This window comes from Bidens hawaiensis, unplaced genomic scaffold, assembly GCF_021521415.1.
Source record: "Bidens hawaiensis isolate Kalapana, Puna unplaced genomic scaffold, B.hawaiensis_p1.1 tig00001904_1, whole genome shotgun sequence".
NCBI lineage: Eukaryota > Viridiplantae > Streptophyta > Magnoliopsida > Asterales > Asteraceae > Bidens > Bidens hawaiensis.
The window spans coordinates 1013656-1275069 of NW_027491104.1; the positions used below are offsets into that span (position 1 = coordinate 1013656).

At 37.1% G+C, this 261414-nt stretch overlaps 2 protein-coding genes and 1 pseudogene across 2 annotated transcripts; all 3 read left to right on the plus strand.

Moving 5' to 3' along the window:
- The first annotated feature begins 51791 nt into the window (after positions 1-51791).
- On the plus strand, positions 51792-235407 carry LOC143598743 (TMV resistance protein N-like). Its single transcript, XM_077076888.1, has 5 exons — positions 51792-52327; positions 52473-52561; positions 52659-53760; positions 233739-234023; positions 234117-235407. The coding sequence occupies exons 1-5, from the start codon at positions 51830-51832 to the stop codon at positions 235191-235193; spliced, it is 3051 nt and encodes a 1016-aa protein (XP_076933003.1). The 5' UTR covers positions 51792-51829; the 3' UTR covers positions 235194-235407.
- Positions 179887-182568, plus strand: LOC143598417 (TMV resistance protein N-like). The gene is made up of 3 exons (XM_077076640.1): positions 179887-180984; positions 181081-181374; positions 181468-182568. The coding sequence occupies exons 1-3, from the start codon at positions 180058-180060 to the stop codon at positions 182566-182568; spliced, it is 2322 nt and encodes a 773-aa protein (XP_076932755.1). The 5' UTR covers positions 179887-180057.
- On the plus strand, positions 231307-233401 carry LOC143598428 (disease resistance protein RPV1 pseudogene; annotated as a pseudogene).
- Positions 235408-261414: the final 26007 nt, after the last annotated feature.

Below are 261414 nucleotides of genomic sequence, written 5' to 3' on the forward strand. Positions count from 1 at the left end.
TTTTGGCTTCGCGAGGTTCACTTTTTAGGAGATGTGATCAACGAGAATGGTATCCATGTCGATCCCGGTAAGGTAGAGGCCATCAAAAACTGGGAAGCACCTAAGACTCCGACTGAGGTGCGACAATTCCTAGGACTGGCCGGCTACTACCGGCGTTTCATCGAGGGATTTTCAAAGATTGCTCAACCCCTCACCGCTTTGACTCACAAGGGCACTAAGTACAACTGGGGTGACGCGCAAGAATCCGCTTTTCAACTGTTGAAAACCAAGCTTTGTAGCGCCCCTATTTTAGCCCTCCCCGAGGGAACGGAAAATTTTGAGGTACACTGTGACGCATCTATACAAGGTCTCGGTTGTGTGCTGATGCAACTCGAGAAGGTTATAGCCTACGCCTCTAGACAACTACGGGTTCACGAGAAGAACTACACGACCCATGATTTGGAACTCGGAGCTGTGGTATTTGCTCTTAAGATATGGAGGCATTACTTGTACGGTACCAAGTTTACCATTTACACCGACCACAAGAGTCTCCAACATATCTACGATCAGAAGGAGCTGAACATGCGACAGCGTCGTTGGGTCGAGCTGCTTAAAGATTATGATTGTGCCATCAAGTACCACCCTGGCAAGGCCAATGTGGTGGCCAACGCCCTCAGCTGAAAAGAAACAGATAAACCCAGACGGGTGAGAGCATTGCAACTCACGATTCATGCCAGCTTACCCGATCAGATTCGCGATGCGCAACTGGAAGCTTTGAAAGATGATAATCTTCCATCGGAACTCATGCGGGGCATGAGCAAGCAACTTGAAACCAGATCGGACGGGGTCCGATATTTTGAGAACCGGATTTGGGTTCCACGATACGGAGAGTTGAGAACTCTAGTGATGGACGAAGCTCACAAGTCCCGATATTCTATCCACCCTGGCTCAGATAAAATGTATCATGATTTAAAGACACTTTACTGGTGGCCGAACATGAAAGCCGACATTGCCACCTACGTGAGCAAATGTTTGACTTGTGCCAGAGTCAAGATAGAATACCAGAAACCATCTGGCCTTCTGCAACAACCGGAACTCCCAATGTGGAAATGGGAACACATCTCAATGGATTTTATTACGGGTTTGCCTAAGACACCGACGGGATGCGATACCATCTGGGTGATCGTTGACCGGTTGACTAAATCGGCACACTTCCTAGCAATTAAGGAAACAGACAAAATGGAAGGACTGACTCGTGTCTACATGAAGGAAGTAGTGTCGAGACACGGAGTGCCTGTCTCGATCATTTCCGATCGAGATTCTCGTTTTACCTCACACTTTTGGAAGTCGCTGCAAAGCGCACTGGGCACCCGTCTCGATATGAGTACAGCATACCATCCTCAGACGGATGGGCAAAGTGAACGGACTATTCAGACCCTGGAGGATATGTTGCGTGCATGCGTCTTAGATTTCGGAAAAAGTTGGGAACCCCACTTACCCTTGGTAGAGTTTTCGTATAATAACAGCTACCACGCAAGTATTAAGGCAGCGCCGTTTGAAGCGCTGTACGGACGGAAGTGTCGATCACCACTCTGCTGGGCAGAGGTGGGTGATAGCCAAATCACTGGTCCGAAACTGGTACTCGAAACCTCGGAAAAGATTGTTCAAATCCGAAATCGCATGGCAGCAGCACGGGATCGCCAAAAGAGTTACGCCGACAAGCGCCAAAAACCTCTCGAATTTCAAGTGAACGATCGGGTGTTACTCAAAGTCTCACCTTGGAAAGGTGTGGTTCGCTTTGGGAAGCGAAACAAACTCAACCCACGATATGTTGGTCCGTACCGGATAACTGAGCGCATTGGTCCGGTGGCGTACCGACTGGACCTACCAACAGAACTCAGTGGCATACACGATGTATTCCACGTATCAAATTTGAAGAAATGCCTATCTGATGAAACCCAAGTAGTCCCTTTGGAGGAACTACAAGTTGATGAACAGTTACGGTTCATTGAGGAACCAGTCGAGGTTTTAGATTGGGAAACCAAAACGCTCAAACACAGCAAAATTCCAATCGTTAAGGTTCGTTGGAACTCGAGACGTGGACCGGAGTTCACATGGGAACGCGAGGATCACATGATGAAAAAGTATCCTCACCTTTTTGAAGGGCTAACCAAACACCGAAAACCGCGAAACCCGGCAAACCGTCAAACATCACCGGAGGTATGAACTAAATTTCGGGACGAAATTTCTTTCTAATAGGGGATGATATGACAAACTGAAAATTTTTCTTACTTTTTCAGACACTCAGCACGACTTGACTCAAATTTTTGGGACGAAAATTCTTTAACATGGGAATGATGTGACAATCGTCAATTTCAGGTTAACTCCGTTAACTCAACTCCGTCAATTCAAACTTTAAGATCATTGAATCTATAACGCACACATCATTACATTTAAACTAGGGTTTAAATGACGCTTAACACTTACTACATGTGTAGTCTTTCGGGATTTGCACCGAAACGCAAACGAGTTGACGCAAACGATTGATAAATGAACGAAAAACGTCAAAACAATAATTATGTGATAATTATGTGTTAGATATATGTGTGTTACTTGATTATGTTATGTGGAATGTTAAACAAGAAACAAGAACCAATTAATTAGGCTAGAGATGTAACATTTGGAAGTTTAGGGACTAGAGTGTAACATATTATTATTATTATTATTATTATAAAACCCTAACTCCCCTCTCCCTTCCCCACACAAAACCGACGGCAGCCCTTGCTCCCCCTCTCCTCACAATCGGCTCACATACACACACCAAACACTTGGTTTTAATCTTGGGTTTTCACAATTGAAGCATCCTACACCCGTTTCTAATCATCTCCTACCTTCCTCTTGCTTGTATTGGTGTTTTGAAGGTATAACTTGCAAACCCTAGGTCCGACTTTTTCCTATGCATGGTGTTCATATGATTCTTGTTTATTTGATGGTGTATTAGTGATGATTTGATAACTAGTTTTGATAGTATTGCATGTTAATTGTTGTGTCCTTGATTGTGAGTGCAAATAAAACCCTAATCTTGTATGTATGGTGTAATTGAGATGCATGGATAGTAGTATTAGTGTCTAGCATGTTGTATGATTTATTTGTGATCCATGGCTAGTGAAATTGTTAAGTTTTGATGTGAACAGAATCTGGACAGAATGTGTATACGATGTTTAAGTGACTATAACGAAGTGTAAACGTGAAAATTGATTGAGATTGTGGGTACTGCAGTAAACTAGGTTGAGTCTAGTTTCTATAAAGTATAAATTCGTAATTTTTGGATAAGTGGAAGTATACTTTAATGATTTTACAAAAACGTGGTGCAAAGCTGAGCTGTTAGACCTGCTGTTAGGTTATGTTGTAAATGTTATATCTCATGAACTACGAGACCAATTGGGTTGGTTCCACTTCTGGAAGTTGATTCATTGAGTTAGGAACCAAACCCAAGTAGTCTTGCATTTATTGGATTTTTCGTTTAATGGGAATTGCAAATAACATTCTGTTGCACATGAATCTGACTGATATGAGTTTGCTGTAATGTTTTGGTCATTATAAGAAAAATATATGGAATAAAAATAAGATAAAATATGTTCTGGAAACCTAAGATATGTATGCTTCTGTGGTAATTTTTGGTGAATTAATTGAGACGTTATGATCGGTGAACTAGTGCAATCTTTCAAGTAGAAATTCTGTCATAACGAAACTAGCTGCTGAGTTGTATAGGAATGCATGAAATATGATAGTTTTTATATAATTGTTGTATTTTGACCAAAATACCCTTGCGGGGAATAGTTGTTAGTTGATTGCCATGAATTGACCAAATTGCCCTTTATGGGGAATAATGGTTAGTTAGTCTTTGTTTGTTGACCAAAATGCCCTTACGGGAATAATTGCTAGTTAATTGTTGTGTGTGACCAAATTGCCCTTACGGGGAGAAATTGCTAGTGATATACATTATTAGTACGTGACACAAAAGTAATTGCTCACTCATGTATCGTATCACAATTGTACTTGTGTAAGTCACACACGACTCACAAACGAAACACGAAATCTGTTACGTGCATAGGAATTATGTGCCGAGTCTAGAGACTCGTTAAACGTACCGATACTTAGAAAATCTCTTTGTTATTTAGAACGCTAGAGAGTTTCTACGACGCGCATCACTTGGTGATCTAGATCGGGATAGTCTTCGCAAACAGTGAGTTTCACTTACCCCGCTCTTTGAACTGTTTTCAAACGTTTTTCACTTGGGGGAGATAACATACTCCGATAAACATATTTTCTGAGATAAACGCATATTTAAGATTTTGTTATAAATTATATATCACTTGTAAAGGGCTAAGCGGCAAACGTAACATTTGAAGTCCCACACATCGGACCGGTTAATATTTGGAATAGCGAGTCACTGTTGAGTAGTACTACTGGGTTTGACAAACCCCACCCGACGTTAAGCTCAACTGGAGGTTGAGTGGGTGTAATTTTGGCTAACACTTACCATGGTCTGGATTGACCTGGTGACGGGCACTTGATAAACAGTCAGCTTCGGTCGCGAACCACTTAGCGATACTTGTTGTATAGATTAGCTACCTATCGATATATAATTTGACATAACACTATCTGGTAATGCAAAACACTTAAACGTCGTAACGAGGTTACGCAACACTTAAACGTCGTAACGAGGTTACGCAACACTGAAACGCCGTAACGAGGTTACGCAAAACGCTAAACGATTTATCTTATTTAACTTGTGAACTCACCAACCTTGTGTTGACATTTTTAGTATGTTATTCTCATGTAGCCGAGGCGGGCGCGCGGTTTAGGAGCATGCATTAATTGAAAACATCTTTATTCTGCAAACTTAATTTTAACAGTTACATTTGGTTTTAAGTCGTCCTGCGTGACGCAACTTTTGAATTAAGGTTTTACGCTTCCGCACTTACTTTCATTTAAACTTTTTTTTTTTGGTTTGATTATAACGAATGATTCCGATCCTGCCAGTTCACACCCTCTGACGGTAAAACTCCGTTAGTGGATTTTGAGGGTGTGACAAATTTCTTCAAATCCAATGACAACACTTGTATAGTCTTCAATAAGATCAACCCGCTCGAGAATCGTCCCCCTCAACAGAAGTAATCCACCATTTACTCGTAGCCAACATAGTCAGGATCAAAGTCCCTCAGAAAGAAGTAAATGGACAGACACTCGTATCCCACATAGTCAGGTTTCAATCTTGAACAAATCAATCACCAATCGAAAAACAACTGCAGTCTTGAACTCAGTTAAACGCAGCTTTTCAAACACGAATTACCACCCGAATTGCAGTAATTTTTCAAGAAACCTTGCAAACGTAGGAAGCCAAATAATCTTAAATGACAGTTTTATCTTTCAAGAAACCTTACAAATGTAGGAAGATACAAGCCAAATAATCTCAAATGACAGTTTTATCTCCCCCTTTTCTTGACAAATTCGGCAAGGTCTTAAATAATCTTCAAGGTTCACAAACAAACACACTCCTCCTTAAATTACACGAGATCTCCCCCTCGGCCAGTCGAAACGCATTAACAGTCAGCTAGAAAATATATTGCCAAAATTTGAGAGAAGAGTACCAAATACATTAGGAACATCCAAATTTTGAATAAGAAAATTTTTCCCGATTTTCCCGCCAAAAATTAACCGAAAATTTTCGAAAAATAAATTTTGACGCCAAAATTTTCAAGAATGAAAATTCACTTACGAGGAGTATTCTGGAAAAAATTCGCGCAAGAAAATTTTTCCCGCCATTTTTTTTACGAATAAATTTTTTTTACGAATTACCTCTCTAATTCGTTATAGATTAACCACTCCACTTCGTTAACCTAGTTCGTGCTCTCCATTCGTTAAAAATTAAACTCCAATTCGTTATAAATATTCACCATTCGTTAACTATTCACTGATTCGTTGAATCTGCTCAATTCGTTATAACTTACCATTCCAATTCGTTATAACAGTTGCATGAATGGCCTCCCATTCGTTATGATTTCCACTTCGTCATACCCATAATGAATCACTTTAATTCGTTACCAATATCTTAACGAATTAACTTAACGAAATACTTTAATTCGTTATTTTTAACTTAACGAATGACCATGATGAATTAACTTAATTCGTTACATTTACCTTAACGAATTACCTGAACGAATTAACTTAATTCGTTAAAATCCCATAACGAATTAGCTACAGTAGATTCGTCAAACTTACATAACGAATTATCTACAGTAACATAACGAATTGCTACAGTAACTTAACGAATCAGGTTGTTGGATCTGAATAGCTCACCGAAAAAACGTGATTTGCCGGAAAAATCTGTTATAGTGGCCAGAAAAAGCAGATATGGCCGGAATCTGGATTTTTTGAACTTCATCCATGGTGAAATCATCAAAACACCATAAATAACCATGAAAAACTACCCGAACACTCGGATTTTCACCATGATTCCGAATATATCAACCATTAAACTTAACAACCATTGATTCAACATTAATTAAATCAACCCATATCATGCTCTTCCGTGGTGAAACCTTCAATTCACCATAATTAACCACCAAAATCCACAGAAACATGAGGATTTCAATTCTAAACACAAATCCGTCAGCCAATTAACTTAACACTCACTAAATCATCATAAACCAAATCAAAAGTTAACATACTCTTCCATGGTGAATCACTCAATACACCATAACTTAACACCAAATTACACAGGAAGCATCATCTTCCATCCATAAACACGAATTCACACTCAAATCCACCAATAACACACTAATTTACTCCAGATCTAACCAAAACCCGAAGAAGACGAAGAACACAAAAAATTCAGATTCATACCTTAATCGAAGTATCGAGAGCAGCTCTTGCTCTGATACCAATTGTAGAAACCCACCATGGATCTAGCCGCTATGATACATCGATTATATGATACGAACATGAATACGTTAAATATGGTTTATTGATAAATAATGAATAAATTACATAATAACTTATGGAGAAACTCACATCTCTCATGTTTGTGAACTCACTTAATTATGAGGATGGAACCACCTATTTATAGGCCACATGCTCCATTCGTTAAGTTAAGGGTAATTCGTTATGCCTCCATAACGAATTAGACTCCATTCGTCAACATTCCATGACGAATGGTGTTAACTTAACGAACCAGCCCTCATTCGTTATGCTTTCATAACAAATGGGCTAATACATTAACGAACTAGCATAGATTACTAACGAATGGACCTCATTCGCTATACAAACCATAGCGAATGGGCCATTTACAATAAATAAACAATCTAGACTATGTATAACTTATTCGAATGCTACGGACAACAATTTCGTGCACTAACAGACACCCCCTTTTCCGTAGCTATTGAATACTTTAATCTTGAATATTTTAACCGCAAATCACCGGTCACTAAACTGTGCACTAACATAGAAGAGAAATTTGGTTTGTAAACTTTAATGACAACGAATTAACTGGTTGGTATAGCATCATAATATTAAGGACCATGTAAATTTGTTGTATAAAATTGAAATTTTACCCACCATACCTGGTATTCACATATAATGTAAAAAATTATCAAGTAGGTGGCCTGAATAATGGTTGGTGTACCTATTTTCTTCCTGAAGTGCGGGAGATGCGATGTTTATTTCTGACATCCTGAAAGTGTTATATGTATTACCTTGATTAGAATTAGAAATCAGAAGAATGGTAGATGCAATGTTGACAACAAAGACTAGACATGAATAATATGGGAGTTAACTTGCGATGTGTAGAATTTGGTTTTAGTTATGAGAAGTGGGACCATATAGGCGTGTTGGTGAAAATGAAACTTCCATTGAATGCATACATAAATGGAAATCACAAAGTTTCAGAAAAAGAATGTCATTGATCCGGCTCCAGGGAACAGATGAAGAAACAAAGCCCTTAGAAAATGATAAGTACAAAGCTCCGCTAGACACAATCATCTTATATATGTACACACCATTTTAATTCATATATTTATCAAGGTACAAATGAAAAACAAAACCCACACCACGAACACTACGTGAATATTAACCTTCGGCCACACAAAAAAAGTGTGGCCGTAGGCCTTTAGCCACACACATTTGGTTCAGGTCATATGTGGCCAAAGGTCGCGACACCGTGGGTATGATATGGCCACACACAGTTTTTATTGACCTTATGTGGTAATAGGTGTTGCTAAAGGGTACTGTCGAAGCACGAAATGAATCTGACCTGATCCATGACGATGTTTCCACGGATTTTCGAGATGAACGAACCACGTCTTGATCTTCTTCATCAGCTGCTGGTGACCTGCGATGGCTTTCTGGGGGTGTGGAGGTGACTGCTAAGATATCCTGAGGATTTCTTGTTTACAGACACAAAAAAGTGGTGGTGGCTCTTATTGAGCATGACCCCTTGATAAGGAGGTGAAGACCTCCTTATATAGAGAGTCTCATGGCCACCATCATGGTACCCTAATGGGCCTAGCCCAGTTAGGGTTACCTCCACAAAACCCCCTCAGTCCAATAACATTGTATTAGTCCATATAATAAAATAAGCCAAACATAATAAATTTAGGGTCGTAAAACCGGGTTTAGTACCATACCCCTACAAGCCCACCCAAGTCCAGTGTTGCTCCTGGACGCGCAAGCGTCTAGGTGGAGCGCTGGACTTTATGAGGTGTGTTAGGCTATGAGGCGGTTTTTTCCCTGTTCTTTGGCCTTGTCTTTATTGTCTTTGAGTTTTGGGAGGTTTTCTTCATGATGGTGACGAGCTGTAAAAAATAATGAAGCCTGCGCGTGAGGCGACTTATGGATCTATGAGAATAACGAAGCCTGCGCCCGTGGCGTCTTACAAGCTATAAGAATAATAACAGCTTGCGCGCGAGGCGTCTTATGAGCTGTATGAATAATAACAGCTTGCGCGCGAGGCGTCTTATGAGCTGTATGAGTAATAAAAGCCTGCGCGCGAGGCGGCTTACGAGCTATAATAATAATGGAGCCTGCGCGAGTTGCGGCTTATGAGCTATAATAATAATGAAGCTGGCGCGTGAGGCGACTTACGAGCTATAAGAATAATGACAGCTTGCGTGCGAGGCGTCTTATGAGCTGTATGAATAATAAAAACCTGCGCGCGAGGCGACTTACGAGCTATAATAATAATGGAGCCTGCGCGCGAGGCGTCTTATGAGCTGTAAGTATAATGACAGCTTGCGCGCGAGGCGTCTTATGAGCTGTATGAATAATAAAAGCCTGCGCGCGAGGCGGCTTACGAGCTATAATAATAATGGAGCCTGCGCGAGTTGCGGCTTACGAGTTATAATAATAATGAAGCTGGCGCGTGAGGCGACTTACGAGCTATAATAATAATGGAGCCTGCGAGCGAGGCGTCTTATGAGCTGTAAGTATAATGACAGCTTGCACGCGAGGCGTCTTATGAGCTGTATGAATAATAAAAGCCTGCGCGCGAGGCGGCTTACGAGCTATAATAATAATGGAGCCTGCGCGAGTTGCGGCTTACGAGCTATAATAATAATGAAGCTGGCGCGTGAGGCGACTTACGAGCTATAAGAATAATGAAGCTTGCGCGTGAGGTGACTTACGAGCTATAAGAATAATAAAGCTTGCGCGTGAGGCGTCTTATGAGCTGTACGAATAATAAAGCTTGCGCGCGAGGCGTCTTACGAGCTAAAAGAATAATAACAGCTTGCGCGCGAGGCGTCTTATGAGCTGTAATAATAGTGGAGCTTGCGCGTGAGGCGGCTTACGAGCTACTTTATGTCCCGCGCCACGCGCAGATGTTGCATGTGCGTGCGCGTAGACTTTGGTATGTGTTATGCGCCACGCGAAGATGTTGCATGCGCGTGCGTGTAGACTGTGATATGTGTGAGCATATGATGCGTAAGCATGTGTAATATGCGTGAGCATATGTGATGCGTGAGCATATGTGGTGCATGAGCATGTGGTATGAGGATTCCCAACCCTTAAGTTTGGCGTGTGTCCATATGGGATATTATGAGGATTCCCAACCTTTAAGTTTGGAGCGTAGCCATATGGGATATTATGAGGATTCCCAACCTTGAAGTTTGGCGCGTAGCCATATGGATTATGAGGATTCCCAACCTTTAAGTTTGGCGTGTAGCCATATGGGATATTATGAGGATTCCCAACCTTTAAGTTTGGCGCGTAGCCCTAGGGATATTATGAGGATTCCCAACCTTGAAGTTTGGCGCATAGCCATATGGGATATTATGAGGATTCCCAACTTGAAGTTTGGCGCGTAGCCATATGGGATATTATGAGGATTCCCAACCTTGAAGTTTGGCGCGTAGCCCTATGGGATATTATGAGGATTCCCAACCTTGAAGTTTGGCGCGTAGCCATATGGGATATTATGAGGATTCCCAACCTCATATGGGATATTATGAGGATTCCCGACCTTTAAGTTTGGCGCGTAGCCATATGGGATATTATGAGGATTCCCGACCTTGAAGTTTGGCGCGTAGCCATATGGGATATTATGAGGATTCCCGACCTTGAAGTTTGGCGCGTAGCCATATGGGATATAATGAGGATTCCCAACCTTGAAGTTTGGCACGTAGCCATATGGGATATTATGAGGATTCCCAACCTTGAAGTTTGGCGCGTAGCCATATGGGATATTATGAGGATTCCCAACCTTTAAGTTTGGCCGTAGCCATATGGGATATTATGAGGTTTCCCAACCTTGAAGTTTGGCGCGTAGCCATATGGGATATTATGAGGATTCCCAACCTTTAAGTTTGGCGCGTAGCTATATGGGATATTATGAGGATTCCCAACCTTTAAGTTTGGCGCGTAGCCCTATGGGATATTATGAGGATTCCCAACCTTGAAGTTTGGCGCGGAGCCATATGGGATATTATGAGGATTCCCAACCTTGAAGTTTGGCGCGTAGCCATATGGGATATTATGAGGATTCCCAACCTTGAATTTTGGCGCGTAGCCCTATGGGATATTATGAGGATTCCCAACCTTGAAGTTTGGCGCGTAGCCATATGGGATATTATGAGGATTCCGAACCTCATATGGGATATTATGAGGATTCCCGACATTTAAGTTTGGCGCGTAGCCATATGGGATATTATGAGGATTCCCGACCTTGAAGTTTGGCGCGTAGCCATATGGGATATTATGAGGATTCCCGACCTTGAAGTTTGGCGCGTAGCCATATGGGATATTATGAGGATTCCCAACCTTGAAGTTTGGCGCGTAGCCATATGGGATATTATGAGGTTTCCCAACCTTGAAGTTTGGCGCGTAGCCATATGGGATATTATGAGGATTCCCAACCTTGAAGTTTGGCGCGAGGCCTGATGCGCGCATGCACGGCGATGGAGTGGTGACTCGTGAGTGCGTGTGCATGGCGGAGGTCTCTTGCGCAAACCCCAGATGGTGGTTTCCGCGGCGACACATGCACGGCTGCGGAGTGAGAATCCGCGGGCGCGCGTACATGGCGGTGGAAGTCTGGTAATTTCTGGATCTGCAATTTCAGAGTCAGATCTGCAATTTTAGACCTAAAATCTAGGTCTGTAATCTAGATCTAGATCTGTAAATCAGATCTAGATAGATCTGAAGCCCGGAGCAGATTTAAAACCATCACAGATCCGGAGACCTGATTATTCGAATCAGGCCGTTTCTTTTTGCACAGATCTGGAAGCCTCCTTTAGATCTATGGATCTTTTTGAGCTTTAAAAGAACAAGCCTTGAAGCCTTTTTCTGTAAACTTCCAGATCTGGGTTTTTCCTTGGAGAGATCTGACAGCCGAGATGAAGATCGAAGGGTACTTCGTTGCCGTCCCACGGATGGCGCCAATATCGAAGCACGAAATGAATCTGACCTGATCCATGACGATGTTTCCACGGATTTTCGAGATGAACGAACCACGTCTTGATCTTCTTCATCAGCTGCTGGTGACCTGCGATGGCTTTTTGGGGGGTGTGGAGGTGACTGCTAAGATATCCTGAGGATTTCTTGTTTACAGACACAAAAAAGTGGTGGTGACTCTTATTGAGCATGACCCCTTGATAAGGATGTGAAGACCTCCTTATATAGAGAGTCTCATGGCCACCATCATGGTACCCTAATGGGCCTAGCCCAGTTAGGGTTACCTCCACAAAACCCCCTCAGCCCAATAACAATGTATTAGTCCATATAATAAAATAAGCCAAACATAATAAATTTAGGGTCGTAAAACCGGGTTTAGTACCATACCCATACAAGCCCCCCAAGTCCAGTGTTGCTCCTGGACGCGCAAGCGTCTTGGTGGAGCGCTGGACTTTATGAGGTGTGTTAGGCTATGAGGCGGTTTTTTCCCTGTTCTTTGGCCTTGTCTTTATTGTCTTTGAGTTTTGGGAGATTTTCTTCATGATGGTGACGAGCTGTAAAAAATAATGAAGCCTGCGCGCGAGGCGACTTATGGATCTATGAAAAATAATGAAGCCACTTGAATTTTATATTAATGTGGCCAATATGTTTGTGTTAAGCTTACATTTTGATCTATACCGTGTGAATATAGCAAAGAAATGGCCACTTAAATTTAATAATAGGGTGGCTAATTATATGATATAGACACTAGATATTACATTCAAAGTGGCTAAATATGTTTACTTGCCACTCAAAATCTCCTTTGTAGATTATTGTGTGGCAGTTGTCTTACCCTTTGTCAAACAAAATGTTTTTCCTAATATAAAGTGTGGCTATTGTAAAACTTTTCGTCACACATATTGAAGTTATGAGTAGCTAATAATATCTTATAGACACTGGGGATTATTATAAATGTGGCCAAAAATGTGAACTTGCTAGTCAAAAAATCTTTTGTAGTTTGTGGTGTGGCCATTTTCTGACCGTTTTTCACACATATTGCTTTTCCTAATTTAAAGTGTGGCTTTTGTCAAACCATTCGTCACACATATTGAGGTATTGTATGGCTAAAAATATCATATAGACACTGGAGGGTGTTCTCAATGTGGCTAAAAATGTGAACTTGCTAGTCAAAAACTCTTTTGTAGTTTGTGGTGTGGCCATTGTCTTACCGTTTGTCACATATAATGCTTTTCATAATTTAAAGTGTGGCTATTGTCAAACTTTTCGTCACACATAGTTAGGAGGTACCGTGTGGCTAATAATATCATATAGACACTGGAGGTTGTTGTCAATGTGGCTAAAACTGTGAAGTTGCCACTCAAACACTCTTTTGTAGTTTGTGGTGTGGTCATTGTCTTTACCATTTGTCACACATAATGCTTTTGTAATATAAAGTGTGGCTATTGTCAAACTTTTCGCCACACAAAAATGTTTATGTAGTGGCTAATGGTCATTTATAGACTCTAATTTTTGTAATTTCAAGTGTGGCTATTGTCTTACTTTTGGCCACACCTATTTAATGTGTTCTATGTGGCCAAATTGTGTGTAATTAGGAAATATATAATTATTTTTATTTTTTGCGCAATAATATAAAACAGCTATAAGCAACAAAACAAAATTATTATATTAACAATAATATTCACTTAAGCAAATGTATATGCAAAATATCTTACAAAATACAGAAATAACGACTACCTATATACTAGCTAAGGCGTCGGTTTTCTTGGCACTGCTCCTTGTCTTCTGTTTGGTCACCCAGTCTATCGTTGTGTACTTTGCCTTTGCCTTCTTGCCAGCTCTGTCCAGTTCTTTTGACGACGGGAGTGGTGGTAGCTGGAACAACAGAATATGAAAAACAAATATGTATAATTAATGTAGTATTTTGTTATCGAATAGAACAACATAGTATGCATACATACATACCGAACGTTCGTTTAGCTGTTCGTGAACCTTTCGGCGGGAAGTTCGTTTATGTTCGTTTATCTTTGTTCAATTATGTTAGTTTAGATTATAAACAAACGAACATAAATGAACACAAGTTTTCATTTTTTAAGCTAAATCAAAAAGAACATAGATATTTGTTCGGTTAAGTTAAAAGGGAACAAACCTCCTGGTCACATATGATTAGGTGTTCTGGCCAAGCAACGAAAGTACCAATTGCGTTGCCAACAGTCGTAATTTAACCTACCTCACATGGAATAATTGCTTGTTCCTTTATGGCTCCATCAATACTAACTTTATAGCAACCCTCCGGGATTGCTTTTCCGTGCAACTGTTGTGGAACCGGTGACCAATAAACTTTACCATTTGCTACCTTGTTACGCTTGTCATGCACACACAAATGACACTCATACACCTAAAAACCAGCATGTGAAATTAAGATGGCTTAGTTGAAGTCAATATATAAGTATATACCCATGTTGGTGGGAAATTAACAATGTTTCGATAAATCAATCAACAATTAAAGGAAAAACTGAAATTGCCAAATACTTACTGATGGTTTTTTCGAGCCGTTACTATCCAGAGTGTGGTGTAGTTGTGTTAATGCTTGGTCAACATTGTTCTCTACAGGCTTCATTGGTAATATAACAGAAATTCGAATTGTTTGGACTTATTAGGTTATAAAATATAAAAACTGAAACTGCCAAATACTTACTAATGTCGCGCTATGGGGATCGACTACCGTTTGGTCAACACTTTTTTCCACAGACTTTGCCTGCAATTCGGTAAATATAAAATGAGCTCTCACATTGGAAACGAATTATAAAAAGTACAGAAATTGTCAAATACTTACTGATGTCGCGATATGGGCAGCGGGTACCGTTTGGTCAACACTTTTTTCCACAGACTTGGCCTGCAATTCGGTAATAGATAATGAGCACACTCACATTGGAAACGAATTATAAAAAGTACTGAAATTGTCAAATACTTACTGATGTCGCAATATGGGGAGCGGGTAGCGTTTCGACAACTATTTTATCCGCAGACTTGGGCTACAATTAACTTATGCAAAATCAGCACACTCACATAGAAAGTTAATTATTAAAACAAATCAATCAAACTGTCAAATGGTTACCTGAGAAGCGGATTCTTGTTGCACAGCCTCACCTGAGGTTAAGATGTTTCCCACAGAACTGGCCTACAAATCAATTTATTAGGTTATGGAAAATGAAAATCACATGGAAAGTTGTAAAAAACAAAGAAACTGTCAAATACTTACTAGTCATGGCATTTTATTTTGCGCCACAGCACTAGTACTTTGATTAGAACCAACCTTGTTGGGAACAGGATTTACCTACAAATTGTGACAAAAACAGTGCCAATTATGTATGTCGAATGCATTAATTAATATGTAGCATACGTCACTTACTTGACTTGCCGACATTTCCGGCAACAATCCTTCGAGATGTCTGAACCTGGCCTTAAATGCTAACCGTTCCTTCTCACGGCTTGCTAGCATAGCATTCGTGGATCAAGTAGAGACGTCAACCTGTTCACCACTACATCTCTCTGTACCGCCTCATACTCAAGTTGGGAAATCCGTTGCTTAAACGAGCCTTTTACCCGACTCACATCCCAATATTTAACTGTTGTCAATCCGTACCCAATCCCTTTTAAAAACCCACCTTTCTTTTTTCCAAGCACTAAGGTGACGGCATCTGTGCACGGTTGAAGTGCCAGGGCTCCAGAGGCGATCTGCTGCTCATGCTTAACCTGCAAGAAAACAAATATTCTAATACACTTGTAACATGCTTATGTATCCACATAAAGTGTTGAGACAAGTTATACAAACTCAAGTTTTTTTACACCAATATAAGGAAATGAATTGACTTTAACATGATTTAAAAATTTTAATACTAAAACATACTAATTTGATTGCCACGCCTTCGACAACAACATTCTTGTATGCACCATCTTTGTCCTCCCTTCCTTTCATCCACATTAATGCACGACCGGGGAACTCATCCGGTCCAATTTCCTTCTTTTTGACCTTGTAAAATATTCAAGAGAAAGCAGCTGACGGTCATGCGTTAGACACATAACCAACAAATTATTGAACTAGAGAGAAAGCAGCTGACGGTGATTACCAGTTTCTCTCGAAGGTAGGTATAACCCCCTCGTCCCATGTGATGATCAAAAACATTCTTTGCTCGAGCTCCCTTTGATGAAGCCGATTTTTTCTTCAACCACACATTATAATCATTTCATTATTTTTAAACAAAAAACATAAACCATATATAGTCGATCAATCTACGTTTGCAGAGTAGAGGATTTATACCTGAAACTGCTCTGATTGTGTGTACTCAGCGAAGCGATCCCAGTCTTCTTGCCTGATCATCGTCCTGTGTCCCTTGAGTATCGCCTTCAGCTTCAGAGGTTTACCGATGTTCGGCATAATGTATTTGGCATACATTTTTCTTCTGAAATCCCGAAGAAGGTGTCCGAGCCGATTCATCACAGAAGGCCTGCGACAAGCCTCAATCTCAAAATATTTATGCATAATATAATACAGTAAAGGTAAATTACATCTCAAAATATAAAATGCACATAGAAATAAAGAATAACCGTTATCTGTTCCCACAGTTTATCTCTAAGCTCCTTTGTGACCTCCCTCCAACTTAAATGTCTCAAGCCAACTATTTCCCTTACAACATCCCCTAAAAACTTGCAAACTTTGATCTGTTTTCGCCAGTGAACCTACCCAGATTATCAAACTCCACTGCCAGTTTGACACCACCAGAGTTTGCATATTGGGTACGCAGCTTAGGTAACCTCGTCAACCTCCTTGTAGGTTTTTTCGTAGTAGCAAAACTGTTGAGGGGCTGATAGTCTCAAAACTGTTGAGGGGTTCGATAACCATCTTCCCTATAACATAGTATGGTTGACCGTCGTCGTCTTTGGCTTCCTCGCTGGAGCAGCCTTCAGTGTCGTCTGATTGAGCGTCGTCGTCGTAGTTGGCTTCCTCATCGGAGTAGCGTTCTTCTTCGATTCTTTCATCTATAAGCTTCATCTTCGATTGTTTTTTTAATAATTTGGCTGATTTGTGGAGTGGAAAATTTTTAATAATTTGGAGTGTAACTTGATTTTTGGAGTGTTAAATGTAATTTGGAGTTTTTGAATATTTGGAGCCAATATTTTGGAGCTTTTTGAGTTTTACATCCCTTTTAATTAATTATTGGCATAGTTTTTACGGCAGAGAACCTGTGGCAGAAAATAGGCACTTTGCCAGAAGTTGGTGATAAGCGTGTATTGCGTATTAGGATATTTATATATGTTTATGTACATTAGCGCGTGACAAGCGTAATAGTGTTTTTTAACAAAGTGTTTTTTGTTTTATTTTTAGATTTAACCATAATTACCATTCATTAAAAGTTTTCATACAAAAGGCACCATTACAATACATTCCATGAAACAAAAATAAGAGTGAATAACAAAATAGATGATACAAGAAACTATAAAATTAAAGCATTTAAAAGCTAATTAACCAACCAACATTCAACACAATAAACTAAAAAGTGTAACAAATACAACCATACAAATATTATCCAAAGTGACCAAATCACAAATGTTCCAAAAATCACCAAACACATCACCAAATATTTCCAAAATGTTCCAAACATCACCAAATCACTAATCAACTTTTGAAACTAACAAAGTAGCTTCACTGAAGTCATATTCAAATATGCACTTATCACCAATCTGTATTTCATTTTCCACCCTGAAAATTTTCTATTTTGGTAACCGATATTTGAAGTTCAGGTCCGACAGTTCACCGTGAAGTCTCATTGACCTTCGGGATTAACCAAAGTGATTGGCATTCCATCATAGGCATCAATCTTGGTGGCAATGTGACGCGGAAGACGCTGTGAAAAGCAAATTTCAAATATACTTGTAAATAAAAAAGAAACTTAAAAATTCAATTTATCAATTTCTTGGTGACGTTCATGTGGAATACGATTTTAGAGTCATCATTTTGCTCATCAAGATGAATTGGGTTTTGGGAGGAACTACCTTGATTGCTTGATTGATAGTTGAGAAACAGCTGATTTGGACCAGGAAGGATAAATTCTATGCCATCTTCATGAAAGACATTAATATGAAATGTCTTATCTAAAATGATTTCAAACAAAACAAACGAGCCACCTTTCAAGTTGGTTTGTTTAAAAACCTCATTCCATGCATCCTCTAGCCTACAACCCATTCCATCCCTAAGACATGAAACTTTAAACATATATCTATCTGGAGCAATAAGCTCGAAAAGCGAATTCATGTAATTTTCACCAAATTCTTGAATCACGTACCACTCAGGGAAATCCTATTAAACATGTTAATTAAAGGACATTTGAATTTGGAAACAATCATTAAAAACAGAAATTAAAACTTACGAAGTAATGGACGTGTCAGTTTCCGACTGGAATACATATCATAGTACCGGATTGATCATTTACGTTTCTTTTGAAAGTAAACATATTCAACATAAATCTTGGTTTAATCTCAAAAACAACATATGTTCCAACTTCTATACAACATTCTCTGATTAATTCAGTCAAATCGGTTCCAAAATAAAAGTCATCAAGTACTTTGATTATAACAACAGAAAAGGTTCTACCACTTTGATCGTAAATCAAACAACAGCCGGTATTCGATCTCATGTCAGCAAACATTGGTTGAAAAGCTTTAGGAATGAGCTATAAGTAACACAAAAAATGCTCTTAGAATGTATTTGTTGCAAAACTGTAAAATGTTTCATATAAAAAATTAACCAAATAACAATATTAACATACCATCCTACTCATGGAATCGCTGTCGATATCTACCAGGAACTTAACTCCGTTATTGAGACGTGGCATTTTTATGTTCTTACAGTAAAGCGATGTCTACGAATTACAGTAAAGTGAAGTAGAAGTCGATTTAGGGTTTTGAAGTTAAAAGGGTTCTAAAGTTAAAAGGGTTTTAAATTTTGCTTTTATTTATTTCTACACATTTAATTATTTATATATTTTGGTTTTTTGTTTTATAACTTTTTAAAAATAGTATAAAAACATTTACTTTTAGTTTTTTTTTACTAACACTCCGGTATTAAATTTAGTTAAAAGAGGAGTTCGTTTATTAAATCGTATTTTTTAAATAAATTTTGAATTTTATCCATTATTTAAGTATTATCTTAACCGTTAGTAAGATTTTCTGGATAAGATTTACAACTTTGTATCATTATCATCTTCTAGGTTATCATCATCAACATATGTGTTATGATGATGACCAACATAAAGTTATCATCGTTATCATGTATTATAGTGGTTATCATCATCATAATCATCAATCACCATCACCATGAAATCACCATGAAACGGCATCATCATCAGACGTGCGGGTAATCAACGTGGTCATTGTATAGGCTATCGTAGTCGGCTTTGATCATACGAGCTCAAGTATATATCTCGCTATCAGTGTCGTCATCATCTTCACACATCTCCATCATCATCATCAGCAGCAGCATCATCATCATCCGATTGCCATGTACGGGATGTAGTCAGCATCGTATGGGTTATCATAAACAAAACGCCCAATATTAGCGGTCACTGTCTGCATCATCTTGTGAATTGTTGTCGTCATCAAACGACATCATCAGTCGTACATGCTACCATCAGTATGACCATCATATACGTTATCATGGTCGTCGTCGATCATACGGGTTACATGTCATTAAACATTGGTGTTGTAACAACCCCAATTTTAGGGCAATTTTTTTTCTTCTTTTATTTTAATCTAATTTAGTGTTACGTGCTATGCTAAGGTAGATAAAAATAACAACCCTATATGAAATTAGAGAAACAATCTAATATTGATTTAAGAATGAAAAATTTAGAGCATATATCAAAACCCATTAAAATAAAAATCCAATCTACAACTCGAAAGAAACCAAATTTGACACGAAGCTTCAAACCAAACCTATATATTTCGCGTGTGAGACCCCAAGATACAATCATATGACATCTTAACAGTAAATACAATTAGTCACACAATAATATGTATTATGTGACCCATGAACTGAGTATTTGTCTATGTATATAATCACACAATGATGTGTTAGGTGAAATAAAGACAACTAAATTTCTACGTAGAGATATTATAAGTTAATATTACATAACCTATAGATATATATTTCAAACTAATATATGTAAACTTAGCACTTTGCAAAATCAACTACAATCTTTATCGAACTACCATCCCCAAATCATCCCAGACACATAAATTATATATTTAATATAAAACATATGTTAAGTTTGATTGTTGGGTATATTTATGTATACACATATATGTAAGTTAAAAATCCTATAAAATCTAAACCATGACTCTTTCTCTCTTTAAAAAAAAACGTCCCTCACCATCTCTAGCCATATATTTATATATTTATTTTAAACCTACAATATCTTACAAGATCTCCCTAAATCTTTCAAAGATTTAACCAAAATCAGTTTCTTGTAAATCCTTTCAAAATATTTTACCAAGATTGATCCCTACAAGAATCCTCCAGTATCCATCCATATCTTTTCTAATTCCAACATTTGATGTGGGGAAATCACGATGCAAAAGCCTGGCCAACCAAAATTTATACATGACTTTTTCACTTCTATAAGATCTTCACAAAAAGTCTCTGACCATTCATCCCTCTCAAAACTCCATTGATTTCTCTCTTGATTCCAGCCTTTTGAAACCCTGGTCATACTTGAAGCCTAATCATACATCATCATCTCAATCGTTTTCCTCTCTAAACTCTCCTGCCTTCAATTTTGTTTCAGGCAATGAAGCCACAAAATCCAACTCCAAGGGAACCCTTAATCAGTCCCGTGAAGAACCACATAGTATCCATCTATCCCACACGTTGTAGCAACAAGAAAGCTCCCTGCCTGTGTGTATTTCTTCCCCGTTAGCCTTAATTTCAGTATATGACCACTCTAAGTCAGCCTTTAATTCATCCAACGAACCTTCTGATCATTTCGTATTGCCGCTGCACATTAAGCCCAGGAAGGACCCCAAAACACCTTCAAACGGTTATCATATACACTTCATTCTTGAACGTTTATGAAACCTCTTTGTGATCAATTGCTTCCTAATCATCCTTAACATGCTGTTTCAGAAACTCACAGCCCCTGGAAGCCACCTTACTTGACTCGTATCAGCCATAATCAACCCCAAGAAAGTCTCAAAACAAACATGGGTTCGTCTCCATCAAGGTACATCCCATAACCATTGTCGAAATAATCGTTTCCTGCTAAGTATCTTTCCTTTTCACAAGTATTCGTTCTAATCTTTTCACAGAACTACATCCACATTTTTTGCGGAATATGTGGACCCCTCTTGACGTATCTTGAATCCCCGTTTGCGTCAGCCCCAAAAGCTCGGTAACGATTCATAACCCGTTCTTACGACGTTATTATGCATAAATCATCGATTTCTTTTCACACATTGTAGGCACTTACGATATCATTCATTCATAAAATTTTAAGAATAACTACTTTTACATAATATGACATATATAAATAGAAATATATTTCATGTATTAAAATGGGTACACACGTGTTAAACATGCTAAAACTGTAAATCACGCATCCATTTTGTATAAATGTACAAAGCATACAAACTTATGAACAATAATAAAATTATTTATTTCTAGAATATGATAACTAGAACTTATGATTTTTGGAAGAGAAATCACTACATTTGGGTTTACGGGTTGACCGCACAAATAAACTGAATTAAACATAATAAAACCCAACACCATCCTTAACAACATTATTAGCGGAAAAACATTTTTATAATACTTATAATTCATTTTTTTAGTGCAAGAGGCATTCATTACATTGATATATTTTTATATTTATTATAATGTTTACCTTGAAAAACGAGGTTAAGATGCAAATAATGGAATCCGAAAATAAAATCCCCAAACTTAACATTTCGGCAGAAAATATATCATATAAAACTATTTTTCGGAAAATAAAGGAGAAACCCCATTGTTAGTTAACAATCTCAACTTTAAACTAAACCATGAATGGCAAAGTTGTCAAAATCCTAAGAATTGAAATCTTTAACGAACGTAATACTTTTCCAGAAATTTTATAACAGAGTAACATATAGATATTTTTATAAAAGTCTAGGTGATGGTCTAAGTATTTAAAGCATGCTTACATATTAAAAGTGACTTCTTTATAGAATCGATCATAAGTAGAAATCAATGTTAACATCATAAGGTATTTTAGAGTTGTAATATCAATAAAATTATACTAATTTGGTTGCCACGCCTTCGACAACAACATTCTTGTATGCACCATCTTTGTCCTCCCTTCCTTTCATCCACATTAATGCACGGCCGGGGATCTCATCCGGTCCAATTTCCTTCTTTTTGACCTTGTAAAATATTCAAGAGAAAGCAGCTGACGGTCATGCGTTAGACACATAACCAACAAATTATTGAACTAGAGAGAAAGCAGCTGACGGTGATTACCAGTTTATCTCGAAGGTAGGTATAACCCCCTCGTCCCATGTGATGATCAAAAACATTCTTTGCTCGAGCTCCCTTTGATGAAGCCGATTTTTTCTTCAACCATACATTATAATCATTTCATTATTTTTAAACAAAAAACATAAACCATATATAGTCGATCAATCTACGTTTGCAGAGTAGAGGATTTATACCTGAAACTGCTCTGATTGTGTGTACTCAGCGAAGCGATCCCAGTCTTCTTGCCTGATCATCGTCCTGTGTCCCTTGAGTATCGCCTTCAGCTTCAGAGGTTTACCGATGTTCGACATAATGTATTTGGCATACATTTTTCTTCTGAAATCCCGAAGAAGGTGTCCGAGCCGATTCATCACAGAAGGCCTGCGACAAGCCTCAATCTCAAAATATTTATGCATAATATAATACAGTAAAGGTAAATTACATCTCAAAATATAAAATGCACAAATAGAAATAAAGAATAACCGTTATCTGTTCCCACAGTTTATCTCTAAGCTCCTTTGTGACCTCCCTCCAACTTAAATGTCTCAAGCCAACTATTTCCCTTACAACATCCCCTAAAAAACTTGCAAACTTTGATCTGTTTTGGCCAGTGAACCTACCCAGATTATCAAACTCCACTGCCAGTTTGACACCACCAGAGTTTGCATATTGGGTACGCAGCTTAGGTAACCTCGTCAACCCCCTTGTAGGTTTTTTCGTAGTAGCAAAACTGTTGAGGGGTTCGATAGTCTCCAAATTGTTGAGGGGTTCGATAACCATCGTCCCTATAACATCGTATGGTTGACCAAAATGGTTCCCCTTTTTTGCCTCAAAACTTTCGGCCAAGCTTAAGCAAACCGAAAGTTTCGGGTTTTGTCCAAACAAACTAAACAATCATCCAAATGACTTGGTTTTTCAAGATTACCACATGCATGTAAAGTATAACCTTGAAAAACCATGGGGTAACCAAAACCCCTAAAATTTTCGGCCAAATGGTGAAACACATCATAAAACCGAAAAATTTTGGGTCTAATGAAGCATGCATTCGTATAAGCGGCTCTTGATGCCATTGTTGGGTTTTAACAAGATTATCAAAGTGATAAAATCCTTATTTTACCAAAAACGCAGCGGATATAAGTTTTAAATCTTGTTAGTTTTAGTGTATAGAACCAATTCAATACATGCAAAACCCAAACCCGGATCCAAATACGAATTACACACTATCAAACACATGCATGTCACTATAAGTTCATGCATGTTAAACTACCTTTAAAGTAACCAAAGAAGTGTGACAAGGATGATGATTGAAAGGCAAGAACTTGAATATGGAAGCTCCTCAAGCTAGTATACCCCAAGCTCCAACAAGACACCACTTCTAGCTAGGATTTGAACACTTGATAACCCTTTCTTCCTTGCCTTTCTTCCTTGGCCGAAAATCCAAGAGGAAAAGAGAAGAGAGAAACCTTTGTTACTTGTGTATAATTAATTATGTGTTATGAAAGAAGGAAAGATAAAGACTTGGTTTTATTCAAAAGCATCTTTCTCTCCACCAATGATATCCATTGCATGTCTCCACTACCTCAACTTTAATAATAAAATAATATCAAGTGTAAGAGATTCCTTTACATTATTAATATTATTAATTTTGTTTTATAACATAAATATATATCCATATATATATTTATAAGATATAACAAAACTTATTACATATTGGGTGACATGCTTAGTAACCATTATTCACATATTTTTATTTAACCAACTTAATTAACAACATGTAATGTTCTCTCATAAAACATAAATCATCCATATGATTTGTTTATTACACAAGTACATTTTTATTTAGAAACCCTTTTCCAAATAACTCAAGTGTTAATATTCATTTACTTATGATCATATCATACATAAACAAATATTCTCGGTGTTTGTCTAGCTTGTTATTCGATATGACCCGACTTGGATCAATACGTACTAGCCACATCAACTCTAATATGTGTCTTGGGCATATCAATTCCAACAATCTCCCACTTGCACAAGATACATAGAAGATTGATGCAAGTAGCAAATACCGCCTAACTACGGTTTACTACCTCTAATACGCATGACGAAGTGCCATTAAATAACATCATCCCTTTCAAGTCCCATACTTGAAAATGATTTATCCTTTTTCCACAAATGTCATGTTAAATCCAGAGACACAGAGTGATCATTCTCTGTTGATTTAACTTGTCAGGCCTTAGAGATTTAACTCTCAATGAATAAGAGGGACAAATCCCATATTGACTACATACGTCTCTCACTATCACCTTGTACTATACTTGAGCTTAGCCTTATGTACTGACATATTTCAGAGCAACGAAGAACTAAGTCAAAGCATAATAGTCGATGAATATCAAGACCCAATATGTATCTCAGGTCGGAGGATACTATGAAGTTCGCCTTTACTCAAATTTACTTATGATCACAAATCCCAAGGATTCCATGCAGTAAAATTGAGAGCGGGTCAGTCCAATATTTATCCCATAAATATCTATGAACCTTGGCAGCAACCCTTTGCTATATTCATACCTCATGAATATCTACCAATCCAAGTTCATAATAGTCTTACTTTCACATTTGTTCCCACAAATATGAACGACTACGGACGTTTAGAATAATTCAAATTATTCACGGATTTAAACATACTAAAATGGAACATAACTCAAGAACATGACCATAACCAAAACCATATAATTGAGTTAAAATAAAATTGTTCCAATATCCAAATACAAATTTTGATCAAATCCAATCACTAGAATATCGAAGTCCTAAGGCGCAAGTGTAGGTTCCCAGCCGGATCTACACGAGATATCGCGTTCTACGTAGGTGCGGAATCCCTACGTAAGACGTTACGAGTATAGAAAACAATACGATTAAACACACGATACGATAATCAAACACACGTTGTATTCCAACCGTAAACACGTGATGCTATGATCACAAATACAGACTCTCTGACTCGAATACCGAATTCTGGAATTCTCTAAAAACTGTTTAACACAGCCGTAACCTAGCTGTATATAAAGGCGACAACTTCGCCTGGCATGTTCAGGCGAAGTTGTCCCTAACTTCGCTTGTCTAACAAGTTCGCCCATATCAGCGAACTTGTTAGCTAACTACGCTACATACAAAAACAAATCTAACTAACACGATTACAGACACTCGACACTGAACTACTGACATCATGCACCAACAGACTCCCCCTTGGCAGTAGCTTCAACTCTTTAGCTTCAAACACGTGTCTTGTAATCTTCAATCTTCTATCTTCAAGCATGCACTCCTTCTCGAACACAAACCGAGACAACTCTTTAATATTTCCTCGCTTCGTCTTTCCAAGCAGGAATATAAAATATCTTCTTATCATTCAACACCTGCAAATCAGCTTGCGATAAGTTTACCAAGTGCATCGGATCATAAACTATTAGCACCTCTTGTTCATCCTCGTCTTCCATCACTGCCTCAGCTGTCTCACAATCTACATACCACCACTTCAGGTCTTTAAGCACATCCTTGGGCATTAATTTCATCGGTACTTCTTTCAAACACCGGATCGATTTATACTTCATAATCATCCAAGGTTTTCCATCAGCTCTTAAACCTCTATCCTTGTCTTCAACAAGTTTTCCCTTTTGTGGTTTCAACAGCTCAAATTTCTTCTCTTTTATACTCTCTTTCCACACAATTTTCCCAATAACTCTAGCCATATTATCGTCACTTCTGTTTATCAATCCCAATCTGGTTAAGTCTTTCACTTCACATTCTGGCAGTGTATTCAACGATCTCAACATCCTTTTAAAGTACTGAACACCGTCATACCTTTTAATAACAAAGAGCCTCAACTGCTCATCGTATATCCAGCAAATAATCCCTTTCTTCGCTTCAGCATAGCCTTTAATGTTGTAACTCTTCTTAAACATTGTAGGGACCGCCGGTTTCTTCGTTTTGACGAACCACTGAGCATAGCCTTCTTTCCATCTAGGCTGCTCTTCCCATTCAGTCTCATCACTTCCAATCTGTTGACTCATATCTATCTTCTCAACATCTGGTATCTCATGCTCCACATTCTCTTCTACTATCTCTCCCTCTTCAATCTCATTATCAACCACAATCTCTTCTCCAATCTTCTCTATCACATCACTCGGTAGTACATCATCATCACCAACCAAGTCATCATCCATCTCCTCTACATCCACTACCACCACATCATCACCACCAGCTGCAGTTGTCGACCCCCCCGAGTTGTGGAAGTTCCAAGAGCTTGATGGTAGCTCACCACCTGCATCTTTTGACGCATTGGGATCATCGTCTCTATCATTTCGTCTCTTGGTCCTCAACTCATCGCCTTTACAGCTCGTCATGATAATCCCGAACCACACAATCGAGCAAAAGCTCTGATACCAATTGTAAGTCCCCCCGGGGCGTCGCCGATCGATACGAGATCCGCACGAGGTCTAGGAGTGCGGAATCCTCCTAGACTCGTTAATGGTGTACAAGACGAAGAACACGATTGCACACATACAAACACACGAACAAACACACGAATGGGATAAACAAATCTGCAGATCTTTTATAATAATAACCATAACTCGTTACATACCAAAACATGAAAACAAAGACGGTCGACCCGAGGTGAGCTCTACCTCGGGTCGTCCCACACGACTCTCTCTCTCTCGGTTTCTCTCTAGCTACTTGAACTTAACACACAAAACTCTTAATTTCTGGATTACTAACCCTAAACATGACACACAAAACTCTTAATTTCTGGATTAAAATATGGCTCTTAACAGCCATCCAATGGCTAGTTCCCGGATTTTGTTGGTATCGACTTGTCATGCTCAAGGCGCATGACACATCCGGTCTAGTGCAAATCATGGCATACATGATGGATCCTATAGCAGATGCATATGAGATACCACTCATTTTGTCTTGCTCATCCTTTGAGCTTGGACATTGAGAAGCACTCAACATCGTTCCTCTTTGAATAGGTACCAAACCTTTCTTAGAGTTTTCCATCTTGAACCTTTTCAAGATCTTGTCTATGTATGCACTTTGATTCAAACCTATCAACCGCCTTGATCTATCCCTATAGATCCTTATTCCCAGAATATAGGCGGCTTCACCAAGATCCTTAATGGAAAAACAGCTTCCAAGCCAGGTTTTTACACCTTCCAAGGTTGGAATGTCATTTCCAAACAGTAATATGTCATCGACATATAATACCAGAAAGGTTATGATGCTCCCACTAGCTTTCTAATACACACAAGCTTCATCAGCGTTTTTGATGAATCCAAATTTCTTAACTTCATCATCAAAACGGTGATTCCAACTTCTAGATGCTTGTTTCAATCCATAGATTGATTTCTTCAACTTGCATACTTTGTTAGGATGTTGTGGATTAATAAAACCTTCAGGCTGAACCATATAAACATCTTCATTAAGATGCCCATTTAGAAAAGCAGTTTTGACATCCATTTTCCATATCTCATAGTCATAATATGCGGCTATGGCAAACAATATCCTAATAGACTTTAGCATCGCCACGGGCGAGAAAGTTTCATCATAATCAACCCTTGAGTTTGAGTGAAACCCTTTGCTACAAGTCTAGCTTTATAAGTATCCAAGTTTCCATGCATATCAGTTTTCTTCTTGAAAACCCACTTACTTCCAACGAGTTTGGAATTTAGAGGTGGAGCAACCAAGTCCCATACTTGATTTTCATGCATGGATTGCATCTCAACATTCATGGCTTCTACCCATTTTTCACAATCAGATTGCGACATTGCATCTCGGTATGTGGTGGGTTCATCCGAATCTACCACGTAGCATCCATCCATGAAAAATCCATATCTCTCAGGCGGGGTGCTAACTCTACCAGATTTGCGAATGTTTTGTGTGTTTTGATCAACCATTTGATCATCCTCAACAACCTCTTGTTGATTGCTAGTGTCAACCAAACGTGTATCGGCTTGTAGTTCTCGATCCTCTTCGAGTTCTACAGTTCTATCAGTTCCTTCCATAAGGAACCTTCTTTCCAAGAACTTAGCCTTTTGAGCTATAAACACTTTATGCTCGCTTGGATTATAGAAATAATATCCCATCAAATCCCTGGGATATCCTACAAATATACACTTAGTGGATCGACATTCAAGTTTGTCAGGGGTGTAGATCTTAATGTAAGCCTCACAACCCCATACCTTTAAATATGAAAATTTTGGAGCCTTTCCATGCCATATTTCAAAAGGTGTCCTATCCACTTTCTTGGTTGGTGCCATATTTTAAAATACGGGCAGCGGAGATCACAGCGAAACCCCAAAATGATAGAGGTAATGACCTTCTAGCCATCATGGATCGAACCATGTCCAATAAAGTTCGATTCCTCCTCTCGGACACACCATTATGTTGTGGTGTTCCAGGTGGAGTAAGTTGTGAGACAATCCCACAACTCCTAAGATGTTCTAGAAACGCATCATTGAGGTATTCACCTCCTCTATCATAACGTAGTACTTTGATTGTTTTGTTGAGTTGATTTTGTACTTCATTTTGGAAGACTTTGAACATTTCAAAGGCCTCATTTTTGTGTCTTAACAAGAACACATACCCATAGCGACTATAATCATCGGTAAAGGTAATGAAGTATTTTTCACCATTTCTTGTCATTGTCCTAAAAGGTCCACATACATCCGAATGTATGATACCTAATAAGTTTTTCGCCCTCTCATTTGTTCCATTAAAGGGCTCTTTGGTCATCTTTCCCAATAAACAAGATTCACATTCATCAAATGAATCAACATTTGATTTCAAAAGACCATTCTTTCGAAGTGTATGAATATGATTCTTGTTTATGTGACCGAGACGACAATGCCAAAGAAAAGTATTACTCAAATCCATTTTGAGTCTTTTGGTTTTAGCTTGGTATAACGAGTTATCAATGTATGAGTCATCATGAATTAATTCATAAATGCCATTAAACGGCATCGCTTTAAAATAAAAGACATTATCCATGAAAACATAAATACCATTATCAACAAACTTAAAGTCATAACCATATTGTCTTAATACAGAAACAGAGATAATATTCCTAGTCAAACTAGGGGAATAAAAAATGTTTTTCAAAATAATTTCCAAACCATTTGGAAGTTTTAAAACATAATCTCCTCGGGCTTGGACGTCAACCTTTGCTCCATTGCCCATGAAAAGACTTATATATCCTTTCTTCACTTCATTTCTTCTTTTGAACCCCTGCAATGAATTGCATATATGAGTTCCACATCCGGTATCCAATACCCATGTGTTAGAAGAAATAATATTAAGATCAATGTGAATCATGAAAGTTGTACCTGAGGTTTGCCCCGCATCCCTTTTAGCTTTCAACTCCTTGAGATAGGTCGGACAGTTTCTCATCCAATGACCTATCTCACCACAACCAAAGCACGGATCCTCAGTTCTAACCTTTAGCTTCTTTGGTTTTGGTTCCGCCTTTGCCTTTCCCTTGAACCCCTTCTTGACTTGCCCCTTGCCAACGGTAACCCTTTCCTTTGGTTCCGGGTGATGCCTTTTCTTTGAGCCACCCTCATTGATCGCAAGAACGGGTAAAACCTTTTTACCCATGCCAGCTTCGGCTGTCTTAAGCATTGCGTGAAGCTCACCAATGCTTTTGTCCCATCCGTTCATGTTGTAGTTCATGACGAATGTCTCAAACCTTTTAGTTAAGCCATTTAGGATCAAATCCGTGACTAACTCTTTTGAGACGGGACAGTTAAGTCATTCAAGCCGATCAATGTGGCTCTTCATCTTAAGTACAAAAGATGAAACAGATTGGGTTTCTTCCATATGACACGCATGAAACGCTCGAACCGTTTCGAATCGCTCAACCCGAGCTTGAGTAATGAACATTTCCTTAAGCTGGGTAATCATGTCATACGCCCCATGATTCTCGAAATCCTTTTGGATCTCGGGAATCATTGTTCCCAACATGAGGCAAGAAACTTGCACCGAATCCTCGTTGTATTTCAGCCAATCCGCATAGGCATCCAAGTTGTTGACATCGGGTTCATCGGGAATAGGATCGTCTAATATATAAGACTTCTTTTCTTGCTTGAGAACAATTCTCAAGTTTCGATACCAATCCATGAAGTTGTTAAAGTTTAGACAATCCTTATCCAGAATGGATCTTAGTGATAGATTATGCACGTGTGGGATAATTGCGTTCGGTGCGTTGTTTGTGGCCATCTAAAAGAATTTTAACAAAGTTCAAATTAGTATTTTCGATATTAATAAAATTTTAATCTTTAATACCCTTTAATGTCTCCAAGACAATTATTGATTAAAATCTAGAACCCAACGTTTCATTCAAATAGTAGTTAGGTGACCTTTATCCTACTATTCGAATTAACAAGGTAGTCAACGTTTGACAATTGCAACCCTTTGCAAATTCTAGTTTTATGGGATCGGTTAAACATCATATGTTTAGTTGGTATGTTAAATCCCATCAACACCTTTGAACGCCATGTTAATGTGATCCTATAGTCATGGTTTCAAATCAAGTCGTCCTACTTATACACACGTGTGAGTTTACTCATACAAGTGGTTAGGTGATCCTAATGCCAAAAGTACTTGTAAAATCACCTTAAGATCACAAGTTTTCTTAAAAGTGCTTAGGTGATCCTAACCCACTATCAAGTCTACAAGTGACTAAGTGTCGTATAAAAGGATGGTGTTTAACTTGTTTTTAAAAGGGATTTTAGTTTTCTAAATTCTAGATTGGAAAACTATTTATTGTACCTTTCATTTGCATGCATTCAAATGTATGGTACTTAGTTGAAAAACCCATTTTCAAAATTCCTTTTAATAAAACCCATTTTATTATGAAATCATTAGCTATTAATAAAACCAATTTTTATTACCTAACGATTTCTAAGGAACCAATTTTATGCTAGTTGATTTTAAGTTGTTAAGCAAACCATATTGCAAATAATAAGTAAATCAACCATGCAAGCATAAAATATACACAACCACAAGTTCATAACCATAGCCTCCTAATGTTGACCACACTTGTTGACCGAAGACAAGTGTGTCAAAAAGTCTCTCCTAAGGGACCCAAAAGAACATGCACTTGTGTCGGTGAACTCCCACTTGATTCCGCATCCATATGCTCCAAGTGTTTACTCCCGGTGTTGTGGTCTTCATCATTTTATTTGGGCTTCCATCCATGCATCTTCTTTTACAAAATATATCCTAATACATTTTTCTAGTAAAAGAAATACATCTAATCTACTTATTATTACAAGCCATATGAATGAATAAATAGATTACAAACCCAAATAAATATTACAACCAAATCGAATGAACAAACAACTGTGACAATCGTCAATTTCAGGTTAACTCCGTTAACTCCGTTAACTCAACTCCGTCAATTCAAACTTAAAGATCACTGAATCTATAACGCACACCTCATTACATTTAAACTAGGGTTTAAATGACGCTTAACACTTACTACATGTGTAGTCTTTCGGGAATTGCACCGAAACGCAAACGAGTTGACGCAAACGATTGGTGAATAAACGAAAAACGTCAAAACAATAATTATGTGATAATTATGTGTTAGACTTATGTGTTATGTGATAACATGGTATAAACGTTAACTCAATGTGCTAGAACTAGTTATTTAAGCTAGAAAAGTAACATTTGGAAGTTGAGGGACTAAAGTGTAACATGTTATTATAAATAATAACATAAACTAAAACCCTAACACTCTTTCTCTCCCTCCCAAACCCGACGGCAGCTCTATGCCCCCCCCCCCCCTTGCGATCGGCCTCATATACACACATACAATCAAGATTGTTCAAGTTTGATTGAAGATTAAGGTGTTAGGAAGGTATAAACAACTATCCTATGCATCCTCTATGCTTAATTTCGATTTTAATGGGTTAATTATAAACCCTAGGTCTGATTTTTATATGTGATGGTGTTCATGTGTCTTGTTTTGATTGAAAGATGTATTGATTGTTGAATTGATAGCTAGTATTGGTGCTATTGCATGTTAATTGTTGTGTCTTTGAGTTTGAGATCAAATAAAACCCTAACCATGTGTGTATGGTGTAATTGATATGCATGGATAGTGGTTATAGTGTCTAGAATGTTATATGAATGATTTGTGGTCCATAGATAGTTAATATGTTGAGTTTGGATGCAAACAGTTTCTGGACAGATTGTGTTGTTGATGTTCAATTGACTGTAACGGGGTGTAAATGTGAAAATTGGTTGAGATAATTGATACTACAGTAAACTAGGTTGAGTCTAGTTTCTAAAGAATGTAAATTTGCAATTTTTGGACGTGTAAAAGTTAACCTTTATGATTTTACAAAAACGTTGTGCAAAGCTGAGTTGTTAGACCTGCTGTTAGGTTGTTTTGTAAATGTTATATCTCATGAACTACGAGACCAATTGCGTTGGTTCCACTTCTGAAAGTTGACTTGTTGAGTTAGGAACCTAATCCAAGTGGTCTTGCAATTATTGGATTTTTCATTTAACGGGAATTTCAAATAACATTCTGTTGCGCATGAATTTGACTGTTATGAGTTTGCTGTAATGATTTGATTATTGTGAGAAACCTATGTGGAATAAAAATATAATAAAATATGTTCTGGAAACCTAAGACATATATGCTTTTGTGATGATTTTTGGTAAATTAATTGTGATGCTATGATCGGTGGGATAGACTAGTTTTTCAAGTAGAATTCTGTCGTTAAGAAACTAGTTGCTGAATTTTGTGAAAGTTGCATGAAACAACGTGATTGCTAATTTATTATCGTGTTTTGACCAAAATGCCCTTGCGGGGAATAATTGCTAATTGATTGTCATGATTTGACCAAATTGCCCTCGTGGGGAATAATTGCTAGTTAATTGTTATGTGTTGACCAAATTGCCCTTACGGGGAGTAATTGCTAGTGATGTACATTATGAATACATGACACGTAAATAATTGCTCACACATGTAACGTATCATAAATACACTTGTTAAAGTCACACACGATTCACAAACGAAACACGAAACATGTTGTGTGCATAGGTATTATGTGCCGAGTCTAGAGACTCGATAATAGTTCCGACACTTAGAAAATCTCCTTTTTGTTTTAGAACGCTAGAGAGAGTTTTTCTGTGACGCGCATCTTGGTGAATTATTTAGGGAATACTTCGCAAACAGTGAGTTCACTTACCCCTTTTAAACTGTTTTCAAACGCTTTTCACTTGGGGGAGATAACATACTCCGAAAACGCATTTAAGATTTTGTTAATATAGATTATATATCACTTGTAAAGACTAAGTGGCAAACACAATAACTAAAGTCCTTCATTCACATCGAACCGTTTAATATTGGATAATAGCGAGTCATTGTTGAGTAGTACTACTGGGTTTGATAAACCCCACCCAACGCTAAACTCGACTGGAGGTCGAGTGGGTGTAATCTTGGCTAAACACATACCATGGTCGGGATAGACCTGGTGGCAAGGCAAATGATAAACAGTCAGCTTCGGTGTCGAACACTTAGTAATACTTGTTTTATAGGCTAGCTACCTATAGATATATAATTGATTTAACACTATCTGGTAACGCAAAACGCTTAACGCAAAACGCTGAACGCAAAACGCTTAACGCAAAACGTTGAACGCAAAACGCTGAACGCAAACGCTAAACGCTTTATTTTATATAAACTTGTGAACTCACCAACCCCGTGTTGACACTTTTAGTATGTTATTCTCAGGTAGCCGAGGCGGGCGCGCGGTATAGGATCATGCATTGTTTGAAACGCTTTTGTTTATGCAACCTGATTTTAAACTGTTATTATGGGGTTTTGAGTCGTCCTGCGTGACGCAACTTTTATCTCTTGGTTTTTACGCTTCCGCACTTAATTTCATTTAAACGTTTTTATGGTTTGATTATAACTAATGATTCCGATCCTGTTAGTTCACACCCTCTGACGGTAAAACTCCGTTAGTGGATTTTGAGGGTGTGACAACAACCAACACAATCATTCAACCAAACACAAGGCCATGGCTAGGTTATGAACATCTATTACACATCCAAATATGCAATAATACAAGACCAAAATGGTTCCCCTTTTTCCCTCAAAACTTTCGGCCAAGCTTAAGCAAACCGAAAGTTTCGGGTTTTGTCCAAACAAACTAAACAATCATCCAAATGACTTGGTTTTTCAAGATTACCACATGCATGTAAAGTATAACCTTGAAAAACCATGGGGTAACCAAAACCCCTAAAATTTTCGGCCAAATGGTGAAACCCACCATAAAACCGAAAAATTTTGGGTCTAATGAAGCATGCATTCGTATAAGCGGCTCTTGATGCCATTGTTGGGTTTTAACAAGATTATCAAAGTGATAAAATCCTTATTTTACCAAAAACGCAGCGGATATAAGTTTTAAATCTTGTTAGTTTTAGTGTATAGAACCAATTCAATACATGCAAAACCCAAACCCGGATCCAAATACGAATTACACACTATCAAACACATGCATGTCACTATAAGTTCATGCATGTTAAACTACCTTTAAAGTAACCAAAGAAGTGTGACAAGGATGATGATTGAAAGGCAAGAACTTGAATATGGAAGCTCCTCAAGCTAGTATACCCCAAGCTCCAACAAGACACCACTTCTAGCTAGGATTTGAACACTTGATAACCCTTTCTTCCTTGCCTTTCTTCCTTGGCCGAAAATCCAAGAGGAAAAGAGAAAAGAGAAACCTTTGTTACTTGTGTATAATTAATTATGTGTTATGAAAGAAGGAAAGATAAAGACTTGGTTTTATTCAAAAGCATCTTTCTCTCCACCAATGATATCCATTGCATGTCTCCACTACCTCAACTTTAATAATAAAATAATATCAAGTGTAAGAGATTCCTTTACATTATTAATATTATTAATTTTGTTTTATAACATAAATATATATCCATATATATATTTATAAGATATAACAAAACTTATTACATGTTGGGTGACATGCTTAGTAACCATTATTCACATATTTTTATTTAACCAACTTAATTAACAACATGTAATGTTCTCTCATAAAACATAAATCATCCATATGATTTGTTTATTACACAAGTACATTTTTATTTAGAAACCCTTTTCCAAATAACTCAAGTGTCAATATTCATTTACTTATGATCATATCATACATAAACAAATATTCTCGGTGTTTGTCTAGCTTGTTATTGGATATGACCCGACTTGGATCAATACGTACTAGCCACATCAACTCTAATATGTGTCTTGGGCAGATCAATTCCAACAATTACAACTGGCTGGGATAAATTGAAAATGTTTTTGAATTAACCCAAACTATATTTTCTTTTTACAGTCTTGGAATAAGGCAATGGATAACAAGTTGAAGAAATTTGATAAAATTTGCTCCGAGATCAATGAGTTGGTCCGTCAATGAAAGGATAGACATCCATCAAATGAGAATATCTTTGCTAGATGTTGTGAATGGAAAAAACAGATTCACTAATAATGTGGTCCCTAAAACACAAGATTCAGATGTTGGTGTTGGTGGTCCAGTGGCTGCTCTAAAAGGTATTTGGGTTAAATTAATTATTAGTATAGTTAAAACGCTTTTAAAACACTTATGTTGTTCTTTTAAACTTATTACATATGTGTGATGCAGTTGATTCAGATGTTGGTGTTGGTGGTCCAGTGGCTGCTCAGAAAGGTATATCATATATTTACCAGCTTAATTATAATCACAGTTGAACATATTACATCTTTGGCTGTAGTAAAAAATGATGCAGGTGATGCAGGTCAAGAAAACAATGTCTCGTGCGCAGATATTGATGAAGTTATTAATACAGTGGTTGCGTGGGCAAAAGAGGGTATGTAATTATAAATAAAAACCAAAAGGGCAAATAAGCTATTTACTTATAGTTACAATTAATTTCAGTCAAATTTAATGTGAGTTGTTTTATGTTTAACAGTTGACACCGGATTGTCAACAAGTGATAGCCTCATTACACTGAACTCTACATATCTTCTGAGAGAGGTTGACGCATCCGCTAGTGTCACTGAAGATGAAGAAATACTTTCAGAGTATATATTTTTTTGTCTTGGTGACATTTGGGAGGAGGTCTACAAGTCCACTCACATAGAATCGTTCAAGGTGGTCTGTGAAAGCTTCTGTCCTGGCATTTATATAGCCGCCAATGCAATGGATGCATTCAGCTATGTAATGAACTATGAAGAAAAGAAAAAATCTGCAGCATCACCGTTCAGATTCTTTGCTTCAAGCAATGTGCTGGTACAAATTAATCTATTTTGTTTGTACTATTAGAAAACGCTGAATGAACGCTTTAATCATCTGCATTTTAATTATTATACAGACAAGTGACCATTATTCTGAGTCAAGGGGTTTCACAGACAAAGAAAGACCGGATGTGTTTTCAGACAACATCGAAAGAGAAAGTTGAATTCTATCACTCAAGGAGGTTGCAATAGTGCTCGTGCCAATTCTACAACACGATCATTTCGTTGTGGTTGCCTTCAATCTTCAAACAGGAGTGATAGACTTAATTGAAAACAGTGCAAACCAAGAAATACCAGCTGATGCAAAGTTTAAAATCTTAGTAGACAAATCAAAAGCAATTAGAGAGAATTTTGAAGAAAGATACGGAAAGACTCCTGATATACTGGTAAACATATATACCATTAACCCAAAAAACATACATACCTGTTATAAAAATTGTCAAAATACTTAAATTTCTTTCTATTTTGTGTAGAGAAACGTCATTTGCATGTATCTTAAAACAATCAAACACCCCATTGCTCAGCAAATCCAAGTAGCAACAATCAATAGATTGAAGATGACATGGAGAACAAAAAGTAATGGAATAGATTGTGGTATTTTTGCTATAAGACACATGGAGAAATATGATGGGAAGTGACCATGGCGGTGTAATCTCCAAACGGAAGGCCCTGAACAACAAAGACAGCTAAAAGGGTTGAGGTTAAAGTATTTGTGCAAAATCCTCCTCTCGGATACAAACCAACACAGAAATACTCTTATCAAGAAAGCACTGCTATTCCATGAAAATGACGACACTCGTTTAATCGGAGAAGAGTTGATTGATGAACTTAAGAAATGGCAACAACAAATTTGAATGGTTTCAAAAGTGACTGCTATGTACTTTAAGATACTTGTTATGTTATGCTATGTACATTACCACTTTAAGATAATAGTTACATGTTGAATCAATGTTTTAACACATAACCAACAAATTTTATTATTACCAAAACACACATACAAACACACCATCACAAACATACAAATTATATTACTACTAATCTCTGAGTGACACACATAAAAACACACCATGAAACACCATCAAATACTAATCTCTGAATGACATAAGAAACTTCAACTTCAATTCCATTTAGCAATTCAGTTCAAGAATTGCCTTGCCCAAAAGTTTTAACTCGTCGAGCTCTCTCTGTCCTACATCAACCATAAACAAAACATTAAGATTCTCGGATACAACTAGCGGGCATCCAAGTAAGAACTTTTGTAATGAGATCCCTGGCATCCAAGCTGTTGATAGTCTTTACAAATTCTTCAGTAAGAGTTTCCCGACAAGCTTTATCTACCTCGATTTGAGCCTCAATTCGCCTTCTGAGGGCAGCCTTGTAGGATCTGGATGATGATGATGATGAGCAATCCATTAACTAAAAATAATAATTTAAAATTATGTAGGTATATGAGTTTCACATATGTGGTGTAGGTATATATAACCAAAATGCTCACAGACGAATAGTAAATATAATAAAAAAACAAAAGGGTGTCCCACGCTTGGGAAACGCACCAATTTATCTCATGTGTTTTTGTTTAATCTAGAGATTACTTGCATTTATATCACCTGTCAGAATTAATTGATCACAATTATACGTCACCTGTCAAAAATGTCGGGAAAAATATTATGGTAATGATAGCCTACATTAAAGTTAAGCTATATTTTACTAGATCTTACTATATCTTACTACAAATCAAACTTAACTACATTATGTTTGGTTATTCAATCACACTAACAGTTTTAGAGAGATAATAAAAATGAATTCTTCTGAGAAAACCGTGAAGGCCATCGTGAAAAAAACGATGGATTTTCATAAAGACAAAGACGACTTTCTGTTGAAGAAAGTCGAAGCGATTAGGGCTACACTCGCCGCCGAAAAAACAAACACCTTCCAATCCTGTTATAACCTCATGTTGTGGGAAGACGACATTGAGTTTCGAGCAATGGTTGCTGATTATCAGCAACAACAGTCTGAATGCTACGACTACGGTGTCAACCAACATGAGTTTTAAGGAGATGGGGGCGGAGACTGTGGACAAGGCGGAGTGATGGTGATGTTAGCTTTGCTGGTCTTTGTTTTTTTGTGATGTATTAATTGTAATTAATGGTACTTTTTGTATGGCATCTTTTGATGAATGGTAAATATATATTATCTTAAAATGCTTTCTTAACATGTTTTATGTATTGTAATTAAGGGTAAATTTGTGATGCATCTTTTGATGAATGGTAAATATGGATTAATGGTTCTCATATTTCTTTGTTAAAAATGCATGTAATCAATTTGGTTAAAATATGTAATATAATTGTTCAAAAGAGTCTGTTACGCTTGCAACCCGCTACTGTAAAAAGACATATAAATATCCTAAAACGGTAATAAAAAGCATGTGTACAACAACTCCTTTCTAAACCCTCCTATATATATATACTTATATATCTAGTTTTGTTTTCAATAAAAACTCCTTTTTCACCATGGAAGAAATCACATCGAGGACCACCACATCTAGTAACAGAAGCAATCGATCTCAGGTTTATTGTTTTTGTGGAGTTGAAGCCATTCAAAGAACATAAAGCACCACCAAAAATCCAGGTCGGAGGTTCTACAATTGTGCATCTCAGGTTAGTGAAATTGCAAATAAAGTTGGAATTCATCTCAGGTTACAATTGTTGACCATAAACCCTATATTTTTTTCAACTTTTAGGGCAAAAAATGTGATTTCTTTATATGGTCTGATTGTGCTTCGTCCACAAGATCTGATGTGTGCACAAGATGTACAGACATAATTCCTATCTTAATAAGGGCAAATAAGTCATTAGAGGATCAACTTGCAAGGAGTGTAGCTTCAAGGATTGAATCAGAAAAAAAAAAGTGAAGTTATTGTATTTTATTTGCTTCTTGTTGTTTTTAGGGCTTTTAATTAGTTTTGTAATTAAAAGCTAAGAAACTTTGTTATGATTTTAGAACAGCTATTATGATGTATTTTTATGTTTCTGAACGCAATTAAAGGCTTAATGAGTAGTTTAGTTTGAGTGTTTCCGTAGTTTAGTTTGAGTGTTTCCAAAATCACAGTGTATTTACTTCATTAAAAAGAGGTTATTATAATATTTCATTAAAAAGTGGTTATTATCAAAAATCAATAAAAATATGTCCCTCCTAAGTTTCGAACCCGCGATATTAGCAATCTATGTTTAATCACAAGCGCCTCAACCGTTTGAGCTACACCCTGAGAACGTAATAGAACCTCTTCTAATATTTATATAACGAAATTTAGAAGTTTAAAATTTTCATTTTTACCCGCCAATTAATTGAGTTATCTTCTGAAAGACTCACAAATCAATTAGTATTGACCAAATAAAATCTCACAATCTCACCAAACCCTAATAAATGATCTGAAACCCTAATAAATGATCTGCTAGTGTATTTATTGAACTCTCATCAATCTCAATCCTACCAAACAGCTTCATTAATCTCAGGTGAGTACCAAATATTTTTGTTTTTAGTCAGTTACATTTATTGGCGTTAATTAGTATATATATATATATATATATATCGTTGATGACACAGATAATCAAAAAATTCTTGGAAGATGGATAAGTTTTGGATGTCAGTAGGCGACAGGTGCAGTAAATCATATAGAGATGGTGTTAAGGCATTTCTACATTTTGCAGTTCGTAATTGCAAGGAGACATCACCACCAATTTCTGTTTCATGTCCATATGTTAAGTGTGTGAACCACGTATCTCTTAGTGTAGACGAGGTAGAACATTACTTGTACAGGTTTGGAATTGATAAGAATTATACTACTTGGATAAAACATGGAGAAGCCGACACCAACATTCCAACTAATTATGTTAATAATACTGGGTTTGCCAGCACCAGCATTCCAACTAATTATGATAATAATGGGTTTGTTGACACCAACATTCCAACATATGCCTGTGAAACTGTAGAAATGGTAAATGCTACAAAAGATAATTTCAAAGGCGACAAGAAGTATCAAGAGTTTCTACAACTACTTGTTGACGCTGAGAAGCCCCTATATAAAGGATGTCTTGACTTCACCAAGTTGTCTGCATTAGTACAACTACTCAACTTGAAGAGCAAGCACGGGGTATCTCATAAGTTGGTTGATGAACTTCTGAAATTGTTGAAAAAGATGCTACCTGCAGATAAAGAAATGGTAAATAATATGTATGAGGGCAAAAGGATGATGAAGGCAATGGGCTCAGGATACGAAAAGATACATGTGTGTATCAATGACTGCATTATTTACTATAAGGATTACAAGGATTTGGAAGCATGTCCAGTTTGTAACAAGTCAAGGTGGAAGGTGGATGAGAAGACTAACAAAACTTACATAAACACGCTCGCTAAGATACTGTGGTACTTTCCCATTATTCCATGATTCAAGCGCCTCTTTCAATCAAATACCACAGCATAGAATTAACATGGCACGCCACGAGTACCAATAAACCCGGTGTTTTACGCCACCCATCAGATTCACCAGCATGGAAAGCCATAGATGACAGGTACTCCGATACCATCGGAAGAGATCCAAGAAATCTTCGTCTAGGGATTTGCACTGATGGGTCGACGTACATAGAGGCAACAGAAACCACAGTGTCTGGCCTGTTTTAGCAGTTATTTACAACCTTCCACCTTGGATGTGTATGAAAAGAAAATTCATCATGCTTTCCTTATTAATATCCGGAGTGCCAGGAAACAATATTGATGTGTTTTACAGCCTTTAACTGACGATCTAGCATCTTTATTTGAGGTCAGGGAGCCAACATATGATGCATATACACAAGAAATGTTTACACTACGTGCAGTTGTGTTATGGACGATTAATGATTACCCTACTCTTGGTACACTATGTGGTTGCCCTTACAGTGGGTTCAAAGGTTGTGTGGTGTGTCGGGGCGACACTCAGTGTGTTTGACTTTATCACACAAAAAAGCAGAGTTATGCTGCCCACAGAAGGTATTTATCACATGACCACCCTTTCAGAAAACAAACAAAGACGTTCAACGGAAAAGAGGAGATGAGAACCGCTAAAGAGCCTATGACAGGGGAAGAGATATACGACGAGGTCAAAAACATTAACAATGAACGGGGGAAAGGGATCTGAATCCCTAAGTGGGAGTAAGTGGAAAAGGGATAACACCACGCCACACCAATATTGGAAGAAGTTCAACATATGGTACCAATGGTTCAGCTATTGGAAGTATTTACCTGTCCAACATTGTATTGATTTGATGCATGTTGAAAAGAATGTGGCAGAAAGTATTGTCGGGACGTTGCTGAACATTCCCGGTAGGACAAAAAACGGATTGGCAGCTAGAAAGGATTTGGAGTTTTTAAGGATTAAAAATGAATTGCAACCGAAAGCAAAAGGCAACAATACAGAACTGCCTGCAGCATGCTTCACATTATCAGCGCAAGAAAAAGACATGTTTTTTGAAACACTGTATAAACTGAAGGATCCACTAGGGTATTTTTCTAACTTCTCTAGGTTGGTGAATCTTAAAGAAAGGAAGCTACAAGGCCTTAAATCACATGATTATCACATGCTTATGCAACAGTTTCTGCCCCTTACAATACGGTCCATCATGCCAGAACCAATGAGAAATGCTATAATCAGGCTTTGTTGTTTTTTCAAGTCAATTTGTAGTAAAGAAATCATTGTAGAAGAGCTTGATAAGATGCAGGAAGAGCAAATAGTTACACTGTGCCTGCTGGAGAAGTACTTTCCGCCATCATTTTTTGATGTCATGGTTCACTTAACCGTGCACCTTGTTAGAGAGATAAAATTATGTGGGCCACCATGCTTTCATTGGATGTATCCCTTTGAAAGGTGTATGAAGGTTATCAAAGGGCATGTGCGAAACAAAACTTATCCAGAAGGGTGCATCGCTGAGGAGAACATTGCAGAAGAAACAATCGAGTTTCTGAGCGAATACCAAAAAAACATCAAGAGTACTGTTGGTATTCCACATGATAAGCATGATGATAATGGGGAGACAATTCCTGTCACAGGCGTTAAATCAGTTGAAGTTTCTCCTAATCTTTTCAAGAGAGCACATTTCTATGTGCTGCAGAATACGCCTGAAATAGCGTTGTATATCGAGTAAGTATTACTAACATATATACTCTAAATTATATATTTATAAATATATATAGGGTGCAGTTACTGTACGCTAATGCCTTAGCGTACGGTAGTTACGCGAGACGTTCAAAGACAAAAAACAAAGCTAAATACCTAAAACGCTAAGCAAACGAACCCAAAATTAATATATACATATACATATATATATGTATGTATATATATATATATTAATTCGCAATATATTATACTCTTACTTCCAGACAACACAAGACCTCTTTGAAAAACCAAATGCCTAGTAAACGACAAGCATTGCTGGAGAAGGAGCATACTTTAAAGTTTGGTGACTGGTTACGCGACAAGGTAGATCAATTTATTAAGTCTTCTATAATTTTTAAAATTCTTTTATAGTTTCTGCAATGTAGGTGAAGAATCTAATCCTTGTAATGAAATTCAGGTTGAAAGAGAGCTAGCGGGCTCCCCAGGTTCTGTATCGGAAACCGTAAAGTGGATTGCACATGGAGCACACCACAACGTTTACAAATACGACTCGTACGACATCAACGGTTTTGAATTTCATACAAAATCTCATGATGGTAGAGTTTACCAGAACAACGGGGTTGGTGTAGAGGCGGATGACATGCACATAAAAAAAAGACGTTGTGACGTATGGACAAAACTTTTATTTTGGGGTTTTGCAAGAGATATGGGTCCTAGATTATCATACTAAAAGAATTCCGGTCTTCATGTGCCAATGGGTTGACTGTAAACATGTCAAACATGATATTCTTGGTTACACGTCGTTCGACCTAAACAAATTTGGCAACAAGGATGATCCGTTCATATTAGCCTCGCAAGCACGCCAGGTGTTTTATGTTCAAGATCAGCTGGATAGAAAAAAGCATGTTGTCCTCATGACTCCACCGAAGAATTATAGGCATTCGTATGACGAGGTCAATGAGGAATTTAGTACGGTAACTTTCCCTCATGAGGGTAATACATTGCCACTTGTACAACCAAATCAACTGCTTCGTAATGAGTCCCCGGATGATTACTGGCGGCCCGGGAAAAAGCCTACAACTATTCGTAATGGATATTGACACCGATGTCGGGGTGTCGACCCAGCAGTTGTGTTTGTTCGGCTAGTTAGATGTAAATAATGTTTAAATATAGTTGTGATACATGATATCTTCCTTCTTTACTTTGTACTTATTAATTCAAACTAAAAATATATTGGTTGTTTTTAATACTATTACTACTTATACGTACAGGCCGGTTTGTTGAATTCATTTCATCTTCTGGCTTTTTGGTCAATTGGTGTCAAGTTCAAACATACATCATGTTACATCGATAAAAGTCACAATTGACTTGTAGTGTACCATAAGATCAATAAAGTCATTACACTCATAACTGACTCGTGCTATATCAAAGTTACATTAATACAAAGAAAGCCCAAAAATGCATCATTTCTCGTCTGATGGTTTTGTTTCTTGCACAACCTCTATTTGGTTATGTTTCAACATACTTTTCAACAGCTGGTTTCCTGTAAAACATTATCAACTCATTTTATAAAAATAGACCATTATGCCCTTCTTTTCACTAACTTGCATACCAAAGTTGTACCCTCCAGACTTGAAGAAGCCTTTGAACAAATAAAATTCAGTTTTGAAAAACCGCTTCCAAACTCAATGCCGTCACCAGTAACCTTAGATTTAAGATTTGGTGACGGCATTGAGTTTTGGAAAGGATTTTATCAAAATCTAACATCTTTGGAAAGTTTATGATCTGTGGAAACCTTAGATATTTTCTGCTTGGCCAAGTTTGGAATTCACATAACATATATAGAAGTGTAATAAATTTCAGTCACCAGTTTTATTGCAGTCATTAAAGTCTCTATTGTTATATAGTTGGTTGTTGAGTGTATAACTGCATACTACCTGTCAAAATGTATATCACACGCTTTTGAATACCTGTCAGAAAATCTTTGAAATATATTTATGTAATAATAGCCTACATTCAAGTTAATTAAAATAAAAAAACTAGTTTATCTTACTAGATACGCTACAAATCAACTGAACTACAACAAATTACTGTCTCAACTACCAAAAATTAAATTTTAGGTCTATTTTGCTATTCACTCACACTAACATCTATTTTAAAGTTATTTATAAAAATCAACATCAACTACGCTTAAAAAACGCAACCAAAATATAATAATAACATTAATATATATATATATATATATATATATATATATTTATATATATATATATATATATATATATATATATATATATATATATATATATATATATTAAATAGGAGATTGATTCTCCACACAAAATTACTATTCAATTTTATAATATTTTATTAATCACTAATTCACTATCCATAATTTCATATATAAAATAATAGTTTTCATTTTCTTTATTTTACTTTTTTTTCAACTAATTAAAATATTTAACAAACCATATTATCTTTAAACACTAAAGTTGGACAATGGTCGGCTTTACATGTTTTATTTGTCGGTTAAACGATTTACTTAAACTTTGCTTTCATATTTTCGTATAGTTCGTCTTAACAATTATCGAAACTCTTATCATGATTTAAAAATATCGCGTCGCCGCATGGTTTTATATCAACGTTTCAACGTTTAATACCTCGCCTTTAAAATGTTTATTTGGCTTACTAATTTATGTTTACGAATTTGTGTTGGTATACGCTGATACTAATCGAATTTGTGTGGATGGCTGCTGTAACGTGTCGGTTTTTTTGGTTCTACATATGATAATTTGTTGTATTGACATTGACGGGTTTATTTCTTTTGTTTAGTTTCGATGTCGTAACTTGATACAGATTAACTTCGCGCTGACTTGCAACGAGTTTATAGTTTAACGTTTTTACTTATGTTTTTTCGTTTGATTTAACGGTCCCGTCCCGAAGAGCGGATCTTAAATCCTATTTTATAGTTAATAATAACATTCACATAACATATATATTAATACCAAAATATAATAACATTTACAATATATAATAATACATTTACATTAATATATAAAATTAACCAAAATACATAAATAACATTCACATAACTAACTCCTAGCATCCGATTCCATATCAGAATCTACATCGGAGTCTGGAGTCCTGCCATCAGATTCCGTATCCGAGTCTACATCCGGATTATCTTCTGGAGTATGAGAGGGCATGATCCTCTCCCACATGTCGTCCGATGTGTAGGTGGAGTCCCTAAGCCTATGGAGGCGAAGGTTCACCTGAGAATGGAATGCCCCATAAACGGACACCGCCTTGAAGTGCTCCAAGTCGTTCAACTCGATGTACGCCACCTCGATTCCCGGCACTACCATTTCAGTGCTGAAATAATCAAGAGTCGTGTACCCAAGCCACCTAACCATTCGGTTAAGTTGTTGGTACGTGAAGGTTTGAGGGTTGACATAGTCAATATACCTCACCCTTTGATTCCTCTGGACGGCGCCGGAAAAAAGTGGAATCGTATCATGAAGAATGTGGGGTCGTAGTAGATGGGGCTTGAGCACCCGATGCACGTTCGAGCCAAGCTGCAGCCATTATCGGAAATTATAATCGGAAGAAAGGTGGATTGTGATTGTGATAGTGGATTCTGATTATGGATTGTGATTGTGACCGGTATTTAAGACCATCGGAAAGCGCCGGTACATCTCCCTGACAATTTGAATTTGGCGGCACAAGAAACTGTAAAGGCAATGATGACGTCGTCACTCGTCAAATCAACGTGTGGCCATTAATGACGATTGGACACGCTTAAAAATATTATAGTGTGACCATTTATCACTTATAGCCACACATAATAAGTGTATCCGTGACAATAAAAAACTTACAAAAAATAAAACTAAGATATTCTTTGGTCACACAACCTCAAATAAGTGGCCATTAATTACGTTTGGACACACTAAAACATCCTTTAAGTGTGACAATTTATAACTTATAGCAACACATAATAACTGTATATGTGACAATAAAAAACTTATATAAAACAAAACTAAGATACTCTTTAGTCACACAACCTCGAATACGTGGCCATTAATTACATTTGGGCACACTAAAACATCCTTTAAGTGTGACAATTTATAACTTATAGCCACACATAATAAGTGTATCCGTGACAATAAAAAACTTATAAAAAGCAAAACTAAGATACTCATTGGTCACACAACCTCGTATAAGTGGCCATTAATTACATTTGGACACACAAAAACATCCTTTAAGTGTGACAATTTATAACTTATAGCCACACACAATAAGTGTATCCGTGACAATAAAAAACTTATAAAAAGCAAAACTAAGATACTCTTTGGTCACACAACCTAGTATAAGTGGCCATTAATAACATTTAGACACACTTAAAAGTATTTTAGTGTGACCATTTATTACTTATAGCCACACATAATATGTGTATCCATGACAATAAAAAGCTTTTGAAAAATTAAAGTAAACTACTCTTTGGTCACACAACATCGTGTAAGTGGCCATATATTTTAAGCGTTTTAGCCACATAACTAATAAATACAATGGTTGTTCGTCATATTTCGCCACTTTATTAATAATGTGGCTAGAAAATGTGACATTAGGTCACACAACATAATATAAGTGGCTATATCTTTTACCTTTTAGACACATCTCTTATCAATACAGTAGCCGTTTGTCAAATTTGGCCACACTTTTAAAACATGTGGCTAGTTAAATGTCACAGTTTGTGCTAATGCATGTGTTTTTGGTCACATGTATCAAAGATCAAACAAACTATGACTGTAGGTCACATTTCGCCACACGTTTTTATAACGTGGCTAGTTTTTGTCACAGTTTTTTTCAAAGAGTGGCGAAAAGTACCTGACTAGGTATACAATGGTCACGTGAAGAATAATATGCGTGGCCAAAACATTCTGGAAGGTTTTCCAACATGGTCAAAGACCTTTTAGCCACACAGTTAAGCCGAAGTGTGGCAAATCGCCCAAACCACATGTGTGGCCGAAGGTTGATATTCACGTAGTGGAAAGCACTATGAGAAAAGAAAAACTCATATACCCTTAAGCAACACAAACACGGGTTCGGCTTCAACAAAGGGTTCAACAAGAAAACGTCAGAAAGGACTGAACCTCGGTACACCTACAACATATTTCACTACTCATATGATTTAACTACAAATTATACATTTTGTTTTTATTAACAAAAATAATAGTGTTGGTTCTCAGCAACACCCAGATCCACCGGCAACACAACTAAAGAAGAGGAAACAACATTGCATGTATTGATGCATCACCCGCACTCATAACCATCATACCGGTCTGCCCAAAAAAAGACAACGACTGGAATGATGCATGGTGGGTAACCAATTTGGACCGTCATCCATGACTTTCAAGCTTACGAGACCAGCAGATCCTTTTTTGAGATAATTATGGAATTATTAATGTTTAGTATCTACTTCGCCGTTACAATTGTATAATAGACGTTATAATTAGCGCTTATATTTTCTTAAGGGGAAGCATTTTTCTACCTAATACGGAATGAAGAAAAACCAATTACTTAATCACCTTTTTACAACTACGGAATGTCTTCTCATTACAATTACCACTAAAATCCGGATAACATATTATTTTCGTCAATGTTCTATAACATTTGATGGTTAACAAAATGAATAAAATGATATCAAAAGGCAAATTTATATCACCAACCTTCCATAACGTTACGATCCGAACATATTGTCATAGAATGTTACACTACATCATGTCGGTGTAATGGCTCTAAACACGACAGTAACAACAATCAATTTAATGAAAAATGCAAAAAAGAAAGGGTCGTTATATTACTTATTCACCTTTATAAAATATGGAATATTTATCCAAATACCAAACAAGCCTGTTCCAACCGACCTTCACCACGATATCACCTTTCTTCTCATTGCATTCATCCCTAATATTTAGTTACTCATGTTCGCACCGATAAATCATTACAAACCATATCAAACACTACAAACCAATACAGGGGATAATTTGAATGAACTCGCGACAACGCGCGGGCACTTTTGCTAGTTATACCTAAAATCCCAATTATTTGCATGTATTACGAATCAGTGGTTACCGGAATTAAGATGCGGTGGTGGCCGGAGAACGTTCTGCAGGCAGCTAGGTCGTTGGAATTGAGCGGCGTCAAGAAAGGGTTGCGGTTGGAATAAGCAGGTGAGCGGCGGCGGCGTACAGTGGTTGCGACGGCATCGGAGCAAATCGGAGGGAGAGAGACAACAGATTTGGGAGAGAAGTTATGGCGGTGAAATCGTGTGGAGGAAAGAGAGATCAAACAAATGAATTTGGAAGAGAGATAATGGGATTTTAGTGTTAATTTGGGGGAGACGCGCTGGGAAATAACCCCGCCTATTTTTTTCACTACGTCGCCGCTATTAATCGTGTCGCCACTAAAGGTGTCACCGCTAATGGAGAGATTTCTTGTAGTGAGGTAACAAAACCTACTGGCCCAATCTAGCCCCTATAAAAATTAGCCATGATTTACCGAACTAATAAATATTTAAAAATACAAAAAATTGAAATAGATCAATTGCATAATTTCTTCAAATAAGTGTGTCCCATATTTAGCTTTTCTCACAGCATCTAACGATTACGACCTAGCTCCTCTAAAATGCGTTATGGTAAAATTCAACCCCTTCCATGACATGTGCACTGTGTTCCAGAGTCTCATTTAACGAGGGGAGGAGAAGGAAAAGAAAGGAAATATATAAAAAAATCATGTTCCAGAGATTTTGTAAGAAAGGGAGGGGAGGGGAGGGGGAAGGGGAAAGGAGGGAAAATGCTAGAAAATTTAAGCATATTATCATCCTTCAAAATTGGAGAGATTAGGAGAGAAAATATTTGTGTCTAATTATAACTTTTATCAATTCCTAAATTACCCTTATATTTAACTCCATGTAATAATTTACTTAAAGGGTATAATAGAAAAATGAATCTTTATTTTCTTTTCCTCTTAACTCAGGAACACCTAAAATGTTTAATTTTTCTTCCTTTTATTTCCTTTTCATTAAACTCGGGAACACGAAATAAAATCACATATTTTCCTTCCCCTACCTTTCTTTCCTGTCATAATTCCCCTTCCTCCCCCTCCCCTCGTTAAATGAGACTTGGGAAAATGTCAATTTAAGGTAAAATGTTTTCTAATAGCCTATAATTTTGTGTAGAAAGATATGATTTGATCTCTCTTAATTTGGCAACTAAGTAATCTATGTTAGGGCTGTTCACCAACCGAAACGAACCGAACGCGGGCATGCTCATACTTGTTTTGGTTTGAAAGCGAACCGAGCGGATTGAATTTAAAGAAACGAGCGATATCTTTATGCTTGAACTTGGTTTGGTTTTGAAACCGAGCGGCTTGGTTCGGTTTGGTTTTGCTTGAATTCGTACAAAGTTTTCAATTTTAATTTTCTAAAACTTTAAAATATCATTAATTCAAGACTTTCAACTCTAAATTGTCTAAACTTTCACCTTTAAAATGTATAAAACTCATAGTTAACAACAAAACATATATAAAACGAGTGGCTATGGTTTAAATTTGAACTTTGAATTCAACACAAAAGAGGAAAATTTTAAAAACTTTAAAAAATAATATTCTTTTATATATATACATAAAGTTTATATATAAAACTAATAAATAAAAAATAATTCGAGCAAAACGAACCGAACCAAACCGAGCGAGGCTTTGCTCGTGCTTGGATTGCTTTTAAACCGAACCGAGCCGAACGGCTTACTTCCAAACCGAGCCGAAATCGAACGAGCATTTTTCGAACAAAATTCGAGCGAACGACGAACGAGCGACGAGCGGGGAGCAGTTTGGACAGCCCTAATCTATGTCGACTAACTAGACTCATTTTACAAAATAATTTTAAGCATCCATAAAGTCAACTACACTGGTAATCAATAATTTTAAACAAGGTTAGGTATATGTCTTTATCTTTTATTCAAATATTCAAATACGAATCTTTTGTCCCCAACCCATCACAACAAACAATTGTCTTCATCCGCTCATTTTAATTTATCCCAATTATTTTGAACAAGGGCCCAAGTTTGTGATTTTTTTTTCACAATAACATGGTGGCTAATTGTGAATGTGCCTAATCAATAATTTAGAACAAGGGTTTGGTATATGTCTTTCTCAATGGTAAGCACGAATCTTTTGTATGTCCCCAGCCCCCAATGTAAAGGTTTTCCAAACAATTAATCTCTTATCAGTCGGCACAAATTTCCCCAAACATAGAATATTTCATTTCATTCGATCTTTCAAGCAATGGCTTCTCCTTCAGCATCAGCTTCTGCATCAGCTTCTGCATCACCCATTCAAAAGAGCTTCAAGCATGATGTCTTTTTAAGCTTTGTTAAGGGCGGTTAGCTTGGGTAGGAAATAAACAATACATGTTTCAAGCGGTTTTAAGATATGGACCGCCCAAAATAGTTTAGTTTGTGAACAACCAGGCTTAGTAAAATAATAAATAAAGTAACTCATGATTAAGGATTATAAGGGATCTCATGATATTATTTATATTAACACACCTTTAACAACCAGAAATTCAACAAAATACAACTACAATAATTGTAATCACGCGTAATCAATAATAATTTTCAAGCTGATGCTCTTTATCTTTATTGTCATTGTCCTTTTTTTAATGTAATGCAGGACCTTTTGTCCCCAACCCACCATAAACTTTTTCCAAACAATTGTCTTCTTATTAAACGCTCTACTGGTCTGTTCATATAAATTTCTCCCCTTAATAAAGATTTCGTTTCGTTTGATCCTTCAAAGCTTACAGCTAATGGCATCCACTTCAGCATCAGTTGCTCAAAAGAGCTTCAAGTATGATGTCTTTTTGAGCTTCCGGGGTGAAGACACGCGCAAGAACTTTGTTGATCATCTTTATCATGCTCTTCACCAGAAAGGCATTATAACTTACAAAGATGATGAAAAAATCCAGAAAGGGGAAAGAATAAGTGAGCAACTCATCAGATCCATTAAAGACTCGAGATTTCACATCATTGTTTTCTCCAAGAACTATGCATCTTCATCATGGTGCTTGGATGAGCTTGTACAGATTATGGATTGTCAGAAGACGATGGAGCAGACTGCTTACCCCATATTCTTTGATGTGGAACCCACTGAAGTCCGTCACCAAAGTGGGGCATTTGGAAAAGCCTTTGCAGAACATGAAAAGGGTAGTAGGAGCTTTGTTCTACCTCTCGACTATCTTTGTTCCACTCTAGCATTTTGTTGCAGCGGATCATCTTCTTCATTGAATGGTGTCATAGTGGATCCGGTAACATCTTCTTCATTGAATGGTGTCATATTTATTATTCAATGAACGATTTATGTTTCAGTGCAGAAGACGTTTCTTATCCAAGTGCTTTGTACTTGTGTTAAATATTGTTAAGACTAAGAAAGCTTTGAACTTTATCAAACAGGAAAATGAAGATGATGTTGGAAGATGGAGAAATGCTCTCAAAGAAGCAGCCGGCTTGGCTGGGATGGAGTTGAAGACTACTTTTAATGGGTAATTCCTTCATCTTATATTCTTCTTTTCTTTCCTATGTAACATGTTCTTCATAGGGACATTCATGCAACCTGAATGAATCTTCTTTAATTCATAGGCATGAAGCTAAATTTATTCAACAAATTGTTCAAGAAATTTCCCTAAAGCTATATTTCACTAATTCGAGCATTGATGGGAAGTTAGTAGGCATGGAGACCCGGGTAAGGAGTGTAGTTTCATCTTTAGAAACTGGTTCCGAAGATGTTCATCTGATAGGGATCAAGGGAATAGGAGGTGGTGGAAAGTCCACTTTGGCGAGAGCTGTTTTTGATCTAACATCCGTTTGGTTTGAAGGTGTAAGCTTTGTTGAGAATGTCCGAGAAGTTTCAAAAGGCTCTTCGACTAGTTTGAGGAAATTGCAAAAACAAGTCCTTATAGATGTGTTAGCTGATCAAAACATTGATGTAACAAGTGTTTCTGATGGGAAAAATAAGATGAAAAGGATGATGCCTGGTAGAAAGGCTCTTGTTGTTCTAGATGATGTGGATGATATAGAGCAACTTGACGCGTTAGCTGGTGAGCTTACTTGGTTTAAGCCGGGGAGTAGAATTGTCATCACAACAAGAGATCAGCAGGTGCTCGTAGCACATGGAGTGAGCATTATTCATGATGTTAATCTGTTATCAGATGAGGAAGCACTCTGCCTCTTCAGCAGGTATGCATTTAAGAAAGATATTCCAAATCAAGGGTATGAAGAGCTATCAAGTAAAGTTGTACATTATGCTGCTGGTCTTCCCTTAACAATCAAAGTTTTGGGTTCACATCTTTGTGGTAGAAGTGATCATGTATGGAAAGATGCGATAGAAAGACTAAAAACTATCCCTGAAGATCAAACTTTGAAAAGATTGGAGATAAGCTATAATGGCCTAGAGTATGATCAGAAAGAAATCTTTCTAGATGTTGTATGCATGATGAAATATAAGAAGAAAGAAGATTCAATCAGAATACTTGACAGTTGTGGATATTATGCTGAAATTGGTTTAGGTGTTCTTGAGCAGAAATCTTTGATAACTATTTCTGATGATGGCAAGTTAGGCTTCCATGACCGTATAGAAGAAATGGGCTGGGATATAGTGCGTCGTTCGCATCCTAACGAGCCTAGCAGACATAGTCGATTATGGATTAGAAAGGAAATTGAAGACATATTGGTTAAGGAATTGGTAAGTTTTAAGTTTATATGAAATGTGGACAACTAGGAAATATTATTTTCTTTGACAAATTTTCACACCAGCATTTTTTTTTATTATGTACAGGGCACCAAAGCAACAAAAAGTATGTATTTGGGATATTCCTTTCTCCATTCAAATATTATTATGAAAGGTATTAGAAACATGGAAGAACTTAGACTACTTACAGTGTATTGCAACGCAAAAGAAGTTGATGAAGTTAGCAAATACTTACCAGATGCTTTACAATCTCTATGTTGGAGTTGCTACCCTTTTCGGTCTTTACCTGAAATGTTTCAAGCAAATAACCTTGTTAACCTTGAAATGAATGGGTGCAATATAATTGAACTCTGGGAAGGAGGAGAAAGAAAGGTAGAATAATGCATATAATGTTATATATTGTGATTACACTGATTCTCATCTGTTTTTCTTTTCTTATGATAGGTTTTTAATAAGCTTAAATTCCTTAACCTCAGTTATTCTTTGAAGTTAAGAACCTTTGACCTTAGCATGACCCCACATCTTGAGGAGTTAAATCTTGAAGGATGTGGGGACTTTGTAGAACTCCAATCGCCCGTTGAATGCCCGAATCTCAAAGTACTCAACCTCAGTAGTTCTAAGGTGAGTCACCTTAACATTGGGATGGTTCCACATCTTGAGAAATTATATCTTGACTATTGTTCTCATCTTAAAGAAATTCATGCTCCGGTGGGATGTCTTAAAAAGCTTGTTCACTTTAGCTTAAGAAAATGCTTAAATGTTTTATATTTTAAGGTTGACAAACAACATGAGTCAGCTTCTCTTATAGATACAGTGGAAATAAAGGTAGGTTGTGAAGATGTTACAAATGATTTTCTAGGGTTTGGGTTTATATGTATATATGATGAACCCTCATGGAGTGGAAATTTAGAGAAACTTTTTCGTTTTGGTTCAAGCGTTTGCGAAAACCAAGAGTATTTTCTAGCAACTATATGTGATTTACAACATTTAAGAGAGCTTAAACTTTACCAAAGCATTCCTCAGGACCTGTGGCGGTTAGAAAGTCTAGAGAAGCTAACTTTGAGTGAGCAACGGTTTCAACATCTTCCGGATAGTATTTTTATGTTGAAAAATCTGAAATCACTTCAACTTTGGCATATGTAGGTTGAAATGTTTAAAACGTCTAGAGCTCTCCAATTGTAAAAATATTAAGAAATTGCCAGAGGAACTTGGGAGTTTAGAATGTTTGAAAGAGTTATGGATAGAAGATACAGACATTAATCGTCTTCCACAGAGCATTTATCAGTTGAAAGGTCTGCGTATTTATGGGTCCATGTGGCAACTTGAATCCTATGGTTTTACATCCATTTTGGCTGATAAAAATCGTCTATGGTTTGCCACGTACTACTACGTAGAGCTGTAAATAAGCTTGTCAGCCACAACATGAGTATTTGTCTTAATCAGGTACATCAAAACAGAATAGTCACTTCTTTATTAATCATATACGAATTTATACTTGCAATCAATTCACAATTTAATCATGAATGCTTCAATTGAATCAAATTATACATACATATTCACGTATTTTTTAATTCATGCACACCACCTGCTCGACGAAATGCTTGTGTGAGAGTTTTTCATCTTTCAATCAAAATCGATGAAAAGACCTTGTTATGTTCTTTCATTTTATATGGTGATTGGAACATATTAGTTCCCGGATACCAAGCGAACTGCTACTGGGATTTCGACCCAGGCTCGGGTTTATCATGTCATTTATTCGGGTAAACCGAGAACATTAGTAAAGCATAATTAAAAGAAAATGAAGTAGACCGAAACCTGTCATTCCATGATGTGTGTGTTATTTCTTTCTTTCTGAATCAGTATTTAATCTCAATAAATACTATGTTATGTTTGCTAAGTAGCGTTTTGAAACACATATAAAACTTGTAAATTTATGGTTTGCAGGCCATCTTTGAGGGCCAACACGTATAAAACACGTATACTCATTGATGGAGCTCTATACTATTAGCTGCAATAATACTCGTTGATGGTGCTAAACTCTCTGTAAGTTTATTTATGAGAGGCTTTTGTATAATTGAATATTGAATATTGAATATTGGTTGTTGGTTATTTATTTATTTTATTTTTTTGCTTTAAGCTTCAATTTGTCTTGTGAAAAGTCATGATTAATCAAATTGCTGCTATTAAGTAACAATTCATCCACTTCCCAATTAAACTGAATTATCATATCCTTAAACTTTTTTATACAGCCCAATGACTAAAATACCCTTACTATGAAAGAGTTCAAAAGTGGACCTTCAATACAGAGTTTTCAGCCCAATACAAGTCAGAAAAAGATTGACTTATAACACTAATCACCAAAATAAACTTGTGATCTTTAATAACTTCCAGTAAGACAATGGCTTCAATAGTTTGTTTTTGTGATTATGTACCGGGTATACTAAGAATGATCTTAAGTTGTCAACAAAAAACTAGTTGCTGATATATTCTAACAATAAGGAACCACCAGCATGTGCAGTTCACCACAAGAAAGTCAACCATAGTCAAAAGGTCAATTTTGATCAAAAAACTCAGAATTGACAAAAAAATAAAATAATAAAATAAACAAAAAAAAACAGTTTTGACCACAAACTAGTCAAAATAAGGGCCTGTAATCTCTACATATATTTGCACATATGTTTTGAATATCTTATCACAATTAATCAATTCAAAATGTTTGTTTACACTGGTGCTTAAGATGGTTGTTACGATTTTTTTTTCATCTTCTAATCAGAATTAAAATTAAAATGTTTGTTACCATTTGCCTTTGATACATTTGGTTTTCTGGCTCCAGAGGCTGTGAAATTTTTGAGTAGGGTTCAGCGCGTCGTACACGGAACCTCTTCAGCTTCTAGGTCTCAAAGCTTCGTTTTTAGCAGGATTGGCTTTGCTGTTCAATAGGGGGTTGCGGCGCAGCTTGTTACCCGTTTGTCTGCCACTTTATTGTAATCGTTTTATAGTAAATTATATAAAACTTCGATTATTTAAATTGATATTACGGGTTATGAACAAAAAAAAAAAAAAAAAAAATTTAAAACCAAAACCAGATTAGTATCTATATGATCAGTAACCGGATACTAACCGAGCTGCTTACAAAGAACTGGTTAAAAAATTCTAGTTAATTTATGTTTATTAGATTTGCATGGTATTTTAGGTTGAATATATATTTATTAGATTTTTGGTTATATTTGTTTACTATGATAGTGAAAAATTAAAAGCTTTTAGGAAGGAGCTAAATTTATAAACAAATTATGAAGCAAAACCTGTAAGAACTTTTAACAATGAACTGGTTGATGGGTTTGGTGAGTAACCATTTTCTAAATCGGCCCGTTTTGTCCTGCACCCATTCTGACTGGCACCGGTTTTTAACTTGTTGGTTTGGTTAAATTCGTGTTTTTATTCCCAAAACTAAAACAGAGATGTCTGTCAATTGTTTAGTTCACTTAATTTGGGTCTGTTTTATCTGGCTACGAGCCACCTTTTAACTGCAGAATCGAATTTTGGGGACCAGTCAAGATTTTTGGTTTGTCAGCATCAACAAAATAACACAAAGTCAAAGTTTCCTTTGCTGTCATGCTACATAAAGAAGTTGAATTATGATATAATACATTTTACACTACAAGGAAACTTCTGCTTAGAGATCAATATATATTGGACTTCAAGAATACTTGTAATATATTTCCCTTTGGCTACCTTAAAAATTGAAAGAATAAAAAACATAAAAGAAAAAGTTTATTGAGGTTGTTCTTTTTGCGACCATAATAAAGTTGGTTGCTAATTATGAGACCATAAAGAATGAAGTCGAGAATCTTGTTACCTTTCTGAATGATGACCATCAAGACTCTATAAACAACCAACATGCTATAATCCCCTCCTAATTGATTACCCAAATCTGACGGTAACGTGTGATGCGTAACATCAAACCTCACATTTAAATTGGGCAAAACAAGTAGAAAACGTTAAATCTCCAATATTTTAAGCATACCAAATATGAAACAAAAAAAGATATTTCCATTACAAATTATTCATCCATTGTTTGAGATCTATATCACAACATGCACGTAGCGAAACAAAATTCCCAAAATATTAAAGGAAATGTGTCTGATATCAATTTACTAGTTTCTCAAACATAAGTAAATATGCTACATTAAATAGCAACTAAATTAATGGATATATGTTCATAAAAACATCAAAATTAAAAATTCACAAATATGTTTTTTTGCAAAACAAGCTTTAATTTTCAAACATGTAAAGAACGATTGAGGCAAATAAGATCCGTTAAAACAAAACTAAAAGATCTTACATTGACCTCTGAATGAGAATGCCATCTTTGTTAGCTGGCTCTGTACAGGAAGGGTGCAGAGAATAAATGTTTATACTTGAAAGGGATGTAGGTCCCTTGGACAGATCAAACAACACGAATACTAGTCTACTTGGATCAACCTCCCCACTAGATAGCGGAAATCACTAGTGAGGACCGAGATCTCGAATCTTGTTTGGTTATTATTGCCGTGAAAGTTAGAGACGAGAAGAGAGAAGGAGTTTTGAACTTGTGGATTAGATAAGCAAATGGCAAAAGGTTATTGTGTGCATGAGATACACACATTATATATAATGTGTGCTCATGCACTTTCTATTAGTTATTACGGCGCAATGGGCTCCAAAATACATGGCCTGGGCCAAACATAAAAATAAACACAAACCGACTAGCTAACATACATGGACATAACATTACAACCAAATACGAAAGATTAATCACAAAATGGGCCTAACAATGCAGTTTCATTTGTATATGTAGAAAGTCTGCGTAACCCTAATCCATAATTTGTTATAACCACGACGAAAGCCCACATTCATGAAAAGATAATCTATTGGTTAAGGCCCAAAACTTTCGGCCTGCAATTTATAAAAATAAATAAATAAATATGGGAATGATATTGTCTTTTGTTGCTCATATTTTTATAACAACTTATCCACCAATTTAATTGAACTATTACAACAATCTATTCACTTTCATGAAACCGAAAAAACTGAATTTTTGATTCATTTTCGGTTTTGCATGTTATAAAAAATAAAACCCAACTGCAAACTATATAGATTAATGTTAAGTAATTTGATAAGAATTTAACAAGTAGTGTTTTTCAAATATTTAAGCCCAAATATATAATTATCAATTAATCATTAATTGTCAAAAACATAAGGCCTAAACTCATTATTTTGGCCAATTTTTTTGGCCTAAAATTTTCCCCCAAATTGTAGCCCAAAAAAATAAAAACCCAACAGTTTCAAAAACCGACTTCTTGGTGGTAGGTTATGTTTTAGCCCATGACCGACCAGACCAAACCATACACACCCCACCCCTACCCTTACTGCATTTTGGATGTATAGATAATGAAGAATACTAGAATTAGGTGATTAGATGTAATAAAACAGGTTGCGTGATATTAAAATTTTGATGACAAAATTATTTGCATGCATAAAATGAATAGAAGTACATTCTAGTTATAAAATGAGATGATTATTTAGAATAAATCATCATCATCGTACTCAGTATATCCCACCAATAGCAGAGCTATGGTAGGGTCTGAGGAGGGTAAGATGTAAACAACCTTACCTCTACCCCATAGGGATAGAGAGGCTGCTTCCGGATAGACCCCCGGCTCGGTAGTAGTTTTGCATCAAGCCTTGGACATAAGGCACATAGCACTCAATCATCGGGACACCGGCTGATTAGTGCATGTACCCTTGTCTTTCGGCTATTAACGCCACCACATGATGCATGATAAACCTTCCGCCATTTTTAACGTTATTTTCACGAGATTAGTAAAATAACGTCAAAATAAGTGCAATTTCACTCTTGCCCACCCAAGGGTTCTCACATATATACATTATATGTGTGCACCCGAGGGTTCACACATATATACATTATTGAGAATAAATGCTAAGACAAATTTTTTTTAACATCACATGAAATCTGAGGTGTTCGGATAAAAGCTGAGGTTTCAAACATTAATTTTATCAATTTGAGAAATCTTAACAACATGTTTTTTAACACCGTATGGAATCTCTTGTTTTGGATGAATTAACGTTTGAACATGTTAAGAACAACTGACATAAATATACTCACCTGAAGCTGACGTAAATCCAGATGTAATCTCACAACCCCATCTGAAATTAATAAGTATTGTTAGGAACAATCTGTAACATGAGTTAATAATCTAAGAGGTAAAGTTCAGTAAACATTATTATAGGATGCATATACGTACCTGATTCATTGTGTAAAGCCCTATGAACAATCAACATGTTATTAGTAATTAACAATCAGCTCTTCAGTTCTCTGCACCATAAAAAATCAAACGATGGCAGATTAGGGTTACATGTGGTGGCAGGTGCGGGGTTATAAGTAACAGAGATGATGTTTTATGCGTTAATGAAAAGAGACTTAGGGTTACATCTATATATAGGCTCAGTTAGATGAAAAATGATTTTTTATTTATTTTGTTTTTTATTTTTTGTTTTTTACTCCATTCAAATTTCTTAGTTTTGATTTATAATGTAGTAGTCGTGTAATGTTATGTGTTTATGACAAAACATTAATGCATATAGATAGCTGATAGTCGTATGTATAATATTTTACTTTCACCAAATTCGTCTCAAATAAACATTCACGTACATAAAGAATTACTTCTATAGACGTAACAACCACACACTTCTCCACATGTCTTTTCTCAAATTGTATTACATGTGTAGATAGGGAGACACTTCACTCTAGAAACAATCACAAAAGAAGTACGTGAACAAGGGATTTTGTTAGATTATTCATAATTATTAATATTTCACTTCGTATCCGGTCAAGATTCGTTCTTTCATGTTTGGACTGACAGCGAATAATTTTTTCCATGTTTGGAAAGCTTTTTTGTTTAGATTTCCTAACACTTAATTAGAAGTCGCTTGTGAAAATACATGAGGATTAGGGTTTTCTTTATAATTGTATGTGGGGCAGTCCGGTTGTGAAATTAGTTTTCCAATTTTGGCCCCTTGATTTTCACTTTCTATCTATTACCCATTTCATTATCAGTTTTCATTTAAATAAGATTATATTACTAGGTTATATCCCGTATAACGGGGTTGTTTTCATTTTTCCTTTCTAATATTTATATATTTTTTTAAAATTTTAGTTTTATTTAATGTAAAAAAGTTAATAGGATACTTAGGGTTTGATGATGGAATGGTTTCACAAATAAATAAGATATTATAAGTCGTTTAAAAGTTATTTGGGTTTAGTGAGACCTATGACCCACTTATTTTTTTACTATAAAATTGTTTCATAATATATATATATATATATATATATATATATATATATATAATATCTTTTTTTAAATGGGTATTAATATATCTCTATTTTATAAGATTTTCATATGAAATATTTAGTTAGATTAATTTTTAATATAATGAGATGTTATAACTCGTTTCAGGGTTATTTATTTTGGTTTGGTGAGACACATACCCATAAATTAGGGTCAAATGCGTAAGAAACTTTCGTTTACAAATCAAACAATTTGATGGTTTGAGAGAATGTAGGAAGCAACTAGAGAGCTTTTAAAGGTTTCGTTTATATATATTTAAGATATATTTGATTTTGCAAAGTATTGCCGTTTCTTACTAGACCTATTCCATTTTCTTGTTTTCTTGCATATAAAAAATATCAACTTTTTTAAATGATCTCATAAATAACATTAGGTCAAGGGCTATATAGCAAGTGAATGATCGTCTAATGATAAATGCTCAAGATAATTGTATCATCTTCTTACTAGCATGCATTGTTCACTAAAATTAATTCATCAAAAATTTTGGTCGTTAAAAAAACAGACAAATTTTATTTTGGATTACAATATGAATACAAACAAGCAACATCATCTTCCAGTAAAATAACAAAACAATAAACCGATTATCGGCTGTATGATTAATGTCATTAGTTAATTATCTAATAGGTTTATTTAACTAATAAATTTTAATTTTTGGTTGAGAGGATAACGTTTAAGGATAAGAGCATTCAGCTGGATTGTTAACCAAATGCTATTGTTAAGCAACAATTCATCCACTTCCCAAACCAACTGAATACTCATATACTTAAACTTTGTCTTCTCAAAACCAAAAGTTTTATCATAGAGTCTAGTGACCAAAATACCCTTACTATGAAAAAGTTCAAAGGTAACTAATATATTCTGACAAATATCAGCATTTGATCCTTATAATAACTTCTACTAACACATGTGAAGTTGATCACTCGAAAGTCAACCATAGTCAAAGGTCAATTTTGACCACAAAAGGTCAACGTAGACAAAAAGGTCAATTTTGACAAAAATAGCCCAGTATGACCATGAACCAATAGTTTCGTGCAGTCCCAAGTTCCAAGATTACCCATGGCAGCCCATTTTATTACCAAAATGAGTAAGCTGGCCAACTAAAGACTCAAAAGTAAAAGTTAAAAAGGCAGACTCAAAAGATTTACACATGGTTAAGTAAGCTGGCTAATGGGTAGTTACTTGAGATAGGAGTGCTAAAAAATTTGAATTATGCCGTACTTAAAGGTACTTCATGTTGGGAAAAATCTTGATCGGCCAGGGGTAAAATAGTAATTCATGGTTGAATTGAACGTGTGAATGATTCTATACGTGGGCTGAAGGATTCTTTGGACACATGGTGTATCTGCAAGTTTTCTGTAATTTTTTTGAATAGGTTCGCCGGACTTGTTTATCAAGTCCAAGTCTTTAGGTGGTTGTTGAAGTTTGGTAACTAGAATCAAAAACACAAAACGAATTTAGATCATAAGCTCGATCCTTGTAACTTTCGTTAGCTCGAAAAATTACAATGCATAATGATATAACCCACAAGCTCGGGTATATATACTAATTTAGATTTCAAAACCCAACTAAACTAGAATACATATACCATAATCATATTCAAATACTAATTGGTAAAAACAAATCTAAATAATAATTAATAAATAACTTGTAGCTCAAATCATGTGCTCGACTTGGTCTCCAAGGATCTGATCCACCATAGGCTCGATGGACCGGACCAAACCAAATTATGGCTAACAATCACCCCTCTAATTTCGGTTTGGCTTTCAAGAGATCATCCACTCCAAGTAGCTTTTGCATCTCCGCAAACTTTATACGAGCTAGAGCCTTCGTCAACGTGTCAGCTCGTTGTTCGCTTCCGGGAATATGTTCCACTCTAACATCCCCGTTCTTGATACAGTCTCGTATGAAGTGATACTTTGTTTTTATATGTTTACTTCGACCATGCCACACCGGGTTCTTCATAAGTGCAATGGAAGATGTATTATCAACATATAATACTACGGTTTCCATCGGCCATCCCGTTACTTCACTAAGTAATTCTTGGAGCCAAACGACTTGACCCGCAGCCGCGGTTGCTGTCATAAACTCCGCTTCGCACGAAGATAAAGCTATCGTTGGCTGTTTTTTAGTACACCAAGTAACCGGGGAATCATCAAAGTAAAAGACATACCCGGTAGTACTTTTTCCATCGTCATCATCAACTCCATGGCTACTATCGGAATACCCGTAAAGGTGACGACTTCCACCCCTCGAATACTTTAAACCGTAAGACACGGTTCTTTTAACATACCGAAGAATATGTTTAATCGCATCCATGTGAGATTCCTTTGGCTCTTGCATATACCGACTCGCTATTCCAACAGAAAAACTCAAATCCGGTCTCGTATGTAACAAATACCTTAAACACCCGATTATTCTTTGGTAGACGGTAGCATCAACGGGTTTCCCCTTCTCGTCTTTTGAAAGCCTTGTGCTCAGTTCAAGTGGACACTTGGTAGGATTACAAATCTCCATATTTGTTTCTTTTAAGATCTTCTTGGCATAGGTTTCTTGCTTGATCTCGATCCCGGTTTCGGATTGTGAGACTTATTTTCCGAGATAGAATGACAATAAACCCAAATTACTCATCTCGAATTGTTCCTCCATTTGTTTCTTGAATTTAAGAATTTCATCCTTACTTGAACCTGTGACAAGTAAATCGTCAACATACACACATATTATTAATATGTCATTCTCTATATATTTTGATACACCGCCGTTTCTCGTTGACATTGGTAAAAACCAAACGATTGCAACACTTTTTCGAGTTTCACATTCCAAGCCCACGGTGCTTGCTTTAACCCGTAAAGGGCCTTCTTTAATAAATAAACTTTATTTTCACTTCCTTTCTTCTCGAAACCTTCCGGTTGACTAACATACACGGTCTCGTCAAGCTCACCATGTAAGAACGCCGACTTCACATCCAAGTGATGTACTTCCCACCCCTCTCGGGCGGCTAAGGTGAGTAATAATCTAACCGTTTCAATTCGAGCAACAGGAGCAAAAACTTCATTAAAATCCACACCAAATTTCTAAACATAAACCTTCGCCACAAGCCGTGCTTTGTATTTTACTATTCTACCCATAGCATCCTTTTTAATTTTATAAACCCACTTCAACCTGATCGCTTTAAACCCGTTTGGCTTGTCAACAAGTACCCACGTCTTGTTTCGTTCAATAAATGCAATCTCCTCGTTCATTGCATTATCCCATTCTTTTAATTACTCCGGATGCCTCGGCATAACTCGTCGGTTCACCATCTTGAGTCAAAAATAATTCTTCATCTTCAAACCCTTCATCCCTTTCTTCCCCGTATGGAAACTCAACATTTAACACATAATCTTTCAACTTTTTAGGTAAAATTGAGGTTCGGTTCGACCGTCTTGGGGTAGATGGACCTGGGTCAGTATGTAAATTAGTTGAAACAGGCTGCTGATGCGCGCAGTTTGCTGAAACTGGTGAAACGGGCTGCTGATATGAACAGTTTGCTGAACTGGTACTGATCGGGCTACTTTCGCTGCTGTTCAGGCTAATTTCGGTGCTGTTGGGCTGAAATCAGTGCTGTTTGGGCTGTTTTGGGTGTTGTTTGAGCTTAAATCGGTGTTGTTCGGGCTGTTTTGGCTGATTTCGCTAGGGGTATTTTCGTGAAACAAGTTAATAACGTTACCAACTTGTTCCAGATTAACTACCAAATTTTCAGCCGAGTTTTCACCACTTTTAGACCAATTCCAACATTGTTTCTCATTAAAAATAACATCTCGAGAAACATGAATTTGATGTCTAACCATATCGTACATCCTGTATGCCTTTTTCCCGGTTCGGTACCGAGATAAACCATAGGGGTACTTGGTCGTCAATCTTTTTGACCAAAGTAGTTGGAGGTGTTTTCACATAACCAACACACCCGAAACACGTAAATGATCAAGATTGGGTTTTACAACTTTATAGGCTTCATAGGGAGTCTTCTCGTAGTGATTTTGTCGGTACTCGGTTTAGGATATAAATAGCATGTCTCGCCGCTTCTCCCCAAAACCGTTTTGGAACTTTTGTGACATGGAGCATGCTTGTAATTGTGTCAATCACGGTTCGATTTCTCCACTCCACCACACCATTTTGTTGGGGTGTGTATGGGGCAGAATAATGTCGTGTGATTCCTTCACTTGTGCAAAACTTTGAGAACTCACAAGATGTGAATTCTCCTCCGTTGTCGGTTCGGAAAATTCCAATTTTGTAATCGCTTTCACCTTCAACCAAACTTTTATATTTTTTGAAATAATCTAAAGCTTCGTCTTTTGATTTTAACAAAAATACCCACATGAACCTCGTGTGATCATCAACAAGAAGAAAAATAAATTTCTTACTCGATGGTGTACTCGGTGAAATGCCAAGACAACTTGTAATAGTTTGTTTGCTGTTAGATCCGGTCACGGGACCTACAATTGGTATCAGAGTTTTCGGGGCTCTACTAGTTGTAAATCTTGGGTCACAACCTTTGATTTTGGTCTTGTTTGTGTCAAAGATGGATTTTCAGGTGGTTAAGTGGGTTCGGGTTCACTAGTCCAAGAAAAAGGTCTTTAAAAGTTCAAGAATAGTGTGTTCAAAGCTTCAAGATCTTAAAGTTTATGTTAAAGTTTACAAAAAGAGTGATAAAATGGTGTTTGAATCTTCAAAAGATTGTTTGAGTTGGTGAATATGTTGGTTCATGTGTATATTCACAAAAGTTTGCTCAAAAGTTGTGATATACACGTAAAAGGAGTGTTTTGAAAAGGTGACAGGAAAGATACTTTGAAACTTACCAAGAATAGCTTCATTAGAATAGACTGCCATAGCTTCATTCGAATCCCATTCGAACATAGCTTCATTTGAAGAGACTGCCATTCGAATACTGCAATTCGAATACGTTTGTGATCAAATTAAACAAGGATAATCTAATCGAATCACCCAGCCATTCGAATCAAAATTATTCTAATCGAATACCCTTTTAATTCGAATACTCATTCGATTAAGATTCTATTCGATTCAAATACTAATATTCGAATACATTATACTTAAGATTATTTTTCAAAAGGGCTACTGGTTCATTCGAATACTTTGTTTAGTTGGATTCCATTCGAACACTTATTCGAATTCCCATTCTAATAAGCCATTCTAATACCCTATTCGAATACCCTTGACTTGTATTTTTAAGCAGATTTTGTTTCGAGTGTCTTTGAGCTTAGATTAGTTGAAGCAATGGCAACTTCCAACACTGAAGCTAGTACTGAAGCTGTGAAAATAAGATGGAAATGAATGATGGCTTAGGGTTTAAGGGTGATTTAAGGAGGTATTTATACCCCTTAAGGCTTATGGACCTAAGGCTCATTACCCTTAATCCATCTTAATTAAATCCAAGTCCATGATCTTTTCCATATTAGACGTTAGTTAATATTATTAAACGCACGACAATTTAACGCAACTTTCTTTAGTTATTATTAGAATATTTAGGATGTTACAACAGGAATTAATAAAATGACTTTCACACATTAACGCTAAAAATGTTAAAAGGTTAAAAGCTTCGTTTCCCGCCCAATTTATGTAAACAAGTATGTGCACAGTACTGAAGCTGTGAAGTACGTGATGTTTGAAAACGAGGCAGGAACAATGACAAAGCCTCCAAAGCTGATGAAGTGGGATTGTGATTTTGATTAGTTTAAATGGAGATTTCAAAATTATCTCAAAATTATTGACTACAATCTTCTTAGACCCTTTGAACAAGGTCCACACCTTCCTTTGACCACTACTACTGATGGTGAGGTTCCTAAAGCGGTGGCAGATTATGATGACACTGATAGAAGAATGCTTAGTGAAGACAACAAAGCTTTTGGTGTCCTGACTGTATGTCTTTCACGGGAAATTGCATTGATCTTGAGAGACTACACCATTGCCAACAGTTTTGGGGATGCCTTAGTGAACAAGTTTGAAGGCAACTTGGAAATAAGAAACAACCGGAAAGGGATGTTGAGGGGAGAGTTCAATATGTTTAACTATATTCAAGAAGAAACAATTGCTAGTCTCATCTCAAGATTTGAAATGTTGATTACCAAAATCAACAGTGCTGGAATTGAATATGAACAAATTGAGATCAATGACAAGCTTCTCAACTCTCTCCCTTACTCATGGAGCAACAATATTATAACCATCAGAAGAACATCAAATCTTCATGTTATCAGTTTGTCTGATCTGACCTCAGTTATCAAATCGTTTGTAATGGATGATAATTTGAGGATGAAAAATCATATTAGTTTTCTTTCCAAATCCGATATGACAACTGGAACAAGTGTGAGCACAACATTCATAAGCCAAGCCAACACTACTGCTATATCAAGTTCAAGCTCTCCCATGATGGGAATAAAGCCCCATTAAGCACTCCAGCTTCATCAAGTTCATCAAGTTCAAGCTCTAGTTCAAGTTCAAGCCAAGCCGACACCAAGCTTCATCAAGTTCAAGCTCTAGTTCATTTCAGAATGCTGTAGACAAAGTCGTAGCTCAAGCCTTAAAGGCTCATGGGAATAAAGCCCCATTAAGCACTCCAGCTTACTCAGCTCCTCAAACCATCTCCCATGATGACTCAAACTTAGCACTTTTTCATGCCTTTATGGCAACTCCAACTTACCTTCTTCTATAGTATTTTCTTTTGTGTATTTAAGTTCAAGTATGATTCCTTTTTATGTACTTATATCAATCAACCGTTTGAGTTAATCTATTGTTTATTTGATTATTCATTCTTGTATTAATCGTGAGTGTATGCCCATACCAACACTAAGTTTGTTTGTGACTGAAGGTGACAATGAAGTATTAATCACATATAATACTTAGGAAATAATTTAATATGTGTATTATTATGTAAATGTAAATTTGTAATGTAATTATGTAAGTAGGCCCGTTAGGCATGCGGAATCATGGTTACGTTTATGGGTTTTTGTGTAACGCTGTAAATGAATCATAAGTTTATCAATAACAATCACCAATTCGTTTGTGGCTTCTTTGATTACTGATGTGTGGGTAAAAACACGGTTCGGGCCAGAAACTACACACAAAACTAACGTATGTTTGCAAAAGAAACATGTAATTAATTGTTTTGGGGACACTTTTCCATTCGCATACTTCAACGTATATAGCAACAAAAAACAAAGCAAAACACAAACTAACTAGCCTGCAAATTAGTTTAACAACCCACGACTTAATCCACTATCGATCTTAAATTATTAAAAACAAATATTAAGCGCCACAATTCAACTCCTGCTGTAAGTATTAAACCAATTCAGACCCGTTTCATGACCCAGAACCCGCGACCTGATATTGAACCGCAGAACCAGGAACATGTTTCAAACCCAATTAACCAAACAAATGCTTGTCTTACACGTATTGGAGGTCCAAACAGTTGGTATGTCCAATTTTGAACTTTTTCAAAGAAAGGGTATTTTGGTCATTTGGCACTGGCAATATTTTTGTTGAGAAGATAACATTTAAGGATATGTTTGAATTTTTGCTGGTCAAACATGACATATGGAACTTTCAAAATATTTGTCTTAATTTTGACAATAAATGGGGAGTTCGGTGGATCAGTTTTTTTTTATTCTTACAATACATGCAATATTGATATATGCATTGGTAATTTAGTCATTTGGTGCAATAATCAAAATTTAAATATAAATGGAACTCAACAAAATAATCTGCAACTGGTAACTGGTCTGGACTATTAATAAAGTTGTCAATATCTGCATCAGTTTCTACATCTTTCGTTTATTGAACTTATTTGACTTTCTCCTTTTCAAACTTGGCATTCGGTGGTATACTGTTGAGTTATCCCGGATTAATAGTTGTGCAAATGGCATAAGAATAGTAAAAGGATTGGATATAGATGGAGGAGTAATTTGGGAAGTATGTGGAAAGCATGCTATTTGGACAGAAGATGGTCATATTTTACCAAAAGAGTTATGTTGACTTTCTTATAGTCAAAATTGAGGTGAGAGGTATGAACTGGTCCTTTTATTCGATTATAAAACTGAGTTTGGCACTATGGACCTAACGAAACTAAACAAATTTCCCCTACAAATTGACCAAGATTTAACTCTAATAAACAATAAAACCAAGAAAAATGCAAAGCAACAGACACTTCAAAACAAACATAAATCCCTTTAATCCAGCTTGACTCGATCCAACACCACTTGACCCGTTAACTGCTGACCCTGACCAACTTGACCGTTCAAGATTATACCCAACATATATAACATTCTTTTCAACTTCGAACAAAATTCTAAAATTCTCCTTTTCTTTTGCTTTTTCATAAAGTCACAAAATAAATACATACACAAATCAAATAGAATATTGTTCTACTGCAGATAATGACAACTTTATTAGTAGTCTAAACCAGTTTACGCAGCTTAAGATTATATTGTTTACCTTCAATTGTACTTGACCTGATCCACCAAATTCCCCAATTATTATCAAACTTGATCCAAAATCCACCAAGCATTTATTCATGGGTCCATGAGATCACATCACAACATCTCGGAATCGTTAATACATATCCAGTTAAACATTGGTTCACCGGAAAAAAAAATTTGGATGGTTAATCGATCAATTTTTCACTTTTTTTCACGAAAACCGTTTTGAGCGTTTCTTGAGCGTTTTATGAGCGTTTAGGGTTTGTGTGTGTGTTTTAGTATTTTTGGCCCACCGCGATGGTTTTCACCCTCATGTGATCCGGCAAGTGATGCCCCACCACGATGGTTTTCACCCTTCCTAGGTACCGTGGTACGTCCACGCATAGCACGACGACTATCACGCACAATCACATTAGACATAATCTATACACAAACACAAACTTGAATCGACGACTCGTTGGTGATAATCAATGTCAACTGTACTAAAAAGTCCTAACATGTATTCACACATCGTATCATGGCAAATCAACCAAACATTCATCATACAACTTAACTTATGATCACTTAGTTCACGAGACAGATTATAACATGTACAAACTGATTTTATTCACTAATAAAAGATTAAGTATAAATTATATAAAATTTACCACAGTAAAATATATGAATTAAGTTTCTCAAACAATTTTTATTATATTTTTCTCATGCATACAAAACTCACAATAATTCAACCATTGCAGATATGTACCAACAGTTCAGTAGATTGCACAAAAAACACTTGTTTAATGGTTCTATCAACTCATTAATCCAAATTCTGCAAGACCAATTGGGTTGTCTTCAAAACTCATAATACTAATTTTCAGAAATGGAACCAACCTGTTTGGTTTTTTCATTAGGGAGTTATGGTGTCGGAAAGACAGACCAGATTATAACTCCCCGAATTAGCTTTGACTAGTATTTTTGTAAAATCATAAAAACTATTCAAAATTCGTCCAAAAATTACAAACTTTACATTTCTGGAAACTAGACTCATAGTACTATATCCTAGAATCAACAATCATTCAATAATTATCGTTTAACATCAATTTACATACCAATAAATAAATGAAAACAAATCTGTCAGCAAACTGTTGTCATCAAAATTCAAAACTTATAAATCTTTAATCAAAATAAGTGAAATACATACCTTTTTAGCGATGAAAAAAGATTTACTAAGCTTCAATTACAAGAAATAACACTTAGGGTTCTTTACACTCAACACGAATCCGACAAAAATCTAGATAGAATTGATGGAAACCGACGCCACATGTGAATTCCTCTCGCAAAAATAATAAGATTAGACTGGAATCAAAGAATTTGGTTAAGAATTGAATGAGTTAGAGAATTAAAGATGAGGTGAAGAGAGATGACACTACAACAAAAAGGGCTTTTTAAGACCTTTTGTGTGGGACGCTTGTAAAATAGGGTCCTAAAATCTATTTAATAGGACAAATGAATATCGAGGGTTCTTTTACAATATACACTACACGACCGGTGTCCTAAAAAGTTATTTTATAGGATGGATGATTCTTTGGGGTCGTATTATCTTATAACTTAATAAGACACTTAAAATGTAAATCCTAATAAAGTAATTTATAAGATATGTAGTTGTTGGTGTCCCATTATATGGTAATGTAATAGGACACTTGATCACTGAATGTCTTATTATAACACAAGTTAATAGGACACTTTGTAGTTAGGTTATAAATGTCCGGTGTTATAGGACCCCTTATAGTCGAAGTCATATAAGTACATAACTTAATAGGACATTTTACACTATGGTCTTATAACTTTAACCATTATAAGACGCTTAATCATTATGGTGTTATTATAATACACCGTAATAGGACATTTGATATTTGAGTCATAAAGCATCTGTTTTATACGATGCTTATTCGCTATAGTTTTATTATAACATAACTTTGCAGGACACTTGACATTTGAGTCTTATAACTTTAACTTTATAGGACGCACTACAAAAAATGTGATCAATAGAGACTAGCGTATTAGGGACTGATAAATCAGTCTCGAATACGTACTATCAAGGACTGATTTATCAGTCCCTGATAGTATTGAGGACTGATGCTTATGATATTTATGTTAGTGACTAATAATCAGTCACTAATATTTCGACGCCTTATTTGATACTAAAATTTAGTCATATATATGTATGTGTAGTCTATGGTTTTGGTATTGAAGAGAAACCTAATAGCGACTGAATTTCAGTCTCAAATACGTCCCCTCTGTAGTGAAAAATTGTGTCGATTTATTTGTAACTGTTCTCCAGTCTCTAATAAGGAAGAAACATAGTAAAAATTGTGTAGTGAAAAATTGTGTCGATTTATTTGTAACTGTTCTCCAGTCTCTAATAAGGAAGAAACATAGTAAAGACTAAATATCAGTCCTTAATATCTCATAAACGATTTGAGCGAGCTTGGGACTGATATTCAACATTAAACACCTTTTCAATATGAAAAGAATTTAAGAGTAACTTTTGGTCTGCTATTATTTGACAAAAATTCTACCATTTTAAAAAATGTATAACAAGTATGTGTCATAAGTTAGACAGCCCTACTTGTTGGTTTGTAAAATTGGTCGTTAACTTTTATAAACAGTAAAAGAAAAAAGTTACTCAAACTGCAAAACTGATAATAACTTATTATGATTTATAAACAGATATTCACTTTTTTATAAACAAAAAGGGTTTTAATTTTTTCACATAAACGGAATTAACTTTTTTCAAATACTTCGGACTAATTTAGGCTAGGTTATTTTTAAATTTCAAAAAAAAATAATAATAGAAATAGAAGTAAGAGTTTTTTAAAATGTTGATTTAAAAAATTAGGGAAAAAAGATTTAAAAAAAATTCAATTTCTCGTAAAATTTTGCCTTCCCTCTGTTTCCCAAAATTAAATTTTTGGTTCTTTCAATTTCAATTTTCTTTCTCGTAAAATCTTCACCTGGATAATCATCGTTCCCTCTTTGTTCGATTTTGCAAAGCCCTCCATTTAGCAAACCCTAAAATCCGATGAAGAAAGGAACTAAGCCAAAGGTATGGAACGACTTTCCCGACCAAGAAGTTTCCGCAATTTTGCCACTATCGCCACTACTTTTGATACAGAACCGACGGTGCAAGCTACGATACAAGGTTTGTTGTTTTTAAGATACTAACTAGGTTATTCACCATTTTTCAGTTAGTTCAAATTTAGGTATTTAATATTCTTCATGTACATTGTTATTTACTTTTAGAAATTTTGAGTTGTTGGTAATGAAAGTGATCTAGGACTATGTTGTCGTGGTGCTATTCAATTACTAATATTCTACATGTACACTATTGCTTACTTTTTGTCTTAATGTATAGGTCAACAGAGATGCTCCACATTATAAAAATATATATCCTAAAAGCAGATGTAGGGATAAGGCACCCAACATTGTAAAAATTATGTTGTATATGTTATTTCTAAGGAGAAGTTTTGCCTAAAAACATTTCTGTTTATTCAAAGTCCGTAAACTAATCAACATGTGATTGCTGATTTGTTGTTGATCTTACTGTTTCATTTCATTACATATTTTCTACGTTGCAAATATAGATAAACTTGTCTGATGATAGCAACTAACCTTCTTGCACGAAAAGAATTCGAATATTTTTATGATTTGTAGGATGAAGGAAATTCCCAATGATGAAAAATTGAAAACACTGGCATTTTGAAGCATGAGAGAGGATTTATTTGCATATATGTGATGTGCACACTCAATATTTTTTACCCTTGCTGCATATGTTATATTGTGTTAGTGTCTTGATGTTCTTCCGTAGATTAAGAATTATCTTTTTTGGGATATTAGGACCCTTTTCTTGGTAGTATAATGTTTCATCATAAGGGTCCTATAAATTAATTTTTACGGATGCTTGTGTGTGTATCAAAAGTTTACAATTAGGTAAGCACGTGTCAGAACATTATTAAAGTGTCCTAATATGTTTTTATTGGGACACTTTTTGAGTTGTTAATAGATATATAATGCGACCATAAAATTGGTTTCATAATCTTATTTGGGATATCAGGACACGTTTTGAGTTCCGAGACTTATTACGACCCCTTTACATGAAACGCTTTTCTCGTTGGTCCTATGAAATGAAATGTCCTATAAAATAGCATTTTAGGACGCTTTCGTGCGTACTAAAAAGCCCTTTTTGTTGTAGTGCGAAGAAGAAGAAGAAGTGAAATACATACCTTTGGGGTTACAGTGACACATATTGGGTTATACATACGCTTCCCTTCCATCCACCGACTCAATCCAACTGAATTCTTTGCAATCATCTTCAATCTACGGCACTGGCGATTCATTGGTACAACATGTCGAGACCTCCAACAACCAATTTAAGCTATCTTCCTCCAAATTTCTTGAAAACGAATCAACAGAGGTGAACACTCTATGCGATTAATCTTGGTATTAGTACAACTTTGTGTCAATTATTTGAAATTACCATTCGAAATCGTTTCTCCACGTGTATTTAAATTACAGTGAGTCTCTTATGTGTTAATGTAGTCCGAATATTCAATTGGTTCGTCATTATCTAACCCTAATTTACATGTTTACTTTCTGACTTTCAAATTTTCTATCAAAAAGTTGGCGAAGCAATCTCTGTGTTTTATGCTTCTGCAAGTGTTGCAGATATGGGTGAATGGTTAGTACTTTTTTAATGTGATTCCCAGACAAATGCGAGAGGACATGTAGGTGGTATCAATATCTTGACATTATTCTACAATATGCTTGAAATCTTAGATATGATGTCAAGTTGAACAATGTTATCCTTGCTGAAGAAAAGCATTTGCCCATGTAAGTGTTCTTCATCTTAATTTGTTGCATTGACAATGCTATCTTATTGCATTATACAATTTAATGGGATTATAATTGACAGTTATGATCACATGTTGCGTGTATCTTTTTATGTTATTGATTTTGATGATTTTTATTTTGTTTCGGCTTTATTTCAGGTATGATGAAATGGCTTCTAAATACACCGTAGAGTACATTGCTAGAGGTGCTACTCAGAACTCGATGAATGGCTGTTTTATTTGAACTTTAATGCATGTGAAAAAGGTAATTTACCCCTTGTTTGTTGCTCTTCAAAAGTTTTAATAGGTGAGTTGGTGTGGTTTTTTACTTCACAAAATTGAATCACAATTCCAGGATGGATGCTTGCTTGTTACTTGTATATCAGTTTTATTTTTGTTTTGTCTAAGTTTTTTTTTTAAATTTTGTCATCGTAATTAACGTAACCGAACCCGACCAAATTCGCGTCTATTCACTACCGCAACGCCTGGACCGACAAGACTCGGGTTTTATTTTACCGAACAAAAGTTTTTTTTTGTTTGAATTCTGGTCAGAAACCGTGTGAATTCGCGTCAACACCCAGGACTGACAACGCTCAAGTTTTCTAATGTCCGGGTTTTACCGATCGAATAAACGGCATTTTAAATTGTATTTTTTTTATGTTAATAGGCCACTTACGGCACCTCAGTGGTCCGCCCTTTTTTTCTTTTTTATTAAATTATATATTTTCTTTGTTTTTTAGTTATTAGTTTATTACTGTCATTAGTAACTAGCTAAATTCGCATCGGTTTGCGACCACAATGCGTTGTTCGTCGCAGTTTTTTATGTGTTTTTAATGCCATCACCATCGATACTGACCTAATATGCGTTGGTTCGCAACCCCATCCTATATTATTTTTGTTCGTGACGGATTTTGATGATTAATTTATTTTTTTGTTTAGTTTCGCTGCCGTAAACTAAGACCGGCCAAATTCGTGTCCTGTACCACTGCAATGCACCATTTTTTATCAGCCCAGCGCAACACGCCTACAAGTCAGAGCACTTGAAGCGTCCAGAGAGGGCACTCGGTACTGATTTTTAAGTTTTTATAGGTTATCGTTTGTTCATGCATTGTTCAACTTGCTAAGATTAATTGTTTTTGACAGTTGAGAAGGCCAAGTACTTTTATATTGCTAGATTTTTCCTTACTGTGTCTTCGGATTCAATCCAGCTTGTAGCCGAGCATACTGTTGCAACCAACAAGGTAGTTAGTTATAAAGTTATTAAAAGATGGGATTCATTTCAGTGTTCGTTGATGGCTGTGATGATGCTCGGGATTCTAGCGTGGCAATGTATGTTGCATCCGTTTAACCAACCTGAGCCTTTTCGTTTTGCACCTTTGATTGTTTGTTTGTGTTGTGGTGATGGTTGTGTTCAAGTTAGGGTTTCCGATAGTCGACCATTGTTATGGTTAGTCATTGTGGCGTCGTCACTGGTCAAAAGAGGGGAACTCGATTTCCCGATTGCTTTCAATGGAGGTGGAGGAGTATGTAGTAGCTGACGATTGAATGGTCGAATGGTAATGTTCGTTGATAAATTTATTATTAATGTTTATTATTATACATATTTGTTGCTGCAAATATTCTTATGTAATGTGAGATGTCATGTACTTTTGCAGGAGAAGCTTGGTATTAAAAATAATGAAGATCTTGGTGTGAGCTGGTACCACGTTACACTTATTGTGCTAGTGTTGCTTTTAGGCTTCTCAATCCAGAAGAGCTTTCCAAGTGTATGGTTGTGTTGTGAGTTATGAAGACATGGTTGAACACAGTGATCCTGCTGAAGTTTTTAATAAAGTATGAAATAACAAGTTCACATTTTGTTGCCGAGTAACTTTATGGTTTCTTATGTACTCTTTTCAGAAGTATGACATGAGAACTTAAATAAAGCCCGATCTCGGCTCGTTTTGACTTACGAGGGTTCTAGCTCGAGCTCGGCTCGTTTCATGCTCTTTTTTCAAAAGCTCAAGCTCGGCTTGTGACTTGCTTTACCAAGCTTGAGCTCATCTCGGGCTCATCTTGTTTAATATACATTGATTAATTTATATATGCATTTGATTGGTTCATATATTTTGAAAAAACCATAAATGAGCCTAAGCTCAACTCGAGCTCGGTTGCTGTGCGAAGTTAGTGCCTAGAAGTACAAAATGATAAATGAGTTTCCAATACATGGCTCGAGTTTGGCCCGATAACTAAACGAGATTTATTTGAGGCTCAGGCTCGCTCGAGCTCGTAAATGCTTGCCTTGTTTCGAGCTTTTTTATTGATCCGAGCTCGAGTATCAAATGCGTGCTAAATGCAGCAAGAAAGTGAAGATAAAAAACAATCTGAATGAAATCAACTATGTCCTAAAAGTATCAAGAAAGTGAATATAAATGGCAAAAAAGTATGTCAAATGTGTGCTAAAAGTATCAAGAAAGTGATGATAAAAGGTCTACAGTTTGAAAGTCATAAATGCACATTTTCATCATTTGATGGATTAGCAATAATATCAATGAAGGATGATATGCAAATTAGCCTAAGAAATTTGAACCAACAATTTGCAGCAAGGAATTGTAGCTAACAAATTGTTAACCTATTATGCACAAGGAGCAACATGCAACTTTCATTTAATATTATTTGAAACGTCGTATAGTTATGTTTTGCTCAAAGTTTACCCATTAGATAAAACTCTAATTAGAAGAGTTTCGTATCTCAACTTTGTAGTAATTTCTTAATTTAGACGACCCACAAGTCTAATTAAGTCTGTCCAAATTCTCATTGCATCAACCCCGCACTGTAAACCGAGCTCATACAGAACACATATCCATTGCATCCCGCCGCAACGCGCGAGCACAACTACTAGTAGGAGCTAAATAGAATTAATTTTTTTTATTTTTAATAATTAAAATAAAGAGTTGTTAGTGTAAATATATATATATATATATATATATATATATATATATAAACTAATTAAACCTTAAATATTATAAGAAATTGTATTTTAAATATAAAATAAATACAAGTGATATTTATAGTTGCTCTAAAATAGTTGTATAAGAGTGTAGTAATCAGTGTTAACGCTCAATAAACCATACGTTCATTAGTGGGTCATACTAGTTCTTGATCGTTTTTAGTGTCCCGTTACATCTCTCATGTCACAATTGCTCTAAAAGAGTTGTATATGAGTGTTATTAGTCATGGTTAGGTGTTAACGCCTGAAACACACCATACTTTCTTCAATAGGCCTTATATGGCTATCATTAGTCATAATTCAATGTTAACACCCTAGACATGTTATACATTCATCAGTAGGCCTTGATTGGTATTAGTGTCTGATGTGCGTAAAGTGGTATATAAAAATTTAGCAAATAATGACCAAGCACAACGAGTAATAAAAACCTAGAATACCCTAAACCAAACCACTAGCAACAGGCAAGTGAACCTATCGGGTGTATAATAGCTATGGGAAGACCGGGAATATCGAACCCTAGAAACACTTATTAGATTAACGAGACTAGTTCTGAAAGCTAATTTAAAGTAATAATTAAGAAAATATATATTTTTGGATTTTTATTTATTTTATTTTAAAACTAATAATTAATTAAACTAATTACTTAATTAAATTAAAGTAAACTAGAAAATTAAATTACCGAATAAGACTTTAGCAAATTCAAATATGGGAGCAAGAGTTACCTAGGCAAGGAATCCGAATTGTGACGACTCGGGCTTTTATCGGTTATGGGAAAATGCTACGGGAACCGGGAATCTAAAAGTATGAAGCTCTAGGAAACTTAATGGATCCTTAATCACTCTCAAGGTGTCACAAAAAAAAGAATTTTAGAGATCATGTAAAAACACCGGCTTATTAGTTCACTTGTCAGTTCATCAACTATGATTAATTACCCTAGAAAACAGTTAACCCGTCGGTTTCACTTTCTCAATGCATCTAAGTACACGGGGTGGTTTTTGAACAGTCTAAAGGACACGGGTAAATAGGAAAACCTCCTGTCAGATAATTTAACCTAAAACCCTAACAACGCAGACAAACCCGACAACATATCACCCGTCGGATATTTAAGCTAGTAAGAATATAAACTTCTAATAATATGTCAAAATCAGTTTCTATGATAAATGAGCTCAATAAACCATAAACAAGTTGCGAACACACAGTAAACAACCCTAACATGCAACTATAATCGAAAGACAATCAATCAAGCAACATGTGAAACATTCATTCAGACACAAATCAAAAGTAAATACGCATGAGACACATCCAATAAAACTAATCAAAACTTTCAATTAATCAAAATCCCATAAACAAAACCCGAAAACCGACTAGTCCAAAATAATCAACAAAACATCATCACAAGCCTAGATAACTAAAAGTGTTTAGCCAATAACCATGTTCAAAACAATAAAACAAAAGTGACCTTGCTTGCTCCTTTAATTCCAACAGTAGCCAAGAATAATATTATTCTTCTTTGTGCGCCTGCTGTGCCTCCACTGTCTCTCCAAACCCTCACGTCAATAATAATAATAATAATAATAATAATATGTTGTGTGTATCTATCTTGCGGTGATGTAGAGATTAATATACTGCCATCCTCCTTTCAAACTTGTTGACCAAGCCAATAAATAAATTGTTTGTTATGACCTAACTCCTTGTAGGCTTGCCAACTTCACTGTAATGGGCCCTTCCTTTTCTTTATTTTACCGATTCAATGTCCTTTCTTTTATATATTCACACCAAGCTTGAGAGCCCATGTTACCTACTTTACATCCACACAAAACCAACGTTAGTGTTAGTACTTTATTTCTTTTTTTTTTCTTTTCTTACATAGTAATATTATATAATGTCTAGTAATATATTTAAAATGTGTTCAATTCTTCACTCTTTGGTCTCAAATTTAATAATTACTCTATTTTAGCTCGTGTCTCTCAAAACCATTAAACTCACATATGAGCTAATTAATAATAATATTCAATAAAGACATGTCTCATAAGTATATAAAAAAAGTAGGAAACATTAATATAAAAATATATATAATTTAGACCACGTCAGTGTCCATTATAGCATCTATCATGTCCCCGTTGCTACAAGAGGGTTGTATATGAGTACAGTGAGCCATAGACATGTGTCAACGCCCAATAACATGTCATACTTTTATTAATGGGCCATATTGGGCCTTTATTGTTGTTAATGGCCAGTATGGTCTGTATCATGTCATAGTTACGCTAACAGGTTGTATGGTTGTATAGGAGTGTAGTGAGTTATAGTTGGTCGTCATACTTTGCATTAATGGACCGTCTTGGGCCTTGATTGTTGTTAGTGACCCGTTGTAGTCTCTATCATATCATAGTTTCTCTAAAAGGGTTGAATATGAGTTTAGTGAGTCATAGTTTGGTTAACACCCAATAATATGTCATACTTTCATCAATGGGCCTTATTGGACCTTAACTGGTGTTTGTGACCCATTATAGCATTTATCACATCATAGTTGCTCTAAGAAGGTTGTATAGAAATGTCATTAGTCATAGTTAGATGTTAATGGCCGATAACATGTGATACTTTCATCAATAGGTCTTATTGGGCTTTGTTGGTGTTAGTGGCCCATTATAGCCTTTTTCATGTCATAGTCGCACTAATGGGCCATATTAGGGCTTGAAATCTCTTAGTGGCCTATTATGACATGTGATATGTAACATTAGATATTTAAGGGTTATATCGTGTTATAGGGAGTCATATTAGACCATAATAGACCAAAAAAAGTCATACATGTCCTAAAGGACCATATTGGGCCTTGAAATCTATAATGGCCCATTATGCATATAATTTTAAATTGTGTCTTGAGAGATAGAATCCGCCTAACCCGTCGATATATGGGTGGTAAATGGGTTGGTTTGGGTCGAAACGGGTCTGGATTGGAACGGGTCAATTAAAAAAAGGGTTGTTATGGTTCGAGTCGGAACGGGTCAGGGTCAAAAGGTTCGGGTCATTACGGGTCCGGGTCAAAATGGGAATGGGTCAAAACAAGTTTCGGGTCGTTTTTTTTAACAAGGACAATGGTGGAAATTTTTTAGTTTTTTAACTCTTTCCTTTTTATTTTATATTCTGACTTATGATTTTTTTATTATTATTTTTGAATATTTTTTTAAATTGTGTATTAAGAGGTACAACTCGCCTAACCCGTCGATATACATTAAACGTATGGGTGGTAAATGAGTTGGGTTGGGTCGAAACTGGTTATGGGTCGGAACGGGTTAGAGTCGAAATGGGTTAGGGTCGAAACGGGTCAGGGTCAAAAGGTTTGGGTTATAACGGGTCCGGGTCAAAATGGGTCAAGATCGGAACGGGTTAAAACGGGTTTCAGATCATTTTTTTAACAAGGACAACGGAGGAAATGCTTTAGTTTTTTTTTTTACTTTTTCCGTTTTTTATTTATATAATTTTAACTTATGATTTTTTTATTTTTGAATATTTTTTTAAATTGTGTCTTAAGAGGTACAACTCGCCTAACACGTCGATATACATTAAACATAGGGGTGGAAAATGAGTTGGGTTGGGTCGAAACGGGTTATGGGTCGGAACGAGTTATGGATCGAAACGGGTCAGTGTCGGAACGGTCAATTAAAAAAATGGTTGTTATGGTTTGGGTCGGAACGAGTCATGATCAAAAGGTTCGGGTCATTACGGGTCCGGGTCAAAATAGGTCAAGGTTGGAACCGGTCAAAACGAGTTTTGAGTCGTTAAAAACAAAATAAGTAAAAAACAAACTAAAACATTTTCTCTCATGTCAACGTTCAGCGAAAAAAAACTAAGAAATGAGCCTAAACCGAAACCCAACTCGTCGAGTGCGAACACTCGTGTTGGCTCGTTTCAACAATTTTTCAGATTGTTTCAACACTTAACAACTTGTTTTAGCAGCAAACAACATGTTAAACAGCTCGTTTCAGCGAGTTTTCAGTTTGTTTCAGCACTTAACAGCTCTTTTTTACAGCAAACAGCATGTTAAACAGCTCGTTTCAGCGAGTTTTTAGTTTGTTTCAGCACTTAACAACTCATTTTTACAGCGAACAACATGTTAAACAGCTCGTTTCGGGATTTTTCAGTCCGTTTCAGCACTTAACAGCTCGTTTCAGAACTTAACAGATCGTTTCAACGCGTTTTGACCAGTTTTGCAGCAATTTAACAATAAAAAATCAGCAGTTTAGCTCGTTTTTGCCCGTTTCAGCAGGTTACATAACCAATACTTCAAAACGTTTTATGTTTTCAACCCAGAAAACAAGTATAGGCAAATGTTTAGTATTTTCAAAACTAGTATCTAAGTATATCCGTGTTTTCAATCCAAAACTTGGTGTCGTGTGTAATAGAGTTTTCTCAAAACCAAATGAATGCATTTGACTCGCTAATTGTTACCTAGTACAAGTGTTTCAAGTTATGAGTGTATGTTCAACAACACATGACTCTAAGACACACGTTTGAACTCACACACAAACACAAACTTGACCTGACGAATCGTTGGTGATAATAAGTAATGTCAACAGTACCAAAATTCCTAACATGTATCTCCACACATCATATTATGGCAAAGCAACCAAATATTCATCATACAACATAACTTATGAGCATTCAGTTCCCAAGAAGGATTCTGACATGTACAAACTGATTTTATTAACAAAGAAAAGATGAATGATAGATTCTACAAAATTTACCACAGTAGGATATATGAATCAGGTTTCTCAAAAAACTTTTATTATATTTTTCTCATGCATAGAAAACTCATAATAATTCAACCATTACAGATAGGTATTAACAGTTCAGCAGATTGTGCAACAAAAACTACTTTAATGGTTCTATCAACTCATTAAACCGAATTGTGTAAAACCAATTGGGTTATCTTTTAAACTCATAATACTAAGTTCCAGAAGTGGAACCAGCCCGTTTGGGTTTGTCATTAGGGAGTTATGGTGTCCGAAAAATGGACCAGAATATAACTCCTTGAATCAGCTTTGACATATATTTTTGTAAAATCAGAAAAGGTATTCAACACTCATCCAAAAATTGCAAAATTTACTTTTTTGGAAACTAGACTCAGAATGCTATATCCTAAAATCAAGAATCGATCAATAATCGTTGTTTAACATCGAGTTACAGACCAATCAATAAACGATAAAGAATATGTCAGCCAACTGCTCTCAACAAAACTCAAACCCTAACATGTTTATGACATCTCTAGGGTTCTAATTAATCATGTGAAAACCCCGTTAGATTTTATCGCATGATGGTTGATGAAGTTTGGAGCAAGATTCAAAGTGATGAAGAAGAGTAATGAGCTTCAATCGATGTTTATGGATTAGGTTTGTAATTGGGAGGAGATGAAGGTGATAGTCAGATGAAGCATAAAGTGTGGCCATTAACTAATAATAGTCACATTTGTTGTTTTGCTGCCTCTATTAGTCAGGAAAAATAACTTAGGAAAAATAAAGCGTTTTAGTCATATAAAACTAAACTACTCTTTGGTCACACAACCTCGTATAAGTGGCCATATATTTTAAGCGTTTTAGCCACATTACTAATAAATACAATGGTTGTTCGTCATATTTCGCCACATTATTAAAAATGTGGCTAATAAATGTGACATTAGGTCATACAACGTAATATAAGTGGCTATATCTTTTACCTTTTAGACACATCTCTTATCAATACAGTAGCCATTCGTCATATTTGGCCATACTATTAAAACATGTGGCTAGTTAAATGTCACAGTTTTCTCTTAGAATGTGGCTAATACATGTGTTTTGGTCACATGTATCAAAGATCAAACAAACTATGACTGTAGGTCACATTTCGCCACACATTTTTATAATGTGGCTAGCTTATGTCACAGTTTTATTTCAAAGTGTGGCGAAAAGTACTTGAGTAGGTATAGAATGGTCACATGAAGAAAAACATGTGTGGCCAAAACAAGTCTGGAATGTTTTCAAACGTGGTCAATGACCTTTTAGCCACACATTTAAATCGAAGTGTGGCAAATCGACCAGACCACATGTGTGGCTAAAAGGTGATTTTCACGTAGTGATTAGAAGTGATAACTTATGGTATTTCTTTTATGTTTTCTTGAATCAAATGATATTAAATAGTTTTAGATAATAGGTTTTATAAGAAGTATTTATGTAATCAACGAATTAGCATTTTCCGTGTGTCAAAAGTCAATTCAAAATTGGAGTTTTTATTTTCTTTTTATTACTTTTAACCCAACTGACCGAACAGAATTAAGCCGATTGGAGTGGTCTAAAATGAGATATGAGCTGTGAGAGACTTTTTGTATTTTGTGATGTGAACATATATGGACATCACATGTTTGTTAAAAGTCATGTGTGGATTTTGCGACCTTATGTATTTTTTTAAGACATTCTTGTCGGTTGTTTGCTTATGGATTTTGTGTGGATTTTAAGTTTTGCCAAAAAAAAGGAAACAAAATTAAGCAGATTTTTTGTACATTGTTGATGCTAAAACTAACCCTATGAAATAGGAAGGGTAACGTTAAAATAAAAAGAAAGACAAAAATGAGAAATGTGAAAAAGATTTATGACCACACAAAAAACTTCTTAAAAATAAATTCAAAAAAAATAATAAAATATCATAACTGAAAATATAAATAATAATTGAAAAAAATTAAAAAACTAAAATGTTTCCGCCATCATTCTCGTTCAACAAAAAATAAAAAAGTACAAAAAAGTTAAAAAAAAATTGACGAAAAGACACAATGGTAAGATCAAAGAACAATGACAAAAATGAATAAAAGACACAATTATAACTAAAAAATGACACAATATATCGCAAAAATAACACAATGTCAAACAAAATATAGCACAATGTTGAGTAATATAACACAATATAAAGAAAAAAAGACACGATGTCAAGTATTAAAGACACAATCAATGACGAAATGTTAGGCCCATTTCAGTTTTAGTGTTTTGTATTCGTACTCGGTTTCGTTTATGTTTCTAGTTTGTTTACTATGTATGTTTGGGCCCGAGGCCTTATGTATTTGGAGCCCATTGGGCCGATTATAATGGATGAGTGTATGGGAATACACACACATATATAGTGTGTGTATCACATGCACAAATTAACCTTTTGCAAAAACAATATTGTTCTAACCTAACTCTCTCTCACTTCTCTAACTTTTGGCCACTTTTACCAACCACACAAGATCCGAGATCTCGGTCCTAGCTAGTTGTTTCCGTCAACTAGTTGAGAGGTTGATCCAAGACAACTAGTACTTAGTTTGTTTGTTGTTTGATCCAGTCACGGGACCTGCAATTGGTATAAGATCTTTCGGGCTCTACTAGTTGTAGATCTTATTCGAATTCCCATTCTAATAAGCCATTCTAATACCCTATTCGAATACCCTTGACTTGTGTTTTTAAGCAGATTTTGTTTCGAGTGTCTTTGAGCTTAGATTAGTTGAAGCAATGGCAACTTCCAACACTGAAGCTAGTACTGAAGCTGTGAAGTACGTGATGTTTGAAAACGAGGCAGGAACAATGACAAAGCCTCCAAAGCTGATGAAGTGGGATTGTGATTTTGATTAGTTTAAATGGAGATTTCAAAATTATCTCAAAATTATTGACTACAATCTTCTTAGACCCTTTGAACAAGGTCCACACCTTCCTTTGACCACTACTACTGATGGTGAGGTTCCTAAAGCGGTGGCAGATTATGATGACACTGATAGAAGAATGCTTAGTGAAGACAACAAAGCTTTTGGTGTCCTGACTGTATGTCTTTCACGGGAAATTGCATTGATCTTGAGAGACTACACCATTGCCAACAGTTTTGGGGATGCCTTAGTGAACAAGTTTGAAGGCAACTTGGAAATAAGAAACAACCGGAAAGGGATGTTGAGGGGAGAGTTCAATATGTTTAACTATATTCAAGAAGAAACAATTGCTAGTCTCATCTCAAGATTTGAAATGTTGATTACCAAAATCAACAGTGCTGGAATTGAATATGAACAAATTGAGATCAATGACAAGCTTCTCAACTCTCTCCCTTACTCATGGAGCAACAATATTATAACCATCAGAAGAACATCAAATCTTCATGTTATTAGTTTGTCTGATCTGACCTCAGTTATCAAATCGTTTGTAATGGATGATAATTTGAGGATGAAAAATCATATTAGTTTTCTTTCCAAATCCGATATGACAACTGGAACAAGTGTGAGCACAACATTCATAAGCCAAGCCAACACTACTGTTATATCAAGTTCAAGCTCTCCCATGATGGGAATAAAGCCCCATTAAGCACTCCAGCTTCATCAAGTTCATCAAGTTCAAGCTCTAGTTCAAGTTCAAGCCAAGCCGACACCAAGCTTCATCAAGTTCAAGCTCTAGTTCATTTCAGAATGCTGTAGACAAAGTCGTAGCTCAAGCCTTAAAGGCTCATGGGAATAAAGCCCCATTAAGCACTCCAGCTTACTCAGCTCCTCAAACCATCTCCCATGATGACTCAAACTTAGCACTTTTTCATGCCTTTATGGCAACTCCAACTTACCTTCTTCTATAGTATTTTCTTTTGTGTATTTAAGTTCAAGTATGATTCCTTTTTATGTGCTTATATCAATCAACCGTTTGAGTTAATCTATTGTTTATTTGATTATTCATTCTTGTATTAATCGTGAGTGTATGCCCATACCAACACTAAGTTTGTTTGTGACTGAAGGTGACAATGAAGTATTAATCACATATAATACTTAGGATATAATTTAATATGTGTATTATTATGTAAATGTAAATTTGTAATGTAATTATGTAAGTAGGCCCGTTAGGCATGCGGAATCATGGTTACGTTTATGGGTTTTTGTGTAACGCTGTAAATGAATCATAAGTTTATCAATAACAATCACCAATTCGTTTGTGGCTTCTTTGATTACTGATGTGTGGGTAAAAACACGGTTCGGGCCAGAAACTACACACAAAACTAACGTTGTTTGCAAAAGAAACATGTAATTAATTGTTTTGGGGACACTTTTCCATTCGCATACTTCAACGTATATAGCAACAAAAAACAAAGCAAAACACAAACTAACTAGCCTGCAAATTAGTTTAACAACCCACGACTTAATCCACTATCGATCTTAAATTATTAAAAACAAATATTAAGCGCCACAATTCAACTCCTGCTGTAAGTATTAAACCAATTCAGACCCGTTTCATGACCCAGAACCCGCGACCTGATATTGAACCGCAGAACCAGGAACATGTTTCAAACCCAATTAACCAAACAAATGCTTGTCTTACACGTATTGGAGGTCCAAACAGTTGGTATGTCCAATTTCGAACTTTTTCAAAGAAAGGGTATTTTGGTCATTTGGCACTGGCAATATTTTTGTTGAGAAGATAACATTTAAGGATATGTTTGAATTTTTGCTGGTCAAACATGACATATGGAACTTTCAAAATATTTGTCTTAATTTTGACAATAAATGGGGAGTTCGGTGGATCAGTTTTTTTTTATTCTTACAATACATGCAATATTGATATATGCATTGGTAATTTAGTCATTTGGTGCAATAATCAAAATTTAAATATAAATGGAACTCAACAAAATAATCTGCAACTGGTAACTGGTCTGGACTATTAATAAAGTTGTCAATATCTGCATCAGTTTCTACATCTTTCGTTTATTGAACTTATTTGACTTTCTCCTTTTCAAACTTGGCATTCGGTGGTATACTGTTGAGTTATCCCGGATTAATAGTTGTGCAAATGGCATAAGAATAGTAAAAGGATTGGATATAGATGGAGGAGTAATTTGGGAAGTACGTGGAAAGCATGCTATTTGGACAGAAGATGGTCATATTTTACCAAAAGAGTTATGTTGACTTTCTTATAGTCAAAATTGAGGTGAGAGGTATGAACTGGTCCTTTTATTCGATTATAAAACTGAGTTTGGCACTATGGACCTAACGAAACTAAACAAATTTCCCCTACAAATTGACCAAGATTTAACTCTAATAAACAATAAAACCAAGAAAAATGCAAAGCAACAGACACTTCAAAACAAACATAAATCCCTTTAATCCAGCTTGACTCGATCCAACACCACTTGACCCGTTAACTGCTGACCCTGACCAACTTGACCGTTCAAGATTATACCCAACATATATAACATTCTTTTCAACTTCGAACAAAATTCTAAAATTCTCCTTTTCTTTTGCTTTTTCATAAAGTCACAAAATAAATACATACACAAATCAAATAGAATATTGTTCTACTGCAGATAATGACAACTTTATTAGTAGTCTAAACCAGTTTACGCAGCTTAAGATTATATTGTTTACCTTCAATTGTACTTGACCTGATCCACCAAATTCCCCAATTATTATCAAACTTGATCCAAAATCCACCAAGCATTTATTCATGGGTCCATGAGATCACATCACAACATCTCGGAATCGTTAATACATATCTAGTTAAACATTGGTTCACCGGAAAAAAAAATTTGGATGGTTAATCGATCAATTTTTCACTTTTTTTCACGAAAACCGTTTTGAGCGTTTCTTGAGCGTTTAGGGTTTGTGTGAGTGTTTTAGTATTTTTGCCCCACCGCGATGGTTTTCACCCTCATGTGATCCGGCAAGTGATGCCCCACCACGATGGTTTTCACCCTTCCTAGGTACCGTGGTACGTCCACGCATAGCACGACGACTATCACGCACAATCACATTAGACATAATCTATACACAAACACAAACTTGAATCGACGACTCGTTGGTGATAATCAATGTCAACTGTACTAAAAAGTCCTAACATGTATTCACACATCGTATCATGGCAAATCAACCAAACATTCATCATACAACTTAACTTATGATCACTTAGTTCACGAGACAGATTATAACATGTACAAACTGATTTTATTCACTAATAAAAGATTAAGTATAAATTATACAAAATTTACCACAGTAAAATATATGAATTAAGTTTCTCAAACAATTTTTATTATATTTTTCTCATGCATACAAAACTCACAATAATTCAACCATTGCAGATATGTACCAACAGTTCAGCAGATTGCACAAAAAACACTTGTTTAATGGTTCTATCAACTCATTAATCCAAATTCTGCAAGACCAATTGGGTTGTCTTCAAAACTCATAATACTAATTTTCAGAAATGGAACCAACCTGTTTGGTTTTTTCATTAGGGAGTTATGGTGTCGGAAAGACAGACCAGATTATAACTCCCCGAATCAGCTTTGACTAGTATTTTTGTAAAATCATAAAAACTATTCAAAATTCGTCCAAAAATTACAAACTTTACATTTCTGGAAACTAGACTCATAGTACTATATCCTAGAATCAACAATCATTCAATAATCATCGTTTAACATCAATTTACATACCAATAAATAAATGAAAACAAATCTGTCAGCAAACTGTTGTCATCAAAATTCAAAACTTATAAATCTTTAATCAAAATAAGTGAAATACATACCTTTTTAGCGATGAAAAAAGATTTACTAAGCTTCAATTACAAGAAATAACACTTAGGGTTCTTTACACTCAACACGAATCCGGCAAAAATCTAGATAGAATTGATGGAAACCGACGCCACATGTGAATTCCTCTCGCAAAAATAATAAGATTAGACTGGAATCAAAGAATTTGGTTAAGAATTGAATGAGTTAGAGAATTAAAGATGAGGTGTAGAGAGATGACACTACAACAAAAGGGGCTTTTTAAGACCTTTTGTGTGGGACGCTTGTAAAATAGGGTCCTAAAATCTATTTAATAGGACAAATGAATATCGGGGTTCTTTTACAATATACACTACACGACCGGTGTCCTAAAAAGTTATTTTATAGGATGGATGATTCTTTGGGGTCGTATTATCTTATAACTTAATAAGACACTTAAAATGTAAATCCTAATAAAGTAATTTATAAGATATGTAGTTGTTGGTGTCCCATTATATGGTAATGTAATAGGACACTTGATCACTGAAGGTCTTATTATAACACAAGTTAATAGGACACTTTGTAGTTAAGTTATAAATGTCCGGTGTTATAGGACCCTTTCTAGTCGAAGTCATATAAGTACATAACTTAATAGGACATTTTACACTATGGTCTTATAACTTTAACCATTATAAGACGCTTAATCATTATGGTGTTATTATAATACACCGTAATAGGACATTTGATATTCGAGTCATAAAACATCTGTTTTATACGATGCTTATTCGCTATAGTTTTATTATAACATAACTTTGCAGGACACTTGACATTTGAGTCTTATAACTTTAACTTTATAGGACGCACTACAAAAAATGTGATCAATAGAGACTAGCGTATTAGGGACTGATAAATCAGTCTCGAATACGTACTATCAAGGACTGATTTATCAGTCCCTGATAGTATTGAGGACTGATGCTTATGATATTTATGTTAGTGACTAATAATCAGTCACTAATATTTCGACGCCTTATTTGATACTAAAATTTAGTCATATATATGTATGTGTAGTCTATGGTTTTGGTATTGAAGAGAAACCTAATAGCGACTGAATTTCAGTCTCAAATACGTCCCCTCTGTAGTGAAAAATTGTGTCGATTTATTTGTAACTGTTCTCCAGTCTCTAATAAGGAAGAAACATAGTAAAAATTGTGTAGTGAAAAATTGTGTCGATTTATTTGTAACTGTTCTCCAGTCTCTAATAAGGAAGAAACATAGTAAAGACTAAATATCAGTCCTTAATATCTCATAAACGATTTGAGCGAGCTTGGGACTGATATTCAACATTAAACACCTTTTCAATATGAAAAGAATTTAAGAGTAACTTTTGGTCTGCTATTATTTGACAAAAATTCTACCATTTTAAAAAATGTATAACAAGTATGTGTCATAAGTTAGACAGCCCTACTTGTTGGTTTGTAAAATTGGTCGTTAACTTTTATAAACAGTAAAAGAAAAAAGTTACTCAAACTGCAAAACTGATAATAACTTATTATGATTTATAAACAGATATTCACTTTTTTATAAACAAAAAGGGTTTTAATTTTTTCACATAAACGGAATTAACTTTTTTCAAATACTTCGGACTAATTTAGGCTAGGTTATTTTTAAATTTCAAAAAAAAATAATAATAGAAATAGAAGTAAGAGTTTTTTAAAATGTTGATTTAAAAAATTAGGGAAAAAAGATTTAAAAAAAATTCAATTTCTCGTAAAATTTTGCCTTCCCTCTGTTTCCCAAAATTAAATTTTTGGTTCTTTCAATTTCAATTTTCTTTCTCGTAAAATCTTCACCTGGATAATCATCGTTCCCTCTTTGTTCGATTTTGCAAAGCCCTCCATTTAGCAAACCCTAAAATCCGATGAAGAAAGGAACTAAGCCAAAGGTATGGAACGACTTTCCCGACCAAGAAGTTTCCGCAATTTTGCCACTATCGCCACTACTTTTGATACAGAACCGACGGTGCAAGCTACGATACAAGGTTTGTTGTTTTTAAGATACTAACTAGGTTATTCACCATTTTTCAGTTAGTTCAAATTTAGGTATTTAATATTCTTCATGTACATTGTTATTTACTTTTAGAAATTTTGAGTTGTTGGTAATGAAAGTGATCTAGGACTATGTTGTCGTGGTGCTATTCAATTACTAATATTCTACATGTACACTATTGCTTACTTTTTGTCTTAATGTATAGGTCAACAGAGATGCTCCACATTATAAAAATATATATCCTAAAAGCAGAAGTAGGGATAAGGCACCCAACATTGTAAAAATTATGTTGTATATGTTATTTCTAAGGAGAAGTTTTGCCTAAAAACATTTCTGTTTATTCAAAGTCCGTAAACTAATCAACATACAAGATCTACATGTGATTGCTGATTTGTTGTTGATCTTACTGTTTCATTTCATTACATATTTTCTACGTTGCAAATATAGATAAACTTGACTGACGATAGCAACTAACCTTCTTGCACGAAAAGAATTCGAATATTTTTATGATTTGTAGGATGAAGGAAATTCCCAATGATGAAAAATTGAAAACACTGACATTTTGAAGCATGAGAGAGGATTTATTTGCATATATGTGATGTGCACACTCAATATTTTTTACCCTTGCTGCATATGTTCTATTGTGTTAGTGTCTTGATGTTCTTCCGTAGATTAAGAATTATCAAAGTAGGCCATGAGAAATAAAGAGGTTCCATTAAAGAATATAATTGCATATATGGTGGATGTCTGCTTTTTTCCATATACCCTTATGCTGAGTTGATTGCATAAGGAATGATCTTTGAAGTTTTTTCATAAGTAAGTTTTATATTTTTAAAATTTTAATGGTTAATTGGTTAAAAAGGGGGTTGCGGCGCAGCTTGTTGCCCGTTTGCCTGCCACTTTATTGTAATCGTTTTATAGTAAATTATATAAAACTTCGATTAATTGGTTAATTCTTTTACACTAGGGGTTGTGGCAGAATGTTTTGCTGACATTTATTGTTAACAATATTAATAAAGTTTTATTTAACATCTGCTTTTTTTCCTTGTCTTGCATTCCCTCACTAACTATCTTGGATCTGCTACTACACGTACATGTCAAGGCAAGTCAAGTTTAAATTGTATTGTTTTGTTTGACAACTTTGTTTGTTTTACTTGTCTTCTGGTCAGTGCTCTAAATGCCATGTTGTTTACAAATTGTCGGTTTTATTACCGTGGGATGTAAATGGCCAAGCCACTTGTGAGCTACTCGAGATTGGCTGAAAAAACTCGAATTGAGCCGAGCTCGAGCCTAAAAGCAAACATGTTCAATAAGCGAGCTAGTTTTTTATAGACTTTAATATAGTATATATTATTTACTAGTTATTATACATACAGTTACGATAAAAATGACTATGTAGTTTGTTATTGCTATCTATTTAAATAACTGTAAATATAATTAGAATAATCAAAAATAAGGACGAGCCTAAGTTAGGCTCGAGCTTTAGAAATAGAGAAAACGAGGTGAGCTTGAGCTTGCCTTGTTAACCCCCTACTTTTAAGCTTTAACCATGCAAGTAAAAAAAGATGAAAGTTCATAGTGGACTGATTCTTGGAGTCGCATATTACTTGTTAGTTTAATCATGTGTATCTTATGTTTTTTTTTTATATATCTCTTAATTTCTTTTATTTGTTATTATCTTGTAGGGTATGAGTTCTATCTTTGTCCCTTGAAACCAACAGTTTCGCCATGAAATGAGAGTTTAATTTGTCAAAGAAATCACTTTGCTTTGTGGAGGATGACACCACAAGGGTGGTTTAGAAATTGAACCTTCAACTGTACAGCTTACTTCGAACAGGGCTGGTAGAAACAATATAGTAGTTTTCTCAATCTTTTGTTTATTTAGCATTTAGACAAAATTTGATGTACTTATGTTGTAAATTATCTTCCATTTTTTGGTTCTCAATAAGAATTTTTATGTTGGTATGATTTACATATATGTTCTTTATTCTTCAATGGACCCAAAGGTGCTAGTTGGTGGTACAGGGATTGGACCAAACTAGTGTGAGGTAAATGTTCAAGTACCATAAAAATAGATGAAAATTTGGTGAGACCATATGGGTTATTTTCACAATTCAAGATTGTATTGGTGCATCAATTGTAAGGCCTTGTCCATTCATCTCGGTATGTATTTGTTAAACTTGTGATACAAATATTTTTAATAACATGGTTGAAATACATACCTTTTGGGTTACAGTGACACATATTGGGTTATACATACGCTTCCCTTCCATCCACCGACTCAATCCAACTGAATCCTTTGCAATCATCTTCAATCTACGGCACTGGTACAACATGTCGAGACCTCCAACAACCAATTTAAGCTATCTTCCTCCAAATTTCTTGAAAACGAATCAACAGAGGTGAACACTCTATGCGATTAATCTTGGTATTAGTACAACTTTGTGTCAATTATTTGAAATTACCATTCGAAATCGTTTCTCCACGTGTATTTAAATTACAGTGAGTCTCTTATGTGTTAATGTAGTCCGAATATTCAATTGGTTCGTCATTATCTAACCCTAATTTACCCATTATGCACAAGGAGCAACATGCAACTTTCATTTAATATTATTTGAAACGTCGTATAGTTATGTTTTGCTCAAAGTTTACCCATTAGATAAAACTCTAATTAGAAGAGTTTCGTATCTCAACTTTGTAGTCATTTCTTAATTTAGACGACCCACAAGTCTAATTAAGTCTGTCCAAATTCTCATTGCATCAACCCCGCACTGTAAACCGAGCTCATACAGAACACATATCCATTGCATCCCGCCGCAACGCGCGAGCACAACTACTAGTAGGAGCTAAATAGAATTAATTTTTTTTATTTTTAATAATTAAAATAAAGAGTTGTTAGTGTAAATATATATATATATATATATATATAAACTAATTAAACCTTAAATATTATAAGAAATTGTATTTTAAATATAAAATAAATACAAGTGATATTTATAGTTGCTCTAAAATAGTTGTATAAGAGTGTAGTAATCAGTGTTAACGCTCAATAAACCATACGTTCATTAGTGGGTCATACTAGTTCTTGATCGTTTTTAGTGTCCCGTTACATCTATCATGTCACAATTGCTCTAAAAGAGTTGTATATGAGTGTCATTAGTCATGGTTAGGTGTTAACGCCTGAAACACACCATACTTTCTTCAATAGGCCTTATATGGCTATCATTAGTCATAATTCAATGTTAACACCCTAGACATGTTATACATTCATCAGTAGGCCTTGATTGGTATTAGTGTTTGATGTGCGTAAAGCGGTATATAAAAATTTAGCAAATAATGACCAAGTACAACGAGTAATAAAAACCTAGAATACCCTAAACCAAACCACTAGCAACAGACAAGTGAACCTATCGGGTGTATAATAGCTATGGGAAGACCGGGAATATCGAACCCTAGAAACACTTATTAGATTAACGAGACTAGTTCTGAAAGCTAATTTAAAGTAATAATTAAGAAAATATATATTTTTGGATTTTTATTTATTTTATTTTAAAACTAATAATTAATTAAACTAATTACTTAATTAAATTAAAGTAAACTAGAAAATTAAATTACCGATTAAGACTTTAGCAAATTCAAATATGGGAGCAAGAGTTACCTAGGCAATGAATCCGAATTGTGACGACTCGGGCTTTTATCGGTTATGGGAAAATGCTACGGGAACCGGGAATCTAAAAGTATGAAGCTCTAGGAAACTTAATGGATCCTTAATCAGTCTCAAGGTGTCACAAAAAAAAGAATTTTAGAGATCATGTAAAAACACCGGCTTATTAGTTCATCTGTCAGTTTACCAACAAAGATTAATTACCCTAGAAAACAGTTAACCCGTCGGTTTCACTATCTCAATGCATCTAAGTACACGGGGTGGTTTTTGAACAGTCTAAAGGACACGGGTAAATAGTGAAATTAAGGCAAAAAATAGGAAAACCTCCTGTCAGATAATTTAACCTAAAACCCTAACAACGCAGACAAACCCCCGACAACATATCACCCGTCGGATATTTAAGCTAGTAAGAATATAAACTTCTAATAATATGTCAAAAATCAGTTTCTATGGTAAATGAGCTCAATAAACCATAAACAAGTTGCGAACACACAGTAAGCAACCCTAACATGCAACTATAATCGAAAGACAATCAATCAAGCAACATGTGAAACATTCATTCAGACACAAATCAAAAGTAAATACGCATGAGACATATCCAATAAAACTAATCAAAACTTTCAATTAATCAAAATCCCATAAACAAAACCCGAAAACCGACTAGTCCAAAATAATCAACAAAACATCATCACAAGCCTAGATAACTAAAAGTGTTTAGCCAATAACCATGTTCAAACAATAAAACAAAAGTGACCTTGCTTGCTCCTTTAATTCCAACAGTAGCCAAGAATAATATTATTCTTCTTTGTGCGCCTGCTGTGCCTCCACTGTCTCTCCAAACCCTCACGTCAATAATAATAATAATAATAATAATAATAATAATATGTTGTGTGTATCTATCTTGCGGTGATGTAGAGATTAATATACTGCCATCCTCCTTTCAAACTTGTTGACCAAGCCAATAAATAAATTGTTTGTTATGACCTAACTCCTTGTAGGCTTGCCAACTTCACTGTAATGGGCCCTTCCTTTTCTTTATTTTACCGATTCAATGTCCTTTCTTTTAAATATTCACACCAAGCTTGAGAGCCCATGTTACCTACTTTACATCCACACAAAACCAACGTTAGTGTTAGTACTTTATTTCTTTTTTTTTTCTTTTCTTACATAGTAATATTATATAATGTCTAGTAATATATTTAAAATGTGTTCAATTCTTCACTCTTTGGTCTCAAATTTAATAATTACTCTGTTTTAGCTCGTGTCTCTTAAAACTATTAAACTCACATATGAGCCAATTAATAATAATATTCAATAAAGGCATGTCTCATAATTATATAAAAAAAGTAGGAAATATTAATATAAAAATATATATAATTTAGACCACGTCAGTGTCCATTATAGCATCTATCATGTCCCCGTTGCTACAAGAGGGTTGTATATGAGTACAGTGAGCCATAGGCATGTGTCAACGCCCAATAACATGTCATACTTTTATTAATGGGCCATATTGGGCCTTTATTGTTGTTAATGGCCAGTATGGTCTGTATCATGTCATAGTTACGCTAACAGGTTGTATGGTTGTATAGGAGTGTAGTGAGTTATAGTTGGTCGTCATACTTTGCATTAATGGACCGTCTTGGGCCTTGATTGTTGTTAGTGACCCATTGTAGTCTCTATCATATCATAGTTTCTCTAAAAGGGTTGAATATGAGTTTAGTGAGTCATAGTTTGGTTAACACCCAATAATATGTCATACTTTCATCAATGGGCTTTATTGGACCTTAACTGGTGTTTGTGACCCATTATAGCATTTATCACATCATAGTTGCTCTAAGAAGGTTGTATAGAAATGTCATTAGTCATAGTTAGATGTTAATGGCCGATAACATGTGATACTTTCATCAATAGGTCTTATTGGGCTTTGTTGGTGTTAGTGGCCCATTATAGCCTTTTTCATGTCATAGTCGCACTAATGGGCCATATTAGGGCTTGAAATCTCTTAGTGGCCTATTATGACATGTGATATGTAACATTAGATATTTAAGGGTTATATCGTGTTATAGGGAGTCATATTAGACCATAATAGACCAAAAAAAGTCATACATGTCCTAAAGGACCATATTGGGCCTTGAAATCTATAATGGCCCATTATGCATATAATTTTAAATTGTGTCTTGAGAGGTAGAATCCGCCTAACCCGTCGATATATGGGTGGTAAATGGGTTGGTTTGGGTCGAAACGGGTCTGGATTGGAACGGGTCAATTAAAAAAAGGGTTGTTATGGTTCGAGTCGGAACGGGTCAGGGTCAAAAGGTTCGGGTCATTACGGGTTCGGGTCAAAATGGGAATGGGTCAAAACAAGTTTCAGGTCGTTTTTTTTAACAAGGACAATGGAGGAAATTTTTTAGTTTTTTAACTCTTTCCGTTTTATTTTATATTCTGACTTATGATTTTTTTATTATTATTTTTGAATATTTTTTTAAATTGTGTATTAAGAGGTACAACTCGCCTAACCCGTCGATATACATTAAATATATGGGTGGTAAATGGGTTGGGTTGGGTCGAAACTGGTTATGGGTCGGAACGGGTTAGAGTCGAAATGGGTTAGGGTCGAAACGGGTCAGGGTCAAAAGGTTTGGGTTATAACGGGTCCGGGTCAAAATGGGTCAAGATCGAAACGGGTTAAAACGGGTTTCAGATCATTTTTTTAACAAGGACAACGGAGGAAATGCTTTAGTTTTTTTTTTTTACTTTTTCCGTTTTTTATTTATATAATTTTAACTTATGATTTTTTTTATTTTTGAATATTTTTTTAAATTGTGTCTTAAGAGGTACAACTCGCCTAACACGTCGATATACATTAAACATAGGGGTGGAAAATGAGTTGGGTTGGGTCGAAACGGGTTATGGGTCGGAACGAGTTATGGGTCGAAACGGGTCAGTGTCGGAACGGTCAATTAAAAAAATGGTTGTTATGGTTTGGGTCGGAACGAGTCATGATCAAAAGGTTCGGGTCATTACGGGTCCGGGTCAAAATAGGTCAAGGTTGGAACCGGTCAAAACGAGTTTTGAGTCGTTAAAAACAAAATAAGTAAAAAACAAACTAAAACATTTTCTCTCATGTCAACGTTCAGCGAAAAAAACTAAGAAATGAGCCTAAACCGAAACCCAACTCGTCGAGTGCGAACACTCGTGTTGGCTCGTTTCAACAATTTTTCAGATTGTTTCAACACTTAACAACTTGTTTTAGCAGCAAACAACATGTTAAACAGCTCGTTTCAGCGAGTTTTCAGTTCGTTTCAGCACTTAACAGCTCTTTTTTTACAGCAAACAGCATGTTAAACAGCTCGTTTCAGCGAGTTTTTAGTTTGTTTCAGCACTTAACAACTCATTTTTACAGCGAACAACATGTTAAACAGCTTGTTTCGGGATTTTGCAGTCCGTTTCAGCACTTAACAGCTTGTTTCAGAACTTAACAGATCGTTTCAACGCGTTTTGACCAGTTTTGCAGCATTTTAACAATAAAAAATCAGCAGTTCAGCTCGTTTTTGCCCGTTTCAGCAGGTTACATAACCAATACTTCAAAACGTTTTATGTTTTCAACCAAGAAAACAAGTATAGGCAAATGTTTAGTATTTTCAAAACTAGTATCTAAGTATATCCGTGTTTTCAATCCAAAACTTGGTGTCGTGTGTAATAGAGTTTTCTCAAAGCCAAATGAATGCATTTGACTCGCTAATTGTTACCTAGTACAAGTGTTTCAAGTTATGAGTGTATGTTCAACAACACATGACTCTAAGACACACGTTTGAACTCACACACAAACACAAACTTGACCTGACGAATCGTTGGTGATAATAAGTAATGTCAACAGTACCAAAATTCCTAACATGTATCTCCACACATCATATTATGGCAAAGCAACCAAATATTCATCATACAACATAACTTATGAGCATTCAGTTCTCAAGAAAGATTCTGGCATGTACAAACTGATTTTATTAACAAAGAAAAGATGAATGATAGATTCTACAAAATTTACCACAGTAGGATATATGAATCAGGTTTCTCAAAAAACTTTTATTATATTTTTCTCATGCATAGAAAACTCATAATAATTCAACCATTACAGATAGGTATTAACAGTTCAGCAGATTGTGCAACAAAAACTACTTTAATGGTTCTATCAACTCATTAAACCAAATTGTGTAAAACCAATTGAGTTATCTTTTAAACTCATAATACTAAGTTCCAGAAGTGGAACCAGCCCGTTTGGGTTTGTCATTAGAGAGTTATGGTGTCCGAAAAATGGACCAGAATATAACTCCTTGAATCAGCTTTGACATATGTTTTTGTAAAATCAGAAAAGGTATTCAACACTCATCCAAAAATTGCAAAATTTACTTTTCTGGAAACTAGACTCAGAATGCTATATCCTAAAATCAAGAATCGATCAATAATCGTTGTTTAACATCGAGTTACAGACCAATCAATAAACGATAAAGAATATGTCAGCCAACTGCTCTCAACAAAACTCAAACCCTAACATGTTTATGACATCTCTAGGGTTCTAATTAATCATGTGAAAACCCCGTTAGATTTGATCGCATGATGGTTGATGAAGTTTGGAGCAAGATTCAAAGTGATGAAGAAGAGTAATGAGCTTCAATCGATGTTTATGGATTATGTTTGTAATTGGGAGGAGGTGAAGGTGATAGTCACATGAAGCATAAAGTGTGACCATTAACTAATAATAGTCACATTTGTTGTTTTGCTGCCACTATTAGTCAGGAAAAATAACTTAGGAAAAATAAAGCGTTTTAGTCATATAAAACTAAACTACTCTTTGGTCACACAACCTCGTATAAGTGGCCATATATTTTAAGCGTTTTAGCCACATTACTAATAAATACAATGGTTGTTCGTCATATTTCGCCACATTATTAAAAATGTGGCTAATAAATGTGACATTAGGTCATACAACGTAATATAAGTGGCTATATCTTTTACCTTTTAGACACATCTCTTATCAATACAGTAGCCGTTCGTCATATTTGGCCATACTATTAAAACATGAGGCTAGTTAAATGTCACAGTTTTCTCTTAGAATGTGGCTAATACATGTGTTTTGGTCACATGTATCAAAGATCAAACAAACTATGACTGTAGGTCACATTTCGCCACACATTTTTATAATTTGGCTAGCTTATGTCACAGTTTTATTTCAAAGTGTGGCGAAAAGTACTTAAGTAGGTATAGAATGGTCACATGAAGAAAAACATGTGTGGCCAAAACAAGTCTGGAAGGTTTTCAAACGTGGTCAATGACCTTTTAGCCACACATTTAAATCGAAGTGTGGCAAATCGACCAGACCACATGTGTGGCTAAAAGGCGATTTTCACGTAGTGATTAGAAGTGATAACTTATGGTATTTCTTTTATGTTTTCTTGAATCAAATGATATTAAATAGTTTTAGATAATAGGTTTTATAAGAAGTATTTATGTAATCAACGAATTAGCATTTTCCGTGTGTCAAAAGTCAATTCAAAATTGGAGTTTTTATTTTCTTTTTATTACTTTTAACCCAACTGACCGAACAGAATTAAGCCGATTGGAGTGGTCTAAAATGAGTTATGAGCTGTGAGAGACTTGTTGTATTTTGTGATGTGAACATATATGGACATCACATGTTTGTTAAAAGTCATGTGTGGATTTTGCGACCTTATGTATTTTTTTAAGACATTCTTGTCGGTTGTTTGCTTATGGATTTTGTGTGGATTTTAAGTTTTGCCAAAAAAAAAAAGGAAACAAAATTAAGCAGATTTTTTGTACATTGTTGATGCTAGAACTAACCCTATGAAATAGGAAGGGTAACGTTAAAATAAAAAGAAAGATAAAAATGAGAAATGTGAAAAGATTTATGACCACACAAAAAACTTCTTAAAAATAAATTCAAAAAAAATAATAAAATATCATAACTGAAAATATAAATAATAATCGAAAAAAATTAAAAAACTAAAATGTTTCCGCCATCATTCTCGTTCAACAAAAAATAAAAAAGTACAAAAAAGTTAAAAAAAAATTGACGAAAAGACACAATGGTAAGATCAAAGAACAATGACGAAAATGAATAAAAGACACAATTGTAACTAAAAAATGACACAATATATCGCAAAAATAACACAATGTCAAACAAAATATAGCACAATGTTAAGTAATATAACACAATATAAAGAAAAAAAGACACGATGTCAAGTATTAAAGACACAATCAATGACGAAATGTTAGGCCCATTTCAGTTTTAGTGTTTCGTATTCGTACTCGGTTTCGTTTATGTTTCTAGTTTGTTTACTATGTATGTTTGGGCCCGAGGCCTTATGTATTTGGAGCCCATTGGGCCGATTATAATGGATGAGTGTATGGGAATACACACACATATATATAGTGTGTGTATCACATGCACAAATTAACCTTTTGCAAAAACAATATTGTTCTAACCTAACTCTCTCTCCCTTCTCTAACTTTCGGCCACTTTTACCAACCACACAAGATCCGAGATCTCGGTCCTAGCTAGTTGTTTCCGTCAACTAGTTGAGAGGTTGATCCAAGACAACTAGTACTTAGTTTGTTTGTTGTTTGATCCAGTCACGGGACCTGCAATTGGTATAAGATCTTTCGGGCTCTACTAGTTGTAGATCTTGGGTCACAACCTTGGATTTTAGTCTTGTGTGTGAAAAGATGGATTTTCAAGAAAATAAGTGGGTTTCGGGTTCATGTGTTCTTCAAAAAGGTTTAAGAAATAAAGCGATCTAAGTTCCTTGGTTTTAGTGAAAATCTTCAAAAGTTTGTTTACGTGGTGTGTAAATATTCAAAAGTAGGTGTTTTGAGTTGGTGAATTCCTTGGTTTTAGTGAAAATCTTCAAAAGTTTGATAAAAGGTTGTGTCATAAATGCAAAAGAACTTGATGAAGGTTCCTAGACAAACTCAATCCTAGAGGGAGATTGTAGGGACAATATTCAATATTAGTTTTAGGATTGTGTATATCTTTATATTTGCTTAAAGTTGGTGTATTACGTGCCTCGGTACGTTTATTTTGTAACCATGTCATGTAAACTTGGAGAAATAAGGACCATATAAAAGTGTCACTTTACCCCATTTCTCCAACAACCCTTCACATTTCAAAAACACTTCCAAGGAAATAAAGAGATTCTCTCTCTACCAAACACCACTTTTCTCACTTTCTATCTTTTCTTTCTTACAAACTAAGATTCGAGATCCGAGTGTTGTTAGTGATTTCCGCTAGCTAACAACACGGATTGATCCGAGTAAAGTTGTTAGATCCATCCAAAGAGGACCTACACAATGTTAATACTATCTATAATTTGAAGATACATGTTTTAAATACTATTTTCTAAATTGACCCGTTCTGACCCGCACCGATCTGACCCGGCGTGCCACCCAGCCAAGAACCGAGCCCCCCATTTCCCCTCACTTGTGGTTCATGTCGGTTCGGCTAAATTCAGTTTTTAAAGTATGTCAACCGAAGCGTCTATCAATTGTTTAATTAAGTTTAGTTAGGTCGGATTTAATTGGTTGTGAGAACCTTTTGTTTCTTTGCTCACTCCATCCGAATCTTAAAGATTCATGACAGGCCATGTGGAGTGATAATTTTTTTTTTTTGGGGAGGGGGGACACAAATGGCTAGTTGGTGTTCTATAGTCAAGACTCATTATATGCTTCTCAATAAATATAAATATAAATATAAATAAATATACAAAATTTATATTCACTGGACCACATATTTGAAACCTCTATTTATATAATTTATATGTATTTCGTATTTTTGTTATAAAAATAAAAATATATTATTTACTTATTGTTTTTGGCTAAAACTAGACTACATTGTTGAACCATTAATTTATATGTGTATTTGTATTTTGTATATTACTATTACTAGTTAGTATATACCATAATGGTATTTCCCTTACATATATTATTATTATTATTATTATAATTATTATTAGCTTTTATATAGCTGTTAAACTGTGATCTTATTATTATTATTATTATTATTATTATTATTAATATTATTATAATCAGTAGTAGTTTTTATATAACTGTTAAACTTTGATTTCCTTTATTTTGCTTCATACACATGTACTTAGAGCCGAGGGTCTCTCTGGAAGCCACCTCTTCTTTATTCCTTTGGATAGATGTACGGTGTGCCTACATCCCACCCTCCCCAGACCCTACTTATAGCTTTGCTGTCAGTGGGATATTACTGGGCATGATTGATTGATTGATTGATATTACTAGTTAGTATAAGGGAGAAGTTTGGCGGCACAATGTAGAATTTGTATGTTTTAGTATTTCATATAATAGCTTTGATGTTGGCCGAATGGCTGTTCTGTTGACTCTAACTTCTTGTTTCTGTTAACTGAGCCCGTGGCTGTGTGGAGTGTCTTTTATTTTGGCTTTATTAAATGTATTCCTTTTACTATTGTTTTTGTTGTACGTGTTTTTTGTTTCGATTGACGTCTTCTCATTCAGGTAAAGGTAAACTTGGGTCTTGAATTGAGTTGAAGTTTATTTTATCTGTGATTTTGCTTTGGGTGTTTTGTCGCTTCGGTGTTCAATCAGATTGATAGGGTTTCGTTACTTGTGGTTACTCTTATATTGACGAATTGATTTTAGAGCTCCCAGTTTTGCAGTATTAAACAAAAATTAATAATAGAAATTGTTGCCCTTTATAGTCAAAAATTATACTTTCTGGACCCACCAGTAGGCACTAACATTCAAGGTATTCGGGTTGACAAAGAAAAGCTCAAACTTGACCATACAACCGGAACTGCCCTAAACATATCCATTTTCTAAATTCTCATTAATCGTCCAATTAAACTGTTTTGGCCGTATTGGAAAGCCGATTCTTGTAAAACATAAAGAGAATTACAAAATTGTCTAATGACCATTCTACCCCTCACGGATGAAAAGCCAATCTCTTCAATGCAAAGTCCAGAACTGATTTGTTAACAAAACTGCTACTATAAAAGAAGGTATATTCAGCTGTCATGACTATGAACATTAGCCAACAACGATGAGCTTATAAGTTATATACATCTACTTTACCTGGGCAGATACCCCATAGAACAACACCATTCATTATGTGACTTTAGATACAACTGTTTTGGACAGTTTGTGTAAAATTTTGAATATTTTTGACATTCTTTGTTTGATTTATATCTGTATGCATTTGCATGACTTTAGATACAGTTCTTTAGAAAATAACTCTGTAACATGAATATGACTATGTAACCCATATGTTTAAATGAGTCAAATGGGTTGACGAGTTTGGCGGGCTGTAATCATGTTTGGTGTAAAGAAACTTAAATAAACAGAGTTACAGTTCTTGGTTAACATGCATTAGTTCGTACATACTTGCAGGCCAAGATCTTTGGGAAGTTGTAAACGGGTCTGAGACAATACAACCAGAAAATGAATACGCCAAAGGAGTTATTAGAAAGTGGGAAGTCTATTTTATGTATATATATTTATCTTACTCGGAAGCTCAATTAATCTTTACTTTTGTCCACTACTCTCTTTTTCATCACATTTTCTTGCGAATTCATCCAGACCCAATGCCTTCCAACAGGTTTATTAATAAAATAAATAAAGTAACTCTTTATTAAGAATAATAAGGGATCTCATATATATATATATATATATATATATATATATATTTACACACCTTTAACAATCAGAAATTTAACAAAATGCAACTACAATAATTGTATCACGCGTAATCAATAATAATTTTCAAGCAGATGCTTTTTATCTTTATTGTCTTTATCCTTTTTTTTTAATGTAATGCAGAACCTTTTATCCCCAACCACCATAAACTTTTTCTTGTCTTCTTATTAAACGCTCTACAGGTCTGTTAATCTCTAATTATGTTTGTAGGGGTATGGTATTAAACCCGGTTTTACGATCCTAAATTTATTATATTTGGTTGATTTTATTATATGGACTAATATCATATGTTATTGGGCTGAGGAGGTTTCTGGAGGTAACCCTAATTGGGCTAGGCCCATTAGGGTACCATGATGGTGGCCATGAGGCTCCCTATATAAGGAGGTCTTCACCTCCTTATCAAAGGGTCATGCTCAATAAGTGCCACCACCAGTTTTTGTGTCTGTGAACAAGAGATCTTCAAGATCATCTTAGCGGTCACCTCCACACCCCCAAAAACGCCACTGCAGATCTGGAACAGCCGGAGGAGTAGATCAAGGCGCTGGTTCGTTCATCTCGAAATCCGTGGAAGCTCCGTCAGGGATCAGGTCAGATTCGTTTCGTGCTTCGACATTGGCGCCATCCGTGGGACGGCAATGAACCACACTTGCCTCTCTTCTCGGCCCTCCGATCTGTTCATCAAAATCTCAGGAAGAAACCACCGAGCTCTTGGGGAAAACCCTTAGATCTGTGTTTTCAGATCTGGAAAATACTTCCAGATCTGGAATATGCAGGAAGAAACCACCGAGCTTTTGGGGAAAATCCTTAGATCTGTGTTTTCAGATCTGGAAAATACTTCCAGATCTGGAAGAAACAGGAAGAAAACAACGAGCTTTTGGGGAAAACCCTTAGATCTGTGTTTTCAGATCTGGGTTCGTTCGAGCAGCAGCCACACCTCATATTCATAGGTTTATAAACACTATCAGATCTGTTGGTTTTACATAAAACCTACCTGATGTGGATATTCAAAATCTTTGGATCATGCGCGCCACAGCGGGTCGCATGCGCGCCCAGGCGAGTACTCTACGCCACAGCGGGTCGCATGCGCGCCCAGGCGATTACCCTACGCCACTGCGGGTCGCATGCGCGCCCAGGCGATTACCCTACGCCACAGCTGGTCGCATGCGCGCCCCCGGCGATTACTCTACGCCACAGCGGGTCGCATACGCGCTCCCGGCGATCTCTACGCCACAGCGGGTTGCATGCGCGCTCCCGGCGATTACTCTACGCCACCGCGGGTCGCATACGCGCTCCCGGCGATCTCTACGCCACAGCGGGTCGCATACGCGCTCCCGGCGATCTCTACGCCACAGCGGGTTGCATGCGCGCTCCCGGCGATTACTCTACGTCATATGCTCACGCATGCCACATATGCTCACGCATCACGCATGCTCACGCGCGTCAACGTATGCTCACGCATACCACATATGCTCACGCATATCACATGCTCACGCATCTCCTATGCTCACGAATCATATGTTATTGGGCTTCACGTATGCTCATGCATATCAGATGCTCACGCATCATGCACGCTCACGCACCACATCTGCGCGTAAGAACAAAGGAGACTTTGCGCGGGCCGCGCATAAGCGACGACAAATGAACAGTCTAATCCAAGTCAGGATAAGAACAACCATGATTGTACTCATTCGCCTAATGTGTATTCTATTACCTTTTGCATACATGTTTCACACTTCCCTTTATTAATTTTGAGCAATATGACAACATTGTATTGACATCAAAACAAAAATAAAACGAAGTAAAACATACATGCGCGAGCTTCAAGCTCAAACGCGTTAACGAGTCTTAACTCTAAAACGTCAGGGCCTTAGCCCAATAATATGAGCCTTAGCTCAGGGCCTTAGCCCACTTAAAGGTTGGGAATCCTCATAATATCCCATATGGCTACGCGCCACACTTAAAGGTTGGGAATCCTCATAATATCCCATACGGCTACGCGCCACGCTTAAAGGTTGGGGACCCTCATAATATCCCATATGGCTTCGCGCCATACTTAAAGGTTGGGAATCCTCATAATATCCCATATGGCTACGCGCCATACTTAAGGGTTGGGGACCCTCATAATGTCCCATATGGCTTCGCGCCATACTTAAAGGTTGGGAATCCTCATAATATCCCATATGGCTACGCGCCATACTTAAGGGTTGGGGACCCTCATAATATCCTATATGGCTACGCGCCATACTTAAAGGTTGGGAATCCTCACAATATCCCATATGGCTACGCGCCATACTTAAAGGCTCGGCTATAAGCCGCGCGAGCACCATTTGTGCCCCCATCACTATTTTGAAGACAAGCCAGGACAGTTGTCCTGCGCAGAAGAGGCCCTTTTGGGCCAGTTATTATTATAGCTCGTAAGACGCCCCTCGCGCGCAAGCTTCATTATTTCTACAGCTCGTAAGTCGCCTCACGCGCCAGCTCAATTATAGCTCGTAAGACGCCCCTCGCGCGCAAGCTTCATTATTTCTACAGCTCGTAAGTCGCCTCACGCGCCAGCTCAGTTATTATTATAGCTCGTAAGACGCCCCTCGCGCTCAAGCTTCATTATTTCTACAGCTCGTAAGTCGCCTCACGCGCCAGCTCAGTTATTATTATAGCTCGTAAGACGCCCCTCGCGCGCAAGCTTCATTATTTCTACAGCTCGTAAGTCGCCTCACGCGCCAGCTCAGTTATTATTATAGCTCGTAAGACGCCCCTCGCGCGCAAGCTTCATTATTTCTACAGCTCGTAAGTCGCCTCACGCGCCAGCTCAGTTATTATTATAGCTCGTAAGACGCCCCTCGCGCGCAGGCTTCATTATTTCTACAGCTCGTAAGTCGCCTCACGCGCCAGCTCAATTATAGCTCGTAAGACGCCTCGCGCGCAAGCTTCATTATTTCTACAGCTCGTAAGTCGCCTTACGCGCCAGCTCAGTTATTATTATAGCTCGTAAGACGCCCCTCGCGCGCAAGCTTCATTATTTCTACAGCTCGTAAGTCGCCTCACGCACCAGCTCAGTAATTATTATAGCTCGTAAGACGCCCCTCGCGCGCAGGCTTCATTATTTCTACAGCTCGTAAGTCGCCTCACGCGCCAGCTCAGTTATTATTATAGCTCGTAAGACGCCCCTCGCGCACAGGCTTCATTATTCCTACAGCTCATAAGTCGCCTCACGCGCCAGCTCAGGTATTATTATAGCTCGTAAGACGCCTCTCGCGCGCAGGCTTCATTATTTCTACAGCTCGTAAGTCGCCTCACGCGCCAGCTCAATTATAGCTCGTAAGACGCCCCTCGCGCGCAAGCTTCATTATTTCTACAGCTCGTAAGTCGCCTCACGCGCCAGCTCAGTTATTATTATAGCTCGTAAGACGCCCCTCGCGCGCAGGCTTCATTATTTCTACAGCTCGTAAGTCGCCTCACGCGCCAGCTCAGTTATTATTATAGCTCGTAAGACGCCCCTCGCGCGCAGGCTTCATTATTCCTACAGCTCGTAAGTCGCCTCACGCGCCAGCTCAGTTATTATTATAGCTCGTAAGACGCCTCTCGCGCGCAGGCTTTATTATTCTTATAGCTCGTAAGACGCCTCTCGCGCGCAGCTTTATTATTTACAGCTCGTAAGACGCCTCTCGCGCGCAGGCTTTACTACTCTTAGCTCGTAAGACGCCTCTCGCGCGCAGGCTTTCATTATTCTCAGCTCCTAAGACGCCTCTCGCGCGCAGACTTTATTATTCTCAGCTCGTAAGACGCCTCTCGCGCGCAGACTTTATTATTCTCAGCTCGTAAGACGCCTCTCGCGCGCAGACTTTATTATTCTCAGCTCGTAAGACGCCTCTCGCGCGCAGGCTTTATTATTCTTAGCTCGTAAGACGCCTCTCGCGCGCAGGCTTTGTTATTCTCAGCTCGTAAGACGCCTCTCGCGCGCAAGCTTTATTATTCTTATAGCTCGTAAGTCGCCTCACGCGCAAGCTTTATTATTCTTATAGCTCGTAAGTCGCCTCATGCGCAAGCTTTATTATCCTTATAACGCGTCACCATCATGGAGAAAATCTCGCAAAACTCAAAGACAATAAAGATAAGGCCGAATAAAAGGGAAAAAACCGCCCTAACACCTTATAAAGTCCAGCGCTCCACCTAAGCGCTTGCGCGCCCAGGAGCAACGCTGGACTTGGGGGGGGCTTGTAGGGGTATGGTATTAAACCCGGTTTTACGATCCTAAATTTATTATATTTGGTTGATTTTATTTTATGGACTAATATCATATGTTATTGGGCTGAGGAGGTTTGTGGAGGTAACCCTAATTGGGCTAGGCCCATTAGGGTACCATGATGGTGGCCATGAGGCTCTCTATATAAGGAGGTCTTCACCTCCTTATCAAAGGGTCATGCTCAATAAGTGCCACCACCAGTTTTTGTGTCTGTGAACAAGAGATCTTCAAGATCATCTTAGCGGTCACCTCCACACCCCCAAAAACGCCACTGCAGATCTGGAACAGCCGGAGGAGTAGATCAAGGCGCTGGTTCGTTCATCTCGAAATCCGCGGAAGCTCCGTCAGGGATCAGGTCAGATTCGTTTCGTGCTTCGACAATGTTCATATAAATTTATCCCGTTATTAAAGATTTCGTTTCATTCGATCCTTCAAAGCTTAAAGCTAATGGCATCTACTTCAGAATCATTGTTCAAAAGAGCTTCAAGTATGATGTCTTTTTGAGCTTCCGGGGTGAAGACACGCGCAAGAACTTTGTTGATCATCTTTATCATGCTCTTCACCAGAAAGGCATTATAACTTACAAAGATGATGAAAAAATCCACACTACTGGAAAATTGGGTAATTGCGACCAAAATTTGCTACCAAAAAGAATTGTAGCAAATTTACCGACCGATTTAGCTAATTTGCTACCGAAAATGTAAATCAATTGATACGGTAGCTAAGCGGTCGGAGTTTTTGCAACCATTAACTTCGCGTTAGGAGTTTTTGTAACCGTTGGCTAAGCGGTTGGAGTTTTTGCAACCGTTGGTTACGCGGTCGGAGTTTTTGCAACCGTTGGTTAGGCGGTCGGAGTTTTTGCAACCGTTGAAGCGGTCAGAGTTTTTGCTACCGCTGCTAAGCGATCGGAGTTTTTGTAACCGTAAGTTGAAGCGGTCGTAGTTTTTGCTACCGTAAGCTAAGCGGTCGGAGTTTTTGCAACTGAAGCCGTCAGAGTGTTTGGAATTTTTTTTATCAACGACGTCAGCAATAGGTAAAACCAATAGTCCGATCGTGTATTGGGTTCGTCATGGACTTTGTTTTAAACGGAATCAATTTCCAAAATTGTAGATTAACTAAGCGGTGAATACGATGATGTCATATCTAATTATTGCCTAAATTGGACTTGAACATCCACATTAGGTTGTAGCCCTAAATCAATTTCCAAAAATATGGTATTTTGGAATTGCTACCGTAATAGCGGTCGGAAATCAAAACACTTAAACTATTAAGTGAGCAGGCAACTCCAAACATGTTTAATTTAATTTCCTCTCTAAAATTAACCCTAAAAATTGAAGGCGACTCAACCCATCGATGGAAGAACTCTAGCGCTCAGTTCTGTTCCAAGAGTAGTAACCCTAATTCGATTCAAACCGCGTCCACAACTCCACTGATCTACGTCACACGTTAATTCAAACTCCGTTCAAACTGCGTATACAAACCTTCTCCTATTTCAGCTATAGGCCTCGCCGCATTCATCGGAATCTTCACCCTAACATCTTGTAACTGTATGTAGCGTTGATTTTGCGTATTTTTGTTTCAATTTCATGAAATTAGGTATAGTTTAGCTTAATTTTGTTTCAATTTCATGAAATTAGGTTTAGTTTTGCTTCAATTTCATAAAATTAGGTCTACTTTTGCTTAATTTTGCTTCAATTTCATGAAATTAGGTCTAGTTTTGCTAAAAAAAAAAAAATTCAATTTCATGAAATTAGGTTTAGTTTTGCTTAATTTTGTTTCAATTTCATGAAAGTAGGTGCAGTGGATGTTCTTCCAGTTCTTGGAATAATAATATCCAAATAGAAGTGTGATCTAGGACACTATAGACAATATGATTCCATGTAGTGATCTTTCTCATAAAAAACAAGTACCATAAAGATTTGTAAATTAATTAATATGATTAATATATTATTAACTTTCTCCTTATTTTATTTTAAATTTTAGGTCACTTTTAAGTTTTTGTTTTATTTTATTTTACATGTTAAAATTAGTATAACTTGTATTTCTTTTAATTTTATTTTATCTTATTTTATTTTAACTTCTTTTTAAATTATTTTTGAAATTATTTGATTTTATCTTAATTTATTTTATTTCAACTTTATCTTACCATCTTGTTTTTTTTTATATTTTTTTAATCTTTAAATTTTAAACTTATTTTCTTTAAGATTTGTATAAATCATGTGTATGTCTTAATTTTTAATTTGAAATTTTTAATGTTCATTTTAACTTTATTTTTAAATTTTATCTTTACTTCTAACTTATTTGATTTTATCTTATTTTATTCTTATTTCTTAAGTTATTTTACTTTTGTTTTCATATTTGTAATTATTTTAAAACTTCCTTTAAATTTTGTATACATTTCATTTTTGTCTAAAAAGTTTCATTTTCTGTTTCATTTTAATTTAAACCTTTAAAATTTTATTTTACTTTAAACTTATTTTAAAATTTTAATTTTATATTATTTTTAAAATTTTAATTTAACTTTTAAGTATTTAGTCAAAATGGTTTTTGTTTACAATAATGTCCTCATTGCATTGTTTGTTAAGTATTGACCTGATAAAATATATCTTGAAAAGTGTTTGGATTGAGACGATGATGATTCAGAAGAAAGATGACAAGGATGAGGATGAGTATGATAGCTATGATGATACTCGTGGTGATGGTAGTGGTATTGGAATTGGTAGCGGTGAGGCTACCGGAAATAAGACGGCTGATGCTCAGCCGTCAAAAGAGGCTGAGAAAACGAGGGAAACAGAAGCCGCGGTGGAGGCCGAGGTCGCCTTTTTACTTAATGTTTGTTCTTTTGCAGGTACCGTTCCTTCAGTTCAGAAAGCCAGTGAAGAAAATAAAGATGATGATGACGGCATCAACTATTCTCCCGAATCTGACTCATCACCAACTGGGACGAATGTTGAGCCAACCGTTGACAAGCATCTTGTTGCTCCTGTTGCTGATCCTGCTAGAAGTCGATCAAGAAGAGGAATCAAATACTACAACATGAGCATATTGAGAAACATGCAAGCAAGGTCAAAGTCAACAACAAATTTGATGATGTTATCATGCATTGCTCTCGTAGTCACGAGCTCACGTTCTTTGATGAGCATGAATTGACTGGATTTGGACTCCGCGACCTCAGGAAGCTAATTGAGTCACGTTCTTTGATGAGCTTGAACTGGCAGAACTTGGACTCCGGGACCTCAAGAAGCTAATAGAGTCACCCCTCTGTACAGTCGAAGATGTTCGTCGTGACTACACGGACGGCATCGTTGGAAAATTCAACAAGTTTGCCAGATTACTTGTTGAAAAACAACCATTTGAAGAAGATCCAGACGATGTATTCGACTATGAGTCCGAGTGCGAGTGCGAGTGGTGAGAAGGAAATAAATCAAATACAAAAGACTAGAAGGAGATTGTAAGGTCCATTTCATTAGTAGTCTTTCGTATTTGTAACTAGTGTACGTTTACGTTTGTATGTTTGGGCCTGAGGCCTTTGTATTTGGAGCCCATTGGGCATTATTAATGAAAAAGATGTATGAGTAAACACACACTTATATAAGGTGTGTATCTCATACACCAACAAAAACCCTTTCACAAAACATATTATCCAACTCTAAAACTCTCTCTACTTCAACCACTCTTCCTAACTTTTGGCTCCCATAGCTCCACCACAAGATTCGAGATCTCGGTCTAGCTAGTTGTTTCTGCCAACTAGTTGTGAGGTTGATCCAAGAACGACTAGTACTTAGTTTGTTGTGTTGTTTGATCCGGTCACAGGACCTACATTTTCTAAGTGTGTCTTTGGGGTGTCCGAGGTACATTACTGAGGGCATGTGATATCATCTCAGGGGGTTGCAACCGACGGTGACAAAATATCAGCTATTCAAAATTGGCCGACGCCTACTTCTCAAACAGCCCTACGTGGATTTCTTGGCTTAACCGGATACTATCGTCGATTTGTGAAACGATATTCCCATATTGCCAGACCCTTAACCGATTTGTTGCAAAACACACGTAAATTTGTTTGGTCGGATGATGCCCAAAAGGCCTTTGAACACCTAAAACAAGCCATGCTTCAACTACCGACTCTTACCCTACCCGATTTTTCCCAATTTTTTTACTTCACCACAGACGCGTCAGATTTCGGCATCGGTGCTGTTCTTTCTCAGAAGGATAAACCCATCGCTTTCTTTGGCCAGAAGATTAACAAGAAAATGTTGGCAGCGTCCGCCTACATACGGGAACTTTCGCTATCACCGAGGCAATAAAAAAATGGCGTCATTATTTACTCGGTCGCCGTTTCCGAGTTTTTACCGATCAACACAGCCTCTGTCACCTTTTGACACAAGTCATACAGACCCCGAACAACACAAATGGGCTAGCAAATTACTCGTATATGATTTTGAAATCCACTATAAACCGGGAAAGGAAAACAAAGTCGCGGATGCTTTGAGTCGAATCGACAATTTACACATGCTCACGGTTTCAACTCCGGGTTTTCCATGGTTACATGAATTGCGAGATTATTACACCACTTCCCCGGTTGGCCGATCATTCTTTACGAGTCTCTTGGATTCTTCCAAACCAGAATACACCATTCATGATGGGTTGGTTTATCATAACCAACGTTTATTTATCTCGGAGCTGCCATCTTTACGTCTTAAGTCGTTACATGAATTCCATTCGACAACCTTCGGTGGTCACTCGGGCATTACCGCCACCGTCAAACGACTTAATGCTAATTTTTCATGGTCTAAAGGAGGTCACCAGTTTCATTGCGGAGTGTCATGTTTTTTAACAAACAAAGTACTCCACACACAAGCCTTATGGGTTGTTGCAACCACTACCAGTTCCACAAAAAGTTTGGGAGGACGTATCAATGGATTTTATTACAAGCTTGCCATCATCAAATGGTAAAACTGCAATTTGGGTCATCGTGGATCGGTTATCTAAATTTGCTCATTTTTTTGCCCTTCCAACGAACTATATAGCTCAAATCTTGGCAACTATCTTTCTAGAACAAGTCTATAAATTACACGGGTTACCATAAAGTATTCTCTCTGATCGTGATCCTATTTTCCTTAGTCGGTTTTGGACAGAACTTTTTAAATCGATCGGTACCTGGTTGTTACATTCAACAGCGTACCACCCGCAAACAGACGGTCAGACGGAGGTCGTTAACCGTACTTTGGAAACATACCTGCGTTGTTTCACTTGTGACGAACCTAAACGTTGGACTAAGTTTCTTTACCTCGCAGAATTTTGGTACAACTCTTCTTACTATAGTGCCATTGATATGACCCCATTTCAAGCCCTTTATGGTCGTTCACCACCTTCTATTCCTCATTATACGCGGTCGGCCTCCGAACCAAAACTTATCAATGACACCTTACTGGAGCATCAAACCATCCTTGATAAACTCAAGAACAACCTCCAAAAGACCGCCAACGTATGATGAATCAAGCTAATAAACACCGTCATGACATGCAATTCAACGTCGGCAACAAAGTTTTGCTAAAACTTCGCAGGTACCGTCAAAAGACAGTTGCTACTCGGGGTGTTGAGAAGCTCAGTCGTCGGTTTTATGGCCCTTTTACTATTTGAGATCGTATTGGGATGGTTGCTTACCGGCTTGATTTACCAATCGGAGCTCGTATTCATCCGGTTTTTCATGTTTCGTTGCTCCGTCCTTGCAAAGGTGACTGGCCTGCTGGTCGTGTTCCGTTACCACCTGACCTGCTGCATTCTGCTACCAGCCTTGAGGACAAGGCTGTTTTCGAAGGGGGGGGGGGGGATATTGATACGTCGGAAACGGTTCAAGAAGTGGAGGCCCAAACTCATGCAGCATCAGCCCATCATAGACCCAAACGGGCCACTCGTTTACCTCTTAAGCTCCAAGAATAATTGCAAACAACTTCCAGAAGATGCCAAAGAGATAAAACAAAAATTATTTACTTACCTTATTTTCAGTTATATTAGTTTTTTTCAAAAGATTTGTTTCTTGTTCTTCAAGTTTGTTATTTCTGTAACTCTATAAATACCTTTGAGTTTTTAATAAAAATTATCAGAAAATTGTCTCACGTCTCTTATTCTTTTCTAGTATTCTTGGAGATTGACCATATCGAATTAGGTCCTATCAGCATGTGTGAGAAATTTCATCTTGAAATCAGAATTTGTTGTCTGTCATTATATTACCTTTTTCTGTACTTTCATTTTATGTGGTGATTTGAACAGATCAGTAACTTGATAAAAGCCAAACTACTACTAATCCGGTTTTTTCTGGTCGTTTATGTGGTCTCATTCGGGGAAAACCTGAGAACTGCAGGAGTTTATAGTAAAACGTTAGTTGTGCCCTGTTCAAATTAATAGTAATTTATGAAAAGCACAATTAAATGGAGATGATCTTGACCGAAACCTGTCATTCCATGATGTGTGTGTTGATTTTTCGTTTCTATATCAGCATTAATTTCAATGCATACTTATATAACGTATATTGATGGTTTGCAGGCCGGCTCAATGGTAAGGATTGAAGGATCTCTAAAGTATCGGTAAGTTTATTTCTGAGAGGCTTTTATATAATTAAATATTGGTATTAGTTTTATTTATTTATTTATTTTGTTTTCAGCTTCAATTTGTCCTGTGCAAACTGAAAAGAGAGATGAGCTGCGAAAGAGACTTTTGTATTTTGTCATACTTTCTTGTTGGTTGTTTGTTTTGAATTTTATTTCTATGTGAATTCTGAGTTTTAACAAAAAGGACTTTGAGTCAACAAAATATGTTTAGAGATTGTTTTGTTCATTTAGATCGAACCATCTGTAAACTCTAAAGACAACTTACATTAAGAAGCAGGTTCCAAGGTTCATTTACGCTGTTCCTAATATATTTTGCTTATTAGTTAAGGGATCTCGCGGTCTTATGTAGCAAAAAGAAAGATACTTTCTGAAATTAGCAAATATGTTGTGGCTCTAGATTGTTGCTATTATTATGATAATATTGATCCTTGGTTCCAACGGTAAAAAGTGACCAACTCATACCTCTCAGCTCAATTTGTAAACATTTAGCTATTTTTTTTTTGGCATTCTAGTTTTTTATTGAATTATAGAAACATCCAAACGATTTACAATGAAGTGGCAGGTAAGCGGGCAACAAGCTGCGCCGCAACCCCCTTTTAGATAGCAAACCCAATCCTACTAAAAACAAAGTTTCGATTCTTAGGAGCCTGCTCAATTTTGACTATAGCAAAGTCAACACAACTCTCACTGTCTGAATAACATACTTTCCATATATCCCAAATTACCCCTCCATCTATATTCAACCCTTTTACTATTCTTACGCCATTTGCACAGACTATTAATCTAGGTTAAGTCAACAGGATACAGGATGCCAGGTCCGTTTGACCAGGAAAAAGTCAAATAAGTCCAGTAAATCAAAGATGTAGAAACTGCTGTAGATATGACAACTTTATTAATAGGCTAATCTAGTTGTTTAGTCATACCTATTTGGAGATTATTTTGTCGACTTCCATTTATACTTAAACTTTGACTATTGTACCAAATGACTAAATTACCCTTGCATATATCAATATTGAATGTATTGTAAGAATCAACAATAAAACTTATCCACTAAATCTTTTGAAAGTTCCATATGTCATGTTTAACTGAAAAAAAAGGCAAAACATGACCACAAACTTTATCATAGAATGCAATTGCCAAAATACCCTTACTGTGAAAACGTTCAAAAGTGGATATACCAACAGTTTGGACCTCCAATACAGTTCATACAAGGATTGACTTGTAACACTAATCACAAATATCAACCTCTGATATTTAATAACTTCCATTAAGACAATTGCTTCAATAACTTGTTTCTGTGATTGTGTACCGTGTATTCTAAGAATGATCTTAACCTGCCAACAAGAAACTAGTAGCTGATATATTCTTACAATAAGGGACCACCAGCATGTGCTGTTGACCACAAGTCAACAACAGACAAAAAGTCAATTTTGACCACAAAAAAGGTAACGTTGATAAAAAGGTCAATTTTGTCAAAATAACCCAAATTAGGGATGAGATCGGGACCGTACCCGTACCTATACCCGTACATGTACCCGAAAGTACCCGTACCTAAAATCAGTAAATCTTGGTACCCGTACCCGAATTATATGGTACAGGTACGGTTCAGGTACAGGTACTTTGGGTACGGTACTCGCTTTGGTACCTCTTTGTTCTTTTAAAAAAAAAATCTTCAGTAAACTAGGTATCGGTAACGGTACGATACCGAAAATCAATTATCTATAATACCAAAACCGTAATACCGCAAGCAAAACATAATACCAAAACTAAACATGAAACATATTAACCATAATATAAAATCCATTTCCTTTTCTTAGTTTATTGCTTCCTCAATTTCTATAAAAAAGTGAGAGAAAGTTAATACATCTTATTTAATTATATACACAATTACACATATACGTTTTAATGAAATAAAATTATACGAATACACAATATATGAATATACACGTATAAATTGAGAATGAACTTATTCAACTAATATATATATATCATGTTTTGAAATCCCGCTTGAAAGCTAAGTCATAAGTGTTGGAAACCTAATAAAAACCCCTACATATTCTAAACGGGTACTAGTACCCGTTATACCCGTACTTGTACTCGTACCCGTACCCATAATCTATATATTTGCGTACCCATACCCGTATCCAAAAGATGTGTACAGGTACGGGTACGGGTACTAAACAGGTACGGGTACGGGTATTTAGGAAAAAAAGCTCATCCCTAACCCAAATGACCATGATCACAGATTACCCGTGGTAGCTCATTTTATTACCAAAATAAGCAGTAACTAAATATTTAAAAGTGAAAGATAAAAAGGCAGACTCAAAAGATTTACACATGCTTGAGTAAGTTGGCTAATGAGTAGTTGATCAAACCTATATCGAGTTAAAACAAGTTACTTTTTAGTACGGATTTAGGTTAACCTAGGGTGTAAGCGAACCTTTCCTTGTCCCTCATTGAGTTACTAAACAATTTTGTAAGACCCGAATCTGGATCACTACAAAATGATATCAACCAAACGAGTATTGGTGCGGAATACCACCACTCGGTGATTCAAGAACTCAAACACGAACAAGTAAATACACGGAACTGCTTCAAAACACACGTATATTATTGAATACGTCGGGTTCTTAAGCACTTACAATACTTGATAAGAATAGGAATGAACAACCTTAACCCTATACATCACATCTCTATATATAGGCATAACAACCAACAGGCCGGCCCAAACACCAAAAGCCCACACATATACCCAAAAACCCAAGCCCAAACAACTATAACTAAGTACAAACAAGCTCAAACCACAAAACTAGACCCAACATCTCCCCCTTGGTTTGTAGCTTTATCTTTACTCTTCCTCCATGTAATCAATATCCGCATCTTTCAATCCTCCAACCCAAAACTTGTTATTGATGATAGATGCCACCATTCTTGTGTATTGTTTGGCGGCTATTTCAAAAATACCATCAACAACAATCTGATGCGTGCTAAGTGTCTTGATATCCTTCTCATGAAATTTCAAAAAATCTTTAGGGTCAACAAAGCGATATTGACCTTTCCCTTTTTGTAGTTTGACAACAGCTGTGGCAGTAAAAGGATCAAAGAACCAGAATCTCATGTTATCCAATGTACCATCGGGAATGGCACCTGGTACGGGAATGTAAGTAGCTTTCTTTGTGGGAGGCCACATCACATTTACCATAGTTTTCCCAGTTCGTGGATCCAAGACTCCTTTGGCTTTCTTCAGGAATGATTCAGCGGTTGGCATATTTGGAAAGCCTTTATCAACTTGACGCTTGAGAAAGTTCCATAAATCTGTGCCCCGCTTGTCGTTTGATGGATTTGTAAATGGAGCATTTATTAAGTCACTCAAATCAACTTTAGTCCAGGAACCAAAGTCTTTCATCTTTTTATAGTACTCCATTGTTCCTGAGTTTCTCTTAACCCACCACATTTTCTTATCTGCATCGAAACCCCAGGATAAAACTCCAGACCGATCACCGTATTTATCAGCAGCTTCTTCTTTCCCTTCTCAAGCAGTTTCTTCTTAATTCTGTCGGACTTTTCTTTTGTAACAGATGGTGCATCCAAGTATTGTTTCAGAGAATCTGATTCAATCTGATTCTTCTTGTCGACTAAAACCAATGTTATCGTCTGGATGAGCATTAGAATCTTTGTCTTGATCAGCAGTGGGAGTTTGATATACCATATCTTCATTACTTTTGAACTCATCTCCAAACTTCTGAAATAGCTTTTGTTGGAGATCGAGATACATAGCTGTCAAACCTCCCATTCCGGACTGCAATTCTTTAATCTTGGAGTCTTTATCTGAATTGCTGGCCTCAAGCTCCTGAATACGAACATCCTTGATTACCGAATCCTGCTCAAGTTCAAAAACTCGTCGTTGTAGAGCCTGAATGTCTACAGGAGCATTCTCAAGAACCACTCCTTTTCCCTTGTTCAGAAGATAACTTTCCTACATAGCAAGGATTTGAGCAACCTTTTCGGAAACACCTGAACTAGACTGACCTTGATCAAATTGACCGGAAGACCCAGTGGGAATATCTTCAGTATCGGAGTGTGGAATATCTGTTTCAAAATCAAAATCATCACCGAAATCACTGGATAACAGCTCCATAAATGTTGGCTCAGTAGTGGATGCAACTGGTTTAGTTTGCGATTCTGGAGCATGTGATTCTGGTTGATCGCTGTTTTGTTGAGGGCTGGTGGTTGATATTGGCGCTGGTGCGAGTGTTGGTGTTGGTGTAGCTGTGGTTGTTTCGACTTCATGAGCCAACTCGCTAGATCTTGAATCATCCCTTTTTCGTTTATGATGGATAAGATCAGCAATTGGTTCTTCAACATAATCTTCCTCAGTGTTTTCAGTAACTGTCAGAGGAGGCTTCCGAGCAGTTGACTGAAATAGGACTTTAGCAGCTTCGAGGGCTGTTAATCTTTCATCATTTGTAAGAGTACTGGGCTGACGGTGATCTTCTTCATCTTCTTCATCATCGGAAATTTCAAATGTAGCAGCGCGTGGTTGAGTGGGAACCACATGTTCGTCAGCAGCCTGAGCTACGACAGGCTCAACTTCGGTCTCAGCAAAATGGCTGAATTTTACCAGGGGTTTCAATCCCCTATAAACCACTTTGGATCCTTTTCTTGACTGCTTCATTAACCCAAAGGAACTGGGTCCCATAGACTTCATATCCAAGGTCTCAACAGTTTTAACCAAGTCGGGGTAATGAGAGTCAAAAATCATTTGTAAGAACCTTGGATACATAAAAAACATCTCCTTCTTCTTTTCCCTTAGATTGCTCATCATTTCATTGAAGACGGACTTGGAATAGTTGTAATTCCAGCCCATGATCAGAGCAGCAACGACAGACATTTGAGTGTGACTGATTTCATCTTAACCCCCCCTTCTACCCGAGATACATGTGAAGAACGTGTACAATAAGTATCTCCAGTAAGGGTGAAACAACTTCTTGATTGCCGGTGGATAAGTGCCTTCATACCCCATTCTTGCAATCACTTCAGTAACTTCAGCTATAGAGTACTCTGTTGGGTAGTCAGGTTGATCTCCAAACAAAAGTACCTCTCTGATAATGGCTTCAGTGACAGTAACTGGCTTCATCTGTATTTTGGAGTTGATTGAAATAACTCCATCAGCCCCTTGAGAATTGATCTTTGTGTTGTTCCAGAAATCAGTAATCATCTTCTTGCAAATAACAAGATTTTCTCGAAGAGCATGAGAAATCCTGCAAGTATTGAGTCCGACTATCATCGACTTGAACTCTTTGTGAGCCAATGGTGGATCATACAAGTGACCAGCTATGTTATGAGTATCAACATACTTTAACGAGCTCTGATCGGCCATATCTGCACCAAACTTAACAAGTTAGATAATAATAATGGACATGTTAACCATAAATTAAGATACACTTGGATTATTAAGCATAGGTTGGCCCTAGTAAACTTATGTGGCAGTCCAGGCTACATGGAATGGCCCAACATTATACCACAGTGAAAATTTGGGCCCAAGCAGTGAAAATTAAGCCCAGCAGAAGGGATTTCGGTCAAACAGTTGGGTTCTCGGTCAACAGATTTGTTATCGGTCAACAAAAGTCATTGAGAGTTGCCGAGAACTGAGGTTCTCGGTCAGTGTTCAACCGAGAACAGGGGTTCTCGGTCAAGATTTGACCGAGAACGAAGTTTTCTGTCATGATAGAGGGTTCTCGGTCAACGAAAGTCAACCAAGAACTCATTGACAGCTGGAGACAGAAAACCCCTTTGGATTCCACCTTGGGAAACGTGTAATCGCCTTCAACCCACCGAGATCCCTAAAACCTCCATTAAACCTGCAACAGCTCACACATAGTCAACCGAAAACCCTTAATTAACACTAATAAATCCACCAAAACTCCCTTTTGGTACATAAATCCACTCTTAATTCACCAAACCATCCATGGCAGTCATCATATATGCCTTTGTTGGTACATAGGTTCCATATGAACTTGTTGATTACCTGTTAAACAACCAGGACCACACTAGAAGATAATTAGTAGCAAGAGTTTAGATTTCGGCTGAAGCACTTGGAGAGAAGAGGTTAGTTCTCTTTAATTAGATGAAGATAATAGTTGAAAATAATAACTTTGAGATACTTTTATACCAAAATCAAAAAAGTCCGAAAATACCCTTAGTGGGCTTAAAGCAGGCCGAGAACAGGGGTAAGTCCAAAACAGAAACATAACCCATAATAGATCCATATCTTTCAAGGCCCAAGTTTAAGAAAACATGATTTATACAAACGTTTCGAGGAGAGTAATTTGAAGAAAGGCAGTATTAGACAAGACAAGATAAAATAAAATAAAATAAAATCAATTAAAACATAAATAAATTATCCACACACAAGTAAGACAACTCCCTTTATTAACGCCGGGATCAAATTTCAGTTCTACGTAAAACTGCCGCCCCTTTTTTTTGAAAAGATCCGAACATGGAATCATATTGTTTAAGAGGCTGTCACAAGGATTCATGTTCAGCGTTATTATGACATTAAGAGACAGATTGATAGCGTGTATCCCATACTTAGCATGATCTTTCATCGCATCAGTGATATGATTAAGGTTCAGTTGGGCATAAAGCTTAGATGGACATCACTCATGGACCTGTGATGCCTCCTATCTCTTCTCAAAGCATATTTGGCTTACCCCAGATCACCCCAATTTGACTCCAACCCCCTAGTGCTTGATCAAAATAAATTTATACGAGCGGGCTCAGTTTTTAAGGTTGAACGTTGGACTTAGTGCCAGTAAACTGACAAGCCTTTCATTCGAGACATGACAGGACTTACTTGTGTGCCCCATCTCTGTAGTTCTAATTTGACCCTTTAAGCCTTGATAATGAAATAACTTTAATAGACATAAATGACTTCAATCACAATTTTTAATAATAATAATAATAATAATAATAGCAATAGCTTGACGATTACAGTATTTTTGGTGATCAAGACACTAACGGGCTCGTGCACCTGTCTTCAAAATGACTCTCCATATTAAGTTTAGCAAATTTAGTTTGTATCACTTTAACTTTTACGCATCGTGGAAAGTACCATACACATCAATGACTATTCTGTAGCCTTTTAAGCTTAATAACTTCACCCGTTAGGCACACAGAAACAATTTTTCTATCACTTTCCAAAGGTTGGATCAATTTCCATTTGAAAATATTTTAAAGCTTCTAAAAAGCTTTTAACTGAATAGTAATATCACTTCCCAGAGAGTTAAGTAAAACACACGTGTTAAGCATTCAGTCACCCCGGTCACTTTAAGCCTTCAGGTTAATGGCTATCCATTGTAACCACAAGTGGTTAACTGGACCAAACATGCATGAAAACACATGTCCTTCCAACTCAGAGTTACCGACATAATTTTAAGTGAAAGAACACGAAGCACAAAAACATATCATAATCGCCCCGGGTGCTTTCAGTTGTTAGGTAAATGGCTATCCTGTGAACCTACAAGTAGAACACCGGACCAACCATATACAAGTATATGTCCTTCGAACTTGAGCAACCAACATAATTTTAAGCGAAGATGAAACTTGAAAAGCTCAAAATATATTTTTTTATTTTTATTTTAAAAAAAAAAACGCACACACACATTATTTTTGTCCTTTTGATTTTTCTCCCCCTAAATTTGTGCAAAAACAAACTAATATGTACAAATTTATCCCCAAAAAGGCTCAATCCTTGAAACGAAGCATTTTAAGAAAACTCACAAGCACATTAAATTTTGCTGTTCCAACCGGTTTTGTAAATAAATCCGCCACTTTGTTATCAGTGTGGACTTGTTCAAGATGAATCAATTTCCAATCGAAACAGTCACGAATAATATGAATTTTAATATCGATGTGCTTGTTTTTTGAATGTTGGACTGGGTTTTTCACAATAGCAATGGCCGCATCATTATCACAAAAAATAGGAGTGTCAAGAAATTCCAAACCGTAATCCAGCAACTGGTTTTGCATCCAGATAACCTGAGAGCAGCAAGCAGATGCAGCAACATACTCTGCTTCGGCTGTCGAGGTGGACACTGTTTGTTGTTTCTTACACTGCCATGAGATAAGCCGATCTCCGAGAAACTGGCAACCAACTGACGTGGATTTCCTGTCAATGTCATCTCCGCCATAATTGCTATCAGCAAAAGTATAAAGGTCAAATTCTGATTGTTTGGGATACCAAAGACCTAACTTTGGTTGTCCCTTCAGATATCTAAAAATACGTTTAACAATTAAATGAGAGAGTTTAGGATTAGCTTGGAAGCGAGCACATTGGCAGACTGCGAACATTTTATAAGGACGGCTAGCTGTGAGATACATCAGAGACCCGATCATCGATCAATAGTATGTTTGATCTACAGGACTCCCTTCAGGATCAGATGATAGTAGCGGTCTTTCTGCCATTGGAGTACTGGCACTCTTGGAATCTTGAAGCTCAAACTTAGCCAGCATATCTTCAACATACTTTCCTTGATGCAACAGAATTCCCGTCGGGCCTTGACGAACCTATAACCCCAGAAACGTTTTCATTTCACCTAACGAGCTCATCTCGAATCGTTTCTTCATAACACCCTCAAATTCTTTGCACAGATCATCACAGGTTGAACCAAAGATGATATCATCAACATATATCTGGACAAAAATCAAATCCTTTCAGACAGTTTTCCGGAACAAGGTTTGATCAATCGTTCCCCGCTTGTATCCGTGGTCAAGAAGGTGCGCGGTCAGTGTAGCATACCACGCCCGTGGAGCCAGATGTAACCCGTACAGATCCTTGTCTAACTTGTAAACATGATCTGGTTTCTTAGAGTCAACGAAACCCGGTGACTGATCAACATAAATTTCCTCTTTGACCTCACCATACAAGAACGCTGTTTTAACATCCATTTGAAATACGGTGAACCCCATGTACGATGCATAGGCCAGAAAAATTCTAATTGCCTCAAGTCTAGCTACAGGAGCATAGAGCTCTGTGTAATCTAACCCTTCAACCTAACGAAACCTGCGAACCACCGATCGTGCCTTGTTACGAACAATAACCCAAGTGTCATCTTGCTTGTTTCTGAATACCCATCTAGTATCAAGAGCTTTCTTTCCTTCCGGCAGCTTAACCAATCTCCATACCTTCAATTTATCAAACTGATTCAGTTCTTCATGCATAGCATCAACCCAACTGGGCTCTTGAAGGGCCATCTCAACATTCTTTGGCTCGATTTGAGATATGAAACAGGAAAACATATAACTATTTACGTGTCCAGTCTGATTTCTGGTGGACACACCTGCTTCAATGGGACCTATGACGTTTTCAATCGGATGATTCTTTTGAGTTCTTGATGGAATCACATGATCGGAAACATCACTGTTAGGTTGAAGATTTGTCACATTCTCCCCGGAATCAATGAGAGGGTTTTTCCACCCAGACGTTGCTGTACTATGAGAGTACGAGGTGTCGGCAACATATTCATCTGGAATGGCGTCGGGGAACAGTGTGCTCCCAAATATCTGACGAACGGAACTCTCCCTCTCAACATTTGCAGTATACTCAGACGGAATAGGTGAACAATCGGTCTCTGAAGATTGTTTAGGCTTGTTATCGGTTGCTGGCGAAACACTTGTCATCTCAGTAACAACATCATCCAGTAACGGAGAAATGTGAGACAGTGACTGAGAACTGTCTTGTGTAGTTTCCACTGTATGACCACCTTGAGATTCTGAGTTAATGACTGGAAACACATTGAATGGCCTAAAGAGTTCATTGTAGTTGAATAACCAATCGGGACCAACACGGGAATCAGTCTCATTTTCTTCTAACCAACGAACTTCATAAGACTCTAGAATCTGCTTGGTTGACTTGTTGTAGACCCTATATGATGTATTTCCCGCATAACCAACAAAGTAACATTCATCTGCCGCTGCCTCAAACTTTGGAGTGGTTTCTAGATTTAGTAAAGTGCACGGACACCCGAAATCTCTGAAATGTGCGACAGTGGGTTTATGACCATAAACAATCTCATACGGAGTCTTCATCTTGGACTTGTTGATTATCACCCGATTCTGAACATAACAGGTTGTGTTGATGGCTTATGCCCAGAAGAACAGTGGTAGTTTGGAATTGCATAACATCGTTCTTGCTGCTTCAGTTAAAGTCCTGCTTCTTCTTTCAGCGACACCATTTTGTTGAGGCGTTCGCGGAGTACTGTACTGACGAAGCACTCCCTTTTCTGAGCAAAAATGATTCAGAACTGCGTTCTTGAATTCCGTTTCATTATCACAACGGATTCCTTTCAGTTTTAAGTTCAATTGATTCTCCATTAATACCACAAACCTCTTGATCAGCTCTGCAGTTTCACTCTTATTTGACAAGAAAAACACCCATGTAAAACGTGAGTAGTCATCAGTAATAACAAGCAATAAGAGCTACGAGACAAACTTAAAACATGAACCGGCTCAAAGAGATCCATATGAAGTAACTGAAAAACTGACGAGATGGTATTAATTAATTTAGGCTAATGAGATTTTCGATGATGTTTACCCAGAGCACAAGCCACACATTTTTCAACAGTCACAAAATCTTTGATAGGCAGACCACGCACTAGATTGTTTTTAGCAAGACGATTAAGATTTTTTGTATTAGCATGACTAAGCCAAGCCGACGATGCCAAAGCATCGCATTATGTTCTGACACTTTTGAAAACAAGCAAGTTATTTCGTTAGGAACATTTTTGTTCATGTCGATCACATAAGCATTATCCTTTCGTTGTGATCGAACAAGAATCCACTCTTCTGGAATGATTATACCAGGTTTCAGAATTAAGCACTCCCTTTTAGTAAAATGAGTTGAAAAATCTTTGTCACAAATTTGTGACACGCTTAAAAGACTGTGCTTCAATTCTGGAACAAAATTAACATTTTCAAATTTTAAAACACCGTTACTTACAGTACCCTTTTGAGTGATCTTTCCTTTTTCTCCTCCCGCAAAGGACACATACCCACCATTAAATGTTTGAATGTCATGCAGCTGGGTGATGTCTCCTGTCATGTGCCTGGAACAACCACTATCAACATACCAAGGTCTGATGATATTCTTCCATAGCTGTCCCTGCACGAAATGCGAGATTAGTTAGTTTTTGGTACCCAGTCCATACTTACACTGGGTGACCCTGATTCATCTACAGTTGACACGGATTTCCATGACATATCCTTCTGATCATCAAAAATAGATTTTGTAGAGATTTTCGCCGGAGATTTAGGCAACCATTTGTGTCTGTGTGACTTGGAGTTATACGTACGAATGGTTGTCATAACCTCCGGTGATTTGGACGTATAAGGGGATACCAATGAGTTCGCCCTCATCTTCTGTTTGGATTTAGCCTTAGTATTTTTTGTCAGATTTTAGTTGTGAATCATTTTTCCTGACAATTTCTTTAGACCTGTTTGGTTTGGTCTGATGAGGACCAAACCTGCCAGATTTGTTTTGAATCCAATCATCATCAAAGGAACTAGCTGAATAATGCCTGGACCCTTGTCTGTAGGCATTTCGAGGCACATATGGCATATTCCTTTGATAAAATCCGTAGTAGGGAATGTACGGACGATGTGGAAAGTTTCTGGCAATATGACCAGGAGTGCCACAGTTAAAACAAGTCTGACGTTTTATGAAGACTCCATTCTGGGCAACTCCTTGTCTTGACTGGTTGTGTGGACCAGTTTGCTTAGATTTGCGAGAATTCAAGTTCCCATGTTTGAATTTATCACCTTGTTTGTCATTAGAGCATCCCTCCTTGACAAACTTAGGTGCAATATATTTTTTTGATGTTTTTGAATTCTTGGAAATTTTGTTTTTATTTGAAACCACATTATTAGAGTTTAAAATTTCAACCGAATCAACCCACACAAGAATCCTTGCTCTTTAAAACAGAGCCCACACAAACAGTCGGAATAACATAATTCAAAACAGGAAGTTCTAAAGAAACATTAGAAGCAAAATTATTATCAAAATCAAAGCTAGGGTCGTCATCCTCATCAGTCCATTCCTTCACAATTACTTTTTCTGCACATGAAGTAGACATATTAGAATCGTTCATACTTGAAGTAGATGGACCGGTACATGTAGGACCGGTCCCTTTACCCTTATCTTGTTTACCATACTTCAAGTCCTTTATCTTTTCTTCCTGTTCTTTGGTGACAAGAGTAGGAACATAGTTGTGGTTGAATTGTGGGGGAACTTGACTGAATCCTATCCCCTCACCTTTATTTTCTTTCCACCACAACTGATTTTCGATCATTGAGTTGACAATTTTACAGGACCCATCGAATTTCTTAAAATCAAATTCAGCTTTTTTAAACTTGCTAGTTAAATTTAAAATTTCTAATCTGGCGGTCTCCAGTTCAGCAGTCAACTCAACGATTTCTTGTTTAGCATCAAGGTGGTGACAGCTCTTTATACTAAAATCGGACTTAAGTTTTTTAATGTCTTTGTTAAGCGATTCTATCTTGTATAGAAAAATCTTTTCATTTTTCTTAAGTTTAAAATTCTCTGATTTTATTCTTTCCATATCTCTACTTAGACTGTCATTATGAAGTTGATACATTTCAATTTTCTCACCACAATTAAGAGAGCATGGTTGAAAACCTACCTCTAATGAATTCGGAGAAGAGAATGCCATGTATGCAAACTAGAGTTCCTTGACCTTCTCCTCAGTGGTGTTTTCCTCTTCAGATTCCTCAACTGTGGCAAGATTTGCTGTTTGATTTCCAATGTTAAGCGCTGCCATCTGCCCTTCCCACGAGAAAGTTTGAGCAACCATACCCCTTTCACCATTTCCCGAACTCTCTCCAGCCTCACCCCGAGCATTCCCAACTGGAACCAATGCCCTTTCAGTATTTCCTTCCTTAGCTGGATTAGTACATTCACGAGCAAAATGACCCGGCTCGTGACAGTTGTAACATCTGAGGGTCTCTTTGTTAAAACCCACCTTTTGGTTATTAGGCATGTTCCAGTTATTTCTACCAGTCCTCTTAGTAAATTTCTTTGCATGGAAAAATGCCATGGCAATTTGCCACGAGATATCCATTTCTTCAACATTATCAGGATGAATCTTATCAAGTTCAGCAGTAACCACTGGTTGAACCAAGTCTCCGGCCAGAAAGGCATGTTAACAATTCATAAATCCTGCCATTAGAGCAATATTTTCTTGAGTTTCTTTAGGTATAGTGGGAATTTGGCTGGAGTTTACACTAGGAGTGGTTTTGCTAGACTGACCAGATTTTGTGAAAAATACTGGAGCTGGTGTTGGGTGCAGATTTTTATCCTCGGAATTGAGCTTAACTTAGGGATGTTGACTCAAACGGTTATTCTGAGGAAGGTACGTTGACTAATTCAATTGTCCTATATTATCTAACTGTTTTGCAGATAAGATCACGTGTTAAATATGTTTATGAGAACGTGGATTGCAACGGAATGCTATTTGAACTTCGTCAACTAACAACGTGGGCAGTAACGGCTTGTTGAAGAAGTAGTCTAGGGTTTTTGGATATTTCAGGATAACAGTTGTAATCTCTTATTATATATTGAGCTGATAATATCGATAGGTCACAAATACTTTCACTCATCTAGCTTACTAGCAATCACTGTAACACTTAGCTCTCGATATTATATCAGTTCCAACCTCTGTAATCACCCGTTTTTTATATTAATAAACTTGACGGTGATAGTTTTCACCGTCCGGGGGTTTTTTGTGCCGGAGATTATAATAATCACGCGTAATTTGACCAAAAGTTAGGCTCATAATCTTTAACCGAAGGTATTTGACTAAAGATTAAGTTGTAAACTCTTGACCGAAACGAAGACTATTATATTCAATGGTTTTTTCCCTCGTAATCATATCCTCGTGTTCAATCTTTTTACTATTTAGCACCTAGCCTCACGCACTAATTTGATCAAAAGTTAGTTCGTTAATTTTTGAACGAAACAATTTGGCGCCCACTGTGGGGAAAACGGTGCTTTGATCATTATTCTCAAACGAAACCCTACTCTCAATATCCACAATATGTCTTTACAACCCAACATTGTTTCATCTTCTGCTGCAGCCTCAGAATCCTCAGCGAGGCCGCCCATGCCTCCTCCTACTGGTGGTATCCCGAAGAAGCCAGATAACGTCCAAAAGAAGACTGCTACTCCTGTATTCTCGGGATCGAAACCATCTTCCCAAGATCCCATCATGGTGTCCAACAACGACCTTCTGTCTCTGTACAGACGGCTACAGGAACAGATGGATCGCCAGAACAAGACCAACTAGATGCTCGTAAGGGAACTGGAAGATTTCAAGAAAGCCAAGAAGCCAGCGGAAGAATTGACACCACTAATCCCAAGATCTCTGGATTTCACTCCTCCAGGATCCTCAGGATTAGTGCATCCGGAGCCAACCATAGCGTACAACTCTGGGCTCCCATCTTTCCAGCATTTGGGGTCTGCGGGATTGCACTTATCTGGATCTCAAGGATTGTGACAATCGTCAATTTCAGGTTAACTCCGTTAACTAAACTCCGTCAATTCAAACTTAAGATCATTGAATCTATAACGCACACCTCACTACACTTAAACTAGGGTTTAAATGACGCTTGACAATTGCTACATGTGTAGTCTTTCGGGAATTTGCACCGAAACGCAAACGAGTTGACGCAAACAATTGGTGAACAAACGAAAAACGTCAAAACAATAATTATGTGATAATTATGTGTTAGACTTATGTGTTATGTGATAACATTTGTATAAACGTTAACTCAATGTGCTAGAACTAGTTAATTAAGCTAGAAAAGTAACATTTGAAAGTTAGGGGACCAAAGTGTATTATATTATTATTATTAATATTAACCTAAACCCTAAACTCTCTTCTCTCTTCCTCTCATACCCGACGGCAGCCTACCCCCCCTCTCCTTGCGATCGGCCCCTCATACACACACATACTACCATTGTTTGATCTCATCTTTCATAATTGAAGCATCCTACACCCGATTCTAGTCATCTTCTACCTTCCCCTTGCTTATTTTTGTGCTTTGGAAGGTATAATTATAAACCCTAGAATCTGGAAATTATATACATGATGTTCATATGTCTTGTTTTGATTGAAAGATGTATTGATTGTTGAATTGATAGCTAGTATTGGTGTTATTGCATGTTAATCATTTGTTTCTTGATTTTGAGTTCAAATAAAACCCCTAATCATGGATGTAATGTGTATTTGATGTTCATGGATAATGATTATGGTCTCTATAAGGTCATATGAACGGATTATGGTCCATAGATAGTTAATAGGTTGAGTTTTGTTGCAAACAGTTTCTGGACTGATTGTGTTGTTGATGTTCAATTGACTGTAACGGGGTGTAAATGAGAAAATTGGTTGAGATTATTGATACTACAGTAAATAGGTTGAGTCTAGTTTCTAAAGAATATAAATTTGCAATTTTTGGACGTGTAAAAGTTAACCTTTATGATTTTACAAAAACGTTGTGCAAAGCTGAGTTGTTAGACCTGCTGTTAGGTTGTTTTGTAAATGTTATATCTCATGAACTACGAGACCAATTGGGTTGGTTCTACTTCTGGAAGTTGACTTGTTGAGTTAGGAACCTAACCCAAGTGGTCTTGCATTTGTTGGATTTTTCGTTTAACAGGAATTTCAAATAACATTCTGTTGCGCATAAATTTGACTGTTATGAGTTTGCTGTGGTAAATCGATCATTGTGAAAAATATATATGGAATAAAAATACAACAAAATATGTTCTGGAAACCTAACACATACATTCTTTTGTGATGATTTTTGGTAAATTAATTGAGATGCTATGATCGGTGGAATAGACTAGTTTTACAAGTAGAATTCTGTCGTTAAGAAACTAGTTGCTGAATTTTGTAAAAGTTGCATGAAACATGGTAATTGCTAGCTACTTGTCGTGTTTTGACCAAATTGCCCTTGTGGGGAATAATTGCTAGTTAAGTGACCAAATTTCCTTGCGGGGAATAATTGCTAGTTAAGTGACCAAATTGCCCTTGCGGGGAATAATTGCTAGTTAATTGTTATGTGTGACCAAATTGCCCTCACGGGGAGTAATTGCTAGTGATGTACATTATTAATACATGACACGTAAATAATTGCTCACACATGTAATGTATCACAGATGTACTTGTTAAAGTCACACACGATTCACAAACGAAACACGAAACATATTGTGTGCATAGGTATTATGTGCCGAGTCTAGAGACTCGATAATAGTTCCGACACTTAGAAAAATCTCTTTGTTGTTTTAGAACGCTAGAGAGAGTTTTTCTGTGACGCGCATCCTTTGGTGATTTATTTTGGGAATTCTTCGCAAACAGTGAGTTTCACTTACCCCTTTAAACTGTTTTCAAACGCTTTTCACTTGGGGAAGATAACATACTCCGAAAAACGCATTTAAGATTTTGTTAGTAAATTATATATCACTTGTAAAGGCTAAGTGGCAAACGAAACAATTGAAGTCCTACACATCGAACCGGTTAATATTTGGATAATAGCGAGTCACTGTTGAGTAGTACTACTGGGTTTGACAAACCCCACCCAACGCTAAACTCGACTGGAGGTCGAGCGGGTGTAATTTTGGCTAACACGTACCATGGTCTGGATGACCTGGTGACAAGACACTTGATAAACAGTCAGCTTCGGTGTCGAACACTTAGTAATACTTGTTGTATAGGCTAGCTACCTATCGATATATAATTGATTTAACACTATCTGGTAACGCAAAACGCTGAACGCAAAACGCTGAACGCAAACGCTAAACGCTTTATTTTATATAAACTTGTGAACTCACCAACCTCGTGTTGACACTTTTAGTATGTTATTCTCAGGTAGCCGAGGCGGGCGCGCGGTATAGGATCATGCATGGTTTTTGAACATTCTGATATGCAAACATGTTTTTAACTATTATTACTTGGGTTTTTAAGTCGTCCTGCGTGATGTAACTTTTGTCTTTTGGTTTTTACGCTTCCGCACTTATTTTCATTTAAACGTTTTTATGGTTTGATTATAATTAATGATTCCGATCCTTTTAGTTCACACCCTCTGACGGTAAAACTCCGTTAGTGGATTTTGAGTGTGTGACAGATTGGTATCAGAGCCATTGGTTATAGCGAACTAGAAGCTGCATGCATACTAGACTATAACCGCGGCGACCCATTAGTTATAATGATACGCACTGCATAGATTTGTATAGTCTTTGTTATCTTATCTCTTTACCCCTTTCACTTATACGCGCGCATACACGGCTTACCTGTAGGGATGTCGACGCCACCATCATCACCATCCAATCCGATGACTCATGCTCATGGGAAGGAACCGCAATTACCTACCTCATCGCCACCACCGTGTAGTCCCGGAACTCGAAGCTCCTGCGCCGAAGAGGTATCGCTTATCCGGAGGCATGTACGAAAACGAAGTTAGCTGGGATTGGTACCCTAATATGATCAGGCGTATGGTTTATCGTGAACAAGTTCCCCCATTACCTCACCCGAACCATCCTGCTTACCCCAACACCCTACCACCCATAACCGAACCTGTAGAGCGTGTGCTCGCAGCTGTTGTTTCTTGTTTGGAGCGTGACGTGGGTTACATGTGCTATACGAGAGCTAACGTTTTCGGACTGTTAAAAGATGGAACCGAGACTAAAGAGGAAATTTCTCGCATGACAGCGGCCATGAAGGAAATGCAAGAGGCTAGTGATCAACAGATGAAGATCATGAGAAAGATGCAAGCCGAGATGATAGACTTGCAAGAACAACTCCAAGTAGCAAGGACTCGAACCGAGATAGCTTTAGAGCGTTGCGATGTCTTACAAATGCAACTTGCTCAGAACGCAGCCGAACCTTAGGCAGAGCCTGAGGCAGAACCTGAGGCAAAGCCTGAAGAGGAACCCGAAGAAGATCCCGAAGAGGAGCCTGAGGAGGATCCCGAGGAAGATCCCGAGGAAGATCCCGAGGAGGAACCTGAAGAAGAACCGGAGGAAGAACCGGCTGAGGAGGAGGCACACTCAGAGGTGTCCTCAGATGATGACATCTAGTGATGATAACACCTAGATGGAGGGGTTGTCTCCATCCAAACTATTATTTTCTATGATTTTAAGGATTGGTTTTAAATACTTTGTAGCGAATACAATGGTTTTAATCAAGAATTATTATTTGGATTAATATATGGTTGTGATGTGATGTTTGTTTCTTATTTCTTTCTTACCTATCTTTTTATTACATGTATGGCGTGTTGCATATGAAAGAAAAATTCATGTTTAACATTTTATGCTGTGATTCTAGGAAATGGCAGGAAGAAACGCTGTACACGGACGTGGTAACATCAACCTGACTGCAGCAGAACTCCAAACTCTGCTGAATGACCATGCGGCGGCCGCTCTAGCCGCACATGTTCAGAACCAAGCTGGAGGTCCAATTGGAACGTGTACCTTCAAGAATTACCTTGACTGCAAGCCCAGTACGTTTAAGGGCACTGAGGGAGCTATAGGCTTCCTGCGTTGGGCTGAGAAGGCCGAATCGGCGTTTGAAATGTGTAATTGCCCCCTGCCAGTAGGGTCAAATTTGCTGCTGGAACACTTGAAGATTCTGCCCTCACTTGGTGGAATTCAAACGTGCAGATCCTTGGATTGGAACTGGCTAAAGCTATGAACTGGGAGGAGTTCAAAAACATGATGCGAGAAGAGTACTGTCCGAGAGAGGAGATTGCAAAGTTGGAGTCAGAGTTTTGGTCATTGAAGATGGTGGGTTCAGAAATCGAAGCCTACACTACCCGTTCTCACGAGTTAGCTGTGATGTGTCCACGGATGGTAGACCCGCCGAGTAAGAGGATTGAAATGTATATTGATGGGTTGGCACCGCAAATTCAGGGCATGGTGACGTCTTTGTTGGTGCATAATGTCAGTAGTTCATAGTCTAGTGTCTGTAATCGAGTCTGTAATGATTAATTATGTTTTATATGTTTAAGCGAAGTTACTGACAAGTTCGCTTATCAGGCGAACTTGTTAGTTAAGCGAAGTTAGCAACAACTTCGCCTGAACATATCAGGCGAAGTTGTCGTGTATATATATTCCTAGGTTACGGATTGTTTAGAGGTTAATCGAGTTGTTCGTTTAGTTGTTCAAGTTATCGATACAGAAGTGTGTGAGTCGAGAGACGTGTATTTAGTGATTATATCACGTGTTTGAGTTATAATATAACGTGTGTTCGGTTATTCGTATCGTGTGTTTGTTTGATTCGTGTTCTACGCTCGTAACGACCTACGCAGGGATTCCGCTCCTGAGTAGATCGAGATATCCCGTGCGATCCGTCCAGGGAACCTACAATTGGTATCAGAGCATTTGCTCGATTGTGTGGTTCGGGATATTCACGCGGGTGTAGAAATCGTCCCGTTTCGACTATTCGCGGGACGTGTTTTCTGTGTTTTGTGTCATTCTTACCTTCTACCATCGTATTCAACCCTTTACACCGTCAAAAACCTCGAAAAATCCAGATTTCAGATCTGCAGAAACGTCCGTGTTCATCAGGCGAAGTTGCCGTCACTGTTCGTAGGGTTTCGGCGAAGATATAAGGTTAAGCGAAGTTATCCACAACTTCGCCTACCTTCTCAAGTTCGCCTAACTCAGCGAAGTTCTCTACAACTCCGCCTACCTCCTAAGTTCGCCTACCTTAAGCGAAGTTATCCAGAATCAGCGAAGTTCTTCAGCGAAGTTAAGACTTAAGCGAAGTTATCCGTAACTTCGCCTACAGTACTTTTCAAAAATTTTTTTTTTTTAATTTTTCGGGTTTCTTAGTTTTCGAGAAAGGATGTCGTCAATTAACATCTCTGAGTTAGTAAAGATGGAAGTAGAAGCAGGGTCAGCTACTAAGGCCCCAAGGTTGCTGAAGGGAACCGATTTCGTTGCATGGAAGGATCGGTTCATACAATATGTCAAGTACCAGGATGCGAAGATGTGGGTGTGCATCCAGGATGGTTATATTCCACCAGTTATGGAGTACGAAGGTCGTGATCAGATCAAGAAGTACAGCAAAATGGAAGATTAAGAGAAAAATATGTATGAGGCCGAGAGCAAGGCTCATGCTGCTATCACTCTGGCTCTTCCACAAGAGATCCTTCATACTTTTAGAAAGTACACGTCAGCAAGAGAGCTTTGGGAAGCTCTTGAGAACCGGTTTGAAGGAAATGTGGGAATCCGTGCTTCGAAGATCAAATTGCTCAAAACCCAGTTCTCAGTCTTCAAGTATTTGAAGAATGAATCTCTAGATGATATCATCACCCGATATTATCATCTGATGACTGAACTGAGCAACTATTCAATTTCTTACCGAGAAGAGGAGATAGTTGAGAAGCTTCTTGATTCTCTCCCACCAAAATGGGAGATGTACACGGTGCTGATGAGGGAAGACAAAGACTTTCCCCAATATGATCTGGAAACGGCAGTCAACAAGCTCCGAACCTTTGAGCTTAACATGGTTAGAAAGGAGACACCTACGGATCAGGTTCAAGATCCAGGTATGTATGGTGCTAAAGTCAACTCTAGTTCAGGTTCGAAGACTGAATCAGCTGCCTATTACTCGAAGGGAGAGTCGGGCGCCAACTCATCACATGAGGGGCATGTGTCAGTCAACACAAATGGTGATGTTTGCTTTGTAGCAGGTGATCTAGTGCTTCTAAACCGCAAGCAAGCAAGAGTAGTTGCTCTCCAAGTATTCCTAGCAACAACTACTCTAAGATGCCTATGAGTGTCAAATCTGCTGAAGAGCAGTTTGCTCTCTATGCTTCTTTTATTGCTTCCTATGATAACTACATTCAGGTGAAGATTGTTGATCCAGCTATGTTGGATGAAGATTATGACCAGATTGATGCTGATGATATGGAAGAAATGGATCTGCAATGGCAGATGGCTATGATCGTGAGAAGGGTGAAACGGTTTATGAAAAAGACCGGAAGAAAGTTTGTCGGTGGAAGGCCACGGTTTGACAAGACGAAGGTAAGATGCTACAATTGTCAGCAAAACGGTCACTTTGCAAAGGAATGCAGGAATGAGCGTGTAGAACGAAGTCAGGATAGGTCTACACAGCAAAGTGGGGGTTCTAAAGATTATAGTGCCATGATTTCCAGAGGAGATGGTGAATACAACTGGAACCTGCATTCTGAAGAAACTTTCGAACAGGCCAATTTGGTGAAGGTTGAAACTGAAGGAAGTGAGAAGGTTACCGGAGAAGAAAAAGCTTTCATGGCTGATGTTAAAGACCAGCTCTCCGAGGTATGTTCTAAACCTACTTGTTCTAAATGTGAAAACTTGTCTAAGCAATTAGCAACTATAACTGATCATTATGTTAGTTTGGATGCTGAGTTTAAAACTCTAAAAGAAGATCATCATTTTACAAAAGCAAGAGAAAATAGCTATAAAGTTAAAATAAAAGCTTGTGAAAAAGATATTAAAAGTCTAAAAGCAAAACTTGCTGAAAAAATTGAAGTGATTGATCTAAGCTATGAAGTTTTGGAAGAAAAAACCAAACTAATAGCTGAAAGAGAAAAACAGATAGCTGATCACCAGGTGAAAGTGGTGGAACTGAATAGAAAACTTGAGCAGTTCAGAAATTCCTCTGCTATTCTTGATCACCTTGTTAGTGATCAAGGTTCATCTGCTAAGAGGGGAGGAATTGGTTATCATGAGGTTCCACCACCTTACAACCATAATTACACTTTTAATCCTAGTGTTCAGAAATATGTTGACTTTGAGGTTGTTCAGACAGTTCCAATTAAGGTATCTAGTAAACAAGTTCGCCTGTTTCAAGTGTTAAAATTTCTGATCCGAGTCCAGTCTCATCAAGTTCGGATAAGTCATCCGAGCCTGGTAAGGCAAAAGAGGAGGCGGTATTGCCAAATGGTGGAGAGAAAGATAAAACAAATAAAAAGAGTACTCCACTAAACCCGTATGTCCCACCTTATGTGAGACGAACGGGCGGTAATACAGCCTCGACATCCAAAACAACTGTTGAAAAGAAAGTTGAGCATAGGTGTTGTTTTAGGTGTAATCAATTAGGGCACCTAGTTGCAGATTACCCTCTGAAGCAGCGATTCAGAGGTGTGAGGCCTACTAAAACTGAGAATAAGACTAATGGTAATCATAATACTGGTAAAAATGAAAACCATTCAAAATTCAGAAATGTGACTAATTCAGGTTTTCATAGAAACAAATCTCAGTTTTACACTGCTAATAACCAAACCGTAAGTTATAATTCTTTCAATTCACAAAGGTTTGGAAGGCCTCACAATCAATCTACAAGGAGGTATCCTAATAGGACTTACAGGAATTATCCAGTGACTAACTTTGGAAAGCCAAAGTTCGGGATGTATAGATCCAAGACCAATTGGTCTTGGGTCCCTAGATTCTAATCTTTTGCTTTAATCGTGCAGGAACAGTTGAACAGGGCTGCCAATAATCTTTGGGTTGTGGATAGCGGCTGTTCCCGGCACATGACGGGTAACAAAAACTTGTTACACGATTTTAAACCTTTTCAAGGAGGGAGAGTGAGCTTTGCCGGAGAAAGTGGAGGCAAGATTACAGGAATGGGAACGGTGTCTAACGGAAAGATGACTCTAGAGAAAGTAAACTTTGTCGAAGAATTGAAGCACAATCTGCTGAGTGTGTCGCAGATCTGTGATAAGGAGTACACCGTACATTTTACAAAGAACGAGGCGATTGTGTTACATCCTGGTTTTCAGATACCAGAGGAGTGGATTGTGATGAAGGCTCCACGTGAGAGGAATACGTATATTATGGATATGAGGTCGACTGAAATGGCCACGGAAGAATCATGTCTTATGTCAAAAGCGAGCGAATCGGAGTCCGAATTGTGGCATAGGAGAATGGGGCACATTCATCTTTGGAAGATGAACCACATTGTCAAGAATGGACTTGTGCTGGGCGTTCCCTTGAAAAGTTTCAACTTTGAAGACAAATGTCTAGCGTGCAAGAAGGGAAAGCAGCACAAGAAATCCCATCACACCAAGAAGGTCAATTCTATTGTCAGTACTCTAGAATTGCTTCACATGGATCTCTTCGGTCCCGTGAATGCAAAAAGTCTAGGAGGTACTTCTTATTGCTTGGTGATCACTGATGATTACTCACGATATTCGTGGGTATATTTCCTGAAATCAAAAGATGAAACGGCTCAGATGGTGAAGAATTTGATTACCAAAGTTGAGAACGTTATGGATAAAAGGGTTAAGTTCATCAGGAGTGACAATGGAACGGAGTTCAAGAATTTTGAGATGGAGATCTTCTGCCTTCAGAAAGGGATTGAACACCAATACAGCGCTCCGTATACACCGCAACAGAATGGAGTGGCTGAAAGGAAGAATAGAACGTTAATTGAAGGAGCCAGAACCATGCTGGCTGATTCGAAGCTACCTGTGGTGTTCTGGGCTGTAGCTGTTGCTACAGCCTGTTATATCCTGAATAGAGTCTTGACTGTTAAAAGACTTAATAAAACGTGGTATGAGCTTATGCATGGGAGAAAGCCCAACTTGAGTGGTCTTGAACAATTCGGGTCCCCTTGTTCGATTTTAAAGACAAATTCTAAATTTGGTGAAGTAGCCGATGAAGGAATCTTAGTCGGTTATGTTGTTGGGACTCCCAATAGACGTGTCTTTAATACATCGACCAGCAAGGTTGAGGTGGTGTGTAACACCGATATCACAAGTTACCAACCGCCAAAACCAAGCAACGGACCTGCTGAGTTTTTTGACTATGTTAGACTTTTTAAGTCTTTTAATATACCGTACTTGGATAGTGCAGAAGAAGAATAGAGAGTTGCTACGAAGATGATCCTGGATGAGAAGAAAATCTAGTGCAAAGACAGCTGTTTGATAAATGTCAACCCTCCTCATCAAATGCTATCGATACCCCTGCTACCTCTCCTGAAGAAGAATTTTTCAATCCGTTTCACTCTCAGCAAGAAACAACCATTGACGAGCTCTCTTCTAACTTGGAAGACAATTTGCATGTCGGTTCTGTTCCGACCACGAGAATTCATAAAGATCACCCTTTGGAGAATGTGATTGGTGATGTGTCCTCCGGTGTACAAACAAGACGTAGCTTGAATGAGCACACCTGTGTTTACACAAGCATTAAGGAGACAGGCATAATCAACGAATTCTTGTACACCTGCTTTATCAGCCAGATTGAACCGAAGAATTATCAAATGGCTCTCAAGGACAGCTCGTGGGTCGAAGCCATGCAAGAGGAGTTGGCTCAATTTAAGAAAATGGAAGTATGGACTTTGGTTGAAAAACCAAAGAATGTGCATGCGATAGGCACAAAATGGGTCTTCAAGTGCAAGAGAGATGAGAAAGGGATTATCATAAGGAACAAGGCGAGGCTAGTTGTGAAAGGATTTAATCAGCAACAGGGAATTGATTATAATGAAGTGTTCGCTCCTGTGGCAAGATTGGAAGACATTAGATTGTTTTTGGCGTTTGCTGCTTATAAGAAGATGAAGGTATTTCAGTTAGACGTGAAGAGTGCGTTTCTGAATGGGAAAGTCGATGAGGTAGTGTATGTTGAGCAACCTCCGGGTTTTCCTGACCCAGACTTTCCAGACCACGTGTACAAGTTAAGCAAGGCGTTGTATGGACTACATCAGGCACCTCGTGCCTGGTATTCAACTTTATCAGATTACTTGCTTGAAAATGGGTTTGAGAGAGGGAAGATAGATAGCACGTTGTTCTTCAAGAGAGAAGGAAGCGACTTCCTGCTGGTGCAAGTCTACGTGGATGACATTATCTTTGCTGCATCAAAAGTCTCCATGTGTCAGGAGTTTGAGGCCGTCATGAAGAAAAGGTTTGAAATGAGTGCTATGGGTGAACTAACTTTCTTTTTAGGATTGCAGGTTGATCAGAAGAAGGATGGGATGTTCATTCATCAGACCAAGTATGTCCATGATGTGCTCAAACGCTTCAAGATGGAGGACAGCACTCCATTCGATACTCCAGTCTGCGTCAATCACAAATTGGGTGCTGATTCAGACAACGATGCAGACGTGGACCCAACTCAATATCGGGCTATTATAGGTTCTTTAATGTATTTAACTGCTTCTAGGCCTGATATAATGTTTGCTGTTTGTCTTTGTGCACGCTTTCAGGCAAACCCAAAAGAATCTCATTTGAAGGGTGCGAAGAGGATACTGCGATATCTCAAGGGCAAGCCGAAGCTAGGGTTGTGGTACCCGAGAGGAGGAGACTTGGAGCTAGTCGCTTACACAGATTCTGATTATGGAGGGTGCAATCAGAGTCGGAAGTCAACTACTGGAGGATGTCAGTTTCTTGGTGGCAGATTGGTGTCTTGGCAATGCAAGAAGCAGACTTCAGTCGCAATTTCAACATGTGAAGCAGAATACATGGCAGCATCCAACTGCTGCTCCCAGGTTCTTTGGATTCAACAACAGTTGCGCGACTATGGTCTGAATTTCTTACTTACTCCTATTTGCATTGATAACACAGCTGCTATCTCAGTAACTAACAATCCCGTGAAGCACAGTAAAACTAAACATATTGACATACGTCATCATTTTATACGGGATTGTACTGAGAAGAAACTGATTGTGCTTGAAAAGGTGGATACGCTTGATAATTTCGCTGATTTATATACTAAAGCGTTTGACAATCAAGATTTCAAAACCTTATTGAGCTGAATGGGATGATCAATCCCGAGTAACCATGTTTTTTTTATGTTTGTTTAAAAAAAAAAAAAAAAAAATGTCACTATCGCTTAAAATTATGTCGGTTACCTCAGTTTGAAGGACATATCCTCGGATATGTTTGGTCCTCATTTCTACTTGTAGAATATGAGGATAGCCATTAACCAGATGACTGAAAGTGACCGATGCGGTTTATGATGAGTTTTCATTCTTTCGCTTAAAATTAGTCGATCATACTTAGTTAAAAGGACACATACTAGTATGTGGTCGGTCCAGCTGATCCATTGGATCTTCGGGATAGCCGTTAACCTGAAGACTTTGATTTGGTCGGGGCGATAGAAGTTAAATTTTTCTTTTTTCTTTGGGGGAAATGAAATTATTTTTCAAGTCTACTACTTCGTATGAAGTTCGTTTGCTATGTTTAACAGAAAATTGATCCAACCTTGGAAAATGATAGATATACTGATTCTGTGTGCTTAACTAGTGAAGTTATTAGGCTTAAAAGGCTTTAGAACAGTCATTGTATGTCATGGTAGCTTTTTATGGTGCGTAAAAGTAGATGTGATACAAACTAAATCTACTCGATTTTACGTGGAAACTCCTTAAGAGTTTTGCATGTCTTCATATATATCTTTCCAAATGATAGGCAGAAAAGCAATTACCCAGTCATACACGAGCCCGTAAGTGTTCTGATTCCCGTGAACATAGCATTTCAAGAAACTGCAGTGATCCAGATTCGGGACTTGCAGTTGTTTACTACTCTGAAGTCTATGTAAATGTTTATCGTAAAAAAAAAAAAAAAAAAAAAAAAAACCTTATGAGTTATTGAATCATTCTAGAGCTGATAATGTCAAGACTTCTCAATCATGGAGTAAGAAAGAGAACGGGAAGCAGATGAAGAGTACTTACAAACTTAATCAGACACTATGGGTAGAGGTCAATTCGGGGTGACTTGGGAAAGCCAAATACGCTTTGAGAATAGATAGGAGGCATCATAATCTCTGAGTTGTTGCCCACTTAAATTTAGAGGCATAATTGAACCTAACTCGTATCACAGAAATGATGAAAACCATTTTAAGTTATTTACCTGCTTACAACCTGTTTCTTTATGTCATAATACAGCTAAACACGAATCTATGTGACAGTCACGTATTTAGTATGATTCCTGTTCGGATCTTTTCTAAAACATGGTAGTCCCTGCCTAGACTGAAATTTGATCCCTTGTATTTTAATTTAAAAAAAAAAAAAGTTTTTCCTATTTATGTAGTTGTATGATTTTATACTTGGTTACTTAGACTTGATCGTGTCATTTACCTCTTAAAGGGAAGTTTTAAAACTTAAATGCAAAATGTTCAAACTATAGGGGTTTATTTTGTAAATTCGGCGAACTTGTGAATAACTTCGCCTCCCTAGGCGAAGTTATCCACAACTTCGCCTGTATAACTCCGCCCCTATATAAAGGAATTTTTAAAGTCAAACGATTCATTATTCCAAGAACACAGCGAACTTATTCTCCGTATTTATCGGCGAATTTATCAGTTTTATGGCGAACTTGTCGTTCTTTCCGATTCCTTGTTATTTTTCCAGATTCCGTTACGATTCAAGGTTCGTGGTGTCGATATATCGTATAACCCATGTTCTTTCTTGTTTATCAAAGGTCGTTTCGACCCGGTTATGGACCTCGAACCGTCGGACCGTTCAATCGGATTTTTCAAACTTGTTTTACGTGGGTCTAATCAACCTGATCGTCTAAATAACCTTAAAAACATGTGTTTCGGACCCCTCAATCGTCAAACTAACCATGAAACATCAGATTTCCGAGTTTGAATCTGCTTACTGTCGCCGATTCAGATTCAGGCGAACTTAGGGTTTGGGCGAAGTTATCCATAACTTCGCCTGAAGCTTAACTTCGCCTGAGGCGATGTTGTGGTGAGGCGAAGTTATCATTAACTTCGCCTGGACCTTTTTACTTTTCAGTTATTATACGAACTTAAAGATGAAGCGAAGTTGTTCCCAATTTCGCCTCACCTTTAACTTCGCCTATACAGATTTTATCACAACTTCGCTCATGGTAACAAGCGAACTTGTGTTATGCCTTAACGTTTATCTAACTTGGTTCGTTTGTTGCAGATATGGCTGCAGTAGCAGGTGCTGGAGGTGCTGGAGGAGATGATGGAGGAGATAATCAGAGGCAATTCTTCCCGGGTCACAACATGTATATCACCTTAGACCCGGAAGCGAGCGGTGTTGAGGATTACCGCGAGATAATCACATTCCTCCTTCGCTCGAGGATATTCCACGCAATCACTACGACTCTGCCCATATCCTTACCCAATATTGAGGATTTTTGGCAGACGGTGGAATACGATTGCCGCGTTGAGCCCCCGGTTATGCGAGCAACCGTCAACAATCAAGAAGTTCAGTTCTCTTCTGAACAAATTCGGGCGGCTTTACGTTTCGGGAATGAGACCAGGGATGACCCGACGGACTTTGTGGCTCCTTTCCGAGATGGAGCGTTTTTACGAATGGGCTATTCTGGTCCGTTAGGCGATACACAAAGAAGGAAGGGTTTCCTACTCGATCAGTGGCGCTTCCTCATGTACGTAATGATTGTCTACATGTCAGGGAGGAAGGCGGGCACTGACGGGATGGGCGCGACCATGCAGTCAGCAATGACTGCTCTGACTTATAATAAACGCTATAGCTTTAGTCAGATGGTCTTCTATGAGATCGATAGACAAAGACGGGCAGTGGCGCGTGAGCGGTTCATCATGTATCCAAGATTCATCCAGATGATCTTGAACCATGTGGCTCCAAATCTACCTCAGCGACGCCCGATCAGATACGTGGAGAGTGTGAACAAACGTATCTTCGCTCAGTGCAGGACGTCAAGGGCGAGGAGCAAACCTGAGCTCCGTCCCAGGCATACTCCACTATTTGGGTATTTAATCAACCCAGAGTATGTTCCTGCCAATGGGGACGAGTTTAGAGATCCTCAACCACAACAGGCGGGAGCACCTCAAGCTGTACCTGCTGCGCCTGTTGTGTCACTAGAGGAGAACATAGACCTTGATGAAGTGTTTGGAGGTCAAGGCTACTTCGATATGGACCGAGTTGATCCTCAAGCAGATGTACAGGTCTCGGTAGCACAAGTTTCCAGGGTGGATGTTCTAGAGCAGCTACGACGGTGGCTGACTCAGATTTTGATGATGTAATGGATGAGGCAAGACGTATGATGGTGACTCAAGAAAGGACGTATAGGAAGAGAAAGAGGACAGATGACGACAGTGAGTCAGAAGAAGAAGAAGACATTCATAAGTTGATCAGACGTTCAAGAAGGGACAGGACAGGTGTAGGTATGGGAGCAGGTGAGAGTTCAAGAGTAGTACGTTTCGCTCCACCCGCACTGTCCGGTATGTCGATTGTCCCTACATCAGTACAAGTTACAAGTTTAAGCGCTGCGGATGTTCCCGTGGTGGCTACATCATCTTCTTTCGGCATCCCATCCACTACTTCCAGCTGACGACTCCGGAGATTGTGTCTTTACCACCTCCAACTCTTACTCCTTCAGAGGTGGTTGCACGATTTGTTGAGTCGACAGTCGTTGCAACTGCAGGGTTATCAGGTATGATACCACCTGCGGTTACGCCTGCTTCTGATGTCCCGGTTTCATTCGAAATCCCTCCTCAGTATACTCAAGACATATCTCACATGAGGTTTGATTTCGATGCAACCCTATCTGACTCGGAAAGAATAGCTGCACTTGAACGGGTCGTGGCAGAGCAAACGAGGATAAATCTTATCCAGACCCAGGCTATTCAGCGCCTAGTAGCAGAAAATCAACTACAGTCGTCCCTCCTGGTTGAACATGGAAAAATTATAGATGCTATGAAGGAGTTCTTGGCATCTCAGGGGGAGACAAGCTGTAAAGGCGACGAGCTCAGGACAAAGAAGAAGAATGACATAGACGATGATCCCAATGCATCGAAAGGTGCAGGTGGTGAGTTGCCAAGAACTACTCAAGCTCTTGGGACTTCCACAGCTCAGGGGGAGTCTGCAGGTGAAGCTGGCGGTTCTGGTGGTGATGAGGTGGTGATGGTAGATGACGAGGAGATGGGAGATGATGTGATCGATGCCTTGAAGGAGTTGGATGATGATATGTTTGATGTTGATGATGTGTGTGAAGATGATGTTCTACCAGTCGAAGAGATTGAAAAGATTGGTGCTGAAATAGTAATTGAAGATGATGTTGAAGAGGGTGAATTAGTAGAGGAGAATGTTGAACACGAGATCCCTGAAGTTGAAAAGTCAAATGTATGTGAAGATACAGTAGTTGATGATACAGAATGAGAGGAGCAGCCTAGATGGAAGGAAGGCTATGCTCATTGGTTTATCAAAACGAAGAAGCCAGTGGTACCTACAATGTTCAAGAAAAGTTATAATATTAAAGGGTACGCTGAGTCGAAGAAAGGAATTATCTGTTGGCTATATGATGAACAGTTAAAAGTGTTCGTGGTGAAAAGATATGATGGGATCCAATACTTTAAGAGGACGTTGAGGTCTCTCAATACATTGCCTGAATGTGAGGTAAAGGATTTGGCTAGATTGGGGTTGATTAATAGAAGCGACGACAACATGGCGAGAGTTATTGGGAAAATTGTGTGGAAAGAAAGTATTAAAGAGAAAAGGTTTGAGTTATTGAAGCCACAGAAGGGAAAGCTAGTGGAAGATAAGGAAAGAGGGATGAGAGCAGATGGCAAGCCATGGATGGTAATGAAGTACAAACCGATTCGATGCATTAAGGAGGTTCCAATGAAGACAATGCCTCAAGATGTGTTGAAGAATCTTAAATGGTGGTATGTAGATTGCCAGACTGCTGAAGCCGTGATGGAAGACGAAGATGAACAAGAAGTGCTAAGAGAGTATGATCCGATGCATCTTGTTAATTTATCGAAAGCTGATCTGCAGGTGTTAAATGAAAAGAAGATATTTTATATTCCTGCTTGGAAAGACGAAGCGAGGAAATATCAGCGAGTAGTCACGGTATGCATGAGAGAAGGAGTACATGCATGAAGACCAAGAGATTGAAGATTACAAGACACGTGCTTGAAGATCAAGACATGAAGCTACTGCCAAGGGGGAGTCTGTTGGTGCATAATGTCAGTAGTTCATAGTCTAGTGTCTGTAATCGAGTCTGTAATGATTAATTATGTTTTATATGTTTAAGCGAAGTTACTGACAAGTTCGCTTATCAGGCGAACTTGTTAGTTAAGCGAAGTTAGCAACAACTTCGCCTGAACATATCAGGCGAAGTTGTCGGGTATATATATTCCTAGGTTACGGATTGTTTAGAGGTTAATCGAGTTGTTCGTTCAGTTGTTCAAGTTATCGATACAGAAGTGTGTGAGTCGAGAGACGTGTATTCAGTGATTATATCACGTGTTTGAGTTATAATATAACGTGTGTTCGGTTGTTCGTATCGTGTGTTTGTTTGATTCGTGTTCTACGCTCGTAACGACCTACGCAGGGATTCCGCACCTGAGTAGATCGAGATATCCCGTGTGATCCGTCCAGGGAACCTACAGTCTTCCAGACCAGCCACGATTCAACAAGTGATCCGTTTAGCTCACAAACTGACGGATCAAGCTGTGACCCAAGGTGCGTTACCACCTAGGGGTTCAACCACTAAAGCCCGTGACAACCCGAGTACAGACAGCAACAGCAACAATAACCCGAGCAATGGAAAGAGAAAGTTTGACAACACCAGATCCTCATCCTCGAACCCTCCACAGAAACAACACTACCGTAAGCCCGAACTCACTCGGGGCTTCAACAATCAGGGTCACAACAACAATAACAACGGTAGCGGGCAGGGTTTGAGCGGCTATGCTGGGAAGTACCCGAAGTGCAACAGGTGTAACTATCATCATGCTAGCCCGTGTGACCGTGTCAAGTGTCTGAGATACGGAAAGATGGGTCACCAGGCAAAGGAATGTAGAAGAGACCTTGCAGCAAAGGGTGCTCCTAGACCATCTATGACGACGAAGGGATGTTTCGAATGTGGGCTGGAAGGTCATTTCAGGAAAGATTGTCCCAAGCTGAAACCGAACGACAACAATGGAGGTAATGGAAGTGGCAGTGGTGGTGGAAACAATGGTAAAGGAAGAGCTTTTGTTATTGGGTCGGGTCAAGCCCGCAATGATCCGTACGTGGTGACTGGTAAGTTCCCTGTGAACGATTGTTTTGCTTCTGTATTGTTTGACACTGGAGCTGATAGGAGTTTTGTGTCGAAAGCCTTTAGTCAACTCTTAGACTTAACTCCAACCCCGTTAGATGCTAAGTTTCCAGTAGAATTAGCCGACGGAAAGTCTGTAGAAACGACTCATGTACTTGCGGGATGTAAGTTAAAACTGTCAGGTCGTGTTTTTGATATCGACCTTATTCCTTTTACGCTTGGTAGTTTCGATGTCGTGGTCGGCATGGACTGGTTATCCGAGAACCGAGCGGAGATTATATGTCACGACAAGATAGTCCACATTACTACCCCTTCCGGCGAGATCATTTCGATCCGAGGTGAGAGAAGCGGCATGACCACCAGCGTCATTACCCTCATGAAGGCGCAGAAGTATCTACGAAAGGGTCATCCGGCAATTTTGGCGCAGATTGTTGAGAAACCCGCGGAGGAGAAACGAATTGAAGATATACCGATTGTGCGAGATTTTCCGGAAGTTTTCCCTGAGGATTTGCCCGGACTGCCTCCTATACGACAAGTTGAATTCCAAATTGAATTGACCCCCGGTGCAGCACCCATAGCACGAGCCCCGTATCGGCTCGCACCGGCGGAGCTTCAAGAACTGTCCACTCAGTTGCAAGATTTATTGGATAAAGGTTTTATCCGACCTAGCTCATCGCCATGGGGAGCCCCTGTCTTATTTGTCAGAAAGAAGGACGGGACTTTCCGCATGTGTATCGACTACCGGGAGTTGAACAAGGTGACGGTCAAGAACCATTATCCTTTACCCCGGATTGATGATCTGTTTGACCAGCTCCAAGGATCGAGTTACTACTCGAAGATCGATCTGCGGTCTGGTTACTATCAACTAAGAGTACGCGACGAAGATATTTCAAAGACGGCTTTCAGGACTCGGTATGGTCACTATGAGTTTTCAGTTATGCCTTTTGGCTTAACCAATGCACCAGCCGTATTCATGGATCTCATGAATCGAGTATGCAAGGCGTACCTCGACAAGTTTGTGATTGTGTTTATTGATGATATCCTGGTCTATTCCAAGGACAAGGCAGATCATGAAGAACACTTGAGGGTAATTCTGGAATTATTGAAGAAGGAGCAACTGTACGCTAAGCTCTCGAAATGCGAATTTTGGCTTCGCGAGGTTCACTTTTTAGGACATGTGATCAATGAGAACGGAATCCATGTCGATCCCGGTAAGGTAGAGGCCATCAAAAACTGGGAAGCACCTAAGACTCCGACTGAGGTGCGGCAATTCCTAGGACTGGCCGGCTACTACCGGCGTTTCATCAAGGGATTTTCAAAGATTGCTCAACCCCTCACCGCTTTGACTCACAAAGGCACTAAGTACAATTGGGGTGACGCACAAGAATCCGCTTTTCAACTGTTGAAAACCAAACTCTGTAGCGCCCCTATTCTAGCCCTACCCGAGGGAACAGAGAATTTTGAGGTACATTGTGACGCATCGATACAAGGTCTCGGTTTTGTGCTGATGCAACTCGAGAAGGTTATAGCTTATGCCTCTCGACAACTACGGGTTCACGAGAAGAACTACACAACCCATGACTTGGAACTCGGAGCTGTGGTGTTTGCCCTTAAGATATGGAGGCATTACTTGTACGGTACCAAGTTTACCATTTACACCGACCACAAGAGTCTCCAACATATCTACGATCAGAAGGAGCTGAACATGCGACAGCGTCGTTGGGTCGAGCTGATTAAGGATTATGAATGTGCCATCAAGTACCACCCTGGCAAGGCCAATGTAGTGGCCGACGCCCTCAGCAGAAAAGAAACCGATAAACCCAGGCGAGTGCGAGCATTGCAACTCACGATTCATACCAACTTACCCGATCAGATTCGCGATGCCCAACTCGAAGCTTTGAAAGATGATAATCTTCCATCGGAACTCATGCGGGGCATGAACAAACAACTTGAAACCAAATCGGACGGGGTCCGATACTTTGAGAACCGGATTTGGGTTCCACGATACGGAGAGTTGAGAACTCTAGTGATGGACGAAGCACACAAGTCCCGATATTCTATCCACCCTGGCTCAGATAAAATGTACCATGACTTAAAGGCACTTTACTGGTGGCCAAATATGAAAGCCGACATTGCCACCTACATGAGCAAATGCTTGACTTGTGCCAGAGTCAAAATAGAATACCAGAAACCATCTGGCCTGCTACAGCAACCGGAACTTCCAATGTGGAAATGGGAACACATTTCAATGGATTTTATCACCGGATTACCTAAAACACCGACAGGATGCGATACCATCTGGGTGATCGTTGACCGGTTGACTAAATCGGCACACTTCTTAGCGATTAAGGAATCGGACAAAATGGAAAGATTGACTCGCGTCTACATGAAAGAAGTGGTGTCTAGACACGGAGTGCCTGTCTCAATCATTTCCGATCGAGACTCCCGTTTCACTTCGCACTTTTGGAAGTCACTACAAAGCGCACTAGGCACCCGTCTTGATATGAGCACAACATACCATCCTCAGACGGATGGGCAAAGCAAACGAACTATTCAAACCTTAGAGGATATGTTGCGTGCATGTGTATTGGATTTCGGAAAAAGTTGGGAACCTCACTTACCTTTGGTAGAATTCTCGTATAATAACAGCTACCACGCAAGTATTAAAGCAGCGCCGTTTGAAGCACTGTATGGACGGAAGTGTCGATCACCCCTCTGCTGGGCAGAGGTGGGTGACAGCCAAATCAGTGGTCCAGAACTGGTACTCGAAACTTCGGAAAAGATTGTTCAAATCCGAAACCGCATGGCAGCAGCACGAGATCGCCAAAAGAGTTACGTCGACAAGCGCCGAAAACCTCTCGAATTTCAAGTGAATGACCAAGTATTACTCAAAGTCTCACCTTGGAAAGGTGTGGTTCGCTTTGGGAAGCGAAACAAACTCAACCCACGATACGTTGGTCCTTACCGGATAACTGAACGCATTGGTCCGGTGGCGTACCGACTGGACCTACCAACGAAACTCAGTGGCGTACACAATGTATTCCACGTATCCAATTTGAAGAAATGCCTATCTGATGAAACCCAAGTAGTCCCTTTGGATGAACTGCAAGTTGATGAACAGTTACCCTTCATTGAAGAACCAGTTGAGGTTTTGGATTGGGAAACCAAAACGCTCAAGCACAGCAAAATTCCAATTGTTAAGGTTTGTTGGAACTCGAGACGTGGACCGGAGTTCACGTGGGAACGCGAGGATCAAATGATGAAAAAGTATCCTCACCTTTTTGAAGGGCTGACCAAACACAGAAAACCGCGAAACCCGACAAACCGTCAGAAATCACCGGAGGTATGAATTAAATTTCGGGACGAAAATTTTTTCTACTAGGGGATGATATGACAAACTGAAAATTTTTCTTACTTTTTCAGACACTCAGCACAACTTGACTCAAATTTTCGGGACGAAAATTCTTTAACATGGGAATGATGTGACAATCGTCAATTTCAGGTAAACTCCGTTAACTCAACTCCGTCAATTAAAACTTAAGACCATTGAATCTATAACGCACACCTCACTACACTTAAACTAGGGTTTAAATGACGCTTGACAATTACTACATGTGTAGTCTTTCGGGAATTTTCACCGAAACGCAAACGAGTTGACGCAAACAATTGGTGAATAAACGAAAAACGTCAAAACAATAACTATGTGATAATTATGTGTTAGACTTATGTGTTATGTGATAACATTTGTATAAACGTTAACTCAATGTGCTAGAACTAGTTAATTAAGCTAGAAAAGTAACATTTGAAAGTTAGGGGACCAAAGTGTATTATATTATTATTATTAATATTAACCTAAACCCTAAACTCTCTTCTCTCTTCCTCTCATACCCGACGGCAGCCTACCCCCCCTCTCCTTGCGATCGGCCCTCATACACACACATACTACAATTGTTTGATCTCATCTTTCACAATTGAAGCATCCTACACCCGATTCTAGTCATCTTCTACCTTCCCCTTGCTTATTTTTGTGCTTTGGAAGGTATAATTATAAACCCTAGAATCTGGAAATTATATACATGATGTTCATATGTCTTGTTTTGATTGAAAGATATATTGATTGTTGAATTGATAGCTAGTATTGGTGTTATTGCATGTTAATCGTTTGTTTCTTGATTTTGAGTTCAAGTAAAACCCTAATCATGGATGTAATGTGTATTTGATGTGCATGGATAAGGATTATGGTGTCTATAAGGTCATATGAACGGATTATGGTCCATAGATAGTTAATAGGTTGAGTTTTGTTGCAAACAGTTTCTGAACAGATTGTGTTGTTGATGTTCAATTGACTGTAACGGGGTGTAAATTTGAAAATTAGTTGAGATTATTGAAACTACAGTAAACTAGGTTGAGTCTAGTTTCTAAAGAATATAAATTTGCAAATTTTGGACGTGTAAAAGTTAACCTTTATGATTTTACAAAAACGTTGTGCAAAGCTGAGTTGTTAGACCTGCTGTTAGGTTGTTTTGTAAATGTATCTCATGAACTACGAGACCAATTGGGTTGGTTCCACTTCTGGAAGTTGACTTGTTGATTTAGGAACCTAACCCAAGTGGTCTTGCATTTGTTGGATTTTTCGTTTAACAGGAATTTCAAATAACATTCTGTTGCGCATAAATTTGACTGTTATGAGTTTGCTGTGGTAAATCGATCATTGTGAAAAATATATATGGAATAAAAATACAACAAAATATGTTCTGGAAACCTAACACATACATTCTTTTGTGATGATTTTTGGTAAATTAATTGAGATGCTATGATCGGTGGAATAGACTAGTTTTACAAGTAGAATTCTGTCGTTAAGAAACTAGTTGCTGAATTTTGTAAAAGTTGCATGAAACATGGTAATTGCTAGCTACTTGTCGTGTTTTAACCAAATTGCCCTTGCGGGGAATAATTGCTAGTTAAGTGACCAAATTTCCTTGCGGGGAATAATTGCTAGTTAAGTGACCAAATTGCCCTTGCGGGGAATAATTGCTAGTTAATTGTTATGTGTGACCAAATTGCCCTCACGGGGAGTAATTGCTAGTGATGTACATTATTAATACATGACACGTAAATAATTGCTCACACATGTAATGTATCACAGATGTACTTGTTAAAGTCACACACGATTCACAAACGAAACACGAAACATATTGTGTGCATAGGTATTATGTGCCGAGTCTAGAGACTCGATAATAGTTCCGACACTTAGAAAAATCTCTTTGTTGTTTTAGAACGCTAGAGAGAGTTTTTCTGTGACGCGCATCCTTTGGTGATTTATTTTGGGAATTCTTCGCAAACAGTGAGTTTCACTTACCCCTTTAAACTGTTTTCAAACGCTTTTCACTTAGGGGAGATAACATACTCCGAAAAACGCATTTAAGATTTTGTTAGTAAATTATATATCACTTGTAAAGGCTAAGTGGCAAACGAAACAATTGAAGTCCTACACATCGAATCGGTTAATATTTGGATAATAGCGAGTCACTGTTGAGTAGTACTACTGGGTTTGACAAACCCCACCCAATGCTAAACTCGACTGGAGGTCGAGCGGGTGTAATTTTGGCTAACACGTATCATGGTCTGGATGACCTGGTGACAAGGCACTTGATAAACAGTCAGCTTCGGTGTCGAACACTTAGTAATATTTGTTGTATAGGCTAGCTACCTATCGATATATAATTGATTTAACACTATCTGGTAACGCAAAACGCTGAACGCAAAACGCTGAACGCAAACGCTAAACGCTTTATTTTATATAAACTTGTGAACTCACCAACCTCGTGTTGACACTTTTAGTATGTTATTCTCAGGTAGCCGAGGCAGGCACGCGGTATAGGATCATGCATGGTTTTTGAACATTCTGATTTGCAAACATGTTTTTAACTATTATTACTTGGGTTTTTAAGTCGTCCTGCGTGACGTAACTTTTGTCTTTTGGTTTTTACGCTTCCGCACTTATTTTCATTTAAACGTTTTTATGGTTTGATTATAACTAATGATTCCGATCCTGTTAGTTCACACCCTCTGACGGTAAAACTCCGTTAGTGGATTTTGAGGGTGTGACAAGGATACCCGTATTCGTCATCTGCTGGGCCTTTTTAACATCTAGGATCCTCAGGATTGTCACAGCTGGGAGGATCCTCAGGATTGCTTCGACAGTCTGGATCCTCAGGATTGTTTCAACAGTCTGGATCCTCTGGATTGTTCCAACAGTCCGGATCCTTAGGATTGTTCCATCAGGCTGGTCCTTGTCAACAGGCGGCATCTTCAGGATTAGCTCAAACTCAGCAGCCATCGGGATCCTCTGATGTGCACCAGGTAGACTTTATCCCGATGCAAGCTAACACTCCAACTGCTCCACTTACCTATCCTGGAAATACTATGTTTGGGAATACGAGCTACAACGCCCAGACCGTTCCTCAGAATGTTAACCAGGGTAACTCTTTCAATACGATTCCATTTAATGCTAATCAAGGATTTTTGCAGGATGCAGGCATAAGTCCGGGCTTAGCCCGAGAATTGCAGAAACTTAAGGACATGATATTGAATGTCCTCGCGTAATCCGTCCCATAGCTGAAGTTCTCACTGATAGTCACAGGATATCACGGTTTGTGCCATCGATTAGCGACGTACATATCCCAAAACGATTTCAAACTCCGAACATGAAGCTGTATGATGGCTCGACGGATCCCGAGGAACACGTCGCACAATATAGAGAACGTATGGAGGTCAATCCAATCCCTATGGAAATCAAAGAGGCATGTCTTTGCAAAGGGTTTGGATCCACCTTGACCGGAGTAGCCATGAAATGGCTACTGAGTATTCCTCCTAACACTATCAACTATTTTTCTCATTTAGTTAACCTGTTTAATAACCAGTTTTCTTGCAGTAGAACTTTTGAGAAAATGACAGGTGATCTGTATAGGGTTACCCAGAATCCTGGGGAATCCTTAAGAGATTTTATTACCAGGTTTAGTAAGGAGTCGTTGGAAATCCCGAATCTAAACACAGCTTCAGCAGTAGAAGCTCTCAAGTTGGGGTTAGAAAAAGGCTTCTCTTTCTATGATGGTCTCGTTATGACTCCATGCAGGTCATTAGACGAAGCAAGAAGCAGGGATTTAATGTTTATCAGGCTAGAAGACGATAAGAAAAACTCCAAAGTCGATATCTTGAAGTATAACCAGACAAACACGAAATCCGAATCTCCGGGAAAATCGTATCGAGCGAAGCCTTACTACAAGCCTGATAACCCCAGGATTAATGCAGTAGATGAGGAAAATGATGAAGAATATCCTAAGATCCCTGAATATTGTTTTTCTGTTGATATTGGTGGATTAATGTGTGCTATGCAGGATTTAGGTGAGAAAGCCAGGTGGCCAAGGAAAATGGAGAGACCAGGAGCCTGGAAAGACAAATCAAAATGGTGTGCTTTCCACAAAGACTTTGGGCACCTTACCGATGATTGCATGCACTCAGAAGGGAGATCAGCTATCTTCTCAGCAAGGGCCACTTGAAAGAGCTACTTGGCAAGAAGAAGGGAAGAGAGCAGGATCCTGAGAAAATTCCTGAAAAGCCGACTCCTCCACCAACAGATGCGAGAACAATCATGTTCATATCCGGAGGATCCGACATCTGTGGAACCTCTTATTCTGCTGCAAAGAGAAATGCTGACCAAAGAAAGTTAGAAGTGGCTGACCGGCCAACAAAGACATCTATTCTCACTAAAGAGAGGATTATATCCTTCGATGAAAGTGATAGAGTGGATGTTCAGGATCCTCATCATGATAGTTTGGTAATAACTTTATATGTGGCTAACCATTATGTTCGCAGGATCCTCATAGATGGCTGAAGCTCTGTCAACATTATTCAATTAGACGTGCTGAAAAAGATGAATATTCCTGAGGATGAGATCATTCCCAGTTCCTCAGTATTGGTTAGATTCAGTGAAGAAACTAAGAATACTATTGGGGAGATTAAGCTCCCAATATATGTCGAAGGGGTAAATAAAATGCAAAAATTTTGTGTTATTGACTGTTTGTCTTGTTGCAATATTACATTAGGCAGGCCCTGGATACACGAGATGAAAGCAGTTCCCTCCACTTATCACCAATGTGTGAAACTCCCAAGTCCGTGGGGAGTTATCAAAATCATCAGTGACCAACAAGACGCAAAGAATTGCTACACGTCTTCCATGAAGTGTACTGCCAAACCCCAGCAAGCGTAGAAATTATAGAAGCCAGAACGATGCGTAATGGAGGCCAGGGAAAAAGAAATTAAAGAAGTACCTCTTTATCCCAAGGATCCTGAAGTCAAAATGCTGATAGGAACTAGCATTCCTGAGGATATTGAGTCAAAATTGCTCGATTTCCTCAAGTCAAGACTGTCAACATTTGCATAGAAACATGAAGATATGACAGGTATTTCCAAAGATATTATAACACATAAACTTGGAATTGATAATTCTTTCAGGCCAATCCATCAAAAAAGAAGAAAGTTTGCACCTGAAAGAAATATAATTATTCAAGAAGAAGTAGAAAGACTCTTGAAGGCAAAAATGATTAGGGAAGTTCAATATCTCTGATGGTTAGAAAATGTTGTGGTTGTACAGAAAAAGAATGGAAAATGGAGAGTTTGTGTAGATTTCACATACTTGAATAAGACTTGTCCCAAAGATCCATTCCCTCTACCACACATCGATTCAATGGTGGATGCTACAGCCGGCCACGAGATGCTGACATTTATGGACGCATCCTCAGGATTTCAGCAAATCCAGATGGAACCCTCAGATCAAGAAGATACGGCCTTCATGACTCCCACAGGTATTTATTATTATATTGCTATGCCCTTTGGACTTAGAAATGCAGGTGCAACCTATTAGAGGTTAGTTAACATGATGTTCAAAGAGCAACTGGGGGACACAATGGAGGCCTATATTGATGATATGGTGGTGAAGTCCAAGAAAGCTGAAGATCACCTTCAAGATCTCGAGACAGCATTTGATATCCTCGACAAATACAACATGAAGCTGAATCCTTCGAAATGCCATTTCGGAGTGAAGGCTGGCAAATTTTTGGGATATATGGTCACCAAAAGGGCGATAGAGGCGAGTCCAGTGCAGATACAAGCTATCCTAAATCTGAAATCCCCAGAATTGGTCAAATATGTTCAAAGGCTAACCGGCAGGATAGCGGCGCTCAACAGATTCATATCCAAATCCTCAGAAAAGTGCAAAGAATTTTATGATATCCTGAAGAAAAACAAGAGGTTCGAGTGGACCAGTAAGCATAAGGAAGCTTTAGCATCCTTAAAAGCTTATCTTTCTTCTGCTCCTCTACTGGTAAAACCCGAGGAAGGTGAATCTCTATCTCTATATCTTGCTGTATCAAATAATGCTATAAGTGCAGTTTTGGCTAAGGATCTCGAAGGTCAACAGCACCCATATATTATGTAAGTAAAAGTCTTTTGGATGCTAAAACCAGGTATTCTTATCTTGAGAAATTAATTTTAGCCCTTATTATAGCATCTACCAAACTTAGACATTATTTTGAAACTCACCCTATATGTGTTAAAACTAACTATCCTATTAAGTTTGTTTTGAGAAAACCAGAAATGTCAGGTAGAATGGCAAAATGGGCAGTAAAGCTAAGTGCATATGATATAACATATGAACCTAGGACTGCTATCAAATCCCAGGCATTAGCAGATTTTGTGGCTGATTTCACCAGCGAACTTAAAGAAAAGGCAAACTTGGAAGTCCAACAACTTGAAGAAACCAAAGATAAATGGACTCTATACACTGATGGTGCTTCAAATGTTAGAGGAACAGATCTCAGGATTCTGCTGAAATTGCCACAGGGGGACATTATACCTCAATCCATATCCTGCGGATTTCAAGCCACAAATAATGAGGCAGAATATGAAGCTTTGATAGCAGGATTACAACTAGCAATCGACATGAAAATCAGGTTTATTCAAGTACATGTTGATTCATTGTTATTAACTAATCATTTTAATGGTTCATATACTGTTAGAGGAGAAAGACTAATGAAATATCTAGAGCTAGTAAAAAAACTAGCAAAGTGTTTCAAAATGTTTGATATTTCGCAGGTACCTAGGGAAGAGAATGTTGAAGCAGACGCCCTAGCATATTTGGCTTCATCATTCAGGATACCAGAAGGTGCCAAGATCCCTATCGTACATATCCTGAGCCCAGCAATAGAAGAGCAAGGTGTCAATGAAATATCAAAAGATGGCGAAGATTTGGGAGCCAAGAATCCCGAGAATAGTGAAAATTCCTGGATTATCCCAATCAAAGAATATATTAAGGATGGGGTTATCCCCAAGGATGAAAACCCAAGAGCTTTTCGCACAAAGGTAATCCCATATACTATAATGAATGATATATTATACAGAAAATCTCTTGCAGGACCATATCTTAGGCAAGGTTGCAAAAGTCGCTAGGCGGTCCCTAGGCGGCCGACCCCCTTGGAGGGAGTACTCGGAGTATTCGGGGAGTACTCGGAGAGTACTTGGACATTATAAATATAAAGAAAATTAGATTTTGGGTAATATATATATTTCAAATATCATAAGTTTATTAATATTTATAACAAAATAAATGGATATCAATATAAATAAGGGAAATACATTTTTAAACACTAAATTATTCTAAAAAATGTTAAATCATTATTTAAAAATAATGATATTCGTTCTTTAATACTATAGAAATACGAATTATGTTGTACTTTTTAAGTCAAAATAGACCCAAGTTAACCGACTAGATGTGATTCAGTCTAATGTTGACCACCTTTGACCAATTATTAGCAACTAGGCGGAGTTAAAGAAACTCCCCTCGGCACCATACCTTGTAGCGAGTACTCAGAGAGTACACGGCCTTGTAGACCTACTTTTACAACATTGATCTTAGGTGCTTGGAGAAAGCAGAAGCTCAAGAAGTTCTTCAAGATATCCATGATGGAGATTGTGGGAACCACACTGGGGCAGAGCTCTATTCTCCAAAATCCTGAGGACAGGGTACTTCTGGCCAACGATGAAGAGGGATGCTATGAATTATTCTCAGAAATGTGATGCATGCCTGAGACATAACAACATTTTGCACCAGCCAGCAGAACCATTATTTCCTATTATATCCCCTTGGCCTTTCATGAAGTGGGGGATGGATATCGTGGGGAAACTGCCAAGAGCTCCAGGAGGAAAAGTCTTTATGTTGGCTATGACAGATTATTTCTCGAATTGGATTGAAGCGGAAGCCTTTGTTCAAGTCAGAGAAAAAGAAGTTATCTCATTTATCAAGCGTAATATCCTGACAAGATTTGGGATCCCGGCAGAGATAGCATGTGACAATGGATCGCAATTCATCGGCAAGAGAACAACCAACTTTTGTGCCAGTTGGGGAATCAAGATGATCACACCAACACCAGTCCACCCTCAGGCTAATGGACAGGCCGAATCAAGCAACAAAATCATCATCAATAACCTGAAGAAAAAGTTGGGGTCTAAGAAAGGAAAATGGGCCGAGGAACTTCCTTTAGTTCTTTGGGCAGATAGAACCACTTCGAAAAATGCTACTGGTCAGACTCCTTTCTCATTAGTGTTTGGAGTTGAAGCAGTTATCCCCACAGAGATGGTTATCCCAACGGCCAGAATCATTCATCAAAATCCCGAAGATAACACTCGAAGCCTACTTGAAGATCTAGATGCAGTAGAAGAACTCCGGGATTTGGCAAAAATTAGAATGGCTTCTTATCAACAGAAGATAAAAAAGTCCTACAACAAGAATATTAGAGTTCGAAGTTTTCAAGAAGGCGATTTGGTTCTCCGAAAAGCTTTTCAGAATACTATCAATCCTATGGATGGCAAGCTCGCACCAAAGTGGGAAGGTCCCTACCTAATCGATTCAGAAGCAGGAAAGGGGGCATACAAATTATCTACTTTGGATGGTGACCTACTACCAAGGGCTTGGAATGCTATTCATCTCAAAAAATATTTCATGTAAGATTTCTATCCCGAGGATAACTGTTATACTAAACAGTTAAGGTATGTATTCAAACTTAAACTTTTATTCATTTTTTTTTTTATTATTATTCTTCAAACAAGATACTGACTTAAGCATCGGAGGGGTGTTAGCAAGGTTAACACCCACCCCTCACTTAGAGTTGACTGTTTTGTAGATTAACTTGGGCCTTCGTCGCCAGCTTATCCTTAAGGTATAAGGGGTTTTCACCTCTTCTAAGGTTTAAGGGATCTTCATCTCTTCTTAAGTCGCCTGTAGAGCACGTATATTCAGCCTTAGTTTGAGAGGCGGGGCCAGCACATGAAATATAGTGACTTGTTACCTCGTTATCCTAGGCTAATGGTTTGGATCTGGAGGTTCAAGGGATCTTCATCTCTTCTCAAGACGCCTGTAGCGCATGATTTATTCGGCCTTAGTTTGAGAGGCGGGGCCAGCACATGAAATATAGCGACTTGTTACCTCGTTATCCTCGGCTAATGGTTTGAATCATAAGTTTATGGTAGATGTACCATAATCTAAGGTTAAAGAGATTTACATCTCTTCTAAAAGGCCTTGACGCCAGTTCATTCTTAAGGTTTAAGAGATTTACATCTCTTCTAAAGGGCATTGTCGCCAGAATTTCTAAGAATATTTTCAAAATAATGCTAATATTACAATCATATTGTTATATTCCCAGGATTAGAAGAATATCCCAAACGATGATTTTATTTCAAAGATAAGACGGCCTGAACAGTTTTCAGGGTTACTGATACACGGTTCTGGTATGATTTACTATTTGCAAATATTTCGTTTATCATTTTATTTAAAGCTTATGACTTAATATTGGTTTATTGGTAAATTTAAACTATTACTAAGGGATTTTTTATGAAACTTAGATTTTTCTAAAAACGGAAAAAATGAAAGCATGCCAATATAAGTCATAAAAAGTTATACTAATATTATTATGCAGAAAAAGATAGTCCGGGTTTCACTCAAAACAGAGCCCATCCACCCGAACTATCATAATTGTTTTTAGTGCAGAAAGTAAAAAGCAGTTTGGGCTTCGTCCTGAACCAGGATCCCTCCACCCAAACCATTATCCTTAGCATACTACATTATCCATACACAACCAAAATAGAAATTGTTCAGAACAACCATTCAAAACACATAAAAACAACCTGGAAACCAGGTTCAAGCTTTTCCACCTTCAGCATCATCACCTTTCTTCTTCTCAAATTCCGTCGCCTCCCCAACCACAGTCTCCTTCACATCTTCACCAGCTCCAGCATCCTTGATCACCTCAGAAGTCCCAGCCGTCTCACCCTCTTCAATATTTTCCCCTCTTAGCACCTTGAGCTTTTTCTTCCAAGCTCCAGAATTCCAAGACTCCATCACATGACCCTTCGCTTGTACTTCCTTGGACATCTTGATCATGTACTCCAGAATGCTAGCAGCTGCACACTTCTTAGCATCTTCAAGAAACTCATTTTTCTCTGACTCAAATGAGGCTTTGAGATCCGAAATCTCTTTGTCCTTCTTTTTGAGCAGTAAGTCCTTGATGCTAACAGCTTTCAGGAGATCGGCGAGCTTGGCTTCGGCCTCTTTCTTGGACAATTCAGCATCTTGGGATATCTGACGTTAGCAAGAGCTTGAAGCTTCTCTACAGCATCGTAGGTGGTCATATCAGCAAAGGGCTCAGTTTCAGCCGAAGTGGTGGCTTTCCTCTTCTTTTGTGCAACACCTTTTTGGCGAGTAGTTGGAATTCTCACCGAAGGGGAAAGTGTCTTGGAATGTTCTTGCTTCACCACAGGCCTATCCTCAATAAAATCATCCAAAACCACCAAGCTAAAAGACTTTGGCTTCGGCATTCCTACACAATAATTTATCAAGTTATTTTCAAAATAACGAAATCCCTAGAAATCCTAAAATCCCCAAAACACTTACCAGAGGTCATACTCTCAGCAGGTTTCTCAGCAATCACACTCGTTTCTCCTGTTTCTTCCTCTAACCAAAACTCCCTTTCCTCTGCTGGAATCTTGAACAACTCTTTGAGCCTTTTCTTCGTGTCCTTCCTAAGCTTTATCAAATCTTCAAATACAACTGCCGAAAAACAAAACCATATAAGAATAAATCATTTACAAAAAAAGCTTTATCCTACAAATCTCCTACCCTTATGAACCCATTTAGTAGGCAAGCTAAACCCATCAGGAATAGAATCCCGACGAACGAAAAAGAAGTGTTTTTTCCAATCGGGATCGCTACCAGACACCTTGGGAATCATGTAAAGACGACTGGACTTAGATTGGAGGCAATAGCGGAAGGATCCATGGGTTCGAAGGTTGTAAGTTGCAGCTATCTCGGGCACACCTATGGACAACCCATGGGTTTTGTTCAAACGATCTACTGTAGCCAAAACCCTCCACACCATTGGCATGACTTGCGAATACGAGAATCCGGTTACGTCAAAGAACTCTTGGATGAGAGGGGAAAATGGGTATGAAAGGCCAATCGAAAAGGGATAATAGAAGAAGCACACCCAGGTTTTTGAAGAAAAATCGGCTTTGGTTTTGGGGTCATACGGCCTAATGACGGCTTCGACAGGTAATAAACCCGATTCTTTCAGAAACCTAATATCTAAATCTTTGAACAGGCATTGATCTTCATCGGTCGCCGGGATGAGACCTTGGTCAACGAAATGGTCTGAGGTCACGAAAGAGAAAGGATTGGGGGCACGAGGGGTTCTTTTCCTCATCTTCGGTATGGATCAAAAGAAAAATTTCAAGAAAATAAAGAAGATGGGAGATGGAAACTAACCTGGTTATGGATCGGTGGAAGAGGATTGTGGTGTAGAAGAAGGAAATGGCTTTAATTATAACCTAGAAGGGCGGTTGTAGAGTCTCCTTGATTCCCGCTCACGTCACTTCACATTTCAGAGATATTATTGCTTTTGAAATTTGAAATTTTTACAGCTGTCACGTAGTAAAAATTGGGGGCAATTGTTGGGTGCATATTTTTATCCTCGGAATTGAGCTTAACTTAGGGATGTTGACTCAAACGGTTATTCTGAGGAAGGTACGTTGACTAATTCAATTGTCCTATATTATCTAACTGTTTTGCAGATAAGATCACGTGTTAAATATGTTTATGAGAACGTGGATTGCAACAGAATGCTATTTGAACTTCGTCAACTAACAACCTGGGCAGTAACGGCTTGTTGAAGAAGTAGTCTAGGTTTTCCGAATATTTCGGGATAACAGTTGTAATCTCTTATTATATATTGAGCTGATAATATCGATAGGTCACACACACTTTCGCTCATCTAGCTTACTAGCAATCACTGTAACACTTAGCTCTCGATATTATATCAGTTCCAACCTCTGTAATCACCCGTTTTTGATATTAATAATCTTGACGGTGATAGTTTTCACCGTTCGGGGGTTTTTTGTGCCGGATATTATAATAATCACGCGTAATTCGACCAAAAGTTAGGCTCATAATCTTTAACCGAAGGTATTCGACTAAAGATTAAGTTGTAAACTCTTGACCGAAATGAAGACTATTATATTCAAGGGTTTTTTCCCTCGTAGTCATATCCTCGTGTTCAATCTTTTTACCATTTAGCACCTAGCCTCACGCACGAATTTGATCAAAAGTTAGTTCATTAATTTTTGACCGAAACAGCTGGATTAGGTGAATTTGATGACGATGATTGACCGAGGGTGGATGAGAACATTTGAAAGTTTCCTTATGGTGGTAGTTGAGAGGGCTTGAATAGAGAGAAGCTATCTTGAGACACGAGAGCACTGTTAGAAGCAACATTATATCCAGCAGCGCTATAAGAATAGGCATGATTTATTGCCCGCTGTTTATCATCAATATCGCAGGCCTTAATAGTTGCAATCATTTCAGTCATGCTCATTCTGTTAAGATCTTTGGTCTTTTTAATGACTGCAACATGCATGTCCCAATTCTATGGCAGAGAATTCACCAACTTGTTGTTAATCTCTGAGGTTTGTAGAAAGATTCTTGCAGTTCTCATTTCAGTTACAAGGGATATAAACCTTTGAAGCTGGGATTCCAGTGTCTCTCCCAGAACATGATTAAACATATTAAACTTCTGACGCGGCAGATCTTGACGACTTCTTTTCATATCCTCATTTCCCTCATAAACTTCTATCAGCGCTGCACATAACTCTTTAGCTGATTGGAGTTCTCTAAACTGAAGCGCAATCTCGGGTGTGAGTGCCATAGTTAGAGTTGAAAGAGCTTTCTCATCTTCTTCGACCTTTTCAAAGTCAGCATCATCATATTGAGCAACTGGTTTTATAAGGACCTCGGTTGATCCATTCTTTTGGTAGGTGATTCTTTGAGGTCCTCTCACGATGCTTTTCCAACTTTTTGAGTCTTTCATCTTGGCATAGTGTTCAAAACAGAATTTCCATTCATTGAACCCTTCAGGGGATAATAAACGAGGTACACGAGTAGCAGTACCCATGATTGAATCAAGTTCTTGGTGAAGTGACGAGTTGGTTGAATTGCTGCCATTTGTTAACTGGGCCATTGTAATTTAATTACAGATTGTTTTAGATCCAATTAAAGATTAAGTCCAACAAAATAAGCCCAAATCAACAGACTGGGCTGAGCACACTCAAACTCGTAGGCCGAGAACCAAGGTAAAGACCAAATTTGACCGAGAACCACAGATAGCCGAGAACAGTTGTTGACAGAGAACAAAAGCTGATCGAGAACACTCTTTAGCCGAAAACAAGGGTTGACCGAAAACACCAACGTTGACCAATTCTTTGATCGAAAACCACCTTTGGCCGAGAACTCAAAGTGCTGATAAGCTGTTTGACCGAAAACTAGGTATTTTGACCAAATCAATTAACCGAAATCTTTGATTTTGAGCAGATTTCAGCCGAAAACTAATTGTAGCCGAAAACCAATGTTTTAATGGAACTGATCTTGGCCGAATACTCCAAACTTTCCAGTTTTTGTTGCAACAAACTTTCGAGAAATTTGGATGTTTGATTTGTTTCCAAATCAAAGTCAATCTTTACCCAAAAACAATTCAATTTTCTTCTCCGATCAAATTACTCGCTCGAAAAACGCAAAGGGCTACCCAACCTTAATATCTTTGAATCGTTGATATCACAATAACGAGCCTGAATTCGTCAAAGGCTATGATACCAATTGTAAGTCCCGAATCTGGATCACTACAAATTGATATCAACCTAACGAGTATTGGTGCGGAATACCAACACTCGGTGATTCAAGAACTCAAACACGAACAAGTAAATACACGGAACTGCTTCAAAACACATGTATATTATTGAATACGTCGGGTGCTTAAGCACTTACAATACTTGATAAGAATAGGAATGAACAACCTTAACCCTATACATCACATCTCTATATATAGGCATAACAACCAATAGGCCGGCCCAAACACCAAAATCCCATCGAGAACACATGAGTGTTCTCGGTTTACACATACACCCAAAAACCCAAGCCCAAACAACTATAACTAAGTGCAAACAAGCTCAAACCACAAAACTAGGCCCAACAAATTTGAATTAAGCTCTACTTAAAGGAGCTTAATGTTGTGAATAATCTTGATCGGGTCAGCGGGTCAAATGTATCAGCAGATTGTAGGTCAAAATACTAAATGGTCCAGGGGTATCTGCATGTTATTCGTAGTTTTTTTAATAGGTTCGCGGGACTTGTTTATCAAGTCCGAGTGTTTAGGTGGTTTTTAGCGGCTTACGTTAATTGTTTAGCTATTTAAGAGTTATTTACTTTTCTTAATTGTAGCCCCTTTATCGAATACAACAAGGTTTTGTTATATCTGCATATTATCTTCGCATACGTGTGTTTTGTGTGCGTAATTAAATTAAGGGGCCTGAACCAACACTTATATCCGAGCTCGAGCCTATATTTGAATTGATATACCGAGCGACTGTGTTACCAAATTCAAGAGTCATGAAGACTGATTTTTTTTATCCCCATAGAACGGAAATATGAATATATATATTAAAGCTCAATAAAATGATTTTTAATTCATATTCTTTATAAACTGAACCAAATTATTTTAATTGAACACTAAGTGTTATATGTGTAACTAGTTATTTAGCCTCCTATTTTTCTCATTGTAAATGCAGATAAGGAATCTTTATCTTATCGTGGCGGATCTAGAAAAATACGTCAGGGGTAACCCAAAACAAATTAGTCCTGGAGTCGTCGATTTCCCGTTGGGGGGGGGGGTGGGGGGCTGAGTTGTTGATTTATCCCTAAATGTTAAAAACAAAATCGGGTAGGTTCGTGTTACATAATGAATAGATAAAAATCCAATTTTCTAATAAATAATAAAAACATGTCTATTATAATTATAAATTCATAATAAAATAAAATATTTTAGCACTAGTCTCTCAGAGTTTTCATAACAATACACGGGTATGCCAAAAACATTTTATCAAGTATCTTATGCTTACTTTTTCGTCTATTTTTCGTTAATTGGTTTACGCTAATTGATGTGTGGGTAAAAGTGCACGCCTTAAGTGTTTTATATTGTGTGTTTTACTTGTTTATATGTATCGAACACAAATACTCTGATAGGTTTTATGTTTACAGGTGTGCAGAGCTTAACGAAGCTTAATGAAGCTTAAAGAAGTTAATTTGGAGCATTCATGATGGAGTGGAAATAAAAGTGATGATCCATGAGAAGATAGAGAATTGAAATACGAAGACGTGGCCGCAAACGGGGAGGAAAACGGAGTTGAGCCGAAGATTTTATGAAGAAAACAGTTTTGGCCCAGCATGACCGTAAGGCAGTCTCTTCAGACCGTAGCTTATAGTCTGACCGTAGCTTACGGTGGCCAGACCGTAGCTTACGGTCTGGTCTGACGGAAAAAAGGATTTTGGTGATTTTTCTTCCATATTTAAGCCCAAAAAACCCTAGGGTCGATGCGATTCATTCATTATCAGTTTGGGGACTTCTTGGAGGCCATCAAACACCATCATAACTCATTCTAATAAGAAGATTGATCCATGAACACCTTCTCCAACATCATAATCAAGAACATGAAGATCAACATGCAAGGCTAAAGGCTTCATAACCATCTCCGGGTGTAGGGTTGAGTTGCATAATTAGGTTTTGATATTCTATACTTTAAACTTTGGATTTGTAATTGATTAATCATTCGGTTGATCAATTCTTTGTGTTTGCTTTTGTGCTTAAACAGTTTTTATATATTGAGTTCTTAATCTTTTGTCAGTTATGTGGTCATCAACAATTAGGATTAAGTTCTTTCGTCATTGACCCGTTTATCATTAACCATATTATTGATTTTGTGTTTCAATAAGTAAAACCAATTATCAATTAGATTTTCATTAAGCCGTGTCAATTGTTCGGATTCAGTTCTGACGATCAACATAGCCAATAGTTAAGTCTTTTGATTTACATATTTTAAGAAGAAACCGTCCAAAGAAGTTTATCAATTCCTCAACTTGTTGCAAAACCCGAACCCTGGAGTTTGGTTATTTTCACATCAGTGTTTACAAACTACTATTTTAAATCGCTTGTCATCGTTTGTCCGCTTTAATTTTCTTTTATTACAAAATTTGATTAGCACTTTCCACTGATTCCCTGTGGATTCGACACCTTACTTTCCCTAGCTAGTAAAGGTATTTTATAAGTGTTTTTTATTGACCTTTCGACATCGATCAAAATGGCGCCGTTGCTGAGGAATCAACGCGCAAAGTGCTAGTTTAGTGTTTTGTTTACTTTTAGTTTTATTTTATTTTTGTCAGTTTTACGTTTGGTATTTGTGTGTCTCATGTGTGCAGGTAACTAAAGATGACGTGGAGTTGGGTCTATGACCCACATGAAGGATATAAGGCCGTGGAGGACGATGACTCGTACCGTACACATACATATCATGGCCCACCTTCACCAAACTCTCAAGGCTCCTACGAGTAAGATAACCAAAGGAGCTTCAACCAGCAGGGTCACAACATGCATTCTCAATCTGAGAAGAGAATTAATTGTTACCAGTTTGAGGGTGATTCGGAGTATGATAGTGATGGATCCGATACACCAACTTTTGTAAGTTATCAAGAGGAGGATGACTACTGCTACTACCATGAACATCCTCAACCAATATACGAGGAAGTCCCTCAACATTATAATCATGGTGGTACATATCAAAGAAATTATCAACAAGATCAAGAAGATTCTTAGGGTAACAAAGAAGTGTCTTGGAAAGACGTTATGGATTTTCTGAAGGAGATGAAGAAATATCAAGAAGCTCACAATCAGGCTTTAAATAAGAGGTTAGAACTCCAGGAGACGTTTAATGATGCTCAAGATAAACTGGTGAGTCAACTATTAGAAGAGGTGGCTCAAATTGAACGAGAACAAGAAAAGTTGGCTAGTGATGCCATGGTGAGGAAGTGATAGAAGAGGCTCTTGATCTTTCAGAGAATGAATTTGAGGATCTGGTTTTGGAGACTAATACCACACCAATTCCTCTAGTTACCGAAGAGCCAATGAATGCATCAGTTGTGGTTGATGATGAGGATATAAAGGGGGAGAGTTCGGATCTTTTGGGGCATGAAGTTGAATGTTTTGATCCGATTGAAAACATAGTAACCTTTAAAGAACCGGTAACTGAAGTAACCCAGGTGAATCCCAGTCGTTCTCCCATTTTGGTCACGCATATAAATGAAGATTGGGGTGATGGTGCAAGTTCAAGAAGAGGAAAGTGAGTTTGGAAGACCTTGAACAAAATATGGTGAAGTGGCCTTGTATTCAGTTTACACACATGTCCACCATAGAGAAGAAGGTATGGGCACAAAATTTTAATTACCGAGCATACACGGGAAATTCGATGGGAAAATGTTCGGTTCGACCACGATCGAATCCTAGTGTTTTAATCTCAAGAAAGAGGGTGCGGGATCGATGTGTGAATTACCGGGCATATGTGGGAAACGTTGAAGGTAAATGTTCATTCACACCGACTCATAACTGTTTATTAGACATCTTGAACATGAAGGAAGAAGCGGAGCCGAGATGTGTCAACTACCGAGCTTTTATAGGGAATTCGGTAGGGAAGTGTCCGCTTAGACCACCATAATCGCCAAATTAGGTAATGGTCTGGCTGAAGACCTTAACAAAAACTTAGCGCTGATCGAGAGGCAACCCGATCTTTTGTTTTGTTTTGTTTTCTTTATTTTTGGTTTTCTTTTTGTGTGTTACTTTTTGTTTGTGTTTTATGGTCATAGTGAACCATAAGTGTGGGGAAGCTCATGGTGGTTTTGTCAAGATTCGGTGAAATAGATATTGTCGTATCATATTCAAGAAGTATGGGTCAAGGTTGCAAAAGTACTCATCAACAGGACCCGATTGACATAAGAGATTTGAATCAGGTCCATGTGTCTCTCCCTATCTTTTATTTTCTGTTGACTGTTTAATATTTGTGTTTATGGGTGGTTGGGTGGCGTGATGAACTTTTTGGTAGTGCGGGTGGTGTTTATGCTTATGTTTAAAAACTTTATGTGTTTCGTTTAATGGTATGCAACTTTATTTAAATTCGGAGATGGGTAATTGGTTGTCCCTTGAATTGAAATTGGTATGAATATCCCGTGTTTGCATCTGTTTTTGAAAATCTGAGTTGCATTGTGGACAATGTAAATCTCAAGTGTGGGGATGGAAAAATATGGGGAAATTAAAAATTTTTAGCCTTAAGAGTAGCTTGATTGTGCGCAAAAGCCGAAATTGTAATTTGTTAATTGTTAGTATTAATGCCAAGTAGAGGTCTTTGGTCATGGTCAATTTTTAAGCTTATCGAAAGTCTTCCCATGCAAATGTTTTTCAAAGGTTAGACAATTAAAATGAACCGTTTAGATGGGGATAACGAGTCATGGGGACAGGTACACATGTTTCATGTCGGCAGCCTAATTTACGGTATGTGTGTGAGATTTGCTTTATATATAACACACATATAATATATAGTATATACACATGACATTTGAGTGCCATTATCGAGAGTAACGGTATGTCCATGATATCTAGAACTTGGTTGTCTCATGCATTTCGAGATCTTAATACCACCAACTGTATGGAGAAATAGAACTGTAGAAAACCCTTTATATTGGCCTTACATATTAAAAAAAAAAACAAAATAATACTCCATACCCTACATTATCCCTTAGGAGCCAAGTTTGTGCCTTTTCCCTTTCGTTTGTGTAAACCCACATTACAAGCCGTGTTTGCCTTGGCCTTTTGTTTTAACCCAGTGGATGAAACTTGGTATGTTAAGAGTTGTATTTAAGTTGTTTGTCGAGCATAATACACAATGTACGTATGTCTCGGGTCATTTGTTTGTGTATATTGATGTTAGTTTTTGTTTAAAAAAAAAAGAAAAATGAAAAAAAAAAAAAAAAAAAGAAAAATAAAAAAAAAACTCAAAAATAGTTGTGTTTAAAGTCGTTATTGGTTGTAAATAATAGTTAGTGAGTTTGTTTGTTCGTTTGTTTGTTGGTGTCAATAAATTAGGTTTCATCCACCATAAGTCATTAAATAAATCCACTTCCACACCCTAACCTAAGCCACATCAAAACCCTTAGTTCTTTTCTCTATGCAACCGGTGGATAATGGGTGGAGATATGACTTAATACCAAGCTTATTACATTGTGTTCATACTTGGTATTGAGAGCAGAGAGATACTATTACATTTTTTGCTGGTCCAGATATTAAACCGAGAGGAGAGATATTATATTATGAGGGGGTATGAACATGTGTGCCTTAACCGGAAACAAAGTCCACTCGTCTGGGCGGTTTCATAGTTTTAAAATGTATCATTAAATTATTTGGTGGGTTATCAACCTTGACAGTGTCAGTTCTTGGGAATTGGGTATGACTTATACCTCACTAGTATTAATACTGATACTTGATGAACCGTCAATCGAAGTGTATGTGTTGCATGAGAGTTTGCTTGAGGGCAAGCAAATGATAAGTGTGGGGATGTGATGTGTGGGTAAAAGTGCACGCCTTAAGTGTTTTATATTGTGTGTTTTACTTGTTTATATGTATCGAACACAAATACTTTGATAGGTTTTATGTTTACAGGTGTGCAGAGCTTAACAGAGCTTAATGAAGCTTAAAGAAGCTAATTTGGAGCATTCATGATGGAGTGGAAATGAAAGTGATGATCCATGAGAATATAGAGAATTGAAATACGAAGACTTGGCCGCAAACGGGGAGGAAAACGGAGTTGAAACGAATATTTTATGAAGAAAACAGTTTTGGCCCAGCAGGACCGTAAAGCAGTCTCTTCAGACCGTAGCTTACGGTGGCCAGACCGTAGCTTACGGTCTGGTCTGACGGAAAAAGGGATTTTGGTGATTTTTCTTCCATATTTAAGCCCAAAAAACCCTAGGGTCGATGCGATTCATTCATTATCAGTTTGGGGACTTCTTGGAGGCCATCAAACACTATCATAACTCATTCTAATAAGAAGATTGATCCATGAACACCTTCTCCAACATCATAATCAAGAACATGAAGATCAACATGCAAGGCTAAAGGCTTCATAACCATCTCCGGGTGTAGGGTTGAGTTGCATAATTAGGTTTTGATATTCTATACTTTAAACTTTGGATTTGTAATTGATTAATCATTCGTTTGATCAACTCTTTGTGTTTGCTTTTGTGCTTAAACAGTTTTTATATATTGAGTTCTTAATCTTTTGTCAGTTATGTGGTCATCAACAATTAGGATTAAGTTCTTTCGTCATTGACCCGTTTATCATTAACCATGTTATTGATTTTGTGTTTCAATAAGTAAAACCAATTATCAATTAGATTTTCATTAAGCCGTGTCAATTGTTCGGATTCAGTTCTGACGATCAACATAGCCAATAGTTAAGTCTTTTGATTTACATATTTTAAGAAGAAACCGTCCAAAGAAGTTTATCAATTCCTCAACTTGTTGCAAAACCCGAACCCTGGAGTTTGGTTATTTTCACATCAGTGTTTACAAACTACTATTTTAAATCGCTTGTCATCGTTTGTCCGCTTTAATTTTTTTTTATTACAAAATTTGATTAGCACTTTCCACTGATTCCATGTGGATTCGACACCTTACTTGCCCTAGCTAGTAAAGGTATTTTATAAGTGTTTTTGATTGACCTTTCGACATCGATCACTAATAACAAAAATTTCTAATAATTAAACCTATTTTACCTCTCTTGGTAATGATTATTGGTATTTTAAAAATATGTTAAACACTTACTATTATGTTTTTAATAAGATAGTTGAAAATTTTGTAAATAAATAAAAATGTCATCAAATTTGGAAAAAAAAGAACTAAATTAATACGTTACTAAAATAATAAACTCTTTATTTTTGAATTTTGATACTCGATTACTAATTATAACCTATTACTTATAAATAATAATTAAATATAGTAAATGTTAAATAAGGTTTCCACCAACTATACTTTTTTGCTATGCCATTTTACACTTTTTAAATTTCCAACCATTAATGTAAAGACTTTTTTTTTTTTTTAACTTTCTCCTCCAACAATATGCATATCCATGAATATCATGCCTCTCCTGCCACCTGCAATTCCACGACGGAAAAGAAACCCGGTAATACAAACTTTACAATTCACTTTCTCTTTGTCTCAGGTAACCCGTATGTAAAACATAGAAGAAAAAAATAATTTTACACTAATTTTGGTCCTTACTGACAAGGTGGTTACCCCTCAACCCTTCGTAGATCCGCCCCTGTCTACATGTATTTGCACAGATTTTTCCACTCAAAATATCAGCTCTTAATGGCTTATTTAATCATCTCTTCCAACTCTGTTTCGTTAAGTTCATAAACGTTTCCCAATTAATAAGGGATTTATTTCATCATCTCTTCCAACTCTGTTTTCGTTAAATTCAACAGAAACGTGTTATAACTTACAAAGATGATGAAAAGGATCAGTGAGAAGCTCATCACATCCATTGAAGACTCGAGATTTTACATCATTGTTTTCTCATAGAACTATGCATCTGGTGCTTAGACGAGCTTGTCAAGATTAACAGAGATTATCAGAGATAAAAATTTGTCCTAAGATTTATTACAATAAGTATTTCAGCCAGCAGCGATGAGATTATATGCAACTTTACCGACAAAACAATGTCATTCATTATCTTTATAACATTTATAACATATCATAATCACACATGGCTATTAGAATCCCGAAAGTTAGACGATATATCAAAGGTATGCAATAAAAGTAAGATTAATCAATGAGTGAAGAGTAATCCTACTATACTATTAAAACAAATTAGCTTGGTGCCACATGTCGTTTGCGACGATTGCCTTTCCTTCCAAAATTATCTTTCACTTCTCTATTTTTCTTACCAATTAAATAAATCAAAAATAAATTTTATTCCTAATAATTAAAATACTTAATGTATTCATTTAGTTCAATATACCGGTTTCTAATTTTAGATTTTAACTACTTTTTTATTTTGAGAGTTACATATAATTTGTAACTAACAATCACTTAAAATATAAACAAATTCATCATGTAGATTGTTATTTTTTCTTAATGTTCACATCTAATTAGTTAAAATTGGACCAAATTCATCAATAAATGTAATTTCATTTAAGTTTTTCGTTCAAATTATCATCAAAATTTATGGTAATTAGATTTTATTTATTTATAATGAACAATAATTTTGTTTTACATATGTCATTATTAACAAAAATCTCGGTCATTCTTTTTAATTCTTAATAAATATAGTTGAAAATTAATTTTTCAACCTACTCAATATTATATAAAATACACCATATACTATAGTATATTGATTTGGTCAAAAAAATTGAACAATCATAATGATTATTTCAAAAAAGGAAACTTAATTTATGCAAATTAAAATTCAAACAAACTTTTCGTAACTTATTGAATTATTATTTATATAGAAAGAACATAATTTATGTTAACCATAGAAACTTGGTCTTCCCTTAAAATACTTTTACCATAAACTTTCACACTTAAACTTCAAGCCTATATATTGAATACTTGAGCTTACAAAATATGTCACTCTTAAATTGTCACTCCTAATACTTGGTGGGTTATTAACTCGGAGATTCAATAATTTGGAAGTGTTGATAACATTTTAAGTTGAATGATATTATAAGTTTGAAGGTATGTACGATTTGTTTGTAAAATACGCTACTTTGTATAATCGATATAATTATACGTCAGTCTATTTAACTTATTGTTCTCTGCATGATATAAGATTTCTAAAATTTTCTCATGTTAATCGTATTTTTTTATTTTTTATTTTATATTTTAGATGTCTTCAAGATCCAAGAGACGAACTAATTTTAATCATCATCTTCCAATAAGAGGAATAATACAAATGGTTAGTGAGTTTAATAATTTAAGGTTACTCTCTAAATATTATGTTATAATAATAATAATAATTTTGTTTGCAAAACGTGCAGTGTCATCGTCTAGACAACCATTGCGTATCATATCCAACGGTAATAATGTTTTTATAAACCATCAATTGATTTAAAATGTTAATATTTTATAACCGTATTTTTTTATTAGATCTAAAATTTTATGAGATATACGGCAAGTAACATGAAGTTTGAGGACCATTCAGAGTATAGCTCTAGCCATGGTAGGACCTGGTCACCAAATGCGTGTTCTTACTGATGTAAGATTTCTTGAAATTCATATTTACAATTTTATTTTTATATGTTGAGGGCTCTCTCTATTTATATTTACAGTTTAAGGACGATTTGGAGACTAGCTCTAGCCATGGTAGGACTGGGTCACCAAAGTTCCACCTACTTCTTCCAAGATTCAATAGGCATGTTGAAGGTTTTGAGATATACGAAAATATTGTTGATTTATTTCATTATCGAAGTTATCATGCTAATGATTCCGATTACATTCATTGATAATTGTTACTAATTTGCTTTTAATAGTTCAGTATATCTTACATTACGTTATTTTTAATAATTTTAGTTTATGACGGCCCAAATTGGTAAATTGGCTAATTGCATGAAAAAAGTATTTGATGTAGAGTAAGTTGGTTGTGTTTGTTTTAGTCATTACTAATGTATTTTAGTTATTAATTTTCTATCATTTTTTATTTTATGTAGTTTAGATAATTTATATACATTAATTCATTTTTATATGAATAACAATCTTTATTTTTTGTGTGTTAAAATTTTTGAATCTTATATTAAAAGTTTTAACAATTATTTATTGAACTTTCAAAAAATGGAATGATTTTTTATAATAATATTTACAATTATTTATTTATGTTTTAAAATTCAAAATTAGCCATTATTACAACAATCTTTTTTTAGTTTTTAATAGTATTCAATCTCAACAAACTTTTCATCTTTTATATTTTACCAAATTTTAATTAGCATAAATGACATATTTAATATATATTGGAAATTTTAAATAATTTACTTTTGAGTATACTTGAAAGTTAATAAGTTTTGTATTAAAAACGCATTAATTTATTTGACCAAGTTAATATATGGTGTATTATTTATTTCAAATTTATATTTAAAAAGTCTTAGATATTTACTATAATTGCTTATTTATTTTAAAATATTCATCATCATTAATTTTAATGATACATTCTAATCATTTATACATTTATTTATTTATATTTTTAAGAATCGAATTTGACCACTCTTTTTTAATTTTTATATTATCCAATCTCCATAAACTTTAAATATTTTATATTTGACCAATTTTTGTTTAGGCATTAATTCCAAGAATTACCGATTCGTCTAAATTATTTCGTTCAAATTAAAAAATAAACTAATAAACTAAATAGAAAATAAAAACTTTCCATATTTTATATTTGACCAATTTTTCATCAGGCATAAATGTCAAGATTAATGTATAAAATTGAAAAAAGAATTATCTAATGAATTTATTGTTAAATAAGTTAATGATGCTAAAGTCTTGACAATAATTTCGTAATAATTAAAAAAATTAATAGTATATTGTTTAGTTAGTAAATTTCTAAAAAAGTAAAGTTTTTTATAATAATATTTACTTTTATTTTTTATTTTTTTTAAAAACCGAAATTGAGCATTCTTCCAACAATCTTTTGAAGTTTTTAATAGTTTTCAATGTCAACAAACTTTCCATCTTTTATATTTGACCAAATTTTCTATTAGTATAAATGACAAATTTAATGTATATTAAAAATTTTAATACTTTACTTTTGAATATACTCGAAAGTTAATAAGTTTTATATTAAATACACATTAATTTATTTGACAAATTTAATATGCTGTTTATTACTTATTTCAAATTTATATTTAAAAAATCATAGATATTCACTATGATTGCTTATTTATGATAAATATTCATCATCTTTAATTGTAATGATACATTCCGATCATTTATACATTTATTTATTTCTGTTTTTAAGAACCAAATTTTGAACACTCTTTTGTAGTTTTTATTAGTCTCCAATCTCAATAAACTTTCTATATTTTATTTTTGAACAATTTTTAATTAGGCATAAATGTCAAGAATTACCAATTTGTCTAATTTATTTAGGCTAAATTAAAAAATAAACTAATAAAGTAAACAGAAAATAAAACTTTCCATCTTTTATAGTTGACCAATTTTTAATTAGGCATAAATGTCAAGATTAATGTATAAAATTGAAAAAATGAATTATCTAATGAAATTTATTGTTAAATAAGGTAATGATGCTAAAGTGTTGACAATAATAGCGTGATAATTAAAAAAAATTAACAGTATATTGTTTAGTTACTGAATTTCCAAGAAAATGGTAATTTTTTTATAATAATATACACATTTATTTATTTATATTTTTACAAAACCGAAATTGACGACTTTTGCAACAATCTTTTATAGTTTTTAATAGTATTCAATGTTATCAAACTTTCCATCTTTTATATTTGACCAAATTTTAATTAGCATAAATGACGAAGTTAATGTATATTGGAAATTTAAATAATTTACTTTACTAAAAAGTTAATATATTTTTTATTAAATACCCATTAATCTATTTGACCAATTTAATATATTGTTAATTACTTATTTCAAATTTATTTTTAAAAATCTTAGATATTCACTATAATTGCTTATTAATGTAAATAATCATCATCTTTAATTTTAATGATACATTCCAATCATTTACACTTTTATTTATTTATGTTTTAATAACCGAATTTAACAACTCTTTTGTACTTTTTAATAGTCTCCAATCTCAACAAAGTTTCCATCTTTTATATTTGAACAATTTTTAATTACGCATAAATGTTCAGATTAATGTATACAATTGAAAGAATAGTTATATAATGAAACTGATTTTAAATAATGTAATGATGTTTAAGAGTTTAAAACATAATTTACCTTAGATTGCAGTCACTTTAATAGAACTTTAATTAGGGAATGACTTCTATGTAATAAAATTAAAATTAACCGGTTTAATTTTAATAGGAAATAAAAATTAATATGTTATTACCTAAAAATTTGACACTTGTAACAGAAATTTATAAACGATTTTTGATATTTTTATTATTAACTACATTATAACTTTTTAATAAACGAATTTTTAATAACATTTAATATATGTTTACATATTTCTTTTTTCTATTTTGTTTTTTAGAATTGATAGGAAACATAATTACCAGTTATCCATACTATTTTATCTTCTTAAAACCAATTAAAATATATGTTTTAATTAAGATGTGTGTACAAATAAATTTTTGTTAATTAGAGGCACAAAGATATTTCTCAATTATTTTTTTTACTTATATCTGGTATACTCAATTTATATTGTTTCCATACTTAGCAACAAAATTAACAAATTTAGTTGTGCTCCATATAAAAAAATCAATTTTTTGGTTTTTAATTAAGACCATACCAATTACATTTTTATATTTTAATTTGAACTAAAATTTTCAAAAACACATTATGCTAAATAAATCAGAAAGACCAAAATTATTTTGACTCATAGATTGGTTCTAAGATGTGCCAATAATGTTACTAAAGAATATGGATTAGAAGAACGGTTTGTGTAATGGAACTAGATTGCGAGTAATTAATTTGGGTATGTGTTTTGTTGAAGTAAAAGTTATTTCAAGTACTAATACTGGTTATTGCACCTATATAATTCGTTACGGTGTAACACCTTCAGATAAGAAACTTTCGGTTAAACTGAAGTGAATGTAGTTATAAAAGTCAAGGTCAATCTCTAGCAAAAGTTGACATATATCTCAGAGACCCGGTGTTTACACATGGACAACTCTATGTAGCTTTATCAAGAGCGAAGAGTTGTGTCAAAATTCTTATATTAAAAAAGAAAGACAGAGTTACAAATAAAGAATCAATATGGTTTATAAGGAAGTCTTTTTAATAGCTTATGCATTTTACATTTTTAACTTTTGATTATATTTTTACTGTAATTTGAATGTTATTTTGGTTTATCTTTGTATTTCACAATCATTTGTTTTCGTACAAATATTATTTACAACTTAAAGTATATTGTCGTCCTGAATAAAATATAACAACTTATGTTGTCAATTCAAATGACACGTGTTAGTTTGAAAATTTCAATATTTTCACTCGTGTCGTACACGGGTTAATAACCTAGTGAGAACAATAAAACAATATAACTCAAACTAGTACTTTCATTACCTTTCTAACAACTTTGAGAAATGACCTGCAGACCCCTAAAGTTTACAACTAATATTTAAACAAGTAGTTTAAACCATGATTTAAACCATTTGACCAGTTCCTCTTATAATTGCTAGTTTGTCTCCTGTCTATACTTCTCTTATAGTTGACCATTTGACCTGCAGACCCCTAAGGTTTTCCTACAATTATATTTTTTTAAGTCAACTAAACTGATTATTTTTAACCGTTACACAATATGTTTAAAATTATGAATTTACTATTTTAGCTTTTAAACTTGTAAAAAAATCAATCAAGTCCCTGGAGCACTTTATTATATTGCAAATGATTTTATCTAATTATCAAAAGCTTCTAAATAAAGGAACAGTTGTATTTGTGTTTAAACTTTTGCTAAGAAATCAAGTCAATGAAGAAGTAAGTAGTTAGCAAGGTCTGTGATTTCTTTAAACTGTTATTTCGTTTTCATACAATATATATGTTTTTAATCATGGTCCTACATTAAATATATGTTTTTGTTTCCCTGTTATGATTCCTAAAATACATCAAATATTTATATATTCTTATATACTTCAGGAGTTACTTAGAAAATTGAACAGTAACAAGGCTATTTAACACATTTACTTTATGTGTTATTTGTGTAACTAATTATTTATACTCATTTTTTTTGTTATAAAAGCAGACAAGGAATCTTATCTTATCTTGACCAAAAAAGTTGCCTTTACTCTCCACATGACCTGCACAAATTTTTCCACTGAAAATATCAGCTCTTGAAGGCATCTACTTTCCACATATGTACTTTATGTGTTATTTGTGTAACTAATCTTTCTATTTTATGTTATTACAGATTTCGTTTTATCCGCCTTTAAGCATTCCCTCCACCAAAAAGGCATTACAACTTACAAAGAACATGAATCTTATCTGATCGAATAAGAGGCTTTACTCTCTCCACGTTAGTGCACGTGTTTTTCAACTTAAAATATCAACCCTTGAAGAGTTATTCTATCATTTCTTACAAGTTTGTTTGCAATCAGATTTCGTTTTATTAAGATCCTTTTAAGGCTTTGAAGCGTACATTCAATGGCTTCTACTTCAGCTTCATCATTTGAAAAAAGCTTCAAATATGATGTTTTCTTAAGTTTTAGGGGAGAAGACACCCGTAAGACCTTTGTTGATCATCTGTATCATGCGCTTTGCAATAGAGGCATAACCACATACAAAGATGATGAAAAAATCGAAAAAGGGGAAAGAATCAATGAGCAGCTCGTAAGATCCATTGAAGACTCGAGAATTCACATCATAATTACATACACCCAGACGGTTCTAATCCTAATCAAATAGTATATAATTTGTATCTAATACAAATAGAGTTTAGGATAAGACTAAACTGAAATAAGACTACCTTATTAATTAATAAATAATAAATAAATTATTATTTGATTTCTCCTCAAAGCCACCCATGAGATTTACCGAACCGCCATTTATTCAAATATTGCTTCTTTTAATAAATTAATAACAAAAAGATTTAAGTTTTAGTCGGAATTTTAAGAAGGATCACTATTTCAAAGATACTTCTTCTATAAAATCCCAAGATTGTCTGATTTCCATTAACGAAAAAATCTTTTCAACAATTATCTTTGTAGTTTGCCTTTCATAGAAGGTGGGTCCAATAACGGTGCTCTGATATAGAATTGAAATAACTGTCCATGTGAGATGTTCACTAATCTGATTGAATCTTCTTTAAAACACAGGCATGAAGCTAAGTTCATTGAGAAAATTATTAAAGACATTTCACCAAAGCTACATTTAATCAGCTTGAATGTTGATGACAACTTAGTAGGCATGGAGACCCGGCTATTAAACGTGGTTTCATCTCTAGAACTTGATTCCAATGATGTTCTTATGATTGGGACAGGGGGATGGGAGGTGGTGGAAAGACGACTTTGGCCAGAGCTATTTTTGATCATATATCCATTCATTTTGAAAGTAAAAGCTTTGTTGAGAATGTCCGGGAACGTTCACAAGGCTCTGGTTTGAAGGAATTGCAAAAGCAGGTCCTTCAAGATGTCTTAAATGATCAAAAACTTGATGTAAAAAGTGTTTATGATGGAAAATGTATGATGAAAAAGATGATACATGGTAGAAAGGTTCTTCTTGTTCTAGATGACGTGGATCATATCGAACACCTTGCTGCGTTAGCAGGTACGCCTAATTGGTTTAAGCCAGGAAGTAGAATCATCATCACAACAAGAGATGAGCAAGTGCTGATAGCACACAAAGTGAACAACATTCATGATGTCAATCTGCTATCAGATCAGGAAGCACTTTGCCTCTTCAGTTGGCATGCATTTGGGAGAGAGATTCCAATTAACGGGTATAAAGAGTTATCAGAAAAGGTTGTACATTACGCTGCTGGTCTTCCCTTAACAATCAAAGTTTTGGGTTCACATCTTTGTGGTAGAAGTGAACTTGAATGGGTAGATGCCATAAATAGACTAAAAAATATTCCGCTGAAAGAAACTCTAGAAAAATTGGAACTAAGCTATAATGGTCTAGAAAATGACCAGAAAGAAATATTCCTAGATGTTGTATGCGTGCTGAAAGGTGAAACAAAATACAGAGCAATCAGAATACTTGAAAGTTGTGGATTTAATGCTCGAATTGGTTTAAGAGTTCTTGAGCAAAAATCATTAATAACTATTTCCAATGGAGACGGTTTGGACATCCATGATCATATAGAAGAAATGGGCAGGAATATTGTTCGGCGTTTGCACCCTAACGAACCTAGCAAACATAGTCGATTATGGATTAAAGAGGAAATTAAAGATATATTGGTCAATGAATTGGTAAGTTTCAAGCTTATATGAATGGTGGAAAACTAGAATGTTTTCTATTTTCTATTTCACATTTTCATAACAACTTCTTTTTATTATTATTTACAGGGCACCGAAGCAAAACGAAGTATACAACTAAATTTTACGTATGTTGATCGAGAAATCATTAACATAAATGGTCTTAGAAAGATGAAGGAACTTAGATTACTTTACATGGATTCTAGATATTTATATTTAGAAAACGAAGAAGTTAGCCAATGCTTACCAGATGCCTTACAATCTCTATGCTGGCATGGATACCCTTTTCGGTCCTTACCTGAAACATTTCAAGCAAATAGGCTTGTTAACCTTGACATGCGTGGTGGAAATATATCAAAACTCTGCGTAGGGGGAGAAAGAAAGGTAAATAATGGTTGATTGGTTGTTTTGCATATCGCATTTAATGTTATATTTTGTCATTGCCCTAATAATCATCAATTTTTTTCCTTATGACAGATTCTCAATAAGCTTAAGTTCATTGACCTCAGTAATTCAAAGTTGAGAACTTTTGACATTAGTATGACTCCAAATCTCGAAATGTTAAATCTTAGAGAATGCAGAGACTTTGTTGAACTCCTCATGCCCGTTGAATGTCTAAGCCTCAAGGTCCTCGACCTAAGCCATTCTAAGGTGAGTAGCCTTAACCTTGGGAAGACTCCACATCTTCGGGGATTATATCTTGAACGATGCTCTTATCTTCAAGAAATTAATGCTTCGGTGGCATGTCTAAAAAACCTAGTCGACTTTAAATTAGAGCAATGCTTAAATTTTGCATATTTTAGGGTTGACAAAGAGCATGACTCAGCTTATCTTGATTCTGTAGCTACATTTGAAATAGATGTAAAATGCGTTGATCTATGTCCACTGCATCGTAAACATAGTTTGCCAACGTTTACGTTTACATGTAAATATGTTGAACTTCGACCTTCGTGGAGTGGAAATTTTGAGAAACTTATTTCTTTTGGGCCGTGCGTTTGCAAAAACCTTGAGTACATTTTGGCAACTATCTGTGGCTTACAACATTTAAGAGAGCTTACGCTTGAAGGAAGTATTCCTCAGGACCTGTGGCGGTTAGAAAGTTTAGAGATGCTATCTTTGTGGAGGCAACAATTTCAACTTCTTCCAGATAGCATTTGTATGTTAAAACATCTAAAATCACTTAAACTTTATTCTTGTTTGGCTCTTGAACAGTTACCTGAGAATATATGTGAATTAGAGGGTTTAGAAGTCTTACGCATAACGGGTTCTGAATCTTTACTAGATATTCCGAATAATATATGTAAGATGAGAAGTTTAAAACGTTTGAAGATCACCTTTTGTGATAATATTAAGAAATTGCCGGATGAACTTGGGAGTTTAGAATGCTTGGAAGTGTTAGATATAGAAGGTACAGGCATAAGTCGTCCGCAGAGCATTTATCAATTGAAAGGTCTGCGTATTTATGGGTCCAGGGAGCAACTTGAGTCGTATGGTTTTACAACCATCTTGAAAGAACAGTGGTGCAACAGATACTCGGTCTTAATCAGTCACAACATGAGTATCTCCTTACAATGTTAATCGCTACTCTTTTTAGCTTTGATTTCACAATAAAGCGACTTTCATTGTTCATTTTTCATGTATTTAGTATGATGATAGACAAATTAGCTTCAGAACCCTTGTATTTTTCTTATCAGTAATTCTTTCTAATTTGTAAAATAACCCGTTTTGACCCATGCTATTTTTTAAAACGACTCGTCCTGACCAGCCTCATCGGTTTGCCAGGTTTACAACAAATAATCTGATCCTAAGTTTTAACTTAAGCCTGCAACTTTTTAAAAGTATTTATCAACACAGATTCCATGTTGTGACTCTTTCGTAAAGATTATAGATAGAAACACGTACATTCTTGTACATTGTAACCATATGTTTAGTAATGGAACTGGTACCAGGTATAGAACACGAACTCACACACGAACGCGAATATTATTATTGAGAAACTTCACAAAACTCAATTACAATCTCTAACCCCAAAGCAAGGGTATTTATAATCTAACATATCACGTTTAGACTACAACTAGGATTGCAAAATAATAGGACATAATAATTATACTAACAATTAAATCTAAGCACATTTAATTGTTTACAATTATCCACTCCATATTTAAATCATGTTACTTAATCTTGCACGCCAAGTAACGCCTTGAACCGAAATTCCCAACAATCACCCCGGAATTTTGAACTCGAAACCGACAAGTCTTCAACTCCAAGTAATTCCCGCATCTCCTTGAATTTGATTCTCCCAAGAGCCTTCGTCAAGATATCGGCACATTGCTTAACACCAGTAACATGCTCGACACTTACCTCTTCACGATCAACACATTCCCGAATGTAGTGAAACCGAGATTTAATGAGTTTGGTCTTTCCATGGATAAACGGATTCTTCACAAGAGCTATTGCTAATGTATTATCAATACGTAACACCACTGCTTGAATATCCTTGTCGAATAACTCACTTATGAAGTCTTTTAGCAAAACTGCCTGACACGCGGCTGCGCTTTGATGTGTGGGTAGAAATATGTGTATTAAGTGTTTAGAGTCGTGTGTTTTGATTAGTTATATATTGTGAACACGATTACTTTGAGTGCGTTTGTGGTTATAGGTGTGCGGAGCTTAAAGAAGCTAATTTGGAGCATTCATGATGGAGTGGAAATGAAAATGATGATCCATGAGAATATAGAGAATTGAAATACGAAGACGTGGCCACAAACGGGGAGGAAAACGGAGTTGAAACGAAGATTTTATGAAGAAAACAGTTTGGCCTAGCAATACTGTAACGCAGAGTGACCAGACCGTAGCTTACGGTCTGACAGTAGCTTACGGTGGCCAGACCGTAGCTTACGGTCTGGTCTGACAAAAAAAGAGATTTTGGTGATTTTTCTTCCATATTTAAGGCCCAAAAACCCTAATATCAAAATCATTCAATCATAATCAGTCTTGGGACTTCTTGGAGGCCATCATACACCATCCTAACACTTACCAATCATCACAATCATCCATGTTCTCATCATCTCAACCAAGAATCAAGATCTTCAAGATGCATATGCTAGGCTAAAGTTTTAGTGACCATCTCCAGGCGTAGGGTGGTGTTTGTAAGCAAGACCTTCTGGTATTTTGAACTTTAATATTGGATTTGGATTTAGTTAATCATTCGGTTAGTTGAATCTATACATTTGTTTATGCATTCAATAGTTTTTCGTAATTGAATGTTTTGTGTTTTTATCAGATTTGTGGTCATTAACTTTAAGGATTAAGTTCTTTGAGACATTGGCCCATTTATCATTTACCATTAAATCACTTACATTTATCAAACCTTAAAACTGGTAATCAATTAGGTTATTATTCCACCAAACCAACTGTTCGGATTAAGTTCTGTCAATTAGTGAGATCAAATATTTAGTCTTTTGATTATAAGTGTAATCAATCGAGTTTTCAAATAGGTTTAACAATTGGTCTAGTCTGCTTCACAACCTGAAACCTAGAGTTTGGTTACTTTTCTCTAACTGTTTACAAACAAATCATTATTTAATCTGCTTGACATCGTTTGTCCACCCTAGAATAATTAATTAAAAAGCCATTAAACTTGATTAGCACTTTCCACTGATTCCCTGTGGATTCGACACCTTATTTGCCCTAGCTAGTAAAGGTTTTATAAATGTTTTTGATTGACCTTTCGACATCGATCAAAATGGCGCCGTTGCCGGGGAATCAACGCGCAAAGTGTTAGTTTAGTGTTTTGTTTACTTTTAGTTTTATTTTATTTTTGTCAGTTTTATGTTTGGTATTTGTGTGTTTCATGTGCACTCAGTATGACGTGGAGTTGGGTCTATGACCCACATGAAGGATATAAGGCCGTGAAGGATGATGACCCGTAACGTACACATTCATATCATGGCCCACCTTCACCAAACTCTCAAGGCTTCTACAAGTCAGATAACCAAAGGAGCTTCAACGAGTAGGGTCGCAACATGCGGTACCAAAATTATTCATCGCCTCAATCTGATTATAAGGGTTATTATGGGTCAACAACAGGTAACCACGAAAACTCGTATCAAAGTAATTCTCAATCTCAGAAGAGAATTTATTGTTACCAGTTTGAGGATGATTCGGACTATGATAGTGAAGGGTCCGATACGCCAAGTTTTGTAAGTTATCAAGAGGAGGATGACTACTACTGCCATGAACATCCTCAACCAATATACGAGGAAGTACCTCAACATTATAATCATGGTGGTACATATCAAAGAAATTATCAACAAGATCAAGAAGATTCTTCGGGTAACAAAGAAGTTTCTTGGAAAGATGTTATAGATTTTCTGAAGGAGATGAAGAGAGATCAAGAAGCTCACAATAATCAGAGGTTAGAACTCCAGGAGACGTTTAATGACGCTCAAGATAAACTGGTGAGTCAGCTATTAGAAGAGGTGGCTCAAATTGAACGAGAACAAGAAAAGTTGGCTAGTGGTGCCATGGTTAATGAGGAAGTGATAGAAGAGGCTCTAGATCTTTCAGAGAATGAATTTGAGGATCTGATTTTGGAGAATAATACCACACCAATTCCTCTAGTTACCGAAGAGCCAATGAATGCATCAGTTGTGGTTGATGATGAGGATATAAAGGGGGAGAGTTTGGATCTTTTGGGGCATGAAGTTGAATGTTTAGACCCGATTGAAGACATAGTAACCTTTAAAGAACCGGTGACTGAAGTAACCCAGGTCCAGGTGAAGCTGAATCCCAGTCGTTCTCCCATTTTGGTCACGCATATAAATGAAGATTGGGGTAATGGTGCAAGTTCAAAGAAGAGGAAAGTGAGTTTGGAAGACCTTGAACAAAATATGGTGAAGTGGCCTTGTATTCGGTTTACACACATGTCCACCACAGAGAAGAAGGTATGGGCACAAAATTTTAATTACCGAGCATACACGGGAAATTCGATGGGAAAATGTTTGGTTCGACCACGATCGAATCCTAGTGTTTTAATCTCAAGAAAGAGGGTGTGGGCTCGATGTGTGAGTTGCCAGGCATATGTGGGAAACATTGAAGGTAAATGTTCATTCACATCGACTCATAATTGTTTATTAGACATCTTGAACATGAAGGAAGAAGAGGAGCCAAGATGTGTCAACTACCGAGCTTTTACAGGGAATTCGGTAGGAAAGTGTCCGCTTAGACCACCGTAAACGTCATACCAGGTAACGGCCTGACTGAAGACCTTAACAAAAACTTAGCGCAAATCGGGAGGCAACCCGCATTTTAATTTCAATTTGTATTTTATTTTATTTTTTTGTTTGTTTAACAGTATTATTTCAAGCGTACCACTGTAGCAAAATTCAAGTGTGGGGATGCCACACGGAAAATTCGGAGTTTTATGGTGTTTTGATGAAAGAATTTTAAGTTATGAGGTTTCGGATATCCGACGTGCTTTCATGTTCCCTTTGCTACAGTTGATTCAGGTACGTGTATATTTTTGTTGTATTTGAACTTTGTGGGTGTAGTTCACTATAAACCCTCACGAGACCTTACTCGTCCACCCGGGCTACGGGGGGTTTAAAGGGCTTGTTGCATATGCTAAATGCAATCGTGAGTCCTACGAAAGTGAGTTAGGTCTTTTAACATTTTTACTCGTTTAACAAATTCAATTATGAAATTTATTTAACTCGGCTTGGTAATTATAATCAACAGTTTTGCAAACAGTTTAAAAGGCATATTCTAGTATTGTGAGAAGCATGCTTCTACACGTGTGAGAGTTTGCAGATATTGTTGAGTGAGTTGAGGAGACATGTTCATCTGGAGCAAGCACGAGTGCACACGAGTTACCTATATCAGGTGATTTCGCTTTCATAGTTTTCTTTGTTTTATTAGTTGCATTGTTAAAAGTGTAATTGTATAAATTGTTATGACCATCACATTACGCCCGTTTTAAAAAAAATAAAATAATAAGCAGTAAATTTTAACCCGTCCTCGTTAATGTTCTTTTAAAAGTTATATTTTTAAACATTAAGGATAATGTCAACCTCAAGTGTGGGGATGGGGAAAATTGAAAATTTTGGCCTTAGAGTACCTTGATTGTGCGCAAATAGCGGAATTCTAACTTGTTAATTGCTAGTATTAATGTCAAGTAGAGGTCTTTGGTCATGGTCAGTTTTTAAGCTTCTCGAAAGTCTTCCCATGCAAATGGTTTTCAAAAATAGAAAATTAAAATGAACCGTCTAGATGGGCATAACGAGTCATGGGAACAGGTACACATGTTTATATCGTCAACCCTATTCCTCCGGTACGTGTGTGAGTTGACCCAAATATATATAATACACATATAATATATAGTACACACATGTCATTTGAGTGCTTTCATTGATGTTCATGGATTACGGGATCGTAGTTGGCAAAATGCAAAAGTGATAGAGGCAATTAGGTTAAGCCTCATCTGGATGAGCAAGAGTGTGGGTACTGGGGGGTTGGGGCCACATACATTATACATATGAGGATGGTTAATGAGAGGGGCGGGGGGTTGGGTCCCTTAGAAAACCTTTTTCTGGACTTATTTTTAATTTGGTTAACCCCGACATTATGTTACGAGACAATCCGGCTTACTAGGTTTATTTGTAATTGCATTTGTTTTTGATTGTGTATTTGTATTTGTTCCGGTATTAAGCATTTCATTGTTATGATTTTAAAAATAATTGAGGAAAAAGCCAAAAATATGTCAATGTATATTCAGTTATGTATTTAGTAGTTTGTTTATGTAAAAAAAAGGAGAAAAAAAAAGCAAAATAATAATAATAATAATAAAAGTCAAAGAAAAGCTCAAAAAGAGTCAATGTTCTAGTCAGTATTGGTTGTAAATGAAAGTCAGTGAGTTTGTTTAGTTGTTTAGTCGTTGGAATAAATTAAGTCATTGTTTATTTAGTTGTTTTGTAATAAGCCAGATCGGATCGTCTTAGCTACTTCAAAAATTCCTTTCCATACCCTTACACTTGGCCCCGTTACAACCCTTTTTAAGACCTCTTGATTTGCATTTGTGTCAAAGCAGCTTTATGGATGAATATTTGCTTATGAGTGATATTGAGAGCAGAATGATACTAGCACATCTTTTGCTAGTCCAGATATTAAACCGAGAGGAGAGATATTATATTATGAGGGGTATGACCATGTGTGCCTTAACCGGAAACAAAGTACACTCGTTTGGGCAGTTTCAAAAGTTTTAAAATGTATCATTAAATTATTTGGTGGGTTATCAACCTTGACAGTGTCAATTCTTGGGAATCGGGTATGACCTTATACCTCACTAGTATTAATACTTATAATTGATGAACCGTCGATCGAGGTGTATATGTTGCATGAGAGTTTCTTGAGGGCAAGCAAATGATAAGTGTGGGAATGTGATGTGTGGGTAGAAATATGTGTATTAAGTGTGTAAAGTCGTGTGTTTTGATTAGTTATATATTGTGAACATGATTACTTTGAGTGCGTTGGTGGTTATAGGTGTGCGGAGCTTAACGGAGCTTAAAGAAGCTAATTTGGAGCATTCATGATGGACTGAAATGAAAGTGATGATCCATGAGAATATAGAGAATTGAAATACGAAGACGTGGCCGCAAACGGGGAGGAAAACGGAGTTGAAACGAAGATTTTATGAAGAAAACAGTTTTGGCCTAGAAGGACCGTAAGGCAGAGTGCCCAGACCATAGCTTACGGTCTGACAGTAGCTTACGGTGGCCAGACCGTAGCTTACGGTCTGGTCGTAGCTTACGGTCTGGTCTGACGAAAAAAGAGATTTTGGTGATTTTTCTTCCATATTTAAGGCCAAAAAACCCTAATATCGAAATCATTCAATCATAATCAGTCTTGGGACTTCTTGGAGGCCATCATATACCATCCTAACACCTACCAATCACCACAATCATCCATGTTCTCATCATCTCAACCAAGAATCAAGATCTTCAAGATGCATATGCTAGGCTAAAGTTTTAGGGACCATCTTCGGGCGTAGGGTGGTGTTTGTAAGCAAGATCTTTTGGTATTTTGAACCTTAATATTGGATTTGGATTTGGTTAATCATTCGGTTAGTTGAATCTATACATTTGTTTATGCATTCAACAAGTTTTCATAATTGAATGTTTGTGTTTTTATCAGTTTATTGATTTGTGGTCATCAACTTTTAGGATTAAGTTCTTTGAGTCATTGGCCCATTTATCATTTACCATTAAATCACTTACATTTATCAAACCTTAAAACTGGTAATCAATCATGTTATTATTCATCCAAACCAATTGTTCGGATTAAGTTATGTCAATTAGTGAGGTCAAATATTTAGTCTTTTGATTATAAGTGTAATCAATCGAGTTTCCCAAATAGGTTTAACAATTGGTCTAGTCTGCTTCACAACCTGAAACCTGGAGTTTGGTTACTTTTCTCTAACTGTTTACAAACAAATCATTATTTAATCTGCTTGACATCGTTTTTCCACCCTAGAATAATTAATTAGAAAGCCATTAAACTTGATTAACACTTTCCACTGATTCCCTGTGGATTCGACACCTTACTTGCCCTAGCTAGTAAAGGTTTTATAAATGTTTTTGATTGAACTTTCGACATCGATCACGCTTGCCGAGTTGCCGCCATATACTCTGCTTCACACGATGAGAGTGCAACCGTACACTGTTTCTGAGAACGCCAAGTAATTGGTGAAGACCCAAGATAAAACATGTGCCCCGTAGTGCTTCTTCCATCGTCTTGGTCAATATTATGGCTACTATCACTATAACAAAGTAACACGTTTTTCCCACGAGTGTAAAAATACCAAAACTGAGAGTACCTTGAATATAACGAAGAATTTGCTTTATAAGAGTTGCATGAGATTTCTTCGGGCTTTGCATCTACCGGCTTACGACTCTGACAGAATACGCCAAGTCGGGACGAGTTTGTAAAAGGTACCGGAGACACCCGGCAATCTTTCGATATCTCGTAGCATCAAAATCTTCTTCGTCTTCAAATATAGAAACTTTTATACTCGGAATTTGATCAGGATTGCAAATCTCCATTCCCGCTTCTGCTAAAATTTTCTTCGCATACGCTTCTTGCTTAATTTTTATCCCATCGTTGCTTTGTGAAACTTCAATTCCGAGATAATAAGTTAGCTTTCCCAAATCCGACATCTCAAAGTTTAAAGCCATCTCGCGCTTAAACTCCATAATTAAGTTTAAATTGGAACCCGTCACGATTAAGTCGTCAACGTACACACCGACTATTAAAAGATCGGCTCCAATTTTCTTTCGGCTTGTTCTTCTATGCACCGGTGAAACTTCATATTTAACAAAATACCATTCAACTTTGTATTCCACGCCCTCGGAGCTTGCCTTAAGCCGTACAACGCTTTGGATAAGTTGTATACTTTGTGCTCTTCACCCTTTTTAACAAAACCGAGCGGTTGAGTAGCAAAAACTTGTTCTTTTAACTCGCCATGTAGGAACGCGGATTTGACATCGAGGTGATGCAATTCCCAACCTCCATTCACTGTGAGAGATAATAATAAACGAACCATTTCGAGTCTAGCCACTGGTGCAAAAACCTCGTCAAAGTCGACTCTGGGTTGCTGAACATAACCCTTTTCCACGAGTCTCGCCTTGTGTTTATTAAGCGAGCCATCCGCGTTTCTTTTAACCTTGAAAACCCACTTTAAACCAATCGCCTTTGCATCACGTGGTAACTCGGTCAACGTCCACGTATTATTTTTATTAATCGACTCAATTTCGACACCCACTTCGGTTTCGATTTTGCATCATCAAAACAAACCGGTTCATCATCAGCAAGCAATAACAAATCTTCATCAATTATACTCGAATTCAAGACATAATCATTAAAATGTACCGGGGTAACCGTGGCTCAAGATGATCTCCGGACACCCGGCTCAGGTGTAACTGTGTTGCTTGTACCATTCGGGCTTGTTGGAGCATTTTCGACTATCGGTTCTTCGTCGTCTTCTTCACCCCCGTCACCACTTGAACTCGTAGAGTTTGACTCAAGGCTCGACCCGATGTTTTCGGTATTAACGGTTCCTTCTCCGGTATCAATTTCATCACCAAAGTTAACCCAAAACATGCCAGGTGATCGATCCTTCTCGTTGATTGCCTCGGTACTTTTACCCAATTCCAACTTTGCTTTTCGTCAATCATCGTGTCACCCTCTCGACTCACAACAATTTTCTTAGTCGATGGATTGTATAAACGATACGCCGCCAAACCTTTCTCACTCCCGAGATAAACTAAATGAGTCAAATGATCGTCTAACTTCTTAATATTTCCCGCAACTACTTTTGAATACGCAACACATCCAAAAACTTTAAGAAATTTAAGATTCGATTTCTTTTTTTGTAACATTTCATACGGTTTTTTGTCTTTTAACGATCGAGTTGGAATTTTATTAATCACATCGGTTGAATACCTCACCGCTTCACCCCACATATAATTCGGTTATTGTCTCGCTTTTAATATGCTCCGACTAATATCCAATACCGTGCGGTTTCGCCTATCCACGACACAGTTTTGTTGACGTGTATATGGAGCGGTTAAATGCCAATAAACCCCTCGTTTTCAGAGAACCGATTGAAATCACGAGAGGTAAATTCCCCCCTCAATCGGTTCCCGATCGAAACGTCTTGATTTTCTCACTATTTTCCGCTTCCACCATGACTTTAAATCGCTTGAAGGAATCAAACGCTTCACTTTTTTCCTTCAACAAAAAAGTCCACATGAAAAGTGAAAAATCATCTATCAAGACAAACACATACCTATTTCCGGCTATGGTACTAGGAGTAATGGGGCCGCATAAATCTCCATGGATTAGTTCCAACGCTCAGGTTGCTCTAAAATTCGCCGACTTCGGAAACGGTTTCCTCGTTTGCTTACCGACTAAGCACGAGTCACAATTTGATTTTCTTGATCAACTTTTGGCATTCTAACGACATATTATTTTTCACCATTTGTTTCATAGACTCGAAATTTACGTTTCCTATTCTCGCGTGCCAAAGCCAATTCAAATTATCAATCCCGGCTTGTAAACACACGGGTTTCCCCGTCTTTAATTTTATCGTATAAAGACGATTCTTGGATCGAGTAACCCGCATCAACAATTTTCCTTGATCATCATACATCAACAAGTAATCGTCTTTCATACGAATATCACAACCACTTTCCATTGCTTGCCCAAGACTAATAATATTACTTTATAAACTAGGAATATAATAAATGTCGGTCAATAATTGTTGCTCCCCCATTTTATCGACTAGCAATATCGACCCTTTTCCGCAAATATCAACATAAGACCCATCTCCAAATTTAAGTTTGCCACTAACACGCTTATTTAACTCATAGAAAATAGATAAACTACCCGTCATATGGTTGCTCGCTCCATTATCCAGATACCACAAGTTTTGTTTGTTCGAACCACCCTCATAATATTTTGGTATAACCTTATGTTCATTCAAGTACACTTTTTCTTGAACACACTGCACCATATAGAGGGACGGGTCTTTTTCTTTTGCTTCGGCCAAATGTGCTTATCTCTCTTTCCTTCGTACCAGACACCTCGAAACGAAGTGACCAAGTACATCACAACGAAAGCATTGAACTTCTGAGTAATCCTTTTTACCCTTTCGTTTATCCCCTTCGTTGACCCTCCTTGTGAACCACGGTTCTAACTCCCACGTCCACCACCACGTCCATTACCACGTCATCGGTTCGAACCTTTCTCGCGCCCCTACTCGATTCGCGTGAAAACTGATTCGAATTCGAAGAGGATTCAAAATTATTAAACAAAAGTTTACCTTCTTCAGAACGCAACACGTGCCCTTTGATACGCTCCTCATAAGCATTGAACCTCCCGACAACATCCTCAAAACCGACTATTTTAAGGTCTAACACTTGCTCGAGGGATGCTACAACTTGGATAAACCGGCTCGGCCGGCTTGTGAAGAATTTCTGGACTAGCTTCCTTTCTTCATACGGTTGTCCAAGTGTGGCTGCTTTAGAAGGGTCGCGGTCATTCTCGAGGCATACTCATCAATGGTTTCGGTTTCTTTCATCATCATACCGTCAAATTCACGTATTAACGTATGAAGTCTAGCATCCTTCACACGTTCCGCACCCATATTTCTTGACTTTATGGCATCCCACATCTCTTTTGCCAATTTAAAATTACCGATTTGGAGTATTTGTTCCTTGGGAATCGACAGAAACAGAAGCGCCTTCGCAATGTTATTTTTCTTCGCGTCATTAGAGCCCGGGTTAATTACATCCCAAACTCCATGAATCCCAAAAATAACCTCCATATGCATATTCCAAATCATGTAGTTCGTTTTCTTCAAACGCGGACACTTAAACGACCCAGAGATCGTCTCTTTTCCCGTTTGGCTCGCGTCACCCATCTTGTTTTTACGGCTGCATGTTTTTGAAAAATCCTTTGGTGTAACTGGTTCAATTTTCCAGCCTACACGATTAAACCCAATTCCGAATCTGACCCGAACATGCCTTTCGGTTTCAGAAGCAAACACAAGTGATTCTCTTTCAATTGAAACAACACTAGTTTTGCTTTTGAGCCTTCCAGATCATGGACTCTATTTGTTTGGTGAATTATTAATAAATAATGCAATAATGGAATTCACTTTACTGAATGGTTTTTTTTATCAAACTAAACTCCTTGGTCAAAACAAACCATAAGTCACGTGAGAGGTTGAACAACCTCCACCTTGATAATTGTACCTTCTTTATAGTTACCTCAACAAAAGAACAGGATTCTAATCACCAACCACCACTTGATATTCTTTTCTTTTGCTGACCAGATTCAAACAACTCAATCGTCCACCGATTGAACTCTCCAAATCAGAACTCAGGTTATTACTGCTCTGATTTAGCTGAACGAACCTTCGACAATTGCACAATTGCAGGTTTCTGATAATCGTACAAAGTTCCCTCACGTCGCGGGTTTTGTTTCCGGTGGCAGGTACACGTCGATCGTTGATTGCAGGCTACTGTTGGAGTATGAATGTGATCACAGATGCAGGTCGCAGGTCTTCTTCTTTAAGGCTCTGATACCAGGTATCGAACACGAACTCGCACACGAATACGAATATTATTATTGAGAAACTTCACAAAACTCAATTACAATCTCTAACCCCAAAGCACGCGTTTAGACTACAACTATGATTGCTAAATAATAGGACATAATAATTATACTAACAATTAAATCTAAGCACATTTAATTGTTTGCCATTATCCACTCCATATTTAAATCATGTTACTTAACATTGCACGCCAAGTAACGCATTGAACCGAAATCCCAACAGTTTAGTTGATTGACAGCACAAGTATATATAACATCTTTCAAAATAATATTTTTAACTTTTGAAAATATATTTAAAAACGTTATTACGTAATTTAATTTGTACATTGTATTAACATACAATTTCGTTGAGCTTATAAATTAAAACAATAAAATATTATTTATAAAAATTTAAAATGTATATGTTAATTTAGTAAATTTAGTAATAATGTACGGTTACAATATACAAGTATTTAAAACAAATAAAGGTTATCGATTTATTCAAAATTTTCTCTTTATTTAGGGATTTGTCAAGCAATATCATGAAGGTGTAATGTTTTATTGAAAATTTAATCAAGTAAATTTGAAGTAGTTTATTAAAAATTTATGGACAATTTGTATAGAATTACGAAATATACTTTCGAATGTGCTGAACTAACAATAATCAATTCTGTCAAAAACATATTTACAGGTTATACTTGAAATAAAAAACGATAACCAATTCTGTTCTGATCGTATATAATATATGCACACCACTGCTCGATGAAATGCATGTGTGAAAATTGTCATGTTAAAATCAGCTTTTTCAATATTTGTTGTCCGGATTGTGACCAGCAAAAGGTGACTGGCCCGTTTGTTCTGAATACCAAACAGAACTGCTTGGATATTGTTCTGGGCTCGGGTTTATCTGTAGGTCATTCGGTCTCATTCGGGTAAAGCTGAGAACTACCCTCAACCTTTTTTTTATTTTCAGCCTTTACCCAAATTATCAATTTTCCACCCGATGCTAATTCTAAACCCGAACCGACCCGCTAAAATCTCCACAACTCTGCCCATATAATCCATATATTTATTGACTTAAATGTTTCATCTTAAGTAACTTTCATTAAGACAATGGCTTCAATAGATTGATTTGGTGATTGTGTACCGGGCATACCAAGAATGCTTTTGTTATCCATTATGTTGTGATGTTGACAACAGGAATGTTAACCGTAGTCAAAAAGTCAATATGGACCACAATGCAGTTAACCAAAAAAAAGTCAACGTTGATAAAAAGGTCAATTCTAGAAAAGTTTGTGTACTTCAAACATCAGTTGGGAGTTCAGGAATTTGAATTAAGGGAGGGTATTAACATGTAATTCAAATTAATATGGGTGATTGGGTCTACCGGTTCTTAAGGGGTTCAAGTTGAATAAGGACATTGCCAAGCGGCTGAGAAGTCTGAGTCTATTACCTTCATCTATAGTTTACTTATCGTATTCAATATCAACAGTGGAGGAACCAGAAAATTCCAAATGGGGGTTGTAATATAATTGTTTTACATTCGTAATTCAAAAGTGTACACATATTACTTTTTTTTACCGATAGTCGGTAACTGGCATCTTCGAGGTCCCATAGCTTGAAATCGTTGAAGAATTGCTTCATTTTCAACACTTGCAAAGATATCTTTCTCTACATAGCACACCAATGCATCTGTGAGAAAATTATCACCCATCTTATTACGTAAATCAGTCTTGATAAACTTCATCGCGGAAAACTATCTTTCAACAGGAGTTGTTGCAACCGGCAAGACCAAAGCCAACTCAACTAGTCGATAAACAAGGTCATATGTAATATGATATTTCATCTGAACCATTTTCTTTGCAAGTTCTCCAATATTATGAAGACCGGAAAAAACTTCATTACTTTTCATATTTGAAATGTACCAATCAAGTTGTATCCTTAGTTGTCCGAGATCAAAACCATTAAAATCATCTGAATATAACTCAGCAAGCCGTAGTAACTTCTCATGGTCAAAAGCTTGAAATGAGTCTCTAGGGTCTAGACACGCTATACATGTAAGCAACTCCGAGTTTGCCTTAGTAAAACGCTCATTCATTTCATTAAGAAGAAGATCAACAACCTAGAATCATGTGGAAATAAAATATAAAAAGTTTGCTAGCAAAAATTGTTATAAGCTGAACTTTATTAACAAAAACAAAAATAAATGAGAGTAAGGCACCTGATAAAAAATATCAACGCGAAAGCGATGGAGATATGTTTGTGGCTCATCATCAATTGTCCTTCTAACTCGACCTGGAATAACGTCTTCCATATTAGGCAAATAAATTTCATTTTTAGAACAAAATGTGGTGACTTCATTCAATAGCTCCACCCAGCCATCATCCCTGTATTTCTTTATAACATATTTCATATCTTCAATCAATCGAACCGCATTACCAATATTTTGATTCTTCAATTGTAGGGCTTGTGATAGGTCATTTGTCTTTCTTAACAAGTTTAACATTAAATGGGCAATAAAGACAAACTCAAAGTTTTCATTTTCTCAGCCATACCAAGCGCATTGCCTCGAGTTTTTGCATCAGTGCTCTCTCTTGACAAATAAGCACTTCTCTCACTGGTTTCCACAAGTCTAAAAGTCGAAGTATAGTTTTAAGATGGGAAACCCAACGAGTGTCACCAGCTCGGGCTAAACTCATTTCTTGGTTTTTACCTTTTCCTGTACATACTTCACCCGTTTCAATTCGTTTCACAAAATCATCATGTTGTTTTTGTTGAATCAAATCTTTCCTTTTACATGAAGCTCCGACAATATTCACAATCTTTGTAAGGTAATCAAAAAGAGAACTTATAGATGCATATTTAGATGACGTGGCCACAACTACCGGTTGTAACTGATGTGCAAAACAATGTATATAAAACACAAACTTATTTTCAGCTAAAATTTTTTACTTCAATCCATTTAGCTCTCCACGCATATTGGAAGCTCCATCTTAACCTTGACCTCTAACTTTTGACATTGTTAAATTATTTTTTGCAAAAAAATTATCAATAGCACTTTTTAGGGATGATGCAATGGTGTCAGTAACATGTACTACCCCGACAAACCGTTCAATCACTTCTCCACCATCATCCACATATCTCAAAACCACCGCCATTTGCTCCTTTATAGAACAATCACGAGACTCGTCAATTAAAATAGAAAAAAAACTTATCTTTAACCTCGTTCACAATAATCTTTCTTACCTCAGTAGCACATGCATTAACTATTTCTTTTTGGATTTTAGGCGAAGTCAACTGATTATTTCCATGTGATTTTGAATTAAACGCCTTATTTACTTCCTCATTACGCTCACAATACCATTTGACAAGTTCAAGAAAATTACCTCGACTATTAGAGCTTATAGACTCGTCATGCCCGCGAAAAGCCAAACCTTGATTTAAAAGGAATCGAATCACATCAACAACAGCGGTTAATCGAACACGATAAACAATCTCATCTTGCTTACATTGTTGTGACAATACATTTTCAAGATTGTGCCTTTGATCTTTAAATAACTCAAACTGAACTCTAGCATGATTATGTCTACTATTTTGACCTCCTTCATGATCACGAAAATTTTCAAATGCCCTTTTCCAGTTTCTAAAACCATGCTTGATAAATACTTCATCCCCATGTCTATTACCGGTAGGGAACAAATAACACCACAAACAAAACGCCGCATCTTTTGATGCGCTATATTCTAACCAACAAAAACGATCAAACCATGTTTTTTGAACCTTCCTCAATTGTCCACAAATTTGTGTTTTGGGAAAATTATGACCTTTCGGTTGGCAAGCACCTTTCGTTATATAACGTCTTCTTACTTCATCTCAGATATTAATCGAATAATCATTTATTGGTTTGCGCAAGGCTGCGTCACCAACAATTTCATCTTCCAATACTTCAACTTCTTCTCGACTTCTTTTATTATTATTTTCATTGGCATTTGACGAACTTGATGGAGTCTCGATGCTTGGTTGGGGTGTTTTACCAAAATAGTTTTTGATGGAAGCGTTTCTACATACACAAATACTAAAAACTAATATCGCAATCATTATATAAAACAATAAGTTCAAGATTAGATCATATATAAAATATTAACTGATCTTGTAAATTAACTACGTAAAAGATAACTACACAACAACATTCCTAATTTACGATGGTTAAAATCATAAAGTATTAACATACTATATAATAACAATTAATTAAAACAGAAACCAAAATACAATAGAGTTAACTTACTTCATATTGTCTTTTGAGATGGGCCACAGTAGGGAAAAGAAACACCAAAAAAATTGAAAAGTAGTAGTTGTAAAGTGACGGCTGACTTCTGATTACTATGCACTAGGTGAAAAGTGAAAATAAATTACCAATAAGATATTAGGTTTGAATATGGGCTTATATTAAATTGATTCATTTAAATGGCCCACATTCCCATAAACCCATTTAATTTAAGAATACAGAGCCAACAACTTTTGTCATCTTCTTCATGCCCACAACTCTTTTCATCTTCTTCATTCTTCACTTTCATAGTTTTGCAGGGCCAACACTTGCCAGAAACACAATATATCTACTTATTTTTTTTACTCTAAGCACTTTGTAAGAAGTAAACGAGAGGGTCAAGCTATAAAAAAAGAAAAAAAACCTACTCTGATCTACTATAAATTTGGTCGGAGGGTCAATGGACCCTCTTGACCCTCCCTTAAATCCGCCGATGAATATCAATCAACACTTGGTTAAAATACTGATAATGTGCATGTTTGTATGTATATAATTTTGTCTTTACATACATAAGACTTGTAACTTATGTAATATTTTATTTTTTTAGAATAAAAAATAAAATCTTACATTATATATCAATTTTACCTTTATGTTTTTTTAACATTTTAATATATTTAATACTAAAATCTGTTGGGTGTCGAATCCAGCAAATAAAATAAACCAAATTAACACATTAAGAATAGTATGAGCAAAAGTAAGGTTCGTGTCCTCAGGGGGATACAGATTAACTAAATTATACCAGAAATATTTCAGGTCTAGACACGATTGTTTTAAAAGGGGGTTTTGATTTAAACTTGAAATTAACGAAAACAAATTTATAAAAGAAAAGTGGATTCAAATATATAAAAACTAATTCCAACACTAAGGCAATTACTTGATTTAATTCTAGCTTATGATCATTAACAATTATGGTGCAATGACTTTTTAGTTGAACGGTTTGTATCAATAATAGACGTCACGCCGTTGGACATCCACTCTATCTAATGTCTAATCACACGCCGTTCGGTGATTAGAGTCAACCCGCTACTCCAATCTCACGCCGTTCGGATCTTAGTGTGCGGGTCGCGTGATAGAAGTATCGATTATAATCAAACACTCACGCCGTTCGGAGTGTATAATTATATTGTTTAATTCTATAATGATTTTGGGTTCATAGACAAACACAAAATATTATTTGTTTCTTTTACCAAAACTTAAAAACTAATTAGGGTTTTAAATACTGATGAACTTTATTAGAAAAATTAATAAGGTGATCAAGTTTATTAACAATCTAATATATACCGGAATAGAACCGCGTTTAAGCACAAGAATTAAACAAACAAACGAATCACATAAACGTTTCACATAAGTTTCGAATCAATCAAACCCTAGTTTTGAAATTAAATTGATCTAGCCGGACATGGTGGCTAAAACAATCAAAACGTTCAATAAACAAAACATTAAAAATAATAAAGCTTACAAAACAAGAAACAAAAACCCAAAGGTTGTATGCTCTCTGCCGTCAAAACGATGATCCATCCCAAATCCCTAACGAAGGTTTTCTTTAATATTCTTGCTGCTCACACAAACAAATTTCGATTGAGGCCTACTAGCCCAAGTGCATGATCTGGTCACTCTTAATTAATTGCCAAGCCTACTTATTAATTAGAACCCATCTTTAATCTTTCGTCTAAATTCCTTGCGCAGCCCATGAACGATTTATAACCTATCTTGTGATATAACTTTAGTTCCACTTGAATAATTAGATTATAAGTTTCAGCCCATACTATCTTGAGCTCCATACTCCACTAGCTTATCTTTGTATCTCGTGTTTCACTTAATTTCTTTACTTTCGTTTTTCTTGAAACCGATCACACGTTTTGGCTTGTCAATTCTTTCTAAGACCCCTGTTGTCACTCCCAACTGCCCCGCACCTACACAAAACAATAAAACGATCCAAAGTAGACTCCACTCCACCAAACAAGATATTCACAAAAGAATTTGATATATGTACGATAAACCTTTCCTTGTCCTCAAGGAAGTCAAAAATAGTATAAACCAAGAACTAAAAATCTAGGGGAAATTTCTTTTTTTTTTAATTTCATTTTTTTAAAGCCAGTTTTGGTACCGGAATGATTTGTAATGAGATCATAACTAACATGTCATTTTTCATTCATTTGAATTCGGGAAGTACCGACACATGTAACTACGATTCTTAATATTATGCGTCCGGAAAAAAAGTTGATGCAGTTGGATCAGAATCGGAAAATTCAGTCTTAAAAACATATAGGTTAATTTTTAAAGCTTAGAAAAACACAAAAACCGCGATCACCGATATTATTGTCTACTTAAACCCATGCCTTAATCTTTACCGGGACAAATATGATCCGACATTAACATTACTTAGTGGTTTACACAATTAAGACCCGCTTATTTTCAGCTTTTACCGGACCAGACCACCCCAAGTTGACTTAAACCTCAAAATTAGCAAATTTAAAACTTTTGTTGCTCTAATTTTTAATGAATAGTTAAGATGATCAAGGCTATTGTTTATCCACCTAAGCTTAAGCATCAAAGTCTACCAAGCAGCCATTAGATATGATTAAGGTTCAGTTAATTAATAGCTAGTGTTCCCCACAACATAACATACCCTCGTTATCAAGCAATACACCGAACCATTACCATAGGTGAGTATGCAAAATTTCATCCGTAGGGCTTACATTTGGCGTGTCCCTTGTGGTCCGTTTCTTAATGGTAATGAGACGCGAGCAAGGGGATCCCACATGGCTAACAGCGTGGATGATCAAGTCTGGAATGTATTTGTACTTTGTACTTTTTGTGATCATGTTTAAAGACTTATGTGGTAGAAAACTGCGGGTTTGCTCTTTTTTAGCTTTATTTTAAATATTCACAACCCCACTTAGGAATTGTGAATACCTAGATGAATAGTCGGCATACAGACCCATAGTCTCCGGACCCGGGGCATCCCATCAATACAAGATTTAAGGTTATAAAACCATACGCCAATGATGTGTAAAACACTAAAGCTAAGCAGTTTACGATTTATATCACAGGCTACACGACATACTCTAACGTTAAACCTACCCAAGAATCATATGATAAAGTATTCAAATTTTAAAACTTTATAATATTTTCATTTTTCATACCAAGAATTGAGGCTTGAGTATGGCCAGACCTTTCATTTCTTATCTTCCACGGACAAAACGTTTTACCCACAAGAGATTTCCGACCCATTTTATCAAATTGCCCTTTCATTTTCAAGGCTGAGCCTACCGACACATCCCAAGTTAAGTACGTTTTCTTTTATTTATCTCATATTATTAGTAATTTGAAAAACCAATTTCCGATAAATATCATCTCCCACTTTAACGCAAAAAACTATATTCAAGGAACATTTTTAAAACATTTTCATTTTTTTTCTTTTTTTTCACATATGGTACTAATGCAAATTATATACAACTTTAAATTCAATGCATGAAACGAAAATACCTTTTTAATCTCCCCAAGCTTAAAATTCGGTTTCGTCCTCGAGGCTTGAAGTGAGGCGTGAAACGGAACTACTGAAGTGGAAGGAGCAGTTCGGCTTGAAATTTCTTTCAACAAACAAATAGCCGGTGGTGGCGAAACGGTTCAAACCAATCTTTTGTATCTACCCATGAGTCAACGACCAACAGAACCAAGTGGTTGTGATGCAATACCAAGTTGTAAAATAAGGAATAAAGGAACTCTTCTGTGAACATGGTCACCACCCAAAGTGATTATTAAACTATTGAAATTGTGTGATTACAATTTTAAATCCCAAAACTGATGATCAAAATCTTGAAGCTTGCTTGAAGTTTAAGCTGGACAAAGATAGAGGTGTGGATTCAGGGTTTAAATCTGTGGGTGAGATGGCGGTTTGCGGCGGCGACAGAGGTACAGCCGGGGTGGAGAAGGTAGGCGGAGTTAACAGTGACCGATGTGGTGGTGGTCGGCTTGCTGGTAATCGGAGACGAAACTTGTGAGGCTCATCGGTGGTGGTGTGTTGAAGGTAGGCTGTGGCTAGACTTAGGTTTGGGATAAACAAGTTGTGATGAAGACCTGAAGACCTGGGTGTTAGGGTTTTCAAGAACAAAACAATTTTTTTTCAAGAACCCTTACCCGGCCGGGTAGATTTTGACACGCTCAGGTCAGTGGTATAAATGATTTATTAAATTTCTACGCGGCCGGGTCACTTTTGTAGAGAATTTTAACACAGCGGGGTAAACGTTCTGACCAAAACTACTTTCACACCACCTGGTTGAAAACTTTTTTTTTATAATTTTTTTATTAAAATTAAACAAAAATAAAAAAAAACGAAACCACGGGTTGCCTCCCGCGAAGCGGCTTTCTTTATTGTCTTTGGCTAGACTTATTCCTCGTTAAAGTTTTGTTTAATCGGGTGCCACCATAAACGGAAGAAGCCTTTTGCCAATATTCGGTAACTTTAGTTTTCGTGCTTTTGGCCTTTCTTTCTTCCGTTTATCAATTTCCGTCAATTCCTCCCCAAGCTTGAATTTTTCATTATGCTCATTTGATGAAACTCCATATGTACTTCTGTTTAAAACTAAGACTGAAACACCATTGTTAGACAACTCAACACATTTATCAATGAGTGGTTCAACGAAATCTATATAATTCAAAGATGAGACATCACTCGGGTAACGTATAGCATCATCTATATTAAAATTTATAACATCCCTGTCAAATTCCATTGAAAGAGTGCCATTATAAACATCGATTTTAGTCTTTGAAGTTTTTAAAAATGGTCTACCAAGTATAATCGAACTGGAATTTGGTTTGTCATCATCTTCCATGTGTAGCACATAAAAATCAGCTGGAAATACTAGTTCATTCACTTGGACCAACACATCCTCTAATACACCTTTTGGGTATACTACGGATCGATCGGCCAATTGAATGGTCACCTCGGTCCTCTTTAACGGTCCAACATTAAGTGTTTTGAAAATTGAGTAGGGTAGGACGTTAATAGAGGCTCCAAGGTCCAACATAGCATGAGGCAAAGTAATATTCCCCAATTTACAAGGAACGATGAAAACACCCGGATCCTTGCACTTTGTGGGTAATCTCTTTTGTAACACTGCTGAAATATTTTCACTTACCTTGACTGTTTCAGTACCTTTGAGCTTTTTCTTTGATGTGCACAGTTGTTTTAGGAACTTTGCATACCGTGGAATTTGTTTAATGGCATCAAGGAGTGGAATGTTTACCTCTACCTTCCGGAACGTCTCCATGATTTCTTGTTCTTCCGTTCTTTCCTTGTGCCTCGAAGTCTTTCAGGAAATGGAGGTGGAGGATAAAATTTTGCTTCACTTTTAACCGGCTTTGATGCTTCATCCTTTTTATTATCCTTCTCTTCTATAACAACTTCTTCCTCACCGTATTTCAAGGTAATGGCACAAACATTGTGTTTTGGGTTTTTCTCGGTTTGTGGGGGTAATTTACCTTGAGATTCTATCTTGCTCACCGAGCTAGCAAGCTGAGCCATTTGTTGTTCCAAGTTTTTGATGCTAGCTTCAGTCTTCTGCTGGAAAGTGTGAGTACTTGTGGCTAGACTTTTCACTATATCTTCTAAAGACATACCTGAGCTACTCGCTTGTTGTTGTGCGGGTATTTATTGTTGAGGTTGGAAGTTATGTTATTGAATAGGCATTTGGAATGGAGGCTGTGAGTGATATGGTGGAGGTCTTTGCAAGTAGCTCATATTAGAAGTATTTCCCTAATTCTGATTACCTCGGGGCGGCTCATAATGTCTCGAATTTTGTCCCGAGTAACCTCCCATTGCTTGTGCTTGTTCAACATCTTCTTGTAGTGTGGGACACATATCTGTAGGATGCCCAAATTGTAGACATATACCACAAGCTTGGGCTTGTGGTTCTGTACCTTTGCTTTTCAATTGCATGACGACTTTCGTTAGTTCAGCAAGTTGAGTTTCAATGCGAGGAGTGTTCACCTCATTGACTCCTCATGGTGTGTCATCATACCATCCGTCTTCTTGTGCCCAATGCTTTGTATCTTCGGCTATTGAGGTGATTAAGGCTCGGATCTGAGTTGGTGTTTTATCAAGTAGAGCCCCTCCACTAGATGCATTTATTAAACATCTCTCCATCGGTGCCAATCCTTCACAAAAGTACTGAAGGAGTTGATGCTCGGATATGCCATGTTGGGGCACCGTGCACATAATTTCTTGAACCTTTCCCAATAAGTGTGTAAAGCTTCCCTTTTTGCTTGTTTGATCGTGATAATTTCTTTACGTAGGAGGGATGCTTTAACTTCTGGAAAGTACTTGTCTAGGAAAAGCCTTGTAAGACCATTCCAAGTAGTTACCGACCCCGGTGGTAGGTAATAGAGCCACTCTCTTGCTGAGTCTTGGAGAGCAAAGGGGAATGCCCTTAGCTTGATTTGGTCTTCAGTGATGTTGTGTGGCTTCATGCCAGAACACACAACATGGAACTCCTTGAGGAACTTGTGAGGGTCTTCATTTTCTAAACCTCGGAAGGAGAGTAATAAGTGAATGAGACCGGATTTCAGCTCGAAGTTCTCCATAGCAGGGTAGTTAATGCAAAGTGGTTGTTGGGTGACATCATGGGTGCCCCATTGTCTAAGGGTTTGTTCAGCTGCCATGGTGGTGGTTTTAGTAGGTGAGTTAGGTTCTGGGGTTGGTGATTATGGTGGAGTTATTTGTGGTGATACGGTTTCGGGTTCACTTACAAGGGAGTGTCTTGCCTAGTGTTGATGACAAGAGATGAGGATGTAGAGTTTGAGGAGCTTGCTGACTTCTTTTGGAGTTTTGCTTGCTTTCTTAATTTCTTTGAAGTTTTCACAATCTCTGGGTCAATCTCAAGCGGTGTACCTGAACAAAAAGACCTGGATGTACCTGAATGAAAGAATCTTGGCATAAAAGGGTTAAAATCGCCGTATCCCCTGCAACGGCGCCAATTTGTTGGGTGTCGAATCCAGCAAATAAAATAAACTAACTTAACACACTAAGAATAGTATGAGCGAAAGTAAGGTTCGTGTCCTAACTAAATTATACCAGAAATATTTCAGGTCTAGACACGATTGTTTTAAAAGGGGGTTTTGATTTAAATTTGAAATTAACGAAAACAAATTTATAAAAGAAAAGTGAATTCAAATATATAAAAACTAATTCCAACACTAAGGCAATTACTTGATTTAATTCTAGCTTATGATCATTAACAATTATGGTGCAATGACTTTTTAGTTGAACGGTTTGTATCAATACTAGACGTCACGCCGTTCGGACATCCACTCTATCTAATGTCTAATCACACGCGTTCGGTGATTAGAGTCAACCCGCTACTCCAATCTCACGCCGTTCGGATCTTAGTGTGCGGGTCGCGTGATAGAAGTATCGATTATAATCAAACACCCACGCCGTTCGGAGTGTATAATTATATTGTTTAATTCTATAATGATTTTGGGTTCATAGACAAACACAAAATATTATTTGTTTCTTTTACCAAAACTTAAAAACTGATTAGGGTTTTAAATATTGATGAACTTTATTAGAAAAATTAATAAGGTGATCAAGTTTATTAACAATCTAATATATACCGGAATAGAACCGCGTTTAAGCACAAGAATTAAACAAACAAACCATTCAAACAGACGAATCACATAAACGTTTCACATAAGTTTCGAATCAATCAAACCCTAGTGTTGAAATTAAATTGATCTAGCCAGACATGGTGGCTAAAACAATCAAAACGTTCAATAAACAAAACATTAAAAATAATAAAGCTTACAAAACAAGAAACAAAAACCCAAAGGTTGTATGCTCTCTGCCGTCAAAACGATGATCCATCCCAAATCCCTAACGAATGTTTTCTTTAATATTCTTGCTGCTCACACAAACAAATTTCGATTGAGGCCCACTAGCCCAAGTGCATGATCTGGTCACTCTTAATTAATTGTCAAGCCTACTTATTAAATAGAGCCCATCTTTAATCTTTCGTCTAAATTCCTTGCGCAGCCCATGAACGATTTATAACCTATCTTGTGATATAACTTTAGTTCCACTTGAATAATTAGATTATAAGTTTCAGCCCATACTATCTTGAGCTCCATACTCCACTAGCTTATCTTTGTATCTCGTGTTTCACTTAATTTCTTTACTTTCGTTTTTCTTGAAACCGATCACACGTTTTGGCTTGTCAATTCTTTCTAAGACCCCTTGTTGTCACTCCCAACTGCCCCGCACCTACACAAAACAATAAAACGATCCAAAGTAGACTCCACTCCACGAAACAAGATATTCACAAAAGAATTTGATATATGTACGATAAACGCATTATATATGACGAAAATTGAGTGTTTAAGTGTTATAAAACATGCCAAGAAATGCAACTAACAAAATCTTACATTATATATCAATAAAATCTTACGTTGACCGACCCACACTTCACTAACTAAAATTTTACATTACATATTAGTAATGATTTTTTGTTTGATAAACAAAGATTAATTGATGCATTAAGAGTAATTGGCAGAAATAGCTCCAGTTCATTATGTTGGTGCATATATCTTGTTCTCGTTTTACGTTTTCAAGCCTTTTTATATACAGGCCATCATTTGAACCAACTTTGGGCCATACCTGTTTGTGTTGCATCTCATGATCAGCAGCATGCTCAGGGCCGGCCCAATAGCTTTAATGGGCCAAGCCCTAGCTTGAGGCCTCCAAACAAGAAAAGGCCCCCATTTTATTAAAACTGTTTTTGTATAAATTAGGGCTTTTCTTTCTTTTTTTTTATTTGCGATATTGATCGAGAAAAGATGCTGAGAAGTCAGACACGTGAACGTCATGCATGTTGTCAAAATGGAAATTGCTATTACTCCAAATTAAAGTGCATTTAATTGATATTGGAAATTAACATAAATCGGAATTAGCATCTGCCACTCCATATTAATTGCCAATTGCCTTCAGTTATTGTAGAGTCAATATTCTATATTAGTTTTAGAATTGCGTATGCCTTTATATTTGCTTAGAGTCAGTGTATTACGTACCTCAGTACGTTTATTTAGTAAGGACAAAATGTAATTGTTGGAGAAATGGGGACCCTATATAAAGGGTCACTTAACCCATTTTTCCACAACCTTTGTGAATACAACCTTTTGCATTTTATTTCCATCCAAGTATTCTCTCTAACTCCAAAACTCTCTAACCCTTCACCCCACCTTCAAGTTTCGGCCTCCCTTACACACACACAAGATCCGAGATCTCGGTCCAACTAGTTGTTTCCGCCAACTAGTTGTGAGGTTGATACAAGAACGACTAGTACTTAGTTTGTTGTGTTGTTTGATCCGGTCACGGGACCTACAATTGGTATCAGAGCTTTCGGGCTCTACTAGTTGTAGATCTTGGGTCACAACCTTGGATTTTGGTCTTGTGTGTGAAAAGACGGATTTCGGATTTTTGTGTTCTTCAAGTTCTTAAGAAATTTAAGTTGTTTTTGTTCATGAAGATGTTGAAAATGGGTTAAAGGTTGTGTTTGTGGTGTGTGATTCTCAAGAAATTGTGTTTGTATAGTTGCATGTATTTGGATATGGTTGAGAAAGGTGACAAGGAAAGTGGGTTGGTGACTTACTAGAATTGTTTAAAATTTTCGCCTACTTTGTCAAAATCGCTCAGTTTTCAAAGTCGCTCGGTTTTCAAATCGCTCGGTTTTCAATTCGCTCGGTTTTCAAATCGCTCGGTTTTCAAATCGCTCGGTTTTCAAAATCGCTCAGTTTTCAAAATTAGATCACTTTTCAAAATCGCTCAGTTTTCAAATCGCTCAGTTTTCAAAATTAGATCCCTTTTCAAAAGGATCATGTAGGTTCCCTGGATGGATCTACACGAGATATCTCGATCTACGTAGGTGCGGAATCCCTGCGTAGGTCGTTACGAGCGTAAAATACTAATCGATAAAACACACGATACGAATAAACGAACACACGTTATATTATAACCGAAACACGTGATGTAATATCACTGATTACAGAGAACTCTCGAATACACGTCTGACGACTTACAATTCACGAACTGAACGAACTAGATGAACAACCTTAACCTAAGCCGTAACCTAGGTATATCTTCACGACAACTTCGCCTGATATGTTCAGGCGAAGTTGTTGCTAACTTCGCTTGTCTAACAAGTTCGCCTATTACAGCGAACTTGTTAGTAACTTCGCCTAACACAATAAATACATAATAAACATTACAGACTCGATTACAGACACACGACTATGAACTACTGACATTATGCACCAACAGACTCCCCCTTGGCAGTAGCTTCATATCTTTATCTTTAAGCACTTGTCTTGTAATCTTCATGCATGCACTCCCTCTCTTACACAGACCGTGACTACTCGCTGATATTTCCTCGCTTCGTCTTTCCAAGCAGGAATATAGAATATCTTCTTCTCGTTTAACACCTGCAGATCAGCTTTAGATAAATTAACAAGATGCATCGGATCATACACTCTTAGCACTTCTTGTTCTTCTTCGTCTTCCATCACGGCTTCAGCAGTCTGGCAATCCACATACCACCATTTAAGATCTTTCAGCACATCTTGAGGCATAGTCTTCATTGGAACCTCTTTCAAACACCGAATCAGCTTATATTTCATCACCATCTAAGGTTTGCCATCTGCTCTCATTCCTCTTTCAGTATCTTCAACTAATTTCCCTTTCTGTGGCTTCAACAATTCAAACTTTTTCTCTTTAATACTTTCTTTCCACACGATCTTCCCAATAACTATGGCCATATTATCATCACTTCTATTAATCAACCCCAGTCTGGCCAAATCCTTTACTTCACACTCAGGTAAGGTATTTAGAGATCTCAACGTTCTCTTGAAATATTGGATCCCATCATATCTTTTAATCACAAACACCTTCAACTGTTCATCATATAACCAACAGATAATACCTTTCTTCGATTCAGCATAGCCTTTGATATTATAACCCTTCTTGAACATTGCAGGAACAGCAGGCTTCTTCGTTTTAACAAACCAATGAGCATAGCCTTCCTTCCATCTAGGCTGCTCCTCCCATTCAATTTCATCACCTACTGTATCTTTATCCATATCTGACTTTTCAACTGTTGGAAGCTCGTGTTCAACATTCTCTTCAACTATCTCACCTTCTTCAATATCATCTTCAATCACAATCTGTTCACCAATCTTTTCAATCTCTTCGACTGGCAATATATCATCATCACATGTAAATTCATCATCCAACTCCTCATCATCTAACTCCTTCAACGCATCAATGACATCATCTTCCATCTCCACATCACCAACAACCACCACATCGTCACCTGCACCTGTTGACTCCCCCTGAGCTGTGGAAGTCCCAAGAGCTTGAGTAGTTCTTGGCAACTCACCACCTGCACCTTTCGATGCATTGGGATCATCGTCTCTATCATTTCTTCTCTTTGTCCTCAACTCGTCGCCTTTACAGGTCGTCTCCCCCTGAGATGCCAAGAACTCCTTCATAGCATCTATAATTTTTCCATGTTCAATCAGTAGGGACGACTGCAGCTGATTCTCTGTTACTAGGCGCTGAATAGCCTGGGTCTGGATAAGATTTATCCTTGATTGCTCAGCCACGACCCGTTCAAGTGCCGCTATTCTTTCCGAGTCTGATAAAGTTGCATCGAAATCGAACCTCATATGTGATAAATCTTGAGTGTACTGAGGTGGGATTTCAAATGTAACCGGGACATCAGAAGTAGCTGTGGACGTAACCGCAGGTGGTATCGTGACCGACAACCCTGCAGTGTGAACCACTGTCGACTCAATAACCTGTGCAACAACCTCCGACGGAGTAAGCGTTGGAGGCGGCAACGATACAATATCTGGAGTCGTCAGCTGGAGTTTGATGGATGGGAAGCCAAAAGATGATGTTGTAGCCACCACGGGTACATCCGTGGCGCTTGAACTTGTAAATGGAAGTGAAGAAGGAATAAGAGTCATACCGGACAAGGCGGGTGGAGCGAAACGTACTATCCTTGAAGTCTCTCCAGCTCCTGAACCCATACCTGCCCGTTCTCTTCTAGATCTGCGAATCAACTGCTGAACTTCTTCTTCATAGTCTGCCTCAATATCATCATCAGCAGTTCTCTTCCTTTTCCCAAACGTTCTTTCTTGTGTCACCAACATCCTTCTTGCTTCATCAACTACTTCATCAAAATCAGAGCCAGCCACCGTTGTAGCTGCCCTAGTCACTTCCACAGTTGAAACTCTTGCAGCCGAGACCTGAATCTCTTCTGCTGGATGCATACGATACATGTCAAAGAATCCTTGGCCGCCAAAAGCAACGTCAAGGTCTACTTCTTCTTCAGCTGACACAACAGGCGCAGCAGGTACAGCTTGAGGTGCTCCCGCCTGTTGTGGTTGAGGATCTCTAAACTCGTCCCCATTAGCAGGAACATACTCAGGGTTGATTAAATACCCAAACAATGGAGTATGCCTAAGACGCAGTTCAGGCTTGCTTCTAGCACTCGAAGTTCTACATTGAGCAAAGATACGCTTGTTCACACTCTCCACGTATCTGATAGGGCGACGTTGAGGCAACATGGGAGCAACATGATTCAAGATCATTTGGAGAAATCTTGGATACATGATGAATCTCTCACGCCCCATCGCCCTTCGCTGTCGATCAATCTCATAGAAGACCATCTGACTCAAGCTGTAACGCTTGTTATAAGTCAGAGCAGTCATCGCCGACTGCAAGGTCGCGCCCTTCCCGTCAATGCCCACCTTCCTCCCTGACATGCAGACAATCATTACGTGCATGAGGAAGCGCCACTGATCGAGCAAGAAACCTTTCCTTCTTTGTGTATCCCCCAAGGGACCAGAGTAGCCCATCCGCAGAAACGCTCCATCACGGAAAGGAGCAACAAACTCAGTCGGATCATCCCTAGTCTCCTCTCCGAACTGCAGAGCCACCCGGATTTGTTCGGACGAGAACTGAACATCCTGACCATTCACCGTTGCACGCATCACCGGGGGGTCGACGCGGCAGTCATATTCCACCGTCTGCCAGAAATCCTCAATGTTGGGCAAGGAAATCGGCAGAGTTGTCGTAATGGCGTGGAATATCCGCGAGCGTAGCAGGAATGTGATGATTTCGCGGAAATCATCTACTCCACTCGCGTCTGGGTCAAGTGTGATATACATGTTATGCCCAGGGAAGAATTGTCTTTGGTTATCACCTCCGTCATCACCACCAGCACCTCCTGCACCAGCAACTTCAGCCATATCTGCAACAAACAGGCCAAGTTAGTTGATCGTTAAGGCAAATCACAAGTTCGCATGTTACCACGAGCAAAGTTGTAATAAATTCTGTATAGGCGAAGTTAAAGGTGGGGCGAAGTTGGGAACAACTTCGCTTCAACTTGAACATCGTCTATTATACATTAAGTAAAAAGGGGCCAGGCGAAGTTAATGATAACTTCGCCTAACCACAACATCGCCTCACAACATCGCCTCAGGCGAAGTTAAACCTCAGGCGAAGTTGCGGATAACTTCGCCTAATCTGTAAGTTCGCCTGAATCTGAAACGGCGTCTGTTAGGATTTCGATCGACGTGCGATTGGTGAAATTTGAGATCGAGGACTCCGTAAAACATGATTTTAAGAATATCTGGACGTTTAGATTGATTGAAACCACGTTATAATGAGTAAAAACAATTGGGGTTTGGGGTTCCAACGGGATTCCGAAGTCACGACACAGTCGAAACACCTTTGTTAAACATCAAAGAACATGATATACGATGTATCGACACTACGAACCTTGAATACGAATCGGAAACTGAAAGAAAAGAACAAAGATTGAAACGAAACGACAAGTTCGCCGAGATTTCAGATAAGTTCGCTGAAAAGTCGGAGGATAAGTTCGCTGATTGAAAAATAAATGAACAGTTTGACCTTTTAAATCCTATATATAGGATCAGAGTTATACAGGCGAAGTTAAGGATAACTTCGCCTAGGCGAAGTTATGCACAAGTTCGCCTGTTTAACAACTTCGCCTATTATTTACAAAACCAAACCTTATACTTTGAACATTTTGCAATTAACTTTTAAAAACTTCCTTGAACCAAGTAACCAGTGATAAAATCATAAAACTACTTAAGTACGAAAAACTTTTAAAAATTAAAGTACAAGGGATCAAATTTCAGTCTCCACAGGGACTACTACGTTTTAGAAAAGATCCGAACAGGAATCATACTAATTACGTGACTGTCACATAGATCCGTGTTTAGCTGTATTATGACATAAAGAAACAGGTTGTAAGCAGGTAAATAACTTAAAATGGTTTTCATCGTTTCCGTGATACGAGTTAGGTTCAATTATGCCTCAAAATTTAAGTGGCAACAACTCAGAGATTATGATGCCTCCTATCTATTCTCAAAGCGTATTTGGCTTTCCCCAAGTCACCCCGAATTGACCTCGACCCATAGTGTCTAATTAAGTTTGTAAGTACTCTTCATCTGCTTCCCGTTCTCTTTCTTACTCCATGATTGAGAAGTCTTGACATTGTCAGCTCTAGAATGTTTCAATAACTCATAAGGTTTTTTTTTTTTTTTACGATAAACATTTACATAGACTTCAGAGTAGTAAACAACTGCAAGTCCCGAATCTGGATCACTGCAGTTTCTTCACACACTATCTTTACGGGAATCAGAACACTTATGGGCTCGTGTATGACTGGGTAATCGCTTTTCTGCCTATCATTCGGAAAGATATATATGAAGACATGCAAAACTCTTAAGGAGTTTCCACGTAAAATCGAGTAGATTTAGTTTGTATCACATCTACTTTTACGCACCATAAAAAGCTACCATGACATACAATGACTGTTCTAAAGCCTTTTAAGCCTAATAACTTTACTAGTTAAGCACACAGAATCAGTATATCTATCATTTTCCAAGGTTGGATCAATTTTCTGTTAAACATAGCAAACGAACTTCTTACGAAGTAGTAGACTTGAAAAATAATTTCATTTCCCAGTAAAAAAAATTTTTTTTTGACTTCAAACGCCCCGATCAAGTCAAGTCTTCAGGTAAACGGTTATCCTGCGAATCCAATGGATTAGCTGGACCGACCATATACAAGTATGTGTCCTTCTAACTAAGTATGATCGACTAATTTTCAGCGAAAGAATAAAAAGACATCATAATCGCCCCGGTCACTTTCAGTCATCTGGTTAATGGCAACCCTCATACTCTACAAGTAGAAAATGAGGACCAAACATATCCGAGGATATGTCCTTCAAACTGAGGTAACCGACATAATTTTAAGCGATAGTGACATTTTTTTTTATATGCACAAAAAACATGGTTACTCGGGATTGATCATCCCATTCAACTCAACAAGGTTTTGAAATCTTGATTTGTTAAACGCTTTAGTATATAAATCAGCGAAATTATCAAGCGTATCCACCTTTTCAAGCACAATCAGTTTCTTCTCAGCACAATCCTGTATAAAATGATGACGTATGTCAATATGTTTAGTTTTACTGTGCTTTACGGGATTATTAGTTACTGAGATCGCAGCAGTGTTATCAATACAAATTGGAGTAAGTGAGAAATTCAGACCATAGTCGCGTAACTGTTGTTGAATCCACATAACCTGGGAGCAGCAGTTGGATGCTGCCATGTATTCTGCCTCACATGTTGAAATGGCGACTGATGTCTGCTTCTTGCATTGCCAGGACACTAATCTGCCTCCTAGAAACTGACATCCTCCAGTAGTTGACTTCCGACTCTGATTGCACCCTCCATAATCAGAATCTGTGTAAGCTACCAACTCCAAGTCTCCTCCCTTCGCGTACCACAACCCCAGCTTAGGTTTGCCTTTGAGATACCGCAAGATCCTCTTCACACCCTTCATGTGAGATTCCTTTGGGTTTGCCTGAAAACGAGAACAAAGACAAACTGCAAACATAATATCAGGCCTAGAAGCAGTTAAGTACATTAAAGAACCTATAATAGCCCGATACTTAGTTGGGTCCACATCTGCGTCATTGTCTGTCTCAGCACCCAATTTATGGTTGACGCAGATTGGAGTATCGAATGGAGTGTTGTCCTCCATCTTGAAGCGTTTGAGCACATCATGGACATACTTGGTCTGATGAATGAACATCCCATCCTTCTTCTGATCAACCTGCAATCCTAAAAAGAATGTTAGTTCACCCATAGCACTCATTTCAAACCTTTTCTTCATGACGGCCTCAAACTCCTGACACATGGAGACTTTTGATGCAGCAAAGATAATGTCATCCACGTAGACTTGCACCAGCAGTAAGTCGCTTCCTTCTCTCTTGAAGAACAACGTGCTATCTATCTTTCCTCTTTCAAACCCATTTTCAAGCAAGTAATCTGATAAAGTTGAGTACCAGGCACGAGGTGCCTGATGTAGTCCATACAACGCCTTGCTTACCTTGTACACGTGGTCTGGAAAGTCTGGGTCAGGAAAACCCGGAGGTTGCTCAACGTACACAACCTCATCAACTTTCCCATTTAGGAACGCACTTTTCACGTCTAACTGAAATACCTTCATCTTCTTATAAGCAGCAAATGCCAAAAACAATCTAATGGCTTCCAATCTTGCCACAGGAGCGAACACTTCATTATAATCAATCCCCTCTTGTTGATTAAAACCTTTAACGACTAGCCTCGCCTTGTTTCTTATAATAATCCCTTTCTCATCTCTCTTGCACTTAAAAACCCATTTTGTGCCTATCGCATGCACATTCTTTGGTTTTTCAACCAAAGTCCAAACTTCCATTTTCTTGAATTGAGCCAGCTCTTCTTGCATGGCTTCGACACCCGAGCTGTCCTTTAGAGCCATTTGATAATTCTTTGGTTCAATCTGGATGATAAAGCAGGTGTACAAGCATTCGTTGATTATGCCTGTCTCCTTAATGCTTGTGTAAACACAGGTGTGCTCATTCAAGCTACGTCTTGTTTGTACACCGGAGGACACATCACCAATCACATTCTCTAAAGGGTGATCTTTATGAATTCTTGTGGTCGGAACAGAACCGACATGCAAATTGTCTTCCAAGTTAGAAGAGAGCTCGTCAATGGTTGTTTCTTGCTGAGAGTGAAACGGATTGAAAAATTCTTCTTCAGGAGAGGCAGCAGGGGTATCGATAGCATTTGATGAGGAAGGTTGACATTTATCAAACAGCTGTCTTTGCACTAGATTTTCTTCCTCATCAAGGATCATCTTCGTAGCAACTCTTTCTTCTACTTCTGCACTATCCAAATAAGGTATGTTAAAAGACTTAAAAAGTCTATCATAGTCGAAAAACTCAGCAGGTCCGTTGCTTGGTTTTGGCGGTTTGTAACTTGTGATATTGGTGTTACACACCACCTCAACCTTGCCGGTCGATGTATTAAAGACACGTCTGTTGGGAGTCCCAACAACATAACCGACTAAGATTCCTTCATCGGCTACTTCACCAAATTTAGAATTTGTCTTTAAAATCGAACAAGGGGACCCGAATGGTTCAAGACCACTCAAGTTGGGCTTCCTCCCATGCATAAGCTCATAACACGTTTTATTAAGTCTTTTAACAGTCAAGACTCTATTCAGGATATAACAGGCTGTAGCAACAGCTTCAGCCCAGAACACCACAGGTAGCTTCGAATCAGCCAGCATAGTTCTGGCTCCTTCAATTAACGTTCTATTCTTCCTTTCAGCCACTCCATTCTGTTGCGGTGTATACGGAGCGCTGTATTGGTGTTCAATCCCTTTCTGAAGGCAGAAGATCTCCATTTCATAATTCTTGAACTCCGTTCCATTGTCACTCCTGATGAACTTAACCCTTTTATCCATAACGTTCTCAACTTTGGTAATCAAATTCTTCACCATCTGAGCCGTTTCATCTTTTGATTTCAGGAAATATACCCACGAATATCGTGAGTAATCATCAGTGATCACCAAGCAATAAGAAGTACCTCCTAGACTTTTTGCATTCACAGGACCGAAGAGATCCATGTGAAGCAATTCTAGAGTACTGACAATAGAATTGACCTTCTTGGTGTGATGGGATTTCTTGTGCTGCTTTCCCTTCTTGCACCCTAGACATTTGTCTTCAAAGTTGAAACTTTTCAAGGGAACGCCCAGCACAAGTCCATTCTTGACAATGTGGTTCATCTTCCGAAGATGAATGTGCCCCATTCTCCTATGCCACAATTCGGACTCCGATTCGCTCGCTTTTGTCATAAGGCATGATTCTTCCGTGGCCATTTCAGTCGACCTCATATCCATAATATACGTATTCCTCTCACGTGGAGCCTTCATCACAATCCACTCCTCTGGTATCTGAAAACCAGGATGCAACACAATCGCCCCATTCTTTGTAAAATGTACGGTGTACTCCTTATCACAGATCTGCGACACACTCAGCAGATTGTGCTTCAATTCTTCGACAAAGTTTACTTTCTCTAGAGTCATCTTTCCATTAGACACCGTTCCCGTTCCTGTAATCTTGCCTCCACTTTCTCCAGCAAAGCTCACTCTCCCTCCTTGAACAGGTTTCAAATCGTGTAACAAGTTTTTGTTACACGTCATGTGCCGGGAACAGGCGCTATCCACAACCCAAAGATTATTGGCAGCCCTGTTCAACTGTTCCTGCACGATTAAAGCAAAAGATTAGAATCTAGGGACCCAAGACCAATTGGTCTTGGATCTATACATCCCGAACTTTGGCTTTCCAAATTTAGTCTCTGTATAATTCCTGTAAGTCCTATTAGTATACCTCCTTGTAGATTGATTGTGAGGCCTTCCAAACCTTTTTGAATTGAAAGAATTATAACTTACTGTTTGGTTATCAGCAGTGTGAAACTGAGATTGGTTTCTTTGAAAACCTGAATTAGTCTGATTTCTGAATTTTGAATGGTTTTCACTTTTACCAGTATTATAATTACCATTAGGCTTAGTCTCAGTTTTGGTATGCCTCACACCTCTGAATCGCTGCTTCAGAGGGCAATCTGCAACTAGGTGCCCTAATTGATTACACCTAAAACAACACCTATGCTCAACTTTCTTTTCAACAGTTGTTTTGGATGTCGAGGCTGTACTACCGCCCGTTCGTCTCACATATGGTGGGACATACGGGTTTAGCGGAGAACTCTTTTTAGTTGTTTTATCTTTCTCTCCACTATTTGGTAATACAACCTCCTCCTTTGTCTTACCCGACTCGAATGACTTATCCGAATCTGATGAGACCAGACTCGGAACAGAAATTTTAACACTTGACACAGGCGGACTTGTTTTGCCTCTACTAACATCTGGTTCTTTACTAGTTACCTTAATTGGAACTATCTGAACAACCTCAAAGTCAACAGATTTCTGATTACTAGGATTAAAAGTGTAATTGTGATTATACGGTAGTGGAACCTCATGATAACCAATTCCTCCCCTCTTAACAGAGGAACCTTGATCACTAACAAGGTGATCAAGAATAGCAGAGGAATTTCTGAACTGCTCAAGTTTTCTATTCAGTTCCACCACTTTCACCTGATGATCAGCAATCTGTTTTTCTCTTTCAGCTATTAGTTTGGTTTTTTCTTCCAAAACTTCATAGCTTAGATCAGTCACTTGAATTTTTTCAGCAAGTTTTGCTTTTAGACTTTTAATATCTTTTTCACAAGCTTTTATTTTAACTTTATAGCTATTTTCTCTTGCTTTTGTAAAATGATGATCTTCTTTTAGAGTTTTAAACTCAGCATCCAAACTAACATACTGATCAGTTATAGTTGCTAATTGCTCAGACAAGTTTTCACATTTAGAACAAGTAGGTTTAGAACATACCTCGGAGAGCTGGTCTTTAACATCAGCCAAGAAAGCTTTTTCTTCTCCGGTAGCTTTCTCACTTTCTTCATTTTCAACATTCGCCAAATTTGCCTGTTCAAAGATTTCTTCAGAATGCAGGTTCCAGTTATATTGACCATCTTCTCTGGAAATCATGGCACTATAATCTTTACTACCCCCATTATGCTGTGTAGACTTGCCTTGACCACGTTCTACACGCTCATTTCTGCACTCCTTAGCAAAGTGGCCGTTTTGCTGACAGTTGTAGCATCTTACCTTCGTCTTGTCAAACCCTGGCCTTCCACCGACAAACTTTCTTCCGGTCTTTTTCATAAACCGTTTCACTCTTCTCACGATCATAGCCATCTGCCATTGCAGATCCATTTCTTCTAGATCATCAGCATCAATCTGGTCATAGTCTTCTTCCAACATAGCTGGATCAACAATCTTCCCCTGAATGTAGTTCTCATAGGAAGCAATAAAAGAAGCATAGAGAGCAAACTGCTCTTCAGCAGATTTGACACTCATAGGCATCTTAGAGTAGTTGTTGCTAGGAATACTTGGAGAGCAACTACTCTTGCTTGCTTGCGGTTTAGATGCACTAGATCCACCTGCTACAAAGCAAACATCACCATTCATGTTGACTGACACATGCCCCTCATGTGATGAGTTGGCGCCCGACTCTCCCTTCGAGTAGTAGGCAGCTGATTCAGTCTTCGAACCTGAACTAGAGTTGACTTTAGCACCATACATACCTGGATCTTGAACCTGATCCGTAGGTGTCTCCTTTCTAACCATGTTAAGCTCAAAGGTTCGGAGCTTGTTGACTGCCGTTTCCAGATCATATTCAGGAAAGTCTTTGTCTTCCCTCATCAGCACCGTGTACATCTCCCATTTTGGTGGGAGAGCATCAAGAAGCTTCTCAACTATCTCATCTTCTCGGTAAGAAATTGAATAGTTGCTCAGTTCAGTCATCAGATGATAATATCGAGTGATAATATCATCTAGAGATTCATTCTTCAAATACTTGAAGACTGAGAACTGGGTTTTGAGCAATTTGATCTTCGAAGCACGGATTCCCACATTCCCTTCAAACCGGTTCTCAAGAGCTTCCCAAAGCTCTCTTGCTGTCTTGTACTTTCTAAAAGTATGAAGGATCTCTTGTGGAAGAGCCATAGTGATAGCAGCATGAGCCTTGCTCTCGGCCTCATACATCTTTTTCTCTTCTTCTTCCATTTTGCTGTACTTTTTGATCTGATCACGACCTTCGTACTCCATAGTTGGTGGTATATAACCATCCTAGATGCACACTCACATCTTTGCATCCTGGTACTTGACATATTGTTCGAACCGATCCTTCCAAGCAACGAAGTCGGTTCCTTTAAGCAACTTTGGGGCCTTAGTAGCTGACCCTGCTTCTACTTCCATCTTAACTAACTCTGAGATGTTAATTGACGACATCTTTCTCAAAAACTAAGAAACCCGAAAAACAAAAAAATTTCTTCTGAAAAGTACTGTAGGCGAAGTTACGGATAACTTCGCTTGAGTCTTAACTTCGCTGAAGAACTTCGCTGATTCTTAACTTCGCTTGAGGTAAGCGAACTTAGGAGGTAGGCGGAGTTGTAGAGAACTTCGCTTGAGTTAGGCGAACTTGAGAAGGTAGGCGAAGTTGTGGATAACTTCGCGTAACCTTATATCTTCGCCGAAACCCTACGAACAGTGACGGCAACTTCGCCTGATGAACACGAAGTTTCTGCAGATCTGATTTCTGGGTTTTTCGAGGTTTTTGACGGTGTAAAGGGTTGAATACGATGGTAGGAGGTAAGAATGACACAAAAACACAGAAAACACGTCCCGCGAATAGTCGAAACGGGAAGATTTCTACACCCGCGTGAATATCCCGAACCACACAATCGAGCAATAGCTCTGATACCAATTGTAGGTTCCCTGGATGGATCTACACGAGATATCTCGATCTACGTAGGTGCGGAATCCCTGCGTAGGTCGTTACGAGCGTAGAATACTAATCGATAAAACACACGATACGAATAAACGAACACACGTTATATTATAACCGAAACACGTGATGTAATATCACTGATTACAGAGAACTCTCGAATACACGTCTGACGACTTACAATTCACGAACTGAATGAACTAGATGAACAACCTTAACCTAAGCCGTAACCTAGGTATATATTCACGACAACTTCGCCTGATATGTTCAGGCGAAGTTGTTGCTAACTTCGCTTGTCTAACAAGTTCGCCTATTACAGCGAACTTGTTAGTAACTTCGCCTAACACAATAAATACATAATAAACATTACAGACTCGATTACAGACACACGACTATGAACTACTGACATTATGCACCAACAGACTCCCCCTTGGCAGTAGCTTCATATCTTTATCTTTAAGCACTTGTCTTGTAATCTTCATGCATGCACTCCCTCTCTTACACAGACCGTGACTACTCACTGATATTTCCTCGCTTCGTCTTTCCAAGCAGGAATATAGAATATCTTCTTCTCGTTTAACACCTGCAGATCAGCTTTAGATAAATTAACAAGATGCATCGGATCATACACTCTTAGCACTTCTTGTTCGTCTTCGTCGTCCATCACAGCTTCAGCAGTCTGGCAATCCACATACCACCATTTAAGATCTTACAGCACATCTTGAGGCATAGTCTTCATTGGAACCTCTTTCAAACACCGAATCGGCTTATATTTCATCACCATCCAAGGTTTGCCATCTGCTCTCATTCCTCTTTCAGTATCTTCAACTAATTTCCCTTTCTGTGGCTTCAACAATTCAAACTTTTTCTCTTTAATACTTTCTTTTCACACGATCTTCCCAATAACTCTGGCCATATTATCATCACTTCTATTAATCAACCCCAGTCTGGCCAAATCCTTTACTTCACACTCAGGTAAGGTATTTAGAGATCTCAACGTTCTCTTGAAATATTGGATCCCATCATATCTTTTAATCACAAACACCTTCAACTGTTCATCATATAACCAACAGATAATACCTTTCTTCGATTCAGCATAGCCTTTGATATTATAACCCTTCTTGAACATTGCAGGAACAGCAGGCTTCTTCGTTTTAACAAACCAATGAGCATAGCCTTCCTTCCATCTAGGCTGCTCCTCCCATTCAGTTTCATCACCTACTGTATCTTTATCCATATCTGACTTTTCAACTGTTGGAAGCTCGTGTTCAACATTCTCTTCAACTATCTCACCTTCTTCAATATCATCTTCAATCACAATCTGTTCACCAATCTTTTCAATCTCTTCGACTGGCAATATATCATCATCACATGTAAATTCATCATCCAACTCCTCATCATCTAACTCCTTCAACGCATCAATGACATCATCTTCCATCTCCACATCACCAACAACCACCACATCGTCACCTGCACCTGTTGACTCCCCCTGAGCTGTGGAAGTCCCAAGAGCTTGAGTAGTTCTTGGCAACTCACCACCTGCACCTTTCGATGCATTGGGATCATCGTCTCTATCATTTCTTCTCTTTGTCCTCAACTCGTCGCCTTTACAGGTCGTCTCCCCCTGAGATGCCAAGAACTCCTTCATAGCATCTATAATTTTTCCATGTTCAATCAGTAGGGACGACTGCAGCTGATTCTCTGTTACTAGGCGCTGAATAGCCTGGGTCTGGATAAGATTTATCCCTGATTGCTCAGCCACGACCCGTTCAAGTGCCGCTATTCTTTCCGAGTCTGATAAAGTTGCATCGAAATAAATACATACATAATAAATACATAATAAACATTACAGACTCGATTACAGACACACGACTATGAACTACTGACATTATGCACCAACAGATCACTTTTCATTAGATCAGATCAGGCTTAGTTTTTGGCAGATTTTAAGAAATGGCAAATCCAATTTCCACTGTTGCTAGTGCTGAAGCTATTCAATATGTGATGTTTGAGAACGAGGCCGGAACCACTTCTAAGCCTCCAAAGTTGATGAAATGGGACTGTGATTTCGATGAGTTTAAGTGGAGGTTTTACAATTATCTCAAGATCATTGATTACAATCTTATTAGACCTATTGAACAGGGTCCACACCGTCCTATGACAACTGGTACTGATGGTGAGGTTCCCAAAACCGTGACTAACTACAATGATGATGATCGAAGAATGCTTGCTGAAGATCAAAAGGCTTTTGGTATTCTAACTGTATCTCTTTCACGAGAAATTTCATTGACACTGAGAGACTACACCACTGCTAAGGGTCTATGGGATGCCTTAGTGAACAAATTTGAAGGGAACCTGGAAATGAGAAACAACCGCAAAGGAATATTAAAAGAAGAATTCAACAACTTTAAACATATTCAAGTAGAATCGGTTGTCTCTCTCATCAACAGATTTGAGTCACTCGTTACTAAAATGAGAAGTGTCGATATCATCCATGAGTTGTCTGAGATCAACATGAAGTTGTTGGATTCACTGCCTTATACATGGAATAGCAGTGTGATTATCATCAAGAGAATGACAAACCTGGATACCTTAACAATCTCAGAGATGACTTCTACCATCAAGTTTTGGTGCAGAGAAAATAAATATTAGACAAGTGATGCGGGTGTGAGTAGTCAAGAAAGTCCTATAATCCCCGAGTGTGCTGCAAGTGGAGGTAGTCAAGCAAACACCTCGTCAAGCTCCACTAATGGGATTCCTACACCTGCCTCTCTCATTCCCGAGGTACACAAACTTTGCTCATAAGCTTGCATAGATAAAGTTCTTCACTATAGAAACCATAATGCTAAAATTCTTGAACAAATTGAGAGCATTAGAGTTCAAAATGATGATCTTAAAAGAGCTACAAAGATTTACACTATCAGAATTAACACTCATGGTAATGATATGGCCGATCTTAGGGAACAAGTTTCCATTGCTAGAAATTTGGCAAAACGTCATGAAAATCATGTAATTGAACTAAACGCTAAAATTTCCAAATTAGAGATTGAATTAACCCAAAGAAAAGTTGCCATAGAAAACTTTGAGTTAGTTCTGAGAAACTGAATAAACTAATTGGGTCACAAATGGAATTAAGATTAAAGACTGGTTTAGGCTATGATAGTTCTGCTGTACCTCCATCGTTTAACAATAACTATACTAGCCTTCCTCACTTTGACTTTAATTCTCCTCCAGAGGAAGAAATGGTCTATGGTATTGGTTATGTGCCCATATCAAAGACATTTGTTCCTGCTGCTCCAAAGACTGTTGATTCAGCTGTTCCTTCAGTTAGTAGTCCTAATAGTAGTTCATCTTCTGTAGCGGGTTGTGTAGAAGATAAGGGGTGTGTGGAAACAGACAAGGTTTGTGGAGATAAAAACATACTTTTTGATTCATCTATTGATTCCAAAAACATTTTGAACAATGATGTATTTGATGAGAGTGTTCATGTTGGCACGACTATTGAAAATGAAAATGATGATTCCAGTTCTGATAGTGACTGTGAAACTACTTTTGATGAAACCATTATTGATAAAAACGTGCATGAAAAGGTATATGTGAATACTGACTTACCTAGTTGTTCGCCAAATAGTTGTAAAGTTGAGGAAACCAAAGTTAATGAAAATTGTTTTGAAAAGGAAAATGCAAGTACATCGGGTAAATATGTCCCACCTCATAGAAACAATTTTTATCAATCTACTAATCAATATTATCAACCTCAACTGTACAATCAATTTGATAATAGCTACTATGGTTATTATCCACAAGATTATGTTAACTCTTTCTATACAAATTTTTTTGATGATCGAGGTCATAGATTTGACAGCTTGTTTGTTCCCGTACAACCATCTCCTTATTCGCCTCAACCCATGTATTATCATTCTGACGGTTTCTATAGGGAAGATAGAAGAAAACTTTGCTTTGTGTGTGGTAATCCGTCTCACCTTGCAAGACATTGCAAGCACTGGTTCAAGCATCAACTTGATATTCAAAGGCGGCTTAGTCAGTCCACAAAAGGTGCTTTTAGTAGCCCAAATTCAAGGACTGATCAAGCTGATAGTGAAGCTAGTGAAATGGATGTGAGATCCAAAGTCAATTAAGTAAAACACAAGAGAAAACCTTTTTGGAGATCTAAAAAGGATAAAATCAAAAAGAATCCTAAGACTGAAAAGTCTGAGGATTCACAAAAACAGTTTTAAAATTCAGAAAACAAAAGTCCAAAATTGCCAAAATCAAGGAACAAGTTTGTGCTTGGATTCCTAAGGACTGTTCTTCAAGCGACGAGACGCCAAGAAATAATTTGTTTTCAAGAAATAAAATCAAGTTTTGTCGATTTATGGTCGACTTTCCCGAGACAACTAAGTCTTGGGAACCTGTGTCCATTTAAACGCTTAGTGCATGTAGGGTCAATCAAGGAGGACTATCGAGAGTATTCGGTACTTAGATAGTGGTTGCACCCCACGACATATGATGGGAGACGAACCCTTGCTATTTGATGCTAAACCATTCGATGGCGGATTCGAGTCTTTCATAAGCGACATGGGATGACAAACTTCAGGGAATGGGAAATATTTCATACTTTGTGCTTCAACAATGCCAACCATGTTCAAATGTATCAACCACAACTTGTCGAGCGCTTCTTAAGTGATGGATCCAACATCAGCTCATGGGCTTCGGTTTGAATCTCTTCAACTTTGTTATATGATGTGATAATGCATACTTATGGTAGTCCATCTGACAACAGCTTTGCTGACCTTTTCACTAAAGCCATCGTCCAATTTTGATTAAAACAAACTATCTATCTTTTTGTATATAAAATTGTAAATATTTTTCAAATATGTCACAATTTTAGAGGGAGAAAATGAGTTAATTTTAACTCGCCAAAAAGATTTTACCTTTGTTAAGAAAATCAAAAATTAAGTCACTTAACTGTCCAAAAATATTTTATATTATTATTTGAAAATGAGTTAACTTTAACTCGCCAAAAAGATTCTACCTTTGTTAAGAAAAACAAAAATTAAGTCACTTGACTTTTCAAAAATATTTTATATTATTATTTTGTTTAAGAAAATCTGAAAAAGACTTTAAAAAAATATAATTTCTCATTTAGAGGGAGCTCCTGCTTAGAGGGAGTCGGATAACATTAAAATATCAGAAAATTTTGAGAAATTAATCCGACCTTTGGAAAATGATAGAAAAGTGTCTTAGGTGATTCTAGCACATGAGAAGAGTAGATCAAAAGCCAACAAAATCATTGATTGATGTGTAGATAGGCTTAACAAATGAGTAAGTATCATAGTGATATAAACTTAAATATCTGCATATGCTAGTGGTTACACTCTTATGAAGCGGTTGCCGACTCATAAGTCATATTAATGAAAGGCAAAAATCCTAATAGTCAGTCATACACGAGTCTGTTAGTGATTGGTCACAATGAAAAATTATTTCTTGCTTTAGCTTCAAATAATGAAAATATAAAAAAAAATTATTGAAAAAGCAGAAAAACTGCAAAATACTCAAAAAGTATTCAAAATCAATAACAAAAATGTTGATAATTTTATCAAACAAAAAGGGGCTATATTAGAACCACGTAACGTGGGGCAAACAAGTAAGTCCTAAACACTTTATATGATGGCATAAGCCAACAAGGCTAGTAAGTCCATGGTTCAACCTTTACATATTGTTTGAAAGAAAAGTTTGCAAAAATTATACGAAGCTCAAAATGTTTTGATCAATCATTAGGGAGTCTGAGTCAATTCGGGGTGATACTGATGAACACAAACTATGCCCGAGGTATGATGGAGTTTGTAACGAGTCGGATCAACAAGGGACCACACAAGTATTGTGCCAAATTGTACCTTAACGTATCACGATGAAATCAAAATACTTGTTAAGTTTAAAGTGGACCAATATATCTACAATCGACTTTGGGTTCTTGGCATAATAATATCCAAATAGAAGTGTGATCTAGGACATTATAGACAACGTGATTCCATGTTGTGATCTTTCTCGCAAAAATATTAAAGTCATTATAAAATTATGTAAATATTATTGTTATATAATATTAAATTCATCTTTACTTCTATCTTTTTCATTTGTCTTGTTTTATTTTATGTGTCAACTTCAAAATATTATGTATTTATATATATATATATATATATATATATATATATATATATATATATATATATTCGAAGTATTATAATATTTGAAATTCCAAAAATATTTTAAGTTTTTATGAGTTGGTACATATTTTATTAATCTTTGTTTTATTCAAATCATGTGTTTTGTTGTCAAGGTCGTTTATGCAAAGTTCGTTGGAAACCTGGAACTTAAATAAATCATTTACAAGTTAAGGGACTGAAATTGATATTTTACGAAAAGTCAAGACAAAATAAAATTTCAGTGGTATTCTGCAAATACTTCAAACTAAGGGCATGTTTTGAAAAAGAATATTCTTCTTTGACCCTCAAGAGGGTCTGTGAACGAATCTTATTCGCTCTAAGTTTTGTACAGCAGTACATGGATAGGTAGATCAAGATCAAGTGTCCTGGGTTGCACAGACTGAAGTTGCCGATGCTGAAGCGCTTAAAAGAAAACGAGAACGTGACAGTTGGCGGTTGAACCCAAAAATGAACTGATCGTGTCTAAGATCAGTCAAAGGACAAAGCAAAGAAACAATTCGCACAAGAAAGTCAACAAAAGAAAATTAAATGTCGAGCCTCCCACATCTGATGTTTCTAAAATTTGCCGTTGCCGATTCATCCCAGGAAATAAGATTGAAGTTCAAGTCTTCAAGATCGGAAAATAAAGAATTGTCAAGATCCAATCTCGTTCAAGCTCTTGGATCAAGACAACTACTAGATTTCTAGAAATAAAGACGAAGCAAAAAAATTGTTGAAGGTTTCTGGACATACACAATCCTAGAGGGAGATTGTAGGGCCAATATTCTATATTAGTTTTAGGATTGCGTATGTCTTTATATTTGCTTAGAGTCGGTGTATTACGTACCTCAGTACGTTTATTTTGTAAGGACAAAATGTAATTGTTGGAGAAATGGGGACCCTATATAAGGTCACTTAACCCATTTTTCCACAACCTTTGTGAATACAACCTTTTGCATTTTATTTCCATCCAAGTATTCTCTCTAACTCCAAAACTCTCTATCCCTTCACCCCACCTTCAAGTTTCGGCCTCCCTTACACACACAAGATCCGAGATCTCGGTCCAACTAGTTGTTTCCGCCAACTAGTTGTGAGGTTGATCTAAGAACGACTAGTACTTAGTTTCTTGTGTTGTTTGATCCGGTCACGGGACCTACAGTTATTTATTTATTTATTTTTTGTGTGGGTCAAATTTTGAATTGCCAATTACCAAAGGTTTAGAACCCTCATATTGACTGTGCCAAACTTTCAAGGTTGGGTATATAAATCTAATTATCTATTCAATTATTTGAGTTGCTTGTTATTTGCTACGTCATGATTAGAATATTGTTAATTTGTTCTCTACTTCTTAGTTGAACACTTAAACATTATATATTTGAACTTTGTTGAATAGTTAAAATTTATTACTATTAAATTAATAATTCAATTGTCGGTACCAAGTTCGGGGAAAGATGGTTTACGACATTTTTATTATCAAAGGCCCCAACTTTTTAGTTCGATTAAGGCCTCCGAAAACCTTGGGCCGCCACTGAGCATGCTAAATTGCTAACACACATCATATGAGCAAACGTCGAGTAATAATGCTGATTCAACGAGGATATTGATGTCTGCATGTTCCAATGCAACCTCAGTAATCGAACCGATCAATTTATCATCAATATCAACCAGTGACACACCCTCTTCCAAAACATCGAAACACTCCAGTTTCTCGTTCTTATTTGTTTCTACATTTGTTTTATTCCGTGTTCATTTTCTGTAACATCGACATCCATTTCATTTAATAACCGATTCTTCAAAATCACCTTTGTTGCATTCAATTTTTCTCTTGGGCATTTCATCAAGCTCTTGATCGAGTGCACCGTCAAACTAATTGAATATTGAATCCAATGCATTTCTCCTATTTAACTGTTTCTATAACTTGGTAAGTTGTGATTATGACTTATGAGTGTACCGAATCTAGCCTTTTGATCATGATTTCCATTTTGTGATGAATCTCAATTAATGTAGGCACAATCTCCTTTTCTAAAAAAAATATTGGTTTACTTGACTCACATATTTTATAACTAATGTTTTTGAAGCTGTATTTACAATTTTCACTGGTTGTTTCACTTAGACAGATGAAATATCGGATGCATCGTGCATTCCAACCGTCCAATAACGTGGGCTCAATTTTATGTGTTATTGATCACAAAATATTAACTACTTTCGGTAGTCATATATAGTTCGTTCTTATAAATACTGCGGGGATGATTGTCTCACACATGACAGGTTGATTATGTTCTTCTTGATCAGCAAATTATAAAAATCTTGGGAGCCATTGCTTTTGCTCTTATTCGGCTCGGGAATATTTCAGAGAAAGACCTGCTAAAAGTATGATGGTACAATTTCTCATTTATGTGATAACATGTCAACTGCTAAAAGTCAAATGGGTAAAATCAAAGTTGTTGCTCCGGTTTATTTAAACCACCTCTCCTGTTTCAAAATGATTGTCATGTACGTTTGACTAGAATCAATTAAGAGAGGTGAAAACAAAGGGGCTCAAAACCTGGACTATTTTTAACCCGAACCAAAGGCAATTTTAAAAGCAGATTGCAAATCTTTTGAAAGTTCCACATGTGATGTTTGACCAGAAAAAAAGTCAAACATGACCAGAAACTCATAATTAACAAAAATGCTGTTATTATTAAGTAACAATTCATCCACTTCCCGGTCCAACTTAATGCTCATATCCTTAAGCTTTCTCTTCTCAAAACCGAAAAGTTTACCATTGAGCCCAATGCCCAAAATACCCTTACTATGAAAAAATGTTCAAATTGGATATACCAATTGTTTGGACCTCCAATACAGAATTTTCAGTCCAATACAAGTCAGACAAAGATTGACTTATAACACTAACCACAAAAATCAGCCTTTGATCCTTAATAACTTCCATTAAGACAATTGCTTCAATAGCTTGTTTTTGTGATTGTGTACTAGGTACAGCAAAAATGATCTTAAGCTGCTAACAAGAAAGTAGTACCTGACCGTTGACAAAAAAGTAAATTTTGGCAAAATAGACCTAAATGACGACGACCATAGTAGTTTCCATGCAGTCCCAAATTCCCAGATTACCCATGGCAACCCATATTATTACCAAAATGACCAATCTGTCCTTGTTTTCCCAGTACTTCAGTAACCAAAGGCTCAAAAGTGAAAAGTACAAAAGGCATAAAAGGACCTATTGCCTTCCACCAGGTTTTCGCTGCCAAGACAATTGTAAGTTAAAGTATTTTTAGTTAAATAATTAATAAAGTAAATCACGATCAACGATTCTCAAGGAGCTCATAATATTATATACATTTACACACCTTTAACAACTACCGAGAAAAAAAAACCACTAAAATGACAAGGAAATACTCTTTATCTTTATTTGCTTTAACCTTTTTATTATGTAATGCAGAACCATTTCTCCCCAACCCTGTTGGTAATCAAGAACACTCAATCACGAACTAGTCATCCATATATGCAAGATTATAAATTTATAATCAAGAATAGTGGAATCGTTATGATGAATCTAGCTTGCCAGCGAAAGTCAAAGAGACCATTTTTAGTTATATAATTGATCCGAGAATCTTACAATTTTGTGCTCATGTACAGGCTATGAACTGGTGCATACAACGATATTACGCCAGTTCGCTTTGTGTAACAGAAATTGTCAATAACCGCTAGTACCAGAAGTTTGACGTTTGTCAACTTCTGTGACCAAATAAATGCATAACTCTATCTAATATAAAGTTATTCAATCCTACAACGTATATACATAAACTGAATAATCAGGAGTTATAGTTTATAATTTAACATTTCCCCCTAAACTACACTAAACATGATATTCGCTGACCTGAACACGAGGCATTTGACCCGAGTAAGCTCTTTAATTCCCATGCTTTAGTCTCGGTTTGAGTTACACTTGTTTAATCCCTGGCTGTTTGAATGGATTGTTATGTCTTGTGGAACACCAATAGTCTATTTGATTAGGAATTTCGTCTATCAAGTGTTTTCCTTATAAATTAATGATAATGTGTGATAATATTATACACATTTACACACCATTAACACCCTTCTGGACCAGATCAGTGTAATTGAAATCATTTTGGATAAAATCTTTAATAAAGTAAAGCATGATCAACAATTATAGTGAACTCATAATATGATATACTATATACCTATGCTCAAGAACCTATAGCCGTTTAAAGAATGATTTCGTCTTTATAACCATGCGACTGTGTAACCGGATCCTAGAGTCATGGTGATTGAATTCTCTTTAAGCATATGGAACCTTATATGAAACGAAATTAAATTTTAATAATATATTTTATAATTGTAATCTATATTGTTTATAAAGTCAGCTATAATATTTTAATGTTTAACTTATAAAATGTTTAACATTAGTATTTGTATTTAAACCTTTATTAACAAACAAGTCAATGCAAGCAAGTAGTAAGCATGCGAGTGCTTGAGTTGTTCCTTTTCATATAATTACTTTGAAAACTGAACAGTAATAGAGCTATTTAACAAATATTTGTTTTAAGTGTTATTTAGAATCTTATCTTTTCTAAATTCTTATTCTTGTTCTTATATTTTGGTTGAAAATGCATATAAAGAATCTTATTCTTATCTTCGCCAAATAAGGACATTTACTTTCTCCGCATGTTTTTCCACTCAAGTTATTCGACCATCTCTTCCTTCACTTATTCCATTAAGTTCATAAACTGTTTCCCCAATCAATAAAAATTCATTTTATCCTATTGATCCTTTAAGCTTACATTCAATGGCATCTACTTCAGCTTCATTAGTTCAAAAGAGCTTCAAGTATGATGTCTTTTTGATCTTTCGGGGTGAAGACACTCGTAAGGGCTTTGTCGATCATCTTTACCATGCTCTTCAAGGGAAAGAAATTATAGCATACAAAGATGATGAAAAAATCCAGAAAGGGGAAAGGATCAGTGAGCAGCTTGTCAAATCCATTGAAGAGTCCAGATTTCACATAATTGTTTTCTCCAAGAACTATGCATCTTCGTCATGGTGCTTAGACGAGCTTGTACAAATTATGGAGTGCCAGGAGACGAAGGAGCAGACTGCTTACCCCATCTTCTATGATGTGGAATCCACCGAAGTCCGCCACCAAAGTGGGGCGGTTGGGAATGCCTTTGCCAAACATGAAAGGGGCAGTCGGAGCTCTGTTCTACCTCTCGACTGTATTTGTTCTGTTGTAGCCTCTTGCTGCAACAAATGTTCATTACTGAACGGATTCATAGCAGATTCAGTAACATCTTTATCTGTGCATCTGTATATGTTTTATTTGTGTTAATCGTGAACAATTCATGTTTTAAAGTAGACGATGTTTTCTGATCAATTGTTTAGTGTTTGTGGTTTTAAATCCTGTTAATACTCAGAAGGTTTTGCACTATACGAACACAGGAAAATGAAGATGATGTTTCAAGATGGAGAACTGCTATGAAAGATACAGCCGGCCTCGTTGGGTGGGAATTGAATAATACAGTTGATGGGTAATTCCTTCTTTGCATTTTTATTGTCAAATTCTAACTAGAATCTTGATGGGTATATCACTATATTGATGCTTCACGTATGATTTTATGGAGTGGCAGATAGATGATTTTCTTGAGAGGCAAAATATGGTCGTGTCAAAATGAGCCCTGTTAAACATATACATTGGTTAAAGACCAACAAATGATGATAAAATAAGATTAAAATTTCAATATTAACAACAAAAAGGATCACTGGTTCATAAATACTTCTATTATGATGGTTAAAGTATATTAAAACTTTAGTTACTTATGAAATCTCAAGATTGTCATATTTCCTTTCAGGTCCCCCCCCCCCCCCCCTCAAAATTTTGAATAGTGTCCCATCCATTCTCAAAAGTCATGTTAAACAAGATTTTGCTGCCTATTAATAACATTATCTTGTTCATTGTATGTTATATATTTAAAATTAACTGTTCATGTGGGATTTTAAGTAATACGATTGAATCTTCTTGAACACACAGGCATGAAGCAAATTTTATCCAACAAATTGTTAAAGAAATTTCACTAAAGCTACATTTCATTAACTCGAGCATTGATGGGAAGTTAGTAGGCATGGAGACCCGGGTAAAGAGTGTAGTTTCATCTTTAGAAACTGATTCCGATGATGTTCGCATGATAGGGATCAAGGGAATGGGAGGTGGTGGGAAGACCGCCTTGGCAAGAGCTGTTTTCGATCTAATATCTGTTTGGTTTGAATCTAAAAGCTTTGTTGAGAATGTTAGAGAAGTCTCAAAAGGCTCAATATCTGGTTTGAAGGAATTACAACAACAGGTGCTGTCAGATGTCTTAAATGATCAAAGCATAGTCGTAACAGGCGTTTCTGATGGGAAAAATACAATGAAAAGGATGATGCCGAATAGAAAGGTACTTGTTGTTCTAGATGATGTGGATGATATTGACCAGCTTGAGGCGTTAGCTGGTGAGCTTACGTGGTTTAAGCCAGGAAGTAGAATCATCATCACAACAAGAGATGAACAGGTGTTGATAGCACAACGAGTAAACTTCATTCATGATGTTAATCTGTTATCAGATGAGGAAGCAATTTGCCTCTTTAGTAGGTATGCATTTGGGAGAGAGATTCCATATCAAGGGTATGAAGATATGTCTAGAAAAGTTGTACGCTATGCTGCTGGGCTTCCCATAACAATCAAAGTTTTGGGTTCACGTCTTTGCGGTAGAAGTGATCATATATGGGAAGGTGCCATAGAAAGGCTAAAAACTATCCCTGAAGCTCAAACTTTGAAAAGATTGGAGATAAGCTATAATGGTCTAGAGGACGATCAGAAAGAAATCTTTCTAGATGTTGTTGCATGCTGAAATATAAGAGAAAAGATTATGCAATCAGAATACTTGACGGTTGTGGATATTATGCTGAAATTGGTTTAAGTGTTCTTGAGCAGAAATCTTTGATAACTGTTTCTGATTTTGACCGTACAAGTTTCCATGACCATGTAGAAGAAATGGGCTGGAATATAGTACGTCGTTTGCATCCTAACGAGCCTAGCAGACATAGTCGATTATGGATTAAAAAGGAAATTGAAGACATATTGGTTAAGGATTTGGTAAGTTTTAAGTTTATATGAAATGTGAACAACTAGGAAATTTTATTTTCTATGACAAATTTTCACACCCGCATTTTTTTTATTATGTACAGGGCACCAAAGCAACAAGAAGTATAAATCTGGGATATTCCAATCTCCATTCGGATATTATTACGAAAGGTATTAGAAAGATAGAAGAACTTAGACTACTTAATGTGCAATGCAAAGTAACAGAAGTTGATGAAGTTAACAAATACTTACCTGATGCTTTACAATATCTTTGTTGGACTAACTACCCTTTTCAGTCTTTACCTGAAACTTTTCAAGCAAATAACCTTGTTAACCTTGATATGTGTCATAGCAATATAACTGAATTGTGGGAAGGTGGAGAAAGAAAGGTTGAATAATGGTTGATTGGTTGTTCTGTATAATGCATATATGTTATATATTGTCATCACACTGATTCTCATCCTATATTTTTTCTTATGCAGGTTTTTAATAAGCTTAAATACCTTGACCTAAGTTATTCTTCGAAGTTAAGAACCTTTGACCTTAGCATAACTCCACATCTTGAATTGTTAAATCTTACAAGATGTGAAGACCTTGTAGAACTCTGCATGCCAGTTGAGTTTCCGAACCTCAAATCCCTCAACCTAAGTCGGTCTAAGGTAATTAACCTTAACATTGGGCTGACTCCAAATCTTGAGAGATTATATCTTGAAGGATGCTCTCATCTTAAAGAAATTCACGCTCCGGTGGAATGTCTAAAAAAGCTTGTCCACCTTTTCTCAAGTGAATGCTTAAATCTTGTATATTATACTGTTGACAAAAAACATGAATCAGCTTCAATAGATACAGTAGAAATTAATGTAAGTTGTGTAGATGTATACCCACTGCATGCTACAAATGATTTGCTAGGGTTTAGGTTTACATGTATATATGATGAACCTAGATCCTCATGGAGTGGAAATTTAGAGAAACTTTTTCGTTTTGGTCCATGCGCTTGTGAAAACCCAGAGTATTTTCTAGCAACTATATGTGATTTACAACATTTAAGAGAGCTTACACTTGAAAAAAGAATTCATGGGGATATATGGCGGTTAGAAAGTCTAGAGAAGCTATCTTTGTGGTGGCAAAAGTTTCAGCATCTTCCGGATAGCATTTGTCTATTGAAAAATCTGAAATCACTTGAACTTTATTTATGTCTGGCTCTTGAGCAGTTACCTGGGAATATATGCAGATTAGAGTGTTTAGAGGTGTTACGCATAATTGGTTCTGAATCGTTACGAGATATTCCTAGCACAATATGTAAGATGAGATGTTTAAAACATTTAGTGCTCTCCAATTGTAAAAATATTAAGAAATTGCCAGAGGAACTTGGGAGTTTAGAATGTTTGAAAGAGTTATGGATAAAAGGTACCGACATAAGTCTTCTTCCGCAAAGCATTTATCAGTTGAAAGGTCTGCGTATTTGTGGGTCCAGGGAACAACTTGAGTCGTATGGTTTTACATCAGTCATTGATTCTGTTGTGGAAGTCAGTTTAGAATACGCGTACATAGAGCTGTGAATAAGACGTTGACTCAGTTAGTCCAGCGCCTAATATCTTAATCAGGTGAGAACGCTACATCAAAACTCCTCATTATTATTTTTAATCTCTGATCATGTCAAAAACATATATGCAGTAGGTTATACTTACAATCAATTTACAATTAATCATGAATGCTTGTATTTAATAATGGTGTTTGTTTACACTGGTGATTATGAGGCTGAACTGAATCAAATTCTACATAATCATGAATGCTCGATGAAATGCACGTGTGAGAATTTCTTAATATATCTTTTCTGATTTTATTACCTTCTTCATACATTCCCCGTAAAACATTAGTTGTGCCTTCATCATATTTGTTGGGTTAATTGGTTCGTTTACGGTCACAGATTAAAGGGTTAATGGGTCAGCTGTTGTGGGAATAAGAGCAGACCGAGTTTGTTGGATTTAGTAATGGATGTTAGGGTGCACGTTGGGTAAAAGAATCAGTCAGTTACTTGTACTGATTCGTTAGGATCGAAATTAGTAGTTAATTGTTTTATTATCCACTGTTTTTTATTTGTTTAATTAAAATAGTACCCCTTTTTTGCTTTCTTCTCTGCAAGTTATATTCAGTTCAATAGTTTGTGTATTCTGTGTTTCAAAGTGTCATGAACCAACAATATTTACGTGTGGTTGTATGACACTTGCATATGAACGGTAAGATTGTAGGGGCTCTAAATGATTAGCTGCAATAATAAGATTATAAGTTTATTTCTCACAGCTTCAATTTGTCCTCTGAAAGAGACATTTTGTATTTTGTGATGTCAACATCATCCCCGCCACATGTATTTTGTCATGCATTTGTTTGCTTTGAATTTTTATTTATTTCTGTGTTAATTCTGAGTTTTTCAAAAAAAAAATAAATAAATAAAAGGCTTTTGAGTCACCAAAATTTGGCAGATTGTTTTGTTCATTTGGCTCAAACTATGTTTAAAAAAGCATGTTCCAAGGTTCATCTAGTATATTTTGCTTATTAAACTATCATATTATGTAACCCTCTGGTTGTTTGACATAGACTTCCTATGTGATCTCACCGTTCAAAAAAGCTGATTTAACATCAAACTCAAACAGTGTAAAAAGAAAGATACTTTCTGAAATTATCAAATTATGTGGTTCTAGATTGTTGCTGTGATTACCATAATAATGTTACTGCGGTTATTTTGTTGATATTGTTGTGGAGTTTAAAGTCTTATCCCTATTTCACTTTAATTTCCATAACACAAAATACTCTCAACTGTAAGTGTTTATAAGAAGTTTTATGATCATGTTGCTAAGCATCTATACAATGATGTAAAATGTATGCATTGCATATGTATCATGATTCCTGCAGTTGATGTCCCTCTATATAAACCTTTGTTTTCAACCAATGTCTTAGGTCTTTATCCGTGTATTTTGGATAAAAATCTTGTTAGAGCTTTTAAATAGTCAAAATGATGATGAATATTTAACTATCAAAGTCTAGTTAATTTATGTTTATTAGATTTGTATGGTATTTTAGGTTGAATATGTATTTATTAGATTTTTGGTTACTATGATAATGAAATATTTTTAAACTTTTAGGAAGGAGCTAAATTTATAAAAAATTATGAAGCAAAACCTGTAGAAACTTGTAACAATGAATTGATGAACAAAAACACAATACATCTAAATGAGTTTAACGGGTTTGGTGAGTTATATTAAACAGGTTAAAACTGGTTGATGGGTTTGGTGAGTAACCATTTCTAAATCGGCCCGTTTTGTCTAGCGCCCATTCTGACTGGCACCATTTTCTAAATCGGCCTGTTTAACATAATCACTTGCTGGTTTGGTTAAATTCGTGTTTTTATTCACAAAACTAAAACAGAGATGTCTGTCAATTGTTTAGTTCAGTTCATTTGGGTCGGTTTTATTTGGCTACGATGCAGAATCGATCATTTACTGATAAAATTCACCACTAAGTAACTGTAAGTAATCCATCATTTACTGATAAAATTCGTATTATTAAATAATACAATGAAAAATACAACATTGGCTAATAGGAAAATGAGTCACATGTCATGTGCAGCGTTAATTCGTGGGGGTTATCTAAATTCGAGTCTCATTATAAAAATAAAAATACAAAATTTACTTACTCTGTCTCTTAAACTTGGATCACGTGTTTACAACATTTATTTATATAACTTAAGTATGTTTTTCACAAACGTATTTCTTAAAAGTATGCGTTTAACCGACACGTTATCAAAGGAATCAATTCTCCACCATCATTAAATTCCATATATAACTCCATTCACTCAATACCATCAAACATTGTTCCATAATTAAAACATTAACAGGCATACGCCATAACAATAACTTCAAAAACAAAATAAACACAAAAGGAACGACTTGAATCTAATACAGATGTCTGTAAATGGTGATACCATTACCTAACAGAGCCATGAGATCTTTGTTGGAAATCTTGTATTAATAATAATAAGAAATATAAAGAAATAAGAAATAATCGACACGGTAAACCGGGCTTGTGTTTAACACAATTCCCTTAAACAGATTCGCGGTTTGTTACCAGGGTACGCCGGTTCGAAGCAGAAGCGTAGTACTGCCGGACTTGATCACTTGCCCGAAACGAAAACCGTAACAATGTTGTTGTAGAAAAAGGAAGAAGATGAAGTGTGATTTTTTGTTGGTGTGTCTTGACAAAAGATCATCTAAAGATTCGCGGTCTGTTCCCAGGGTACTCCGGTTCGAAACAGAAGCGTAGTACTGCCGGACTTGATCACTTGCCCGAAACGAAAACCGTAACAATGTTGTTGTAGAAAAAGGAAGAAGATGAAGTGTGATTTTTCGTTGGTGTGTCTTGACAAAAGATCATCTAATGACCATTAGTGCAGAATTGAAACTTAAATAATACGCGGGCTCGGGTTTTGGGCACGCAAGAGTTCGATGGATTTCTAGTCCAGAAACCCAAATTTGCACCCCCACTGCGCGCGCGTAGGACTTGTGGTAAAACATGTTATAAAAATTCAAATGGGTGTAAGATCACTACCTTATAAACCATTCATTATTTTGTTCTCAAACCGATGTGGGACAAACCTTTACCACTTCCACCACTTCCACCACTTCCTTCATTCACACACTTAAAACTTCCAACAATCTTCACGTGAGGGTTCGTTGCAAGGTGCTTTGTTAAATTTTGAAGTATCCATTCGGCTTTGTTCAGTTGCCTTGTAACAGAATCCTTAGACGTGGCAACAAATCCATTCCAGAGTGTGTTGTCATACACGATGAACCCATTCACCTTCACCAGTTTCATCACTAACTCATGATAGTTAAGATACTTTGGTTTGTCCGCATCAACAAATTAACACAAAGTCGAAGTTTCTTTTGTTGTCATGCTACATAAAGAAGTTGAATTATAAATGAATACATTTTACACTAGTTAACTTCTGCTTATAGATTAATATATTTTGGACTTCAAGAATAATTGTAATATATTTCCCTTTGGTTACCTTAAAAATTGAAAGAATAAAAAACATAAACGAAAAATCTTGTTGTGGTTGTTATTTTTGCGACTTTAATGAAGTTGGTTGCTAATTATGAGACCATAAAGAATGAAGTCAAGAATTTTGTTACCTTTCTGAATGATGACCATCAAGACTTTATAAACAATCAACATGCTATAATCCCCTCCTAATTGATTACCGAAATCTGACGGTAATGTGTGATGCGTAATATCAAACCTCACATTTAAATTGGACAAAACAAGTAGAAAACATTAAATCTCCAATATTTTAAACATGCCCAATATGAAACAAAAAAAGATATTTCCATTACAAATTATTCATCCATTGTTTGAGATCTACATCACAACATGCACGTAGTGAAACAAAATTCCCAAAATATCTATATATTATCTATAAAGCATATTGAAGGGATAAAATAGTAATTAAACCATCTGTGGGGAGACGCCGTTAAATTAAATGTAGTTCATTGACTCTGGCGACTTCCACTGCAATCGTCCCTCTTCGGCGACCTTTCAACTCATCTCAAGCGATATTAACTCAGAGGTGACTTCAATTGCAATCAATATCAGTTTCATCCATTATGGTGCAATAAACGGGCCGATTGAATCTCCATGTTTGAACCCAACCACACGATTTAGGTCACATTAGGTCAGAGCGCCGTTACACATCATGTTTGACGATTTTCTTCTACTACGAACCGTTCATTGCTATAAGTATGTTTCGTCGTTTCAGCCCCCACCCCCAATCGCATCACCAAAGCCAGGTATGTAATCCTTTTCTCCGATTTTAGATTGTCTGCCGATTCTTGTTGCTAAACCCCTAATTGAAAATTGATATCCATATATCTTTGGTTTCTTGCTCGTATACTCAATTTGGTTTTTGGTAAATCCCTAATTCAAGATACACTGTAAATTTTGAAGCTGTTAATTGGCACTTGAAATGGTTCACAAGTTTGAGTCCAGTTGATAAAAATTGTACACATCATATAACACTTCATATTCCTTGAATTACTTTAACTATCATTGGAATAAGATAATAACTTTTTTATGATCCACAAATGGCAAACTTCGTTGGGAGTGAATTTCTTGTCGAGCAGGTAAAAATCATAGCTACTGATGTATATAAGTGTGTATTTGTATCTCACTGTGTGTATGATATATAAAAATTTAAATATGAATTGCTTATGATATTGTGTGACAGGTTGAAACAATGATATCGTGTGACAGATTGAAACAATAAAGAACTTTTCTGAATAGGACTCTCAATTGAGAAGACTATGAAAAGGCCATGTTAAGATTATGTTTCGAATAAAAAACTAACTTTTAAAACATACAATAAAAGGTAATAATGAAATTCCATCAACAATGTGTCACACCTGTTAGCGAGCGAGACCTTAAGGTTAAAGAATATAATTGTTTTTTTTATTGTTATTTATTTTCTATCTTTATCTTTGTGATGTTTTTACTAATTACAGCTTAGCGGTGGTGAAACACAACGAGTTGCATTAGCTTGCACGTTTTTGAAAGCTTCTCCAGTACTTGTAGCAATTTTGAAGTTTAGATAATATTTAACATCAACTTCTTTCAGGTTGTGTGATGAAGCAAAAGTGTTAGCACAACAAATGCAAAGATATTAAGTGTCCTAAGGTCACTTGCTAACTGCAGTGCAATGTCATGAGGCAAGCTCCTTCTCTCAGAATATTAATATTCTCATATTGATATGAGTGTGCACATTTTGGTTCAGTGGGTGCACAAGACCCAAGCCTGAGCACTCGAGATTGGCTCGCTAAAAGCTCAACCCAGTCAAGCTTAAACTAGCCTGAGCCTAAAAATAAGCATGTTTCAGAAACGAGCGCGGGCTTCACTTGTGAAGCTCGAGCTGGTTCGTGAGCCTATTATTTTTTAACTTTTATTATATATATCATATTTATACTTTTATAAAAACCATTTCCTCCCCGCCGCAACACGCAGGCTCAAATACTAGTTAAAGGAAATGTGTCTGATATCGATTTGCTTGGTTTCTCAAACATAAGTAAATATGCTACATTAAATAGCAAGTAAATAAATGGATATATATGTACATAAAAACATCAAAACTAAAAATTCACCAATATGTTTTTTTTGCAAAATAAGCTTTAATTTTCAAACATGTAAAGAACGATTGAGGCAAATAAGTTTCGTTAAAACAAAACTTAAAGCTCTTACATTGATCTATGAATGAGAATGCCATCTTTGGTAGCCGGGTCTGGACAGGGAAGGTGCAGAGAATAAATGTTTATACTTGAAAGGGATGTAGGTCCCATGGACGGATCAAACAACACGAATACTAGTCTACTTGGATCAACCTCCCACTAGATAGCGGAAAAAACTAATGAGGACCGAGATCTCGAATCTTGTTTGGTTATTATTGCCGTGAAAGTTAGAGACGAGAAGAGAGAAGAAGTTTTGAACTTGTGGATTAGATAAGCAAATAGCAAAAGGTTATTGTGTGCATAAGATATACACATTATATATAATGTATGCTCATGCACTTTCTATTAGTTATTACGGCCCAATGGGCTCCAAAATACATGGCATTGGCCCAAACATACAAATAAACACAAACCTAGTAGCTAACATACATGGACATAGCATTACAAACAAATACGAAAGATTAATCACAAAATGAGCCTAACAATGGAGTTTCATTTGTATATATAGAAAGTTTGCGTAACCCTAATCCATAATTTGTTATAACCACCGACGAAAGCCCACATTCATGAAAAGATAATCTATTGGTTAAGGCCCAAAACTTTCAGCCTGAAATTCAAAAAAAAAATAAATAAATAAATAAATAAATATGGGAATGATATTGTCTTTTCTTGCTCGTATTTTTTTAACAACTTATCCACCAATTTAATTTAACTATTACAACAATCTATTGGCTTGCATGAAACCGAAAAAACTGAATTTTTGATTCATTTTCGGTTTTGCATGTTAAAAAAATAAAACACAACTGCAGACTATATAGATTAATGTTAAGTAATTTCGTAAGAATTTAACAAGTAGTGTTTAACAAATATTTAAGCCCAAATATATAATAATCAATTAATCATTAATTGGTAAAAACATAAGACCTAAACTCATTATTTTGGCCAATTTTCTTTCGGCCTAAAATTTTCCCCCAAATGGTAGCCAAAAGAAATAAAAACCCAACAGTTTCAAAAACCGACTTCTTGGTGTTTGGTTATGTTTTAGCCCAAAACCGACCAGACCGGACCATATATGTCACACCCTCAAAATCCACTAACGGAGTTTTACCGTCAGAGGGTGTGAACTGGCAGGATCGGAATCATTAGTTATAACCAAACCAAAGAAAAAAACGTTTAAATGAAAGTAAGTGCGGAAGCGTAAAACCTTAATTCAAAAGTTGCGTCACGCAGGACGACTTAAAACCAAATGTAAATGTTAAAATTTAGTTTGCAGAGTAAAGATGTTTAACAATTAATGCATGCTCCTAAACCGCGCGCCCGCCTCGGCTACCTGAGAATAACATACTAAAAGTGTCAACACAAGGTTGGTGAGTTCACAAGTAAAATAAGATAAAATCGTTTAGCGTTTTGCGTAACTTCGTTACGACGTTTAAATGTTGCGTAACCCCGTTACGACGTTTGAGTGTGTAACCACGTTACAGCGTTTGAGTGTGTAACCACGTTACAGCGTTTAAGTGTGTAACCACGTTACAGCGTTTAAGTGTTGCGTAACCCCGTTACGGCGTTTGAGTGTGTAACCACGTTACAGCGTTTAAGTGTTTTGCATTACCAGATAGTGTTATGTCAAATTATATATCGATAGGTAGCTAATCTATACAACAAGTATCGCTAAGTGGTTCGCGACCGAAGCTGACTGTTTATCAAGTGCCCGTCACCAGGTCAATCCAGACCATGGTAAGTGTTAGCCAAAATTACACCCACTCAACCTCCAGTTGAGCTTAGCGTCGGGTGGGGTTTGTCAAACCCAGTAGTACTACTCAACAGTGACTCGCTATTCCAAATATTAACCGGTCCGATGTGTGGGACTTCAAATGTTACGTTTGCCGCTTAGCCTTTACAAGTGATATATAATTTATAACAAAATCTTAAATATGCGTTTATCTCAGAAAATACGTTTATCGGAGTATGTTATCTCCCCCAAGTGAAAAACGTTTGAAAACAGTTCAAAGAGCGGGGTAAGTGAAACTCACTGTTTGCGAAGAATATCCGATCTAGATCACCGAGTGATGCGCGTCGTAGAAAACTCTCTAGCGTTCTAAAATAACAAAGAGATTTTCTAAGTATCGGCACGTTTAACGAGTCTCTAGACTCGGCACATAATACCTATGCACGTAACATGTTTCGTGTTTCGTTTGTGAATCGTGTGTGACTTAAACAAGTACAATTGTGATACGATACATGAGTGAGCAATTACTTTCGTGTCACGTATTAATAACATACTTATTAGCAATTATTCCCGTAGGGGCATTTTGGTCAACAAACAAAGACTAACTAACCATTATTCCCCATAAGGAAAATTTGGTCAATTCATGGCAATCAACTAGCAACTATTCCCCGCAAGGGTATTTTGGTCAAAATACAACAATTATATAAAAACTATCATATTTCATGCATTCCTATACAACTCAGCAGCTAGTTTCGTTATGACAGAATTTCTACTTGAAAGATTGCACTAGTTTACCGATTATAACGTCTCAATTAATTCACCAAAAATTACCACAGAAGCATACATATCTTAGGTTTCCAGAACATCTTTTATCTTATTTTTATTCCACATATTTTTCTTATAATGACCAAAACATTACAGCAAACTCATATCAGTCAGATTCATGCACATCAGAATGTTATTTGCAATTCCCGTTAAACGAAAAATCCAATAAATGCAAGACCACTTGGGTTTGGTTCCTAACTCAGTGAGTCAACTTCCAGAAGTGGAACCAACCCAATTGGTCTCGTAGTTCATGAGATATAACATTTACAACATAACCTAACAGCAGGTCTAACAGCTCAGCTTTGCATCACGTTTTTGTAAAATCATAAAAGTATACTTCCACTTATCCAAAAATTACGAATTTATACTTCATAGAAACTAGACTCAACCTAGTTTACTGCAGTACCCACAATCTCAATTAATTTTCACGTTTACACTTCGTTACAGTCAGTTAAACATCGTATATACGTTCTGTCCAGAATCTGTTCACATCAAAACTCAACATAATAACAATCTATGAACTATCATGCATCCATATAACCCTCTAGACACTATAACTACTATCCATGCATATCAATCACACCATACATACAAGATTAGGGTTTGTGTTCTAATTCAAATCAAAGACAACAATGAATCATGCAACAACATCAATCTAGTTATCAATCTATTATTCAACTAACAAGAATCATACTAATCACATACATGCCCAAGATCGGCCGATTTAGGGTTTACACACAACCCATTAAACATCAAAATTAAACAACAAAGAGGTAAGAGATGATCAAGTATACCTTCCTAGCACCTAGTTCTTGGATTAATCTCTTGATTTGATGTGTATATGTGTGTGATGGTGGACGGCAGCCGTGGGTCAAGAGAGGGAGAGCTCCGATCGGTTGTAGGTTTAGGATAATAGGTTAGGGTTTGTTTATTAGTGATGTATTTATAAACATACAAGTTACACTCTAGTCCTTCTACTTTCAAGTGTTGTTTTTCTAGAACATTCTATCCTAACTTGCACATAATCATGACAATAATATAACACATAATCCTAACACATAGTTATCACATCATTAGTGTTTTAGTGTGCTTCGTTTATTCCTCAATCGTTTGCGTTTCGGTGCAAATCCCGAAAGACTACTACACATGTAGTAAGTGTTAAGCGTCATTTAAACCCTAGTTTAAATGTAATGAAGTATGCGTTATAGATTCAACGATCTTAAAGTTTGAATTAACGGAGTTGAGTTAACGAGGTTAACCTGAAATTGACGATTGTCACAATATACACCCCACCCCAACCCTTACTGCATTTTGGATGTATAGATAATGAAGAATACTAGAATTAGGTGATTAGATGTAATAAAACGGGTTGCGTGATATTAAATTTTGATGACAAATTATATTTGCAAGCATAAAATGAATAGAAGTACATTCTAGTTATAAAATGAGATGATTATTGAGAATAAATGCTAAGACAAATTTTTTTCAACATCACATGAAATCTGAGGTGTTCGGATAAAAGCTGAGGTTTCAAACATTAATTTTATCAATTTGAGAAATCTTAACAACATGTTTTTTAACACCGTATGGAATCTCAGGTTTTGGATGAATTAACGTTTGAACATGTTAGAACAACTGACATAAATATACGCACCTGAAGCTGACAAGAATCTAGATGTAATCTCACAACCCCATCTGAAATTAATAAGTATTGTTAGGAACAATCTGTAACAATGAGTTAATAATCTAAGAAGTAAAGTTCAGTAAACATTATTATAGGATGTATATACGTACCTGATTAATTCGTTGTGTAAAACCCTATGAACAATCAACATGTTATTAGTAATTAACAATCAGCTCTTCAGTTCTCTCCACCATAAACAATCAAACAATGGCAGGTGCGGCGTTATAAGCACCAGAGATTAGGGTTTTATGTGTTTATGAAAAGAGTATTAGGGTTACATTTATATATAGGCTCACCAGTCCGTATAAAAAATATTTTTTTACTTTTTTCTTTTTTGTTTATTATTATTATTATTGTTATTATTTAGTTTCTTAATCTATTCATTTTTCTGGTTTTTGATTTATAACAACCATTAAATGCATATATATAGCTAATAGTTGTATGTATTATATTTTACTTATCACCAAATTCGTCTTAATTACACATTCACGTACATAAAGAATTACTTATACTGGCGTGCCAACCACACACTTCTCCCACATAAGAAGTGTCTCTCCTCAAGTTGTATTACATATGCTGGCTAGTGTAGATAGTAATGCTACACTCTAAAAACAATCACAAAAGAAGTGAACGAGAGATTTATTAGATTCTTCTTAATTATTAATATTTCACTTCGTATCCCGTCAAGATTCGTGCTTTCATCATTTAGAGTAGTGGGGAATAAAGATTTTTTTCCGTATTTGGAGCTTTTCGCTTATGTATAGATTTCTAAACATTTAATTAGACGTCACTTGTGAAAATACATGAGGCTTAGGGTTTTCTTTATAATTGTATGTGACGCAATCCGGTGGTGAACTTAGTCCTCTAATTTGGCCCTTTTTTTTTTCTTTCTATCTATTACCCTTTTCACTCTTAGTTCATTTACATAAGATTATATATATATGGTTTCGCAAAGTATTTCCGTTTCTTACTAGATCAATTCCATTTTCTTGTCTTGTTGCATATAAAAAATATCATCTTCTTGAAATGATATCATAAACAACATTCGGTCAAGGGCTATATAGCAATTGAGTAATCGTCTAATGATGAATGCCCAAGAGAATTACATCATCTTCTTACTAGCATGCATTGCTCACTAAAGTTAATTTGTAAAAAAAATAAATTAGATCGTTAAAAAATAGACAAATTTTAGTTTGAATTACAATATGAATACAGACAAACAACATCATCTTCTAGTGAAAAACCAAACAATAAACCGATTATCTAGGCTGCATGATTAATGTAATTAATCAATTACTTAATATGATTTTTTTAATTAATAAATTTATTTTGTCTTTATATCATTTTATTTTTTATATGAGGTTGATTTGTGTGACATGACACTATGACAGGTTGGCCATCTTGGTAATAATATGGGCTGCCAGGGGTAGGGGTAATCTGGGAATTTGGATTGGATGGAAACTACTGTTGTCATGGTCATTTTGGGCTATTTTGCCAAAATTGACTTTTTTTTTCCACATTGACTTTTCTTAGGTCAAAACCGATTTTTGGTCAAAATACTCCTTTTGACTATGGTGGACTTTCTTGTCATAATATTGTTGGGTTTTAATCTTGACTATTGGTTTTATTATTAGTTTTATTATTAAGTATTTTATGGTTTAAGGTTATTTGTGATTGCATGGAATAAGCTAGGATTCAAAGGTCACGTGGATGTTGCATGAGTGGACTTGAAGACAAAAGCATTTATTTGTGATTTCATTTTATGGTATAATTAATAGTTTGTAAGTCAGAACTGGTATGTTCTTATTTGACCGGATATTATGGAGGTGGACGTTGAGGACTGAGGAGTGGGTCATTAGGTGTACCGGTTCTCTAGGAGTACTAGTATTTTCATTGGTTGGTATTGTTGCACGTTTGTTTTGTACCGGCTATAAATAGCCCCATCTTTATTCAATAAAGTATGAAGTAGTAGTGTTTCCTTTGAATCTTTTCTTTTTAGCATGTTTCAAACATCTCTTTATATATATATTTGAGAATTGTTACAGTTTACCTTTTGCAAGTTATCTGTTCATTTCTATTCGTGAGTTGAGAGAGTGAGGTTTAAAGGCTTGATATCCAACAAATATATCAGCTACTTTTCAGTTGGTGGCAGCTACAGATCATTCATATAGTACATAATCACAAAAATCGATCCGTTAAAGCCAGTGTCTTAATGGAAGTTATTAAAGATCAAAGGTTGATTTTTGTGATTATTGTTATAAGTCAACGATGCTGGTTCAGGCCAGAAACTACACAAAAATCTAACATGTGTTTGCAAAAGAAACATGTAATTGATTGTTTTTGGGACACTTTTCCAACAAATGCTTGTCTTAGGCGTATTAGAGATCCAAACAGTTGGTATGTCCAATTTTGAACTTTTTCAAAGAAAGGGTATTTTGGTAATTGGGCTCTGGAAAAATTTTGCTTGAGAAGATAACGTTTAAGGATATGAGCATTCAACTGGATTGGGAAGTGGATGTATTGTTACTTAATAGAAGCATTTTTGATAATCATGAGTTTCTTGTCATGTTTGACTTTTTTCTGGTCAAACATGGCATATGGAACTTTCAATAAATTTGGATTAACTTTGACAATAAATGGGGAGTTCGGTGGATCAGTTGTCAATATCTGCAGCAATTTCTACATCTTTCGTTTATTGGACTCATTTGACTTTCTCCTTTTCAAACTTGGCATCTGGTGGTATACTGTTGAGTTATCCCATAGTTTGCGCAAGTGGCATAAGAATAGTAAAAGGACTGGATATGGATGGATGGTTAATTTGGGAAATATGTTAAGTGTGTTATGTACGACAGAAGATGGTCACTGTTTACCTACCAGAAGAGTTATGTTACTTAATAACTATAATAAACAATAAAACAAAGAAAAATGCAAAGCAACATACACTTCAAAACAAACATAAATCCCTTTAATCCAGCTTGACTCGATCCTACACCACTTGACCCATTAACTTCTGAACCCCTGACCAACTTGACCGTTTAAGATTATACCCGGCATTATTTTCAACTTTTTACAAAATTCTGAAATTCTGCTTTACTTTTGCTTTTTCATAAAGTCACAAAATAAATACATACACAAATCAAACAAAATATTGTTCTCAAAATTTCACTCAAGGATAAAGTCAAATATGTAGAATCAACTGCAGATAATGACAACTTTATTAGAAGTCCAAACCAGTTTACGCAGCTTAAGATTATATTGTTTACCTTGTACTTGAACTGATCCACCAAATTCCCCAATTATTATCAAAATTGATCCAAAATCCACCAAGTTCCACATGTCATGTTTGACAAGTAAAAAAAGCCAAACATGACCAGAAACTCATGATTAACAAAGATGATGCTGTTAAGTAACAATTCATCCACTTTCCCGAATTGATAACGGAAACACAAACGAGCACACAATATTTAGGGTAAACTCACGTATTGTTATAATCAAGAAACTATCACAAAACTTGAATACAATAATTACTCTCACTTATACAATAACCCTAACATGGCTATGTATATATAGGGAGACCCTAACTTGGTCAATAAGTAATTACCAAAGGTAAAGCCCAATTGTAACCCCATAAACTCATTACATCATTAATGAATTCCATAGGCCCAATAGGTCCAACCCGGTCACCTAAACGTGACGGGCCGATATTGATGAAAATTACCAACAATCGCCCCCTAATTTCCTACTCGAAACTAGGAGATCTTCAACACCGAGCAATCTTCTCATCTCGTCAAACTTGATTCTCGCAAGTGCTTTCGTAAGAATGTCAGCTCGTTGTTCCTTGCCACTAATATGCTCCACCGCTAACTCCTTCCGCTCCACACATTCCCGTATATAGTGAAATCGGGACTTTATGTGCTTGCTCCGACTATGAAAAACGGGATTTTTAACCAAGGCAATCGCCAATGTGTTATCAATCTTTAACAACACTTCTTGAAATTTCCTTCCGGTCAATTCTGCCAACAATTCACCTAACCATATGGCTTGTCCCGCAGCTGAGCTCGCCGCCATGTATTCCGCCTCGCATGATGAAAGTGATACGGTGCATTGCTTCTGTGAGCACCAAGAAATCGGGGCTCCCCCATAATAGAACACATGACTGGTAATGCTTCTTCCATCATCCTCATCAATATTATGGCTACTATCACTGTACCCGATCAACTCCTTTGATCCACCTCGTTTATACCTGATCCCCATCCAACAGTTCCTCGAATAAACTGAAGAATTTGCTTAATTACAGCCAAGTGAGACTTCTTGGAGTTTGCATATATCTACTAACCATGCCAACCGAAAACGCCAAATCAGGTCGAGTGTTTAACAGGTAACGAAGACACCCAACCAAATTTCAACATCCCTCAGCTTTAGACAATTTCACATTAGGATCCATGGGTACACCTTTAGGATAACAATCCTCCATCCCGGCTTCTTTCAATAACCTTCGAGCATAAGCACTTTGATGGATTTAAATCCCATTCTCTAACTATGAGACTTCGATTCCGAGATAGTAAGTGAGCATTCCCAAATCAGACATTTCAAACTTCTTAGACATCGCAAGTTTGAACAGATTAATGTGAGCGTGTTCGAACCCGTAAGGACCAAATCAATGACATACACGCCGATAATAATAATATCGGTTCCAATCAATCTCCGATAAACTGCTTGTTCATTCGAACACCTCACAAATTTCAAACCCGTGAGAATACCATCAAGCTTGGTATTCCACGCCCGTGGTGCTTGCCTCAAACCGTATAAAGCCTTGGTTAGCTTATAGACCTTGTTTTCCTCCCCGGTTTTAACGAACCCATTTGGGTTGAGAAACAAAGACCTCTTCTTGTAGCTCCCTGTAAAAATGCCGACTTTACATCCAAATGATGTAATTGCCATCCTTCAGTAGCTGTAATGGCAATGAGCATACGTATGGTTTCAAGTCTCGCCACCGGAGCAAAGACCTTGTCAAAATTGACTCCGGGTCGTTGCACATAACCCTTTGCCACGAGTCTTGCTTTATATTTATTAATTGAGCCATCTGCATTTGTTTTCACCTTGAAAACCCACTTCAATCTGATAGCTTTAGCCCCTCTCAGTAACTTTGTCAACTTCCATGTGTTGTTTCGTTTAATGGATTCGAGTTCTGTTTGCATAGCCTTTATCCACTCCGGTTTGGATTTTGCTTCACCAAAATTCCTCGGTTCACCAACTTCTAACAAAAGAAGTTCAATGTCTTCCAATTCTGAACATAGGACTTAATCATTGAACTTAACCGGTGCGATCGGAACACGTGTAGATCTTCGTAAGTTACTTTCTGGTTCAACAAGTGCTGATGTCGCTAAATCAGTTACTGCTGGTGTCGTTAAACTGGATGCTGAGTTGTTGGAATTAGCGACCAGAGTGTCAGAATCTGTCGCTAAAGGTGCTGATGGGCTGTTTGAATTAGCGACAGAATCTGTCGCTGATTCTGTTTCAGAATTTGGCGACAAAGCTGAATAGTCGTCGCTAATGCTGTTGCTTCCAATAGGCTCGGTTACAACTTGCCCAAACTCCGGTATCAATAACCCCGTTCCAATCAACCCAAAATAAACCCGGTGCAAGATCCATTTCTTTATTGTTTTGCATCGAATTAGACCAAACCCATGTCTTCTTCTCATCAAAAACCACATCACGAGCTTCGGATCGAACAACCGGTAAGCTTTGGACCCGGTCTCGACTCCGATATGCACTAAAATCCTCGAACGGTCATTGAGCTTTTTCAAGTGAGTGCCCACTATCTTTGCATACTCCACAAAACCGAATACTTTTAGATGAGCAATATTCAGTTTCTTTTCTTTCAACATCTCGTATGGCGTTTTCTCTTTTAGGGCACGAGTAGGAATCCGATTCTCAATGTACGTTGCATGTCGGATTTCCTCACCCCATAAGTAATTAGGAACACCCATTGCTTTCAACATGCTCCATGTCATCTCCAATAAGGTTCGGTTCCATCTTTCAACTACCCCGTTTTGTTGAGGTGTGTATGGTGCCGTTAGATGTCTTTGAATGCCTTCCATGTTAGAAAACTGGTTGAACTCATTTGAGGTAAACTCACCACCTCGGTCGGTACGAAACTTCTTGATCTTTTTCCCAACATCACTTTCAACCAATTCTTTAAACTTCTTAAAAGCATCAAATGCCTCATCTTTAGCCTTCAACAAATACGCCCAAACAAATCGTGAGTAATCATCGATTAAAACAAAAACGTACCTGTTACCCGCTATTGTTGGAGGGGTAATCGGTCCACACAGATCACCGTGCACAAGTTCTAAGGCTCGAGTTGCCCTAAACACCGCCAAATTAGGAAAGGATTGCCTCGTTTGCTTCCTGACCAAACAAGATTCACATAACTTGATTTCATGGGTAACGCCACGCATTCCTTCAACCATATCCCTCCTAGCCATTAGATTTGTTGACTCAAAGTTCATGTGGCCAAGCCTAACATGCCACAACCAACTTGTTTCTTCAATTTGGCTAAGTAAACTAACCGGTTTACCAATCTTTAATTGTATCTGGTATAGTCGATTAGGGGAACGGGTCACCTTCATCAATAACCTACCTTGCCCATCATGCATCGTAAGGTAGTTATCTTTTATATGAATATCACATCCGTGTTCCGAGGCTTGACCGAGACTAATAATATTGCTTCGAAGACTCGGTATAAAATAAACATCCGTAAACAAACGATGTTCACCACTTTTAGCCTCAAATAAAATCGACCCCTTACCGCTTATATCAACATAAGAGTCATCGCTAAACTTAACATTTCCCATGACACGATTGTTAAGTTCAGAAAAGAAAGACTTGTTACCCGTCATGTGGTTAGTTGTGCCATTATCTAAGTACCATTCATCACCATCTTTAGACTCGTAGTTTCCGGGTATAACCTTCTTTTCATTCAAGAACACCGTTTCTTGAACACACTTCATCATAAACAAAGCAGGATTCCTTGTCCCGAATGCTTCAGCTAGCTTTGCTTCACCTTTAACTTTTTGTTTTCGACTGGGACACTTATGGACAAAATGTCCAAACTCATCACATCGATAACATTGAACCTTTGAGAGGTCCCAGGTTTTTCCCTTATGCTCACGGTTTTCCGGGTTCATGGGGTTTTCTTGATGACCGCGGTTTTGACTCGACCCGTGACCGCATGATGGTTGGTTAATTTGTACATGTTTTAGTTAGTTTATTATTTAGTTTTAATCGTTTATTTTAGGAACTTCGATACTTCATACATGTATTATTGGATTTCAGGTCACAGGCGTTAAAGTACTCAATTTGGACCTATTGTGACACGGAATGAAGACCCGGGACGTCCAGAACGCGAAACGAGACAAAGTAATAATGTTTTCTGGTGACAAGACCCATCGCGATACGCGATGGGTGTGCTTGAGGACCCATCGCGTATTGCGATGGGATTTAAATTATCTGTTGACTTTCTGGTCCATCGCGATACAGTGAAGACCCCATCGCGTATCGCGATGGGGTGGTCAGACGAGAGTTAGGGTTTTAAATCATACTTTTCATCATAAACAACCCTAACTCGTTTTCGGCGAAAAGAGGCGGTTTCCAGCAGCTCCAAAAGGCGATTTCACCATCATAGCTCGTGCCAAGACCTTACACATGATCCATATCATCCATATTGATAATTTAACAATGTCAAGGCTCGACTAATCTCCTCGAATCTCACCCGGGATGTATAGTTTGTAAATTTTACAGTTTTTCTCATGTGATTAAGAACATTCTTGTATAATTATTGATGGTTGATATATTATTATTAATGTTTAGTATTTCTGTGTGTTCAATTGGTTTAGATTTATGTTAGTCTGAATAATTTGTTACCAGTTGCTAGCTAACTGATCATATGACTGTTGGTTAGATTGAATAAGATAAAACATATGATTGCCCTTAACTGAGTCACACTGGCAAGGACTGTTTGATAACCAGTGTCGTGTGTAAAGTGATTGTTGATATCTAAGGTTTTGTCTGATTGATCAGTCTGTAGTTAATCATTAATAATTTATCTGTTAGGTTGCATGAGATTACTGTAGGTTGCTTACTTGAATTCCCAGGTGTGATTTGCTTTGCTAATTTCTTGAAACTCGTTTATTTGCTTACTTGCGCAGTTCCATAAATCCACTTTATTCGCTTGTGTGATCAGCACTAAAAATCAGTTACTTCATAATATTAAATCTGTACACGAATCACATTGACCACATACTCCTGGTGGATACGATACCTTACTTATCATATCTAGGTAATTTAATTAGGTTTTTGATTGACTCAAACGACGGTCATCAAAATGGCGTCGTTGCCGGGGAGTTAGTGCGCTTAGTGTTGTTCGTGTTAGTTAATTTTTGTGTTTATTTTAGTTTTAATGTTAGATTTGATTTTCAGTTTTAGTTTAAATTTTTTTTCTTTATTATACACGGGTTGTGTTAGTTGTACAGATAAAAGGTTTATGCGCACCCGCCACTCGGGCCGACAGTCTCCGTTAATTTTCGAGCCCAAAATCGAGAGGTTAGATCGGCAGAACCAAGTTCAAAACAGAAATTCATATATGGAAGATCAAAACCAAAACCAGAACCAAAACGAACCAGAACGAAAACCAAAACGAAGACCCACTCCCACAAAATAACGCATTTCACCGGACAACATACCTGACCCACCAAACTTCAATAATCAAAATGACCAAAATCTTTCAGCTCGTGCTTCCAGAACCCGAAACCAAAACTGAAACCGAAATCTATACCAAAAACTAAACCTCAACTTTGACCAAGTCGGACCATCAGTTCCAAATAATAACTCCAACCGCAATGTGCGGATAAATATCGATGATGTTTAACCGAGTATTCCGATAGAAGATGAAGAAGATGGGAAAATAATAATAGGAACGAAGATTTTGAGATTGAACACGAGGTAGTGGGTTTGGAGAAATCGGGCGGTTGAGCCTGAGAACGAGGTTGTGGAGCCGGAAGAAGTGGGTGATGATAATGGGGATGAAGAGGTAGAAGAGTCAGTTAATCGTAGACTGGCTGAAGCAGTTAACAGAAACAGAAGGGGTCGAGACAGGGTGAATCGGGCGGAACGGCCCGAAAGAGTTCGTGGTATTCAGGTTAACCGGGGCGGTTTGGCGAACCCCGGGGGCTCAGGAGGAATTATATGGCCCCTGTTCATGGTGTTAACAGTCAGACCAGCTATCTCAGATGGAGCATCCCCGTTGGTCCCACAGGAACGAGTGTCAGGACATCAAACTTTTAAGTCCCGGCCATCATACATCAACATTGTTCCTCATTTCCACGGGATGGCTTCGGAGGACCCGTATTCTCACTTGACCGATTTTGTGGCTATTTGCGGGTCTATTGGTGATGGTATGTTTGATCAGGATGAGGTCCGGTTGCGATTATTCCATTTCCCTATAAGACAAAGCAAAACTCTGGTTTAATTCTGCATAGTATCAGAAATTGGGCCGAGATGCAGCAGGTGTTTCAAAACGAGTTTTATTCACAGTCGAAGACTAGCGAGGCCCGTTCGGAAATTCGCAACTTTTCACAATTATCTGGCGAATTATTCCATGAAGCCTTTACCAGGTATAAAGATATGATCAGAAAATGCCCACATCACCAAATCGAACTGTGGGAACTGGTAAAGTGTTTTGTTTATGGTTTGACATACGAGGACCGAAAGCATCTTAAGGCCTCGTGTAATGGTCAGTTACTGAATCAGCATGAGGAGCATGATTGGGATTTTTTTGAGTTTATGTGTAAAGACTTGAAATCAGAAACAACAGCTGAGAGACGAAGACGTGGTAATTCCCCCAGGTCAGTTAAGTCAGTCACGAGTGAATTTGAAAGAATTTCTGAGTTAGAACGTGAACTGGCTGGGTATAGAAAGGGTAAGAAGAAAGAAGTCGGGAAATTTGGTGTTAAATTCCCGGTGTGTGAAGATTGTGGTGAACTCGGGCATAAGGCAGAAAATTGTCCCGATTTATGATGACGAGGAGGATGATACTGAGGAGGTTAAATATGCTTACGGGGATTCCAAAGGCTAAGGGTTCAATTCAAACACATATCACCCGAGCCTAGGAATCACCAGATCTTTCGTTACGGGATCGCGTCTTCTCAGTTGAACCCGAACTTTCAGGGGTCGAGCCAGAACAAATCGCAGGGTAATTACCGCCAGAGCGGTTATCAGCAGGGTTCGTATAACCAGAATCGGGGATATAACAGAGACTGTAACCGGGGTGGTAATTCTTCGGGTAATCAAGATCATCAGAAAGGGTCTTCGGGAAATTCGGGTGAGTCGGTGCACTCAAAGTTGGATGCGTGGTTGAAAGTGATGACTGATTATAAAACCGAAACGAAGCAACAGTTCGAGTTACGGGATAAGTCGCCAGAGGCAATAATGAAGCAGATCGGTCAGCTCGCTGAAGACATGGCAAAGTTACATAAGAATGCGGGCCAACTCCCGAGCGACACCACGATCAACCCGAACTACTACAGCTCGAGTTCGAAAAAGCACGTTAACCAGGTAAGTATTTTACATAGTGGTAAAAAGTATGATAATAAAGTTGGGGTTCCACCACCATTGGTTGAGGGGGGGGGGGTGGTGTAAGAAATTAATGAAAATCTCGTTAGTGATGACGAGCCAGAACCGGTAAAATTAACTGAATCTAATAAAAATGAAACTAAAATTAACAAATCGGTTCCGAAGGATGACATCAACAACTCTAAGAACAAGGAGAATGTGAAAACAGTTCCCTATCCAATTGCTTTGTTGGCGCCATTGAAGGCGAAGATGGCATCAAAACGAGGCCCGCAACAAGAAGAAATGTGGGAAACGTTTAAACAATTGAAAATTAACATTCCTCTTTTAGATGCCATAAAACAAATTCCTGCCTATGCTAAGTACTTGAAAGAGTTATGCACACAGAAAAGGAGTCATAAGATTCGTAAACAAATTGATTTTACCGACAATGTGAGTGCAATTCTCACATGTTCCTTCCACCGAAGCTACAAGATCCGGGAATGCCCATTATACCCATTCAAGTGGGTGATTTTAAAATGACTCGGGCGCTTTTAGATCTTAGAGCTAGCATCAGTATTCTCCCGGGAAGTCTATACGATCAGTATGACTTTGGACCGCTTCGGGCAGACGCCACCACGGTTGTCCTGGCTGACCAGACACAGAAACTTCCTCTAGGAATACTGACTGATGTTATTGTAAAGGTGGAAGACTTTTATTTTCCAGTTGACTTTTTGGTCATCAATTATGTTTCGGGTGAAAGGACCAAACAGCCTACGGTTATCCTCGGTAGACCATTTCTGGCTACCACAAATGCCAACATTAATTGTAGAAATGGAACTGTTGACATGACATTCGGTAACCATAAGTTGAGGATTAATGTTTTCACACGTGGAGATAATTCTCCGGTCGATGAAGAGTGCTTCATGGCCGATGTCATTGACGAGTGCATCCCGCTATAAGACTCTGTTGTCAGCACGGATGGCACAGCGGAGACGTGTTTTTTGTTTGATAGGTTACAGGTGGAAACAGACAAGTTGCTGGAAGAGGAGGAGAAACAGATGTTGATCGTAGCTGTGCGAGGAAATCGCCCACCATGTCAGTTCAGGTGGAACCGCTTCCCGAGAAGATTTATACCGGGTTGAAACCATCAATGCTGGAAGCACCGAAAGTCGAGTTGAAAGAGCTCCCAAAGCATTTAAAATATGCTTTTCTTGGTAAGAATGATACATTACCTGTTATTATAGCTTCTAACTTATCTGTTGAATAGGATAATGCTTTGATGGCGGTGCTGGTTGCAAACAAGGAAGCAATCGGGTGGACGATAGCGGATTTGAAGGGAATCGGTCCCTCAATTGTGATGCACAAAATTTTAACAGATCCGGCTGTCAAACCCGCACACGATGCTCAGCGGAGGTTGAACCCGAACATGAGGGAAGTGGTGAAGAAAGAAGTGCTGAAATGGTTGGATGTTGGGATTATTTTTGCTATCTCAGACAACACGTGGGTGAGCCCGACACAGACAGTACCGAAAAAGGTGGGCATCCAAGTCGTCAAGGAAGACTCGGGTAACGATGTCGCCACCCGGCCGGTAACAGGGTGGCACATTTGTATTGATTATCTAAAACTGAATGCGGCAACATCGAAATTGTCGAAATGCTATCTGGTCAGAAATTTTATTGCTTTTTAGATGGTTATTCCGGGTATAACCAGATAGCTATTTATTCTGAAGATCAGGAGAAGACAACGTTTACATGCCCGTATGGCACATTAACGTTTAGGCGAATGCCATTCGGGCTATGTAACGCCCCCGCCACCTTTCAAAAGTTCATGATGAGTATCTTTTCAGATATGGTGGGGGAGTCTTTAGAAATCTTTATGGATGATTTTCGATTTTTGGCACATCCTTTGAGTCATGTTTAAATCAACTCGAAAGAGTTTTGAAAAGATGTGTTGAAACAAATTTGGTTCTTAGTTGGGAAATGAGCCATTTTATGGTCCAAAAGGGAATTGTATTGGGCCATGTTTTGTCGAGTCGTGGGATCGAGGTGGACCGGGCTAAGGTCCAAGTCATTGCTACTCTACCTCATCCCACCAATATCAAAGGCATTAGATTGTTTTTTGGGCATGCTGGGTTTTATAGACGGTTTATTAAGGGTTTTAATGATATTACCAAACCCTATGTAGTTTATTACTTAAGGATTCCCCATTTGACTTTAATGATGAATGTGCTAAGGCCTTTGATATTTTGAAAATGAAATTAGTTGAAGCCCGATCTTGAAATCACCCGATTGAAGTTTACCTTTTGAAATAATGTGTGATGCAAGTGATTGTGCGGTCGGGGCTGTTTTGGGTCAACGGGTTGACAAGAAACCTGTTGCCATATACTATGCGAGTAAAAATCTCTCGGATGCACAATTGAATTACACAACAACCGAAAAAGAGTTACTGGCAGTAGTATATGCTCTAGATAAATTCAGGTCATATATTTAGGGAAGTAAAGTAATCATTTATTCTAACCACTCTGCAGTAAGGTACCTCATGGATAAGAAGGACGCAAAACCGAGGCTCATCAGATGGGTATTGTTGCTGCAGGAATTTGAACTAGAGATTCGGGACAAGAAAGGAATTGAAAATGTTGTTGCAGATCACTTGTCCCGAATTATGTTGGAAGATGGGAACACAGACGGGCCCATTAACGAGTCCTTCCTAAACGAGCACATCTTGGCAGTCTCACAAAATCCCGGGTTTATTCATATTGTTAATTTTAAAGTTTCAGGTGACCTACCGGAGCATTGGCCAAGGAGAAAGAAGAAACAATTGATATCCCAAGCTAAACAGTACATTTGGGATGATCCAGACTTGTTCAAGATTGGTGCAGGTCAGATGATCAAACGATGCATACCTGAGGAGGAGGTCAGATCGGTGTTGGAACACGCACATTCGTCTGCGTGTGGTGGTCATTTTAGTGGCCAGAAAACCGATCAAAAAGTTTTAACGAGTGGTTTCTTTTGGCCATCATTGTTTAAGGATGCTCACGAGTTTGCGACACACTGTTTAAAGTGTCAACAACTCGGGAGCATTTCTAAGAGGAAAGAGATTCCCTTGAACCCGATCCTAGTTGTTGACATTTTTGATGTTTGGGGGATCGATTTCATGGGCCCGTTTCTGAATTCACACGATAATTTGTACATCCTAGTGGCCGTTGACTATGTGTCTAAATGGGTTGAGGCAATAGCCACTAGGACAAATGAACACATAGTCATTTGCAATTTCATTCAAAGTAACATATTTTCTAGATTTGGAGTCCCCCGAACCATCTTAAGTGATGGGGGATCTAATTTTAAGAATTTTAAATTCGGGAAATTACTTAAACAATATGGTGTTGATCATAGGATAGCAACTCCTTACTATCCACAAACGAGTGGACAAGTTGAGGTTTCCAATAGGCAAATAAAACATATTTTGTAGAAAACCGTTCGGGCGGACCAAAAGGATTGGTCAATCAAGTTGACCGATGCTCTATGGCCTACCGAACCGCTTATAAAACGCCAATTGGAACCACTCCTTATAGAATTGTGTACGGAAAGGATTGCCATTTACCGGTTGAAATTGCACAAAGAGCGTTTAGGGCTACTAAACAGGTTAAGATGGATTATGATGATGCAGGTAAGGAGAGAAAATTGACTTTGTGTGAGATCGAGGAGTTGAGAGACGAGGCATACGATTGCGCGTCCGCTTACAAAGCAAATATGAAGAAAGTTCACGATACTAACATCCGGTTGAAGAATTTTAAAGTTGGTCAACGAGTGTGGTTGTACAACCCAAGGATGAAGCTCTTCCCGGGTAAGTTGAAAAGTAAGTGGACGGGCCGTATTCGATTATAAGAGTCGGGAATCATGGTCAGTACGAGGTTGAAGACTTTGATGATCATTTGAGGCAAGTGGTAAATGGCTATAGACTGAAGCCATATTTAGAGATGAAAGAAATACACAAGATGAATGAGGAATCGGTGAATTTCATTGTGACTTCACCGATTTATGAAGATAATTGAGTTCGAGGCAATGTCGAGCTGTAGACTTTAAATTCAGCGCTTACGGGAGGCAACCCGGGGTTTGTAAGTGTCTGTCCAGTTTGTTTTCATTTTGTTGTGTCTTGTACTTAGTGTCGTCTCGAATTTTGTGCAGCAAACGCCAAGTGTGGGGAAGCTCATTGAAGAGTTGGAAGTTTGAGAAGTTCAGTAAGCGTTGGTCAAATTACACGTCTTTCCAGGTACGTAAAGGTATTTTGAGTTTGGAACGTGTTCAGGGTGATGCCGGGATGCCGAAAAGTGCGTTTTTGTAAAATTTTGTTTCTTTTAATAGAGCCCCGCGATGGGCTTGTTATTACCTCCATTGTGTATCGCAACGGAGGTCGGGCATCCCAGAATTGATGATGTCATCGCGATATGCAATGTCGTCACCAACACCCATCGCGTATCGCGATGGGTCAAAACCTTAATTGAATTACAACTCGCCACCCAGTTGACCCATCGAGTATCGCGATGGGTCGTGGTTGACCCGTTTCATCCTTTATATTAAATGTCTCTTCTTCTTCTTCTTCTTCTTCTTCTTCTTCTCTTTTCTTTTCTTCTTCCCGTCTTAATCTTATCGTTTTCTTCTCCGACCACCGGCGGCCGCCATCAGTACCACTCCACCACCGTCGCTCATCCGCGTCACCTACCTCTACCATCCCGTCACACTCCTCTTTCAACCACCACCATACATCGCCGTCACCACTTAACATTCCGTCACCTCATCGCCATTCACCACTCACCGCCGTCCATCTAGGTCCTTCCCAACCACCGTAACCCACCACCACTGCCACCCTCTCACCGCCATCTCTTCCGCCGCCGCAACCACCCACATCATTATCACTACTGCCACAAACCTCCACTGTCCACTCGCACACCCGTTACGTCACCACCGGCCACCGCTGTCGGTATTCTCATCTTCACTCATATTTCCTTCTTTTCGACATTGAGGTATTAATTTCAGCTTTATTATAATTTTCTTGTCGGGGTTGATTTGTTGATTGGTTAGTTTGATAATCGAAAGTTTGCGTGTAAGTATAGTCGGGTTCGCGTGTTTGAAGGGATGTCGGGTTAGTTGAAGTTGTTAATTCATATTGGGTCGGTTTGGTTTGATTGTGGGTAGTTGAATAGTTAGTTTTGCCGGGTTTGTTGGGTGGTTGAATAATGAGTCATTGAGTGGTGGTTTTGTTATAACTAATTAATGTGACGTGTCGGGTAAGTTCAAAAGTATAAAATCATTATTTTATTATTAATTTAATGATAGTGAAGGTGCGGAATTAAAAAGAATATTTTTGAAATTAATTTGAGAATACATTTAATCCTAAATCCGAAGCGTCGCATAAGTTTATTTTAACCGACGTGTTGATTGTTTTGTTTGCACTTTAATCGAGTCAGTCTGTTTGTTCGTCTGGTTTGTTCGAGTCAGTTGGCTTGTTGTGTTTTGTTTCATTTGTTGTGTCAGATTATCAATAGCGTCCGTTTGTACTTAGTCGAATCGTGTCGATTGTGCGTTTGTTAATCGAGTCACAGGGAGCTTTTGATAGTTTGAAAGTAGTTGGTTTTGAATTGAAAATTGATTATACCGTTTTTCACG

Bases quoted from the DNA above. Each gene is read 5' to 3' on its own strand.
- LOC143598743 (XM_077076888.1), top strand. From the start codon at position 51,830: ATGGCATCCACTTCAGCATCAGTTGCTCAAAAGAGCTTCAAGTATGAT. The intron at 53,761-233,738 runs GTAAGTTTTAAG...TATTATGTACAG, and splicing joins ACATATTGGTTAAGGAATTG to GGCACCAAAGCAACAAGAAG. The intron at 234,024-234,116 runs GTTGAATAATGG...TTTCTTATGCAG, and splicing joins GGGAAGGTGGAGAAAGAAAG to GTTTTTAATAAGCTTAAATA.
- LOC143598417 (XM_077076640.1), top strand. From the start codon at position 180,058: ATGGGAGGTGGTGGAAAGACGACTTTGGCCAGAGCTATTTTTGATCAT. The intron at 180,985-181,080 runs GTAAGTTTCAAG...TATTATTTACAG, and splicing joins ATATATTGGTCAATGAATTG to GGCACCGAAGCAAAACGAAG. The intron at 181,375-181,467 runs GTAAATAATGGT...TCCTTATGACAG, and splicing joins GCGTAGGGGGAGAAAGAAAG to ATTCTCAATAAGCTTAAGTT.